General features: G+C 37.3%; 10 protein-coding genes, 1 long non-coding RNA gene and 3 other non-coding genes across 19 annotated transcripts; 8 read left to right on the top strand and 6 right to left on the bottom strand.

The window, feature by feature from the left end:
* Window positions 1-11,153: 11,153 nt before the first annotated feature.
* Window positions 11,154-15,717, top strand: LOC127648650 (macrophage mannose receptor 1-like). Its single transcript, XM_052133363.1, has 5 exons — window positions 11,154-11,178; window positions 13,746-13,855; window positions 14,470-14,847; window positions 15,181-15,260; window positions 15,401-15,717. The coding sequence occupies exons 2-5, from the start codon at window positions 13,825-13,827 to the stop codon at window positions 15,491-15,493; spliced, it is 582 nt and encodes a 193-aa protein (XP_051989323.1). The 5' UTR covers window positions 11,154-11,178; window positions 13,746-13,824; the 3' UTR covers window positions 15,494-15,717.
* A 12,339-nt stretch (window positions 15,718-28,056) lies between these two features.
* LOC127648627 (period circadian protein homolog 2-like) lies at window positions 28,057-69,357 on the top strand. Its single transcript, XM_052133313.1, is given in 26 exon segments — window positions 28,057-28,162; window positions 40,396-40,857; window positions 48,289-48,387; window positions 48,687-48,844; window positions 49,407-49,528; window positions 49,760-49,961; window positions 50,693-50,744; window positions 51,986-52,128; window positions 52,364-52,442; window positions 53,037-53,143; window positions 54,030-54,180; window positions 54,350-54,458; window positions 54,641-54,781; window positions 56,750-56,825; window positions 56,910-57,075; window positions 57,924-58,051; window positions 59,646-59,831; window positions 60,467-60,526; window positions 60,829-61,086; window positions 61,470-61,934; window positions 61,937-62,373; window positions 62,927-63,104; window positions 64,957-65,170; window positions 67,171-67,321; window positions 67,756-67,860; window positions 67,862-69,357. Coding segments are annotated over 25 exon segments (4,227 nt in total). The 5' UTR covers window positions 28,057-28,162; window positions 40,396-40,477; the 3' UTR covers window positions 67,922-69,357.
* Window positions 69,358-72,823: 3,466 nt separating this feature from the next.
* LOC127648649 (transcription cofactor HES-6-like) lies at window positions 72,824-94,175 on the bottom strand. The gene is made up of 5 exons (XM_052133362.1): window positions 94,118-94,175; window positions 74,231-74,340; window positions 74,055-74,141; window positions 73,901-73,982; window positions 72,824-73,749 (listed from the first exon to the last, which is right to left on the bottom strand). Exons 1-5 carry the CDS (start codon window positions 94,158-94,160, stop codon window positions 73,304-73,306), a joined length of 768 nt encoding a protein of 255 aa, XP_051989322.1. The 5' UTR covers window positions 94,161-94,175; the 3' UTR covers window positions 72,824-73,303.
* On the top strand, window positions 77,651-88,743 carry LOC127648648 (integral membrane protein 2C-like). Its single transcript, XM_052133360.1, has 6 exons — window positions 77,651-77,854; window positions 79,461-79,598; window positions 80,948-81,136; window positions 82,720-82,830; window positions 83,263-83,413; window positions 87,473-88,743. The coding sequence occupies exons 1-6, from the start codon at window positions 77,762-77,764 to the stop codon at window positions 87,568-87,570; spliced, it is 780 nt and encodes a 259-aa protein (XP_051989320.1). The 5' UTR covers window positions 77,651-77,761; the 3' UTR covers window positions 87,571-88,743.
* On the bottom strand, window positions 90,018-91,708 carry LOC127648642 (lysophosphatidic acid receptor 6-like). Its single transcript, XM_052133354.1, has one exon. It carries the CDS (start codon window positions 91,663-91,665, stop codon window positions 90,685-90,687), a length of 981 nt encoding a protein of 326 aa, XP_051989314.1. The 5' UTR covers window positions 91,666-91,708; the 3' UTR covers window positions 90,018-90,684.
* Window positions 94,176-117,983: 23,808 nt separating the features above from the next.
* On the bottom strand, window positions 117,984-121,043 carry LOC127648646 (G-protein coupled receptor 55-like). Its single transcript, XM_052133358.1, has 3 exons — window positions 120,951-121,043; window positions 120,691-120,772; window positions 117,984-119,661 (listed from the first exon to the last, which is right to left on the bottom strand). Exons 2-3 carry the CDS (start codon window positions 120,714-120,716, stop codon window positions 118,722-118,724), a joined length of 966 nt encoding a protein of 321 aa, XP_051989318.1. The 5' UTR covers window positions 120,717-120,772; window positions 120,951-121,043; the 3' UTR covers window positions 117,984-118,721.
* A 3,428-nt stretch (window positions 121,044-124,471) lies between these two features.
* Window positions 124,472-177,824, top strand: gigyf2 (GRB10 interacting GYF protein 2). Of its 6 annotated transcripts, none has more exons than XM_052133319.1 (29): window positions 124,472-124,548; window positions 133,196-133,245; window positions 137,455-137,596; window positions 138,030-138,125; window positions 138,409-138,517; window positions 139,106-139,214; window positions 152,426-152,466; window positions 152,975-153,007; window positions 153,128-153,304; window positions 153,849-154,063; window positions 154,204-154,339; window positions 155,863-156,114; window positions 160,632-160,816; window positions 161,015-161,165; window positions 161,827-161,993; window positions 162,091-162,185; window positions 165,361-165,468; window positions 165,649-165,788; window positions 167,284-167,381; window positions 169,261-169,401; window positions 169,755-169,913; window positions 170,143-170,376; window positions 172,852-172,980; window positions 173,179-173,424; window positions 173,553-173,740; window positions 173,861-174,009; window positions 174,562-174,743; window positions 174,826-174,964; window positions 176,634-177,824. In XM_052133319.1, the coding sequence occupies exons 2-29, from the start codon at window positions 133,208-133,210 to the stop codon at window positions 176,699-176,701; spliced, it is 3,927 nt and encodes a 1,308-aa protein (XP_051989279.1). In that variant the 5' UTR covers window positions 124,472-124,548; window positions 133,196-133,207; the 3' UTR covers window positions 176,702-177,824. The 6 variants fall into 6 exon arrangements, with proteins under 6 accessions (XP_051989279.1, XP_051989275.1, XP_051989276.1 ...); XM_052133315.1 differs by having other exon boundaries at window positions 153,849-154,078; XM_052133316.1 differs by having other exon boundaries at window positions 153,849-154,078; window positions 155,866-156,114; window positions 170,140-170,376; window positions 176,634-177,823.
* A 2,229-nt stretch (window positions 177,825-180,053) lies between these two features.
* On the top strand, window positions 180,054-192,776 carry LOC127648655 (uncharacterized). Its single transcript, XR_007971191.1, has 3 exons — window positions 180,054-180,223; window positions 188,508-188,673; window positions 191,527-192,776. It is a non-coding gene; the product is annotated as an uncharacterized LOC127648655 (long non-coding RNA).
* A 3,394-nt stretch (window positions 192,777-196,170) lies between these two features.
* trnap-agg (transfer RNA proline (anticodon AGG)) lies at window positions 196,171-196,242 on the top strand. The gene has a single exon. It is a non-coding gene; the product is annotated as a tRNA-Pro (tRNA).
* Window positions 196,243-196,635: 393 nt separating this feature from the next.
* Window positions 196,636-196,707, bottom strand: trnaw-cca (transfer RNA tryptophan (anticodon CCA)). The gene has a single exon. It is a non-coding gene; the product is annotated as a tRNA-Trp (tRNA).
* A 197-nt stretch (window positions 196,708-196,904) lies between these two features.
* Window positions 196,905-196,978, top strand: trnai-aau (transfer RNA isoleucine (anticodon AAU)). Its single transcript has one exon. It is a non-coding gene; the product is annotated as a tRNA-Ile (tRNA).
* A 3,633-nt stretch (window positions 196,979-200,611) lies between these two features.
* Window positions 200,612-228,143, top strand: LOC127648653 (ATP-dependent 6-phosphofructokinase, platelet type-like). Its single transcript, XM_052133368.1, has 23 exons — window positions 200,612-200,862; window positions 202,775-202,848; window positions 205,474-205,554; window positions 205,701-205,890; window positions 206,043-206,208; window positions 206,443-206,487; window positions 206,619-206,727; window positions 209,470-209,565; window positions 211,379-211,471; window positions 211,569-211,694; window positions 212,065-212,129; window positions 213,052-213,121; window positions 213,870-214,016; window positions 214,731-214,801; window positions 217,095-217,182; window positions 218,161-218,313; window positions 221,225-221,377; window positions 222,944-223,108; window positions 225,163-225,224; window positions 225,340-225,451; window positions 225,532-225,631; window positions 226,333-226,438; window positions 227,333-228,143. Exons 1-23 carry the CDS (start codon window positions 200,778-200,780, stop codon window positions 227,478-227,480), a joined length of 2,505 nt encoding a protein of 834 aa, XP_051989328.1. The 5' UTR covers window positions 200,612-200,777; the 3' UTR covers window positions 227,481-228,143.
* Window positions 228,144-228,277: 134 nt separating this feature from the next.
* Window positions 228,278-251,224, bottom strand: pitrm1 (pitrilysin metallopeptidase 1). The gene is made up of 27 exons (XM_052133322.1): window positions 251,053-251,224; window positions 250,702-250,798; window positions 248,155-248,261; window positions 245,724-245,875; window positions 245,229-245,343; window positions 245,049-245,145; window positions 242,912-243,072; window positions 242,650-242,776; window positions 242,417-242,505; window positions 241,735-241,863; window positions 241,508-241,621; window positions 240,674-240,770; window positions 237,812-237,946; window positions 237,289-237,427; window positions 237,084-237,200; window positions 236,501-236,630; window positions 236,184-236,304; window positions 234,858-234,934; window positions 234,579-234,744; window positions 234,040-234,140; window positions 233,660-233,780; window positions 233,100-233,150; window positions 232,895-233,007; window positions 232,674-232,799; window positions 232,377-232,522; window positions 229,646-229,748; window positions 228,278-228,707 (listed from the first exon to the last, which is right to left on the bottom strand). Exons 1-27 carry the CDS (start codon window positions 251,097-251,099, stop codon window positions 228,614-228,616), a joined length of 3,072 nt encoding a protein of 1,023 aa, XP_051989282.1. The 5' UTR covers window positions 251,100-251,224; the 3' UTR covers window positions 228,278-228,613.
* A 2,718-nt stretch (window positions 251,225-253,942) lies between these two features.
* Window positions 253,943-264,362, bottom strand: klf6b (Kruppel-like factor 6b). Its single transcript, XM_052133352.1, has 4 exons — window positions 264,059-264,362; window positions 261,477-262,044; window positions 257,936-258,059; window positions 253,943-257,844 (listed from the first exon to the last, which is right to left on the bottom strand). The coding sequence occupies exons 1-4, from the start codon at window positions 264,359-264,361 to the stop codon at window positions 257,793-257,795; spliced, it is 1,047 nt and encodes a 348-aa protein (XP_051989312.1). The 5' UTR covers window position 264,362; the 3' UTR covers window positions 253,943-257,792.
* Window positions 264,363-288,358: the final 23,996 nt, after the last annotated feature.

The raw sequence follows: 288,358 nt of genomic DNA, 5'->3' as shown, positions 1-288,358 counted from the left end.
GGTGGATTTTAAGATCAAGTTTAGAGGCATAGTCTAACTTTAATACCCAAAAATGAGAACTGTCATTACTTATGGACCTCATATTGTTCCAAACCTGCATTACTTTCTTCAATGGAACACAAAAGGAGATGTTGGGCAGAACGTCTAGGTTACGAATGTAACCTCCGTTCTCCGATGGAGGGAACGAGACGTTGTGTCGGAGAAGCGACACTAGGGGTCTCTCTTGAGCCACCGAATATACCTCTGATCTATGAAAAAAAAGCCAATGAGTCTGCCCCCGGACATACGGGTATAAAGGCGAGGCAAATACGGGAGTTCATTCAGGATTTTTCTGAGGAGCCGGAAATGGTCCGGCCACTACAGCGGCTCGGCTTAGCGACGTGGCCGGGAAGGACACAACGTCTCGTTCCCTCCATCGGGGAACGGAGGTTACATTCGTAACCTAGATGTTCCCCTTCCGTCGCTCTCTCCACGTTGTGTCGGAGAAGCGACACTAGGGGTCCAATTTAAATTACGCCATGCGCTGAGCCGTGTACGTGGTCCGACACAGGAGCGGGCAGGTGTTTTTTACGTGCCAGACGACCAGCTGTATCAGACTACACGTACCCTTCCCCAATGCCCCATAAAATCCTTCGGAATCCTTTTGGTTACCCTGACAGGGGAACAAGGAGACGCTTGCCAACCTGGGAACGGGCCAAGCCTGGCTGGGCCTCTTTTCTCTCTATGTTTCTCGCATAGAGTAATAGACAGTCGGGGCCCTTACACGCACTGAGGGAAGGGGGTCTTACCCAATTTCCTATTCTTTCAGGGGGAAAAGACCCTGCGGAGACCACCCCTACCCGGCGGGGAGGTAAAGTAGCGAATACATCACATGTGTTTTTAGGCGACACGTGGAAGTGGCCCGGTGGTAGATCCAGCCTCAGCGAGGGGGAGTTGCTACAACACGGCAATTGGGGGCAGCCGAAACTTACCCAAGGAAAATGCTGGTCTGCTCGTAAAGGGACCGTATCGCGGAAAATACACACAGGGGGAGTCCGAGTAGGAGTCCTCACCCTGCGGAGCACCTATTCCAGTACAGAGACTGAGTACCCGCAGTGGACTGGGTCGGCAAGTTCCTCTGCTGAACTGCGGACCCATGAGGGCTAGGGAGGAATCGACCAGTGATTCGAGATGTGGAATCTCCTGGGGAAAAAAGACGCACAATTTTACCTCAACCGAGGAAAAGGGCGCTATATGCAAGCGATTCACCCGGCCAGCCCATCAGCGTGTTACCGAGTTCTACTGGCTCGGACCTGAGAAAACACGGGATGAAACTGACTCAACCCTGAGATTATAGTATCTCGTAAAGGTGTTGGGTGTTAAGTACTATGAGACTTTTAAATACTATCTTAGTCTCTTGCTTCTCTGGAAAAATATATACATATTTACTCTTTAAAGATGCTGTTATTTTTTGCTATCTGCCCCTTTGTTAAGTTCAGATTCTGCACTTTGTGATTCTTCATAGGTGGAAGTTAGCTGTTATGTCTGTTAAAGAGATAGATCACTGTAAGCGCCATTTATTAGTAGCAAGTTTGTTTATGTTATAACATTTGTTGCTCTTTCATTCTTGTGTTTATTTTGGTATATTGGTGCAACTTCTGTATTGAAACTCTTATTTTGAAGTTGTACTGGAACTCTTATTTGAAGTTTAAAGGAAGCTGTAAGGAAAATAAATTATAAATGAGTGTGGACGGCGGAGCAACACGGTTGTTTTACCGTCGTTGGTTCTCTCCAAGCCAACTCAACGCGTAAAACTGTCTTATGTCGTTCATACACTGTGGTTATAATAAGAGAAGTAAGTTTAGTTGAAGTTTATAATTACGAACAATTAAGATAGCCACTACAATCACCTAAAAATGAAAATTCTTTCATTTACTCACTTTCATGCCATCCCAGATGTGTACGACTTTCTTTCTTCTGCTGAACACAAACAAAGATTTTTAGAAGAATATCTCATTTCTGCAAGTCCATACAATGCAAGTGAATGGTGATCAGAACTTTAAGCTCCAAAAATCACAAAGGCAGCATAAAAGTAATCCATATGACTCCAGTGGTTTAATATACTGTATGACTTCAGAAGTGATATAATAGGTGTGTGTGAGAAACGGGTCAATATTACAATATCCTTTTTTATTACAAATCTCCACTTTCACTTTCAGAATGTGAAAGTGGAGATTTATAGAAAAAAGGGCTTAAATATAAATATTAAAATGTCTTTAAATACAGGGGGTGAAGGTGTGGCTGGAGGAAAAGTTAGCCCCTGCTGGCAGATGCTTACCCCAAAGCATACAAAGAGCTGCTCAGAGTGTCTAAAACTCTGCGTGCGGTCCAGATAGGTACGCAAAGCACGTACCGGACACAGCAACGACGGGGCTGGGTCTGCCTCCTCCCGGGGCAGCGCTTGCAGGTTCACTACCTGGTCTCTAAAGGGCGTGGTAGGAACCTTGGGCACGTAGCCTGGTCGCGGTCTTAGGATCACATGAGTGTCTGCCGGACTAAACTCCAGGCAAGTGTCGCTGACAGAGAACGCTTGCAGGTCCCAAACCCTCTTGATGGAGGCGAGCGCGATAAGCAGGGCAGTCTTAAGAGAGAGGGCCCTGAGTCCAACTGATTCTAGCGGCTCAAAGGGAGGTCTCTGGAGGCCCGCGAGGACTACCGAGAGGTCCCAGGAGGGGAACAGGCTTGGCCGGGAGGGATTTAACCTCCGGTGATTAAGTGTGCTTACCAAGGGACTTGCCGTCTACCGCGATAGCAGCAACATACACCTTCAAGGTGGACGGGGACAGCCTCCCCTCCAACCTCTCCTGCAAGAATAGGAGTACTGACCTAACTGCGCACCTCTGTGGGTCTTCATCCCGGGAAAAACACCAATTTGAGAACAAGTGCCACTTCAGGGTGTAGAGCTGCCTGGTGGAAGGGGCTCTGGCTTGGTTGATCGTGTCTACGACAGTAGGTGGTAGGCCTACTATCACTCTTTTGTAAATCACTCTTTTAAGAAACTCTTTCGAGTTTTTATCTGCGCTGTCGAAGCGCCCAGGGGCAACAATGCACAGCCATGTACAGGATAGGAGAAAGCCGCTGTTATGCGCCGTCAAATACAACAGCATGCAGATCATCAGAGGAATACACGGAAAACTTGGTGTGTGTGTAACTCGCAGCGACTGCATACACGACCATCGGCTCCGAAGAAAATTTCTGAATGAACTCTAGTATTTGCCTCGCCTTTATACCCGCTTTTTTTCAAAGATCAGAGGTATATTCGGTGGCTCAAGAGAGACCCAACGCTCAAGCTTCTCCGACACAACGTGGAGAGAGCGACAGAAGGGGAATGTTAGCTTAAGTCACAATTCACTTTCATTGTATAGGGGAAAAGACACAACAAAACTTGCTTGCATTGTGCCCAGTATCTCCTTTAGGGTGTAAATGATTACAGAATTACAATTTTTGGGTGAACGGTCCCTTAAGTTTGTCTTGTTGCAGCTTGCTAAATATCAGATGTATCCAAGCCATTTTAAATTATGTTTAACCTTTCTGTTTTTTACATAAAAAAGTTCTTAAATCACATCAGGCAAGATTTTACTAGGATGGACCAAATATAAGTGACATTACCCACAGGCTTCATTGCTAAAAAATGTTTTCGTTTGAATGCTGTTGAATGCTTTAGCTCAGCATTCAACACAATCATTCCTCAGCACCTGATTGGAAAGCTGAACCTGCTGGGCCTGGACACCTCCCTCTGCAACTGGATCCTGGACTTCCTGACTGGGAGATCTCAGTTAGTCCGGATCGGGAACAGCATCTCCATCACCACCACATTGAGCACTGGAGCCCCCCAGGGCTGTGTGCTCAGTCCACTGCTGTTCACTCTGCTGACTCACGACTGTGCAGCAATGCACAGCTCGAACCACATCGTCGAGTTCGCAGATGACACGACAGTGGTGGGTCTCATCAGCAAGAATGACGAGTCAGCATACAGAGAGGAGGTGCAGCGTCTAACGGACTGGTGTAGAGCCAACAACCTGTCTCTGAATGTGGACAAAACAAAAGAGATGGTTGTTGACTTTAGGAGGGCACAGAGTAACCACTCTCCGTTGAACATCGACCGCTCCTCTGTGGAGATCGTCAAGAGCACCAAATTCCTTGGTGTTCACTTGGCTGAGAACCTCAACCCTCAACACCAGCTCTATTACCAAGAAAGCCCAGCAGCGTCTCTACTTTCTTCGAGGGCTGAGGAAAACACATCTCCCAACCCCCATCCTCTCTACATTCTATAGAGGGTCTATTGAGAGCATCCTGAGCAGCTGCATCACTGCCTGGTTTGGGACATGCACCGTTTCGGACCGCAAAGCCCTGCAGAGGATAGTGAGGACAGCTGAGAAGATCATTGGGGTCTCTCTTCCCTCCATCAAAGACATTTACAAAAAACACTGTATCCGCAAAGCAACCAGCATTGTGGATGACCCCACACACCCCTCACACAAACTCTTCACCCTCCTGCCGTCTGGCAAGAGGTAGCGAAGCATTCGGGCCCTCACAGCCAGACTGTGTAACAGCTTCTTCCCCCAAGCCATCAGACTCCTCAATACTCAGAGACTGGACTGACACACACACACACACACACACACACACGTGTCCTGAGTTGCACTTTAATTATTGTCACTTTATACCTGGCTGCTACCTCAATAACTGCTATGTGCATAGAACATTATCTCATAGTATGTTATGTTTACATTTGGCATTTTTAGAAACTGTCATCTATTTGCACTACTGTGTACTGGTTGGCATTGCACTGTCTGTCCTGTTCATTTTTAGTAATTTATTGTACTGTCCCGTACTTTTTGCACATGTTTGCATGTGCACTTTATATAGGTATGTTATTTAGTCTGTGTAGTCTCATGTGGTTCTGTGTTTGTCCTATGTTATTTTATGTAGCACCATGGTCCTGGAGGAACGTTGTCTCATTTCACTGTGTACTGTACTAACTGCATATGGTTGAACGACAATAAAAAAAATACTTGACTTGACTTGTTAAATCAATCAATTCTCAAAAGCAATGGATCGGTCTTTAATTCTATGTGCAACCCTCCACTACAATGAGAGGAAATCATTCGCATTTGCAACCAAATTTCACGCTATGTGACTAAAATTTATATATTTGGCAACTGGCTGGTAAATGTTTAGATTTCATGTACAAGTGATTGTGTAGTATAGTGGTGAAGCATTAAGTAGTGATATCCTTTCACTGTGTGTTGAGACTAAAAGTTGTTCTGTGTCGTCCAAAGATGAGATCCACACAACCGATTTGTCATTGAATAGTACCTCTCTTAATACTCTTTCTGTTCTTTACAGTCAGTTTGTTGATCATAAGCAAAAAAAGAAACCTTTAATTGTAATCAGGCATGGCACAGATAAGATAAAGCCATTAGAGTCTCTCTCGTTAATATGCGCTAATTTAAAGACAGTGATTACAGAAATGCTGGATTTCCTTAAAGAGACAGTACTGTTTTTTTAGCATGTGTTCAACAAATCAATGTAAATACCTGAAATGTGTTTATTTTTAAAAAGCTAAAATGTGACAAATGATGAAAAACTAATAAAATTAGTTACATTTATATTTTCGTAATGTACCTAGTTAGAAGGTCCCCTGTATAATTCCTAGCATTAGCTGGGAGAGAATTTCTTTCATATGTAAGCAAAAGGTACATTAATATTGAAATATACCCATATGAATTCCCTCCATTGTATAACAGATGTATGTTGTTTGTTTGCCAGATGTCTGTGAAGGACACTGCATCCTATTCAAATCAACATGGTATGTTGGCTTCTCAACCAACCCCTGCGGTTTTAAGTAACATAAATAATCATTGTACATCCATGATCAGTACATTTCTTGCTTTAAAAACAAGACGACGTGAGCTTTGATACTGCAGATATGGAAATAATAACTGTACTGCTGATGTTTCTCTCAGGTAACATGGATCTCTTTTTACTGTGTGCATCTTTGTGTTCCCAAGTGGACCACTACAGTGTCTTTTTCCATTATTATCATTATAACAGACTTGCGGTCAGGCTGCAACTACTCAACAAAAAATCATGAATTATCGATAATGAATAGTTGACAACATTTTTCAACATAGAGAAGTCAGATCTGTGTGCTGTGCACAGAGAAACTCTGTCAGTGATTTCACTTTATAGTAGTGAAAAACAAAAGCGGGAAAAAAGCATTAGAAAAGTCTTTTGGTGTGGAAAAAGTGCATGACCCAATTTGTCCAGAGCAGGGAAGAGTTAATAGCTTTAATATGTCACAAACTTATAGTTTAATGTGGGCAGATTGACAAGTTAGGTCTTTGACATATTGCTTGCGCTGTTTAATGTTCTTGAAAGTTGCTTTTGCCCCATGTATGACTTGCATTTTACGATTATATTTTTGTTATCTCTAAATGGTAGCAATTCATTATTTCCATATAGCATCAAAGGCTTGCCCTAACATCAGGGCTGGACTGGGAAGAGAAATCGACCCGGGATTTTACATAGCCCGGGGTTCGCTGTCCTTTTCTGCATACCGAGGCGCCGTTTTGTGGTCCGTTCTGCATAACGTGGCGGCTCATTTTAGCTTATCGCGGCCCATTCGGCCCGTTTCGCGTACGACCAACCGGCCCACTCGGTTCTCAGGATGGCTAGTCCGCCCCGATCAGCTCCAAAATGCATCGGCCCACCGGGAAAATGCCCGGTATAAAAGAGTAACAGTCCAGCCCTGCCTAACATCAAACAACTTGCTGTTTAACTTCAAATAAATCCTAAAGCAAAGTCACACATGCATATCAAACAAAAACTACATTTTTACAAATATTCATTTTGAAAAATTTTGAATTTGAAACATTTATCGTTTAAAGGGAATGCAAGTGTTCATGCAGAACATTCTAACACTTAGTTTGTTGTTGTTTATTACATAATTAATTGATTAAAACTGTCCTGCTTTTCAAACTGTGGACTTTGTTTATTAATGTAACGTTTATATTTTTAAACCTTTTTGCACACAATCTATAGCATTGCCTATATTTACTTAGTTTTTTATGACCTTCAATTTGTAAATTGTTTGGAGGAGAACATTGGGCAGGATGTGAAATAACATGTTTTTGAATAAAATGCAAAAAAAAAAATGTTTAGTACTATTTAAATAAAGAGATTTCACACCTTTTATTAGGTAGCTGAGTGAATGAAATGTGTATTTCTGTTTTGTCTGTGATTTGTGTTTTACATTCCCACTCTCTCTTACAGGTCTCCTTGGGGGATACTCTCTTGTTCCTAGGCAATTCTACTATGAAAATAAACCAATGACTTGGACATTGGCTAAAAACTACTGCAGAATGACTTACACAGATCTGGTTTTTGTTTATAGTCCTGAGGACATAGACAAGCTGGACCAGATTTCACATTCTTCTGATAGTTATGTTATGCATGGATAGGGGGAGTTGAAATGATTGATTCCCCACAGAACAATTCAGACAGTGTAAACTCAATTCAAGAATGTGTCTTAGTAAACACTGTTTCCTGGAAATGGAAATATGTATCATCAAAGGACTGTAGTTTACTGTATCCGTTTTACTGTAGCAGAGGTGAATGTCTCCGCAGATTAACAAATCTATAAAAAGCAATCATTTTAAATTTGAACACTTAATTGCAATTTTATTAATAATTTGCAACCGCCTATTAAGGGGCAGTGCATGATTATGTGTATCGGTCTGTGTGCATATCCTTAGATGAAGGCAAAAGGGTGTTGTTGCGAGTGAAAGTGACATCTGGCAGAGAAGTGAACCCTGTCACGAAGGCGATCATCTTAGTTCAGGTAAACGTGATCTCTAAGTTGCTGTTAAAAGTCTGTGGGATACTTTTTGCTTCATGTTAGGCAACTGATTGAAGTTGCAATTTTATCAACACAAATCAAAACCATATTACATTTAGGAAACTTTTTTTTATTTTTCCCCTTTTGTTTGTTCCATAAAGTACATTTTTGATTTATGCTTTTTTTGTTTGTTTTTTGTTTTTTCAGATCAGTGATGAAATCAACCAGAAAGGGTTTGGCGATGTTGTCAATGTACAGTGGAGCACAAAGCAAGATCGGAACAAAATGAAGGGAGTAAACAATAGCTGTGAATAGGATCTGCGATGTAATTTCCTCATTTTCACATTATTTTGAAAAATATAATTGAAATAATTTCTTGTAATGTATAACTATCCTCTTTGTTGTTATCATTAACATGTTCTAAACTTACTGTAATGAGCAATTTAAGTTTATCAGGAGTCGGGACAATAGTTTAAGAGAGTTTAATGAAGCAAATGTTTTGTGAGACAACTGTCACTATATATATATTAGAACAACTATTGAACTAGTCAAACATTTACTGTATCTGTCTTCATCCCATCCACTGTATATAAATGACAGTTTAATCATCAAATACGTTTGATTGCAAAATCTTTGACAGTTACTGAATTGCTGAAAGTTTGGGATTTTAACTGGTCTTTTTTTAAATGCTGTCAATCGATTCAAAATATAATTTAAAAAAATCACATGATATGCCGATTAATCAGCCTAATTGAACTAATCGCAATTAATCGCATTTAGAAATATTTGCTGAGAAAGACTTTTTACGTCAAAATAATTAAATATATAATGATTAAATAATTATAAATAGTTATATTTAAATTATATAAATATAATGGGCCTATTTGGTACATCCAACATGATCACACAGGAAGTCTGCATGTTGTTTCGGAGAGTTCCGGTACCCTATAGGATGAGCCAAATTATGCCAACTCTCCAGCAAGCGTGACCATCTCCAGACATTTTTGCATCAGCTCCAGTGTGTATCTGTAAACCTTCCCCTGTGGAGTGACCAAAAGCATTTTGTGTCAGTAGGCTTGAAGACCCAGGTTCGGATCCTGTGTTAAAAATGTGATGTAATCACGTTTGCATTATCAGTAATGAGCATGATTCTGAGGTTACATTTTTTTCCCTCTAACATTACATTTTTACTCCACTGATGGATAGGCTTCCTTTTGAAGTTTGGGTTGCAGTTTATAAAATCTGCATTCCTCTTCACCGTATTACAGCCTGTACAGCTGAAAACAACTCTTCACAACTCTATTTTGGTACTCCTCCATAGATATTTAACGTGGAAAATCAAGCTCAAGTGTGCCCATATGCCCAAAAACTGTTGCCACTGGGGGCAGTATTTCACACTTCAGTAAACACAGACTGGTCAACCTACTCTTTCTGATTTTACTGTGAGATCAGTCTGGTACTGCTACACTTTGCCTTTACAGCTGGAGTTCCACTTACTGCCCCTTGATGTAAACCGTGGTACTTCAAGCTTGAATTCCTCCAATGATAGGGATATTTCTTATTATGGTCCAGGGACATGATTCATTTCTAAGTTATTTCTATATAATAAAAAATTCATAATTAAATTGCACTGACAAAGAAAAGTCCTGAAATTGTATCACTTTTTTAAAAGTATAGAGTGGCATTGTGCCACTCTATATTGTGTAGTGGCATTGTGCCACTCTATATTGTGTAGTGGCATTGTGCCACTCTATATTGTGTAGTGGCATTGTGCCAATCTATATTGTGTAGTGCAATTAACCATGTTAATTGTGTTAAAGCAACTGTATTACTCCTTCAGTGTTTGTTGTTTTAGAAGAATACCAATGAAATGGGCAGACAACAAGAGGTCCTATGGGCATATAAATGTCCATAGGACCTAGAAAAAGGAAATAACGCATTCTGTAGTAACTGCACATAATATAATAAGTTAAGTGTAATGTTCCTAATGTAATAATTTTCTCATAACATTATAATTATTACAATATGTAAGAGTGCAAATTTTTATAGTTTTTTTTTTTTGCAAAAAGTGTAATTGGTTATTACAATATGAGAAATGCATTATGAACTAATATAAAAATTATAATTTTGTCATATTGTAATAATTTTCAAAACAAAAATATATTATCCTTTTTTTAAGCCATAAAAACGTTGCTATTCTTTTACAATAGTATTTTTTTATTTTCTAAAACTACCTACGTAATACACTGGATTGAAATTATTATTATTATTATTAGCGTACATTACTACTAATCATGGCTGGACTGGTAATCTGGTTTACTGGGCATTTTCCCAGTGGGCCGACGCACTTTGGGGCCGATCAGGGGCAGACTGGCCATCGGGAGAACCGAGCGGGCCGGTGGGTTGGCCACGAAATGTGCCAAATGGGCCGCGATAAGCTAAAATGAGCCGCTGCGTTATGCAGAACGGACCACAAAACGCCAGTCCAGCCCTGTTACTAATATTTACTGTATACTAACATACTACCACTACTACTACTTCTTCATCTTAGCATTAATCCCGTGCTATGGCAGGGTCCGCTTCACATATATATATTTGATTTGGCACAGTTTTGTGCCAGATGACCTTCCTGACACAATCCGCTCTACCAATTTGAGTCCTAATCAGCCGTTTGTGGAGAAACGCCATTATAAGAAAAGAAAAAAAAGACTGTTTTGTTATTTTGATTAAAGAAAGTCTCAGCTTTCAAACTATGTCAATTTTATCACGAAATCTAAAGAATCAATTTGGTTTTGACCAGTGTTGGTGGTAACGCGATAAAATGGGGAGGATACGTAGTGCATGATGGGCATTGTAGTTAGATTGTGAGGCCAGAGACTATTTAGCAGAGACAAATCACTTCTATTTAAATGAATGGGAGAAACTGGAATGCCTAACCAAGTAGCTCTAGCACCCAACAATCAATGGATGTAGAAAGGAAGTCCCGCCTTGCAGGTAAAAGAGCTAATCGCCTTTTAGATACAGACATCACCTGTCAACCAACTCCCAAGCGTGTTTTAATAATATGAGGTCAACATTTGGTTGAGTGAAATGTGATTGATTTGTGTGTTAATACACACTGCATTACAAAAATCAGTAAACGTGTTTAGGCAGAGGGATTATAAGGCTAGTCTTCCACAGGCCATGACATGATACACTCAATTCTCTGACTTATGCAGCTGAACTGCTCCGTGTTAGGGCTCTCTGTAACTGGGAGAATGGGATGAGAAAAGCTGAATCTGGATCAGTCGCTCCAGGTAATGATCTACAGCGATTGTGTACACAGAGAAAATGTCTTAGTTTCTAAAAATATTCTGCATTTTTGTTTTATATTAAACAAGTAGTTTGATTCATAAAACAACACATTTTTATGACATTTTGGTAGCATTAAATACTATTTCATTCAAGTTGTATCAACATGCGGTTTTAAAGTTTTGGTGTCTGTACGCACTGTGGATCAACACAAAACATGCTTGCACTGAGATGATTAAAATGAAAAATATTCATTTATTCATCAGACTTATTCCTTAAACATGTTAGATTGGCATTCCCCACTTAATTTTATCCTGACCTCTTACCATTACCCAACACTGGTTTTGACACTCTTTAATGTGGTGTGCGACAGATCGCGGTATCTGCCACAGTTAAAATGGAAGCAGGTAGCACCAGTGAACCAATCATTTACTGGACTTTAATTAAAGTTATAACACGAAATAAAACATGAATGAACATCATAGGGCGCAGTTGATGAAAGATACACTACAACAGTGCATTACTATATTGTCTCTAGTGTATTCGGCAAACTGTGTTTCAACTACGGGAAGACGTCAATAAAACTTATGAACAACCTGTAACCTAACGTTACATTTACCTAATAAAAGTTAGGCCTATAATATACATAGCTCACGAGTTAGCTAGAAAAATGAATTCTGTAGAGGGGAATATTGCTAAAATTATGACTACATTAATAATATATTGCAAAATATTAGATATACTGTATATGCATTATATTTTGACTCACCTGTGATTGATGTCAAACTAGCCTATGTTTGAAAAAATCTAATTGGGAATATTTAGAGTCCTTTTCCTCAAAAAACATGTTTTTACAACAGTCACTATTTCATTGATTTAATCTAAACAATGTTTAGAAACATAATTATATAATTAGAAAGCTGAGAATTGTGTTTCTGGGTCAAATCGACTCAAAATGATTGAGCAGGTCACAATCACAAAATTATTAATTTTATTTATGAAAATATTTGAATTCATAATGTAGCCTAATAAGCATACATTTCTATTAATGTAATAATTACATTATCCAAAAATATATTTATATACGCATTATTATGTTTTTTGCTCATTTGCTCAAAATTATTATATTATTAAAATTATTTCAATTATACATCTTTACATTATGAGTTACGACAGTGAGTTCATAATGTAATAAATTACCTATTAGATTACCTGAAAAACATTATAACATTATGTGCTTCGAATGTTATAACGTTTTGAGAAAAGTTTTACATTATGAACATTCATTACATTTAACTTTACATTATTTGCAGTTGTTACATTATGCTTTGTTATTACATTATGACATTTGCTACACATGCTGATAAGACTAGTCAGACATTCAGATCAAAATAACTGCACACCAAGGGAATTTGATAAGTGCAAGATCAACCAACAAAGCATTGGTTAAATGCCACAGCCCTGAGTATTTTAGCTGACCATTTAATCTCTTTATGGGCACAGTTATATTCTTAAGACTATTAGAATATCACAGATAATTGTATTGATTTACTGAGAATCCCCACCGCTGAAGCTCTCAGTTCTCATTTGTGCTTGTGATCAATTTAAAAAGTGGTGCCTTTACAACTGTTGTGTCAGGTTTGATGTCACTGACGCCAAACGCCATTAGTTCTTGTGTCGTGATGTAACCTATCACATTAAAGCAAATAAGATTGGAGAGCTATGGCAGAGGGGGAAACGATCAGTGAATTATGGTTTATATATTGGTCTGTTCCTAACACAAATCTGTGGTATCAAAAAGCTTCAAAAGACTTACAAGAATACAAGGCATAAGTTGCTTGGACAATGTTTTCAACTGCCAAGCTTCTTGATCACCATCCACTTTCCTTGTATGCAAAATTGAAGACCTGTTGATCCATGTTATCCCAGTAACTTGATTTGAGAATTTTCCAAAGAGAAATCTGACCCTGACATTGTCAGTGTCACTGATTTACATACATTGGATTGCTGACCTTATAATACTGAAGAATCGTCTTCATTTTATATAATTGTCATGTCAAACTTTTCTTTGTATTTAGGTTTTTTTAACGTCCTGTTGAAATGAAATAAAGCTTAGATTTTCAATGTGGTCTCAATCTATGGACCCCCCTGCATGGACATTTACCACCACATTTGCACTGCTTCCAAAGCGTTTACATTTAAAAGAAAATTAATGATTTTGCCTACATGTATATGCTTAATGAGAACATGTGGGTAATATCTTAATTTAGGGAGAGAATATTCCATATTAACTTAATTTGCATATCTGCTAATCTCAGACTCACATGCTATTATTTGCATGGGTGATGATAAATATCAAGTCAGAATTTCACCCCCTAGAATTCCACAGGATACCTTTTAAGCATTACAGATGTTGGAGGTTCATTTACAATATAGGATAAAATCATGTATAAAATAATGCTCTAAGATAAAATTGTCTAAATGGGCAAACAAATGCATGTTTAAAGAGTCAACAAATGAGTTTCTGCGCAAGAAGTCTGTGACGTTCACTGTGATCTATTCAAAACAACAGATGCTACCAAATCCCTCAATTTGTGACAATTGACAATTTGACACAAGACAACGTGAGCTGAAACACTGCGGACATAGAAATGACAACTCTACTGCTGTTCTTTCTCTCAGGTAACAGAGACGTTTGTTTGCACATGTGAAGTAAAAAAAAAAAGAAATCACAATTAGTAAGGGCTATTGTAAGGAAATTTGAAATGGATGGATTAAATATTAAGCTAGGCCACACATTTTTTATGCTGAAATCTGAAATCTGGCCAGAATCAGAGGTAAAGGAAAGGGCAGGTTGTTGTTGATTTTCAGTATGGAACTGTAACTGGTTACTTTTAAAGACAATTCCTACAGATTACAGAATTCACACTGTAAAATGTAATTTGTAACGTGTTCCGTTAGGTTACTCAAAGCCAGTAATTTAATCTAAATATTTTGGATTACTTCTTCAGCACTGGCAGATGTGTTTCACTTGTTTTGACAATAAACAAATAAAAAAGTAAGAAAATACACTTCACTTTAAAAATGTGTTCCCAGAAAAAAGTTTCAATATGTTATGCAGTTTTGCTTCTCAAGTAAATTAATCATATTTTTCTGTATAAACAGTAATTTGACACCTTATTGAGCAGTGATGTAAATAAATGTTTTTTCTTCTTCTGTTCACAGAAGACATTATTGGACATTATTACTTCTTTTTTCTCCATTTTTATGTTTTAATTCTTTCTCTTATATTTAAGGTCTTTTTGGGGTGTCCTTTACAGTCCCTAGGCAGTTCTACTTTGTGAATAGCCCAATGACTTGGGCAGAGGCTCAGAGTTACTGCAGAGCGAAATACACAGATCTAGTATCTGTGCACAATATGGAGGACATGGACAAGGTGAAAAAAGCTGTGGGTTTAAAATACCAAGACTGGATGTGGATAGGTCTGATCAAGAATGCCACTAACATAGAAGATTTCGACTGGTCTGACCAAGCAGACTCCTCATTTAGATTTTGGGGAAATGGTGACCCAGACCAAAATCCTCTCTACCGATGTGTCACTGTAAATCCTTTAGAATCCTGGAGATGGAATGACCGCTTTTGTAATTGGTTCATTCCTTTTGTCTGCAGCCATGGTGAGTTTTTTTTCTTAAGTTGTAATAAATAAATTCTGAGACATGGACTCATTGTCGAAACACGTCCATCTGCCGCATGTGTTCTTAAACCAGCAATTATGAATAAAAGAAAGTATTCTGTGTGTGCGGCCCCTATGTAAGACAAAGAGACAAGCTTGATTGCAAAATGGAATGCTGTTTACTGTAGGCCAGTGATAGTCTTACAGTATGTTAAATTATAAAAATATAAACAATATACAGAAAAGACTTGAATGTGTGTGTGTGTGTGTGTGTGTGTGTGTGTGTGTGTGTGTGTGTGTGTGTGTGTGTGTGTGTGTGTGTGTGTGTCCACAGATGAAGGAAAAATAACAACTTTGCGAGTGAAAATCAAATGTAATGAATGTAAAAATCTGAATGAAACAACGGTCAATCAGGTAAGTGTGGTCTCTCCCGGTGCAATTATTCATGGAACTTAATAATGTTGTCATTGTGTTGCAATTACATAAAATAGGAAGTTCATTAAATACTCCTCTAGAACTCTGTCTGTTCAATTTAGTGGTGTATGTGTTTTTAGATCAAATCAGTGGTCAACAATCAAGCGGGTTTCAAAGGCAACATGATAAAGTGGCTTACCCAAGCAGATGGAAAGGTGTTTCACAAAGGATAAGTGGAGAAGATCATTGAAGAGGTTCTAGATGAGCTGAAGATTTTTCTGCAATTCAAATAAAAGATATTAAAATATGACGGCTTTAGTGTCTAGGAATGGACACCAAGAAAACCAAAAAATTTTCTCAGATATGATTTGGAAATGTTATTGACATTTGATTTAGGTTTCTCAAGGTAATATAAACTCTAATAGAAAAAATCAAATTAGTTTAATAGTAGGAAGAATTTCTAATATGATGACATTTATCAATCATAAGATATTTGGACATTTAGTTAAAAATAGTATATGTTTTTATTTATTTATTATGTAATAAACATCATATCTCAATTCAACACACATTTTGTTTTTTATTCCAAATGTAAATATGTAGCTCAAACATATAAGTTGTATGCTTGAATATATTTGTATTTGAAAGAAAAATGTTGAGTATTGATTTACCTCACACAACTACCTCAGAAAACAAACAGGCTAGGTTTTAAAACGTCTGTATAATGGTCTTTAGAACTGTATTATGTTAATGTATTTTGAACAAAACCTGTGATATACTCCATGTAGACATGTAGAGATATTATAAAGTAATCAATAATCACAGTACTTTGTCAATACATCATCCAAAACTGTGTGTAATGGATCCGTGAAGTGACCAGCCCACGACCGTTGTAACCTTCAGGAGAACAAAACATCTCAGTTATGCACCCTCGGTTCCCTGCGACCAAGGGAACGAGACATTGCGTGCATATGGGGAGTGTCCTTCCACTCAACCTTGCTGAAACCTCTCTACTATAATAGCAATATTCTAATATTGGCTATGGTGCTTGAGCCCCATCCTTTTAGGTGGGAAGCTGTCTGTTATAAAAGCAGATGCACATACACCATTCCGCAGAATTTTCTGACTGAGGGACAAGGAGTGCATCGCTCGCACCTCAGAAGAACTGGTCTTGTGGTGTGGCCAGCATTCATAATGTCTCATTCCCTTAGTCTGAGGGAACCGAGGTGAGGCATTCTCTTAAAACTCAATACACTTGACAGTGCGTGCTTACACATATGGGGAACAGAATTCCATCACGCCGCACTACATGACATAACCTTCCGGAGAGGATGGTGACTGACATGAGTATGCCGCAAGCGAGTGTGTCAGGCGGCATGTGGACAAAGACCCAAGAGCAGAGGAGATAAATGACAGTCCTTTATTAACAGAAAAAATGCTCAGTGCTAGCTCGGTTGAGATCAAACATTGAAGCCAGGAGGGCGAGGAGAGTGTGTTCATCAGTATATGTTGTCGTGGAAGTCCAGAACGATCCATGACAGGGAGGTGTGATGCAACGCCCATGCACACAAGGAGGCCATGCTTCTTGTTGAGTGTGCTTTAACACCAATTGGGCAGATCTTGCCCTGCGACCTCTAAGCCAGGACAATCGCATCAACGATCCAGTGAGAGTGTTTTTGCTTGGAGATGGACATTCCATTCGTGCATCCTCCATAGCACACAAAGAGCTGATCAGACAGTCTGAACTGGTGTGTGCACTCATCGTATGTGTGTAGTGGTCCCAAGTCGGGACTGTAGTTGGCCAAGGTTGATTTAATCATCTTGCTCCTGTAAGGAACTTTATGATTAAATCATGCTTGCCTATAGTGGAGCTGCATTCAGGTGCATGATACACAGATATAGACATAAGCATAACATAAACTTTGATCATTGATGGAGTGATCGCTCTTGAAGAAATATGAGAATTTCATGTATGGATCTTATGGATCATGGTGGAAGACGTCAATCAGTGATCCATTTTAGCACATAGAGGCATTTCGTGGACTGTGCTTTGGCCTGTAAATGGTGTTCATAACTGAATGCATCAGTTCTTGCATGTTTATCATGCTCCGTTCAAGGGACACATAAGCAGGTTCCAAAGCTTGGGCGTGCCGGGGAAAGCGCATAGGCCTACTTGCATTTCTGTTTGTTATTTTAGTTAGCCAAAACATCTTACTAATGCCAGAAAGATATGAATGAACTTATTGTGCTGCAATATCTTATTGGTCTCTGTGAAAGCTCTAGACTCTATAAACAGCCAACAAAAATGTGTACGAGGGCCGTGGACCATGACGCTTTCTGCCTGTCAATCATTTTTGCACATTCTCATAGTATTGTAGTTGCAGTGAATTATTGAGACATAATGACATTTTTTTTTTTGCAATGTTGTTCATAACAGTTGTCTGTTGAGGGTGATATTATGCTGCTGTTGTTTTTGACAACGGTTTCTGCTGGTGTTGGTCTCAATAAAGTTCATTAGGCTTATCCAATGGCTCATCTTTACAGCTTGATGAAAGTCTAGAATGTCAAAAATCGCTAACAGCAACTTTAAGCTATTAGCTTCGATATTTGTAGCTAAGCTACTGCCCATTACTGAACGCCAGCTGCACAAAAATATAAATAACCCCCAGCTACTTTCAGTTTTCTTAGTGTTGTGGTTTTATGGACAATTCTTCAATCAGTCAGCAGAGGGCACTGTCGCCTAAATCATGAGATGGTCCAGACTCTCAAGTGTCCTGAGTATGACACGTACATGCTCACATTTACAGACAGTAATATAAAGTAACTTAAAGAAAACAAAAGGGATGACTTAAAACAAAATTAATAAAACATTGGTTTTATATCGACAGTAGTGTCTATATCTTATAATCACTCATTTGAGAGCTGAAATATATTTTTATAGGCCTCATCACCACTAGGGGGCAGCACAATCCAAGTGTCAGTGACCAGTTTCTTATCCAAAGTAACTTGTAAAAATCTGTGTGTGTGTGTGTGTGTGTGTGTGTGTGTGTGTGTGTGTGTGTGTGTGTGTGTGTGTGTGTGTGTGTGTGTGTGTGTGTGTGTGTGTGTGTGTGTGTGTGTGAGAGAGAGAGCAGGGGAGGTGAGAACGTGCATGTGTAAGTGGTGATTCACTTCCATTGGCTGTGTGGGAGGTAAAAGCACCTCTCTGTATTAGGACCAGAGGTGGGTAGTAACGCACTACATTTACTCTATTGCATTTACTTGAGCAACTTTTTTGGGGAAAATTACTTTTATGAGTTGGTTTAATTGTGGGTACTTTTTACTCTTACTCAAGTAAATTTCTAATGAAAAAAGTTTACTTTTACTTCATTACAATGGGCGACGTTCCTGTTGTTATGTTATTGGTTTTTATTTAGTGAGTGTTATTCAATGCTTAATTTATTGACCCCCATTTTTCAGTGGGACTTTTAGGACAGTGGCACTCTGTCACACGAGTCGAGCTCATCACTCTTACAGCAAGTGCTCAAAACAAACACATTATTTAGCCTCACAATGCCTTCTTTGTACACCAAGACAAGCAGATATTTCAAGATTAAAATTACAGCTCCAATTTAAGAAAGCAGGTTGCGGTAAGTTTTGCCAATTTTGTGTTAACGTGAGCTTGTCTGTGTCATGGTGATGGTCATTTTCTGGTGATTCTGTATCTATGGGCTTTTAGTACCTCAGTTTAGAAGTATACATTTTTATATCAGTGCTGCCATGCATCTGTATCCATGTAAACATACGTGTTAAGTGTAAATGCCTTTTGCTCTGCCCATCACATGCAGACAGCATTTTTTGCGTTGCGTTAAAATCTGAAGTGTTGATACATTCATAACATACAACAACATGACATAAAACATAAATAACAAACAAGCATGACAGCATAATGTCAGGGAGCAATAAAGACACCATCAAATGAAGACTAGATTTTTGTGGATTTTAGGCCACTTGCAAGCAAGTGTACTACTATAAAATAAAAAATAAAAAACATTTAGCAGATATACACCAAAAGAAAACTGCACTTCTCAAGCCATTTCATTTAGTCTTTACAATCAAATTACTGTTCAATTATCAACTACTATTGAGCTCTGGGATCACATACGCTACACATTTACAACAAATCTATTACAGCTGAATTGACAAAATCACATTCACAGTCACAATATAATTTTTGTGCTTTGTATAAACAATAAATCACTCATAGCAAAAAGCGTTAGGGTGTTAAACTAGACAAAATCATCATAATAATATATTTGTTATGGATAGTCTGCTGTATTATCTGATAGCTATAACATGACTAAGTCGACTAAGTTGTCTAATCAAACTTTTACACTGATCAGCCATAAAATTAAAACCACTGACAGGTGAAGTGAATAACATTTATTTTCTCATTACAATGGCATCTGTCAAAGGGTTGGGATATATTAGGCAGCAAGTGAACAGTCAGTTCACCAGTGTTGGAAGCAGGAAAAATGGGCAAGAGTAAGGATCTGAGCGACTTTGACAAGGGCCAAATTGTGATGCCTAGACAACTGGGTCAGAGCATCTCCAAAACGTCAGGTCTCGTGGGATGTTCCCGGTATGCAGTGATTAGTACCTAACAAAAGTGGTCCAAGGAAGTACAACCGGTGAACCGATGACAGTGTCATGGGTGCCCAAGTCTCATTGATGCACTTGTGGAGCGAAGGCTAATCTGTATAGACCGATCCCACAGAAGAACTGTAGCACGAATTGCTGAAAAACTTAATGCTGGACATGATAGAAAGGTGTCAGAACACACAGTGCATCGCAGCTTGCTGCGTATGGGGCTGTGTAGCTACAGACTGGTCAGAGTGCTCGTGCTGACCCCTGTCCACCGCTGAAAGCAACTGCAGTAGAATGCACTATGGGAAGAAGGCAGGCTGGCGGAGGCAGTGTGATGCTCTGGGCAATGTTCCACTGGCAAACCTTGGGTCCTGGCATTCATGTGGATGTTACTTTGACACGTACCACCTACCAAAAGATTGTTGCAGACCACATACACCCCTTCATGACAAAGTTATTTCCTGATGGCAGTGGCCTCTTTCAGCAGGATAATGCGCCCTGCCACATTGCAAAAATTGTTCAGGTATGGCTTGAGGAACATGAGTTCAAGGTGTTCAAAATCTTCAGATCTCAGTCCGATTGAGCATCTGTGGGATGTGCTGGACCAACTATTCCAATCCATGGAGGCCCCACCTCGGAACTTACAGAACTTCAAGATCTGCTGCTAACGTCTTAGTGCCAGATATCACAGGACACCTTCAGATGTCTTGAGGAGTTCATGCCTTGACGGGTCAGAGCTGTTTTGGTAACATGAGGGGGGCCTACTTGATATTAGGCAGGTGGTTTTAATGTTGTGGCTGATCGGTGTTAATGCCTGTGATGCATTTTTCAGCTATGGCATTCTGAGGGGAAGAAAAAAACCTGACTGCCATCTGCGTCAAATCACATCTTTTGCTGCATGACGTTTCCAAGGTTTTCAGAAATGTGGGAACTTGAAGCATCCACCCCCTCAATGAAAGCAGATAACTTTCTACAATAATGACGTCTGATTGATGCTGATGTAATTTTTTTTCAAGCTATATAATTCACTTACTGTATATCAGACTTTGACTTTCATGTGCATTTATCTGAATAAAGCACAGACATTTATTTGAGCAGCTTACGTATTTACCAGGAACTCTTTTTGTACCCATGCAATATTACAATACGAAGGACAAGGGACATCTTGTAAGCAAGAACAGCAGGAGGACAGAGATTTTGGAGGGTTTCATTCAGATTTTTACATTCATTACATTTGATTTTCACTCGCAAAGTTGTTATTTTTCCTTCATCTGTGGACACACACACACACACACACACACTCTGAAAATGAGAAATGCCTTAGACGATTCAGAATCATAATCTTTGCATTTGGGTTTATCTTGGTCACAATGGATATGTGCTCAATATGCAAGAAGACATAGTCACAATCAATACTATGAGGCATACACATTACAATACTGTGTAAATTTTACAATATGCATATGCAATCTATATTGCAGGGTTTATACAATAGAGAATAGAAAAGAAAAAGTATGCAAAGTGTTTTAGACCCATGAATATTTGTAATTCCACACACTAAAATTGTGCATGTAATACCCCTCTATTGACTTTAACACTATAAGATGTGTATTCGTGATTCAGTTGTCAAATTGCCAGTGCTCTGTGTGTGTGTGTGTGTGTGTGTGTGTGTGTGTGTGTGTGTGTGTGTGTGTGTGTGTGTGTGTGTGTGTGTGTGTGTGTGTGTGTGTGTGTGTGTGTGTGTGTGTGTGAGTGTGCAGGGGAGGTGAGAATGTGCATTTGTAAGTGGTGATTCACTTCCGTTGGCTGTGTGGGAGGTAAAAGCACCTCTCTGTATTAGGACCAAAAGTGGGTAGTAACGCACTACATTTACTCAGAAGATATGTAATTGGGCCTGTGAAACATCCTTGAAAGCCAATTTATTATCCGTGATTATGGATTGATTTTAACGGCATATAGAACAAACATGACATTTCCAGGTGTGCCAACACAAATATCTCAAGTGACAAGTGCACTGAGAACAAATGAATAGCCACTCTGTGATTAATTTAATCACGGTAGACATCCGTTTATTTATTAAAGTTGCTTTTACACGTCATCACGCACACCATTTTTATCGATAAAAGTTCATTTGAATGGAAATAGGGAGAAGACGCCATATTTTGCTAAACATTTTGACGCATTTTTAATATGTCGATAACAAAATAGCGCAAAAAGTGGATGGAAACTAGGCTATTGACCTCATCTCAATCCCCAGTTGACCCTCTTTGGCCCAAGGGTAATCGGCAGGCCAAAGGCACTTAGCCGTTGGCCCTGAGGAAGCCACGAGGAGGCACGATGAAGCCCCAGAAGAGACAGTGGGAACGCAACTGGCCCTGGCACTCACTAGCATGCCCTCATTTGGCCTGATAGTAGAAACATGGCTATTGAGGCTTAATGCCATTGTAACAGGAGGGATTAAAATGGGTAAGGAGGAGGCAGGAACAGACAGAACAGTCAAAGTAATATTTAATGTTAAATTAAAGCATAAAGACAAAATATAAACATACACACAGCAGCTGTGTGTAGGGAAAGAGCAGTTTGGACATTCTGAAAAAAAAATGTGTGTTCCAAGAAAGAAAGTCATACAAGTATGGAGTGACATGAGGGTGAGTAAACAACAAAATGTCAAGTTTGGAAGAACTATCCCTTTAAATATGTTCAACAGATCAGTAAGTACTCCCTGCTTTTCTCCAAATTCCACTGTTAAGGGAAAAGAGAACGGAGGGGTAGTGCTGGGAGACAGACAGCATGCTCTCACCAGGCACAATGCCAGTGCCTTTCCTTCCTATTCATGTCTGCTGTGTTATAAAAGATGTAGGTGATGTAATGCTAAGGACTGAAGTCATAAGACAACACCCCTTTCCCCATTCCAGACAGATGTGGCAGATAGCAAAAAAACGTGAAAAGATGCCAGGCAACATAAGGAACTCATCAGGGCAAAACTGCCATGAGCATGGTACAAACTGTGCAGAATGTGCTTTTTATAAAACGTGTTATTTAATTTTTTTCCCCATGCACATGTTAGAAACCGCTTTCAGACCAGTTTAAAAGTGCATTTATTACAATGGAGAAGATACTGAGACTTTTAAATCCTATCCAGAGCTAACTGTTTGCCTGACATCTCCCCAGACATTCCCTTTAACAGGGAGACCCAGACTGAATGCACAATTTTACAGTGTTATTTTACCTTGTATCCTATCAGAGAGAGGCTACAAAGAGAGTCATTTTACAAAGAGTATGTGTTACGAAAGTAGGAGAAGGCAGACGAGGGGTGAGGATCTAAATGCATTTTTTTTTTATTGAAAATGAAGAACAACAAACAAGACTGGAACAAATGAAACATCCACGATGAGAAAACAAAACCAAAACACGAAAACATTCAAGGGGTACACAGGCTGGGGAAACATCCATGGAGGGCAAAGGTAACGTTAACAAACACATCCAAGCATCTACATTCAAACATCCACATTCAACGATCGACAAGGAATGGAGGAACAGCAGGGTTTAAATACACAGGGGTAATGAGGACTAAACGATAAACAGGTGAGAACAATGACTGAGTGCTGGGAATTGTAGTTTATGATAGGTGACGAGTGAAACACGGGGCAGACAACAGGGGATTGTGACAGTATGTTATGAGAATGGATCTCAGCATAAAGGCAGTGTAATTTCCAAATTGATCATATTAGGTTAAACATATGACATAACAATATAGGGCTAAAATAACCTCCTCACTTAGTTATAAAAGAGCGAGAGAGAGCAAGAGAGAGCGAGAGAAGTTCTCAGCCAAGTAGGCATTGCAAAGCAGAATTGTAGCCCTATTTATATTCCTCAAACATTCTGTTTAGGGATTGTTCTAAACCCATAAGTATTAAACTTCTTTAATTAATCTAGGCCACATCCACACTAATCTGTTTATGTGTGAAAGTTCAGTTTTCAGCTTTCTAACGCCTCAGTTTTCCCAAGTATGTGGTAAAGAATATGAGCGTTTTTGACCGTCTCAGATATTGTTGGGAGAAAAACACCTTTCCAGTGTGGATGAGAGGAGACAAAAACATATAAAAATGTACTTATAGTTTTGTCAAAGTGCATTTATTTACATCTTAGGACAGAAAACAAAACAATATGTAACAATATAATGCTTTATTTCTTTTATAGAAGAAAGCCTTCCACAATATAAAGATAAAAATGCACTAAAATGTCAAATTTTCAAGTAACATTAAACATTTCCCAAAGTCTAATTGGGAGGTTGACTTATTGAAAGAATTTGTCCCCATAGGTTGAGTATTCATTCATATTTTCAATCATTTTGTTTTACTATATTCATAATTTTACATTTAAAATATTCATCTCATAGCATTGGTAAATGGTCTGCACTTATATAGCACCTTTACCAATTGTGGTTTTAAATTGTAAAGCGGTTACCAAAGTGCTTTACACTGTGACTCATTCACCCATTCACACACACATTCATACACCAATAACAGCAGAGCTGCCATGCAAGGTGCTAGCCTGCCATTGGGAGCAACATGGGGTTCAGTGTCTTGCCCAAGGACACTTCGGCATGTGGAGTCGTTTGGGCCAGGAATCGAACCGCCAACCATGCGATTAGTGGCCGACCCGCTCTACCAGCTGAGCCACAGCTGCAGCAACTGCTCTGGAAATGAAATGCTGCTTATATAGCTAGCTCATTAGATTTTGTATTAGAGCTAAACAGTGTGATTTCAGTATTCATAAATCTCAGTGAAACAAATGGTACCTTTCCACATAATAAAAAACTTGTCATTTAAAGTGCACTTTTCGTTGAAACCACTGCAACACTGCAACATGCGTCACTCTATTTCAAGGGCCTGGTTATTTGAATGTTTTGGCCCATATTTGATTATGTGCGTCACTTTCACAGCATTTTACAAAGCCAGAGACAGAACACAACTCATTACACACTGAAAACACGGCTAAAACAGCCTTTGTTGAACATCTGATAAAACTGGCAATTTTGGAGAGTCACACAAAAGCAGTGACTCATGGCAATTTCTGGCATGATGGGAACAAAGTGCTTTCTGTAAACCTGCACTTGTAATTTCTCTATCAAATCAATTACACGTTTAGGGTGTTTATTGGGATTCAACCACATTGAGCCTGGGCCTATTTACACTTGTCACTACATGTATGTTGATCAATCAGACTAATATTTGATTATAAGTCCAATCTACTCATTCTGCACTAAAAGCAAATATAACAAAGTTCACTACTGTGATGATGCTAATGCTGGGAAGTTACATTTTTCTATGATTTTGTATGTGATTTTGTTTCTTTAAGTTTGAGTGTCTGTTGAATTCACTCACAGTTCCATAAAGACAATTAGTGTTTGAGTTGTACGACAATTGTGCCTTAGGCCTGGCAAAATGGCAAGGATGTGTTTCATTTAAATTAAATCATTAAAGTAGAGTACACAAGTGCTATCTGAATCTATCTGAATTAATATGAAAAATTAATCAAATATAAATATTATTTCTGACATTTGGAGTTCAGTATGTAGACAACACACTATTGATCAGTTGTCAATAATTTCTACATCTTCATTTTATAAAACAAAACACCTTCTGCCTCTCATTACGTAGCTGAGTGTAAAGGACTTATGGTGGCGATGTTCTCAGAAACAGGGATTGAGAGTGTTTTTATATCTCAGTGCAGTCTGGTGTGATTTGATGCCCAGTCTTAAAGAGGTATTAGTCATCTGCACCATCTGATGTTATTAGAATATTTTGGGATGAGTTCTGTGAGTACTGTATGTAAAATGAAATGAAGTGAGAGAATGATCATAGAAAAAGCCTTATGCATCTTCTTTATGATAAACAGGTTAAACATAATGTTACTGCTGTCAATTAAATATGAGATGGTACAACTAATAATTTGTCAAACAATAAAATATTTATTTACCCTTCTCATAAATTAAACAACTTTTATAGCAGGTTATAAATCCATAAATGGCAAAACAGACCAATGCCTGTGCACTAACAGATGGAGATCAACACAGCGAAAAAAAAAAAAAGAGAGAGACAGAATGAGAGCACAAAAGAGAAAGAGTGTTTTTCATACTTGTTTATTGTTTTGTGCACTAATCCCAAATTAAAAGTGATTTCTCAAACAATGTGAAGACCTATGATATATACCACCTTAAATATTGATCCGTTTCTCACCCACACCTATCATATTGCATCTGAAGATATGGATTTAACCACTGGATTACGTTTATGCTGCCTTCATATGCTTACTGGACCTTCAAAGTTCTGGCCACCATTCACTTGCATTGTACAGACCTACAGAACTGAGATTTTCTTCTATAAACCTTTGTTTGTGATTAGCTGAAGAAAGAAAGTCATAGACATCTGGGATGGCATGAGGGTGATTAAATGATTAGAGAGTTTTCATTTTTGTGCGAACTCTCCCTTTAATGAAGTATGATCCTTTGTCTTCTTTTAGTTGCTGAAGTATTGAGCACACCAACCGGAATAGTGAAGGACGTGGACGGTCCAGATGCATAACAAAAAAAACAAGTACTTCAGAGTCTCCGGTTTGATAAACAGACACATTGCAGGTCCTAAACTGGGGTTAGTTCACCCAAAAATGAAAATGATCCCATAATTTACTCACCCTCAAGCCATATGATTTTCATCTTTCAGCCAAACTCAGTCGGAGTTTATAATAAAAAATATCCATGCTCTTCCAAGCTTTATAATGGGATTGAATGGTACCTTAGATTTTGAGGAGCAAAAAAGCGCATCCATCTATCAGAAAAGTAATCCATACGGCTCCAGGGGGTTAATAAAGGCCTTCTGAAGTGAAGCAATACATTTTTGTAAGAAAAATATCCATATTTATAACTTTATAAACCATAATCACTGGCTTTCGGTAACAGCCATCCGTGCTTTCACAAGAGAGTCGAGTTCTAGCGTATGACGTATTTGTAGCGTAAGCTCTGGTGAGAAGTGATGTTATGCTCTATCCTCTGCGCTTCCACGTTTGTCACTTCTCACCAGAGTTTACGTCTACGTCATACGCCGGAACTCGACTCTCTTGTGAACGCATGGACAGCCGTTACCGGAAGACCGTGATTATAGTTTATTAAGTTATAAATATATATATATATATATATATATTTCATACAAAAAATATATCGCTTCGCTAAAGAAGGCCTTTATTAACACCCTGGAGCTGTATAGATTACTTTTTTGATGGATGGATGGATGGATGTGCTTTTTTGGGCTTCAAAATTTACTCCCATTATTAAGCTTGGAAGAGCCAGGATATTTTTTTATATAACTCTGTGTTTGGCTGAAAGAAGAAAGCCATATACACCTAGGATGGCTTAAGGGTGAGTACATTATGGGATAATTTTCATTTTTGGGTGAACCAACCCTTGAAGATCTAAGATTAAGTGACTGCTAGAATGCCTATAAGGTGTCATTTCAGCAAGTGTCAATTTAGATCCATTTAGCATCCATTCCTCGGTGAATACAATTATTATGTTCTTAAAGAAACATATAAATGTCATAATGTTACCAAACTTTTGTAGTTTATGTATGTATGTATGCCTGCATGCATGCATGCATACTGATATGCCCATATAATATCTGTAATCATTTTTAAGCATGCACACGTAACGCACGTTCATACATCCAATCTATTCAAAACATTTATTATATAAATAAATCATTACATGCAAAGCTGCTGCTTGTCTGTTGCATTCACAGGGAGACCATATTGACTGCACACACGCTTGTATAACCGTTTGTATAACACTCGGCGTACTCGGCTTTCTCGGACCAACCACACTCCCCTTCGTCACAGTCCCATTCATTCGCTTTCTCTTCTTACTACTGATTTGCCCAAACATATCGCTCTCCGTCAGTGGCTATGGGTGTCCACGTGAGATGTTTGACACGCTTATGCAAGGAGACTGGCAGCGTTCTTGACCAATCACCGTGCGTTCATGGTCACGTTCGCATTTTTAAATTTAAATACGTATTAATTGGCCAATGGGAATGCGCCGTGGGAGGGGTTAGGGCGGAGTTTGAATGCAGGTCACGATGGAAAGACCCAGGACCGTTCAGCAGAGAACTGTGCCAAACGGTGACGCTGCTGCTTCAACCGAGACAGGAATATTTTCAGTTTTGCAGGACAGGACGGTCTGAGTCATTCAATCTTTAAGGAAAATCTGTTTAAGTTGTCAGGTAGGAAACATTAGTCTTGTATTCAAGGGGCTTTTGCTGACGGGGGAGCGGTAGTATAACACTCCTACTTTCCATTGACTACAATGTGAGCGATGCTCAAAAACAAGTTTGCAGTGAAAAGAGAATGATGTTCATATTGTATTACTATACATGGTCCCATATGTAATACTCGTCGATTCAGTCGTTTTGTATGCCACATATATGTATATATATATATATATATTTACATTTTTTTTTTTAAATAAAACTTTTGCGTTGCATAACTGTGTCACTGACTGGGTCATCTTCGGTCACTGTTTTAGAGTAAAATCTCACTACAGTTGTGTTCTGCTTATTTATCCTAAAACGAATAGTTATTTTAGCTAGTTATATTTGATATAACTTAAAAAGCACTCAAATATCTGAGATTACAATAACGTTTTGCTAGGAGAAATTATCAAGAAAATTGGAAAACTGTTTTCAGGTCAGGCCAGCAGTCTTAATACTAGTGTCATTTGCTTCTTCACTACTTAAAGTTAGTAAAAACCCAACATTACGTATTGTGTGGCAAATCTGATACGTCAGTGCAGACTGTATAACTCTCTCACGAGTAGAGAATCATGTATTAGATAATGTCTTGCTGTAACAACTGTTACATACTTCAGAAGGTGTTGGACTGTTGAGTGATGCTGTAATTGGTCCTCTATTGCCCACACGTTTTAGAGATGCTGTAAGGTTGACTAAACTTTTCATCATATGTGCTTTGAGTATTTGATCATTTGAACTCCTTTGCATTACACTACATCATTACATTATTGATATGCTCATAGATTGTTTGATTAAATTAAATTCTATTAATTGTTTTAATATTTGTTCATGCATTATATATATATATATATATATATATATATATATATATATATATATATATATATATATATATATACACACACTCACCTAAAGGATTATTAGGAACATCATACTAATACTGTGTTTGACCCCTTTCGCCTTCAGAACTGCCTTAATTCTACGTGGCATTGATTCAACAAGGTGCTGAAAGCATTCTTTAGAAATGTTGGCCCATATTGATAGGATAGCATCTTGCAGTTGATGGAGATTTGTGGGATGCACATCCAGGGCACGAAGCTCCCGTTCCACCACATCCCAAAGATGCTCTATTGGGTTGAGATCTGGTGACTGTGGGGGCCATTTTAGTACAGTGAACTCATTGTCATGTTCAAGAAACCAATTTGAAATGATTCGAGCTTTGTGACATGGTGCATTATCCTGCTGGAAGTAGCCATCAGAGGATGGGTACATGGTGGCCATAAAGGGATGGACATGGTCAGAAACAATGCTCAGGTAGGCCGTGGCATTTAAACGATGCCCAATTGGCACTAAGGGGCCTAAAGTGTGCCAAGAAAACATCCCCCACACCATTACACCACCACCACCAGCCTGCACAGTGGTAACAAGGCATGATGGATCCATGTTCTCATTCTGTTTACACCAAATTCTGACTCTACCATCTGAATGTCTCAACAGAAATCGAGACTCATCAGACCAGGCAACATTTTTCCAGTCTTCAACTGTCCAATTTTGGTGAGCTCTTGTAAATTGTAGCCTCTTTTTCCTATTTGTAGTGGAGATGAGTGGTACCCGGTGGGGTCTTCTGCTGTTGTAGCCCATCCGCCTCAAGGTTGTGCGTGTTGTGGCTTCACAAATGCTTTGCTGCATACCTCGGTTGTAACGAGTGGTTATTTCAGGCAAAGTTGCTCTTCTATCAGCTTGAATCAGTCGGCCCATTCTCCTCTGACCTCTAGCATCAACAAGGCATTTTCAGCCCACAGGACTGCCGCATTCTGGATGTTTTCCCTTTTCACACCATTCTTTGTAAACCCTATAAATGGTTGTGCGTGAAAATCCCAGTAACTGAGCAGATTGTGAAATACTCAGACCGGCCCGTCTGGCACCAACAACCATGCCACGCTCAAAATTGCTTAAATCACCTTTCTTTCCCATTCTGACATTCAGTTTGGAGTTCAGGAGATTGTCTTGACCAGGACCACACCCCTAAATGCATTGAAGCAACTGCCATGTGATTGGTTGATTAGATAATTGCATTAATGAGAAATTGAACAGGTGTCCCTAATAATCCTTTAGGTGAGTGTATATATATATACACACACACAGTTTTAGCATAGTGTACTGTATGTTGATTTTGAACTCGGCATGGAGGTGTTCTAAGTTATTAAAACAGACCTAGTCCTACAAGAGGTGCTCCAGATACCTTAATCTGCCTCTAATATATTGAGCACATAAACTGTGCATGTGCTTTTGAAATGCCACACTGCTTTGCTTTTAATTATTTATCTACACCTTTCTACCCTTCAAAAGTTTGCAAATGATACATTTTTGTTCTCGAAAAAATAGATGCTTTTCTTCAACTCAAATGCATTAATTTAAATGGATCAAAACACTACCCTAAACATCAGTAATGCGGGAAATGATTACTGTTTGAAATAACTGTTTTTAACAGGTTAAAATTCTATTTGATGTGGGATTTTAAAGCCCCATTTTCAGCAGTAATTACTCCAGTCAAATAATGTCACGTAATCCTTAAGAATTTTTTCTAATATGCAAATTTGATAAGAGACATTTATTTTTGTTAGAATGGCTGAAGACAGTTGTTCTACTTAAAGGGATAGTTCACCCAAAAAAATGAAAATTCCCTCATCATTTACTCACCCTCATGCCATCCCAGATGTGTTTGACTTTCTTCTGCTAAACACAAACTAAGATTTTTTACTATCTCAGCCCTGTAGGTTCTTACAATGCAAGTGAATGGAGGCCAGAACTTTGAAGGTCCAAATGCATATACATTAAACACAGCATAAAATTAATCCATCTGACTCCAGTGGTTAAATCCATGTCCTCAAAACTGATATGATAGTGTGGGTGAGAAACAGCTCAATATTTAAGTCCTTTTTAAGTCCTTAAATTCTCCTCCCTGCCCAGTAGGTGGCAAAATGCATGAAGAATGTGAATCACCAAAAACACAAGAGGAAGAATGTGAAAGTGAAGATTTGTAGTAAAAAAGGACTTGAATATGAATCTGTTTCTCACCCACACCTATCATATTGCATCTGAAGATATGGATTATGCTTTCTGGACCTTCAAAGTTCTGGCCACCATTCTTTTGCATTGTATGGACCAACAGAGCTGAGAAATTCTTCTATAAATCTTTGTTTGTGTTCAACTGAAGAAAGTCATAGACATCTGGGATGGCATGAGAGTAATTAAATTATTAATTCATTTTAATTTTTGTGCAAACTATCCTTTTAATGAAGTATGGTCATCACAACACATCATCATCTTTTAGTTGCTGAAGTATTGAGCACACAAACCGGGATAGTGAGGGAAGTGGACAGCCCAGATTTACATCAACAAAAGAACAAGTACATCAGAGTGTCCAGTTTGATAAACCAACCCATCGCAGGTCCTAAACTGGCAGCTTCAATGCCCAGGAAGTGCCAAATGCCAATTTAATGTGCAACAGTGAAGAGCAGGCTCAGGATGTTGGCATTTTATGCACACTTTCAATGTAAAAGCCACATCTGAAACTTGGGATGAAACTTTACCTGAAGATCTAGGATGAACTGACTGCTAGAATGCCTATAAGGTGTCATTTCAGCCAGTGTCAATTTAGATCAATTTAAAGCATCCATTCCTCAGTGAATACAATTATTATGTTCTTAAATAAAGATTCAAATGTCATAATGTTACCAAACTTGTGTAGTTTATGTATGTAAACATACTGACATGTACATATAATATTTGTAATATTTTTTAAGCATGCACACGTAACGCACGTTCATACATCCAATCTATTCTAAACATTTATTATATTAATAAATCATTACATGCAAAGCTGCTGCTGCTTGTCTGTCGCATTCACAGGGAGACCATATTGACTGCACACACGCTTGTATAACAGTTTGTATAACACTCGGCTTTCTCGGACCAACCTCCCTACCGTCACAGTCCCATTCATCGCTTTCTCTTCTTACTACTTTTTTTGTCCATACATATCGCACTCCGTCAGTGGCTATGGGTGTCCACGTGAGATGTTTGACACGCTTATGCAAGGAGACTGGCAGCGTTCGCGACCAATCACAGTGCGTTCATTGTCACTTCCACATTACATTTAAATGCGTATTGATTGGCCAATGGGAATGCGCCATGGGAGGGGTTAGGGCGGAGTTAGAATGCAGGTCATGCTGTTGGAAAGACCCAGGGCCGTTCAGCAGAGAACTGTGTCAAACGGTGATGCTGCAGCTTCAACCGAGACCGGAATTTCAGGAATATTTTCAGTTTTGCTGGACAGGACGGTCTGAGACATTCAATCTTTAAGGAAAGTCTGTTTAAGTTGTCAGGTAGGAAACATGATTATTGTTATCAAGGGGCTTTTGCTGACGGGGGAGTGTAGTAGTAGCCTATAACACATACTTTCCATTGACTACAATGTGATATACGCGCGCGTGCTGTGTGTGTGTGTGTGTGTGTGTGTGTGTGTGTGTGTGTGTGTGTGTGTGTGTGTGTGTGTGTGTGTGTGTGTGTGTTTAACTTGTTCCAAAACGCCACAGTTGCAAAAAATTTTTTATTAAATTATCAATAAAATATTAAATGATTAATAATTTAAACACTCATTAACCTCTAAGAACAACAGATTGGTTTTATTTATGACCTACATTGTTTAAAGTCTAAAGGTGGTAGTTATCCACACATTTATCAGTTTTAGCATAGTATACTGTATGTTGATTTTGAACTCGGCAGGGAAGAGGTGTTCTAAGGTTATTACAACAGACCTAGTCCTACAAGAGTTGCTCCAGATACCTTAATCTGCCTCTAATATATTGAGCACATAAACTGCCGCACTGCTTTGCTCTTAATTATTTATCTACACCTTTCCCTATCTCTGCTTTATAAAAAAAATAAAATAATATTTGTGTATTCATGTCATGTAAGCATACAAATAAGTTGGCACACTATTACTTCCAAATCTATTGTATGAGCTCACCAAGAGACAAATATGTGATGTATCGAACTGCACGCTCTTCATCAGACATCAGTATATAACTGAAATATAGCAAATTGAAATTGGAATTGATTTGTAATCTAATCAAAATAATGATAATGTGATGTATTGCAATATACCCAATCGTGAGGTGCATAGCAATATGTATCGTATCGTGAGGTGCCAGGCGATACCCAACCATAGTTTAACGCATACGCACTACAACTGCATTGTGATACTCTTTTAGTACAGTCAACAGCAGGGCATGCACAGACGAGGACTGATCGTGTGTTGGGAAAATCACAGACTGTGCTGATGACAAAATTTGCATCACGCATACTGTGCGCGTTCTGATCAGCAACATGGACAACCAAAGTATCCTTTGGCCTTTAGTCACCATTCACATTCATTACATCTTTTTTCCATTCAGTGGTACACCCATAGTAACCCTCTGTATATGGATTATAACAGATAAAGTGGATTGCTTTGTGCACTTTTATTCAAAATAAAGCTCTTGTGGTTTCAAATCTGGGATGTTGTATGTCGCTTTAAAGGAGAGAATGGATGAGCAGTTTTTGGTAACGTGTTTGGCTGGGCTGAAAGCGTTGGCAGTTGAAACGGGATTGGCTACTGGGACTGTGCCTCCGTAGCTTGGCAGTAGGAGTGTTGAAAGTGATGACGCACGGAGGCACATTTTTATGTAGTTAGAGAACAGTCCTGGCTCAGGGCCACACGCAAACTACATCAAGTCAAAGTGGAAAAGTCCAAGCATTTAAAGATGGTATCTGTTTTTAAGTTAACTTAGCTGAGTGCTTTGATGATGTTTTGTAGAAATAGTCACAGCATTTTGAAATGTACAGTATAATCACAGTTGTTTCAGATTTAATGTGTTTGCTGTATTATCAGGTCGCTTTATGTCTCTTATTTGCAAGTCATTAGCAAAATTGTAATTGTAATGAAGTGCTTTCTCTAAATGGTTCCATAATGTTGCAAGAATTAAACTTGTGCGATTTGAGTTTTCGCAGTACTGTTTCATTTGGTGCACATTTTCAACTAGTGCTTACCGCCATGTACACTTCAGAGTTACATTATTAAAGGTGACTTGTGTAATTCATTATTTGACTTTTAAAATACTTTTTTTATCCCAGTTTATTATGCAGACATTTATACAATTGTAGGTTGATTTTTTTTTTCCCCCTTTCCACTGTAACACTCACCATTGGCTTAAGTTTGGCGCGGTACCATCTGTTTGAACGACCAATGGAAGACATTCAACATCTTCAATGAAAAACACTGTATTAGCACAATTTACCACATTTTAATTTAGAATAATAATATAGTCATCAAAACTATGAAATTACACAAATGAACATATTGGAGTTATGTAGTGACCATGTAGTTATGTAGCCACAAGTGTCTACAGAACATAATTAAAACATTTATAAGTAAGTCTTTAGGTCAAATGTTTTATTAAGATCACAAGATCACTAGGCTAGTCATTTCGATAATGCTTAGATAAATAAAACTGAATTTAGGTTTAACATAACAGAAGTATGAAACACTTATACAATCTAATCTGGAGGTCTTCACACCTTGTATAACCACAATTCCATCACACATGTCTTCTTAGAAAGGTTTTGTTAGCTGCCTGATTCCTGCATTATTGCCAAACAGCTGTAACAAGGGCACTTTGGAATATGACTACCAGAAGGACTTAGGTTTAGTATTATGTAATAATAGATGTCACTCAAGCAACTATTGTACATAATTGCATAAGTGTATTTGGTGTTTTGTGAATCACTGTGCTAAACCAATTTTAAAAGGGCATCTACTAGAATGCACTCACAGCGCAGGTAGGTGTTCAGCCATTTCCGTTCTGCCCAATGTCCGAACTAAGCCTTCTTCTTTAGAGTCACTGGATTTCATGTAAACTCCACATTTATTTACAACCCAAAGAATTGGAGATGTGAGAATAATTTATTGAAGTTTTTATTCTCAAAATAAATCATGTAGTAAATTAACAATGTTTCCAAACAATATTTTAGGCTACACTTTAATTTTTGCATTTGGTAGATGCATTTAGAGCGACTTCCAGTGCAAGGTATATATTTGATTAGTATGTCCATTCCTTTGGAATTTAACCCATTACCTTGTGTTGTTGACCTGTCCAGGGTGTCCCCCGCCTTTCGCCCAATGTTAGCTGGGATAGGCTCCAGCCCCCACGACCCTGTACACAGGATAAGCGGTTGACGATGGATGGATGGATGGACCTTGTGTTGTTAGTGCCATGCTCTACAAGTTCGCTATAATAATACAATTATATATATATATATATATATGTGTTTTGTTTTTTTAAGTTCAACATGTTTTCCCACCAACATGATAAGCCTGAGAGCTCTACTGCTTGCAAATATAAAGTATATAAAATTAGGTTGCATATTGCCTAGATTCGACACATTTCACGTTGAAGTGTGTAATCTTTGCACCACTAGCATCACTAAACAGAATAACAAAAATAATGACTGTTTTTAAATAGGTTTCCATGACACCCAGCCACCCCACCACCATCTGCTATGGGTTTGACAAACTGATAGTCCTGCCCCAAATTCACACCATTGGTTTAGCCAATGTTGCTAAGTGATCGGAATGCACAAACAATTTTTTACACCTTTTCTTTTTCTTTTTTTTTTACACTTTAAGGGGGAATCAACCTACAACTTGCGTATAATTGGCTCATCATAATTGGGATTGAAGAAAGTGGGCCTATTTTAACATGACGACTGTAGGCCATGAATCTTTACAGATCTTATACAATTTTAACAAATTCCACTTGAGGAATGAATAATTCAGAGAAGCACACATGTGTGACAAATGGTGAAATAATTGTGTAGTGCTGCCTGTCAACAGTCATGTACTACTTTCAAAGAATGTGTACTAGGGCATGACCTGATAGGACAGGATTACATGGCATCACGGAAGACTGTTGATCTCAGTGTTTTAATCTTTCTCAGAACTTGAAAACCTCATTGTGCAAACATTGAGAGGTTGAATTTAGAAACTTGACGAATTCAAGACTCAAAGCATTGGTTTACTACAATTTACACTAATTATTTAGCCTACGTGTATACGTTTTGGGATTTTAAATCTCCTCCTGCACATTTAATGAAAAATCATATGCTGTTGTGTACACATGTTGTTCAATGAATTGTATTTATGCAACATGATAACAAAGAACAGCTAATATGAAAAGACAAGCCCTATTATAACCGTAAATGTAAACATTACCCTAACCTTAAACTTAACCCTACTCTAGTCCTACGTAATTAAATTGAAGTGGTTGATCGCTAAAAGTCTTGTTACATAATAAAGTGTATTATACACTAAATATTTGGAGTGTTCTGAAATATACGATATTGGCTGTAAATTTGGGTGTGCTTAAATATGTTCTGTTTGATTTGCAAAAATCAGGATTGCATAGTATTTTTGCCATCACTACATGTTTTCAAGTTGTCATAATAGTTGAAATGTAAGCAGTTATGAAATTCGAACTATATTTATTGGACAAACCCCAACATAATGGTGTATAACAGTGTTTCACAACATTGTCTTATGCACCTCCACATGCCCATCTGTAAAGATGAAGTACCACTTTATTAACACCAAACCTGAAATTTTATTTGTTGTATACGATATCATGTAACAGTATTATTACTATTAATCCCCCCATAAACAAACATCACTTAAGTCATAGTTTCTGCTTTATAGGTATTAGCAAACAAAACAAAATAAAAATTTTCCATGTACCCTGTGGGCTACATACAGTGGTTGGGAAACACTGATCTATAACATGAAACACGCAAGATATTGTAGACAGATTTATAACAGGTGCTGGTTCAGCAGTGCAATTGTGACATTGGACTTGTTTAAACCTTGCTGCAGTAAACTTGGAGCACTGGCTATTTTTAGTTGCCTATGTTTACTTAGGACAGGGGGAGGTTAATGAATTGGCTCCTAAAGTGAAATTTATATCACAATTAAATTGGAATATTATTGCCATTCCCCGGAAGTTTGCAAAAAGTTGACTTTTGATAGTGTGATATTGATTGTGTGTTTGATAAACTCCCTGAGAAGACATTGACTTGAGTCTGTTGCAATAGCTACACGTGGTTTGTTCAACTGATAGGTGTGCTTTGTGTGTAAAATGGTTTCTTCTGTTTAGTTTTCGCAAGTCATGGATTTCCAGACAGCAGATCTGCTCCCATGTGACTGGCAATGTGCTTTACCGAGGACCATTAATGTTCTACTTATCACCTTTGATTGTATTAGAAAGAGGCTTCAATAAAAGTCTGCCAGCTATAATTATGTTGCAGCGTGTTCTTCTGCATGGACCTCAGTGGACAAATATAACAGCAGGAGACTTCAAGGGTTTTATTACAGTCCACCTAATGCGACATTGTAAGATTACAAACTCGGGTGTATTGCACATGAATTACCTTGTGACTACAAGAAAGAGAAAAAGGTCTCAGTCATTGTCAGAAAGGTTAAGAGGTTATAGCTTATTTAAAGATGTATACCTAAAACATTCTTTATATATATATATATACATATATATATATATATATATATATATATATATATATATATATAAACATATAAACATTAATACCAGCCAATTTATTAGGTAAACTTGTACATCTACTTATTTATGCAATTATCTAATCAGCCAATCGTGTGGCAGCAGTGTAATGTTTAAAATCATGCAGATATGGGCCAGGAGCTCCAGTTAATGTTCACATCAACCAACAGAATGGGGAAAAAATTTGATCTTAGTGATTTAGACCATGGCATGATTGTTGGTGCCAGACAGGCTGGTTTGAGTATTCCTGTTACTGCTGATTTTCACTTGCAACAGCAAGAGTGTATAGAGAATGGTGAGAAAAACAACCAGTGAGCAGCAGTTCTGTGGACCCCTCCGGGTACCACTAGTGTCAGCTTAGAACAGGAAACAAAGACTGCAGTGGGCACAGGCTCACCAAAACTGGACAGTAGACGATTAGAAAAACTATCCCTTTAAAACAGGTTTCAAGTTTGATGAAATAAAAGACTCAGAGCAATACCACTGGCACATCATTTGGTTTCTCACAGCATAAAAATGTCAAAGGTTCTAAAGAAAGCCACATGTGGTAAGATTTACATAATCAAGTTATGCCCACACCAAATAGGCCTACATGACATAACTTATATAGTCAGTCTTTTGCTTCATTATCTCACTCTTATCAGCAGTGTCACACTGTGCCTTGCCGGATTTAATATGTCACTCTCTGCATGACTGAAAACCCAAAGGTAACTGCAGTGTCATTGCCCTTTAGGTTACTAGGTAACGTTGGGCACTCAGCCAGACATATAAACATGTCATTGGGGCTCTACATACATGTCAGACTGGTGAGATGGGTAGGGCACAAGGGCATCTGTCATTCTATGTATATAATTATAGCTATCGTTCTATCCATCCATCCATCTATCTATCTACAGTGTAGTTCAATCTATCTCTTTTTCCATCCATTCATCAGTCCATCCATTTCTGTCATTCTTTTTCTATCTTTTAAACCTTCTGTTTGAATATATAGTAGTGGTCGACCGATATGGGTTTTTTTAATGGATGAAAAAGTCAGAATATCGGCCAATTTATCAGCATCGGTCAACCACTAATATATAGTATATATGAAAATTTTCATATAACGTTTTCATAATCAGAATATAATTGTAAACATGATATAGCGTACCAGTTTTTGCACAGTGAAACTGATCTTGTACTTGCTCATACAGGTAATCCATTAACTGTAACTTACTCTACTCACTCTCAGCTCTGCTGTATTTTTAGCTCTCAGGTAAAGCAGAGGTAAACCTGGAAGAGTGTTGAGAGGCCCATGGCTTTACTCTAAAAGCCTGAAGGTGTCCTTCCTTAATATGGCCCTTCTCTGGCCCTAACTATAGCAGATTTGACTCAACCTTTTGCTTCGGGTCAGATGACAAAGGCCTTTATTTATTTCTTTAGGGCATAGAGATTAGAGTATATTTTTTTACCCTGCAATTTCCGTGGACCTTCAGAACATATTGGGATGAAAACCAGTCTGGTCCTGTTTTTGGTCCAGACAGTTTTCTAACACCTTTATGTGCACTTGCTGGGAAGAATCCTTTGAAGAGGGCAGTTATTACAAGCCGAAATGCCAGCTCTGTCTGGCTAAAGGACAAGGCACAGACACAGTCAGGGAGACGCCAGGGTCGCCAACCTTTGAACGCTCAGCTTGGACTCTGGGTTCCAGACAGAGGCTTATGTGCTTATAGATTACCACAGTAATAGATCAGACAGGGTTTTTATGCTCTGATAAATATCATGAGAAAGTTTGACTCTTTCAAACTAATGCTGCTCTACTTTTGTTGATATGCTCATAGGGAAATAACATGCAACTACAGAGGTTGATGGTACTGTAATTGCATGCAGATTACAGTCTTATGCAGTCTTATCTTGCCGTTTTTTCTTCTGATGTACGTAAGTGTACCTTTAGTCTGGGAAGGCCAGTGTGCTTGTGGATAGGGTTAGTAACCCAGATTCCATTTTTCACGAAAAATGATTTTTCACGACTTTCGGTTCCGTTAGCGGTTTTCAAACGTGCAATGCAGACGTAACACCGTGCTAAAATACTCATTGTAAAAAGACAGTTTTTTTCTTCGCTGCCATTCAATTGAATCTGCAATGCGAAACATACAGAGCGACCAGCGGAAAAATGGGCCCATCAAACGTTCTTTCAAATAGAAAGCACTACAAGTAACTGTGTACGATAGATGCGGTACTTTGAGTTACCAGCAATGTACCACGGCATTAACAAATTGTGCAGATTATTGTGTTTCTGTTTTGTGTGTGTGTGTGTGTATGTGTGTGTGTGCGCGTGCGTTTTTTCTGCTTTTATTTATGCCATTGTTGTTGTATTTGTTAATTTATTTTTGAGTATTCAGAACTTTTACTTGGGGCCCATGGACTGAACTACCTGAATCGCAGAATTAACAGGCAACTGTCTTAGGACAAGTGTTTTCATAAGTTAACATGTATGACAATGCTACATTATTTCTGCTATGTACAATGTAATTACTCATATTCTGTCTGTTTTTATTATCATAGGAACCAGCACTCATCTAAATTCCCTTTGAATGCACCTCCATGAAGATAATCTGCTCGGCTTCCATTCATTAAACCCAGTTCAATGTCTGAGGATTCTAAACCATACCTGTTCTCCTCCCTGGAGGGGCAGGAGGTGTCAGCTGGCTGTAGTTCCATGGCGACACTGCATTGCATGGGCAGTTTTGCAGAGGGAGCCGAGCTTGGTCTGGCATCAGAAGGCAGCGACAGCAGCCAGGACCAAACGGCCTCACCACACAGCAACCGAAAGATGGCACATTCCCTGCACGAGGATGTTGAGATGAAGAGTAGTGGTTCCAGTGGGAGTGGAACGGAATCCCATGGTAATGAGTCACATGGTAATGATTCCCATGGAAACGTGTCCCGTGGAAATGAGTCTTCCGGGAGTTCCAATGGCCGAAGCAAGGATTCAGCACTTTTAGAGTCATTGGGGAGTAACAAAAGGTAATACAATTATACATTAAATATCTTTTTATGAATGCCTTGACCTGATTCTTGAGATATGGGACAAAATGGGCCATAAAAGTGGAATGTTTTTTTTACTTGTGTGGCCCATTTTGTCCCATATCTCAAGTGTGTTTTTTCCATGCTACTGTATCTCTCAATATGGGTTAGCAATAGTGATAGGCCAATAAATCTGCTGATTTTGAGGTTATCAGCCAATAGACTGATATATCAGCCAGTATGTGAACATTTTGATAAAACAAGCTTATCTACCCAGGAAATATATTTGGAGTAAATTGTTACAAAAGTGTGTTTTTCCTTGCTATCTCTCAATATTGGTCAACAATTGTGATAGGTCCATATATCAGCCGATATTTGGTCATTTTAAAGTTATCGGCCGATGTCCTCTCAACCCATTAACTGAAGTGCCCCATGTCAGTTCCATAATCTACCAACAACCTTGTTAATGGATAATACCCAATTTGTTTTCAAATATTTAATGTGAATGTTTGAATAATTAGTGCCCAAAAAGTCAAAATGTCAACTTCAATGAATATGTGTGCATCTCAGTTGCTATTAAATTGCATTAGTCTATAAGACATTTATATATCGACTCCGCCATCTAGTTATGTATCGGCATTGATAATAGGAAAAGCAATATTGATCGACCACAAGTCAACATCGTCCAATACAAAACCAATGTGTACTGTCATGTAAAATATTTATTGCAAATATTGGCAAATATAGCATTCACATTGATGAGTGAATTAATTAAAAACAGGATGTTACAGGATTTTCAGCTCTATATATTTACTTGTCACCCCCATCAAACAGAAATCTGACGGGGTTGACCGGTTGTGGTGCTGAAAAAATTATTATATTTTACATGTCAGCATTAAATGCATTAGCCTAGTAGAACCTACTTAAAAAATTATCTAAAACCACAATTACTTTAAGATTTGTGTTACAGAGTTATAGATATGTCATAGTTGAGACACTGAAAAAATGAGCGCAGCTGACTTCTTTGTGTCACTAGGTCATAGCAGGTGAAAAATGGAAAGAAGACCTTCAAGATGAAGGCAGCCTGTGATATTGCTTGATTTTTAAACGTTGTCATAAAAATGTCTCACATGCTAAACATTTGTGCCACTTGCAAAATGTCCCCAGAAAGGCTTTATCTGCAGAAACGGTGTAATAGTGTACTTACAATTGTCTTAGAACTGTGCCAGTAAGTAGACTGTTAATGAGAGCTCCACTCCAAGTCTTACTATGCTTGCATTCACCTTAAAGGACCTTACTGCGCACTAGTATCTGTCCTCTAATTGTTGGTAGTGAGCATTTTACACAATGCCTGTAGATTTTTAATATTTTGTGAATAACTTTGCTAGGTATTGACGATGAGGCCCAAGACTGAAACACAAGTGTCTAAATCAAATGTATTTTCACTACTACGTAAGAATGTGTTGTGCTTAAAAGCTTAGTTTTTAATGTTGTTTTTTTTTTTTAATAGATCAAATAGATTGTGTAGAAAAGATTATGTAATATAGGTCATCACTTAATGACTTTTAAAGATCTGCCCATTGTAGTGGGCGTCTCGCATTAAAGGTTTAATCGTTAAACAAATCACACAAGTAGCTGCATGCAACATCCTGGCTACCACTTTGACTTACAGTCAATACAGTCAAACAAACAAACAAACCATCACCATGGTGAGTAATCTGGAATTGCAGGAACTGTCAGTTGGCTTGTAGCATTTATGTGTATCCTGGAAGCATGACTGAAACATTTTGAAGCATTCTGAAAAATGTTTTCATGATACCAAAATCGATTTCAATACCAGTGAAATGACACAATGTTCGAGTCGATAACCATTTCGATTAGGCCTATACAGCAAAAACAAATATGCTATTGCTCCTTCATTTAAATAACTAAATATAATGTACTAACCAATAAAATTACACAAATGGCATGTAGCCTTAAAGTGTTTCTTATCTAAGAAAACAGTGCTTGGACGTTTTTCAGGTAGTCATATAAAATATTCAAGTTATCAATTTCGAAATTCAAAGGCAGCCGCCAGTCAGAAGCACACAACATGTGGGCCCAAATTAAGTCTGTACTCAGTTAAGAACTTTATTCATTGGATTTTTTAACTACCATGGTTGCAAACAAATATGAAATATTCTCCCATTTTGGAATATTAAGCTTAATAACTAGCTTATGTAAAGGATTGTTGGACAACTTGCACACAGCATGTGTGTATGCATGGATTTAGTATTTTAGTTCAATATATTTATGCAAAAACTTTTTGTAAGGGATTTAATAGTTCATGCATCAGAGGGTTAATGCACAGTGAAATCTTTTTGGATTGGCAATAGACACATTCAGTAAACAATGCTTAAAATGTGAAAACCAATGGAGTGTCTGTGAGTTAGACTAAAAGTTCTATGACATAATGTCTACATCCAGTTCTCTTCTATTTTCTTTTTCTTTTCTGAGACAACCAAAAGGGCACTGGAAACTGTTCTGCATACATCATGTGGTGTCCTTCGGACATATTTATCATCATTTTCTTTTCAGACTGTCATAATCCATCCTCTCTTATTGTACTCTTTTGGAAAGTCATGGAAATGTAATAATAGATTTTGTCATTTGCTTTTAAAGCAAAATGGAACACGATAATAACATTTGCTATGGTCTCCCATTTAGCTTTATGTATCAGTGGTGCCGTTCACCCTGCTATAGTTTACTTTCGGGTTCCAAAGCTGGAAACGTGAAAAGAGTCCATTGCCATTCTACCGTTTATCCTATTTCTATAGACAAAGCTAATGCAGATGTTGTCAATGTGAAGTCTTTAACATTATAATAAAAATGTGAAGTGTGCCTGTGGATACTGACCGTGCCATCTCTGCTTGTTTAAAGAGTCTGTCACCTGTTGTGCCATATGTTTTAGGCAAGAATCTGTGATAGCTGACTCATTCAAAAAAAAAGCAGACTCTCAGGAGGTACAAATATAGAGATGTAATTTAGAAGCATGTTTGCCATAGCAGGCATTCCAGATACTCTTAACTAAAAAGCTTGATGTTTACACGCTGAGAGGAAATTGAAATAATTTGTCACCAGAGCAGTTTATGATTATTTATCTGCTTTGCAGGTATATTTTGCTCATTTTAATGTGGACATAAAAAAAATCTTTCTGCCTCTGAGTATCATCAAGCGTACTATTCTGTTGTATTTCATCAAATCATGTTGTTTGATTAAATCTGGTAGGGATGTGCAAATCTACATATTTTCAAAATTGACTACTATCACATCTGGCATTTACAATCTTTACCTATCGAAAGTGACTATTATTATCTCTGGAGCTAATCATCTGAAATATCTTTGGCTTCTTATGAGCATGGTTTTAGGCAACTGGTATAAAGTAATAGCATGTAGCAGTAGCATCACTGTTTCCAACACTCTTACATCATAGTGGTTTCCATTGACAACGTACTGTTTGTCCTTGTATACTTAGGGTAAGGGTGCGGCCAAATGTGTGGTCTGTAGTTCATCCCTTTTTGGCACTCTTTCTTATTCAGTTAAATTTCTCTTTAATCTTTCTGTCTCTCTTTATCTTCCTAGGTCTTTCTATCATTGTTTGGATCCCTTTTTCTCTGTCTAGCTCTGTTTTTTGGTCTCTTGGCACTCTAGGCAATTGTGTAAGACAGTGAAGAGGATTTATGTGCAGAAGTAGTCTAGGACGAGTCAGCATTCTTGCAGCTCTTTAACACTGAAATTGCTGTTTAGCATGATTCTTGGTGTGATTATTGGCTTTCAGAGATAAGGAATCTATAAAAATATTGTATAAAATACTTCCATTCTGTATCAGTTCCTACTGTATGTCTGCATTTAGTTGCAGAAAGTTCTGTGACATCTATCAATTAATTATACAACGATTGCAGCAAATGCAGGATGAGTCAAAAAATATAGGACCCAGGATTGAGCCGTGGGGGCCACCACAAAGTATCACATGACATCTGGAGGTGTGTCTACCCAGTGCAAAATAGTATTTCCAGCCATTTAAGCAGGATCTATAGTCAATGGAATTCCTTCACTTGTTCACTCCATGACTCATAGGTTTCCAGTGATGACATAATATTTGTATATGTATACACTGGACGGGTACAGCCAAATTAAAGGTTTAGGTCTTTATTCTCTCTCTCTGTCTGTATCTACTTGTATTTCTCACTTTCATGTTATCTCTTTTCTCTCACACAATGTTTGTCTTTTGCACGTGCTCAAAATGGTCCTTCCTTCCCTGATACAATAGAGAATATATTTACTCTATGAAGGTCTCTATATAGTGTTAAGTCTACACTCACCTAAAGGATTATTAGGAACATCATACTAATACTGTGTTTGACCCACTTTCGCCTTCAGAACTGCCTTAATTCTACGTGGCATTGATTCAACAAGGTGCTGAAAGCATTCTTTAGAAATGTTGGCCCATATTGATAGGATAGCATCTTGCAGTTGATGGAGATTTGTGGGATGCACATCCAGGGCACGAAGCTCCTGTTCCACCACATCCCAAAGATGCTCTATTGGGTTGAGATCTGGTGACTGTGGGGGCCATTTTAGTACAGTGGACTCATTGTCATGTTCAAGAAACCAATTTGAAATGATTCGAGCTTTGTGACATGGTGCATTATCCTGCTGGAAGTAGCCATCAGAGGATGGGTACATGGTGGCCATAAAGGGATGGACATGGTCAGAAACAATGCTCAGGTAGGCCGTGGCATTTAAACGATGTCCAATTGGCACTAAGGGGCCTAAAGTGTGCCAAGAAAACATCCCCCACACCATTACACCACCACCACCAGCCTGCACAGTGGTAACAAGGCATGATGGATCCATGTTCTCATTCTGTTTATGCCAAATTCTGACTCTACCATATGAATGTCTCAACAGAAATCGAGACTCATCAGACCAGGCAACATTTTTCCAGTCTTCAACTGTCCAATTTTGGTGAGCTCTTGCAAATTGTAGCCTCTTTTTCCTATTTGTAGTGGAGATGAGTGGTACCCGGTGGGGTCTTCTGCTGTTGTAGCCCATCCGCCTCAAGGTTGTGCATGTTGTGGCTTCACAAATGCTTTGCTGCATACCTTGGTTGTAACGAGTGGTTATTTCAGGCAAAGTTGCTCTTCTATCAGCTTGAATCAGTCGGCCCATTCTCCTCTGACCTCTAGCATCAACAAGGCATTTTCAGCCCACAGGACTGCCGCATACTGAATGTTTTTCCCTTTTCACACCATTCTTTGTAAACCCTAGAAATGGTTGTGCGTGACAATCCCAGTAACTGAGCAGATTGTGAAATACTCAGACCGGCCCGTCTGGCACCAACAACCATGCCACTCTCAAAATTGCTTAAATCACCTTTCTTTCCCATTCTGACATTCAGTTTGGAGTTCAGGAGATTGTCTTGACCAGGACCACACCCCTAAATGCATTGAAGCAACTGCCATGTGATTGGTTGATTAGATAATTGCATTAATGAGAAATTGAACAGGTGTTCCTAATAATCCTTTAGGTGAGTGTATATATGGGCTTGGCCGTGTAATCAGACAATATTTGGCCATTTTGAGAATATTGACAAACTCTACAGTTTTTTGGCACAAATTCATGTCACTTTGCTAGCCAAATGGGGCAGATGACAGCATGGTCAAGTTGCATGACATCCTTGAAAAGTATGAACAAAACTACACAATAAAATAAAACTCAAAGACTACATTATGTATACTTGCAACATAGAAAAATGCAGGGGAAATCCAAGCTAAATGCAATAAACTAAAATTATAATAATAGCAATTAATCACCATATAATGACTCCTTGTTAGGAGAGCAAAATAAATAGGCTTGTCAACTTTTCAAAGAGAGGAGGTTATGTTTCTCATATCTTTTGATGTTGACGTCAATGGCTGTGCACCAAATCAAACTCCAAATGAAGTTGATGCCAACATTGGAATGTTGTTAGACATGCCATTAGAAACCATGAACAAAACTACGTCAGGTAAAAAAAAAACTACGTTAAAAACAGGTTCATGTGCAACGGGGATAAACAATGTTTGTGCGTACTGCAATATGTTTTGTGCTGTGAACTATTGATTGCCGAGACCATGAAACCATAAAAATTCAGGAGACATTTAGACAATAAACTCTTATATAATAAACTCTTAAGAGAAGAAGTCTAGTATATGTCAGTGGAAAGCAATGAGATTTTAACATCACAGTAAATCATCCCAAAAGTGTGCGTATATAAAATGTATCCATTCATTAATGTCACTATTAAGAATTTTGCTTAGTTTGGCCATATGCAGTTTATAGAAATATTAAGTTTCAGTGTTTGATTTTAAGGACATTTTTGTTAACATTTGTACAACAAACAATTTTGGTACTTGAATTGGTCACCAGTTGATGTCCAGTGTCCAGAAGCAAATGCTTGGGATGTCTAGATATCTACCTAGTCAGCTTGTGATGAGGCCACAGTTGCAGCTACATGTGTAGCTGTATAAATAATCTTCCAAATTCTTCGAACTCATTAGGCTCCTGAATTAACCTACTGTATCGATAGCACAGAATGCCCGTCTAGCCTGACACAGATGTGCTTTATATAATTAGCTCACCTACAACTTAAAGCTAATTCAGGTGAAGTCAGTTTCTATTCTAAGCTACTTAGGACGCTATTTATAATCATTTATCAGTTGCTCAGAAATCCCCTGCAGATGTACACTGTACTTTCTATAGTATCACCAAGCTAAATGGAGAAGTGTAATCCGTCTCAGTCTAATGTACTATAAGCCTTAGCCCTTGGAATAACACATAGCATGCTGTTTTTACAGAAAGCGAGGACAGGTGAAGATTATGTAACACAAATGGAGAGCAATATTCAAGTGACCTCTTTGTGACAGAAGAGCACCCAATTCCTGCTCGATTGTTCATAATAATGGAAAATATTGTGTTTGAATGAGGTTTTTGAGTTGACGCTGCTACTCTTATTTCTTTTGCAACAGGCTGTTCTGACTGGTTTCGGCCGGTATCCTGAATAAGTCATTTCTCATTTTTTTTGTGTAAAGGACATGCAATGTTTCCAAGTGCTAGATTTGGTGTCTGATTGTTGGCATTTAATGCAAAGCTATTCTGTGCGAGTGTTTGACTCAACGGTTTGAGGGATTTCTGTGTGTGTGATTTCTGCGACACTGATGTCACCAAACAAAGATTTCAAACAGGTTTCCTGAACACTTTAAACAATTAGTCCTGTCCCCAACTCACACCATTGGTTGAACGAATGTTGTTATATCACGTTACTATGTAACATCTGTATGATTACTACATATAAACTGTGTGTTGGTGGTTTTTGTCTTGTTATGTGATGTTGTTCTTTTGTGTTTACAGCTCAAACTCTCACAGTCCATCGCCACCCAGCAGCACAAACGCATTCAGCCTCCTGAGTGCCAGCTCTGAGCAAGACAACCCATCTACCAGCGGCTGCAGGTAAGACACACAAACAGTGTCTCTGGTGAATCATGCTACATCCATATACAATCCCTGGTACCCATAACCAAACAAGAAGTACATAATCTGAAAAAAATATTTTTTTTTAGAATGTCTTATCAGCATCAGTTGCCATCATGGCGTGCACACACAACTAACTTTTATCAATGCAATACTGTATGTGAGATTAGTTTACCAGATTTGCCATCAGCAGGTGGGAACCAGAGTATTTGGTGCTTGCTGAAGTGGGTTTTGTTTGTTGACATGTTCGTGCATGTGTGTGTTTTGTGCACCTGTAGTAGTGAAGAATCTGCCAAGGCAAAGACTCAGAAAGAGTTGATCAAAACTCTGAAGGAACTGAAGCGCCATTTGCCACAAGAGAAATGGAACAAGGGCAGCAAATCCACCACACTCAACACCCTGAAATATGCCCTGCGCTGCGTCAGACAGGTGGAGGGTGAGCAAAACCTTATTAAAGCAACACCTTATCTGATAAAGCATTACAAATGTCATACTGAATGCCATAGCTCTGGCCTGACAGCAGGGCTGTAGCCCTACTTTTGGGAAAATAATGATTATATTTTAAGAGTTTCTTATTTTGAAGTAGAGCATTATGCTAGGGTTATGGGTTTGATTTCTGGTGAACTCATCCTCTTTAAAAGTATCTTGAGTCTTTTTAAGTGGATTAAAATATCTCTTAAATTCATACACAGTATGTAAAATATGTAAATGCTTCGCCGCAGTGCACAGAGAAAAATTGTGGCTAGCCAAGACCAAACAATTGTATCTGCAAATAAAATAAGAGGTGAATGTCACATCATGTAATTAATTTATATTATTCATTGATTATCACTGATTATTAGGCATGTAATATATACTTAATCTGTAATATCTTACATCAAATAAATGTTGATTGGTTTCACTAGTTTACTAGTTACTAGTTTGTTTTTAACCCATAGCTGGCATTATATTATTTGCTTGCTTGATTTATGTCGGATTTTTTTTCCCTGTATTTCTAGCAAATGAAGAATACTATCAGCTGCTTATGATTAATGACAGTCAGCCATCAGGGCTTGATGTTTCATCGTATACCATAGAAGAAATAGACAGTATCACCTCTGAATACACTCTCAAAAACACAGTGAGTATATGTTTTATCTGTATTATATAATGTCCCACCCATATCTCAAGATAAAATTAATCTTAAAATAAACTGCATATAATGTTTGACTACAGTTCTAGTGAAAGGAACCTCCTTTCACTGACCATTTAGTTGAAAAAGAAAAAATTTTAGGGGTCTCAGCCCCTATTTTGTACCCCATCCATTTTAATTGTCTCTTCAGTTTCTGATCATGTCTTCTTGGTCATGTAGGATATATTTGCCGTGGCTGTGTCACTCATCACTGGGAAGATTGTCTACATTTCAGACCAGGCAGCCTCCATCTTGAATTGCAAACGGGACGTGTTCAAGAATGCTAAGTTTGTTGAGTTTCTCACACCGCAGGATGTTAGCGTGTTCTATAGCTTCACTACACCATACAGACTGCCATCCTGGAGCATGTGCACTGGAGCAGGTATGACACCATGACAAGATGATAACATGTTCGTTAGTACATTAGACATATGCACATAATTTGTCATAAATGTTACTGATTCATTTGAAGGGATAGTCCCCCCAAAAATGCTAATTCTGTCATGATTTACTCACCCTCATGTTCTTTTAAAACCATACGACTAGCTTTTTAGCTTAAGTACATGTTAGGCAGTATGTAAGTCTCTGTCAATATTCATTATTTTGAATGGTGACTAACACCTCCCTTGACAAGTGCCTCACACCTCCCTTTGGGTTCCATAGCAGAAAGAAAGTCATATAGGTTTGTAACAACATAAGGATGATTAAATGACAGAATCTTCATGTTTTTGTGTACTATTCCTTTAAGACTAAGGCAGGTTTCATATATAATCATTATATAAGCAAAGCTGAATATTCCAGTGCAGGAAACATTGTGGAAAAAGTCATGGAAATTCATTGGTCAAAAAGTTTTGGATCCATGAATTTAGCCAAAGAATTCAATCGTGCCTCATGAAATAATCAAACATGTTATTCATTAACAAAGCCTGTGGGCTGCTAATGTTAATTAGTCTGCCTTGTTTTTCTTGAGTTCTGCATTGATTAAATGGACCAAGGAACGGCAGCCAAATTTGAAAGCTGATCTGGTCGACTCCAAATGACATCACAATGTTTTCCACTTGTTGAATTAAACGTGAACTCATCACAATCTTTTCTTGTTTTTCATCCTTATAGAGTCATCGCCATCAGACTGCATGCAGGAGAAATCTTTCTTCTGTCGCATTAGGTGAGTGCTGGGTTGGTGGGTTAGGAGTAAATCTATGCTGACTGCACCCTGTTCACCATCTGTTCATCATGATTTTATTCATACACTTTCCTTTTTTGAATCAGTTCTGGGAATAAGTAATTAATTCCGGTGAACCTTCGTCCCTATAAATGGAAAGAGTTGAATTTCATTAATACGCTTGACATTAAAATGGAAAACGTTTTGCACAGCCTCCTTGGATTACTAGCACTCTTGCTTGTGTGATGTTGCTTAAATAACTTTTTAACTTAATTATAATGCTTGCAAGGCAGCACAGTATTGATATTCATTAAACATTCTGGTTAGGATTTGTTCTAAATCCCTAAACTTTAAATATGTTATTAAACTTTTGCTATTTATTCAGCCTGAAAAGTACAGATTCTGTTCAAACTTTGTTTTGTAGTTAGTTTCAGCCTTAGGTGTGCTATCTGTTTTTGTTGGGGGGTTTTTGTAAACACTTTAATTACTCTATAACTATCTGTAACTCTATAGCTATTTTTAAGTCACTGAAGGTTAAACTTTGTTGTCTTACATTGATAGAATGTCCGCCTTTAAAAATGTAACTGACAGTGATCACGTTATTTAAATTTTTGCATAATGAATTCCTTTTTTCCACCTTTTATTCTTTATAGATGCAACTGCAGAGTGGTGCAGCATTTTATTTCACGTTTAACCAAAACTTTAATCCTGAGCTGAACTTTAATACTATTCTTGGTCTGCCTTGCAAGCACTTTCATTTTCTTCAGGAAATGAAAATCTCATTTAGTAATCAATTTACGGGGCAATAATCAGTCTTTTGGTAACAGTTCAGATTCAAAAACTGTCCCAAGTTAAAAAATTGTGATGGCATTTATGGTTAATTAGAACCAAATATCTCAACAGTTTTACCAAATTTGAGCTATAATTGATTGAGAATACAGTACGTGTGAAGTACGTAGGGCAGCTATCTCTGTGTGACATTGTGTCTGTGTGACACATGAGTCACCTTAAGTGAGATAAGTGTTGCTTGAATTCAGTGTTATAACTTGACCCTGAACCGCACAAATAATTTTTACTAATATAACAAATGAATGGTCTTGTTTCAATACCTAGTGAGCTATTGGTACGTTTGAACAGAACACGTTCTTGCGATAAAAAAGCCAGATGCAATGTAGACACAGAATGCAGGTGTCTCAAAAATGTGCTTTTGTGTGTGTGTAACTCTAACCTGTCCTCTTCTCCAGTGGTGGTAAAGAGTGTTATGGAGATCTTCAGTACTATCCCTTCAGAATGACTCCATATCTGATGAAAGTTCAAGACACAGAGCATTCAGAAGATCAGTTCTGCTGCCTCTTGCTGGCCGAGAGAGTGCACTCTGGCTATGAAGGTCAGTCTTTTCACAGGCGTTCTGCTGTATGTGTTGCATTTTGTTGTGGCAGTTTGCCTTACAGTTTGCTGTACCATTAGCTTGTTGCTTGGCAAGTTATGGTTACAAAGTAGCTTTCCCAACAGTGGTACATACTACATTAAAAAAAGTAAACATGTTTTAAAAGACAGCAGATTGCCTTTTAGATTCTGGAATATCTGTTTTGAGATACTATATCCTTATGTTTACCCCTCAGCTCCCAGAATCCCCACAGACAAACGGATCTTTACCACAACACACAATACCAGCTGTGTGTTTCAAGATGTAGATGAAAGGTAAGAATGCTAAAGGGATAGTTCTCCCAAAAATGAAAATTATGTCATCATTTATTCACCCTCATATTGTTCCAAACTCATATTTCTTCCTTGGAACAACAAAGGCAGAGTGTTAGGGACTGATGGCTTCAGTAACTATTCGCTTTTATTGCATCTTTATTCCAAACAATGAAAGTAAATGGTGACTGAGCATCCTGCTAACATCTGATTACAAAATTAAAATTTTTGGGTAAACTTAAACATTGAATGCTTGATAAGAGACTTTTATTTTGAAGGGATGGAGAATGTGCATGTGCACACACAAACATTTCCAACACATACACACACTGTCTGACTGACAGCAGTTTTTTTGTTTGTACCTTAGTTTGTTTGTTTCCTGTACATGCTGTTCAAAATAAAGGTCTCTCATTACAGCGTCATCCTGTGACAATATTCAGAAGGTTTGTCTGAACTATGACAAACTTAAAGATTACTGGTAACCTTATGTTAACTGTTCCTTCACACCTGCTCTTTTTCGTGTCTCACAATCTTGCATATTAAAGGAATCAACTGTTATCCACTGGCTAATCAGAACTGGTTATGTTTTTCTGTTAGGGCTGTACCGTTGCTAGGATACTTGCCACAGGACCTGATTGGCACACCTGTCCTAATGCACCTGCACCCCAGTGATCGAATAAACATGCTCGGCATCCACAAGAAGAGTGAGTCTTTTTGATTGGATAGACAGGCCAATGTTTTTGACAGGAAAACTTGTTTGAAACTTGAGAATTGTTTTTACAATATACAAAAATAAGTTTGCTTAGTCAACTTGAAATCGAAAATGTACCCCATTAACTTTCTTAATGCACATTGCTTTTTATTTTTAATTAAAAAAAATGTTTTTCTTAATAATCTTTTTTAAAATGTAATAACTTACTCTGCCTCTAAAATGTACAGTGCCATTTTAGTGCCACATTAAAATAAACAAAAATAGAAAGATCTTTTCCAGAATTAAGTCAAATAAAACATAAAATGTTTCTTTTTTACTTTATTCTCAAAATATCATTACTTTTAGTCTCATAATGTTATGACCCCTCTTTTCAAAATCCTGCTCCCCAAAGATACCAAATAAGCTTGCCAACATCATTCAGAAACTGTTGTTTAAAACTAGCGCTGCTGTGAGCAACATGGCATAAAAATGGCTGTAAGCCTCAATAATTCGCTGCAACTACGGTACAATGAGAACGCACAAAATGATTGACAGGCAGAAAGCGTTAGAGCCCATGACACATTTTTGTTTGCATTTTACAGAATCTAGTGCTGTTACAGAGACAGGTGAGATATCTCAGGACACTTATTTCAGTGATATCTTTCAGGGAGTAGGAACAATTTTTGCATAAATTACTTGCTTACAGCACCTTAATATGGACAATTGTGATATTATTCTCAAAATATTGTAATGTTACAATTCTATCCTCTAATTTTTAGATGTTTTATTTTTTATTTTAACATGGCACTAAAATGTCGTAGTAGAAATTACTTTTATTTTCCGATGGGTTGTTTCATGATGACTTTAAATGTCATGTCTCTTTCTTTTAATGGCATCAGTCTTACAGTATGCTGGCCAGCCATTTGACCACTCCATCCGCTTCTGCACACGTAATGGAGAGTACATCACCATAGATACCAGCTGGTCCAGCTTCGTCAATCCATGGAGCCGTAAGGTTTCATTCGTCATCGGCAGACACAAAGTTCGCATGTGAGTGCACAAGCTGAATAAGGAAATGTGACTGAATGTCCCAGAATAGCTTTTATTTGTTACAACATGAGACACAGTTGAACTTCTGGCTGTAGTTTATATTTATAAATGGAAACAATTTATAGTTTTGTAATTGTAGATATAAATGTAATTTTGTCTATCCTTCCAGGGGTCCAGTGAATGAGGATGTTTTTGCTGCTCCGGCCGTAGCTGAGGGCAAATCCTTAGACTCAGACATCCAGGAAATTACTGAGCAAATACACAGACTCCTGCTGCAGGTGCGAAAACTCACTGACATTATAAGAGCTAAATGGTGACTGAGTGAGAGGTTTAAGGCAAAGTGTTTCATTTCTGTGCCACTAGCATCATCAAATGTAATTGCAAAAATAAATACATTTTTGATAGATGTGAAAGTCAAGACAATTAAAAGTTAGTGTGTGTTTGTATGTATTTGTTGTAGCCGGTGCACAACAACGTTTCAAGTGGCTATGGAAGCCTCGCTAGTAATGATCATCTGATGAGTGTAGCATCGTCCAGTGAGAATAATGGGAAAGGAACATGGCAACCATGTGAGGAAGAAGATGTTGGCCAAACGAAACCGGTGAGTGACATGATGAATTATTACAGTATTGTATAGTATAACCTTTAACCTGTAATAGGATCCCTGTTGTGTTTCAAGGTTCTCTAGAGGTCCTCACAATCAACCACAAAACAAATGTGACTTTAATCAAATATTGAACATTAAGTGGTCAGCATATATGGGAATTCCTTCGATAATGTTTGAAAAGACTCCCAGAATGCACCTCATGAAGTTGGTTGAGAGAATGGCTAGAGGGTGCAGAGCTGTAATCTAGACAAATTGTGGATACTTTGAGGGACCTAAAATATAAGATAGTTTTGATCAGATATTGATCAACTTGAAAATATAAATGCTTTACTAGAAAATGTCATTTTTACCACATAATGTCCCATTTTTATTAGAACATGTAATTTATTACCTTATAATAGGTTGTTATCGCTAACAATGCCATTTTGAATCAGATCAGATGTCGTTTTAACTATATATATTTATATATTACCTCGTATCTTGTTATTATTAGAAAATGTCTATTTTTTTTTTGCCAGATCAAATTATGTTTTAATTGGAAAGTATACTGTATTTACTTGAAAATTTCATATTTTTACCTCATCTCATTATTAATAGAAAATTTTTATTTTTTTTACCAGATCAAATGTCGTTTTTAACTAGAAATTTTATTTTTGTTTTTTTACCTCATATCTCATTATCATTAGAAAAATATGTTATTTTTTTGACTTATCAGTGTTACTTTTACCTCATAATATCAAATCACCAGAAAATGTCTGGTTTTATCAGATCAGATGTAATTTTAACAAGAAAATATAAATGTTTTACTAGAAAATGTAATTTTTTTTTCTTCATATCTTGTTATCACTAGAAAATATCAGTTTTTACCAGATAAAATGTTGAAAATATGTTATTTTTACTAGTCAATGTCAATTTTACTTCATAATATCTCATCACTAGAACATTTCTGCTTTGATCAGATAGAAAAGATGAGTTATGTCTGTTTTAACCAGATCAGTGTTTTTTTAAATATTTTTTTATCAACTTTCCTCCCCAATTTGGCTTGCCCAATTCCCACTGCTTACTATGTCCTCACCTCAATCCGGTTGGTCTCAGTTGCCTCCGCTTCTGAGATAGTCAATCCGCTCATCTTGTGCATGACAACGCAGAGACTAATAGCATGTGGAGGCTCATGCTATTCTCTGCGATCCATGCATTTTTACATTTACATTTATGCATTTGGCAGACACTTTTATCCAAAGTGACTTACAGTGCACTTATTACAGGGACAATCCCCCCGGAGCAACCTGGAGTTAAGTGCCTTGCTCAAGGGCCCAACAGTGGCATCTTGGTGGTACTGGGGCTTGAACCCCCGACCTTCTGGTCAGTAACCTGAGCCTCAACCACTGAGCCACCACTGCCCCCCGTGCATAACTTACCACACACCCCATTGAAAGCGAGAACCACTAATCACGACCATGAGGGGGTTACCCCTTAGCAACCGGGCCAATTTGGTTGCTTAGGAGACCTGGCTGGAGTCACTCAGCACACCCTGGATTCGAACTCGCGACTCCAGGGGTGATCGTCAGCGCCAATACTCGCCGAGCTACCTAGGCCCCCCAAATGTTGTTTTAATTAGAAAATGTCATTTTTACCTCATAATATCTCATTATCACAAGACAATTTATGGTTTAATCAGATCAGATGACATTTTAACTAGAAAATATCTCATGTACTATCCACATCATATAACCAGATTTCACCAGATCATATAATATCTAGTAATAACATCAAAATTGAGTGAAAAAAGAAAAAGTGCCAGGCAGCATTGTGACACATTTTTTTGGTCACTACATAATTCCCATACATCCATTTCAGTTTTGATGACTACTGTTATTCATAAATGTTGATAGTAATAATATAAATAGAAGATGTGTGAAGCAGATGTGGACAAACTTTTGATTTTTTGGTGTGTTTCCTCAGAGGAGCTTTCAGGAGATCTGCAAAGGTGTTCACATGCTGAAAAACCAGGAGCAGCTGTTGAAGAAGAGCCCTACAAGTACGTGCAGATATCCACCTTCATCTGTCATCAGTGTCTATGTCTTGAACTCAGTGCCTAAATATTGTACCTTCTTCCCTGCAGAGTTTCACCAGAAAGGTTCCATGGTTCGGCCCAAAGACTTGGCATACCCTGTGAATTTGAGAGAGTCCACTGAAGACCAGCGAGCGGCTGTTCAAGAGGAGCTGGCCTTCAAAGATCAGACCGTCTGTTCCTATCAGCAAATTAGTTGCCTGGACAGCGTAATCAGGTACAAAGACACAAAGACACGGCACAGTGAAATCTGATTTGTGATGGTTTCTGAAAGGTTTAAGGTAGGAAACTGTCTCGAATGATTTGGTTTGTCAAATTTATTGACTTGTTGATCGTGTGGCACAAACAGAAGTTGAACAACTGAATTAAATGTACTTGTAAGAAAGTAAAATAACTCGTTTACATGAGTCAGCAGAGGGAATCGACTGACAATGTCTATTCGTCAGAAATCAGCTTCAGAAACATGGTGCAAAGTGTGAAGCCAAAAAAGTCAGAAAAGCCTTAAACACTATTTAGAGGACCCAATAAAATATTAAAATAATGATTTATTTTTTCAACACACATCCAAAGTCTCTACTTCACAAGTTTGAAAATCCGCCTCACGCAATTAAGCAATGAGGGTTTTTTTATTTTATTTTTAATTTAATTTTTTTATCTGGAAGGTCTTTTATTTTTCCACCAGCCAATGAGAAATAATATTTTGTGTTATTTGTCCAAAACTCTCACTTCCAGTAAATGTCGAGCTGTTGATATCTCATACACTGATATAAAAAATTCACATTGTGCTCTGTGTTGCATCTAATCTTTTCTTTGTTTTCATGAGAGATTTTATATATGAACAAGTTATTCCTTGGGTTTGTCTTGACTGATATTTGCTGATTAGAGAATATGCAATAGAATTTCTACTCTCGCGTTTCACTGGAAAACCACAATAAACAAGTGATCATAGGGACAGAATGGTACAAAACTATTTAATACAGACAAAACAAGGCAAATCTTGTGTGCTTTTATTTTGAATCCTGAATAATTGTTTCCATTGACGATGGCTTTCTCGCTCTCTCTCAGGTATTTGGACAGCTGTAACGTGCCCATCACAGTGAAGAGGAAGTGTCAGTCTTCCTCAAACACAACATCCTCTAACTCAGATGAGGACAAACGGAGAGGTGTTGAGATCTCCATGCAGGTGTCTGAAGGTACTGTGAAAATCCTGTTTGTTCTTGCATAATGGAGTCAGATGATTTACAATATCTTTTGATTCTATGTGTATTAAACATACTTATCTTCTATTAGCTGTTGTTATCCATCAATGCTCAGAAATTAACCAGGGCTTAGGGCAAAAATGCCACTAAAAGTGAAATATAAAAAATAAAAAAAATGTCACTTTAGTGAGTTCCAATGTTTTAAAATTGTTTTACTCTTCTATCATTTAATATCATAATGATTTCATAGCCTCTAAGTTGTAAGTTGTAATATAAATACTATAATGCCCTGTAGCTGTCAGATATCTGTATTCACTGTTTCTTAAACAAATGTTGTTGAACTAATATTAAGGATTTTTTAATTTGTATTTTTATGCATATCAGCCATAATTGTTCTGATTGAATTGTTCATATTTATGAATCAAATTAAAGTGTTTGACATAAATGTACAGTAACCCTTAGTCCAGAATAAGTTTGAGAGTTTATTTCAAATGGATTTTCAAAATTTTTTGTAGGTTTTTAGTTGTTTTACCTATGATTATACTGTATTTTAACCTGGATTTCACCAGGAAAATAGCCATAGAAGCTGACGTCGTATTAAAAACAAAAAACAAATAAACAAATAAGATAACAATTAGAGGTAAAACAAAATGCCCCTGAAAATTCATGACCACCTTACTCCTGGAGAGCACGGCTTATGTGGCCATGTAAATGCATAAGTGGCATTCTTACAGGATTTACAAGTTAACACAACGTAAATAATTCAACATTTCTGGAAGTATAGTGGGAAAAGAGAAAAGGACATATACTATAAAATATATGTACCAATATATACCAAATTAAAATATCGAGTACTGTCCCTCACGTCCGTGTATATGCGCTCAAGTGCAATGGGGGAATCCTGGAGTTTTACATAAGAGGGAAACCCCATTATTGCGGTGCAATTCTGTTGCAGATCACAATGGAAAGATAAGGAGACAAGCACAGCATCAACTCAATATCTGGGAATAAAGCAAAGCAACTGAGATCTCGGATTTCTCAGATGCTATGTTAGTTATTTACAGAAGTGTCGTGAGGAAATTACGTTGCTGTGGAGGAAGCTGCTTGTTGACCAAGCATGTGGATACATGAGTATAGAGAAAGCCAAAGCCAAAATAAAAACGCAAATGCCAATTTCAGGTCTTTGGCAATAAGGGGCATTCTGGTGACCATGTAAGCGAGGTCAGTTTCAAGGGAGCACATTTTTTCCTTTATAAAAAAAAAAAAAAGAAAAATGTAAAGTAAAAATCGTAGAAATGCATTTATTAGCACACTTTCTGTAAAGTTCCTTTTGAACAATATGCATTGTAAAAAGTGCTTTACAAATTAACTGAATGGAATTGAAACTCTCATACATCGCTAATGCTAATGTGCACACAAAGTACACTCAAGATTCTCATCCCAGCCCTAGATTAATCTGATTGATCCATTGTTTGTGATCTAATGTTTTGACATTCATCTTGTGTGATCTGATCACAAGTGATCAAGCGAAACCTTGAAGAAGGTTAAAATGATTTATTCTTTCTCTCTCCATTCTGTCTGCCCTCAGAGTCTGGTCATCTGAAGGACCAACCAAGTCTCTCGTCATTAGATGTGTCCAAGAAGCCGCCAGGTTCCGGTGTAGTGAGCCCGTCTCTAAAGCCACTTCCGTTGCCCAGTAAACCTGAAAGCGTGGTTTCCATTACCAGCCAGTGTAGCTACAGTAGTACAATAGTACATGTGGGAGACAAGAAAGGTAAATGATATATTCCTATCTGTCTTGTTTTTCTGTCTACCTGTTTATCTATTCTGACCTTTTAAGCCAAAACGCAGTAACTATGTCTAAACGGAAACTGAGAAAAATGGCTTCATGGCACAAATGTCCAGCCAAATGTGGATTAATAAAATAGTCTGTAGTATAATCTGAGCATACATGACCCAAACCAATGAGTCACAGGACAGATCACAGTCTAAAAGACACAATTTCTGTTATAGTCACTGCGTTTTGTCTTTGTCGAGCAGTGTTGTTATAGGTAATACAGCTTGTTTTTCCTGTGGTGTCGCTAGATCTGGGCATTTTTTTTTTTTCCTTCTAAATAACCCCAAATGTTTTAGAGGCAAAATGGTAGTATCGCAATAACAAGTTATTGGATTTTTTTTTTTAAACCATGACAATAGTAAAAGTAAAAACACTAATAGCCAAATTGTTTGTAAAATCAATTGTTTACACTTGTAGAAACCATTATATTGTGTTATACATGCAGGACAAATGGGCTTATACCCAGATGTCATTTATTTTAAATTATGTCTACACTCCTGTGATTGTTCTTATCTGTATTAGGGCTACATGTCTTTTCTCTATTCCTTGGTAAAACACTTTTTTTGTTTTAGTTGTATCAACAAGACACATCTCTACAAAGCAAGAGTTCTCTTCCAAACTTCACTTGCAAAGTTAGTAAAATCTTCCCACAACATAGGGACTAAAATGTTTGCATCCCTATGAAAGATTGATTGATTGTGTTGGGTTGAGGGTGGAGTGAAATTAAGGTGTCGGGTCAAACTGACATTTACAAGAATTAATTCACCCTACTTGCATTTCCCTCTGGTGTCCTTCCCAACATGAATAAAATGAGCTTGAGAAGGCCTCGATGCAGCTTGTAAACAAATGCTGGCCAGGCCACCTGTATCTTGGGATAACACTGTGCTTGTTGTTTTTGTTGTTGTTTTTGAACGTCTTGTATTTTTCCTTGCAGAAATCATTGAAGACGTTCCCAGTGCTGAAGGAACTGAAGGTCAGGGTCTCGTTGTGCCCCCGGCTGCTGTCTTACCCCAATGCCAGGAGAGAGAGACTTACAAGGAACTGGGCTTGACCAAGCAGGTTCTGGCAGCACATACGCAGAAGGAGGAGCAGGCATTTCTCAGTCGCTTCAGAAAGCTGCAAGGTGTGCATGCTTTTAAAGCAGACTGCTCCCACTGTCTGGAGAAACAGAAAGAACCGGCCGCATCTGAGGGTAAGTGTTTGTTAACGATCTGTGCTTAAGCCTAAACCTGAATTTAAAAAGTGATCAACACTATATAGAGATATTTTAGAGTTTTTGGACCATTAAGCCACAATATATAGTATATACAGTTGCCGACTCAAAACATCAAAGGAGATGAGCTTGAGTCATGTAGAGTACGCTAGACTTTACAAATTATAGGTTAGCAAGTGATTTTATCACACTAAAACCATGTTTTGTTTTACATTTTGTGGCTATACTTTTGAAAATGAGTGTATATGAATGTTTACTTTCTGGGGCCATTCACTTGTATTGTAAGCGCTGTAGTGTAACTGCGATCTTAAAACTGAGTTCCCTTTCCCATTACCTTTCCCTCTCTCTTTCTCTTTCTGCAGCTGTGCCTGCTACTCGCTCATGTAAGCAGGTTGGCACTGCACCAGAGACAACTGTAACTCGCCGAGGTCGACAGAAAAAGACCAAATCCAAACGCATCAAGCCGAACGAGTCATCTGAAAGCACCACTTCCGGTCGCAGACGAGCACCCAGACCTCAGCTCCAGGGACTCTACCAGTCCTGCTGGTCTCCTTCAGACACATCTCAGTCCACGTACCCCATCGCCTATCCGGCCGTGATGCCCACATACCCTCTCCAAGTTTACCCAGGGGCCTGTACTATACCACCGAGGGTGGATGCTTCTATGTCGGGTTTTGAAAACAGTCTGTGCAACCAGGATCCACAAATACCAATGCAGCCCATCCAGACACCATACACTGCCCCTTTGGTGACACCCATGGTTGCCCTGGTACTGCCGAACTACATGTTCCCTCAAATGGGGAGCACTCCAGGTCAGCCATTCTACCCAAAGCAGGAGAGTTTCCCTCCCGGCCTCCCTTTCAACCGCAGCCTGGTTTCCCAACACAGACACAATGTCCTCCGCAGTCCACTTTTACAATACAGACTAAATTCACCCCTCAAAACCCTTTTACCTCACACCCTCCGTTCAAAACACAGCCATTTACGTTCACGGGCCCGGACAAGCCACCCACCCCTGAGCGGCCATCATGGTGTCCCACCCCCCAGTCTATGAGTGGAGAGGGCCCGCCTTCCCCTCCTATGTTTCAGTCACGATGCACCTCCCCATTGCAGCTCAACCTCCTGCAGTTAGAAGAGACCCAGCGCACTGCTGAGAGACTGGAGAGCTCAGCACCCTCTGTTGTGCAGCAGGGGAACAGCAGTAATACTGTGGAGAAAGCAGGGAGTGCAACTGGGCAGGCCAAATCTGACAAGGATGTGCCACAAGTAAGGACTCCATCTCTCTCTTTCTCTTCCATGTTACCATGTGCCAAGATAGTACCAGTATTTTGGACATTATGATACCATGGTAATACTATGTTTATGTTTATGCATATTGTTACGTATAGCCTTGATGATTTTTAAAGATTACTGTGTAGATGTACCATGATATCACCATGTTTTTGGACATGATATTATGGTTTTACCATGCATTTTAGACACATACCATCATACCATATTTTCCATTCACCCTTTCATTCTTTGATCATGATTTACCAAATGGCAATTCTATTGTTTGACCAACAGGTGGCAGTACTTCCTCTTTTTTTTTTAAGCAAGTGACTCCAGCTTTTTAACCTTTGCATCACTGAATGTGTGGTGATACTAGGCTTTAAACACACATAAAATTATAAGTGCACACCCCAGACTATGCCCAGGTTCATCTAGGAGGTCTATAGTGAAAGCAGCCAAAAAGTGAACTGTGAACAGAGAGGAAAATGCATTATTAGCTGTTGTAGGTCAATCAATTGACCTCTCCTGGCCCTATCCTCTTTTTCAGGATGAAAGTTCACCTGTCGACAATCAACATAGTGATGAGTTCTCATCGTCTAGTGACCTGCTGGACATCCTCCCAGAGGACATGCAGTCTGGCACCGGTTCTGCCACCTCAGAATCCATGGGCTCTGGTTCTAATGGCTGTGAAACTTCTGCCAGTGGTGGATCTGGCAGTGGAACAGGTCAGTACAGGATGAGAGTTTGCAACAGTAAATCTGATATAAGGCTGAGCAATATATTGAATAGTCATGATATATATGTGATGATTATTCTAGCAGTATAACATTTAACGCATTGTGAAAATCATAAGGATTTGAAGAAACATATTTTTCTAAAGACATTAGGCTAGTTTCACACTGAGCACATTTACATACATGTTCTTGAACAGATTACAAGCTGACGATGAGCAGGTTTACATGCACATGTAAACCTGATTATTCCCAAAAATCTGCTTATTTAAAAAATTTGACAAAGAAAGAAAGACATGTTTACATGAGATTTGAAATAATCACGTTATTCTATGCTTTTACATCAAGCCCGCCGCTTATGACCTTACACTGATAAAGCAACCTGGATTAAGTGTCTTGCTCAAGGACACAATGGTGGTGGCTGTGGGGATCGAACCAGTGACCTTCTGATTACCCGTTATGTGCTTTAGTCCACTACGCCACCACCACTCCATGTTGTTACAGTTATCAGTAAATGTAAACAGGCTCAGAGAGAGCGTTAAGACACATTTTTAATAGATTTATACATCAACAGAAAAATGCTGTTACAGTTGGTAAGACATTTCAGTGAATTCTAATTCCAGTATTCACATGCACCATCATTTAAACATTTTCACAAAAGTCCCCACAGGGCACTTTTGATGTATTTAAATGTTTTTGTTAAAAGGTATTTAAGTAAATATTTCTGTTTGCTAATGTCTATTGTTATATTGGTGCTTATTAGGGTTGCATGGTATAATGGTGCCGCGGTCCTCAAGCTTCAATATAGCGGGAATCATTTTTCAAATTGTATTACCGTAATTACAGTTGTATGTACTCTTATTGTACGGTGCTGTTCACACAAGAATAGATGGAGTGTAACAGGATGGAACAGAAAACGGTGATCTCAAGTCACGCTTTCCAAAACTGAACTCCTCTCACTTCGAAACAGCATTTAAAAATGCATAGTTTACGGCCAAAAACTTCTATCTGACACATGTGTATGGAAACCGAGAATTCAAATGAAATGCAGATGGACTGTAAGAACACGTCATCTTCCTTCAGTTTTCTGTGAAAAGGTTTTACTGGACTGAATTACAATGCTGTGAATGTGATTAAATGAAAATATCGTTTTTATTTTATATGTATTTTAATACTACACATTTTTTATAATAATATAATCTTTTTATAATAATAGTAATGATAATTTGACATTTTAGATATAGAATTTATTTATTCTGTAAACATATGTATATATAATTTATTAATTAGATATTTACTGTTTTTTACTTCATGCATAAAACATTTTTAATCAAATTGGCTACTATTGCTGTTTGAAAACAGCAATTTTGAAGAACCCCACCCTTTTAAGTGATTTCAGAGCAAATGCATGAATAGTGAGATGTATATCAAATATTGTAAAAAGGCTAAAATAAATATCACCCAGTACTCTACAATGAAAAAACCCCAAAAGAGGAACAATGTTATATTTGAGGCCCACAATATTCAAAATGTACCAAAACAAATGTTCCTACTTCCTCTTAAAGTGGGTTGTCTATGGTTGTGTTGAGGAGTAAATAACTAAAATAAGCAACGCTACTAACCTAACTGCATTTTTCAGTAGCGTGACAATTGTTCATCTGTTTTCAGAATATTGTAGCTTATCCAGTGACAAGCTACATTTCTAATAAGTAGTGGTGTAGCATGACAAAACGCTGCATTGCTTTTTTATTGTCTCATTGGATTGCACTTGCAGCTCTACAGCTGTGCTATCTTGCTTTTCAAAGATCTTCTCTAACCACCCCTTTTTTCTCTGAATCTTTCACAGGAAGCAGTCACACAAGCAACAACAGCAGTAACTACTTCGGCAGTGTTGATTCTTCGCAGAAATCCCATAAGACCACAGGGCCAGGCTCTGGTTCCGGCTCGGGTCCGAAGGCAATGGAGGGGAGTGAGAACAAGTATGGACTGCAGGACCCACTGTGGCTGCTCATGGCTGACGTGGACAAAGATGTTATGATGTCATACCAGCTACCATCTCGGTGAGTGGGAGGAGAGAGGAAAAAGGCCCTGCCCTGTATAAAGGTGCATTTGTATGTCGAAGTGGCTTACATAGGCTTACATTGACACCTCGTGGCCTGGATGCTGCATCATTCAAACACAGTAGTTTTCAGTTACGAATGCCTTTGTAGAAAGCCAGGATTAATTTAATCCATGAATGAAAGTGTCCAATAGCAGGGCAGTTACTGAAAGTAGTATTCAGCTGGTCATAATATGCTAACATGGCTGCCCCCATTAGGTGCCCATGCCCCGTTTAGAATAAAAAGAGCTTTTATATGGTTACTGATATGACTGAACTCTTTGATGATTTTATACATATGTTGTAAAAATAACTTTCTTTAGAAGTAAAACTTTTGAAATGAGTAAAAAATTTACTGCAAGAACCTTCAATAAATCACAATTGTCCTATTTTTAATCCATTTCAACCACTTCTAATCCGTGAGTGGCAATTCGCAGCTTTAAAGTTAGAGTTTGTATCTTGTTTAACCAAGTTGAGGATATTTTTCTGTCTAGGTAATCAAAGTTAAATCTTTATCCGGCAATTTACAGGGCTCCCAGGGTCAAAACTATGTTTTCCTTCCTGAACAGATCATGAAAAAATTTATAAAATCTTAAAAGTCATGGAAAAATCTTTAATAAATACATTATTCTGCTCTTAACTATTTAATTTGCTAGATATTGCTCTTAATGTAGAGTAAAACGCGCATGCAAGCCATAGTGATTTTTTAATTCATAAGTTGAATCGGTTCACAAATTAGTTTGAGTGATTTGTTTGTGAATTGGTCTGAATTTCATACATTTTTAAATAATTTAAGATCCAGTAATCACAAATGACTGGAAAAGTCATTTGTTTTTATGTGTTGAAACCCTGCACTTAAACAGAAAATTCCTGTTTTTATGTGGATATTAATGTATGTTATATAATTGAGTTATCCACAGAAATCAGAGCCTGGATTTACAAAAGTCTTAAGGCTAAAATATTGTCCTAATGCGGAAATTCTGGAGCAACTCTTAAAAATTAGGGCCGAGTGACTCCTAATTATAGGACTCGTAAAATTGGCATAATTCTTGAGGCATTTTAATGCTTAAAGTAGCTCCTAACTACTAACAATGTTTTAGTATATAATTATGACACTGACCTTTTAAAAGGTATGGCCTAAAATTGCAGTAAAGTCAATGTATTTTGATAATATAACATTATAACATTATAAATATTATATTGTCATTGACACTTTAAAAAAGTTATCACCTGAATCGTGAGGATGTTTTCATTATTGTAAACTTAGACAGAGATGCAGTTACAATTACACAGGAGATAAAGGTTTTGACAACTCTGCGTTCCCTGGTCACAGGCAAAGTGTAACTGTGTAGCGCGGATGAATTGGGAATTTCTGTCATCTGTCAGCAGAATCATCTATCAAACTATATATGCCCTCTCCAGACTGAAGAGAAAAAAAGGTGGCATTCAAGGCCATCTATCTGTAAATATGAATGTGTTTATATATCTTGCTATCTGTCTATGAGGAATTGACTGACAAATTACGCATGCCTAGCTACAAATCACTTTGGGCGATTTAAGAAAGCGCAGTCATTAAACGTGACGACATCATTGCAACGAGGTCAACTCCGCCTTATTCTTACATTAAGGTTTCCTTAGTAAAACTTGCATGAGCGTGAGCCTCCCATGCGCTGGGTCTCCGCTGTAACACGCTCAACAAGCCACTTGATAAGATACACAGATTGACGATCTCTGATGCGGATGCAACTGAGATTCTTACTCCGCCACCCGGATTGAGGCGAGCCCCTACGCCACTAAGAGGACTTAGAGCGCATTGGAAATTGGGCATTCCGAAAAGGGGAGAAAAAAATAAATTATGTCCTTTAGGGGGTGCTACTCAAATATTCTTTTGAGTGTTTCCCATCTACTTTGTCTACTTGGTCAGTGAGTGAGCATTTGTTTGTGTTTCTGTTCCCTTTACAGTGATATTCAGAAGGTTTTGAAAGAGGACAAAGAGAAGTTGAGGCAGATGCAGAAAAGTCAGCCATGCTTTACAGAAGAACAAAAGAGAGAGCTGGCAGAAGTGCATCCCTGGTTGAGAAGAGGTGGGATACCCAAAGCCATCGACGTCAAGGTACACACCATCATGGAGATTTCATTGGATGATTAAAGGGCTAAATGACAATTAAGTCATAATTTACTCACTCACATCCAAACAGGAGATGTTAAGCATGGTCATGCTTTGGTTTTTCATTCATTGAAAGTGAATCGGGACGGGTGCTATCGAGATCCAAAAATGACAAGCACCATAAAGAATCATAAAAGTAGTGTACATGACTCTTGTGCTATAATCCAAGTCTTCTGAAGCCATACAATAGGAACGCCCGAGTAGTTATTTACAGTATTTGCTGAAAATCAGTAACTCATTTGCAGTTGCATACTGTATATCCACATTAGGGTGAGTAAATAATGACCGGATTAAAATGTTTGGGTGAATTATTCCTTTGAGGAAGTAAAATGGGTGCAAATGCTGTTTTATGTTGACTTAGTACATTTGTTTGTTTGCAGGCATTTTTCGGCTGCGACGAGGCCAGTGAAACACTAACAGAGGACGAGTCACCAGACCCGCACATGGGAGAAAGCGAAAGCAGTGATTTCACCATGCCCCCAAGCCAATAGCAATGAAGACCCTACACGTTCGAAAACACATGCCTGTCTTGGACCTGTCACCTAACACCCATGTGTACAAACCTCATCTAATTGGACAATGCTGACATTTTAGCACTGAGAGAGTCTGTTGCAGACACAAACCTTTAATTAAGATAGGATGTAGTGAGATGATTGTGTGTTTGTTTCTGTGTTTGTGTTTGTACAGATGTGTAAATACACAATTTGAATGGACGGATGGATGAATCAATGCATAAATGAATGTGAAAGCAAATGAGAGTAAAAGATATTTCCAGACTAAAGATTATTTTTGTTGCAAACCTGTATAACTGACTATCATCTGTGGAACACTAAGGGAGATGTTAGGCAGAATGTTAGCCTTAGTCACCATTCACTTTCATTGCATATTTGTTTCCAGACATTGAAAGTGAATGGTGACTGAGGGCATTAGTCCCTTTCGTGTACCACGCAGAAGAAAGAAATATGGATCGACACCAGGACAAGTAAAGACAACAGAATTTTATATTTTTGGGAGAAGTATGCCCTCCTTTCCAGTGTTATCCTGAAAAAGTCTTTGTTGATGTACATACACTGCTGTCTGGGATTTTCTGTGAATAATTTATTTTCCTCTTTGTATCTCCTTTTTTTACTACAAAACTTTTTTATATGTATTTTCCCCTTTCTAAATACAGACGTTAAGCACTTAAAAAAGTTCTTCTGGGGTTTGATAGTTGTGTTTTGGGGTAGGTATCTGATATCTGGTCAATTCACAATCCTACACAGAGAACTTGTAGTTTATGAGCTTGAATATTATTTATTAAACTAGGACAGTTCAAAGGTACTTGGACTAAGAGAACATAGTCAAATGACTTTTCTTTACCAATGGCAGCTTATTTATTCAGTTATTGGGTGAATCTAAAAGCTCAAGTTACATGTAGCGTTATGTGGAGAGTATTTCAAGAATTTTAGGTGCTATTTTCTTATTTGGACTGTCACGTGTGTTTCAAATGCACCTTATCTGATGGTCTGTTTTAATGTAGCACCTCAGTGTTAAATTTCAACTCTTTATTAAGGCCAAGACTAATGCTCTGCTCAGAGGTGTAATAATCACCCTGACAAAAGTCTCAGTCCAATCTATGATCTCCTGTGAAGACCTGTCCAACACAATTACTAAAGCACAGAAGCACTTTATTATGGATGAATGGGCCAAATTACATTAAATATTGCATTTTTAGGTCTCCATCTTGAAAGTAATTGAAATACCAGTGTGCTTTATTTGGCATTAAGCTTATTGTTGAAAAAAACAGGTATTGTTCTGTAAAATATGTCAATGCATAGCCCACATTGTAAAGAAATATGTGCTTGTATTCTGTCACTTTCAGATATCTTGGATGTATTGTATTCCTTTGTGGTGTCCTATATATATATACATACCTTGTGTGTATATATATACCTTTTTTTTGTTTTTATAAAGTTTATTTGGAATAAATTAATTACAAGAAAGATATAACAAACCTTGGTTGAGTCTTTAATCATGTTACATTTCAAATACAATGTATGAATTTAGTAAGGAAATCCAGGCTTCAAAAAAGTAATAAAGTGAGGCTATGAGATAAGAAGCTTTATGGGGACTAGTAACTAAACACCTTTAAAAATAACACTTTTATTAAGCGTTATAAGAGAACGGTGCTATGTTATGCATTTAAACACTTAATCTTGATTCTTAAGTTTTTGAGGTTTATAGCCCATTTGAGAGCCCTGCGAAAACTGACCGTTGGGACAGAGGGGCCCTTTCTGTGCCATATGTTCAAAGTCGGACGACCTAGTTTAGTACATTTAGTAACCGTCCTCTTTACACAGTTATTATGCTTTACAACGCACGTCGGATGTACAACTTCCCTTCATGTGATTGGCAGACCCTAAACGTGCACCCCAACAGGGGTTTGCGCCACCGCAGATGAAAGGTGCGGTAGTTCCTCTCCTTTCACACCTGCGCCAATTTGAGGACAAGCAGGTGAGAATGCTTCCTCCAGGCCCCCTATCAAGTCTACAACATTCAGACGCCTAAAATTAGCCCTTGATCCGACATTACAAACTGTCGACTGTCTGCGAACGCAGTATGTGGATTTAAAAGACTTCCCAAACTTCCTTTACTAGTTCAGTTATTGGAGTAGAAAAAATGTGTGTCTGTGACAGTGGGCAAGCAAAAAATAAAAAATCAATACATTTCATGATCATAACGAGGTCATAACGAGGATTATTTTCACAAGATTCATCATACAATACAATAACAGAGGGTAACAGGCAGGGCTGGACTGGTAATCTGGCATACCGGGCATTTTCCCGGTGGGCCGACGCACTTTTGGGCCGATCAGGGGTGGAATGGCCATCGGGAGAACCAAGCAGGCCATAACATGCCAAATGGGCCGCGATAAGTAACAATGAGCCGTTGCTTTATGCAGAACAGGTGCATATTATGGCCATGTGTCCTAAGTGACAATGATGAAGTGTTGCTCATTTTTGTCCAGATCTATTACATTAAAATAATAATAATAATAATAAATGCAATTCACACAAACCATTTACTTGAATACACCTCTTCCATGATGAGCATATTTTCAATTTCTGAGTTTAACGTCATACTGAATTTTTTTCTGGGGCTTAAAAGTGAAAAATCCCCTTAGCTAGGGGACATTCAACAATAATGAAAAACGCTTATCGTGGCTAAAGCTGCGTTCACAGTTCACACTGCCAGCTACTTTGTCGCTGCATGTGATTATGTCACTACTGGTGTGTATGGAGAGTCTAAACAGCTTTCTTTTACAGTTTCTTTACAATAAATAATATTATAAAAATATTAGGATCACGTGAGCTCTACTGTCTTCTCTCATATTGGCTGTCGCCGCTTCTGAAAGTCGCTCTTCATTTGTATAAAGTTAAACATTTCTCAACTTTGTCGTGTCGCTGGACACGCCCACATCCGGTCACCAACAGTCGCCATCGCTCGTGTTGCCGGAAGTAGCCAGCTCTCATTGAAAATGAATGAGATGTGGTGGTTTTGTCCTCTGCATTTCAATAACTGTCTGGTTTGGTTCAGGAACGAAATCAGACATCTGAAGACTACAAAGTTCAGACTGCTGAGTGGATTATTGGTTGCCCCCTGGCCCCACACATCCAGAGTGAGGAAAAGGGCTGGAAACATCCCTCTGGACCCCCCCTCACCCTGCCTACTTCCTTTTTAAACTGTTTCCTTCTGGCAGGCGTGACAGAGCACTGAGCACCAGATCCGTCAGGCACGGGAATATGTCTTATTGTGTATTTTTATATATACTAATATCTTTTATTCGCTTTCTATTTTTTATTATCTCTGTCTTGTATTGTGTGTGCACTGGAAGCTTCTGTCACTGCGTACTTTGCATTAAAGCTCATTCTGATTCTGATCTTGTACTTACACTGACACCTAGCGGCTTGGATGCAGCATCATTTCAAAACAGGTTTTCAGTTTCAGATGCCGTTGTAGAAATGTAGTATTCAATGAGTGAAAGTGTCAAATAACAGGATGGAAATAGTATTCTGCTGGTCATGTGATTCTTACATGGCAGCCCCGTGTGCGGATCCTCTCCATGTAGAATAAAACTGCTTTTATAAGGTTACTGATATAACTGGAGTCTTTATTTTAATGTGAGTGGTCATGATTTCATTCAAAAATTGGAAAATTACATTTCATGTCTATAGGAGTTAAGCTTTTTTAATTAGGAAACAAATACCGAGTGCACCTTTAATGTAGGCTACCAAGACTAATTCAGTGTGCACCTTATTGATGACGCATAGACTATATGGGCTACATTCAAGCAGATGAGCCCAGAATTGCAATGCGCAAAATTGCACGTTAAGCGTTTATTCACCATAGCAAACCTCTGAGGGACTATAAAATTATTTTAAAAAAACTAAACTTTAAACAGAAATCACTAACGACTGATAAATAAAGTTGAAATCAAGTGGGCAAATGCTATGGAAACCCTGAATATTATGGGAGTTTTATTGAAACAGACTAAACATTGTGACATTGACGATCTTGACAGTTTGTTCTATTTGTAGTCCCTTACAAAAAAATGATTGTGGCAACTGTAGTTTCTGCCTTAGTTATCACAGTTAGTCTTATATTTATTGAGTCAATTGATACAAAATATTTGTATTTTTTTATGTATATTTAATAATAATAATAATAATAATAATAATATATATATATATATATATATATATATATATATATATATATATATATATATATATATATATATATATATATATATTTTTTTAATTATTATATATATATATTTTTATTTTATTTTTTTATTATTATTTTTTTAATTATTATTATTATATATATATATATATATATATATATATATATATATATATATATATATATATATATATATATATGCCTAATTTTTTTTTTTTTAGATATATATACTTTTTTAATATTATAGAAAAATCTTATATTATATAAAGGATCCCCTTTAAATGTAAGAAGCTTTCTGACCATTTATTTAATAAACATATTGGTCTGCAGTAGACGAGATCTTCAGTAAAATGTTAAAATGCAACAGTCTGACCCCACTGGTTGAGAGGTGTTAAGCTTGACACCTCTTCAGACCGCTGAGTGAGGTGAAAAAACAGCCAAAGCGGACATTCACACTTTCAAACACATACGAAGTGTGAGCAAGAAATATACGCTGCATAAAACCGAATACCACCTGGTCATGCTTGTCAATTCTGTGAAAACCACAGTCCTAAAACTATTTGTTAACCTTTGATCCACTTAATATGGTTCAAAGATTTAAAAAAAAAAAAAATATATATATATATATATATATATATATATATATATATATATATATATATATATATATATGAAACTCATCAAAAATGAATCGAAATCAGAAATGGGCAAAGTGATGTTTTGATGAAGGGAGTTTATGGGGGGGAACACATTTTATGTCCGGAACATGGTTCATCACAAACACTTTGTAATATCAGAGATCTAAACATCTACAGCCACGACATTCAAATATTTACATTCTAAAACCTACAGAACAATAATTAGAAGTGGGGAAAGCATTCCCTAGAGATATTATTTATCCTCACAGTGTTGTTTTAACTTATTGTATATTATACAAAACAATTAAATACAAAAAGGCAATCATTTAAAATGTTTTGCTGGCATATTGTTGCACCATAAAGAGCTTATTGGGGGATATCTACAGGTCTCAATGGCATTGTCTGTTATATGCACTTTGAATTACAGCTATATCAAGTTGCATCTGTCCTAATCTATAGATAGTGCTCAATCCTGCAGATCTACCTTAATGCTGACTTTAATAGCAACTGAACTCTACAGAAAGCTAGGCGAGCTCTATAGGAAGAGCATCCCTGGTGATTCAGTCTACCATGGTCTCCACATGGACTTGGAGTGGAACGTAGTTGGCACGTTTGGCGCTTCCCGGTGATCCGTGGCATCTACCGAGATATGGCTGTGCTCTGTGTCCGAGTCATCTAGGTCAGAGCAAAGGTCATCGCTGGAGGTGGTGGAGGGTGACGGGGACAAAGCAGAAGAGTCGCTGCTGACCACGCTCCTGTCATCGGGAGAGAACGCAGCGTACATGCCATCGCTCGAACAAGTGCTGCAGTCCGATATCAGGTCTGACAGAATATACTGGAAGCGATCATCGTTGTTCAAAGGCATGCATTCCAGGAGATGGTTGAGAAGGTCGGCGGCTATTGTCGCGTCGATTCCTGGGCAGCTGGACACGAACGTGTGCACTTCGTGCATGCACTGGATGTAGCCCGCGGCGAATCGCTCGTTCGCTTCGCGGTTCACGCTGTCAGCATCTGCGGAGGAGAAATTCATTAAGACGTCACAATGCCAACACATGCGACTCGCGACACTTTATATTTTTAAATGTAGTAGCGTTAAACTCGTTGAATGGAACGGTGGCACGGTCCGTCTTGGGCCTGAATGAAACGTCATAACAACCCTTACCCTTAGCTTTGTTTTGCAGAATACTTTCCACGCGTTTCACAGTCATTTCCAGCACCTCGGCATTTTCCATTTTTACCTGCGCCTAAAAATGACGCAGAGTGCTATGTTAATACAGCCATTACAGGTCTTTTAAGAAGTGATGAAAAACACTTACATCCGAGTCGGCTAGCAGTAGCCTCAGTTCCTGTAAACTTTCATTAATGCGCGCTCGTCTCTTTTTCTCCACCAATGGTTTCCTCGTCTAAAGACAACATGGAGAGAGAAAAGCGTGTACGTCAACCGAAAGTGTTCCTAAGCCTTTCTTGTGTGATATAAATATATTTTCCATACCTTTCTGTCTTTTATTCCGTAATTATCGTCCTCATGTGTGCTGCTGCGGGAGGAAGGGGCCATATTGCTGCGGTAGACACCGCTGTGGGGACACAGTGCCGTTAAGACTCCTGAATGGGGGGCAGATGGTCGGCTAGTTCAGTTTGAGACAAAAGTCTGTGCTAACAAGGACTACATATATCGTGAAAAGTGGGCAATTGACGAGGGACATTTATGAGGTCCGATTTACATGTGAATGGACTCACTCGCAACCAATCAACAGCCTTGCCCTTTGTCTTTTCTTTGTAAATCAACCCACACTGAACCTGCAAAGGAGAATTTAGTTAATAAAATTAAGTTCATAGATAGATGGTGGAAGGATGGATTGGTTCAAAAGATAGATAGATAGATAGATAGATAGATAGATAGATAGATAGATAGATAGATAGATAGATAGATAGATGGATAGATAGATAGATAGATGGACAGATAGATAGATAGACAGATGGACAGATGGACAGATAGATAGATAGACAGATAGATAGATAGATAGATAGATACTATAATTCATGGTGTGCATCCTAAACTGACCTGTTTGCATATGTGGGACATCATGATACAGTATCATGAATGACTTGTTATATTTTGGAGCATCGATCTATGAAGGCAGAGATGAATGTAAAAGAAAATAAATGTATGCCTTTATAATGTTACATTAAAAAATTAAATACATGCCCCTTAGATGAATTTCAAGATGGCTATGTAATGCTTTTACAATATAAATCCTAAAATTGGCCACATTCAGGATTGTAATGTGGAGTAATGGAATACAAGTAACAGGATTACGTATTTTTAAAATACAAAATATAAGTAACTGTATCCCACTACAGTTACAATTTAAATAATTGTTCATTACAATACAGTTACATTCAAAAAGTAATTTGATTACAGAAGAGATTACTTTGTATTTGTATGATTTAATATTTAGTCCTTTCAGATGGAAAAATGTATACATATAATTGATGCGATCCAAAGTGCATTTGAACAGCGGTGAAACACTCTCTTATGATGTGTTCATACGAGCAGACAGAGAAGTACGTTTGAAGCAGCAGAAATAGAAACAATCTTTGTGTAAATTGTCAGCTTTACGCTAAGCTAAAATGCTATTTCTAGCTATTATACATGCACATGTTACCTGGCAAAATTCATGTTAGATCATAATTTCTTTTTTTCTAGTAAGACCTTTGATATTAGGGCAAAAATCATATTCTTAATAATAATTTGTGCAAATACTGAAAACAAGATCAATTTTATTTTATCTTGTTTTAGAAACAACACTGCATAAGATTTAGGTTTTTCAGAGAATGTATTTTTAACATGTTTATTTTGTCTTACTGTACTAGCAGAGATTTTATAGACAAAACAAGTGAAAAAATCTACCAGTGCTGAAGAAGTAATCCAAAGTATTCAGAATATGTTACTGACCTTGAGTAATCTAACAGAATATGTTACAAATTACATTGTACACATAAAGTAACTCTCCTAACCCTGACCACGTATATATTTAGGGTATAACAGGGCTAAAGGCTCACCTCAAGGAATATGTGCTACATTTCTGGACACAAAGTGTATCAAGATTGTAAAAATACATTTATTTTTTATTGAACATTGATGGAGCAGCATACTTTGTGTAAAAAGTTATAATAACGGAAGGTTGATTAGATTAAAATGAATAAAAAATAAATAAAAGGTTGCGAGGGAGACTTTTACCCCACTGGTGTAAAAAAGACCCCCAGGGGGCATATTGTGAAATCATGTAAATATAAGGACAATCGTTAAAGGGCAAAATTTGTCAACTTTAGCAAATGCATTTGAGACAGCAAGATGCTGTTTTGAGTAACAAATTAAGATCATGCTTGTGCAAAACTTCAGAAAAGGGTTAACCATTCTTTGTTAATTTCACAATACTATAGACAAATTCATCTCCATTGTGATTGGATCAGTCAACGTGAGCACACTTTGAGCATTTTTCATAACAAATTTCACCCCACTTATGAAAAAACTGTGTGTTTATTGCTGGGCAACAGAGGGACTTTTTACCCCAAATACTATTCTTTCACTTATTGGATAGTTATTAAAAAAACTTTGATTTAAACACCTTGGGCAAAACTGAAAATGACAAATAAGTATTTTGTAATAAGTAATTAAATGTGATAATTTCAGTGATAATCATTAGCTACATATATTTGCAACATTTTGAATCAAATTACATCAAAATCAAACTTTAAACACTGCATGCAATGATCTCATGGATCAGGAATATTTTTTACAGTGCATAGTAACAAACAAGCGTTTAGGAAAGTACTGTGGTCATTTTTGTTGCTGTTAAGTGTTTTGGGAGAAAATTTAATCAAAAGTGCCTTTTACCCCAAGGGTGGCTTTAGCCTGGTGTTACCCTTTATATTATAGGCTATTTGATATTTAAGCCAATATTAACACCACAAAGAAATATACTGTTTCAATAAATAAAACTATGTATACAAATCTTTGTTGTCACACTAAGTCTTGCCTCCTTTATTTGTTAACTACACTAACTTGCTCAGTAGCATCTAGATCAATGGCACTAAAAACATTATTAAGGGAATAAAGCTCTCTAAACATAATTAATCGTTTCATATCTTACAAAACCAGTTCATATGTTTTATTCTCATATTTGAGCAGTTTGTAAATTATAAGCAGCATCAGAGCCATAAAAAGCAAGTGCCAACTACCAAGTTATTTATTGACTTCCGGCAGTCTGATGCACATCACAGCGCGTAGTAGAGCACCGTAAACGGCCAAAATAGAATCGGAAGGGACATCCATTTGTGGAGCATTTCATACTAAAAGTCCCAGAGTGACGCTGGCGGAGATGGCTCAATTATATTTTTTTGCCTTGTTATAATTTAAGATATTAATTTATTTTTCATAAAATAACTTTGAACTTACGTAAGTAATCAATTAATTTTTTATTTTTCAAAATGGCAAGCGTTAAAATAAAAAGTACAGAGTTAAACAAACATTTCAAAATACTGTTATATGCAAGGCAAGGTCTTTATATGCCATTCAAGGTTTCAGGGTAAATAATTGGGCCCTATAGAATTCTTACTCCTACTTTCTCACACTATTCAGGAGGCAAAATACACCCCCAAATGATTTTCAGTGTTTAGCGGAAAACGCTGTCTAACCTGAGAAAATTATAAAGGATCATGATTTATCAAATACATATGGATGCTGCAGTGTAGACTATCCATCTGGAAACAGTTTAATAGACGAGACCTGCTTTTTTTATTCTGAAAATGTTGACTTGTTACTCTAATTTTAGACAACGGGCACCGATTGGTCAACTCTTACTTTGAAGTGTACCGGAAGCGAGGGAATCCTCTTTAAGATCGCCCTCCGCCGAGCATTTCATTCACAGCTCAATCGAGAATCGTCCTTGGTTGTTCAGTCATTACTGGACGGTCCTAACCGCGGAAACTAGGAAGGAAACGAAACGAAACAGAATAAAATATGGTGAAGATATCATTTCAACCAGTTTCGGTTCAGAAGCCAGAAAAGGAGAACGATGGGGACAAAGAGGAAATTCAAATGCCTTACTCTCACGTGAGTTGCCTCTCGTTTAAATACACAATAATGTATTTGTTTTTTGTTGTCTGTTGTTTATCCATCCTTTGTCCTAGCAGCCCCAAGAAATCAAGAAAAAGCTCCTGCCTTTTTTATTTGAATTTATATGTGATTATGCACAAGAAAAAAATTGTTTTGCATTTTAAATAATTATTAGTGGCATTGTGCATTTAAACAAAATGCTGCAGTTTGTAGACAAATAGTGGGTATAGGGTATTAGTATAATAATGTGCTACATTATTTTAAAATGACGTATTATATTTGGCAAATTACAAATTAAATCCCCCTTTTTTTTTGTTGTATATTTAAACCCAGAATGGGAGACATTGCAGTTCTGAATTGAACATTAAAGTTGATGGATGTGAGCCAGTATTGAAATGCACAACAGGATGACATTACATCATCGCTCAGTGTGTAGCAGCCACTGCAGATTAGTGCTGGACAAATCGGCTTGAGCTGCATTTGTGTGTGTTCTCTCTGCATAGATGCCTGCTATTTATTGCCATGACATGAGTTATTCTATTTAGAAACCTTTTTAATAACCATTTGAGCTGTGATTGAGCACATGAAACGGTAGCCTCCCCCTTGATCACACTGTGCTCACTACAACCCAAGTACACTTGATTATTGATTGATTAAAAAGGATCTTTGCCCTGACATTGGATGCCCGTTATCCGGCGATTTGTTTTAATCTGCAGAGCTGTATGATTTCACACTTGTCAGATTTCTTAGAACGCATTCGTTTTTATTTTGTATTCTGTTGTAATTAGTCTTGTCATAATTAAAATGCTTGCATCAAATATCAAAAACTATGTGCTTTAATTCAGGTCAGAAAAACAAAAGCTAGATGCATCTTGAAACTGGAGGTGAAAGCTTTCCTAAAATGTTTGCAGTTGAGACTGAATATTCCCTTCTTATGTGCTTTAGTGCGTCATATACAGTTTATCCTCATGTGCCTGCGTTCATTTTTTTCCCTGTAATGAGCGTACTAGAGTGAAAATGACGTGGATCTGTCTAATCTTTTACTAGTGCTGTTATTTTCATTCTGGTACCCACACGCTAGCTCCTACTCTGTGCTGTGTCCTCCTTACGTAGAAAGGAACTCCTGTACAAATAAGGAGTGTGGAAGTACAGTACATGCCTAAAAATATCTTTGTGCCTGGCGTAGATAGTAGCTCTGTCAGCAGTCTGTTTTATTCACGATGATCAAGAGCCTGCGTGGGTTGATCCGAGCTGGTGTCCTCGGCACCAGCATCACCGAGAGACTGGAGGCGGATGGATTGCTCACGCCACCTGACGTCTTGAGATGCTGCCGTGACTTATTTCTTGGCAAAGTACTGATTTGTGCCAGTTTGCACATACAAATTTGAAATGGAAAAATGGGTTATTTAGCTATAGGCAACTACAAACTTCATGATGGATCTGGGCAGTAAAGAGTTGGTCCAAATACTTGGTGTGTACCTCACCAGGGCATGTGTACTCCTTTTGTCACAGGATTGGTGAACACCCCAAAAGCCAATGAAAAGCCATCCAAGTGTTTTGTCTTTCATTAAAAACTAAATAAGGTTTTTCTGTTCCCCCTCAGGATGAGTTGGTTCTCCCGGTATGTTCCAAGAAGTCTCCCATGTGTGGCTTTTGGTGTATCGCACTTGGCTTGGTGATCTTCATGTCTGGACTGATCATGGCATCTGTATGCCTGTACCGATACTACTACAGTGCCCAGGTGAGGTGTTGGACATCATTACATCTGTAAATCTTGAATTATTTATGAGTAAGCCTATCAGTGTCCTCCTGGGAAGCCTGGTGCTTTGCCATAGTTATCATTACTATGGTTCCTACACACTACACTGCATCAGAGAACACCGCAAATCCATTGATTTCAATGGGGATGGTGTGTCACAAGAAGGGAAACTGCAAAGTGATGTGCCATTGAAGAGAGCGTTGGCACACCCTGAAAATGCATTTTACACATTTTGTATTCGTCAAACACTCTAAGTTAAGCTTAATCAACAGCATTTGCGGTATAATGTTGATTACCACAAACATTATTTTGCCTTGTCCATCCTTTTCTTTTAAAAATGCAAAAATCTTTGTTACAGAGAGACACTTAAAATGGAAGTGATTGAGGCCAATCCGTAAACTTTCAGATACTCTTGTTCCATTCTAAAATTTGTCCGACGTGTGTTGCATTCTCAACGTTGCCACAAGGTGCTAAAGCGAAAATTAGTATTAACTGTTCGCTTCTAGATGAAGAAGAATCCGCTGTATTCCCAAGTATGCTTACACATACAAGGAATTTGTCTTGGTGACCGGAGCTTCCAGTGCACAACAATACAATACAGCAACAAGACTGAGATAATAAACATTTATATAAAAATGTAATTGAAAATAAAGTATGTATAGAATACACTATCGAGTGATTTTATTTAAAAAAAAAAAATCCCCTCACTCTGGAAGTATACAGTTCTTGAAGGGAGGGCAGGGAGTCACCAATAATCCTCTCAGCAGTTCGAACTGTCCTAACGAACTGATGTCATGGCGGAGAAACAGTTTGAAGAGAAAATTACAGGGCAAGTTAGGAAAAGTCAATATATTTATAGCGATTTATCTTAATTCAAAAAGAGGCAGTTTAATGGTGTATTTTTTTGGAAGGTAACGGGTAATGTATATGCAAGGAGGCGGGGACCGGCAGTACAGTCAACGTAAACTTTAATGATAAATTTAACTTATGCAAACGTAAAACAACATGTGCAACGCGGCCACGTGCGTCTCTCTCCCGAACAGTCATCAGCTGCCCTTATCTCGCTCTCTCGCTGATTCCGAGCCGGCCGTGCTCCATCACGGCCCAGCCATGCCCTCCTGCTCAAAGTAATTCTATAGCCCTCTTAAGTACTGAGGTTTGATACCACCACAGTAGCTCTAGAATGTACATTATGCATGTTCAACCAGACCATGTGTTGGCCAATTGCTCGCATCTGCGTACATGTACTTGCATAAAGTAGGTTTATGGCCTTAGTCATTTCCTACGTTCTTTTCTGTGTCCTATTTTAGAGCTCTTCTTCCTTTCCCCAGATCCCAGAGGACAGTTTGTTCCACTGTCGGGTGATGTATGAAGACCCCTTGTATGCCCCATTACTCGGACGACAGGAGATGGAAGAGAAAGTTGGTATCTACCTGGATGAGAACTATGAGCAGATCAGTGTGCCTGTGCCTGACTTCGGAAGCAGTGATCCAGCTGATATCATTCACGACTTTCACAGGGTAGGAATCTTCTTTTTGAATCACTTAGTAAAGTTCTGCTCATTTAGCTGTGGCACATTTTCTCTTAGTTGTTTGGCTGTACAAAAGCGGTTGTTAGTCATCATGGCTCCCACAGATGGACTGTGAAGATCTAAAGAAACCTTTTGTTAACTGTCTAATTCATTGTTTAATATGCAGCGCAGAGTGCCAGGCACAAATGTTTCAGTAAATGCCACATTGTCTAGCCATCTTTCCTTGCAGCAATTAAATCTATAAGAATATCAGCCTTCTAGATTGTAGGACATTTTGTTTTCTAGAAGATCTAGATCTCCATAACCTGAGGTACAGAGTCTATGCATATTTAGTGGGGCTTGTTATTGCTCATACTTTGCATTAGGGTTTTGAACAAACCCCTAAGTATGACATTTCAACATGTTCCACACTTATAATAATTTGCCTGGTGGATGTTAAAATATGCAAAAACTCTTGCATAAATTTTAATTGATGGATGGACCCAAGCCATATCTAGGGACCAGAATATCTTAGAGACTTATGACTTGGACCAGCAAGGATCACCTTAGCAACTAGAGGTCAACTGATAACTAAGTTGGTGGGAAAAGGCCGATAATAATTAATTGGCTGAGTTTTTAAAATGTATACATTTTTCTTAGTCTTTCAGTACTATGACGAGCACAGATATAGAGGCTGTTAGAGTCCAAAATTATAAAAATCCCAGATGCAGTTTTTTTTATGCCAACAAAATCCCTATTATAACCAGAAAAAATATTTGGTGCTTACTCTTATTTTGGAATACTATAGAGCCTTGTAATAAAGCCAAGTCTCAGTCAAGTATTTACCAAATTATCCTTTTCATTGCATATATTTAGATTAAAACTATCTGCACGTTCATTTTGCCGATAACCGATAGATCCAAAAAAAAAAAAGCAACTATCGGCACAGATTAATGGGTAAAACTGATATATCGGTCTAACTCTACTAGCAGCCACTCGGAACACCTTAGCAACCACATGGCAATGCCTCTCACAACACCCTAGCGTCCTGCCAGCGACAAAAAAAAATCGGGGTTACAGTGAGGCACTTAGAATGGAAGTGAATGGGGCCAGTCTGTAAATAAACCCCTAGCAATGCCACTCACAACACCCTAGCATCCTTCCAGCAACTTTTGCAAGGGCAAGCATCACTCATTTTCTTCTGAAAATTAAAAAATCTTGCTCTTTTAGAGTTATCATCTTTCAGAAGCTATCCATCTCATGAACCGTTAAATCTGCCCCATTGAGCAATAATTATGTGGAATACACATCTTAGTCTATTTATTTATATCAACTTCTGCCATTACATTCCCTTGCACTATATGTATATAACAGATTTGTATTTGTACTTTTTTTTTTTTTTTTTTTTGTCTTGTGTATTTCTATACTTTTCTATTTTATTTAAACATTTTTATTATCTCCGTCTTGTTGTATTGTTTGTGTACTGGAAGATTCTGTCACCAATTCCTTGTATGTGTAAGCATACTTGGCAATAAAGCTCATTCTGATTCTAATTCTGGTTCTTAACGGAGCTGTTGTTTCTCATTAACACAGGGACTCACAGCTTACCACGACATTGCGTTGGATAAGTGCTACGTCATTGAGCTCAACACGACTATCGTCATGCCGCCCAGGAACCTGTGGGAGCTGCTCGTCAATGTCAAGGTAACAGTTTTTATGTAACACTTATACAAAAGATCTAATTGAGAGTCAGTGAGTCACACCTTTGAACAGCCTTTCTTTTCTGGGAGCGAAAGGACTGAATTGAAGCATGAGAATACGATGTCATTTTAAAATGTGATTTACAGGCCTGGAAAAGGCATCTATAATGAATATAATTTTTTTTTTTTTTTTTTTAACTATGCTAAACTAGAAATGGCTGGAAAAATCCTTATTAAGAAAGTACAAATGTTTTGAAAATCATGGGAAAACTTTAGCTATTTTAGGGTGTGGGAACACTGACAGGACTTTGCTGGTTAAGGAGGTGCACACATATCTATTAGTCTCGTCATAGCTTGTTAATGTTGATTTATTATATATATGTATATACTATATGGCCTTGTGTGACTATATTTGTATTTGCCTATGTGTTTACAGCGGGGGACATATTTGCCCCAGACATACATGGTTCAAGAGGAGATGGTGGTGGCAGGGCGAGTTAGGAACATGCGTCAGCTGGGACCCTTCATCCACAGACTCTGTTATGGAAAACAAACCTACAGACTGCGACGCCGTAGCGCCCACAGACGTGAGTGCACATGCCAAGACATCACACTTTCTTTGGATGTCCTCTTTCTCTCTCTGTCTTGCCATTTAATCTCACTCGCTCTCATTTCCAAACTGCTGTCCTGTTATTTATGCGTGGTGCTCAAGTTTAAGTATTGGAACAAATCCCTAACCCCTAAAATTTTGAATTCTGCAGCTTTTTGAAGAGAGGGGTCCTATTATTTTGTATGCAATCAGGCTTTTACCTGGTGGACAAAAAAAACGTATAAAAAAAAATCCTGTAGACTTAAAGTATATTAAAGGAGGGACCTGAGTCCGATCAAGTGACCAGAATATAATAAGATTTGGGCCAATAATCGATCACTCAGAACACCCTAGCAACCGCTTAACAACACCCTGGCATCTTTTGCACCGGCAATTACCAGCAGAAAGCAACACTTCACCTTCAGAATATGTGAAAATCTAGTTATCTAACCCATATAGATGCCTGCACACAGACATGCTAGTAGTTACTGCTTTTATCAGTGGCATAACCTAATGAGCCAAAACACTGACCACTCACAGGTGAAGCGAATAACATTGATCATCTCATAACAAGGCCACATGTCAAGGTCTGGTTGGATTAGATGGTAAGCGAACAATCAGTTCTCGTAGTCAAAGTGTTGCAGCTTTGACAAAGGCCAAATTGTTATGGCCAGATGGGGTCTGAGCATATCCGAAACGGCAAGGCTTGTGGGGTGCTCCTGGTCTGCAGTGGTGAGTACCCACCAGCAGTGGTCCAAGGAGGGACAAACCGGTGACCGTTTGTTGGGCGCCCAAGGCTCACTGGTGCTCGAGGGCAACGAAGGTTATCCCGTATGGTCCGAACCGACAGAAGATCTACTGTGGCACAAGTCACAGAACATTATAATGATGGTTACGGGAGGAATGCATCGCACCCTGCTGCATATGGGGCTGCGTAGACGCAGACTGGTCAGAGTGACCATGTTGAACCCTGTCCACCGTCGAAAGGGCCTACAATGGGCACAAGCGTCATAACTGGACCTTGGAGCGGTGGAAGAAGGTCGCTTGGTCCGATTAGTCCCGTTTTCTTTTAGATCACATGGCCTGCCGTGTATGTGTGTGCCGCTTACCTGGGGAAGTGATGGCACCAGGATGCACTGTGGGAAGACGACAAGCTAGTGGAGGGAGTGTGATGCTCTGGGCAATGTTCTGCTGATAAACCCTGGGTTTGGCTATTCATGTGGATGTCAGTTTGACACACGCCACCTACCTAAACATCGTTGTGGACCAGGTACCCCTTCATGGCAATGGTATTCCCTGATGGCAGTGGCCTCTTTCAGCAGTATAATGCATCCTGACACACTGCACACATTGTTCAGGAATGGTTTGAGGAACATGATGAAGAGTTCAAGGTGTTGCCCTGGCCTCCAAATTCCCTAGATCTCAATCCAATTGAGCATCTGTTGTGCTGGACCAACAAGTCCGATCCACGGCATCTCCACCTCACAACTTCTAGGACTTGAAGGATCTGCTTGTGATCTGACTAATGTCTTTGTGCCAGATACCACAGGATACCTTTAGGGGTCTTGTGAAGTACATGCCTCAGCAGGTCTGTGATGTTTTGGCGGCACGCATATTAGACCGGTGGCCATAATATTTTGGCTCATCGGTGTACATGCATGCATGTAGTGTTATCAACTTTTTTTTTTTTATTTTAAATTTTTTTTTTTACCTTCTATCTGCCCAGATATATTGGGTTATAATACAGTGTTAATTGGTTCTACGTGAAGAAATGCAAAACATCCTCTTCCTCTTTCTGTGATGTTTATCAAAAAGGAAATGTAGTATTTGAAGTCAAAATAAAAAATAAAAAAATTTGATTCAGTCATTATTTACTCACCCTCATTTTGTTCCAAACTTTTTTGACTTACTTTCTATTTTGGAACACACAATGATGTTGGCTAGTCACTTTCATTGAATTTTCTCACATACAATGAATGTGAATGGTACCATTCTCCCTCCTTTTGTGTTCCATGGAAGAAAGTCATACGGGTTTGGACAGCATTTTCATTTTGAGCTATCACTTTAAAATTATATGGGTATGTGCTGTCTACTTTCAGTTGTATGTGTGTGGCATGCTGATACTGATCTTCAGCGTGATTAATGTGTGGGTGTGGAAGCATGACTCAAGATTGTAGAGCACACAGAACATCTCCAGATAGGAAACCACACATGAGGGGGTGCATGTCAGCCACTGATGTACTGTTTGAGTTATCGGTTGGCTCAGACGGGCATTTCTCTGATGAGGTGTGGGCAGTAGTGCAATGTGGGAGCCATAGTTTGGCTCCATAAGGACTTCCTCTCTCTCATCAATAGACATATGGTGTCTGGGGAGGCACAGGAAATGAATGTATGTATTGGAAATAGATGTGGTTACTTGCAATGTTTAGTATGCGCCCATCAAGTTGTCTCCCCCCTAGCTGGTCATATTTTCATCGCTGGAACGGGTGGCCACACGTTGCCTCCTAAAATTAATCCTGTTCGGTTTAGAAACCTGTCCAGAAAATGTCTTGGTCCTGTTTTTACTCAAATGACACAAATACATTGTTTTACACATAGGAAAATGAATCCTATTTTTAGCGCTATTTAAGATATTTTATGTTGCATAGTTTTGTTCATGGGTTTCCAGTACAAGGACATGCATCAAGTGACATTATGTTTGTTGTTGATGTCAACAACAAAATCTACAGGACGTTTTCTCTCCCCCTTTTAAAAATTGAAGAGCATATTTACTTACTTGAGCCCATTATTATCCTGTTTGTTACCTAATATTACAAATTTATACACCTATTACACAGAAGGAAAGGCTCCTTGTTACCATGGTTAGGTCAGTGAGCTAGTCTTAAATAATAGTAATAATAATAAATTAATGTATTTATGAAAAATAAATACTAGCTGAAACGCATCTTGAAACTTTAACTACAACTGCCACTGTTGATATAAAATTAGGTCTAATAGATTCTACCTTTTTAGATTATTTCAAATGAAACTAACATTTTGTCAAAATATAACCGTTACTTTTACTCATGTAAAATCCTGAAACAAATTTGTGATAGTGTGTAATGATTAATATTTTTAACTATTTTGGTAAAGGGGCCACATTGGCTTAAGTAGTGCATAGGGGTCCACATTGTATTCCTTTTGAGATACAATGTTCTGCATTGATTTTGGTTTTTGTATCTTTTAAGCCCAGAAATACTTGTGTACTCAATTTTCTGAAGTGTATCTGTGACTAATGGGACTATTCTGCAATTGCCTGAAGTATTATATTGCTCTACATATGTAGATACTTTTCCATCAAGCATTAAAAAATGAAATAAAGGCTGAGCTTATAAATGTATTTTACCATCTCTACTTCCCTGTTAATTTATTATTCAATTTAACAATCTCTACATCAGGGGTCTGTTTTAATATAAAAAAATACATTTATAGAACTTATGTTTGTCGCAAAGCGGGCGAGGGTGTTTCTTCTCTTCTCTCTCCTAGAACATTACCCGTTTACATGTTAAAAGGGTAATGATGCGGGTCTCCTCTGGTTTCGGCACATAACTGAATAACACAGGGTGCATGACTGATTACTGCAAGAGTTAGATTAACATACAGGTGCGACGGGACACATTTCTAAATTGCACAAATAAAAAGTACATATACATATTCGTCTCTGGCTTGCTTTTGCTCGCATGTCAATGATGCCGAGATTTAGTTTTATATTTAATCACTAAGAAGGTTTACCTGCAAAATTAGTAGCACCAAACATCACAAGCAGCCTCAAGAATGGACACAGAGTGGCCGTATAACACTTTTCCTTGAGCAAAATATTGCACTACAGATCGATACATTTGTTCAAAGGGGAAAGCAATAGACCGAAATGGCGCACTAGAGTGCATGGTTGCCAGATTGCACAAAATGTAAGTCTTTTGATTTACAGATTTAAAACTGGATGCTTTGTGCTGTTAGTGTTTGACCCTGAAGTATGCCATTGTTTAACCACAGACATTTTACTCTGTTTCTTCCTCAGGCATTGACAAGAGGGAGGCCAGGAATTGTCATAGCATCCGGCACTTTGAGAACACATTTGTCGTGGAGACGTTCATTTGTGACCCAACCCTGCTTTAGTTTCACCCCGATTCTTCCCAACACTACTGAGCAAACCCAAAAGTGGCCCACCCCTCCCCATTGTCCAGCTTTATAGCACTTTATCAGCATGATAAATCTGTACAATGTTACATAATGCCAATGGTGTATTTGTTGTCATTTTTCGTTCCAATATGTTCCCCAGTTTTTCATGTTCCTTAAATTGTTTGATTTCTTTCTTATTCCAAAATCCATCTTGTTTGTTGCTTGCAGTTTATTTTTACACTCAGGTTATTTATGTATTGTTCTATTTATTTTTTATTTTTTTGGTTTTCACTGAGCATTTGGGAAGTGACCTCCTCAAATGACTCTGAGATTTGTCTTTTGTCTAGCATGCACTGACTTTCACTGTTATGTAGTTTGTTACATGTCTGTAAAATCTCAGTATATGTAGACTGACGGTTATTGCTGTGGTCCTTTTTTTTTTTTTTTTTATGTCCAAACTTGTTTTATTCCACCTGTGTTGGGTAAGAAATCCATAATTAGAAAATCGTCTTCAATGCCAAAAATGTATACCTCATATTTTAGACAAGTGTGACTTTAAGCCTGTTGTTTAAGTCATAGAGTGGTTTTTGAATGTGATATAAGCAATATAAGTTTTCTTATCTTGGATTTCCTAACTTGACATTCATTTGTTTATAGTAATATTGTTATCTGAGCAGTTTATCATGTTCAGTTACTGTGTTTAAGTCTTGAATACATGTGAATAAAGTTTTTTTTAGAAAAAAGTGAAAAACTAGACCCCAAATGAAATTGTTTGGTTATCTCAATGCAGTATGCGCCTATAATGATAAATGTTGTGATTTGGAATGGGTTGTTTGCTTTTGAAATAATGAAGTCCTAATGAATTATAATGCTGAAAGATTTAAACTTTGTTACCGATGTGTGTGAAATGTTCCTTGACGTTCCTATTACTTTTTTAACTGTAATTTCTGCCCTTAAATAGTGGTAGATCTTTAGATCTCATTTCATATTGCTTGCACTTTTTTTGAATTGTTCCATTATAATTACTTGTTCCTCTTCCACATACTGGTGTAGCAAATACTGGCTTTGTCTGGAGCAATGAGGCGTTTAGGTCATTGAAACATTTAATGCCGCTCTAGCTTTGTAAATAACATTTGCTTGTAAACTCCATCAATAAACTGCTGAAACCCTTTTGACGTTTGATTTTTAGCATAAAGGCTTCTGATTGGTACTGAATCTGAGGCATGTTATGCAAGATATCTTTCTTTAGCCATGGCCCACAAACAAACGAAAGCACTGGGTGTGTCGTTTTACTCTGACTCAAAACTCACTTCCTTTTTGCAGCCTACTACTGTCTTTTCAAACAATGACATTTTCACACACACCATCTTTTCATACATCTGCATTTGATGTCACATGAAAGTGAGAAATCAGCACAGTTATGGTTAAACCTCTTAAAATTTGCTTGGTTACAATCCACCCAAAAATAAAATGAATAGTTTCAAAACTGATATGGACTTAATTTCATGGAACATATCGGGAAACCCCTGATGCTATAGCACTGCTCTCTCATATGAAAATTTGATTTGTTTTAGTGAATCAGTAATTTTGGATGGTATATATGAAGCTCTCATAAAAGAATTTGGAAGTTTGATTAATTTACTGAGTCTGTTCAGATGATTCATGTAGTTTTAAAAGTTAATTAATTTGAGTTTCACACAGATATCCCTCTGCATTTCAAGTCTTATATGCTGTTTTGCATTAATTTCCATATCAAACAAGGAGCATCAGTTATATATATCTATATATATATATATATATATATACACACACACACACACAGTATATATAAGAATATTGCTTGTTTGACGGCTAGCAGTAATTTTTTTGTTCATTGATCGGGTTTCCAGGAATTTTACAAGAGCAAAGCAGCAACCCTACACTGTAAAGAATGTCTGTAATTTTAATGGTAAAAGACTGTTTCAGAATACTACAGAAAAAATTATTAATTGATTAATGAATATTAACTGTAAAATATGCAGTAAAATTGTTTTATATATTTTAAAAGACAATACAGTAGTCTTTGTAAAAATTACTTTTTTTAGATGTAAAAAGCATGATTTTCCTGTATAATTAATGGTTAAAAATGTACATTATGTTTAACAAGAGAGTACATGTACTTTTTACAGTAAATTATAGTAAAAACAATAATCGGGCATTCCCACAATTCCCTCCGTGACCCATCACATTTCATTATATTTCATTGGAATAGTTATGTTTCTTCTTATTTTTAATATCAGTTATGTACACTGGGATGTTCTGTTTTATATTTAATGTAGCTTAGTTCATGCATTATTTTAATTTCACATGTGTTACCCTGACAGTGTTCAGAGTTTGTGTGAGTGATTAGTCATTGCTCCTGTACGAGCCAATATTGGTGAACTTCATGTCATCATGTGCTCTTCTGTAATTTCTGAGTAACAATACCTTATAAAGTTAAAAGCAGATTTATGAATTTTATTTTTTTTTTCTGTAAATTGAACAGAATATTTTACAGTGCCACCCTGGCAACCACAGCAACCAGTTCTTTTTTTGTGGTTGTGTACAAGTGCCATTCTCAGCCAGTTCAGCAACAGGAAATTAATGCGTTGCAAAAGCTATATGCAATCTGATTGCAAAATGTCCATGCGAAATGTAACATGACCACGTTTCAGTAACCAAAGTTACTGAAAAGTTACAAAGTTTACACCTTAAAGATAAAACAAGTCTAATAAAACATGTGCATTGAGCTGTTAATTCTAATGCTGAATAATAGATGCAAGATGCTTTGCTAATAATAAGAAACATTTCAAACAAAGAGAGTTTAGTATAAAACAGTACTGTTCTGCAATAAAAGAGATTAATGCATGTTAGGAAGTAAGGTTTACAGAGGACTTCAGAGCTAATCAGAATTATAGAGAGCAATTTTCATGCCATGTACATAAGCAGAGAGGGGTGAAATTCTCACAAATCAGCTCTTAACTGATATCTTAGTGTTTTGCATGACCATTTCCTCTCACACAAAGAACGTAATAATATCAACAACAGAAGCACTTGACGTTATGTTGGTCCTTTGGGGTTTTAATCTTTCAATTACTGGCCAGTCCAACTTGTGCTCTGGACCAGTCCAAGAGCGACACTTTTTGACGAAGAGTCACATCTACCCCTACTAAGTTTCTTTGAGCTAAAATAGTAGATCAAGGGGTCGAGGCAGCTGTTTGTGCTGGCCATACACATTGTAACAGTTTGCAAGTCAAAATAAATGCCACGTACATTTTCTCCATTTAAATGGTCAAGTTTGTTCAGGCCATAGAGGATAAAGGCGACGTGAAAGGGTATAAAACAAACTGCATATATGAGCAGATTGGACAGAAACAGCTTCACAATCTTGTTTTTGCTCAGCTCGGTGTTGCACGATGAATATGCCATGCTGTATCCTTTCAACTGTCGTACGACGGCCACAGTGCATCCCAGGATGATGGCAAACGGGACTGCAATGCCAAATAAAGTGACACAGCAGAGGATGTAGAAACCATTCTTCCACGCATTGTCTGAGTATTTCTCAAAACAACGCGTTATGTGACAGCCTTTATCCACATTTTGAGGGTGATTCATGGCCGTTGGCACTGCCAATCCAGCAATAAGCAGCCACACGGTCACGCACAGCACCCAGGCCACTGGTGCTGTCCTCAACGGACGAGATCGAATCGGGTAAACCACGGCCAGCATCCTGTCAACACTGATCAGAGTGATGAACAAGGAGCTAGAGTAGAGGTTGACAGCAAAGAGTGTCCCTGGAATCATGCATAGCGTGTTTCCCAGCGTCCACCGTCCAGTGGCAAAGTAAAGTATCCGAAAGGGAAGGGAAAGTGTGAAAAGCAGGTCCGATAAGGCCAGGTTGGCCATGTAGATCACCGGAACAGATTTCCTCAAGCCGTTCCGACATATCAGTATCCACAGAGACACAGAATTCAGAGGTAAACCGAATAGCAGTACCACGCTGTATGTGGAAGTGAAAAGCGGGTATCTAAAATGAGATGTACTGCAGTTTTCTGTTACATTGTTGTTCGTCATTTTATAAAGAGATAGGAGGCTTTAAGAGAAGTGAAGTGCAGAAATGTGCAATGGTTCTGTAACTTTTTTCCTGTGTAGCACTTTTTTTCAGGTTCCACTTGTAGAGAGAGGAAACAGTGGGAGGACTTATTATGAGAATTGCATTTACATGCAAAAGTTGAGAAGGTGCAAACATTGGCAGAGGGGTAAGTGTGTGTGGTCATGTTAAAAAATGTAGATCCCTCAGATTAAACAACTTTAAAGGTTACTCTTGTTTACAGAAATTAGTTTACTAAAAAAAACTATTATATAAAAAGACTATTCTAGATGCAACACACAAGATCTTCATCACATCCTTGTGTGTTTTTATACAATTCAAAAGCTAGCTAAATTTAATTAGACCTTAATAAGGCACGGTCACATTTACCTTTGCACAGTGAAAATCCATGGGTGCAATACCTCAATGGGAATCCACATGATTGTTCAAGTTTGGTGAACTTTGAATTGCCACATTGACCAATAGGGTTGCTTGGATTGGCAGTGACCACCGTGTAGACGGTGCTTCGTACACAGATACACTGAATATTCACAATGGACAATAATTTCATTTTTAGCTGCAAGTTTCTTCTTAACTTCACTCTCACAGAGTATAAAGTGTAACGTTAAAAAGATTCCCCTGTGGAATTTCTCATTGGAAAGTGAACGCACCTTTAAAGGTATGGTTAAACTAAAACTTCTTTCATTATTTTCTCATTCACTTTTACAGCATCTTTGTTTTTCCATATTATAATGTCAATGGTGGCTGAAGCTAACAATCTGCCTAACAACATGAGGGTGAGTAAATGATAACAGTAAATTATGTTGCCATGGTAAACACACCCTGTGTGTTTTCATCAGAGATTGTGCTGCAGATAAGTTTGGATATCAACACAAAAGGTGTGATATACTGCACACGTCTGTTGCACGCTTGTACATTTTCATTCAGAAATGTATTTCATAAAGATCTGAGTGTTTGCCCTTGATATCTACCATCACTGCAACCATTTACATAATAAAATGTATGCTAACAACTTACAAAAAATTATAAGTCACAATTTTACATAAGCTTTACAGAGCAGAGAGACTCGTTGTTATATAATTGGTTTAACTTAAATGTCACCAATACTCTTTTTTCATGTAAAGGTCAATTCTCTACCACAGGCAGAGATGCAAATGCTATAAAAGACATGGGTTGGAGGAGTGGTGTTAAGATTCATGCAAACAGGATGAGAATATAGCTCAAAAGATGCATAGTACAACCAATTTACCCTTGGTAAGTTGCATGCAAAGATCAAGGTTTTAGGTTCAAATGTATACATATTAAGGAAAGTGTACACAATATTTTAGGTGCTGTAAGTGGTCAAGTTTACCACTTTTTGTAAAGACACAATCTGTGCACTCCTGTCACTGCATGACATGTTTGCTACACACTTGCAGGAAAGGTCCACCTCATCCAACAAAAAAGCTTAAAAAATAAATACAATTTAAAAGAAATCTTGGAATGTATGCTCGAACCTTGACTTAAAGTTACAAGTACGTTTTTGCTCATTAAAAAAGTTTTTCACATAAAGAATTTAATAGCATTCTTTAGAAATATGTAAAAAAAAAAAAAGATGTACAATCACATGAGATGAAGACGGAGTGAATTTTACATGGAGTGGGTCACCCCCTCATGGGCACGGCCATGTTGACAGCACATGACACTGTGTCATGCAATTGACTGAGTTACTAAGGGTGTGTTCACACTTGGCAGATTTGCTTCGATTAAAACAAACTCTGGTGCGATTGCTCTGTTAATGCGGTTCATTTGAACAAGTGTGAACGCTGCCACCCGAACCCTGGTGCGCACCAAACAAGCGGATCGAGACTGCCTGAAAAGTGGGTCTCGGCCCGCTTCCAAACGGTGCGACTGATAAATGAACGCAACATGGACCAAAGATGTCTAAACGTACCAAAAACAGGAAGTAATTTGCCTAATACTGACCTCAAGCACACCTGGTCATTCTCATAGGAGCTATGTTGCCCATTACAGTTTGGTACAGGCATCGTTTGTGTGTGCAACAGAGGAATTTCTGGCACTGTTTTGACTCCTTTACACATTTTATTAGCTCTTCGGCTGTATTCAGCTATAAGCTCAAATACCACCATATATACATAAATATAACGTGTGCATTTTGCCCAGCAGCCAGCATTGTTTTGAATGATCGGCAAGCTCCGTCAAAAAATATACGTCATAAAAGCTGTCCAATCAGGTTGTGACTTTTTCCTGATGCCTTTGGTTTTGTATCGTTATGCTCGGTGTTAAAAATGGCATTGTGTACACTAAGCGAACTTCTTTTTTGGTCCGGACCAAGAGGACCAAGAGAACCGAACTATAAGTGTGAACACACCCTAACACAAACAATGACAATAATAATAATAATAAAATGTTTACTTGATATAGTGCTTTCAGCCAATACTAAAACATAAAAGAACATTCAAATAAACAAAATAACATCAAATAGAGTATACAAACAAAGCAGCCAAAGTCAACCAGGAGTGTGTAGAAACCAGACAGTCAAAACAGAATGTGAGCAAGTGAAAAGATAAATGCACAAACAAGAAGTTTCTGCTGGAGTCATGAAACAAACCACCATGACCTGCAGCTCTCACAGCATAGATCACAGATAAACTGGGTGACATCAAAAGCCAAACGCAAGCACAAGGCAGTGTTCAGCCAGCAGTGAGCTCACGAGACGCGGCTGCCCAGTCACAGTCCAGTGAGCAACATGTGAAAATTCATTTGGATTAAGTCCAAGACGGTCAATAATAGAGATGTGTGTAGCATGAGACAGGAAAACACATTAATATAACAAAACTGACGATAAACAAACATCTCTGGTTTAAAGCGGCAGTGTTTAGATAACAAACGTCTAGTATCCAGGATAATGGGTGTCAGTAAATCTTACTTGGTGCACCTTTAAACCCAGGACTCTCAACTCCCAGAGGGGCCCCCATTCGCAGTGCTGGCACCCTATTCTCCCCATCGTCGATGGCGGAACGAGAGCATGTAAACACGTTCAGTGGCGATGCTGATATAAATGTGGAGACAAAGCTGTCCATCTAGCACACGTTCATAGAATTCACAGTTTGCTTTTGGAGTGAACTATGAGTGAAGTTTACTACGATAATTGAGCTATATTAAAAGAGTTGTTATATCAAACAATTTTGTGACAGGTAGGTTTTAGTTTACTTCTCTCCCCATTCGTTTGTATGGTATCCGCAAAGAGTAATTAATGCCGCCTTAAAGTGCCACATGAACATCCCCTCAAATCGTGATTAGGACTAGGAAGTTCTGAAATCATTTTTATAGCAGAGTTTCCGAGTTGGGAGCTAGGAGATGTAAAATCTCAACATTGCGGAAGACAGGGTTTATTAATCTTTCTAAATACAGTAATACATTTCTCAGAGTCAAAATAAGATTTCCCCAAGAAATACGCAGGAATTAATCTGGCGTCCACCATGTTTCATCAGACAGCACAGCCCTTGAATGCAACAACCTCGTAATTACCACTTTAGATGTGGGAAGATAATTCTGATACCACATGAAGGCAGCATTACTGGCCATGTTTACATCCACTTAAGAAAGCGGGTTATTCCAGGGTTTTTGCAGAAATCAGTGCCATTTAAACAAGAATGCCGGTTTCCTTACGCCGTTTAAGGGATTAAGGCTGTTACTCAATGTGCATTCTTTTGTGCTCTTACGTTCTCTTGGACTCATTCTACATCATCATCCACTGCCGAAGTTCGATCCAATCCTCAAGAATGCAAGTTCTACACCCGCTTAATATTTTTGTAGCCACTGGATACTGTCCGCCACCATTACTTCACAGAGCCTCTGATGCCATTTTAATGGTGGGAACCTGGCTTCTAGTCCTTTTTAAACAATAACCTTTTAAATTAATTTTTTGAGTAAATAAAATATAACAATCTGAAAATATTACGGTCATTTTGATCATTGGTTGTGTCAATCTTTAAACTTGCTGTGTTCTTGTATTATTGTCTCTGCTACAACTGAGTGCAAATTGTGTTTCTTGCAGCATTAGCACTTCTAGTAACCTCATATGCCCTCTCCTAATTCACACCCAGTCCAGGCTACTCTATGTTAGTACTTTTCTACATTTTACATACAAAAATCTACTATAAAAGCTGCTACTGACCGAGCGGCGTACTCTTTACATTTAAGGGATTAAGAGAAAGTGTTTTTACAACAAAAAAGCTATTACAAAAATAAACTTAATTTTGGGCATACACTTCCCTATTCAAGTTTTTGAAGAGTAAAGAGTATGCCGCTTATACAGTGCATGTAAACAAGTACGCTGCTTTCTCGCAATACTCCGCTTTCTGGTATCCATGTAAACGTAATCAATGAGCGCGTTTTCGTACACGTTCTTACAATGTTTATGTTAATAAGCAGACAACGCGTGCGGTCATGCAAACGCGATAACCCAAGTTAATTTATCGGAGTAAAGGTCATAATTGGCTTATGAATAAACCGGTCGACATGGGTAGATTTTTGCCCTTTACATAGATTTTGCATGCCATGTAAACACCTTACCCGGTGTTCTTACCGGCTCATCCAATATGCGCACACGTTGAGTGCAAGCCTCATCACGGTTTGACGTCAAAAGTAGACAATAACGCGATAATTTCAAAAATGTAATTGCGGATTTCTTGCCTTGTCAGATTGTTTTTTAAATAAGCTCAATTTAGAGAGTAATCAGAATATTGGTGTGCATGTAAATGGGCTCATTGTCCTCCTGACACACTGAAAGCTGTTCATTATACAATAGAGGACATAGGGACATTAGAGTCCTCTGCTCTGACTTGTACTTTTATACTCAACTACTATACCGGTTGATAATCTATCCAAATAATGGTGTGTTCACATACAATGCGAAGCGAGCGTTTCGCGCGGCGCGATTACATACAAAGTCGATGCGAATAGACGCGATTTCGTGCCGGGCGGCGTGAATGTAGTGAATGGCGTGACTCGAACATGCAAAATCGCTTCATTCGATTCATTCGCGATTTTTCAACTCGAGTGAAAAATCCTTATGACACGTTGTCACGAAAGCCTATCAGCATTGAGATTGTCCGGATGTCACTGACATAGTAGCAGAACAAATCTGGAAAAATTAATCCAGCGGTCAAACCCGCACGAGCAAAGCAAGGCGAACATTTTTTACATTAGTAGACTTACTTGATTCAAATTGACCTTTACACTCTCTTCCAGTGTTGTAATCGAGACCAGCAGGACAGAGTCCAGACTAAGACCAGAGAGAGTCGAGTCCGAGTCTCATTGAGGCCTAATGCAATCCTAACGAATTGTTAATTGTACAGTGTAAACAGCTAAATTGACTCTATGCTCATATATCAAATACACTTAATGGATTATTTGAATATATATTATATAAAATCATCAAATGCAATTATTCAGTGGAAGATACAGTACCTAATATGTAAACAATATCAGAACGTTGCTACACTACAACAATAGGCTAACGTATGTGTGCTTTATTGTATTAAGGTGCGTACACACTGCCAGCGACTTTATCGCTGCAGGTCGCCAGTGGCTGGCGGTGAAGTCGCTAGTGGGTGTTCCCACTACTGGTTGCCTAGTAAAGCTGCGTACACACTGCCAGCGACTTTATCGCTGCAGGTCGCCAGTGGCTGGCGGTGAAGTCGCTAGTGGGTGTTCCCACTACTGGTTGCCTAGTAACGTTTATAAATGACATTCACGGATGTCATTCCATTGCTGTTGACAGCGAATCTCTTTTCTTAACACTAAAACCAACATTTTGGAGGGAAAAGACTAAATATAAATGGAATCAGTACATAAAATGCTTTATATCAAAGATGAATGAGAAACAAGGCGTGCTGTTCGCCATAGCGGCTGTTTATCTGCGGCGAAAATGCAAATGCCGGTCTGTCTGGGTCCATAAAATCCCCGCGATCTCGGATACACCTTTCCACACAGTATTTTTCTTAAAAATGTCCTTGAACGTGGGAAGAGACATATCATAGAGCACTGGAACATTTCTAACAGCAAGAATTAGCCTTTCATCCATCTTTCCGTTACTGCAGGAGCTGAGAGAGAGAGAAGGATCACGTGAGCTCTCCCGTCGTCTCTCCTATTGGCTGTCGCTTCCGTTAGTCGCTCCAAAGTTGAACTTTTCTCAACTTTGTCGCATCGCTGGACACGCCCACATCTAGCGCCAACGGTCGCGACAGCTCGTGTCGCCGGAAGTCGCTGTGCTCGCATTGAAAATGAATGGTATTGAGTTGCTGTCGCGCGCGATGTCGCTGGCAGTGTGTACGCACCTTTAATCAGCACGCAGAACTGACCATGATCAAATTGGTTTGACTTTTGAAGTAGTGATGTGCAGTTCGTGAACGAATTGTTCTTTTGAACCGGTTCTTTTTAGAGAACGAGTTGAATCAGTTCAACAAATCGGACCGAATCGTTTGAAACAGTTCGTGTCGAGTCAACACTGATCTACAAGTTACTCTATCTTAACCTGTCTCTCACTCCGAAACTAAATTAGCTGATAACTGGTAATATCTGCTTTTGCCAATCTTTGAAAAGTTCACAAATCGGACTGAACGCTCGGGTCGCAACAACTCTCTAGTCAACAGTACTCTGAACTGAGAATCGCCTCTTTCGGACATAATACTGTGAACTGCTGATCAGTGAGTTGCTGCTGAGCATGCGTGAACCGAGGACTTAACGTGGGGGCGAAACGTTTCAGTCAAAATATTTAAATTAATCTTACTAGAGTACTGGGCATGCACATTATATCTCATTACATGCAGTTGTAATGAGCTGGATAGTTCTGTTTAAAAGGGTGAGTTGATTAAGACTAGTTTAACCATTTTATATGCTTTAGACATGTGTAGGACATTCGCGTTTTATATCAGTGTCAGTATCGTGTGCTATAGTTGCAAAACTTTAATGTAGAACGTATTGTAATATCACTCAATGAAAAACTGAAGACAGTAAACACCATTATTAGGCTATTATTATAACTTAATTAAATAAAATGTCATAATCAGTAATATGCGCTTACATATGCCTTTATTGTATGTGTTTGTGCGTGAATTGACGTCAGCGTATTAGCGTTATATATATATATATATATATATATATATATATATATATATATATATATATATATATATAGTGACGTCATTACGTGAAGACGTAAATTAACTATTTTTTTAAATTTATTTATTAAGTATCACAAAGAATAAAAGCAATACAGATGCACATTGAAAAAACAAAACAAAAAAGATAGGCTACTCAAATACGTAAATGAACTGGTGAATCGGGTTTTTGAACCGGTTCATTGAAATGAACCGTCCGATAGAACTGGTTCGCGGAAAAGAATCGGACTTCCCATCACTCGCTGGAAGAGAGAGGTTAAGATAGTTTTTTTCTTTATATATTCCAGACACATTTAGCGCTAAACGGCGATACCTCTTAAACGGGTCAGAAAATACTTTCCAAAAAATTATTACTGTAAAACATAGAAACCCGATAATATTCTTCAAGCTTGTTTGTATTATTATCGCAATTTGAGTTACCCCGGGAAGAGGTCCTCCTTTCGAAGCGGTAAGTAAGGGACCGTGGAGAAAATACTATTTTCCCCTTTTTTTCTTCTTCTTCTTTTGTTTGGTTGTTGTAATCAGGCACGGATTTAGAAAGCAGAAGCCCCATGGCACAAAATCTTGGAGCCCCCCCCTCCCAGAACTCGTGGCCCAAACTCACACAGCATCTTAATTTTTAGAAACAGTAAAAGGAAGCTGTGGGTTTTTCTTTAGTTTAAAACAAAACCACTTTCTCCAACTCCATTTCTTGTGATGTTAACTGTGACAGCAAGGAGATCTATAAAACAAAAGACAAAATGGAAACTATCACAGAACAAAATCAACAGAATTTATTGCAATAAAGCAGATTAAAATCTATGACAATACAGCCTAATAACATAACTAAGAATAACTATAGTCATGTCTGTACAGTCTGTCAAAATCGGACTAGCTTCCCACAGTGACCACAATTTTATCTAAAGAGCTGACTTTGGAAAACAGCTGATTGTTCAGCTCTTTTTCTCTCTCTCACTGTCTCTCCCCTTCACGGAGAAATAGATGATCAACGATCTTCTCTGCAGTGAACTGATGGAAAAAGACGAAAGATATAGGCTGCTTATAAAATATTATGTGAAATATTACATGAAAGTACCCTGAACTAGAATGACTCCCACATATCATGCATTGATAAGCCTAGACCGCATATCTGGTCATAAAAATGAACAGTCAATATTAATACAACAACGTTACATGATTTAAAAAGCAACTTATCATACGGGGACAGAGGGGTGGTGAAATGCGGGTGCTGGACTCTATCTATTTAGGTGGGTCGGTGCATGCAGATTCGGAAGGCTTCGCACTGATCCAGGCATCTATAATAATCAGGGTTTTTAATAAGGGGAAAAAGTAATAGATAGACCTACATTTTGAGGCTGTCAAACTGGTAATGTACGTTAACCTACCCGTCACCGCCGGGTCTCTGCCACCTTCAGCGGCTTCCGAAGCGCCTGCTTCAGTTTCGGTCTCAAGCGGAGTCGGAGACTGTGGTGGTGGGGGGGCACATGAACAGGTGTCTGTCACTCCAGCCGGGTTGTGGTTCTCTGTCTTGTCGTGCTGGTGCTGTTGCTCAGGTTCATCTGAAATAGCAAGGCTGGAGCCTTGCTAAACTCCTCTTCGCTAGCATCACCGCAGGTGCCGCCAGGCTCTTTATTTGTGTCGAGCCGACTTTTGAAAAAAGTGGAGATGGTTGGAGTATTTCTCCAAATTAAATCCTCTTTGCTATCCTTCTCCCTTTTAGCTTTCCGTTTTGTTGCTCCACTGCTCCACTGTTTTTTTATCCATGTTGTTTGTTTTTTCGATGTCCTCAATTCTCTTTTTTTCACACTATCTTCTACCTCCGGTCTTGCCGCTATCAACAGTTTCCGCGGTAACCTGACTCATTGTCATCATCAGACACAGCCAAAAAACTTATCATGATACTTATTTGTGTGCAAATAAATTATTGTTAAATGGTAAATGGTCTGCACTTATATAGCGCTTTGTTTAATTTTAGAGGTTACCAAAGCACTTTACACTGTGTCCCAGTCACCCATACATTCACACACTAATGGTGACAGAGCTGCCATGCAAGGCGCTAGCCTGCCATTGGGAGCAACTTGGGGTTCAGTGTCTTGCCCAAGGACACTTTGGCATGTGGAGTCGTGTGGGCCATGAATCGAACCGCCAACCCTGCGATTAGCAGCCGACCCGCTCTACCACCTGAGCCCACTAATCATCAACATTAGTTTTTGAAACAGTCAACTTGAATATTAGCGATGCTCAAATCAGGATTTTAACATCCGACACCGATCTCCAATTTTCATCTCATCAATTGATGCTGATCATTTAACTTTTTATCAGCAGCTCTGTCAAATCTGGTTATATGTAAGCTTTCTGCTCAATGTCACTGTTAACTACATTTCCCTGTTGGTAAAACCATAGTTGTTGCCTAGTTTTTGCTGTCAAAAATAATGTTGATTGATTGAATATTTCAGTATACACAAAATATAAATATTACTCTTTATTCTAGGCCTTAAAAACTAGTAGGCTTATACAAACTATTCTTTACTGTATATAAGATAGTCCTAAAGAATGAGGCTTAATGTCAAACTGAAGTTGAACTGATGACCCATTGGTGCAATAAAACAATTGTTTGGATGTTGGTAATATTAGTTCCGCTTTCACTTGTTTCTGGGGAGTGTAATAAGGGCAACACACTCTCTTGAAGTAAACAAATGACAGGAGAATGGAAGAGATGTTTCTGGACTCTACAGGTGGTACTGTTAATGCTTTTTGCTTGGCAATCATTTAATAAAGATTTTTGAATACTTGAATTGAAATCTTGTAATCTGCGTTATTATTATGATACCTGTGCCTTGCGGAGACTGAGATGCTGCTACCGCAGATAATAATAAAAACGTTTCACTCAGGACACGCCAGTTTAGTGTAAATAAAGCGTTTAGCGCACGTAAGCAAATGGAACCGAACTCAGAACACTTCTGTTACTCCAAGATGAGAGGGAGTTGTGGTGCACAGAGCAGCTCTGAAAACACTGTAACAATGCGCTAATTTAATATAGACAGGACTGAGCAGCGTAAATAAACTTTGAAGGGAGCAGACTATTTATTTATTTAATTAAATCGCAGCCTTTGCAATTTAATAAATAGCAACCGCAATTTCGATTTCATTTCGATTAATTGTGCAGCCCTAGTTTGGGATGAGTTATACCGTAAAAATTATAGAATAACAAGATTGTGCAACGCTATAATCATGGCAATGGGTGTCTACTCTAAAAATATTAAAAATATTTGGATGTGTTTCAAAGGTCACTTTTTGCAACTACATGATTACATATGTGTTATATCATAGGTTTGATGCATTCGATGTTATTGTACAATGTAGAAAATATAGTCTTTTCTTCCCAATTTGGAATGCCTCCGCGTCTGAGACGTCAATCCGCGCATCTTATAACATGGCTTGTTGAGTGCGTTACCGCAGAGACATAGCGCGTGTGGAGGCCCACGCTGTTCTCCGTGGCATCCACGCACAACTCACCACCTTCCCCACCGAGAGCGAGAACCACACATTATAGTGACCAGGAGGAGGTTACCCCATGTGACTCTACCCTCCCTTGCAAAATCAAATAATTTCAATGAAATCCATTTATTGTCACTCAACCATATACACAAGTGAAAAAGTGGGTGACAGTCTCTCAAATCGCGTCTTTGTTAGTTCATACATTGTGTTCGTCGCTCACGGGAGCGAGCTCTGATTTGCCTACGATTTCATGCTTTTGTCGGCGATCTCCACAAAACTGTTGGTGAGCGAAAATCGGGCTTAAAATCGTGTAGTGTAAGCTCTGCATTAGACATTCTAGCAGAGTTTTATAGGCGATTACTCGAGATAGGGACCGTCTCAAAAGTACACCAAGAAAAATACAAATGGTCAATGGTTCCCCACCGGATTTTCACAGTTTAAAAATAAGAGCAAACGGTGCACCAATGTCTTTGAAACACGCACGCACACACACATTAGAGGATGGATACCCGAACCGAGCCCGACGGGACCCGACGGTACCCGACGGGCCGGGCCGGGTTCGGACACATATTTTGAAATGACGTTGACGGCTCGGTCACGTCGGCGCGATAAGGCATTGAACATTTGAAATTTAAAACAGTTTATTATAATGTTTAACTGGACGCAAATGTTTATTTTTGTGATTAAAATAAATTTAAAATATTACCCTAACATCCATCTACATGTGTGCGGAAATTTGTTTATGTTGCTGTGACAATGCGCAACACGTGCGTGCATAATATTGCATATTTGGCTACATGTGGCTGGCAGCGCAACGATGGAAGACGTTAAAAAGAAGTTGATGGATTATGTGAATAGATCCCATGTTACAGTTTTATTAGCCACACAGTTTTCGAGAAAAATTAAAAATTAAATTAAAATTAAAAATTAAGAGTGATTTTCATTTCAATAAGCTGCATTTGTGTTACGTTAATGTTTTGTTCTGTAAGCTTGGGCAATTTTTGGTAGACCTAGCTTTGTTCATTTAATTTCAATTGGCTATTTGTTTGGGCCACTTGTGCGCGCCTGTGTTAACATGCGCTTTGTTGGCCGTGTGCGGCGCACGCTGATGCGTTGTGCACATCTGTAAACATTACCGAATGCCTTCCAGTTGCTAAATAAAAGCGGGCTTTCTACACAAACAAACGTACGTGTCATTAGTATGAGAAAAAAAATTAGATTTTTAACTGTGTCGGGTCGGGCTCGGACATAAATATCTTAATGACGTTCGGGTTCTGGTCGGGTTCGGTTACTGCCCTGCCGATCCGCACTCTAACACACATAACACCCACCAGTAGATTCAATCAAATATGAAATATTGCTAACAATAATAATAGTAATTATAATTTTATTATAAATAACACAAATAAAAAAAAAGTTCCATCTTGAATCCAAAGGTTATGCAGTATTCCGGGTCCCTTAAAGACAAATGTGTAAATGTGGGGTTTAGATATAGAACTACAGCAGAAGACATGCTGTTGAAATAGTGTTCAGTATTACTGCCCCCTACAGGAACATTGTGCAGTTACTTTGACTGGGTTTGAAATTCAAACTTGAATAAATACATTTCAAATAAATAGTCTTCTGTCTGAGCTCCAACTCTACAGCCTTGTTGCTGGTTCCTAGAAGAACATTTTCATGCAGCTTTTACTCATATATATGTAATTTAGGAGACATGGTGTTGAAATAAATTCAAACCTGTTCATAAATTAATTCAATTAAATAAAATGTCTGAACTCCAAAGGCTGTGTTGTTGCTGGTTCCTAGAAAAACCTTTAGATGTTGGTTTTAGTCTCAGAAGTCTGACACAAAACATGATACTTACTTTCAAGTATGTTAATAAATTAATTTAAAATAGACATGATCTTACATTACAGATCCAACAGGATGGAACATTTTGTAGTTGGTTTGACTTATAGAAATAATGCAGAAAACATGTTTCTCATGTTCAAATTCAAGGAAAATTTTAATTGTGATTCATCTCCGACCACAATTAGACTGATCCCCACTTCTATAGGAGGCAATGTGTGATACAGGCTCATACTATACCCATACAAAATAAATTGTCTGAAGAAAAGCTTAATGTTTGAGCCACAGGCTAGGAGCTTCAGTTAATGTTCATGTCAACAATCAGAATCGGTGAAAAATTATCTCAGTGTTTTCGACTGTATGTATGATTGTTGGCACCAGACAGGCTGGTTTGAGCCCATCTGTAATCGCCGATCTCCTCGCACATCATTTTTACACACATCAGTCTCTAGAATTTACTTAGAATTGTGCCAAAAACAAAAAAACATCCAGTGAGCAGCAGTTCTGTGTAATGGAGATGCCTTGATGAAAGAGGTCAACTGAGAATGCCCAAATTGGTTCAAACTGACAAAGTGTGCTATTCTGAGATGCGGATTGGTGTGGTTATGGGGCCACAAAGGATGCCCACACAATATTTGGCAGGTGCTTTTAATGTTGTGGCTGATTGGTGTGTGTGTGTGTGTGTATATATATTATATATATATATATATATATATATATATATATATATATATATATATATATATATAACATTTGAAATCTCATATGAATACTTAATACTTTAGTTTCATAGTACTTCTCATACTATGAAACTAAATGCAATGTTTAATAGAATTTTTACACAATGTATAGCATACAGGAAGAGTTTTGTTGATCTTTTTCCTTCATTATCTACATTAACTTTCCTTCTTAACACTAATTTCTTTTGACTTTTATTAATCAGAATTCACTAACATTGTTTCAAGTAATGCTCTTGTCAATAAAGCTTACAGAATTTGAAAATAAATTTAACAGAGAGAGAGAGAGAGAGAGAGAACAAATTAAAGCAGATTAAAGGTCTAGAGAACATTTATGAACGTTTGGAATTTTATGACAGTTGAAGTTTGAATTCACAAACATTCCGTCAATGTACGTATGGGATTTATATTTAAATCTATATTTGATCAAATGAGCAAGAGTGCAATATGACCCTACATCAGCACTGCTGTGATTCGAGGCTGCAGGCCTTAGGTAAACACAACAGTAGTATTGTTATGATTCAGACGAGGGCAGACGAGGTGAGGATCTAAATGCAGTTCTTTTAATGCAGGAACATATGGTGAACAGGATAACTAAAAATAACTAAACAACACAGGGAACAAACAAAACATCCACGAGGGGATAACAAAATATAAACATGAAAAACATTCATGGAGAGCACGGGCAGGAGAAACATCGAGGACAACCATAACATACATTTGACGACCGACAACGAATGAACAAACAACAGGGTTTAAATACAGAAGGGTGATGGTTAAATTAACCATTAACCAGTGAGAACAATGACACTGGCAGTGATGAGGGCAGGGGATTATGGGAAGTGTAGTTCGGGACAGGTGACGGGAGAAACACAGAGCAGACAACGGGGAATCGTGACAAGTATAGTGCAGCTAGACTATTATTAGTTTAACATATCTAGCTTTGAAACATTAGAATTTATAGAATTGTCTTGCAATTACTGAAAATAATACAAATCCTTACGTTTTAGAAAGCACGTATGGAAAAGATGACCATGACCAGAGACTGAAAAAGGCAGAAACAAATGAAGAAAGCCACTTAATTGAAAATATTTTGGATTTGGATTTGATGTGCCAGGCAGAAAATGAGAAGGATGATTTCAATTCAGTGAACATTCATGATAATAGAGAAGACATGAGTAAAGCTAAAGAAGATTATTTTAGAAGTGTGTTTACAGAAACAGCTAATTAAAATAAAAAAGAAAGGATGAAAAACAGAACACAGGCTTTTGTGCACTAAAGGCAGTGTGCCAGGCTTTTGAAAATAAGACAAACAGCTAGGCTTTAAATGTGTATGCCAGTTACTGCTTTGCCTTGTTGTTAAATGTCACCAGACTGGAAGAAGCAACAGCTGTGTTTGAAGACATGTATCTGCTGTTTACATCAGCTGAGGAGACCGATGTGGTGAGTGGTGCCAATGCTTCCCTAGACATGAAAATCATGCAGACAAAACAACCATCAATGAGGATGAAACCATGCCAGAAGAAATTGAAATAACTGAAAGTGAAAGTACAATATGTGGCAGATCACCATTCACTTACATTTTTAGGGCCTTTCTGGATAAAGCTGGCAGTCTCTACTCTGAGAGTAAGAAAAAAAAGAGTAAAATATTATGTCCTCAGCTCATTGATGTCCTCATGGACATTGCAATTTTTCCCCTCTGGAAAGGAGTGCTGCTTGGGGGATCTGAGCAGGTTTTCTGTGAACTTCACAGCCAAACACCAATCCAAAACCAGGGAAAGCAACTGTCATGTCGAACAGGGGTTTTGGATAGTCAAATGGAGCAAAACAAGAAGTTCCTGCTGACATCATTCACAAAATGTATGGTTCTCTTCGAGGCAGGTTCAAAGAACACATGATGACCCATAGTCTTTCAATGGCTCACTATGATCTATACTCCAAACCAAACGTTTTGGAGACGAGGACAATGGGCCAAAAAAAAAAAATCTACAAAACTTAAACAGAACTAAATATTTTGACCCACCATATACACTACTAGATCCATCCCGTCCAGAGTGTAAAGAAGAAGACACCCAAATACTTCCCTATGCCATCCAAAAGGATAACACTGAAGTGACTGTAGAGACACCAGTGGACCTATCAACACACAAACAAAAAGAGAGGGATAATACTAAAGTGCATGGAAAGAAAAAAAGAGCACCCAATATCTGGATGTTGGAGTGAATGTTGGAGTGGTGGTGGCGTAGTGGGCTAAAGCACATAACCGTTAATCAGAAGGTTGCTGGTTCGAGCCCCACAGCCACCACCATTGTGTCCTTGAGCAAGGCACTTAACTCCAGGTTGCTCCGGGGGCATTGTCCCTGTAATAAGTGCACTGTAAGTCGCTTTGGATAAAAGCGTCTGCCAAATGCATAAATGTAAATGTAAATATCTACAACCTCTCTGGACACAGCAGATCAGGTATTACTTAATATAATCCTATCATGTATACTCATTTTCCCAGCATTTTCCATCTTGCTAACCATGAAAATCTTATTGGCAGGTCCAAAACCTTAGGTCAAAAAACGCAAGTGAAGTAGTAGTAGTAGTTGTTGTTGTGCAGTCAACAGACCAAAAGACCACTTGCACTCTCCATCACACTGAGTTCAAATCTCTGGAACCTCACAAACGGCTCATCGGAGAGGCAAGAATAATCATGAGTGATTTAAAAGGGTTTTAATTGCCAAATGTGCACTGTAAAAATTGTACACATCTGAAAAGCTGTCGATTACTTTTCTGTAACCTCTAATATGCATTTTACATGTAATATTTCTTATTATATATCTTTTACTCAGACAATTGAATGCTACTTCTAAATATTATTAAACAAAATGGTACAAAACAACACCATTTATCTGCTGAATGACAATCGGCTGGTGTCATCAATGGAGAGTGAGATGCTGTACACAGACAAAACCTACGGAAGGTATAATTTTATTTTTTATACATTGAAGCCATGAAAGCCCACCTTTAACAGTCTTTACTAATGTGACAATCAAACATTTATTTCAGGTGGACTTCGAAAACCATTTGGACATTTATACGTTTTCTGAATGTCAATGGGAACCTCTGGAAGTTTTTGGTGAAAGCTTTAAAAATACCAATAAGTCTGTACCCTTTCTTCATGGATCTGTAGACGAAACTCAACTTTAATTTCATCTAATAATTTTTTTTCTGTTATCAGTATCTGCATGCATCCTCTGGTCAAGTGTTTGGGATTGACCTAGCAGGAAATCAGGAGTAGAAGTACTCTCTTCAGGCTGCAGCCAGATTTAGGTAAAAAAATTTTACTTTTACATTTACATTTATGCATTTGGCAGACGATTTTATCCAAAGCGACTTACAGTGCACTTTACAGGGGCAATCCCACCCAGAGTATCCTGGAGTTAAGTGTCTTGCTCAAGGACATAATGATGGTGGCTGAGGGGAAATTAACCAGCAACCTTCTGCTTACCAGTTATGTGCTTTAGCCCATGACACCATCATCACCATCACCAAATTAATTGTGTCATACATTTTCCCTAAAGACAATACTTTAAGATGAGATTTGTGTGCCATGGCAAAAATGTGATGGGAAATGGCAAGAAGGTATTATAAATCACATAACCCAGCAGGACTCTTACAGCTGTGGCGTGTTTGTCATGCAGGTATTTTGTTCTCATAGTGTAAGTACAGTTTTCATATAGTGAAGACAATAAATTAATTAAATTCTTTCATTGAACAAGAACTATTATTTTGTAGATGGCCAAAGAGGTTGTCAAAGTGTTCCCTGAAATTCCTTCCAAGCTAGACCCTTCTGTTTCCAATATGGAGCAAGTTCAGAGACAGATGGCATGCCATGATGTCATGATGTCATGATGAGGAAACCCTGAAAGCATCAAGTGGTTGAAACCAATGGGAACCAAAAACTGAAATCACAAAATGTGTATTGTTTTCTGTCAGCCTCTATTACTATTTTGATATCTGTATACTTTTAGTGTTCAGAAAGGGTCATTGCTGTGCACTCTGTGCTTCCGCGAAACACCCTGTGAGGTGGTCAAACAACTGATTGGGTACTTTAAGCTTACACTTAAAAAATTGTAGGATTAATGTAATATAATATAATACATTATTATTTTTTAGATTGAATGCCATCCATGTCAGTGATGGTTTCATGTGCTGTGCCTGAAAATGACTCCTGATATATTCCAGTAAGCTCAGTGGGACCACCAAACATAATATTAATAATTAAAAGAGCTCTCTTGAATAAAAATAAAAACAATATTTTGATTTGGTGAGAGGAAAACTATAAACTTGACTAGTTACTTTCAAACTTGTAAAGACTAAATGAAACTTGTTCTATGTGTTTGATGATCTTATCTGTATTCATTACATCTTTATATTCTCTGGGTGATGTGCCGTGTTCTGTCATGGATCTGAAGCCTCGCTGTTCGCAATATCAGTCCAGTTGAAGAAACTGCGGTAAAGTTAGTTTCACATTTGATATTCATTGGATATTCGGGATACCCATTAAACTCCAAGATTGTTTGCTGTAAGGATGTCAAATCAACTGCAAACTACTCCGAATATTATTCCTTCTATTGCACAAGGCATATTTTTGTGAGTTTTCTTTGGTACTTTTATATAGAATCTTATTAATCTTTTAAACTCAATGGCCAAAACACTTCTCCTTACACAGCACTATCCTTTTTGTTTTGTAGTATTTAGGTTTGCTTTTATATATGCCAGCAACATGGGCTCAGAGGATAACAGAGTCACCAGATTCCCTCACTGAAGGGATCGAGCATTCAGGCCTGTATATACCGTTCTCTTTGTGTATGCCATGCATGCACTCGCCCAGGGTTGGTGAAGGATGACTCATCTGGCCATATACGTGCCCCAGTAATGAACCCTTTTGAAAGGGAATAACTGCAAAACTGCTGCTCACTGGATGTTGGGTTGTTGTTTTGTGTGTGGGGGAGGGGGATACTTTTGTGCTTTAAAATCCCCAGGACATCAGCAGTTACAGATGGGCTCAAACCAGCCTGTCTGGCATAACAATCATCCATGTGATTGTCTAATCAGCCAATCATGTGGCAACAGTGCAATGCATAAAACAGATATGGAGCTTCAGTTAATGTTAACATCAACCATCAGAATGAGGGAAAAAATGTGATCTCAGTGATTTCCACTGTGACCATGATTGTTGGTGTATATATAGTGAGGGGATCTGGTGTTTCTGCTATGCTCTGGGGGCAATTACGCTGGCTTATATAAAAGCAAACCAAAAAATACTACTCAAAAAGTAGTGTTTTGGCCACAGAGTTGAAGATTCTACATAAAAACTATTTTTAGGTTAACATAAAGGCATATTTAAAATGCAAAGGATGCACAGAAGCAGGCAATAATGCAGTTACACAGCAATAACAACTAAAATTGTGTTTTGAGATTTATTTCAAATGTAATATTACGAAAATAGAAATATGAAATGAATGAAAACACAAATGTAATTTTAAATATAAAATTATGTTAAGAAATGTACACTATCACAACAACAAAAAAGTCTAAGACTGATCTGATGCTGCATTTAATTTACACAGAACTAAATCAGAACTACTCTTGATAGTTTCTAATGTCAGTCAGAGCATCATAATGTAGAATTTGTGCATTTACACACAAGTTTGAGCAGGCTCAAAACAGGCTTAAACAAATGTCTTAATATGTTTTGCCTTTGAAGGCCAGTATTGTTATTTCACCTTTTTCTTTTTACTATTTCGTATAAACTGCAAATGTTTAATGAGATGTTGTAAATTAATTATACCAACAAAGGTACATTTCATAATCAGGTATAGATCCAGGGGTAAAATTACCCCATTCACAGAGTATACATTTGATTCTCGACTTATATATATATTAAACATTGATGTTAAGGACATGCTTATTAATATTATGCCCTACCCAAACCACTTATCTAAACTTAACCAATCAGTAGTGTGTAAACATGATAGGAAGCTTGTCTGTAACGAACCCCGCTCCTCTAGTTCGCTCCGCTTCCTCGAGCTCACACGCTCACTCCCAATCACCGCCCTCGGGCTCTCACGCTCGCTCCCAATCACCAGAGTATTAGTTTCACCCGCACTCGTCCCAATCACTAGGTTATTCGTTTCACCTGCACCGCTTGTTTTTTCCCCTATATATATCACAACCCTTTCGTTTCACTCTTGTTGGTTATTGTTTAGTTTACCCCTTCGCTTTGCTAGCTCTAGTGTTCCCCTAGCTCCCCTGTCTATTCAACTAGCTTGTCTTATTCTACTTACCTGTTATACTAATTCTGATTTCCCCGGCTTCGACCTTACGCTTTCCTCGACCACTCTTCCGTAGATTCGCCCCTTTGCCATATCCTGATTCCCCAGCTTCGACCTATCGCTCCCCATTACTACTCTTCTCTGGATTTGCCCTTTTGTACTTTTGCCTGCTCTTTAATAAAAGCAGTTTTCTTTTACATTGTGACTGTCTCTTCTTGTGCGGGTTACATTGTCGAGTATTAGATGGAAACGATGTCCAGCGACGTCATTGTCTGTAATGAAAGTCGTAGTAATTCAAATGAGTACAGTCGCACAAATTAATACGAATTAGCCAAATTTAGATAAGTCTAAGATTGTGTTACTCTCATCACTTAATATCTTGATATGGAGCATGCATCTGAGGTTACTCTGACCTTTCTCTTACCCATGCAAGCATGGTCTATATATATATATATATATGTGTGTGTGTGTGTGTGTGTGTGTGTGTGTGTGTGTGTATATATATATACACTACCAGTCAAAAGTTTTGAAAGACTTACTCATTCTTATAATTTTTATTAAAACATTTTTTTCAAAATTATGGAATTACATAAATGGAATTATGGAAATTACGTTGTGACTAAACAAAATTCTAATTAAATCAAAACTGTGTTATTTTTTAGAATCTTCAAAGTAGTCTTGAGGTTTCACCCTCAGATGCTTTTTAAACAGTATTGAAAACAGTGTTGAGTACTTATTGGTTGCTTTTCTTTATTATTTGGTCCAAGTCCTCAATTTCAAAAACTTTTTTTTAAATTACATTTTAGTTTTATTATGAAATAAATTAATATGGTGTCACAAATATATTTTTGTCTACAAAACTAATTTCAAACATTTAAGCATATGCCTTCAGATCAAAAGATTTTTAAGATCATGAGAATCATTTCAGTCAAGTGTTTCAAAACTTTTGACCAGTAGTGTGTGCATGTGTTATGACTGTAGGTGAAGGCAGACGAGGAACGAGGATCTACTTGCAGTGGTTCTTTTATTAAACAAAATGAAAACAAGGCGAACAGGAACAAATGAAATATCCACGATGGGAAAACTGAAAAAACACACGAAAATATTCAAGAGTGCAAAAACAGAGTGGGCAGGGCAAAACATGAAGATCCAGGTAACTACAAACATCAAAACAGTGGGAACAACGAACAACAAGGTAATGGAGGAACAGGCAGGGTTTAAATACACAGAAACATGAGGATACAAACGAGAATCCGGTGCGTACAATGACAGAATGGAACATGGTGACAGTGACACGGAAGACAAGTTGCAGACAACCAGGGATCGTAACAGTATGTGTGTGTATGTGTATATATATATATATATATATATATATATATATATATATATATATATATATATATATATATATATATATATATATTCCCATTTTTATATATATATTTACCATATATTCCCATATTTATTCAGCCATTTGGGGGCCTCTAAACTATAATACTTTTCTGTTAAATCGTATGATGCACTGCCTCATTATGAGTACAAATTGTACCTTATGCACACCATTTTTATATGGAATGGAATGCTATGTAATTTCTCACTGTTTTATATTATATGTTTTGTGTGTGTGTGTGTGTGTGTGTGTATACACACACACACACACACACACACAGAGTACTTTGTGATTGTATTCTGCTCCATTTTTATATGCTGTAATAAACTAATTGTATGTACAGTAAACTTTTTTTTTATTATTATTATGACTAATAATAGCATTCCATCTGCAAGTATGACAGTATAACCAACTGGAAAATGATCTTCTTGGAAACAGTAAGACATCCTTTGGATTTGCAGTGAAATCTATTTTATTTTAAATTAATTTATTAATAGGTTTGAATTTCAATAGCATATCTTCTGTCATATTTCTGTGACCAATAATAATAATAATTCTAGGAACCATCAACAAGACATCCTTTGGAGTTGAGAGAGAAGACTATTTATTTGAAATGATTTAATTCAAGTTTGAATTTCAAACTCAGTCAAAGCAACTTCACATTGTTCCTGTAGGGGGCAGTAATACTGAATCATTTGGAAGTGTTTGCAAGCTGTTTCTCTATTGTTTAACCTTGTTCATCATTTAATTTAAGAGGTCCTTAGAGGACAAACGTGTCCGTGTCAAAACTGCAATAAAATATGATATATTAATATTATTTTCCACTTTCACTGACTTAGATTTATTAAACAACATCAGGGGGGAAGCATGTAATTTCTCCACGGGCTAAAGATGTATTATAGAATAGAATCTGAGGTTGAAATTTCAAAATAACATAAATAAAATACACACCTTTGGCAAAATGTATGCCTTTTGCATTAACACAACCAAAATGATTGAACAACTAAAATCGCATAATGGTTAAGACCCATAGCATGTGTTGTGTCAGAAATCTGTGAATAAAACCAACATCTAAATGTTCTTCTAGGAATCAGTAACAAGGCACGGCCTTTGGAGTTCAGACAGAAGACTATTTATTTGAAATATATTTATTCAAGTTTGAATTTCAAACCCAGTCAAAGCAACTGCACAATGTTCCTGTAGGGGGCAGTAACACTGAACACTATTTCAACAGCATGTCTTCTGCTGTAGTTCTATAATTTTCAATTTAAAAGTACTTTATTGGCGTGATTGTGTTTACATACAATATTGCCAAAGCATCTATATCTAAACCCCACATTTACACATTTGTCTTTAAGGGACTGGAATACTGCATAACCTTTGAATTCAAGATGGAACATTAAAGACTTTAAATATTTTTTTATTTTGCAATATTTATATGTGTTAATTTTATAAGAAAATAATAATTACTATTGTTTGCTATATTTAATATTTGATTGAATCTACTAGTGGGTGTTACGTGTGTGTGTGCATGTGCCAAAGACCTTGGTGCACAGTTTACTCTTATTTTTAAACTGTGAAAAACTAGTTTTTTTCTTCATGCACTTTGAGACGGTCGCTATCTAACGCCTATCAAACTCTGCTAGAGCGTCTACGCATTGCAACATGTTGAGGTGGATTAAACCAAATAAACAGCGATCTGTGTTCTGTTCTACGTTTTAACATTTTTCACAAGACCATTAGTAAAACATTAAGAAAATAACTACGTGATCCACCGGCATCATGCTGCCAGATAAGCTAGCATGATTAAAATTACACAGTTATGATTGATTTACTAAACAAGTTGTAAACTAAAACTACTTATCAGCCAACATAGCATACTGATACACACATACAGCTACATACTACCAAACTATACCAGACAGTTTACAAGTATGTTGCACTATTGTATGTTTTGTATGTCATATTTTGTACTACGAATAAGAAACCAGCATATTTGCTTAAATTTATCCTGCATACCTGAATTTTTGTATAAAAAGAAGATTGTTGAAATTATTTGAAAGTTACAAAGCAAGGTAGCTTGCAATTCGTCGGCATTAGCAGGCAAGTTCGAGTTAGCTAAAATGACACATATCAATACTTATGGTACTATGTTTCACACGCTTAGCAGTTATGTAAGCTTGCCTGTCGACAATTCAGGGTTAGTTTTGATCCCCAAAAACGAACAAAGGTCCCTTCAGGACTCAAATGCCCTGCCGATGTTCACTGTAGTTTTCGCTCAACCACGATCACGTTCCCACTTAGCCAGACGGATTCAGTAGATAATTTGTATTTTTTTGGCTTACTTTGAGTTTGTGTTGGAGTCAGTGTTGTGCTGGGAGCCGGATGTTTGCTGGATTCCATCTCTAAGATTACGTTACATAGTGTTGCACTTTGTTGTCGTTGTTGAATAGCAGAAGAGAAGCTATTAATGTCTTGAGGCAAGGCTCTCGGGAGCGTGCATAAACGTCACAACCTTCTGATTTTCCCGGCAAAAGTGACCCACTCCCTTCGCATGAAAATCAGTCTACAGGCTTTAATAGGCAACCCAGGAAGTGTTACAAGCCTTTCACACATTGGCAAAAAATAAGTCTAATATTACATTAAATTGTTTCATATTGCACCTTTAAAGTAGTTTTGGCCCCAAACTGGGCCTTCTATAATAGGTCTAGCAGAAAGGTAGGTTAAAGTGCATCAAGAGCGGTGTTGTCAAGGATGTACATGATCTAGAATATGAGCAACAGAGTTAAAATAAAGAAGAAGAAAAACAACAGAAGACAAGAGAACATTTATATGTACAGATCACATCTTATTTATAGAAAGTAGTTCAGTTTCATTTGGCTTCATCAAGATCCCCATAGTTGTTCTTTTTCTTCTTAAATATTGTCTGTTACCGTGGGTAGAAGTAATTTTTGTGTTTTAGTAAGCTGGCTGTAGGACTAAACAAATAACAGATACCATAGAGTCCACTGGTGTAACTACGGTGTGAGCAGTGCTATTTTTGTCTTCAAACATTGTTTTTTCCTGTTGAATTAGGAAACAGTTGTTTTTCACTGTATGCATGTGCACAAGTTTGTATTCTAATTAGCTTTGTGTAAAGTGTTGATTATGCTAAAAAATAAACATGCAAGCATGTTTTGAGCTGCTCTCTGACACGTTCCATGGCATAAACACACAATACAATTGTATTGCAGATCCGATAAGACACTTACCATCTGACTAAGTGAAACTAGTGGCACATGGCTCTGTACCCACACACTGTCACTCACAATTTTTAGGAAATTAATGCTCCCTCAAATCTCTTTTGTGAGTCATTCTGGATGCCTTGAGTTGGTTTTTCAGACAACCATCGCGTGCGAGCAAGATCACTTTATGTTTTTCGTTTTGACAGTGTGAACTGTGAGACAATAATAAATATAGGACCTTTGGTATTGATGATTATTTAAAGTCCAAAAAACAGGGTTGTAAATTCATTGTGAATATAAATCTAATAAAAATGCTATTTTAATTTTATTTGAGTACCATGTAAAAACATTCTGTGGGCTAGAACTTAACAGATATCACTGATAAAGGTGTCCTGAGAAATCCCAATTGTGCCGAATGCTCGTTACACAGTGAAAAGGGTCAGGAGAGTGGCCCACCGTTTTTTAGCCAATCAGAAATGCATGTGAATAATTTTGCATGTGCAGGTTTGCTCACATGTCTTTTAAGAAAGGCTGTGTTGTTGAAGTTGGCAGTCTAAGTCTTGGAACATTAGCAAAATTGCTGAAATTGCATACAGCAACTTTAAAATAATTTACATTCCACAAACGGTTTGCTATATCATAACCTTAAAGCTACACAATGTTTTTTTTATTTATAAAAAACAACAAATGTTATTAATGGGAGAGTGCAACAAAAATCCATCTTCCAAATCATGTCTTTACCCAAATACACTTTGATAAACCTATAATAATGATTTATATTTTAGAGCTGTTGGGATGGATTTCATGGGAAATTGCATACATATGTCATTCTCCCGTGCGTGTTTGTGTCATATCAGTAAACAGAGAAAATAAGCTCCGGCTACTGTAGGTATGGTGTGGGAGTAGCGTGACGCTGAAAGTTTGTTGTCACAACAATTGAGAAAAATTGACCATGGATCATTCAAAACGGCAAACCTCTGGGCAGGGCTGGACTGGGAAGAGAAATCGGCCCTGGATTTTACATGGCAACTGGCCCAAAACTTGTTGAACACATCTGTGTGTGTTGTGAAGTACAATTATTATATTGTAATCAGTGGAGAACATTTCACTTGCTAGCACACGCATGTATTTTTCTTTATAACAGCAATAATTCATATAAATAATTCTTTAGTCCTAGTCTTGCCAAGGACATGTGAGTCTTGAAATTATGTTGACCACTGGTTGGTAACAATGACAATCTATAAATTAGTTACTACTGTGGTCTATTTGGCCAGAATATCCTGCAGTTATAAAAACTTTGCAACCTCTGGCCTTATCAGACTATCAGTTGTTATGTCTAATGTTAACAAATGTTGCCTAACTTTTGTAGCGTCATTTATTTCAAAATATCAATGTGTCATAACGGCATAAGATATGGCACTTACCTGGTCAGATGACATGTTTTCATATATCAGTCTTTTCCTTTCTTTCCTTAAGTATTTGTCCATTTGCTCTGATAAGATGTCCTGTATCCATGTGTACACCGGTGCCTTGAACCACATTCATCCGCTTAGCAGAGCCGAAGCACAACTTAAGTCATTACCAAAATAATTTTCTTACACAAGACACATGTAGTTCTATTTTTTAACTGCTAGAGGGCCAAAAGTTAGAATACATAGTGTAGCTTTTACAATAACGCTCTAAAAAGAGCCAAATTTAAACAATAATTCTAAAACATTCATTGGCATTCGGACAGTGCAATTATGAAGATCAGGGCAGATTTCGGTTAATTTAACATATTAGCTGACAGTCTCTATACTGTATTTATCTATTTCTGTTTGTAAAAAATTATGTACAAGTTTCAAACACTCCCTCAGTCTTCATCTCTTCAGAAAACAGATGGCCAATGTTATGTTGGGCTGCTCAAACAAACTCCAATAGAGCGCAACAGTACATGCACTCTTTTTCAGCCATCTTGGTTCCGTAAGTATTTTATCAATAGGGAGTTCATAAAATCCTTCATAAGAGCTATGAATCAAACCAACAATATCCGAGGAGAATTACAACATTATAAACTTTAATTTGAAGCAAAAAAAAAAGAGAAAGAAAGAAATTAGACAAAAAGGCAAAGGTACAAGACTGTGTACTTAAAGTCTAACATGAGGGAATTAACTACAATAATATAAAACTATCGATTCAAAGTTGTTGATAATAAGTATAGAAACAATATATTTCCAGTTTATTGCTAAATATTCAAATATATATACTTAGTGGTGTCATTCACAGTACGTCATGGGAGTGGGTGGTTGCTGCCGGTCTCGTTTGCTGCACTTTTTTGGTTGTGATTATCTAATTGGTAGATCGTTTTCCATCAGGATCATCGCTAGTGTCATTCATCATGAGAAATTGCACTATTAAACAAGATTTTTTTTAAATGCAGTTGAAATAAGGCTTCAACAGAAGCAAATACCAACCTCGTTGTAGGTCTGTCTTTAAACATTTATAAATTAGATTTTTACATCTGGAACCCAACTGTTGCGCTCTATTATTACTTTGGACAAACTGATAGACCCGCCCCCAAATTCACGCAATTGGTTAAACCAGCATTGTTATTCCAGTCCACTCAAACAAACCAATTCCAATTCCATTTGGCACCAAGAGTGGCACAGACATTACAAACAATATTTTCTACAAAGATTTCCATGCAACATGCATTGAACCTTCAGTTGTGTTTTTAAAATGAATTAAAAATAAGATGTTTCTGTGGCTGTTAAGATCCACTGGAAGTCGTCAGCACACATTATGAAAAGAGACATAAATAGAATTTTACATCTCATACTTCTGAGGTACTGGTGGCCCTTGCTCTACTGATGCTCAGTCTAACTGTCTTCTTGGTGGATCGAACTTCCTTTGCAATGAAATAGTAGCAAAGTGCATCCAAGCAGCTGGTCATGTTTGCAAGGCTCATAGACACCTGTATGAACAGAGCAATGTTCTCTTGATGTTTGCAGTCTAAAAGAAAGTCATTACGGACCAGATACTGAAGGAGGATGGCCAGGTGACAAGGGGTGAAGGGTATTAGGAAGGCTGCTAGGCTGCTATAGATGATTCTCACCCCAGCCTGCCTTTTGGGATTGCTACTTTTTGAGGCCTTGAGCGTATGGACGCTCTGAGCAGAGCAAAGTACCAGTACGAAAGCAGGTAACAGGAAGCCGAAGAACTCCAAACACACAATAATTGCAGTAGTCCAACCCTTATTAGAGAAACCATGGAAACAGCGGAAATTCACCTTATTCGGTGTATCTTCTCGAAAGGTGTAGATGGGTGAAATTGCTACCATAACAAACACCCATATTAAAATACAAGCAATCACGGCTGTTTTTCTCGAACGCACCTGTTTGGCTCGAAATGGGTGTTTTATTGCAATGTATCGATCTAAAGCTATGCAGGCAATTGTATAGATGCTACCATACATACCCACAAAATATAGGCTTTCTAAGAAAGAGCAGAAAAGCCTTTTATCGGGTGCCCACATGTGGTGTGTTGCATGTATTTTGAAGGGTAGCTGCAATAGTAACAGTAGGTCCATCAAAGCCAGGTTTGTCATATAAATGGAGGACTCTGTCCATTTTCTGAGCAGATGACAGAAGACAAACAATGCAATAATGTTCAATGGCAGTCCAAAAACCAAGATGGGCACATAGATCACCAAATCCAGCGTCTTCGTCAAATTGTCCACGGCATTAGTTGAGCAGTTGTTACTCATAGTGAAACTGGCAGAAGAGGGGTAAGAATATTACACATGGCTTTGTGAAATTTCAAACTTTCACAACAGAAACTCGTATATCTCTTGTGCACACATGCACACTCATCAATGTTATGATTTTGTTTTTGATTGATCGATGTCACATTTTTAAATATATGAGATAAGGTAGTTTTATTAAAAGTATTCTTACAAATAATTAGATGTATACGTAGTATATTTCAGTTGTCAGAATATTTTATGAGAAAAACTCAAGCTTCTCATCAATCTTAAATCTTTTGATTAGTGGTTTAGACAAGAACAATGTTGTGTACAATTCAAACATTATCTACACAATGTTATCTATATATGCATTAAAACCAATTCGCTCAAACTCTTAGACACACTACAAAGAAGTTAATAAAACAATCTCCTTTTCTGTTTGAAAAAGTGCATGAATTATTAAGTGTACTTTTTTGTAAGTGTAACATCTTAAAAACGTCTGTATAATTTTAGATGAGATCCCAGTAGGCAGCTACATTTGGAAAGTAACAAATTACTCATTTCTCATCACAATGTTGTTTCGTGCAACGGCTGACACATCAAAAGTTTTAACAGGCATCTATGCTATTCTCATTTCTTTTCACTTTGTACATGTTTCCACTGATTAAAAACGCCATGTGTATGAAGTCAGCTTGATGATGAGACACATTTATTTATTTATGAAACTAGCTGCCATAAAATGAGGCAGAGATTAAAATTATAGTAGGTAAAAATTGTAATCGGATGACAATTTTAAAACTACCATTTAAATGATATTAATACAATTTAGTTTTATCATATTTTTTTAAGACAAATGCCACGGAAGTCTAAAATTGATCATTGATGCAATTTTGCTCACATTTTCTGTTCTGTAATGAAAATTAAATGTGCTTTCAATTTCTTCACAAATTTTTATGTTAAAAACTGTTTAATGTAACAGAAACACACATGGAAAAAAAGTAGGATTTAAAATATTTTTTGTTGATCTAATTATTCTACATTAGTATAGTACTCTTACTTTTGGTGAGGACTTCGAAGTGTCATTTCTCCTAGTGAAATTGATGGGTATTCCCAGTGGCTTGTGCACAGATGAAGTAAATCTTGGATAAGAAAAAAGAATATGACCGTTAAACATCTCAGCCAGGTCACTGCAGAGGAAACAGTGAATATGCAACAATATGAGATTACCAAATATCCCTTTGCACACACAAAAAAACAACAGTCCACCCACAACTACATACACTACACACTAACAAATTAACGTAAAAGTAGTAGTACCTCTGTTGCCAAAGATCAAAACAGAATAATTCTCCACTTTGAATTTTTTTTTCACATACTAATAAGCCACAAGAGCAAGATCCGTTGAACCTGACCGGAGCGTGCCAAACTGGCTTTGGCTTCCTGCATTATCTTTGAAATACAGCCATATGACATTTGAGCTTCTCTCTTACATATATTAAGTTGTTGAGATCTGTAAATTGCTAAACCACTGGCATTTCATCCACTTCATGTTTTTTCTGCTCCGCATGTCAATAAACCGTGGTCTTCCCCCTTTTCAGACGTGTGGGCTGCTTCTCTCACGAAATCATGTCTTGTGAAAGAATCAGCACTGTTGTAATTTAATCTCATGAATGAAGTTAGCTGGTTATAAGGACTGGTTTTGCCTCACCAGTACACTACAATGAATAGCTGTGGTATTTACCGTATATTACTGAAACCTACTTGCATTCATCTAAATCAATGTAATTATATATCAAACAGCTGCAATAGGAAAATAAAGTGTTTCTCTCAAAATATTCTCTCTAAAATTTTCCAAACTGTAAAGAAATTCTGAAATTTGAACAGTAAAAGACTGTAAACATTATACAGAAAAAAAGTTAATTGAATAACGAGTATTAACCGTAAAATTTACACTAACATTTTTAAATATATTTTAAAAGACAATACAGTAGTTTTTACAATAAAATATTATATAAAAAAAATTTACATTATGTTTAACAAGAGAGTACATGTTCTTTTTACAGTAGAGTTTTGTTAAAATTACAGTAAAAAAAAACATTACTCTGGCGTTCACACAATTCCCTGCATGACCCATCACATTTAATTTAACTTATTTCTAATATCAGTTATGTACATTGGAGTGTTGTGTTTTATATTTAATGTAGTTTAGTTCATGTTTACTGCATAATGTATATTACACATGTGTTACCCGGATGGTGTTTAGTGTCTGTGTGAGTCACACTGAGCACTGAGTCTCTGTTTATTGGTCATTGCTCCTGGAAGAGACACTGTTGATGAACTTCATGTCATCGTGCGCTCTTCTGTAATTTTTACGGTGATTAACAAATACCTTCTAAAGTAAAAAGCAGATTTACAGTTTACAGAAGGTTAATATCAAGTTTAAGATGTATTCTACTGTAAATTTAAGATTAGGGTTAATACACATTATTTCACTGAAATTTTTTTTAACATTTTTTTTTACCAAAGCCATGCTTATGTGCAGTATCTAGCCCGACAATAACTAAAGTATGACTTTATCAAATGACATTATGATGACCGAATACACAATATATTAATCTGTGCTTACCAGGTTGAAAGCTTGCACATAGGAGATTTGCTTTCTCTTAAATGCAATCAAGCAGACAGTTCTTTTTTGTGTCAGTAACACTTCTCTTTTCAGAGGTTTTGCCTGTGACCACATCCTTGCTAACAGACTTTGGTATTTTCTCAAATCTTCCTGTTAGCCTGTTATTATAGCTACTACTTGCCTAATTATTTTATGTAAAATCATAGATTATACACAATGTTATCATCTCAAACAGATTACACAACTTCCAGAGTATATGAAAATATTGATTTGAGATATTAAGGAATATTAGTAATGTTTTAATAAATCATGTGGTGTTCAAGTAAGCTCTTTACTGTCAGGCAAAATAAAATTGAGACACCAATCATAACTTGAACAGGATACAATGAGGATAACCTTACAATCAAAAATAGACATGACTTCTTTTTTGTGTTGTCTTTTTGGAGGGTAGCATATGTATGACTCACATGCAGTATAGCAACTTTAAAGTGCAATATATGAGCTAACTGCCATTTCTCAGAATTACTTTGTTGCGGGGGCTGGGTTGCTCAGTAACTATTGATGCTGTCTACCAACCCTGGAGTCGCGAGTTCGAATTCAGGGTGTGCCAAGTGACTAAGGGTCCGCCACTAGGGGATTCCGCCGCATTGGGAATTGGGCATTCCAAATTGGGGAGAAGGGGAGAAGGGGAGAAGGGGGGGGTGGCATTACTTTGTTGCATGACAAAAGACGTCTGTCTTTTCATGTGTTTGGATTTATATATATGCATGATAGAGAGATGTCAATCTATGAAAATGGAAGAGAAAGGATTAGCTCAATTGTCTGCTTCACTAATTTAAGAAAGGAAATCCCCACTTATAGGTCGCATGGTAAACATGTATATGTATAATGATTATTAATGCTCGGCTATGTAAACATGCTAGTAAAGCATCCTGAAATGTTGAACGTTGATAGGCAGCCTATTAAAAACAAATTGGTTAAAAATGAAAACTAAAAAAACTAAAAACAAATAATAGCCATCTGTTTCTTTACATTTAATATGGTGATATTACATATTTTAGCCAGCAAGGAGGCAAAAGACAATTTTTATGTGTAATATGAGCCAGTTGGAGACGTGAAGTGAGTCAGCATCAGTCAGTGTTTTCATTAATCAGCACTACGTAATCGCTCGTATTACTACTACACTACTAAAGCTAGGAAATAAATGGCTTTAAACTAACAATTTTGGCATTAAGGCTCATCACAGCTGAGAGACACAAGATTGTGGTTTTATAGTGTATGACTCTTGTGCCCCGGCTACCGCGAAATAGGGAGGAATACACTTGATTGGATGGCTATTTTTCCACTGAGAATATAGGATCTCTCTCTCTTACACACACACACACACACACACACACATATCCTTGTTTCTCCAATAACTTGTTAGAAACAACCCAAGCCATGATTTTAGCTCTAAAGTAAAACATTTTAATAACTAATGAAGGCTTGGATGCATTATTTGGTTTGAGCAATGGCATTTTCTGATCCGTCAAGTAGTTCCATGCACAAATGCGTTTTTTATGACCGTACTCAGTTTTTCCAAAAAATTTTACATTTACTTGTTCATTGAACTGTTTTTAACATTAAAAACAATTGTGCATAATATGATATATAAGCAATAAAACACTTGCAATCGTGCTATATGGCCCTAAATCAGCACCGTTGTGTTTACCTACAGTGCTGATGCTGGGCCATATAGCACTTTTGCTTGTGTGATATTGCTTAAATATCATATTATGCACAATTGTTTTTAATGTTAAACAAATAAAACTTGATTCACATTCAGTACTCTACTCACACTCTGATTGTTGTCCATCAGAGTGTTAGTAGCACATTTCTAGCAATAGTGTCCTATTGTTAGAAATGCGGTCCTTGGGCATCCATTTCGCTAGTTGGCGCTGTCACACACAAAAAATAGGGTACTAGATTTTTTGTTGTTAATTTATTTTATTTACTTGTAATATTTCGTATTAATATTGTTTTTTTATACTGTTTTTATTGCAATTATTGTTATTGTCATTCTGTATTTGATTATTGTGTGATTTTGATACCAAATTAAAAAAAAAATGCAGTCTCCGCTACTGCAGGATTATACTATTAGCGAGAACTGCTGCTGTCAGCACGCTCGCTCTCATCCGGGTACTTTTCAGCATACGTGATTTGTCATGTGACCAATCTTCAGCCATCTTGTGGATACGAAACGAGAGACGCCACTCGCACACAAACTCAGCGCTGTCAGTAAAAGCAGAGGTAAGACAGCGGGCCCGACATACGTGGTTTTGCTCTAAAATAAACTTGACTATTCCTATGTGAACTCTATGTGAAATAGACCGGCCCCAAGTTAGCACAACTACGCTGTTGTAGCACGCATGGTTGTTAGGTCTTGAAGCAGCGGGCTCGATTAGGTCGTCCTGCCGCTGATGATACAATCAGAGGCCGTTAGACGGTTGAAGGAAACCCGGGTGTGAGCACAGGCCGCACGGATTAAAACTCGTGTCAACTCACTCATAGCTTTCCTTTCGTCGGCCGCAAGGTGTGCTTTTATGTTTCTGGCGATATTTATCCAGACAGCTGTCAGTTAGTACACTTCGAGGAGAAGCGGGGGTTGAATTAAACAGTCAGAAAGTTACATGTCAATCGTTAGCCTCAGCCTACACTATATCTATCATATTTTCCCTCTTTTAATTGCGTCTTGAGGAGGTTAAACGACACCCAAAGCTGTTAATTAACCAGTTCACATCAGATTTAAACGGGATAAATTGCGTTTACGGGTGTATTTACCCTGTATAATGAAGTAGGTTTATGAAGGAGTGAGCTGACAGGGATTTGACTGAACCCTAACTGTGTTTACATTTGATATTTGTTAAAATATTGATGCCGATCAAGCATTCGTGCTTGCGTGTTAGCTTCCCTGGTTGAGTTGTCAATCCGACCTTTATTTTAAGCATGTAAAAAGTCGTCGTTGTCATCAGTGCTGCTGCTATCTGGAAACTTATAGGAGTTTATTCATTCTGTGAAATGTCAAAGACACTTAACAAAGTTTTTTTTTTTTTTATTATTGAACCACAAGGCTCAAGTGTAGCATCTGTTTGCAACCTCATCTAGCCCTTAGTGGTTTCTGTTTTGTGTTCAGATGTTATCTTTTTCTCTGATCTCTGTTTGGGACCTGATAAGTTGGTGTAATAGCTTTACAGCGACTGATGCTTCCGAGTAATCGCGTGCTTTGGTGGGTAACCCATATATGGGATAAACTTCAGTTTTAAACATATGCACTAATAAGCGATAACAGTTTAGAGTTGGTATGTTTCTCTCATATAGAATGTCTTATTAGTGTTATGAAATAGTTTTGTTGTTGAAAGCGACACAGATTAGTTCAACACGCTGCACACGTGGTTTAAATCCCAACTCTGCAGTAAGTCACTCCTGTTTGTTTTGCATTTAGATTTGTGCTGGCTGTCTGGCTGTCCACACTAACACTTGGAAATAGATCGTAAAAATCAAGCTTTTATCTCTTTTCTGACAAATCCTGAGGCTTGAAGGGGTCCTATTTGACAGGACTGCCAAGATGCAACAGTTTCTAGCTCTGTAATACTCAAGTCATCTGTTTGATCCATTCAAATCCAGAGAAACTGAACATTGATCTGCTAAATTCATTAAGTTAGTTGGACTACAGTGTGAAAGGCAAGCCGCTTGTGGTACACATGTCTGAGAATGCCCTTCCAAATTGGGAGAGTTCTTAAAATAGCTCTTACCACACAGTGAGGGGGGGTATACTGCTGTGTTGAACGGATGGGGGTTACGTCCAGGGCCGTAGCTGTGTATTCTGGGGTCCCTGACTGTATATTGTTTTGGGCCCCTTTTCTATGAAAAAATACAGTTTAGAATTTGTGTTTTTTTGTCACTGGATATTTCAGTTAACTTGCATTGGGACCTAATGCTTCTTCACAAGCGTTTAACATGCCCAGGGTTGCCAGATAAGAGACGAAACACCCCCAGTTTGAAATTTATACTTGCGCAAATTGAAAATATTCTGCCTAATGTTGTACTTATTTTGTGCAATCTGGCAACCATGCATGCGAGTGCGCTTTTTCAGTCTCTCTTTTTCCCCTTTGAACAAATGTATCGATCTGTTGTGCAATATTCTGCTCAAGGAAAAGTGTTATATGGCCACTCTGTGTCCATTCTTGAGGCTGCTTGTGATGTTTGGTGCTACTTTGCAGGTAAACGTTTTCAGTAAGTTAAATGTAACACAATGAGCACAATTAAGGAGATGTTAGACAGAATTTTAACCACAGTCACCTAATATTCTGCCTAACACCATGTTTTTGGTTCCAGAGAAGATGAAGACACAAAGGTTTGGAAAAATGAGTGTCTCTATATTATAACAGAATATTATCATTTATCATTCCTAAATAATTTCTGCAGAGCTACATTACAACTAGAATCCTGCTTTTGGCTAATGAGTGGCACCTTGTTGTACCAACACAAAGAGGCACCAAAACACTTTCAGTTTCACTGTACCTTATTGGTGGAATGACCTTCCCAACTCCATCCGTGAAGCAGACTCACTCCATTTTCAAAAAATGGCTAAAAATGTAATTTCCATGAGTACTTAACCATGCACACACTATATATATATATATATATATATATATATATATATATATATATATATATATATATATATATAAAACACACACATATTTTTGTTGCACTCTAATCTGTCGGGGATACTACTATTCTAATGCTAGTGAAACTTTGTAATGCAGCACTTTTCATACTGCTGCTGCCTTAAGGTGCGTACACACTGCCAGCGACTTTGTCGCTGCAGGTCGCCAGTGGCTGGCGGTGAAGTCGCTAGTGGGTGTTCCCACTGCTGGTTGCCTAGTAACGTTTATAAATGGTATTCACGGATGTCATTCCATTGCTGTTGACAGCGAATCTCTTTTCTTGCCACTAAAAACAAACATTTTGGAGGGAAAAGACTAAATATAAATGGAATCAGTACATAAAATGCTTTATATCAAAGATGAATGAGAAACCAGGCGTGCTGTTTGCCAGAGCGGCTGTTTATCTGCGGTGAAAATGCAAATGCCGGTCTGTCTGGGTCCATAAAATCCCCGCAATCTCAGATACACCTTTCCACGCAGTATTTTTCTTAAAAATGTCCTTGTACGTGGGAAGAGACATATCATAGAGCACTGGAAAATTTCTAACAGCAAGAATTAGCCTTTCATCCATCTTTCCGTTACTGCAGGAGCTGAGAGAGAGAAGGATCATGGGAGCTCTCCCGTCGTCTCTCCTATTGGCTGTCGCTTCCGTTAGTCGCTCCAAAGTTGAACTTTTCTCAACTTTGTCGCGTCGCTGGACACGCCCACATCTAGCGCCAACGGTCGTGACAGCTCGTGTCACCGGAAGACACTGTGCTCGCATTGAAAATGAATGGTATTGAGTCGCTGTCACGCGCGATGTCGCTGGCAGTGTGTACGCACCTTTAAGATGAAGCTTATGATGTATTATTCCTCTTTTGTAAGTCACTTTGGATAAAGGCATCTGCCAAATGAATAAATGTAAAATGAACAAATGTAATTTATGAGTGAACTCTCGCTTTTAAGGATGCTTGACGGATCGGGTCTGAATTAGAAGAAAAGTTTGGAAACTTTCAAAGCAATTATTACAGAAATAAATTAAACAATGTATTGCAGGCTCAGTTATATGATGTATTGTAAATTTTTAGTTATGAATCAAAGCTAGATGTGCTGATGTTGCTATTTTACAACTTTTTTTAAAGTCCTGCATGCATTCTTATAGTTCAGAATATTCTGTGGCTTACTGTATACACTGACAAAATAACTTAAGTTGCACTCTTTGTGTTGAGGCACATTAGGGTTATTTTAGGGTTATTTTCAGAGCTCATTACTGTTGTCCTTAAGAAAAATGCAACGCACTTGCGCGTATGCGATCAACAGAGCAAAATAATGCTCTGTCTACATCAGACACGAGCGGCGTGGCATGATGAGACAAAACCAAATTGCTCCCATTATAATCAATGGCTCTGTTGACAATGGATGCTTCCGCATGTCATTGCGACGCGATATCACTTGCATGTCCAATGTAGACTGATTGTTACATGGATGTATAAGCACTGATGTATTGCAGCACTAATATAAGATAATGTATTAAAAACTGACGTAAATAGTTACAGAATCTTACTGACCATTACTGCAGGAAACAACCCAGCGTTATCATAATTAACACATCTTACCCGCAACGTGTTTTCTTAAGTTGAATACGTAATTATGTATGCTGGTATTTCCACTTGTTTTGGTGTTGAATGAAGGCATCGCATAAACGTAACTCTTCATTTTCACTGTGTGGAGTGAAAGAAAATGTTTGTTTTGAGCCCAGGCTGCTGGCCTGCTACTGTTGGTGCAGTGATGACCTAAAGTTCCGGTGCCATAATAGTCCCATTCATAAATATCGCAATAAATTACGCATTTATCAACACTTAATAAATTAAAAACAGTAATGTAACGACAGGAATGTCGCCCATTGTAACGATGTAAAATAAAAAAAAAATACAAAATTAGAAATCTACTTGAGAGTAAAATGTACTTACTTTTAAACATACTCAAAGTAAATTTTCTCCAAAAATGTTAATTTAACGGAGTAAATATAGTGCGTTACTATCCACCACTGGCATATATGACAATTTTCATTATTGGCTAGCAGGTCAGATATTTGAACCACTAGTTGACTAGTTGGTGTTAAGGATAATGTATTATTAGGCTCCGTTTTGTTCACATGACCCTAATCGGACACGATTCAGAGTGATATATGGATGTTAAGCTCCGCACTTCAACATGGTAACAAACAGATATTCAACAAATTTTTAGGCTTAATAACTATAATGTCTTATGGCACAAAACTATCAAACTAAGAAATTAGAAACGCTCCAATGCAGAGCAGCATAAAATCGCTTACTCTCATTCTTGGGGCTGTCACGATTATACATTTTGGCTGACGGTTAATTGTCCATTTTAGTGCCTTCATGGTTATGCGATTTAATTGTCATACAAATTGTCATGCTTTTGTCATAGATGTATGTGTGCTGTCTGAGTTCAACTAAATAAGTCACTCAACCGCACCATTCATTCGCTTATTTGGACAGTAAAATATGACAGGAATTTACAGTGCACAATAAACCCTGTTATCTACAAATAACCACAGTTAGATTAAATAACTGCTATCAGATGATTATTAAATAATTACAACAGGCCTATGCATCCTGAACATAGAATGACACACGCCAACTTAAACGTTCAGGGCAGGGTAGGGTCCGAAATTTTATTTTTTAGCCCACCAGTCAAGGTGACTGGTAGATGAAAAGAAAATTACCAGCCAGTCAGATTTCTTTTAATAGCCTATATCTTTACTAGTCAGGGCAGTTTAGCATACACAATCTCATATTGTGATGCTTTATCCTTTTAATTTTTTTTACATTCTTTTCAAAATGCATAGGTGATATTTTCTCTCCATGAACTAATGCAAGAGGAAGGAATGAGCCTTTGATATTGCATTTTTTTTTAATTTTTATTTTTTATTTTTTTGTAAATGGGGTATGTTTGTTGCAAATCGATCTGAGGCATTTTTCTAATAGCTTTCTTGTATATTGAAAGCATGTGACCGTATACAGCAGAATTGAATTTGTGTTCAGGCGAAGGTCCTCAAACAGCAGACCACTTCAGGTTCCACTTCTGTCCGCCAAGAACAGAAATGTAATGGCACTTTTCCACCGCATGTTATGTTTTGACTCAACCCTACTCGCTTTACTTTTCTGAGCTTGCTTTTCCACTGCTGTTTAATGCTGCCTCAATGTGGGTGGGATTATAGGCTGATCTTCATAGCTGCGCCACTTCAACTGCCGTGACATCCTCTTAAACGTGACACAAAACAATAACACGATCACTAGCTGTTAGGTACTAGCTCATTGTTCTGCATAAAGCAGTTATTGCATGGTGATTTTACACAAGTGTAACATTTAAATTGCCTGGTTGGCCTGACTTTTTCATTTTGCATCGTTTTGTTCGCCGCTAACGAGAGGAACGTTTGCGCCTCGTTTATTGACCACGGCGTGGTTTTGCGCACTGCCATTTCTTATTTCAATTCAAAAGTTGCATGAACAAATGATACTGCTATCATTGTAGCTAACTTTAAAACTAGCGGGTTGATATCACGTGTCGCAAATCCAGTGACGCTGGTAGTGACGATTCTCTTTGAACAATCAGTGATCTGCAGGGTTTTGACATCACGTTTAGTATCGGCTCTGCTCGCTTGGAACCTCGACCGAGGTTGTACGAAAAAAGTAGCAGGTACCAGGTACTACCCACAATGGAAAACCCCCAAAAAGTGAGCAGAGTCGAGTTGTACCGTGCAGTGGAAAAGCCCCTTAAAGCTGCAGTGGGCGCAGGCTCACCAAAACTGGACAGTTAAAGACCAGTAAAATATAGCATAGTCTGAGTCTCGATTTCTGCTAAGGTACAGATGGTAGGCACACTGCAGCCTCAGCTTTCTGTTCTTGGCTGACAGGAGAACCCAACTTAATCTTCTGCTGGTGTAGACCATCAAGGTTTCACATTTTGTGCATTCTGAGATGCTATACTGCTCACTACAATTGTACAGAGTGGTTATCTGTGTTACCGTAGCCTTTCTGTCAGCTCGAACCATTCTGGCCATTCTCCATTGACCTCTCATCAACAAGGTGTTTCTGTCCGCAGAACTGTCGCTCACTGGTTGTTTTTTGTTTTTCGCACCATTCTCCATACACTCTAGAGACTGTTGCCCATGAAAATCCCAGTAGATCAGCAGTTACAGAAATAATAAATCCAGCCCGTCTGGTACCGACAATCATATCATGATCTGAATCACTGAAATCACATTTTTCCATCATTCTGATGGTTGATGTGAACAATAACTGAAGCGCCTTACCCATTTCACTGCTGCCTCAATATTTGGCTGATTAGATAATTGCATGAATAAGTGTAAATATGGACCTAATAAAGTGGTCTGTGAGTGTAAATACAAATAATACAATTTTATTTAAATGCATCTTGGTTTATTAAAATAATTAAAATGGATATTGTTTACTGTCCATTGATAAGACTGTTAAATAAATGACAAAAGGGTGAACAACCACTGTTGTTAATCAGTCAAACAGGTACAGTTATCAGCACATAATCTCAAAATACAAATATTGGTTTTCTGATGCATTGCAATCTTTGTTTGAATGATCTTTATATTGATTCTTAAAGGTGCACTCAGTAATTTTTTCCTCATTAAAAAAGTTTAACTCCTAAAGATATGAATTGTTAATTTGTTTCAATATATGAAGGAAATCCTGATAACTCACATAAAAATGAAGACTAGTCATATCAGTAACCTTGTAAGAATTAGGTTATTTGTTTTATTGGAGAGGGTCCCCACATGGGGGGAGCCATGTTTGAGTCACATGACCAGTTGAAAACTACTCGCTTAATCTCAGTAACCGTCCTGTTATTTGACACTTTCACTCACTGATTTAAGTAGTCATGGCTGACTGAATACTACATTTCAACAATGGCATCTGAAACTGTAAACCATTGGTTTTAAAGGAATAGAACTCACTCAAAAATAAAAATTCTCTCATTCACTTTCCAAATGGTATGTCTGTCTGTCTTCAGTAGAACACAAATTAAGATTTTTAGAAGAAGATAGAGCTCTGTCACATCCTTATAATAGAAGTACACGGATGCCAGCACTTTGATGGTCCAAAAGTCATATTTAGGAAGCAATAATGTAATCATGCAACACTAATCTTCTGAAGCAAATTGAAAGGTTTATTTTAGAAAGAAGTCGCTAATGACATTTATTTATTTTTTTACTTAAAATTGCCACTTCCATCCAGGGCTCTGATGCAGTTTGAAATGGCCAAACTCTCGCATGACGTTCGTTCTTCTGTTGAAAATAAGTGGTTCTTCCGTATTCTTGCCGATACACTTGCATCATGCTTTGAGTCAGCTGCTGGCAGGAAGCTCTTTTTAAAAGTTATTAACTTTTTAATTATCAATCTTTTTTTTTTTTTACACAAACATAAAATTTGCTTCAGAAGACATTCATTGATCGACTGGAGTTGTGTGGATTACTTCATTGCTGCCTATATATGATTTTGAACCATCAAAGTGCTGGCATCCGTGTACTTCTATTATAAGGACCTGACAGAGCTCTGTCTTCTAAAAATCTTAATTTGTGTTCTGCTAAAGAAAGACAGTCTTACACAGGGATGGCACCAGAGTAAGTGAAAGAGAAAATGTAATTTTTGGGTGAACTAGGCTATTCCTTTAAATGATGCTGCATCCAAGCCGTTGTAGTACAAATTATGCAATTTACAAATATAACAAATATATATGCAACATAATATGTGCAATTTCAAGACATGATGTAATAGACTGAATTTGAAAAATTTTCAAAATCTAAAATGTGACCAATTTGATGAAAAACTAATGCTAAAATATCATTTGTAAAATTTATATTTTCAAATTGTACCTTGAATAGTTGCCTAGAAGGTTCCTTAAAATTAAGAGCATTAGCTGAGAGAGAATTTATTTTCTACGTAAACGATATGGACATGTACCCATATGAATTGATATAGAATCGAGAGCTAGTGAATCTAAATCGATTCAGGAAATCTGTATCAATACCCAGCCCTATCACTAACATTAGTACAAGAAGCTTAAACAATGCATGCAACACTGTTTTCATTTTTTACTTTTGTCTTGTATGATGTATTTGGTGTTTTGATTCCTCCTCAAAATGTATGTTCTTCATTATATTGATTATATAATTGTACTTTTTTTTTCAGACTTAAAGGAAAATGGCTGAAACCCAGACACTTAACTTTGGACCTGAATGGTGAGTGTTATTGTTGAAGCATCAGGGTTTGATGCTGCTTTGTGATGTATTTATTTATTGTTGTTATTTAAAAAGAAAAAAATTAATTAGGCCTAAATGTTATACCAGAGACCTAAATGTTCAGGCTAGTGATGTGCACATCATACAGTCCTTTGGGATGGACTGTAAAAATAAAACAGCATATGTGTTAATGGCAAATGCACTTAAAATGTAAGCCTATCAGGAAAGTGGGCATCACCACCAGACTGCGACTAAAATGGTCACAAATGCGAGCAAAAATAATTTGAGACAATAATTTAAAATCTAGTCACCGTTGGCAACAGTCGGGTTGTGTGCGTTCATATGTAGGTTTGTCAGATATCATCTTGTGAGTTATTGAATACATCTTTTGAGCATGCACCAGTGTGTCTCACTCTTTTCACCTGTTCTGTTGTGATGAGCTCACTGCACCGCACGCAACAACAAACCCAGCGCGAGACAATCGTGAACAAATTACTCTTTTGAACCGGATCTTTTTCATGAAATACCCGAAAAGAACAGTTTGAACTCAGAAGCTCAGGTTTGAATAAGAGTCACTTTCTCAGTGAATCAGCTGTCAATGAGCTCACAACTTGGAGTGCAGACATTTCAAAATAAGAGTACCGTTAGTGTTTGGAGATTTTTTATAATTAAAAGTACAATATTGTGTACCACTTTTTTTTTCTTTTGGTAATTATTGATTAGTATTGGAGTAGCACTATAAACTGCATCTGGGATTTCATTAAATTTTCACTCTGGGCCAACTGTAAAGAAAGACTAAGCCAATATAAAGTGAGCACACCCCTCACATTTTTGTAAATATTTGATTATATCTTTTCATGTGACAACACTGAAGAAATTACACTTTGCTACAATGTAAATTAGTGAGTGTACAGCTTGTATAACAGTGTAAATTTGCTGTCCCCTCAAAATAACTCAACACACAGCCATTAATGTCTAAACCGCCGGCAACAAAAGTGAGTACACCCCTAAGTGAAAATGTCCAAATTGGGCCCAATTAGCCATTTTCCCTCCCCAGTGTCATGTGACTCGTTATTGTTACAAGGTCTCAGATGGGAATGGGGAGCAGGTGTGTTACATTTGATGTCATCGCTCTCACACTCCCTCATACTTGTCACTGGAAGTTCAACATGGCACCTCATGGCAAAGAACTCTCTGAGGATCTGAAATTAGAATCGTTGCTCTACATAAAGATGGCCTAGGCTATAAGAAGATTGTCAAGACCCTGACACTGAGCTGCGGCACGGTGGCCAAGACCATACAGCGGTTTAATAGGACATGTTCAACTCAGAACAGGCCTCGCCATGGTCGACCAAAGAAGTTGAGTGCACGTGCTCAGCATCATATCCAGAGGTTTTCTTTAGGAAATAGACGTATGAGTGCTGCCAGCATTGCTGCAGAGGTTGAAGGGGTGGGGGGGTCAGCCTGTCAATCTGTCAGTGCTCAGACCATACGCCGCACACTGCATCGAATTGGTCTGCATGGCTGTCGTCCCCAGAAGGAAGCCTCTTCTAAAGATCATGCACAAGAAAGCCCGCAAACAGTTTGCTGAAGACAAGCAGACTAAGGTTATGGATTATTGGACCCATGTCCTGTGGTCTGATGAGACCAAGATAAACTTATTTGGTTCAGATGGTGTCAAGCGTGTTGGCGGAAACCAGGTGAGGAGTACAAAGACAAGTGTGTATTGCCTACAGTCAAACATGGTGGTGGGAGTGTCATATTATGGGGCTGCATGAGTGCTGCCGGCACTGGGGAACTACAGTTCATTGAGGGAACCATGAATGCCAACATGTACTGTGACATACTGAAGCAGAGCATGATTCCCTCCCTTCGGAGACTGGGCCGCAGGGCAGTATTCCAGCATGATAATGACCCCAAACACACCTCCAAGACAACCACTGCCTTATATATATATATATATATATATATAAACACCTACACACTGATCAGCCACAAACCACCTGTCTGGGTAGCTCAGTGGTAAAGACTCTGGCTACCACCCCTGGATTTCGTGAGTTAGAATCCCAGGGGTGCTTAGTGACTCCTAGCCGGGTCTCCTAAGCAACCAAATTGGCCTGGCTGCTAGGGAGGGAAGAATCACACAGGGTAACCTCCTCTTGAATCCTATAATATGGTTCACTCTCGGTGGGGCATGTGGTGAGTTGCGCGTGGATGGCGTGAATTCTCCACACACGCTTTGTCTCCGCGGTAATGAGCTCAACAAGCCACGTTATAAGATGTGCAGATTGATGGTCTCCGACACGGAGGTTCGTCCTCTGCCATCTGGATTGAGGCACTACGCCACCACGAGGACTTGGCACATTGGGAATTGGTTATTCCAAATTGGCAGAAAAAGGGGAAAAATAATAATAATAAAAAACACCTGCTTAATATTGTGTAGGTCCCCCTTGTGCCGTCAAAACAGTGCCAACCTGCATCTCAGAATAGTTGACTAGAATAATAAAGATGCTTTTCTTCTCACCACAACTGTACAGAGTGGTTATCTGAGTTAACGTAGACTTTGTCAGTTCAAACCATTCTGGACATTCTCTGTTTACCTCTCATCAACAAGGCGTTTCCATCCGCAGAACTGCCTCTCACTGGATGTTTTTCGTTTTTGGCACCATTCTGAGTAAATTCTAGTGATTGTTGTGCATGAAAATCCCAGGAGAAATACTCAAACCTGGCACCAACAATTGTCTAATTGGCCAATTGTGTGCCAGCAGTGTATAAAATCATGCAGATACGGGTCAGGAGCTTCAGTTAATGTTCACATCAACCATCAGAATGGGGAAGAAAAATGTGATCTCAGTGATTTGGACCGTGGCATGATTGTTGCCAGACGGGCTGGTTGGAGTATTTCTGTAACTGTTGATCTCCTGGGATTTTTCATGTGCAACAGTCTATAGATAAATGCATTTATTGTTTAAACTAATAGATAATGGTTCTCTACAATTGTGGTGAGAAGAATAGCATCTCAGAATGCTATTCTGAGATGCGGGTTTTAGCGGCACGAGGGGGACTTGCACAATATTAGGCAAGTGGTTTTAATGGTGTGACTCAAATCAAGTTTTGACACTTACAATTGAAGGACATGTACACAACTATTACACAAGGTACCAACATTCATTGATGCGTAAGAAGATAACACTCTACTACATGCATACTATACTTCATGTAAATATCTGTAATGTAGATTCTAAAGAGCAGTACTAAATAATATAATATTTTATCACTTATATTTGTATCAATGAAAGGGGTGTAAACATTTCTGTGACAAAATGGAATGCAAACTTACCTTCTCAACTATACATACTGTATATTAAACCTCTGATTAATGGGTTATCATGGGTTATCAGCTGTTTTATCTTTGTCTAGTTTCTGAACAGCAATCAAAATCGAACAATTCTGTGATTTGGCGACTAAAAATAGCCATTTGTCTCCTTAATGTTTCAGTTTAGGAGCCAATGGCTCCCAAGTAATTTTTTTTTATCTGGACCCCTGACCTAAAAAAGCATTTAAAAACATTGAACTGTCACACTCTTTCGAAACACTTAACACATTTACGTGATTTTAAAGGATAGTTCACCAAAATGGAATAATTTACTCACCTTCATGTTGTTCCAATTCTTAAGCCAGATGACTGACTTGGTGTTGAACACAAAAAGAGAGCATTGACTTCATTGCCCTTTTTTTCCTTCAATGAAAGTAATTGGTAGCTGAGTCTGTCATTCTACCTAACATATTTTTTTGTGTTACACAAAAGAAGGAAAGAAAAATGTTGCTTAATTTTTTTTTTTGCCTACTTTTGCTTTACATTTCAAACTCAAATAACAACATTTTTTTTTTTTTTACTGAAAAGTTCATGTGCTTTTACAAAATTTTCACATAACACTTATCCACACTTACCCTGCTGAATTGTTATCTTAAGTGTTTTTTTTCTTTTCATAAAAAAGTGATGATTCCAAATTATTTTCTGTGGTATGTGTGGTGTTCCTTTAACATTTTCTTAAAGGTTGCTATGGGAGATTAAACTTTTCTATTAAGTCTGTTTTTTGTTTATCTGTTTTTGACCGCCTGCCAATAGGGACCTTATAAACAATCCTAAACAGTTCAGGGTTTATCACAGACAAACAATGTAAATCTCATGTCCTGTTTGTGTCCCAGGCTCCGTGCCCTGTCTGGTGGAGTGGGTAACAGCAGCAGCATGGCCTCCCCTCCACTTTCACCTGCACTGCCAAAGTATAAACTCGCAGACTACCGCTATGGGCGAGAAGAGATGCTAGCACTTTATGTAAAGGATAACGTGGTGAGCACACCTTTTCAAAATTGATGTTCACACATTAAGCATTAGTCTTGGGCTGATGTAATTCCAGTCAAGATTCATCACTGGATTTTCATGCTTTGCACAGGATTCCCAAGGTCTCGGAAAACATGGATTTGTCTTTGCCAGGCATGGAAAATATATGGAAATTTCTCTATTGAATGTATTTTTCTTTTTCTATTTATGCTCTGTTCTAATATATTTCAACACTAGATATTGCTCTAGTGTAAATGAAAACTTGGACACAGTGATGTCTGATTTGTGAGCAAATCATTCTTTTGAGTTGGTTCTTTTCAGTGAATCAACCAAGATCACAAAATGGTCTGAATGTTTCAGTAAAGTCTTCCTTTATTATTTCAATTGATATAATTATTTGTGACATGCTGTGTTGTTTGAATACTTGAGTTTATTTTTTTAGATTCCGGTAGATCTTCACGATAAGGAATTTCTACCTATTTTACAAGAGGAGCCCCTGCCACCATTGGCATTAGTCCCATTTACAGAGGAGGAACAGGTGAGAATTCAACCATTAAGAATCAGAAATGTCAAAGAGACGCTTTCTACAAAATATCACTGTTCTCTATGAAACTAAAATAGGTGATTCTTTAATGAACAACTGTGCCTGCATACTTAAGTAGTGAGATTTCTTTGCATATGATGTCATATTGTTGTTTTGGGACATGTTGTGGTTAAAACATCTAAGGAATGTACGCCCACTTTCATTCTTGCTGTCACGCAACCATATCTATGCATGGACTTACCCTTACATTTCCGGGCATGTGTGTCTGTCTCCACAGAGAAATTTCTCCATGTCTGTAAACAGTGCAGCAGTTCTCCGTTTGGCAGGAAGGGGAGGGGGGACGGTGGCAGGGGCACCCAGAGGCCGAAGTTCCTCACGGGGACGAGGTGAACTGCTTTACAACCACAAGCTTTCCTTTTTTAGAGTCCAAAAAAGTAGAAGCGAAATTAGTTTATGACAGCGGAAACGCTGCACTTTTTGATAAAGTGGAGTAGAGTGCAGGCTTATGATGTACACTGGCGGCCAAAAGTTTGGAATAATGTACAGATTTTGCTGTTTCGACATGACAGCCACATCTATGACAACTTTTACAGGAAGCATGAGGTGAAATGTCAAGAGTATCTGGACAAACTGACAGCTAGAATGCCAAGGATCTCCAAAGCTGTAACTGCTGCACATGGAGGATTTTTTGACGAGAACTCTGTGAAGTAGTAGTTTAAGAAGTTCTGAGTTTTTTTGTTATTTTTTTTTTTTACTAGTAATTTTTGATGTTAATAATGTCCTTACTATACACATAGTGATAAGTTGAATGCCACTTTGGTGAATAAAAGTACCAATTTCTTTCCATAAGAGCAAAATATGTAAATTATTCTAAACTTTTGGCTCCCAGTGTATACATTTTCTCATACGTTGTATTTGTTTACAAAGGTAAGATTTCCGACCTGTCCATGTGTTCATGCATGTTTTTTTGACAGGGAGGGGAAGAGGAGATGGAGGGTTTTACCAAAGAAGTTTTGATGATGTGGAAGGAGGTTTTGGCCGTGGAGTGAGAGAGATGCATCGCTCCCAGAGTTGGGAGGAGAGGTATTAAAAATAAGACCAATCAACAGCATGCAGTGGCGTTAAGCAATTGCTGTAGTCTTATAGCAATTCTTTATTTGTATATTGTTTCAAATCAGATTTACAGAAATGCATGCCTTAATGTCATAATGTCTCAAGATTCAGTGTTTCCCAGTCACTAAACACCAGATGTTTATGACAAGCGATGGACCCTTTTAACACATCCGCGTTCACGAAGTGGAAGCCATCATTGTTGGGTAAACGCAACTATGGCTTCTGCCTAGATATATGTTTGTTCACAGTCCTTAAACATTGTGCCTGCATTTAAGTTTAGAGACATTAACCTCATCCATCAACGGTTAAATCTAAACTCAACGATGGTTACAAGTTATTTTTCAAGGTTATATGCACGCAAATGAAGGCAAGTCGTTAAAAATTGAGAGGAGGTGTGTTAAATCAGCAGGCACCTTTATGTATTAAAGAAACTATCTACAAATCTGTCACCATTCAATTAAAAAAAGAGGGCACAGTTTTTAGGCCCTATGAAAAAAATTTTGTTTTCCAAATTCCATTTTATTTTTTTTCCCAAATTCCGTGTTTTCCTTTTTATTTTCTCTGAATTCCAAGTTTTAAAGTTTAATTATATTTTATCAAAAAAACGGTCTAATCAAATTAGGGCTGCAACTAATTATTATTTTGATAATCTATCAATCGAACGATTATTCGACTGTTCTGCGATTATTGCACCGATTAATCTTTAGCTCTTAACCAATTATTCAGCTTGTGTCCCAACTTAAAAGGTTGTATTAAACGTGCTTACTACAAAAAGAGGGGGGAAAAAAAATCATCTTTTAAAAATACCTCTAAATAGGGGGACCCGGGCATCTCGGTGGTAAAGACGCTGGTTCGAATCCCAGGGTGTGCTGAGTGACTCCAGCCGAGTCTCCTAGGCCATTGGTTCCCAACGTGGAATAAAGATGCATAAAATGTTCCACTAATCATTTTATATAAAAATATTTTTTCAAAGTTTTAAAAAAAATCATATGCTTACAATGCCAATATAAGGCAGTCAAAAATAATCTCTTATATAAAATAATTATTTAAATTTTGCGCGCACACCGTCACTTGCCCAATGTGCTTGTTGTCATAGTAACGGCAAAATCAAAAGGAAAATGGCAGAGAAACGTAAATGCGGTGATTCTTCATCAGAGGCGAAGAAAAAGTTAAGACACTATGACAAAACCTACATAAATTTTAGTTTTATTGAAGGCCAAGACAAGTCTCGGCCAGAATGTGTCTTTTGTGGTGAAAAACTGGCAAACGACAGCATGAAACCAAGCAAGATGATAATATTGGAGAGGAGTTAATCAAACCCGCCTGCATTAAAATAGTGGAGGGACTATGTGGCGTCTGTGCTTATAGTATATGTACAGTATGTGGACGGAGATGAGTTGAAACGGGACATACTTATGTCTACCAATTTACCCACAACAACTACAGGTCAGGATATTTTTACGGCTGTTGATTCATACCTCACATCGTACAATCTGCCCTACACAAATATCGTCGCTTGCTGCACGGATGGAGCTGCCGCGATGATGGGTAGAAATAAGGGATTTAACAGCCGTTTGATGGAAAAGGCTCCAGACTGTGTAATTTTCCACTGTATGATACATCGCCAGGCACTCGCCAGTAAAAAACTGTCCATAGACCTTGGTGACACACTGGCAACAGTTGTAAAAGTCGTAAACTTCATTAAAGCTCGCCCTACCAACCAGAGATTATTTGCACAACTGTGTGGGGATGAAGCACACCAAACTCTACTGCTACACACGGAGGTGCGCTGGCTTTCGCGTGGCAAAGTGCTTGTGCGCTTTCTAGAACTGCAGGATAAAATCCTGGAATTTCTGCGAAATCAAAACACACTGTTGGAGCAGCTGACTGATGTGTTCTGGATCAAAACCGCATACCTTGCTGACATATTCACTCTTTATAATGAGACCAACAAGAGACTGCAGGGCTCTGAGTCAAACATCTTGGAGTGCAAAGAAGCAGTCAATGCTTTTATGCGCAAGCTGGAGTACAGGGCTGGAAAAATGTCACAGGGGCATTTACAACACTTTCCACTGCTGCTTCAACATTCTGGGGGTACCGTGAGTGCATCTTTGCGCGCCGAGTTTTGCCGTCACATGACTTCGCTACAGGAGGAATTAAAGTCCCACTTTGCGGATGTTGACACATTATCCAAGGAGTCGTGGGTTATGGATCCATTCACATCCAGGCTTGAAGATGTGGAATATCTTGGCTGTGAAGATGAGCTCGCTGAACTACAAACTGATTCACTGTCAAAAAAGTACTTCCAGGAGAATGGATTCAAAAGGCTTTGGATAGCCTGGGGACCTGTTGTCGCACCTAAACTCGCAAACTATGCCATTACGAAGATCATTCTTCCTTTCAGTACCACCTACCTCTCTGAGACAGCCTTCAGTGCCCTTGTGGCTATAAAAACAAAGTCACGCAACAGACTGGAAGTTCACAGCGATTTTAGACTGGCTGTCACTGGCATTACACCTGACATTCCATCACTAGTCAAAGGCATGCAAGCCCAAGGTGGACATTAGCGTTATGTGTTTACGCTGACGTTATGATTAGCCTTGTAAAAAAATAAGGATCTGTGCATGCATGCATGTAAGTAGGCTACATACAGCATTCTACCGTGCATATTTAACATTACGTTATAACATTCAGTATTCTATGTTTATACACAAAATCCTGAAAAAAAGATAAACAACTGCGTTTTACTAGTTGTGTAAAAATGAAAATATTAGGCTAAAAGATTTCCTGAGTATTCATGTAATAAAATGTCATTAAAAACTTAAAACTAAATTTAGTTACTATATACAGTGTGTGTGTGTTTATGTGCATAGCATTAATATATATATATGGGGGGGAGGGGTCACGGATTGTTAAAAATGTACATAGGGGGTGCCCCCAAGGAAAAAGGTTGGGAACCACTGTCCTAGGCAACCAAATTGGGCCCCAGCGAGCCACATGATAAGATGTGCGAGTAGACTGTCTCTGACGTGAAGGCAGCTGGGATCCCGAATCACTGCGCCATAACGAGGACTTGGTGTATACATTGGGAATTGGGCATTCCAAAATTGGGAGAAAAGGAAAATAAAAATACTTCTAAATGACATTCACTGAATTATAGGGGGAAACATACTTTATTAAGTTTAATTCAGTCACAAAATCATTGTTATAATTTGTTTTTGCTTTGTTTTCCATTTAAAATGGTCTAAAAATCCTTAAAGCAAGGTACATTTTCTTGTGAAACAACATACAAGATATTTAGACTTTAAGAGAATGTATCTTAAATATATAAGTGTATTTTGTATACAAGTGTATTTTTTCACTTGGTTGTACTTATGCATTTGCGGTAAAGACAGAATATATTCAAGATCAATTACTTAAAATCAAGTCTAAATATCTTAAATGCTGCTGCTCAGGTGAATATAAAGAAAAAAGATGGCCCCGCGGATGGCAGCCTCGGTGTGGAGATCTCCAATTCTTTTGTTGTTTTTGTTTGTTCTGTGTTTAGTAATTTATTTCCCAATCAGTTTTACCAGGGACGAACTGCTGAACATTCGGTAGCACATACCAGACAACATTTTCCCTGTTTTGGACTATTCTGATGTTTTGCTGGACAAAACGGAGACACAGCTCTGTTTAAGCACACAATGAGAAACAGGCGAGGGAAGCGAGCTGGTGCACTGGTCAAGCTCCGACAGTGTGACTTTCGAACAGCATTGCCGAGTATTTATCTAGCGAATCTCTGCTCTTTTCCTAATAAAATGGATGAACTACATCTCACCCGTACAAACAAGGACTTTTCAAACTCTGCTGCCTTGTGCTTCACAGAAACCTGGCTGAGTGAAGCCTTTCCGGACTGTTACATCTGCTAGGCTTCCAGCTGTTCAGAGCGAATTGCATTGCGAATTGAGTTAACGGGGAAAACAAGATGTGGTGGAACATGCGTTTACATCAATGAAAGTTGGTCTACAGATGTAACTGCGCTAAAGATGATGTGCTGTCCTAATTTGGAAGCACTCTATCAACTGTAAGCCTTTCTGCTTGCCTCTGGAGTTTCCTCGTTTATTCTGGTGTTTATATCCCACCACACACGTGCATCAACGCAGAACTGCAACAGCTGGTTGATCAGATCACAGAACAACAAACATTATTCTCAGCGATTTTAACAGAGCCAACCTCACCTGTGAACTGCCAAAATACGTACAGCACATTAAATGACCCACCAGAGACAGAAATATACTTAATCACTGCTAATCAACAATAAAGGATTCAGATCGCTCTGTCCCTAGAGCAGATTTGGGACTCTCTGATCACTTTCTGGTTCATCTTCCGACCTACAGGCAGAAACTAAAATCAGCTAAACCTTGTAGTAAATATTGTAAAGATTAGACGAAACAGAGCTGGAACAACAAGCCTTCTTTGACTGCACTGATTGGAATGTATTTGAGGTTGCAGACACCAATCTGGACGAGCTCACAGATACTGTGGCATCATATATCAGTTTCTATGAGGACATGTGCATTCCTACTAGGACTGATTTAACATACATCAATGAAAACCATGGTTTATAGCGTAACACAGGCAGTGGGGATAAAATCATGTACAATCAGGCCAGGAACACCCTGAATAAGGAAATCAGAGTGGCTAATAAGCTATTTTCCATAAAAGCTATTCTGATAAGCTGAAAAACAAGTTTTCAGTAGTTCCTTCACCAGCTGAGGAATTTCAACCTGCCACAGGCGCTGTTGATACAGTTCTACTCAGCAGTCATTGAGTTTGTCCTCTGCACTTCAATAATTGTCTGGTTTGGTTTAGCTACGAAATCAGACATCAGAGGACTAGAAAGGATAGTTCGGACTGCTGAGTGTATTATTGGTTGCCCTCTGCCCTCCCTTCAAGAGCTGTACACTTCCAAAATGAGGAAAAGGACTGGAAAAATCATTCTGGACCCCCTCACCCTGCCCACTATCTATTTAAACATGAACATCTTATGAACAGTTAAAACTGCCCCATTGAGCAATAATTATGTGCAATACACAGTTTAGTCTATTTATCTATCCAACATACCATACCTCCTCTGCCATACTTTCTCTCGCATCTGTATATAACAGATTTTTACGTGTGTGTGTGTATATATATATATATATATATATATATATATATATATATATATATATATATATATATATACACACACACACACACACACACACACACACACACAGTATCTCACACAAGTGAGTACACCCCTCACATTTTTGTAAATATTTGATTATATCTTTTCATGTGACAACACTGAAGAAATGACACTTTGCTGCAATTTAAAGTAGTGAGTGTACAGCTTGTATAACAGTGTAAATTTGCTGTCCCCTCAAAGTAACTCAACACACAGCCATTAATGTCTAAACCGCTGGCAACAAAAGTGAGTACACCCCTAAGTGAAAATGTCCAAATTGGGCCCAAAGTGTCAATATTTTGTGTGGTCACCATTATTTTCCAGCACTGCTTTAACCCTCTTGGGCATGGAGTTCACCAGAGCTTCACAAGTTGCCACTGGAGTCCTCTTCCACTCCTCCATGATGACAGCACGGAGCTGGAGGATGTTAGAGAACTTGTGCTGCTCCACTTTCCATTTGAGGATGCCCTACAGATGCTCAATAGGGTTTAGGTCTGGAGACATGCTTGGCCAGTCCATCACCTTCATCCTCAGCTTCTTTAGCAAGGCAGTGGTCATCTTGGAGGTGTGTTTGGGATCGTTATCATGCTGGAATACTGCCCTGCGGCCCAGTCTCCGAAGGGAGGGGATCATGCTGTGCTTTAGTATGTCACAGTACATGTTGGCATTCATGGTTCCCTCAATGAACTGTAGCTCTCCAGTGCTGGCAGCACTCATGCAGCCCCAGACTATGACACTCCCACCACCATGCTTGACTGTAGGCATGACACACTTGTCTTTGTACTCCTCATTTGGTTGCCGCCACACACGCTTGACACCATCTGAACCAAATAAGTTCATCTTGGTCTCATCAGACCACAGGACATGGTTCCAGTAATCCATGTCCTTAGTCTGCTTGTCTTTAGCAAACTGTTTACGGGCTTTCTTGTGCATCATCTTTAGAAGAGGCTTCCTTCTGGGACGACAGCTATGCAGACCAATTTGATGCAGTGTGCGGCGTATGGTCTGAGCACTAACAGGCTGACCCCCCCCCACACCTTCAACCTCTGCAGCAATGCTGGCAGCACTCATACGTCTATTTCCCAAAGATAACCTCTGGATATGATGCTGAGCACATGCACTCAACTTCTTTGGTCGACCATTACCTGTCCTGTTAAACCGCTGTATGGTCTTGGTCCCTGTGCTGCAGCTCAGTGTCAGTGTCTTGGCAATCTTCTTATAGCCTAGGCCATCTTTATGTAGAGCAGCAATTGTTTTTTTCAGATCCTCAGTGTGTTCTTTGCCATGAGGTGCCATGTTGAACTTCCAGTGACCAGTATGAGGGAGTGTGAGAGCGATGACACCAAATTGAACTGTGGTCACACAAGCCTATACAATCTAGAGTGGGTACAATAGAATCTATTTAAAATCTTGAATTGCATAAGGCGCACACTTGCATCTCTAGATGCAGACTTTAAGTTTTTTAGAATCCTTGCCCACACGCCCTCCTGAGACTGAATGCAAAATAATAAAACAAAATCTTGGGGAGGACTTTGCTATGCTGTCAAATTGCTTGAAATAAGAGAGGGGGACATCTACAGGGAGAGATTGTAACAGGTAGTTACATTTTGGAATACATTAATTTTAACATTAACCTTCCCAGTCATAGATGAATGTAATGAAGCCCACCTGCCCACATTGCTCAAAAGCCTTTTTATTAGGGGGCAACTAAATCAGACAAATTTGCTGGGAATAAAATGCCCAAATACTTAATGCCCTGTTTGGGCCACTGGAAGGCACCCATCTGAAAAGCCATTGCTGGCTGTACGATGTCAGAGCCAATAATAATAAAATATAATCTGCGTCAAGCTAAAGCTTATACACCTCCCACCACCACCCCTGGAAAATCATCTTCCCTTCTTATCGTGGCTGCTAATGGTTCCAGGGCAAGGCAGAACAATAATGAGGATGAGGGCAACCCTGCCGGGTGCCCCTATCCAGAGTAAAATAATCAGAAATTAATCAATTTGTTTGTATCGCCGTTACCGGGTGTCTATAAAGTAAATAAATCCTTCCAATAAAAGTATTCCTGAACCTGTATATTTCCAAAATCTTAAAAAGATAATCCCAGAGAGAGTGGAGTGTTAGAGCCAATTAATGAATGGGGATTATTATGAAGCCATGATTGATAAGGGCCAATGGGGGGAATTTGGCCAGGACACCGGGGTTACACCTACTCTTTTCGAGAAGTGTGTTGGGATTTTTAATGACCACAGAGAGTCAGGACCTCGGTTTAATGTCTCATCCGAAGGACGGTGCCTTTTTACAGTATAGTGTCCCCATCACTATACTGGGGCATTAGGACCTACACAGTCCACAGGGTGAGCACCCCCTGCTGGACTCCCTAATACCTCTTCCAGCAGCAACCTTAGTATTCCCAGGAGGTCTCCGATCCAGGTACTGACCAGGCCCAGCCCTGCTTTGCAACAGTAGGCAACCAGTCTTGAGCTACAGGGTCTGCCAGATTCTGATCATTCACCACTTAACACATAATATTGATGAAATGCCTAATGTTATCATAAGAGCTGCGACTCAGAATAATCCCCACCTGATCTATATGTATACGAGGTGTCATTATTAGCCAGAGTTTTTGACAATATTTTTATGTCTAGCTGCATCAGGGGAAAGTGGATGGTAGCTCTTACACTCACTTGGATCTTTGTTCTTTTTAAGAATCAGACTGAACCAGGCTTGTCATGGTTGGCGGAAGCTTTCCATTCTTTAATGATTCTGTATAAACTTCTAACAAAAGTGGATTCAGTTCTGTTGCATAAAATCTAAAAGATTCAGTAGCAAATCCATTTTGCTCTTGAGCATCGCCTGTAGGCAAGGCCTTAATTACCTTGCCAAACTCCTCCTAAAGTCATTTTAGAATAAAGAGATTTTCTTTGCTCAGTTGTCAGTTTAGGGAGTTCTAATGGTTCCACATTAGATGTTTATAATGTCTTCATCAGTAGACGAAGACTTGGAACTATAGAGATCAAGATAGAATTCTTTAATAGCATTATTAATATCAATGGCTGAGGTAAATATTTCACCAGCAGCAGATTTCACTGAGGGAATGGTAGAAAAAGACTCTTTCTGCTTTATATATCTAGCCAAAAGCTTCCCTCTTTTGTCCCCTGACTCAAACTATGACTGTCTTGCCCTGAATTGCCAAAACTCCACTTTCCGTTACAAAATACTATTCTATTTTTATTTCAATCGGGTCAATTCTCTGAGGCCATCAGAAGACTTTCGGCACTTTAAATATTCCCTTCCAACTGCTTTGTATTTTTTGATGAATGAGGCATGCTGTGATCTGAGACTAAAATGGTGAAATACGGGACTTGGTTATAAAAAAAATCTATTGTAGAATAAATCTTATGGACTGATAAAAAAAAAAAAAAAAAAAAATGTGTCAATCAAAAGATTATTTATAAAATTCTAATGACCACATTCCATCATTAGTGCAGCAATCTTAACCAAGTCCTTTTAATTATTATTTGCACAGATCTCACATGGTAGAAACTGAGAATATAAATTGGTAAACGGGAGATTAATCTTATTTCTTTTCAACACTTTTTTTTATCATATTGGCAAAATCACAGTAGTTTAATTCGCTTCTTATTCGAATTCTGGTTAAAAAAAGCACCTCCAGTGCGTTTTAAATGCATGTTATATGTGAACTGAACTTTTTAGCATTACATCTGAGATGTTATTTGTGAGTAGCACTCAAATATTGCGCACCGTGTGGAGGCTAAAAAAAGCTGCAAGTGTGTGTAAACAGAGCAGCGCCATTTCATATATTTACTTATTAAACACAGCCTTTTGGGATTCACAAAGCTATCGCATGTCTTCAAGTGGCTTTGAATAAACTACATTAATTGTTTTTTAATGGTTCTATTTTGGTCATTTTTTTAGCTTGACAGTAACGAACATGACTAACACACAGTATCTGATTTGGATCGGGCTCGTCAGACCGATACCCGATCCGTCTAAAAGCTGATTAAAAAAAAAAAAATGGATAGTCCCTACCAGATGGGTTCAGAAGTCTCCAAATATCTGTAAGACCAAGATTTTTTACACATCCTGTGAAGTGTCACTGTTGCTCTAGGGGGCTTACACACTTTTGCTTCACTATGTTCAAGGACTGAGTCAATCAAAAGATGAATTATAAAATTTTAATGTCCACATTCCATCATTAGTGCAGCAATCTTAACCTAGTCCTTTTAATTGTTATTTGCACAGATCTCACATGGTAGAAACTGAGAATTTAAATTTGTAAAAGGCAGATTAATCTGTTATTTCTTTTCAACACTTTTTTTTATCATATTGGCAAAATCCAACATCTGTCGGCCTCTAATTCATTTGTTTTTATATATTGGTACATACATTTTTGTATTATGTACATACAGTATATGTGGAAAACATGACTTGAGTATTTTAAGCTTGCAGATACCCTGTTTTGCTGATAAGCAGTCTTAAATGTTCTAAGGCCTTGTGATGATTTATTTTGAGATTGTGAGTGTTTGTTCTGTGTGGACATAGGGTATTAATATTACAGTGTATTCAGAAATTATTCAGACCCCTTCATTTTTTTCAAATTTTATGTTGCAGCCTTATACTAAAATGCTTTTAAGTAGTTTTTTGTTTTTCACATCAATCTGCACACTATACCCTATAATGACAAAGCAAAAAACACATTTTTATTTTATAAAAACACATTTTATTTTATGTGCAAATGTATTAAAAAGAAAAAACTGAAATATGACACAAGCAGTGTTTGGTATCGTTACTTTTAAAAGTAACTTGTTAGAATATTGCATTACTCTTTAAAAAGTACGTTATTTTTTATGGCAAGTAAAGCGTTACGTTTGTTACTTTTTTCTCACAGCCACTTTCTCTAATGCTATGCATTCCATACAAGAGACATTACAGGTCATGCTAGCTACTGTTCAACACATGTCAAAACAACAGATAACAAACAGATATTTAGAAAGGAGGTCTTCACATCATATTTATAATAAAGAATCAATAAAATGAATATTTATGATTTGTTTTTCCATCAACATGGCAGCCAATGTGAATAATAAATAATAACAACTGTCTTCCCTAAAGCAGCAAAGTCCAACACTTGAACCTGCATCATATATGCCATCATGTGCTGTGGCAATCGACAATATCAGAGTCAAATTAAGATATTTTTCAAAAGTCAGGATAAAATTTAGTGGGGAATGCCAATCTAACATGTTCAAGGAATATTTTTCACTTAAGTCATCTCAGTGCAAGCTTGTTTTGGGTTGATCCATGGTGCCTTCAGACGCCACAACTTCAAATGCATATGTAGATACAACTTGAATGAAATAGTTTTTAATGCTACCAAAATGTCTTAACTGTTTATTTCATGAATAAATATAGAATCTTTTTAGAAATGAAGACATTTTCTCTGCATACACAAGCGATGTAAAATGTTGCTCGGAGCGACTGATCCAGATTCAGCTTTTCTCATCCCATTCTCCCAGTTACAGGGAGCTCTAACACAGAGCAGTTCAGCTGCATAAGTCAGTGAATTGAGTGAGTATTTCACCCTGTGTATCATGTCATGTCCAGTTTTAGACTAGTCTTATAATCCCTCTGCCTAAATGCTTTTAATGTGTTTTTTTTTTTTTTAATGCCGTGTGTATTTACACATGAATCAACCATGTTTCACTCAATCGAATGTTGACCTCATATTACTTTAAACACAAAATGCGCATGTGCGTTAGCAAGTAGACTGACAGGTGATGTCTGTATCTAAAAGGCGATTGGCTCTTTTACCTGCAAGGCGGGACTTCCTTTCTTCATCCATTGACTGTTGGGTGCTAGAGCTTCTTGGTTGGGCGTTCCAGTTTCTCCCATTAATTTAAATAGAAGTGATTCGTCTCTGCTAAATAGTCTCTTGCCTCACTCCATAGAACACCAATGCCCATCATGCACTACGTCTCCTCCCTGAAGTTTGCATACTTACTCCTGATTTCTCGCCACACAGGGACAGTAGAGGTGTGTACAAAAGCATTGCATTTTTAGATATTATGGTCTAAAATAAAAATATTTAGTTACTTTACTCGTTACTCAAAGTAATCTGATTATGAAACAGACGTTACTTTTATTGCGTTACCCCCAACACTGGACATATGTATTCAGACCCTTAATTCAGTACTTAGTTGAAGGCCCTTTTGCCGTGTTAACAGCCTCAAGTGTATTTGTGTATAATGCGACAAGCTATGCACACCTGGATTTGGGGAATTTCTGCCATTCTTCTCTGCAGATCCTCTCAATCCTTGTCATGTTGGATGGGGACCGTTGGTGGACAGCCATTTTTAGGTCTCTCCAGAGATGTTCAATTGGGTTGAAATCTGGGCTTTGGCTGGGCCACTCGAGGACATTCACAGAGTTGTCCCTAAGCCACCTTTGCGTGTGTGCTTAGTGTCATTGTCCTGTTGGAAGGTGAACCTTCAGCCCATTCTGAGGTCCTGAGCACTCTGGACCAGGTTTTCATTAAATATATCTCTGTATTTTGCTGTGTTCAGCTTTCCTTAAACCTTGACCAGTCCCCCAGTTCCTGCTGCTTTTTTTATGCATCTTGCACTGAGAGGCTTTCTTCTGGCCACTCGGCCATAAAGCCTCTAGAGCTTTGGATCCCAACCAGAGTGACTTTCAGTTTCTTGATCATTTCTCTTACCAAGGCTCTTTGCCCTCGATTGCTCAGTTTGGCCTGGGGCGGCCAGCTCTAGGAAGAGTCTTGGTTGTTCCAAACTTCCATTTTAAGAATCATGGAGGCCACTGTGCTCTTAGGAACCTTCAATGCAGTCAAAATCTTTTTGTAGCCTTCCCCTGATCTGTGCCTCAACACAATCCTTTCTCTGAGCTCTGCATGGCTTGGTTTTTGCTCTGATATGCATTTTCAGCTGTGAAACCTTCTATAGACAGGTGTGTGCCTTTCCAAATCATGTCCAATCAATTGAATTTGCCACATGTGGACCCCAAACAAAGTGATCCACAGAAATGGGATGCATCTGAGCAAAATTTCAAATGTCATAGCAAAGTGTCTGAATACTTATGTCAATGTGATATTTCATTATAAAAAATTTTTTTAATTTGCAAAGTTATCAAAAATCTGGTTTTCGCTTTGTCATTATTGGGGTGTGGAGTGTAGATTGATGTGAAAAAAATTAGGGCTGTCGATTTAACGTGTTAATTCAGTGCGATTAAATTTACAAAAAATAACGCATTCAAAAAATGAACTCAAACGCAATGCCTGCACTGATATGGAAAATTCCTGAGAAATGCAAGCTTGTAGTACCACCTGATTACTCCAGAGGGCAGTAAGTGTAACTTCAGCTGTATGAGCAACGCACAGTTTATACATTGAAGAAAAACACCCTTGAGCAGCAGATCAACACTAACATGCGTTACGTTCTTGCGTTCAAAACACTTGGAGCGCAAATCTGAACTAAGGGATCTCAAGATGTGTTCTAGGTATTAAACTATATTTAATATATATATATATATATATATATATATATATATATATATATATATATATATATATAAATTTTTTTTATATATATTTAAAGATAACTATATATCATTATATATTGATATGAGGGGCTTTCTCAGCAAATATTTGTGAATATTATAAATAATCGTGATTAATGAATCGGGACACCATGTAATTAATTCGATTATAACTTTTAATCAATTGACGGCACTAGAAAAAATGTATAATTTAAAGCATTTTAGCAAAAGGCTGAAACATAAAAATATGTGAAAAAATGAAGGGTTCTGAATGCACTGTATTTGTTCAGGTTTTAAAAAAGGTCTTAAAAATTCTTAAAAGTAAGTTTTAAAAATCTGCTGCAACCATGTCATAGAAGCTTTTTTGTGCCCCTTTTTGCCTGTCTAGGGGAGACAGAAGGTTTGAAAAGCCAGGGCGAAAAGATCCAGGTTAGTATGCGTGATATACAGTGGGATCCAGAAGCCTGAGGGATTTGTTTTTTCTTTCAAACCTGGTAATAAAGTTTAAGGGTTTTGAAAAATGTAAAGCACACTTTATTTCTGGGTCACTGATTAAATGTAAGTTACTTTGTGTCATGATCTGTTTAATCCTTAACATGTACAACTTTGTACAAAAGTTCAGATTTCCATGCTTTCTGTTGAAGCACATAAGATGCTTAAATCATGCTTGTTAACCACCTGGTCTGTATGGTTTTGCATAAACTTGTGGGCTTCTATTTGCATTATTTTCTAATTTAATACAACATTTTCAATCAAATTACATTATTATCATAATTTGAAGTTGAACTAAAAAAATCACATGACTCAAGCTGTCACAGACTGCATTTTCACAACTTTTCTCAGACTTTTGGACTTTGCTTTATAAAGGATAAAATCTTATTTATGCAGAAGTGGATGTTGCATCAGTGCATTTCTACTATATATTCTCTCTTTATAGATGGAGCACCAGCCCATTTTCCAATTAATCCCAGTAAGTCATTTTCTTTGCTTACATTCAAAGAAAAATGATCATAGATGTTACATCCATCCTGAGCTTTGAATTCTGATCTTTGAATGCTTCAAATAACAAACTGTTGCTTTTTCTTAAAAGTTCGTGCAAACTATGAGGATGCTGGTGCAGGCACTGCTCGAAAGCACGAGTTCATACGCTCTGAGAGTGACAACTGGCGCATGTCTCGAGAGGAGCAGAATGGAGAGGAGGATGACGGGGGCTGGAGGCTTGCGGGGTCTCGTCGGGAAATTGAACGATGGTGCCCCCCAAGTCCAGGTGCGCTTTGCGCCCTTTTTTCTAAACAGCTCACTATTGTTTCCTACTAAATTCAGTTTTTTTCCTCTTCCCCCACCCTCACCTCCCAAAATCAAAAACGCAACACAGAAAACATTTTGTTTTAATTATCTAATTTATATATATTTTTTATTTAAATAAAAATACCTTAAATGACAAAAAAGACAGTAAGTTAATTTCAAGTTGGATGTGACAGTAAAGACTTGCAGTTCAGTAACCGCTCTGGAGATTCAGTAAGTTCTTTCAGTGAATGATTCGTTAGACTGATTCAGTTCGAGCTAGTGAGTTTTCTCTATCTCGTTAGTCATTTGTCGGACGTTATAGTCACGTTATAGGTTTGTTTTTGTCTGCTGCCAGCAGTGCACATTAGGTTTGGACTGCAAGCTCAAATCTCAGTTAATATATTTTTTTGTTTTTCTAGCATCGCTGCTGAATAGTGGTGCTGGAAAGACTTAAATTGAAACAATGATTTTGAAATGTTAAAAACTAGAACAGGTTGTAATCCAAAAACATCCTCTATTCGCAGATGGCCCGCGGTCAGCAGGGTGGCGGGAACACCCAGAGCAACGGCGACGCTTCCCGTTCGATGCGAGGGATGAGGAGCGTGGCGGTTTCCGCAGACCTCGGTCGGGCAGTGGGAGCGTAGAGGAGGAAAGAGACAGCTTGCCAGAATGGTGCCTCGAAGATGCAGAGGAGGAAACGGGTACATTTGACTCCTCTGGGGCCTTCCTCTCACTTAAGGTGAGAATGTTGGAAGTGAGTTTCTGAACTTTACCTTGTTTTTCTGAGTTAATCTTTAGTAAATAAAGTTATATCTGTTTGATGGCATTATTCCTAGCAATTGACCTTAATTGATGGATTTTCCCCACTTGCCCAATCAGAAAGCTCCTAAGGAGCCAATCCTGGAAGAGGCGGAGCTGGACTTCCGGCCACTGGAGGAGAATGAGGAATACACAGAAAAGGATGACAGTGAATCAGAGCAAACCAAAGATACTGACATAGACACTAGACGCGATGGTGAGAGATGTGAATGCACTTGAGACAGTTAATTCTGTATCGTTGATTTACATATATAAATGGGATGATGTTTACACACTCACAAGAAGTATAGATCGTGTTAGTGATGCAGATGCTGTCAGTGTTATTACACCGTCTGTTTCCAAGAAAGGTGATGTTGATCAGTACATCCCCTGATCCAACTTTCTATAGCTTGTAGGTTATAGTGTTGTGAGGGAAAGACTTGCAACTCCTTTCTGCATTTGCATTTTGTAAGTACGCATTTGCAACCAATAGCTCTGATGAAATGGCCACTTCTGATTATGTAGATATTTTCAAATCTTATATGCAGTCTGTCACATCCAGTACTAATGATTTATTTCAAACCTGGGTATGAAAATTGTCCAAAAAACTTTAAAGGGATACAACATTTTTAATTTTGTCATCATTGGCTATGTTTACACTAATTTTCATTTAATCATTCAAGGAAAAAAAGAGAGGCTATTTTAAATGGCAAGAGAAGTGATGCTGTGTTAAATAACTGTCAGAAGAAGAATTTGACTCTTGTACGATATAAATAGCCTGTCTAAAACCTAGATATTATTATTAATTGTCTATAATAAATGCTTTTTTTTTTTTTTTTTTATTCAAAGCCTGTAACGTGTGTAATTCAACAAACGTTTTGATCAGGATGGTTTGACATTTTCTTTTCTAATTTGTCACGTACGATCAACTGTCACTATGGCAAAGAAGAAATGCTTTAGAAATTATGGTTTCGAAGTCAGTGTGTGAGTGATGTCGTGTACACGCAATGGAACACGGAACGCCGTAAACGTATCTGCTGCTTAAAGTCCCTATTAAGACTGGCACAATGTTCTTTTTTGCTTTATGTGATGTAATGAAAGAACATATGTGCCCTGCAGAATATTGAGTGCATATGCACCCACATCTCTGCGCATGAGCTCTAGGTATTTTGAATAAGATTGAGAAAGTAGTCGGATTCAAACGTTTACATGGCTAATATTTTAATCTGATTATTTTAGGTCTACACCACTCCCTTCAATCAAATTTCATTCGGATCCAGCTCAGTCGGATCATTTTTGTGTTTACATGAAGGCTTTTCAATCCGATTGAGCTATCAGTCGGGTTCTAAACTGATTATTTGGTTGCATGTAAATGTGGCGATTTACTCACACTCCTGTTGTTAAAAACCAGTTTGACTGACTTCCAGTAAATACAAGGATATATTAAAATGTTAGCCTCAGACACCATTTACAGTACTTTCATTACATCTTCTTTTACATGCGATTAAAAAGTGAATGGTGACTGAGGCTAAGATTCTGCTTAACATCTCTAGTGTTCCATGGATGAAAGTGACAGAATTTTCATTTTTAGTTAAACTATCCCTTAAAGTTAACCACTTTTAAAATTCATAATTTTCTTCCAACTTGTCCAGCACAATCTTGTCATTTAAAAAATGTATTAAATCAGAACCCTTAAAAAATGTAGGAAATCTGTATTTCAATGTTTTTTCTTTGTGACAGTAGGTGGTAAATCAGAAGAGCCATCACCGGTAGCTGTACCATTGAGGACAGTGGTAACACCTCCCAAGCTTGCGACCCCAGCACCCCTTCCAATAGTGCAGCCAGAGCAAGTTGAAGAAAGTGAGAGGCCACTGGATATATCAGTAGTTCCAGAACTCAGACCTGAACCCAATAAAGCACCACTTCACACAACCCTACCCAGCAGCATAGTGGAAGCCATTTCCATACCACATGTCACAAACACACTACCAGGTAAGTCTTAAACACATAATATTATTTTCAAATATCCTGGGACTAATCCTATTAAAGTTACTTTCCTTAACTGGATAGTTCACCTAAAAAGTACATAAAGGCAGCATAAAAGTAATCCATATTAATGGATTTAACCACTGGAGTCATATGGATCACTTTTTTGCTGCCTTTTATATGCTTTTTGGACCTTCAAAGTTATGAACACCATTCACTTGCATTGAATGGATGTACAGAGCTGAGATACAGTATACTACTAAACATCGTAGTTTGTGTTTAGCATAAGAAAGAAAATTATACACATCTGGAAAGGAATGAGGGTGAGGAAATGATGAGAGAATTTTAAATTTTGTGTGATTTATCCCTTTAAGGAATGTAACCTTATTATATGGCCTATTAAGGTACTATGTGACATTTTGGCCAAATTCAAAGTCAGCATCATATGTACTCTTCAGAGAGAAGGCAATCCTAGAATACACTGTTAAAATAAATCCAAGATGCCAGATGAAGCAAGAGAAATTAGGATTTTAATTATACTTCTAATTAATTTAGTACTGAAAATAAAAGTTTAAAATAATAGAAAACTGACTACAGTTGAAGTCAAAAGTTTACATACACCTTAGCCAAATATATTTAAATTCCTGGCATTTAATCATAGAAAACATTCCCTACCTCAGGTCAGTTAGGATCACTACTTTACTATTATTTGGACATTTCACATTCTTAAAATAAAGTAATTTATTTCAGCTTTTTTTTCTGTCATCACATTCCCAGTTAGTCAGAATTTACATACACTTTATTAGTATTTGGTATCATTGCCTTTAAATTGTATAACTTGGGTCAAATGTTTTGGGTAGCCTTCAACAAGCTTCTCACAATAAATTGCTGGAATTTTGGCCCATTCCTTCTGACAGGAAGTAACTTAGTCAGGTTTGTAGGCCTCATTGCTAGCACACGCCTTTTCAGTTCTGCCCTCAAATTTTCTATCAGACTGAGGTCAGGGCTTTGTGATGGCTGCTCCAATACCTTGACTTTGTTGTCCTTAAGCCATTTTGCCACAACTTTGGAGGTATGCTTGGAGCCATTGTCCATTTGGCAGTTTGCGACCGAGCTTTAACTTCATGGCTAATTTCATTCATCATTCCAAATTTACCTAATAAATTCCTTGTGTTCCCAAAAATGCTGCCAAATGTGTTGTTATCGAATGTGTTTGTATTGCCTTAACAGTTCGTGCTGCCTAAAGAAAAGAAAATGGAACAAAATTTTAGGTTCAATGTGAACATGTTTTGTATTACTTTATGATTTAATCACTTTCGTCATTGTTTCTTTAATACAAAGAACTATATTACTCAACCTGCAGAGTTGCGTTCACAATGTCTAAGAGTGAACCGCTCCGTTGAAATAAAGCAAAACTCACAGTACATCATGAGCTGATCAGATATCATTTGCAGCATTCTCATAGATTACATTATTCTTCCAAACAGTTTTCAGTCCAATGAAACAGAAAAAGGAGTGATAACTCTTTACATACGGTTGCTCCACGACAGTGTCCCGTTGCATGCCTCTGAACAAACAGCAAATCAGACAGGAGCACTGATGGCTTTTCTTTTGTCTGTTCTTAAAAATATAATAAAGTGTGATTCTTCAAGCACATCTTTTTGACTAACAGCATTTCTTGTCATTTGTCACTCAGAGTCGTCTTACAGGTCACCCACCTGTTGCGGGTAGATGAGCAAAATTACTTGCGCTTGAAATACATTTGGACGAGGAGCTCGCAAACTGAATTGTGCCTAGTTGCATTTTGCGGGTGTTATATCACACCGCACATAAAAAATAACAAACGTTCATAAAATCGCTTGTAGAAAATGCTCTTAACGGCTAAGATCAATAGTTATTGGGGAACGATGCCCAGAATAATATATACATGTGTGTTTTGAAGCGCTTTCATTGCACTCGTGAACAGTGGAGCTCACTGTGCACACATCAAATCAGACATGCATCGGTGGCTTTTCTTTCAGCTGTTCTTCAAAATGGAATTGCGTTTTGTCAAATGTGCGTCTTTGTGTCTAATTTCATGTAATATATCAGTCCGAGAAGTCTTACAGGTCACCTTCCACAGTTGCTAGTACATCAGCAAAATACTAAAAAAAAATAGCATTGTCGGGTGTTCATTTCAAAGCTTGTTCACCAGGAGTAGGCTGTAGGAAAAATTAATGAGAAAGGAAATCAAAACGGTGTCATTGACTTCAAGCTTTTCAATCGCACCCACACTTTCTGTTGGAAAATTAGCTAAATGCATTTTTAAATGATCATGTGTTGGTGAATGGTGCGATGCCCGTTGAGCCACTTGATTTTTAACAAAGAGCCACAGGTTCCCGATCCCTACTATAGACATATTTCTCATGTCTGCGAGGCAAGTATACGCCGAGTTTCGGTTAATTTTCGTGACGCGCTCCAGACAGAAGTTCACAGTGATGGCAGAAAGCGCATCCTGTATGATTTCTTTATTTTACAAAACCACAACGTTTAGCTGTTATTGTGAATGTACACAAATAAAAGTAAACCCTTTATAGTTTCGAATAATTTCTTGCTCTTATCTGTATGACCAAAAATGACGGAGTATTTCTTTCTGTTTTTATCAGGGAAAGTCAGGTGATTGCGCTGGCACCTACGGTGACCACAGAGGATTGACTACGTTATATTACCAATATAAAAAACAACTCAAACCGGAGCAGTTAAAATATTGAATTTTGGGGGCATTTACGATCCCGCACGAAAAAGCATAATTAGCTTGCTTGTTAAGTTTAATGGAGGGCTATTGCTTAAGTTCTGCTGGCTCTATGGAGATTTTTTTTATAGTGGTTTAATTTCACATCAGTGGCAAACAATGTCGAAGTTTTGGGCAAACATTATCCTTACCTGGCTTAACGTTCTGCATGCGTTAACCGTGTGGAAGGGGCAAGGGCTTGTGTGGTCTTGCAGAATTACAACTTAAATGCAGATGTCGGGCACACGTTTTATTGAGAATTGATGCCAAGGGCCAAATTTAAATAAAAACTAAAATATAAATAAAAAAATAAGAAATTACTTGCAAAAATGGGCACTTATCTAGTGAAAGCGGGCAGGTGCTTGAACACCACTTGGGGTCTATCTGTGCATGTGACTGCCTACCTGAGATTCGTCGACAGTCGGAGGTGGCACGAAATTTGACTGAGGCGGCCTCCTCATGAATCTCTATGCAGGAATAACCCTGTGAAATTTGTATAGTCTACGCATTGCAATATTGATGGATGCTGGATTGATACAAGCACGACAGAGATTGTGGCTCACAACGTTAGGGAAAAGCTTGCTCCGCGACACTGTCAATCCCACAATCCACCTCGCTAGCATGGCGCTCCGCTTCAGTAGGAATTCATTCAAAACGCTCGCTAACCTTCGCTCACAACGCACCAGTGGAAACGTACGGTTCGTGCATATTATCATTCAATTTGTACCAACAGCCCTACATTTCTCTTTGGCGGCCGCTGAAAATGTTTCAATGGGGTAACCATGGCATGCTCTTTTCATCCTATACGTGAGCCAGTTCGAATAGACCTATGACCCACTTTTGGGTTGTGACCCACCAGTTGAGAAACAATTAGTATATAACCTCATTCCTCTCACATTACCTGTATTGAACTCAAGCCTCTTCTACACTTAATTTAAAGGGAAAGATCACAAAAAAATGAAAATTCATAATTTCCTCTAGTGATAGACCTATACATCTGCCTATATTTGACCGCTTTGTGATTATCAGCTGTATCATATAAAATAACTCTTTGTTTTACTTCAGAAATTTTGCGTACTTCTGGATTGCTGTAGTTAAATTGTATTATGTATATGGGCATTTAAATTGGCCATCATGCTTTCAAGATATTGATTGGTATCTGCTGTTGAAAAACCCATGTCGGTCGACCACTAATTTCCCCACCCTCATGTTATTCCAAACTCATATAATTAGAGATTTCTTCTGTGGAACACACAGAAGATGTTTGGCAGAATGTTATCTCCAGTCACTATTTGCTTTCACTGCATCTTTTGTTCTCCATCAGGATGGAGGTGTGGACGAAGAGCATCTGGTGTGGTGGTGGCGTAGTGGGCTAATGCACACAACTGTTAATCAGAAGGTTGTTGGTTCGAGCCCCACAGCCACCACCATTGTGACCTTGAGCAAGGCACTTAACTCCAGGTTGCTCTGGGCGGATTGTCCCTGTAATAATTGCACTGTAAGTCGCTTTGGATAAAAGCGTCTGCCAAATGCATAAATGTAAATGTAAAAGTGTTTGTCTAGCCTTTTAAAAAATGCGGATTTGTATGCCACACAGAGTTGCTGCCTTGGGAGAACGTTACAAATCCAGAGGTTCCATGTCTGTTATGATGTAGGCAGCGAGGCAGGTTTTGGGTCAGACTCCCTGTGTTGCATAGTTTAGGACTTTTTTTTTTGTTAGAGAATGCTGAATTACACCTGTTCTTACTTCCAGATCTTCCAGTGCCATCATCTTTAGTACTCCCTGCCCAGTCAATGCCCACTCAGACCCAGCAGGTCAAGCCTCTGCAGGTGCCAGTGCCAGCGGCTCCACTTCTCCCCCACTCCATGGGCATAGTGGGCCCTATCGGCCGTCCCTCTGACCTGGATGAGGATGAGGGACTCAAGCACTTTGAGCAGGTGCAGGACGGCTGTTCATTTTCTAAATTATTGTTAAGGAGAGCCCACACCTGTTTGTTAACAGGTGCCTAAACTAAGAGATAACATGCATATGGTAAATCTATAGTAGTACCGCTATTTGCCCTGTTGTGGAGTTGTCATGAGGATTACATTTTGAACAATAGATAAGAATACATCCTTTTTTTCCTCCTCAACCAGGAAGCTGAGAAAATGGTGGCATACCTGCAGGATGGAGGTGTGGACGATGAGCATCTGACTGCCAAGTTCGGCCCCAAACCCACAGCCCTTCCCATTACCCACGAGGCTGCATTTAAATGGTTTTACAAGGATCCACAGGGAGAGGTCCAAGGTGGGAGAATTGGAATCAAATCCTCCCAGTTTTACCACTGTATTTCAGGAAACTTGGGTAGTTGAGGCATAACATGTACATAACCTTCAAGCACATGAGAACATCAAAATGTTAGGTTAATATGTATGCATGGAAAAGGAAGTGTATTTTAATTCCTGTAACTGGTCACCTTTTCTTTTAAGACATTCCACAATTTTAATTCACCTTTTGCTTTAATTTAATCATTTTAAATGGTGCTGCATTGTGATGAATATTTAATAAAACATGTAAATCATCATTATGATAAAATAATCAGGAAAATGTGTTTAAAGTTTAAGAGGAAGTATAGCATGTCATCCTGCAGGTCATGTGAACCTCTCAAAAGTATTTCATGTAAACTACACAATAAAAAAACTAAATAATTATACAGTAAATACATGTAGTAAATTAATGTTTCTAATTAATTATATAAATGCATATAAACAGGAGCACTGTAAAATCAAGTGTGGCAATTTCATTTAACAAAAGAAAATGTATAACTAAAGCTCTATCAAACATCTTAGCAGATGCTTCACAAAGTGCATATAGCTTTTGCACTTAACCTCTGGTGTACTTTTAAAATGTCTCCGTGCTGCTCTTAATAGCCACATTTAGTGACAATGTTCTGTCTCTCTTTGATCAGGGCCATTTAATAACCAGGAGATGTCTGAGTGGTTTCAGGCAGGTTATTTCACCATGACCCTGCAGGTGAAGCGAGGCTGTGACGAGTTGTTCCAGCCCCTGGGAGAGATTATGAAGCTGTGGGGGAGAGTGCCCTTCACCCCCGGCCCTACATTACCTCCCATGCTGGTAAAAAAAAAAAGATTCATTTATTACTGTGAAATGCCAGACCAGCACCACTTGCCTTGTTCAGCATCCTAAATGTTTTGTGTGTGTTTGTATTTAGGGAGATGCAGAAAAGGAGAGGCTGAAGAGGCAGCAGGAAATGAATGCTCTAAATATGTATCAGCTACAGCAGATGCAATATCAGTACTTACTCAGGTATGATAAGAACTGAATGCTTTCATGTTCTTAAAGCTGAAGAGTGTAATATCTGCACCACTTGCATCACCACGCTGCAAAATTTGACATGGTTTACAAATGGCTTTACAGACTTCTCCCTCCACCTGGTTGAACAAAAACATAGTTCCTCAACTCATGCCATTCGTTGAACCAATGTTACTGTGTCTGGTTAAATGGGATGTTGAAACAAATGGAAGAATGTCTTGATTAGAGGTCGACCGATATATCGGTTTTGCCAATTAATCGGCACCGATAACGATTTCTGGAACTATCGGTTATCTGCAAAAATCCACACCATTATTTTCCCCCATCGTGTACCGTTGTGTCCGGTGCTTGAGCGGCTGGGAAGGGCGCGCTGTCATTATACATTATGAGAGCAGGCTCTAGAGGCAAAATAAAAACTATCACTGATGCCTCGTGGTGGTTGTTTTGACACGTGAGACTGCACGTTGAATGTAGCAGAACACTGCATGGAGCTGAACAATACAGATTTAAAACAACAACTAAAAGGTATGTATACAGTGCATGTTGTCATATCATTATAAATTAATTTATTGAATAGATGTGACATAAATTGAGAACAGCAGTATGTTTGCAGACCATGCCGAGAGGACGCTAACATTAAAGCTAACCTCAAGCGGTTGGAACAATATGACAAAAACATGTCCTACCCAAATGTTTAAATAAATGTATTACCATCTATTTGCATTAGTTTATATCCAGTCACGTTTATGCTTTAGCCAGCTAAGTTGTATATTTAAAGGTAGTGAGATTTGAGAAATATATCTTCATGCAGTCAAGAGAAACATATAAACAAATCAGAAACGCATCTGATTTTAATAAATTTTTTATCCTTGCAGTAATACGTATTTTTGTCATTTTGATTAGATAATCAAGTGATCGGTGTGTGTGAGTTTCTTTGGGAATTTAAACGAGAGTATCAGCACAAAATACAAACAAAAATATCACTGAATCTTATAGAAGCATTAAAAAAAGCACAAGACATTGCAATTCACTAGTTTGCCCTAGTTTCACATTAAAGAACCCTCACCAGAAGTGACGTGATCAACCACTTGAAGACGTGCATTAGCTCTGTGAATCACAAAAGGCTATGTTTAATAAGTAAATGTATAGCATGCGCAGCGCCAGCGCTAGTGAATGGCACTGCTCTGTTTACACACACACACACACACACTTGCGGCTATTTTTAGTCTTCACGTTGCACAATATTTGAGCGTTTCTCACGAACAACATCTCAGATGTAGATACTCAATAGTTCGATTCACTTATAATATGCATTTATAATGGCACCAGAGGTGCATTTGACCAGAATTTGAATAAAAAACAAATTAAACTACTTTGAAATTGCATACAAACAGACACATACAGGACTTCCTGTAGAGTTCGGATGAAATGTCAAAATAAAAGTGTGAGGGTTTAAAAAGTGCATGACTTAAATATATTACTGTTGTATTTAAAATAAAAATTCAATTAAAATAATATTAATAACTATGTATTATTAATATTATTATTGTCATCATTAGCATTTGTTTACAATTTATAACAATATTTAAGTTGTTCAAAAATCATTTTCTTATCCTCCTGCCATCCCAAATATGTATGATTTTTTTCAGCAGAACAGAAACTAAGATTTTTAGAAGAATATCTCAGCTCTGTTGATCCTTTCAATGCAAGTGAATGGTGACCAGAAATCTGAATGTCCAAAAGCTGATAAAATATCAGCTATATAAAAGCAATCCATAAGACTCCAGTGATTAAATCCATAACTTCCACAATGATATGATAGGAGTGGGTGAAAAACGGTATAAATGTTTAAGTATGTTTTACTATAAATCTTAATTTTTTGTACAGCAGAAGAAAAAAGTTATACACATCTGGTATGGCGATGAAAGTGAGTAAATGATGAGAGATTTTTTTTTTTTTTTTAGGTGAACAATCCTTTTAAAGTCAAAAAACTTTAAACAAAAGTAATTTGTAGTTTTTTTTTAATGTGTGTGTGTGTGTGTGTGTGTATATATATATTTATTATATATATATAATAAATAAATAAATAAATAAATAATAGGGCTGGATGATTGGATGATGTAATCGGATATCGACAATGTCTTACAAAGATCCCGACGCTGATTGCGAACAGACAATGATCGACAATATTGGGAAATGGCAAAACCATTGCTCTGGGAAGTCGGCAAATATATTAAACAGTGGCGTGAAACTAGCACCCGCCAAATGCGATGAGGTTGAATCCAGTTCTCAAGCTCCTCGACCAAATGCAGATATTTCATGCGCTGCTAATTTTGTTATTTTATTGCCTTTTTCGTTTAGTTTAAAGTGCAGTTTGAATGGGGGGGCCTGGGTAGCTCAGCAAGTAAAGATGCTGAATTCAACACCTGGAGTCGCAAGTTCGAATCCAGAGCGTGGAGTCGCAAGTTCGAATCCAGAGTGTACTGAGTGACTCCAGTCAGGCTTCCTAAGCAACCAATTGGCCGGTTGCTAGGTGGGTAGAGTCACGTTGGGTTAACTTCCTCATGGTCGCCATAATGTGATTTTCGCTATCGGTGGAGCGTGTATGCGTGGATGCCCTTGAGATTAGCGTTAAGACTCCTTGCACTCTAGGTCTCCGTGTTAACGCGCTGAACAAGCCACGTGATAAGATGCGCAGATTGACTGTCTCAGACGTGGAGGCAACTGAAATTCGTAATTGGAATTGGGCATTCTAAATTGGGGATAAAAGGGGAGAAAAAAACAATTATTTTGTTTTTCGTTTCAATAAATATCTTACATTTTAAAGCAAAATCAATAATGCAAAACATTTTCTTAAGATGTGCTTGATGCTTAAATTGAATACACAATATTTTGAAAGGAAAAATCTATTTTATTATGAATTTGAAAAATTTCAATATGTAAGACTATTCATAAGAAATGTAATCTATTGACATCCCTAGTAAATGTTTTCTTAGAGTATGTCTGTTCGAAAAGTAGCTAAATCTTACACTGTAATCTCTAATGGTTTACTAATATGAGTGGCTGAAACTATATATATATATATATATATATATATTGGCCACTGCTGAAAATCTCTGAAAGATCTATATATCGATCACTAGTAATCTTCCTTTCTATCATTCACCAGGCAACAGTATGCTCAGGTTCTGGCACAGCAGAAGGTTTTAAGCTCCGCTCCTCCTCCTACCCAACAGCAGCAGCTCAATCTCCTCCTCCATCAGGCACTCAAGATCAGGTGAGGCCACCCTGTTAAGTAACCTCTGGTTTTAATCTCCCTGTCAGAATTGCAGTCATGTGTGCATCATTCATGTGTGTGAGGCCAGCAGCAGGGTATGAATATGCAATACTCGTAGTATTGATTTGGTATTGTGGTATTTGGAACTTTCTCACAGTTTGACTTGTGTGCCCATTGTAGAACACCTGAGCCGCAACAGAGCCTTTTGCCACCTGTCACACGTTCCATGTCAGTTCCAGATTCAGGTTCTGTTTGGGAAATTCAGAACCCGTCAACTCAAGCATCCTGTTCTCCAAACATGCCGCCAGCTGCTCCCAGCAGTAAGTCGCCACTCTCTAGAGAAAAATGAGCATGAAATCAAAATTGACCCTTTTTACTTAAACACACATCCCTGGTCTTATTGTCAGGTAATTAACAAGACAATGTTTTTCACCTACTTGAATAGAAACTGATGTGGTCAGTTTATTCTTTCACCCATTGTCTAAACCTCAGATGATTTTGACTTCCTTGTCGGTGGCAGATCCTGACGTCATACTGTGAAAAAGGTTCATAATGTCTAGAATTCCACAGCTGACCTCAAATGTTGCCCGGGGGCGCTAAGGGAAAATTAGTAGAGGGGGGGTGTTAGGTTACACATGGGAGGCGTTTATCAGTCATATTAACGTGTAATTGTCAAGTTCGTTTTTGCATAAAAACTTTTATCTAGATTTGGAATATACCAATTCTCCATTAGACGGGTTGGTGCGCATTTGTACCGCAGTTCATCTGATTCTGTAGTCTAGCGACGCATCTGGAATATCTGGTATAGCTGTGTCAAATACACAGGCGGAATCACAACCTCCGCTAATTCACCTGTATGGCTCTGTAGTTGGATACTGCTCAATGGACAGAGCAGAGCAGGGGCCTTTTACACGCAGACTGGTCTCAAACTCTTAAACCAGTGCAGCTTACATTACAGCGCTGCGAGAACCAGTGAGAAGGGCTGCGAGAACCAGTAAGAAGCACTGCGCGAGATTCGAAAATCATTTGATTTCGGCAAAGAAGTTTCTGTGTGCTTACCATGGTCTACAAACACCAAATGTTTTAAGATGAAATGGAAATGCATCATTCTTAAATGTGTCAATCTTTTAGCTTAATAATCAGGCTAAAATATATATATTTTTTGAGTGCAAGAAAATATAACTGGTTTTGTTTGCCTTAGATGTTATAAATAACCTTACTGTTGTGAATACCAGAATTCAGTTCGTTCAAGAGTGCCGCAGTGCCTCAAAATGGGGAAAAACTACTGTGGTCTTCCACGTGTGTAATGTCTGGTTTACTCGTTTCTTACTCTCACTTAAAGTAACACACAACTCATTTTTTTTAGGAAATGACTCACACTTGTCTGGGGGTGAAGCCCTATTGCAATTGCTGAATATATGCCACCTAAGCAGAACTGAAACATCTGGCATGTGTCAGACATTTTTTCTTTTAAGTGAAAAAGTGTCTGGTAGTTTTTACTGTTGTATTTTGTAATTATGTTGACATTACAGTTGCAGTATTTGACCAAATTACCTTCTAAACAAACAGCACACATCACATTGCCAACAAAAAGAAGTATAGCTAGCTTAAACCCTCATAGTCCTCACAACAACAAAAAGTGACCTATAGATTGTGCATAATAATTGTTAATAAAGGTTTTCTTTAGTATCAAGATATTGTACACATAATTTGATTCATGATTGTTTTTAATATGCTGACCTCAAAGGTATGTCCACCATATTTTTCAATCGAGAAATAAAAAGGATCTTCTTTATAAATTCCTGTTTCTCTCAGCATGGGACGGGAGCAGTGTATGGGATTTGCCATTAGACTCCATGACTCAAGTGTCTTCCATTGAACAGATACAGCTGGAAAAAGCCAAAGCTCTGAAGGTGAGAAAAAATGTGAATGCTTTTGTGTGTACTTAAGATGATTTGATTGTGAGGTATCTCTCGCATGACATCTTAAATTATGACCTGGATCTTTTTGCATCACCACTCTAAGCTTGGAATGGGCCTGCTGGCTGGCCAGAGAGAAAATAATAATTGACAAAATATTTGTAACTGCGGTCTTGACCAACACAAAGTAGGTATCTTTTGAAAGCTGAGAAGCTCTAATATCCAATGCATGTAGGCTTTCTGAAAGTGCTTTGAAATTTGCAGACTAATCAGAAGTGTTTAGTTTTGATTATTTAAAAAAAAACAATTGCATTGTACATATTGCAATCAGCACACACTCATCAAATAGCCATGTGTCATGTTGTTGGAAAGCTCTAAAAATTAGAATACAAGTACAGTTGAAGTCAGAAGTTTACATACACTTAGTTTAAAGTCATTAAAATTTAGTTTTTTAACCTCTCCACAGATTTCATATTAGCAAACTATAGTTTTGGCAAGTCGTTTAGAACATCTACTTTGTGCATGACTGAGCCTTTTAAGCAGCTTGGAAAATTCCAGAAAATTATGTCATGCCTTTAGGCAATTAGCAAGTTAGCTTCTTATAGGCTAATTGGAGTCATTTGGAAGTGTACCCGTGGATGTTTTTAAGGCCTACCTTCAAACTCAGTGCCTCTTTGCTTGATATCATGGGAAAATCAAAAGAAATCAGCCAAGACTTCAGAAAAATAATTGTGGACCTCCACAAGTCTGGTTCATCCTTGGGAGCAATTTCCAAATGCCTGAAGCTACCACATACAAACAGTAGTACGCAAGTATAAACAACATGGGACCACGCAGCCATCATACCACTCTGGAAGGAGATGCATTCTGTCTCCCAGAGATGAACGTAATTTGGTGTGAAGTGCGAATCAATCCCAGAACAACCGCAAAGTACCTTGTGAAGATGCTGGAGGAAACCGGTAGACAAGTATCTATATCCACAGTAAGACGAGTCCTATATCAACATAACCTGAAAGGCTGCTCAGCAAGGAAGAAGCCATTGCTCCAAAACCGCCATTTACAGGCAATGTTATCTACAATTAAATGTAAATTTGTGTTTAAACTAAGGTGTATGTAAACTTCTGACTTCAACTGTATATGTCTTTGGCATTTATGTTCCATGTGAACAGGTGTTCATTATATGCCGCTTATTTGCTGATAACTTGATGAAAAATAAACGGAACATAAATTATCACATGCCATTACTTAGAGGAAAAACATTTCTTTCAAATGAGCCAACACAAGATAATCGGATGCATAGATCTTTAGATAACACAAAGCACAATGTTACATGTGGCCACCAGATGGCGCCAAGTAAATGACACCGACTCTATGCAGACATGTTAAGTCAAAAAGCACTCATTTTGTGAATTCTCAATACTAAAATCATGTCTGCATGCTATGCAAACCTTTAGTTATTGAGCATGTTTACATGCACACCAATACGGTGATTACTTCCAAAAATGTGCTTATTTAAAAATCGACAAATCAAGAAAACCATGTTTACATTAGATTTGATATAATCGCGTTATTCTCTGATTTTGACATCAAACCATGAAGAGACATGCACTCAACATGTGCGCACATTGGCTAAGCCAGTGAAAACTTCAAAGTTAAAGTTGTTTACAATCCACACAGAATCGGCATAATGGGCAAAAATCTACCCATGCCGCCCGTTTTTGACCTTACAACGATAAAGGGACAATGTTTATTGCGTTTACTTTACGACACGTGTTGTCAGCTTAAGCATAATCATAGATAATAAATGTATTAGAAATAGTTGAAAGTTGCGTTGAAAGATTTTTCTGATTAGCTTTTCTCTTCCACTCTAAAGCTTGAGATGGAGAGACGGGAGGCAGAGCTTCGGGCTAAAAGGGAAGAGGAAGAGAGGAAGCGACTGGAAGAGGTGCTGCGTGCCAGACAGGAAGAGGAACAAAAACGCTTGGAGGAGGAAGAGCTGGCACGACGCAAACAGGTGACCATGCTTGATGAAATTTTTGGCATTTGATTCAGAAATTAAAGCTGAGGCTCAAAGCAAGGCTTTGTTGGATTTGAAAAGGAAGAGGGTGTGTTGAATCTAATAGCACACCAGACCACAATTGCAGATTGTGCTCTTTCAGTTGGTTGTGTTACTGTGTAAACCAAAGTACAGTTGTTTATGCACTCACATTCTGGCATGGAAATATTAAAGAGAAAACAAATGACACATTATTGACATTTACAAACTTGTTAAATTACTTGTTGGTTGCAGTTTATGTAACTTGTTTATCTGATTGCAGGGAGATGCTCAGTGCCATTAATGTGCATGTGTGTGTGTGTGTTCTGTAGGAGGAGGCTCTTCAGAGGCAGCGGGAGCAGGAAGAGGCACAACGGCGGCAGAAGGAAGATGAGGAAAGGCTAGCTCAGGAGGAGGCACTCCGCCGGCTGGAAGAAAGGAGAAGAGAAGAGAAGGAGAGGAGACAAAGGGAAGAATTCCTCCGCAAACAGGTGTGACAATTTGCCTGAATGTGAAATTGAGTTCAAGCTCTAAAATATGATTGGATGGAGCCACATTTATAGCCATTGTTAACACCTATGACATCTTTAATCGTTACATTGCTTGACATATGCAACCTCTCATGGCTTACTTTTGTCTTAAGTCTACTTCTATTGAGTTTTAGGTATCCTAAGTTTTGGTTTGCTCAGCGAAATTGACTGAGATTTCCTCTTCCAGCAGGAAGAGGAGCGTAGGAAACTGGAAGAACTGGAAGCTCTGAGGCGTCGTGAGGAAGATAAGCGGCAGGAAGAGGAAGCCGCAGCAGCATTGGCAAGGCAACAGCAGGAGGAGCAGAAGAAGAGAGAGCAGGAGGCACAGAGGCAACAGGAGTTACAGAGGCAGCGGCAGCAGCAACAGGAGGCGCTCCGCAGACTGCAACAGCAGCAACAACAGCAGCAGCTTGCACAGATGAAGGTTGCTATTAATCTTGTGGGCATTAGATTTTGTTTCTTAGATGTGCGGCTGCAACAGAAAAAAATATTTCTGTAGACTTTGGTAGGTTTTCCAAACTAGATTAGGTTATTTTCAGATTGTCCTAGTCTAATTGTATTCTCAATTTTAGGGAAACAAATTTAGGGAAATTAAATTGCATCAGTATTGCAAAAGGTAATCGACGAACATTTATTAAATATATTAAAAGGAAATGCATATATACTCAACCGTATATACACCGATCAGCCACAACATTAAAACCACCTGCATAATATTGTGTAGGTCCCCCTCGTGCCGCCAAAACAGCGCCAACCTGCATCACTGAATACCATAGACTTTTACATTCACAGAACTGCCGCTCACTGGATGTTTTTTGTTTTTGGCACCATTCTGAGTAAATTCTAGAAACTGTTGTGCATGAAAATCCCAGGAGATCAGCAGTTACGGAAATACTCAAGCCCATCTGTCACCAACAATCATGCCACGGTGCAAATCACTGAGATCACGTTTTTTTCCCCATTCTGATGGTTGATGTGAACATTTACTGAAGATCCTGATCCATATCTCAATGATATTATACACTGTACTACTGGGATTTTTACACAAAACAGTCTCTACACTTTACTCTGAATGGTGCCAAAAGCAAACAAAATATCCAGTGAGCGGCAGTACTGTGGACGGAAATGCCTTGTTGATGTGAGAGGTCAACAGTGAATGGCCAGACTGGTTTGAACTGACAAAGTCTACGGTATCTCTGATAACAGCTCTGTACAATTGTGCTGAGAAGAAAAGCATCTCAGAATGCTATTATGAGACAAGGGTTGGTGCTGTTTTGGTGGTATGAGGGGGATCTACACAATATTAGGCAGGTGGTTTAATGTTGTGGCTGATCGGAGTATACACTACCATTAAGAACACTAACATTTTTGTTCTTGAAAGAAATTGATGCATTTGTTCACCAAGAATGCAATAAAAGGGTTATGTCATACCCTACGCATGCGTGCATGCGTAATCAGATACTGATTACAAATTCCATGACATAAAATGCAATCAGTAACGTAATCGTGTAGATAACATTTTTGGGTGTAATCGAATCAGATTACTTTTAGATTACTTCCAGCCTAATTCTAATTTATTTGATTGTCACATGCATTTTAACATAAAAGTATAATAAGAAAGAAAATGTATTCCATTCTTTATTACGAACAAAAAGAGCTCACAAAAATAGTTCCTTATGACATTTTAAAATGCTTTAAACATTGCATGACAGATCCCCAGACTAATGCTTTGATGGTCTAGATAGAGGACAAAAAGAAATGTAGAAGGGCGCTTTGGTAACCATAGCGGTTTCCAAAGCACTTTACACTGTGTCCCATTCTCACACATACACAAATGACGGCAGAGCAAGGCGCTAGGCTGCTTTTGGGAGCAACTTGGGGTTCAGTGTCTTGCCCAAGGACACTTTGGCATGTGGAGTCATGTGGGCCGGGAATCGAACCGCAAACCCTGCGTTTAGTGGCCAACCTGCTCTGTGGATTAACCCTTTTTCTGCCCTGCATCTGGCAATATATCTCAGAGGATAATAACAGCATGAACAACATATTACTTAATTTTCTTCTTCTGGATTTTAAGAGAATGTTCTCACTTAATATTAGCAATTTGATTTTGTTTTTTTACAGAAGTAAGATTAATATATGATTAATCATCACAATGTCAGCATGTCCTGCACCATGGGCAGCCCTGTTGGTTTTAGGTCAGGCTGATCACAGAAAATTTTAACCCAAGTCATGTGACCAACATACTCAAAACAGACCCAACTATGATAAATGACAAGAGAACTGGTTGAGAAATTCTTTCTCATACCCCTTATAAGAAACTAAAAAGTATGTATCTTGTGGTGCTCGTTGCCTGTTTTAAGGTTAAATAACAGTTGCTTTGATCACTAGCAATCCACACTGTAATGAGCCACATACTCATATAATCCACTCTGAAATCAAGATAAAGGAACTTTTAAACTTCAGCTGCTTCATCTTTTCCATTTATAGTGTCTTTTTCCGTATAGTAAACTCATGAACCGAGATGTTATGAACAAAGAAAAATCTTTAGCTGTCACTCTAGGGTTCTTCTTTACCTCATTGAGCATTCTGCCATGTTCCGGAGTCATCTTGGATGGACAGCCACTTCAAGGGAGAGTAGCCACAGTACTAAATGGTCTCCAATGATAGACAATTTATCTATCTGTGGTTGAGTGAATATTTAAGCTCTTCGAGATAACTTTGTAACCCTTTCCAGCTATATGCAAAACAGTATTTCTTGATTGTGGGTCTTCTGAGATCTCTTTTTTTGCGAGACCTAGTTATTTTCTTTGTTGATCAGAGATTCAAAAGGTAAGATTTTGTTGAATGATCCTTATTGATGACCCATTTGAAATTGTATTCATTTTTATTTTGTCTTTAGCTCCCTTCATCCTCTAAGTGGGGTCAACAGGCAGCCACAGTGAACACACACTCCCAGTCTCAAAACGCCCTGTCGCTCGCAGAAATCCAGAAACTAGAAGAAGAGAGAGAACGGCAAGCACAAGAGGAGGTGAGTGGAGCGCCAATGATTCTACTTTCCCAACATGCCAATAAGTCCATCTTTAGTAATTCGACTGTACCAGGGTGTAGCTGCTGCCCTCTACACAGCACCTTTCATTGTTATTACTCTTTAAACACTCGTTTTACCGAAGCTTGATTCAAATAGATGTCAAATGACAGTGTCTAACACTGTTCATCACACTTGCAGCAAAAGCGACAGCAGCAGGAGCTCCAGAGGGTCCAGCAGCAGCAGCAACCTCAGGCCAAGCTCTCAGGCTGGGGCAACGTGGCCAAACAGCCGGCTGCTACTAAATCCCTGCTTGAGATCCAGAAAGAGGAGGCACAGCAGATGAAACAACGGAAAGAGCAGCAGCAACCGCAGCAGCAGCAACAACAACAACAACAACAGCCACAAACAACTGTTACCCAACAAAACCGCACACAGAACCGAACAGTGAGTTACATGTCCTTACCCCTTTCGTTATTGTCTATGGTTCAAAACGATACCATGCATTTGTTTACAATAGATTGCATGACCTCGGTTTAATTTCCCTTCTCCATTTCTTTTTGTCCCGTATCTAGACCGTCAATGCATCAGTCTGGGGATCTGTCAATAATGCTGGGCCACAGTGGACGATGGATAGTAGTGTGTGGGGTGATGCTCAGAACTCTAATTTTGGCTTCTGGGATGAGGCAGAAAAGGAGGCCTCGCCACCTCCGGCTACACCCAAGAGCCACAATCTGAAAAACAAGGGCAATGCTAACCTCAGGTAAACCACTACTACGTTTAGTTTGCATCGCTCAAAACTGTGCAAAACAGCTTTTAGTGTAATTTTCATATTGTATTTGTGATATAATCTCTTTCTGCCCATTCTGCCCATTTTGTGCAGTAATAGCAGCAGTGGTAAAGCCAGTAAAAAGGTAGAAGAGGAAGAGAAGCTACTGAAACTGTTCCAGGGAGCCAATAAGAATCAGGACGGCTTTATGCAGTGGTGTGAACAGACTCTACACACTCTCAACACAGCTAATAACCTCGACGGTGAGTCACTGACACGTTTTCACAACGCTGGCCCTTGCACTCATCCTTCACCTCCAACCCTCTTCTTGCTTCATGGCATCCTTGTTTAACCAAATGTACAGAAGATTTGCAGATTATACTTCCCACAAACCACATCCATCCCCAGTGTTTCCTTGCATTTACTTCAGATAATTTTTCTAGCACTTTTTTTGCAAGCAACATGAAGTGATAGGATATTTATAGTATGCAGCTTCTGATTTTAAAGGTATCATATCATGAGAATTCAATTGTTCTTTTTTTTAACTTTTTTTATTATTGTTATTTCCTTGATATTTTGACGCACGTTTGAAGTTCTTTGAAAACATACTGTAAATTACAGTACTGAACTTCATTCCCATTCCAAAAAGAACATTTCTTGAAAACGAGGTTCTGAAATTCTTAGATTTCTGACAGCAGTGTAAATTGGAAAATGTATGATTTGACCCTTTTTAAATTTTTAACTGTTTAGCTGTAACTTCTGAATTTAAAGCCAGTGTGGCTTTCTGTAAGTGATGTTTTTCAATCTTGTTGCAGTCCCTACCTTTGCTTCATTCCTGAAGGAAGTGGACTCTCCATACGAGGTGCATGACTATGTGCGAGCCTACCTCGGTGACACGCCACAGGCCAAAGACTTTGCCAAGCAGTTCCTGGAGCGCCGTGCCAAACAGAACGCTAACCAGCAAAAACCTCAGCAAGTCCAGCAGCAAAAACAGCAGGTGAGTTTGTGTGTCTGGTTTTGTTTATGCCTGCATGTGCTTGTGAGTCAATCTTGCTGAGCTCCTTGTGTTTGTCTCTCAGGACTCCATGTGGGGAATGAGCCAAGTGTCACAGTCAGTCCTTCACCAACAACAACAGCAGCAGCAGCGGTTTGAGACAGTCGGCTCCGGCAAGAAGAAGAAGAAACAAAAGATGGTACGAGCCGACCCAAGCCTTCTAGGTGAGAGATGGAGGAAGTTCATTACCGGACCGCTCTGTCATTTTTAAATTTAGGATGTGAACTACTTAGAAATGACTCGGAGAAACACAGGTTTGGCTCAAAGTGGAGTGCTCCAATTTCCTAAGAGCTTCAAAGTAGTGTCATAAAGTGTTGTCAAAATTACCGGTATTTTGGTACCAATTGTTTCGGCACTGACTCAATCCGATAACCGCACACTGTCTCACTTAACACACGACTGCTTTCAAATGCTCATCTGCTTATTTGAGTTACATTTTTTTACATTGAAATGAAACTATGATATGTCCTAGTGTGATTAATAAACCGCAAAAGGCTGCATTCTTAGTCTGCATGAGCGGTGTTCACACTTGAGCTGTGTTCACACTTCACTTCACGGAAACAAACTGCACATACACTGGAAACTTCACAGACATCGAGAATGATTTGCATTGAATGAGATGCCAAAGCAGAGTTCTACTAATAATATATATATTATTTTAATAATTTTATTTATAATAGCACCTTTTAGCGATTAGCATAGTGCTTCACAAAACATGAAATCAAAAACACACTCTGTAAACCACAACATATTCACAAAGTAATAAAAGCAACACACTGTAAAACAACACGTTCACAGAGTAAAAAAAGCAAGTCTGTACAAATTAGTCTTTAAACGAGACATCTAGACAGATTCAGCAGATCTAATATCCGTGGGCAGGCTGTTCCATAAGCGCGATCCACTGTGAAGCGTGCAGCACATGTAGACTATTTATTTATATAATTAAATCACGATCACACTGGCAGTGTAGCGAACTGTTTATCTGTCAAAAGTAGTGAAGCTTCCATCAAAACCTAACGTCAAAATAAAAGCATGATTCAATATAAAAGCTAGACCCCTGAAATTGACCGCTATATAGTAAAGTGTAATATTCACAACTGTAATAATATTAATAAAAATAATAATAAATGATTAATAAATAATAGTAATTAAAGGTTGTATGGAAACTTGACAATGTTGAAAAGTAATTAATGAAAATACCAAACACTGAAATTTTGGTATTGTGACGACAGTAGTGGCAGATAGTATGTTAATCATTATTGGTTTCAAAATTATTTGATTTGACAAATAAGTTTATCAGATTAAAAAAGAAATCACAATTTAGCTGCATGTTGAATTCAGTCTAGGACGAATCTCTCAACATTTCAAGAACACGTCTGGAGTCATATATATCATGCCAGAATCAAAAGGAAAAATTAAGAAATAATGTTTTGCTTAAAGAAAATAAAAATATTCTTAGTACCATTAATTAAGATTTTTTTGGCATTGCGACATTATTTTCATGGTAATAAAAGCACTCACTCATTTCTCTTAAACATAATGCAAAATACAAACAAAATGTTTTTATTGTACTGTTAAAAACATTAAAATATATTTAAATCATGCATCATGGTAACATTTGTTGTGCTGCCTTACATTTATGCAGTTTACTGTAATGAAAAATATTGCTGTTAAAGTAATGAGAATCACCATTTTAAAAAATTAGAATTACCAAAAAAAACTCAAACGTAAAATGCCCAGATGCATTAAAGAAACCGAAATTTCAAGTGAATTTCAAGTTTTAAATGAGATTTACCCTTTTAATGGGTGTTCATTTTCCAAACTTCTCTGCAGGTTTTTCTGTCAACGCCTCGTCTGAGAGACTTAATATGGGCGTGATCGAGACAGTCGAAGACTTTTGAGGCCTGCTGATTGACAAGCTCCCCCTTCTGAACAGCTGCCATTATTTCCCACCTCAAACTTTTTTTTTTTTTTTTTTTTATCCTCAATTCTTGGATTTGGAGTACATATGGGGCAGCAAATCTTTCTTCCTCCCTAATCTAGAGGAAACAACAGTTGCAATAACAACGCTGCCCCATGGCCACAAAAAGAACCAAAATGCACTGAATAAAGGAAATGAGAGAGGATTGATTCTGCAGGAGAGTAAACTGAGCTCACAGTCTTAAATGTCACATCAAATGTGTCTCATTGCTGAGATGCAGCATCTACTCACAATCATAACCATCTCTTAATGATGTTTCTTTAAGTGTGAATAAAATGAATGCAGAGGAAAAAAGATATGTATTATCCCCATTACAACTTCCTTTTTTATTTATTGGACCCCCCCTCCCCTCTTTCTTTTCCACTTTCTATTTTATTTTCTCTCCTCTGCTGCTTTGCTGCCCTCATGTTGGTGGACGTCGATTACAACGTAGGACTCAAGGATATGTAATCAACAGTGTCCTGTTTTAAGGACATGAAAGTTCCAGATAGGTATCCATTTTCTTGTAAAATAATAGGCTGTTTAAAGAATAAACTTTCGATTCTGCATCTGTATTATAATATATGGAAATAATGAACAAGTGGAGTCATACTTTTTTTTTTTATTGCAGTACAAAAAAATGAATAAAACAGTCTCCTGTGTGGGCTGTTCTATACAGCTTTGTTCTGAATGCACATGGTGACATAATGCAGCGTTGTGCAAACACGTTTATTGAAGTGAAAGAAGACACAGCACTATTGGAGCATTCAAGCCTCAGAGTTTTCTTTAAGAAAATTAAAATGGTTCTTTGTATAAAGGTATAATCAGTGTCTTTGCACTGGTGAATTTGAGCAGTGGTAGGTTAAAGGTGCACTCAGTAATATTAGTTTTCTGACACCTAGGGGTGTAGATGTAGCATCACACAAAAACAGAAGTTCTCTGTTAACAAAATCATAAAATAAATAATAATTCACTATTTGCAGTCTCTCATGAATTGATTGATTCTGTGACAAAGTATCCAATTTATGGAATTATTGGAAAGAAGTAATATACAGCTGGTCGTATGATTTCAACATGGCGACACTCATGATTGTGCGTCACATGATATGTAGACTAAAGCAAATATCAAAGTGGTACGTCGTCTTCTCATATAAGTGCATATCATTTTTAGCCTAAATCACTGAGTGCACCCTTAATTCAACTTTTAAATCACTTAAGTGCAGTTTTGTTGTTTTTCTTCCAAAGAAAATCAGTATATATATATATATATATATATATATATATATATATATATATCTATATCCCATGCAAAACTCTGGATGAGTCTCAAGCCAAGATTATAATTGATTCTAGACTTGCCAACTTTGCCCATTATAATGGTGACATTACTTTGAAATGTATTAGTCAAGAAATTAGGCATAAAATGTTCTGCGTTTAATCAAAATTTACTTTTTATTAAACGACTGAATCTGGGGCATCCTGTCGATTACCACAACAATTTCGACTGTGTCTTGGTTTGTAAATTTACAGAAATGCCCTTACAATATAAGTCAATGTGGCAATACCTTCAGTTCATTCCACTGCAACAGAACTATTTTAAGCTGAAAAGCTCACTTGTAAAAATGCAATGAATTTTACTTTAAGGGCTAATTTGCAGCTAAACGGTCATTTTCGCAATGTGGAAGGCAACTCTGATGCCAAACGTAGGTGGAATTCTTCTGTTTCTGGAAACTCGTTATATATTATGTACTTTTAATGATTTATTTGTTATGTAGCCATGTAATAAACATGATAATCTTCAGTCAGCCATGCATTATCGCAAAATAAACCCTGACGGTGGTCAGGACCCCGACGTGTAGCTGAGTTTCCAGAAACAGCTGAAATCATTCTCCAAATAATGGCCAACTGACTGCTTGTTGTCCCACTTGTGACAAGACTGCTTGCCAAATAAACAGACATGGAATATATATTTACTAGATCATGCAAGAGAAACAAGCAATTTTATCTGGAAAAAACAAGCCCAAAATAAGCGCCTTGCCAAAATAGCCTAAAATGAGTATGAACAATTTTATTTGGATATTGTACTCTCAATATTCTGAAGACCAGAGAAATATCACTTTATTCCCTAATGTGTGGTCATTATTCTAAACATCAGACCGCTGATGCTGCCATTGATCAATCAAGTATCTTTGAGCATTTTTGGCAATAATCAACTATGGTGTGAATGTTCCTGCTAATTGCATTTGTGTCTCTTGCATGTTTTGAAAAATAATTATTAATTGAATCATACCTAAATAATAAAATCATGGCCAAATTTCAGATTACATGATGCATTACATAATTTAACAATGGGGAAAAAGATACATTTATTGGATCAAGTTGATGTCACCCATAATTTTGTCCATGGTGAGACCACATCTATAACCCCAAATAAGAGAAATAGCATGGGATAATTCACTTAAAAATGGCTATTTGGCTGAACTTAATTCAGTCATGGATGGTGTTTCCACATGTTTGAAATAATGTATTTATTTTTACTTAAAGTGTCTATGTAATCTCAACACTAACGCATTGTGTAAATTTGAATTAGGTAACCCCGACAAAATTAAACGTTTCGGTGTAACTCAAATCTCTTTTATTTTTGATAACTGATGAAGTGAATGCTAGCATGCAAAATGCATGCTGGTTGAGAGCACTACAGAGTCTAGTAACAATGCTTTCATTAGCATAGCAATTCAATCAATTTCATGTGTGACATGGACCTGTCCTCATCTTTATTTAAAGCTCCAATATTTACCATAATGATAACCGCCAAAATGGCAACATGACAGAAACGCTTATAAATCTCAACATAACGAAACAATAAACACCAACAAGTATCCCCCTTTATATTCATCTTTTACAAAAAACACAAAATAACACTAATTTTAACATTTACTCTCCCTTTCGAGTCCCATGCATAGCATGCTAGTAAATGTAAATCCCCTGCCCAAATTCAGCAATGCCACATTATCACCACAAAAGGTATTCATGTAGTCCCAACTCAAACGATTAAGTACATTTACGCAAGAAATCAATTGTTCCCAAATGTTCTAGAATTGTGTTGCTTTAGTTCATTTTAATTCAAATGAATGGGCACTAAGACCTTCTACACCGTACTACAGGAACGGAGAGACTCTTTGTGCTGCACGTTTGAGATGGTCTGAAGAGGGTGGGCAGTTACTAGAAGACTTGACAAAAGTCGACACTGTCCATGCAAAGTCCTCCCACCTAAACCCAGCTACCTCTACCTCTTTCTCTCACTCTCTCTCTCTGTTCCTACATTAACGTACCAGTCCTGTAACGGTGAACAGTAGCATCCTACCTAACACAGGAACCATGGGCGACTGCAGCAGTGACAGTGGTTCATCTCGGCTTGTCCTTTTTGCTGTTCTGGCAATCTGTATGGTTTTTGTTCAGACAGGTAACATCCCTTCTTCCTCATCTCATCAATAATGGACATTTCATACATTTGTAGAGTTCTGAGCAAAGGACGAAATGGGTTTTGATAAATGCGGATTCATTGGTTTAGCCGGTACATTCAAGTCATTCAAGTTGGCTGGCACATCGTAGTTGAGGAATTGAGTTTCAGTCAGTTCTATGAGATTTTGTTGTCTTTATGTATAAAGTGTAGGACAGTATCTGTTAAAATGATACCCATGTTGAAAAGAGTTCACAAAATCCTCATTTCTGAAAGTACTAAATTGTGTTTATGTCATTTCAACCTTGTTTACCCTCTGGCTTGGTTTAAGGAGCATCCTTTTAGTTGCATAAATAGCTGTTATTAAGCTAGAAAGTTTCCTTTTAACTCTGAATTGCATACTAAATCCATAACCTTTATTTTAAAAAAAATTTAAAAACATTTTTTTTTGTTTGTACTGGTCTAATAATTTAGTTGCCCAAATAAAAAATGGGCAACAAAAAGGCCATTAATTAAAAAAAAAAAAAAAATGTTTTTTTTTGCATTTTGTAAAACAAACTGGAAGATGTATGTGAAACATTTGGCTCAACTTACACAGAATGAACAGTCTGTATAAACAAAGGTTTAAATGTGACTTTTTGCAGACTGATGCGTCATTCTGACTTAAGTGATATTCTCTCTTTCACAACCAGGTGTTGAACCTGAGTTTAGTCTCTGGTTCAGAGCTAAAAAAAAACAAAGACTCAGATAACTTGTTAAATTAAATTCTTTTATTAATTTGTACGGTAAGAGACTAGCATAACTGAGACCCACTTTATATTAGGTGTCTAGTTTAACTACTATGTATTTAAACCTTCTGCGACCTTTGGGTCATTTTTGTCTTTTTCATTTGTGTTTTTTTTTTTTTTTTTTTTCGATAATATTGGCTGTTCATTTTGACAAAGGTGTGTATTTTTGGTGAATTTGGATATTTCAACCTGAGTTCCTATATTACCTCTATAATATATCTTACTAATATAACACTGTGTACACAAAATAGTTACACTCAGGACTCCAAATTGAAACCCATTAAAAGCCATTGCAATATTTGATCCCAGTGCCATCAAAGCATGAACTCATTAATGATATGATGCTTTCATTCAGGATCCCTGCCTTCAAAATGTAAATTTGTAATATTTTCCATCAGATGGTGCCATTTTTCTCATGTTTAGCCTATGGAGCAAATACATGCTTTTTTCCTATTTTCTGTTTGCTGTATAATAGAGCACTGCAGACCAGCTGCATAAATGATGAAGCTAAAATTGTGTGGATGTGTTGGTATGAATGTCAGAGTGTTTTTTGCATGTGTATTGAGAAATGTAAAAAACAACAGTGGCATCATGCAAACAAACTGGCATTTAAAGGGTTAAAATCCTGAAAATGAATGAATTTTTGGTAGTTATGATCAGGACTGATGTTGACTGAAAGCGGAAAATAATATTCATATATACTATTATTATGTCCGTTTTTTGACCTCTAAGGACCTCTGAGTAACTTTTTAAAATTAATTCACATTTAAATCAATGTAATTATTCCAAAATTTTGGCCACCAGTGTATGTGCATAATGTACATATCTTGCTCTTATTGAAAGAAATTGGTACTTTTATTCACTAAAGTGGCATTCGACTGATCACAATGTATAGTCAGGACATTAATAATGTGAGAAATTACTATTACAATTTGACATTTATAATATATATATATATTTTTTTTTCATAACTTCTTAAACTACAAAGAGTTCTCATCAAAATAAATCCTCCACATGCAGCAATAACATCTTTGCAGATCTTTGGCATTCTAGCTGTTAGTTTGTCCAGACACTCATGTGGTATTTCACCCCACACTTCCTGTAGCACTTGCCATAGATGTGGCTGTCATGTCGGGCACTTCTCACACACCTTAAAGTCTAGCTGATCACACAAAACCTCAATGAGGTTAAGATCTATAACACTCATTTCCAATTATCTGTTGTCCAATGTCTGTGTTTCTTTGCCCACTCTAACCATTTCTTTTTGTTTTTCTGTTTCAAAAGAGGCTTTTTCTTTGCCATTCTTCCCATAAGGCCTGAACCCCTTCTCTTTACTGTTGTTCATGAAACTGGTGTTGAGCGGGTAGAATTCAATGAAGCTGTCAGTGGAGGACATGTGATGCGTCTATTTCTCAAACAAGAGGCTCTGATGTACTTATCCTCTTGTTTTGTTGTACATCTGGCCTTCCACATTTCTTTCTGTCCTTGTTTGAGCCAGTTGTCCTTTGTCTTTGAAGACTGTAGTGTACAACTTTGTATTAAATCTTCAGTTGGCAATGTCAAGCATTAGCCTTCATTCCTCAAAACAATGTTTGACTGACGAGTTTCAAGAGAAAACAGTTTCTTTTTTTGCCATTTTTGACCTAAAGTTGAACTTAAGACATGCCAGTCTCTTGCATACTGTGGCAACTCAAAAACAAACACAAAGGTAATGTTAAGCTTAAATAAAACAAACCTTTCAGCAGTGTTTGATATAATGGCAAGTGATTTAGCATGACTACGGAAGGATAAGTTGTTGGAGTGATGGCTCCTGGAAATGGGGCCTGTCTATATTTTATAAAAAAAATAAAATAATAAATAGTGATGGTGCTGTTTTTTTACATCAGTAATGTCCTGACTGTACTTTGTGATCAGTTGAATGCCACTTTGGTGAATTAAAGTACCAATTTCCTTCCGAGACAGCAAAAGCTGTACATTATTCAAAACATTTAGCCACCAGTTTATGTGTTGTTGCATTGTACCTATATTTAAATTAACAGTTTGAATGATGCACAATTTTCGGAATATACTGATGGGACCATTCTGCGATACCTTGAAGTTTTGCTGCTACATTTCTATCACAAGTTATTAAAACTGAATTAAGACTGAATATAATTATCAATTGTTTATTTTACCATCTCAGAACATTATCAGCCCTTTTACACATTCATGGGTTATCATGTGTGTCTCATCATTGGTTTATTTTTTTCATCCCATTCAGCACACAACTGAATGATACAGGCTGCATGACACAGATAAATGATTACTGCCAGAGTAACATTCACAAACAGGAGTGAGAGACTTCAACATTTCACAAATAACACAAAGAACAAACATATTCCTATCTCGCTTGGTTTTGTTCATGTGTCCTCTCCGTGTGCGAATAATGCTAAGATCTATTGGGATTTTACTAAAGTCCATCACTGAAAAGTTTTGCTCGTAGGCTTGGCACTAAACATCCTATTTGTGCAAGTATAAATCTCTGATTGGGTTAGGGTTATTATATATTATCTGGCAACCCTGAGCATATTAAAAGCTTGTGGATGCGCGATAGGTCCCAAAGCCATATAATTGAAAGATCTAATAAACAATGTTCATGATAAATCGACCACAGGCAGTAGTTTACCCTGGTCTGCAATTGAGGGTGCTTTAAGGTTTGTTTGAGGGTGCTTAGCACCCTCAAGCACCCCGGTAGAACCGGGCCTGGTAAAATGGTTTTATGTTTGTGATGGAAACTGGAAATTGGTCACATCTTCATACTGAAAAACATAGTACATTCCAAAAGATCTTTTAAAACGCATAACCTCACAAGGTAAATGACAGTTCAAGAAAGTTTAATACAATTTCAGATGTCCCAGCAAGAAGATATGAAGTAATTCTGATTTTTGTTTCTGTGTTTAAAAGTCAAAACAGAGGTTATAGCACAGTCGCCACAGTATTTCTTTATTTGAACTTATTTGCATTGATGCCATTGCGTCAGAAACGGTTCCATAGGTGGATGGTCCTGATGGTGTAATGGCATTTTTAAGTGATCTTGAGATTCTGTTGTACAATATATTAACTAACAATAGACAACACGTTTACAGCATTTATTAATCTTTGTTAATGTTAATTTCAACATATGGTAATGTATTTTTTTTAATAATAATTGTATATGTTAACCCCCCCACGTAAGATGCTGCCCTGGGAGACTGCCCATGTCGCCCATGCCTAAATCCGCCACTGGTTCATTATTAGTTTATGATCCCTAATGGTTAAACCAATGTTAACGAATGTAACCTTATTGTAACCCAGTTTACCAAATTAACTATAAGGTGTTCATTTTCAATGCAAACTGCTCAACTTTTAACTTTGGCTATTCTTTGGCATTGCATGTAGTTTCTCATTTTTTGCAGTATTTTTCACATTTACAAACAACATTTGATTATTTATTTTTTTATCATCAAACAGCAAAAAACTGTAATGCTAAAGCAGCCATGAGTGTTGTGTGGCTAGTCCTTGCCAATAAAAATAACACAAATAGCTTGTGTCACTACTAGTCTGGTAGATGACTGAAGATGCCCACTCTATTATTGTAACCCATCCTGAATGAGTGGCATAAGGTGAGGTGAGGACATGGGCACCGGCAAAGCCCTGGCACACGCAGAACCACGTTGATGGACGATTGTGTCATTCGCACAGACCTGTCTGCATGTTGTCATCTCACTGTTGTGTGTGAATACAACACTGTCACTGAGTCTAAAATTCTACATAACATCTTTTGTGTTCTATGCAAAACAAAAGAAAGTCATATGTGTTTGAAACTAAATAAGTAAATGATAAAAGAATAAGAATGTACCTTTAGCACTGGTGATGTGTTGACTATCCATCACCAAACGTTGAATCAGTACTTGATTGATATTTTAGGAGGCCATGAAATGACAAACCCAAACACGGGAGAGGAAAAAAATAGTATTTTATGAAATCAGGTGCATTACGCACACTGTCGAAGAGGTGCGTGCTTTTCCATAAACTGGCTTCATAAACAAGTTTGTTTAACTTTCAGTATACTGACTGTGTTAGGCCGTTGATTCCTCAGCCTCTAGCAGTCCTCTCTGACCACACAAGCACCCTTTTGTACACCCAAGTGAAGGGCTCATTGATGTATCGTTGGCCTAATGCCCTGGTGCCGTACATTCAGCCTGCCTCAAGTCAGGAAAATGTGTGTCTTGCTAAGCAAATACGACATTATCAAAAATACTATTGCACTGGCCATCCTCACCCGCTTATTCCAAATATTAACCTTTTATTTTAAGATTTAGGGTAGTGTGGAAAAGTGGCGTATGTGGCTGCTGCATGTAAATACACAGCAGATTCTCTTATTTTGAAAACCTAATTGCGCTTTCAATGGACAATTGAGTGCTCTGTTATTTGTATTTGCTTGTGCACCGAGTTCTAACCCATGTCATTGGGGTGAACAAGGGTCAGTCTAAATCTCATGGCACTCATGTGAAAATCTCCTACTGTTTATCTATGTTAACTTGTCTGTCTTTGTCCCTTCATTTTGGGGTCAGAACCTTTGTCCATGAGTTGCCCTCTTGGAATGGTGGGCGAGCGGTAACAGGAAATTGGGTTGAGACTTCATGAGTATGGTGTTGGTGTGAAAAGTCACATGGCTGTCCCATGACTGCAGGAGATTTGGAATGTCCATGAGAGAGGTGAGAGAGAATGAGAGGAGAGATGTGGAAGAGGGAAGAATGCGCAAGAATACCTGTAGTGAGAAGCAAGTGATAATCTTCCATATAGAGTCAAACAGCCTGCTCAGTGGCTTTCTGCATCATCTGAGAGTGCGACTAACATTTGCCACTTTCAACATCCCCCTTTCTCCGTATGTAACGTACAGAAAAATAATCAATTACACTCACCTTGTCAGGTTTATGAGAACATAATAAAACTTGCTTTTCCAGTTCACTTTTGTAACCGCTAAGTTTGATTTTTTATTTTTGTTTCAATTTTTTTAAATAAAGTTTCTTCAATGGTTCTCAGCACCTTAAGCCACATTCTTAGTAATATGTTTTCATTCAAAAACCCATTGCCAGTCATCCACAAAAGAATGGCTTTTTTTCTCCACACTTTTGAAAATTAGTTTTTCAAATGATAACAGATTAGGGTGGATGTGTCTTCAGGCTCAGTAAAGGACCATCTTCCTTTCAATTTTATATTCTTATGAACCATTTTTTGCAATGAAGTGTCTTTGAGTTGATATATCTCACTCTGTGAAAAGTTCTTCATCAAAACTCGGTCTGTGCTTATCAAAATTCTAAACCACTGCCCCCAGTGGCAGAAACTGGAAGTATTGTTGAACGAATGGGCACATGTGAGCAGGGACTGACAACGTGACAAGGAATAAAGCTTTGCAGAATGTAACCGAAAACGGAAAAGAAGTCCCTTTCAGTTATTCTGGAGGGAAAACATAATTTTGACAGTTTGGTAACCTGTTAATAACCGGTTAATTTCATTCAGATATTTTGTTTTTTTCATGAAACCAAAGTGTATATGGTTTATTACAGTACATTTTTCAGAATTACACCACTTTCTGTTACCCCAAATAAATTAGCCCTCTCTCTTTTTAGTTGAACATGATCAGCATGTGCTTTTATTCTGAAGGAAACTGGTGCATCACACATTTCTTTGCCTTAATGCATGTTGTGAATGTAGCCTTCTGTAACATGCTGAAGACCTTTTAGACAACTTTATAATTACTGTGTCTACATGCATGATTGATCCAGATACAAGGAAAAATATTGAGGTAAAAAGTTGTTTTGAAGTCTTCAATGAATTATTGTTGGATATGATGCTTCTGACCAAGAAACAGATCTATAATTAAAACAAATATCTCTAATAAAATAATTAAAGATTATTATATGTTTACAATTAAATTATTTGGCCCGCATAAAATGACGTTTAGTCCAAATACGCCTAAGCAGTGTGCGTATGCATGCAGGAGAGTGAGATTTTTGCTATTTATTGATTTTAGATGGCTAGATTTATTTTTCAAACATTTTACATATTTTTGGGTATATATTTAATATTAAGAATACATTTATTGAAAAATAAATTTCTATGCTGATCATTTCTGCACATGGAAATTTTGTTTTTGCTTTATCATTTATTTTGGTTGAGGCAAGTCCCTTATTTTGAGTGTGTTTTTCCAGACCAGGTCACCTATTTTTCTTGTGAGATCTGTCAACACTGTAACTGGTATATCACCCACCCTTAGCACAGAGTACTGTCATATATATATATATATAAAAAGAAAGTTATTAACCATTCTTTACTTTTTTCTAACTGGTTATCAATTGGAAAGGAGGCAGCGGAACGATGGAACTGGAATGAAGAAATACAGTTTTGCTCAGAACGAACCGAAATGAAAAACATTTTGTTTTTAGGTCGTGCATGTGAGCTCCGCTTTCTGAGTAAAATGTCCACAGATGGGCGAAAAGTGAGTTGTAAAGTGAATTGTTTTTAGTTGTAAATGATGTAATACAGTCAATAGAAATGCATATTTTATTAACCATACACCCTACCCCATAACCCCACCCTACACTTAACCGTCAATAGAGTAAAAATGTAGTCTTAGAGGGAAACTGCAACCTCCAAATCGCACTCACCATTAATTATGTGAATTACTTACTGGTTTCTGTGGGACCAGAACCCAGGTTTTCAAGGCTGCTTGTGCAGCACGCTTTTAGTAGTGCCACAGGACAAGTGTAACTGGCTCTGGTTGCCCTGCTCTGAACGGGACTCGAATTGGCTTCTTGCTAACGGGAGGCAGATGCGCTAACAAGGAGGCTAAAGGCTACAGCCTCTAGAGTCAGTCACTAATGCACCTCTTGAGGTCAGGAGATTGAGGTTTACACACTGCACGGCAATCTACCAGTGGACTCCCATTACACTCACCCCCCTAAACCACACTCCCATCCGGGTCACGGCACCATTATAACCCAGCCCTGATCTCCCCGCTCCGAACAGGACTCAAACCAGCATCTCCGGTGTGGGACGTGGGTGCAAGGAGGCTAAAGGCTACAGCCTCTAACGTCAGTCGCTAGTGCACATCTTGAGGTCAGGAGAGTGAGGTTTACACACTGCACAGCTATCTACCAGCTGGCTCCCGTTACACAGGAAGCACACATTTTAACATATACAAAGATACGTATCTGTTTGGAGATGCTGATTGTTAGTAACTCTGCAGAATGGGGTTGATGTCAGGGTACTGGAACATTCGGTAGCAACTCGTTGAGTTCCTGTGTGATCATGTTGCACAGATGGTTTCTAAATAGCTACAGAAAAGCAAAACTTTGTTGATGGAATAACATTCTTTTGTGGGACCAGTCTGTTAAACTCTTTTTAGTTATAATTAGATGGACTACTTCATTAATGGTGTTGTGTATATACAGTATATCTCTTGTCCTTTTCATCAGAAACAGTGGCAGATTCCTCTCGTACCCTGCAGAATGATAATCAGGACACGCGTATCCGGTGCGGGAGACATCGAATTAACAACATATCAACCTATTCATGACCTCACAGACAGCAAATTAATTTCTGACAATGAAGATGGCACACCCTCACTGGATGAGGAAAAAGGTAGAGTTATACCACACAAGATCCCTTGACCACACGCGATTTGTGACGTATTTACTGAATTTATTGTTTATCTTACTTAAAATCATAGGCCATGTTCTTTTAAAGTCAACATGAAATGGTGTTTTGCTAAACATTTTACTTCTGTAATATGATGTGTTTACAAGGGAATATGATTATTCAACATGTGGGAAGGAACAAGATTTTGACTAATGTGAATTGATTGGATAATGCATAGTGGCCTCTATATGACAGGTGGTTGGAAAGGAGGGAGAAGCTGGAAGGGAGAGGTGCTTACAAAATTAAGTTTCAGAGGCTGACCAAGTTATTACATTTTGATGAAAGATAGAGATAACCAATATTTTTTCCCACTAATGAAGCGTTCACAAGAAGACTAGGTATGTGTAGTAAGAAAGTAAATAGGGTAATTTTTTATTTCATGCTGACTTTAATGTGTGGTAAATGTTCAGATGATTTTAGGAAGATTGGCAGGTTTACTTTCACTTAATGTCACATCCTGCTATAATCAAGTCAGCATCTCATTCATCACAATTAGGCTGTATAAGAGATTTATATATATATATATATATATATATATATATATACAGGATCTATTAATCCTTTTGCTATGTTTTGGTAATTTTTAATTCCAATTGGGATACAATTCCTTCACTTTTTTTCAGATATGGTATCAAAAAACACACAATACATTTTTTTTTTTAGCCATTTTCTTATCATTTCATTGGTTTTATTTCACTTTTTTACACTTGTTGTGTTCCTGGTCAAAAATGACCGGCCATTGGAAATGAATGGATTAGACTACAAAATACAGAAATATTAAGTGTTCAAGAGCACCCCAATCCTTTAGATGAGCACATATGTGGATGTAGATGGATTTACACACACACACACACACACACACACACACACACACACACACACACACACACACACACACACACACACACACACACACACACATATGATGTGTTTCCATGTTTTATGGGGACTTTCCATAGACATAATGGTTTTTATACTGTACAAACTTTATATTCTATCCCCTAAACCTAACCCTACCCCTAAACCTAACCCTCACAGAAAACTTTCTGCATTTTTACATTTTCAAAAACATAATTTAGTATGATTTATAAGCTGTTTTCCTCATGGGGACTGACAAAATGTCCCCACAAGGTCAAAAAGTTCGGGTTTTACTATCCTTATGGGGACATTTGGTCCCCACAAAGTGATAAATACACACACACACACACACACACACGCACACACACACACACACACACACACACACACACACACACACACACACACACACACACACACACACACACACACACACACACACACACACACACACACACACACACACACACACACACACACACACACACACACACACACACACACACACACACACACACACACACACACACACACACACACACACACACACACACACACACACACACACACACACACACACACACACACACACACACACACACACACACACACACACACACACACACACACACACACAAATACATGGAGTGGAGTGGTGGTGGCATAGTGGGATAAAGCACTAAACTGTTAAGCAGAAGGTTGTCGGTTCGATCCCCACAGCCACCACCATTGTGTCCTTGAGCAAGGCACTTAATGCCAGGTTGATCTGGGGGGATTGTCCCTGTAATAAGGGCTCTGTAAGTTGCTTTGGATAAAAGTGTCTGCCAAATATAAATATAATATAAAAAAATACACACATTGTGTGTTGTTGTCCATGTACACTCTTTGAGGAATATGATCTACTGATCATTTATTTTGCATTTGGGCTCATTTGAATCAGGTTAGTCTACTGTAAGTTACGATATCATTGTCTATGCTATAAGTATGTTTTGTAAAGTAATAAGGAAAAATGTGACATAAAGACACTTCTGTTTATTATGTTTATGTGTGTCTGTGGTAATTTCACATACTAATACTCACTGCAGTTTGGCCTCTGAGTGAAACAAATTCTAAAAATTGAGACCCTTCCAACGACATATAAAACATGGCTATCTCATCTTTTTTATGGTTTTACCAACTATGAATATAATTGTTGTGATAACTCATTTACAATTGATGAGAACGAAACATTTCCAATTTGTCAACTAAGTAAAAAGCATTATTTAAGAATTGGTAGGATCAGCTATATGCATTGTAAAGTCCAGATTCTAAGCTATAAAAACGACTTTGTTCAGATCATGTAAGTGGTTATTAATTTATTAAGTAATTATAATTATTATATACAGTGAGGCCTTTACAATGGAAGTGAATGGGGCCATTTCTTTTGTGTTGAGGGTTTAAAGGCAGAAATGTGAAGCTGATCATTCTTAGTTCTTTATTAGTTCTTCTGTTAAAACTCATGTTTTATTTGAGCTGTGAAGTTATTTAAATTGTCATTTACATGGATTAAATGGTTTACGGCATCATGCCATCTTGGCAAGTATGCAGTAAAATTGGATATAGTTACATTTCACTTACTAACCTTTGCTTTTTTAAGAAGAGGAGTAAGTCGAAATTAATGTTTGTGGTAAACATTAAGCCATAAATGCTGTCGATTAAGCTAAACTTGTTTTGAACCATAAATGTTCCTTTAAATATTTACCATATTTCAAAGTGTACTCCCTAACTGATGAAACCTGATGCATGTAAATGCAATATAATAACAATATAATATAATCAAGCATAAATCTTACGTCCATTTTATAAAGAATGCAAATCTCATTGCTGGAGGAGTGCAATGGTAATATGAACTTTCCTCTTAAGGTGGATTAACAGCTGCTGGTTTTTCTCTGTCTGCAGGTGTGTTGGGGCCAGGTGCCATCACGGCTATTGTCATCGCTGTGTTTCTCGGAGTCTCTGTTCTTCTTGCTCTCATTGTTATCACACTCAGAAAGTTCACAGCCTCTTAGGAAGATGTTATGTGTCTCAGTTCCCATCTATTTCTCTTTATTTTCCCTTCCACTATCTCTGATAATTGCAGCATGTGTATCATTGATGATCATCATAATTGATGGCAGGTCCCACATGAAATTTGTGATTTCTCCTATAACACTCAAGACATGGATAGGGAAACCCAGACCGAGGCTGATAAAAAAAATGACAACTGCATTCAAGAAATGATGGACTCATTCGTTTTGTGATCATGTCATAATGTTAGTATCCTCTAGAAACAAAGACTTGAAGAGAATATATGTTATTATTTCATACCTGATATTTTCATTTATATAATCATGCATACTAGTTTTTTTGGCCTGTTTCATATTACTTTCTAATCTACACAAATTTCTCATTTCAATACAATTATCATGCCCTAGAAATTAAGAGAAAGAGAGTGTGTGTGTGTATGCATGTGTGTGTGTGTGTGTGTGTTTGAGAAAAAGCCAAGCAGACTTGTGTATGTGAGTGTTTTAATTGAACTTTTATATATAAATTGATGTAAATGTGTGTGTCCGCTTGTGTTAGCTCACTGAGCAGATAAAAAGACATATGTTGAAGCCTTTTATGTAAAAAGATTTGTTTCTTATATACTTCATCTTAAGTATTGTAATCTAATGAAATACTACTTGGGTTCGTTTGCCAATTATGTCTATTTTCACCCAATTCATGGGCAAAAACAGAAATAAACAAAAACATGTTCCCAATCAAATATACATAAAAACATCCCATAATTCAAAAGGTTTTTATAGTATCAACTTTGTTTTGGAGTATACACTAGATATTTAGCTTTTTATCCTACAAGAAATTGTAATGTTTTCCAGTGTTTTTATCATTAATCTTGTAAACCTGACTTATGAAAGAATTGTCAGAAAATCACATTTTTAGTACCATGAGACAAACTATAGAAAAAAAAATCTTAAAATGTAACACATAGGCTTTAAAAGCTTTAAAGGTCATTATCCTCCTGAGGCCCAACAATTCATTTTTGTGTAGAACATTTGCTATTTAAGTTGTTCTTAGACCAAACATGCTACCGTGTTAAATCTAGGGGTATTATCAGAGGACTCACTGGGCTTTTCTGAGATACCAAATGTTTGTGAGTTTGGCCATGACATCTTTGTCTTCTTGGTCTATAAACATGGATTGAAATGTATCAGTTCAATTCAGCACATCAAATACATTATGAATAAAATATTATTTTTTCAATAAACAATTTTTATCGTATGCACCAAACACTATATTGACATTTAAAAAAGGGAAAGTGTAAAACTTATGCGCTGGTCTCAGGAACTTATGGTAAGATGACATCATAATAGCTTGTAATGTAAAATAATGAGATCTGTATCAAAACAGAGCAGGGTGCATATAAGAAAATTAGTTCACACTTTACAAATATCTTATTAAAAGTAATTTTCAAAGCTCTATGATTATTTTTTATTTTTATAGTGGGCATGAATGTAATGTAATGGTGATTGAAAGATATACCTCAAAAGCCTGTTGTATCATATTTGATAACTGGAGTTCAACTTATATATATGTATATATATATATATATATATATATATATATATATATATATATATATATATATATATATATATATATATATATATATTACAAACTTTCATCCAAGCACAAGTTGCAAATACTAATTATAAAATATAAGTCACAATATAATAATTACTGTCACTTTTACTTTGAATTTACTTAAATTAGTAAAGATTTCACATAAAAAAAAAACGTGCATTTTTTGAAAATTTGTAAAAAACATTTTTCCATCAAGTAATGTCCAGAATCGTCCACCAGGTGGAAGCAGACATTTAGTTCATTGCAGACAAAGAGATTATCAGCTAAATGTTAATTATGTTAATGATGCACAGGCTTTAGAAAATAGTCTATAAATTTATTTAATTTGACCAATGTCACACATTATACTACACATGGTGAATATGTATTTTCATATCCCAGCTAAGCTGGGTCAGAGTCAGGGTCAGCCATGTGCCTGACAGATAGTCAGAGCCTTGCTCAAAGTAACAGGCTTATAGGTTGGTTATAGTTCTATCTCTTTGAAACTACTGAACATACAGAGAATATATTTATGAAATTATTAATTATTAGACACTTTAGAGAATTATGGAGATGTGTAAGTGTTAGCATTATAAATGCCATATGTGTGTGGCAACCAAAGCAAAGGTGCATTAATGTACATTTTTGTCAAACTAATCTAAAACTATCTTTCTGCATACATTTCAGCATTTCTGGGTGGATTGCCACTCCATCCTCAGTGTAATTATGGCTGATGGCTAGTGTCAGGTCTGTGTGTGCAATTCCACCCCAATTCGAAAACATTCTAAGAACTCAGCTGTCAGCTGATTTAAAATGGAATATGTAATCATGTAATTAGATGTAATCCGTTACTTCCCATCACTGCACAAATATCATACAGAGCATTCAGAAAGTATTCAGACCCCTTCACTTTTTTCACATTTTGTTATGTTGCAGTCTTGTGATAAAATGCTTTTTCCACATCAATCTACCCCATAATGACAAAGGAAAAACCCAATATTTGATCACTTTGGATAACAAATTTATTAAAACGAAAAAAAAAACGGTTCATCCCATTTCTCTGGATCATCTTTGAGAGTCCACCTGAGGCAAATTCAATTGATTGGACATGACATGGAAAGGTACACACAGAGGTTAAATTGGGCCGGAGCGCACCGGAGCGCAGCTCCGCCTCCTCAGGTCCACAACACACCCTGCCGGAGCTCAGCTCCGTCTCCTTCAGCACCAAATATTGTTATTCCACTTAAATTATTTTTCATCTCCTGACTCCTGGCAAATACATGGCATATGAGACTGAATAATTAGCAAGACTACACAGAGACACCCAGGCTACATGGAATTATCAGACGTCATAAATGCATTAATCGCTGGTTCAGCACCCCGCCCACAACCATCAAGGGAAAACTGTCACAAGACAGCGACGTTACCATGGAATCCTGCTAACGGCTAGAGCGATCGAATATAAAAATAGCATGTAGCTAGAACATGTTATATAACTAAAGCATGTTAGTTTACATGTTAAATGAACTACTAAATGAAGAATAACATCAGCTGCGTGAGCATTTAAAGTCATATTGATTTTTAACAGTTTGCATATACTGTAGGTGCACGACAGTGACGCCAGACTGCTACTGTTTGTACTTATATGAGCCCATTATTATCCCATTTGTTACCTAATATTTATACACATATTACACAGAAGGAAAGGCTCCTCATTACCATGGTTAGGTCAGTGTGCTAGTCTTAAATAATAGTAATAATAATAATAAATGAATGTATTTATGAAAAATAATTACTAGCTGAAACACATCTTGAAACTTTAAAGTGCCACTGTTGATGTCTAATAAATGTTACCTTTAGATTATTTCATTTGAAACTGAAATATTTTGTCAAAATATAACAGTTCCTTTTACTGTAAAATCCTGAAACAAATTTGTAAAGGTGATGTGTGTAATTATTAATTATTATTGGTTTTTGTAACTTTTAAGCCCAGAAATAGTTGTGTACTCAATTTTCTGAAGTGTATCTGTGACTAATGGGACTATTCTGCAATTGCCTAAAGTATTTTATTGCTCTCAAAGATAGATACTTTTCTATCAGGCATTACAAAACTCAATAAAGGCGGAGATTATAATTTTTTTTCCAACTCTACTTCCCTGTTAATTTGTTATTCAGTTTTACTAATAATAAAAAAAAAACTTTATAGAACGTTTAATGTTTCTTTGCAAAGCGGGCGAGTTTACTTTTTTTTTTCTTCTTTACCCGTTTACATGCTAAAAGTGTCATGATGCGTTTCTCCTCGATGGTTTTTCAACACTCAACAGAATAACACAGGCTGCATGAATATGATAAATAATTACTGCAAGAGTTACATTTACATACAGGTGCGAAGGGACTTCAACGTTTCTAAATTGTACAAATAAAAAATACATTTACATATTCGTCTCTGGCTTGCAATATTTCAAACATGTTCCTTTCATACATTTTACGAGGGTGAAATCCGTTGCCTGCCTGTTAACATTCAAGATAAAAAATTATAATAAAATAAGTGAATTGTAAAGTATTTGTCTTTGTTTGAATAACTACTCAACCCTACCTTACACATTAATACTGGAAAAAGAGCCCCATTGGTGTAAAAACCCTAAGTCATTTTACGGCGAAATTTTGAATGATGACCATTCACGGTAAATAAGGGCTCCGCCTCCCTACAAAAGCCAATTTAACCACTGGGTACACACCTGTCTATATTAGGTCTCACAGCTGAAAATGCATATCAGAGCAAACTTTGGACCCGCCGGGATTATTCAAATATGTTAAATAGGTTAACCTTAGTTAAAACAGTGTCTGAAAACGTGCAGCAAAAGTACACATAATATATAATATTCAATCTTGTACTTAATACTAATATGTATACTAATATAACAATGCATGAAGTGTGCTGGCTCGTTGGTCTAGGGGTATGATTCTCGCTTAGGGTGCGAGAGGTCCCGGGTTCAAATCCCGGACGAGCCCTGAATTATTAAAGTTTATTTTTTTGACATTTAAATTCTCTGTCCGATAAGTTTAAATGAATGTGTGGAAACATTTGAACCAAAACTCAACGCTCATGGAGATCATTGACATCAACACAGTCAACAAACATCATTCCTTACATGTACAGCGCCCCGTAAGGTGCAATAAACACGCGACCATCCAGATTTGACAGTCGAAGTCAAAACAAAAATACTTCTTCAAAAAGTATAATGTAACAAAATAAGTTTTGATAAAATAAGATTTATCAAAAGCTGCTTAAAGTGTCGTATGATACTCTCTGCTTTGGAAGAGTCACTTGCCTTATACCTCGGTCCTTATACCTTCACTGCAAGTCACAGGATAAAATATTTGGCAACGAAGAGAAAACAATTTTGACCCCGACGTGATTTGAACACGCAACCTTCTGATCTGGAGTCAGACGCGCTACCGTTGCGCCACGAGGTCGGTTCTGACTTTGGTTACACTGCGGCTATATGTCAGTATACGTCTGATTACGTGAATATTATGTATGTAATGTATGTATTAAATGCAGACACAATGAATATCTAAGAATACATCCCTTTTTATATTGACTAAATATAAAAACAAGGTTGAACTTTTTTTTAAAGTAATAAGACATTAAAGATGCAGCGAAGACATATGGCCGGTTAGCTCAGTTGGTTAGAGCGTGGTGCTAATAACGCCAAGGTCGCGGGTTCGATACCCGTACTGGCCACATATCCTTTTCGTAATTTCATTATATTTTTTTGGGTTTAAATATATTATTATATAAGTTGACATGGTTTTGTCAATTGCAATTGCAAGTTGTAAATGCAATAAGACAGAAACGTCCTGAACATTTGACTGGGGCAAAATTTCCCCATTGCTCAAAGAACAATGTGTAGCCAAATAAAAATAGCCAAATCGTATTGTTCGTGTGTTTTACTTGCTATAGTTTACTTCCACTTTGCTTCTTCATCAAATAGCAATGTCAAATTTAAATCAAGTCAATCACTGAGCGTATCATATCAGCGCCACCTTGAGTAAGAAATATATTTTAAATAATCATACATCTACATTTATGAAAAAATGACACTATTACATAACTCTGGTTTATAAAACATGTTTTTTACACTATTCAGAAGAGAAAGATTATTTTAGGAATGCTTAAGAGGTGTGGACATAACTCCAAAAAAATTATGAAGACCTGAAGTATCCTTAAAGCAGAGCATAAAAAGAAAAACACATAGTCACTGTAGACATTTTATTAGTTTTCCAGGGCCTGATATTTTCAGGACTTCTGAGAGTGAACGGCCATGATATATCTTTTCACCAGCAGAGGTCGACAAACACATTTCTCTAATTCCAACAACTGTCTGTTGAGATATCTGTGGAAAATGTATGCATGTGTATGTTTTTCTCTCTAACTACCATAAGGATGCAAAAATAAAATAAGCTGAGCATGACATTAAATGTGTAAAATATATGTACAATGCTGGAGGAGGTAGTTTACTGAATGGATGAATCTGTTTCATGCGGCACATTGTTGGCCTCTGTTCACCAGGATTTCTTCCCTCTCGCAGTTTAACCTACAGCAACTGTCAGACATGTCATGTATCACCTCTCTCTCTCCCTATCTCTGTGTGTTGTGTGCTGGTCAGTCTTGTTTTGGAGACAGACATACCACACTTAGGGGGCATGCAAAGCATGCAAGGTAGGGCAGATAAGGATAAAAGAGAATGCATATCCACACACACTGACACACCCGTAACACTATCCATTTTTCTTTCTTTACACAAGCCTTATACTCTCATAGTAAACAAGGGTCAAAGTATTAATAAACCTCTTCAATCGGCAGCTGAAACGATAAGTCAAGCAGTGACATGCTAAACTCTGAACTTACAATGGTAGTGAACGGGGCCAAGCTGTAAATGTTAAAATACTCACTTTTTCAAAATTATAGCAACAAGACCTAAAAAATATGCATCTTAACATGATTTTAGAGTGACAAAATCGCTTACAAATCTTTTCTGTGTACAGTTATAGCCAATTACATCTGAGCTAACATCAGTGACAAATAACAAGTACATCCACCTAGAACAGTGGTCCGCAAAAATAACAATTTAAACAAATTTACAGCTCAAATAATGCACAAGTTTTAAAAGAAGAATTAATGTAAGTGATTTAATAACATTTTAAGTTTAACATTTCTGCTTTTAAACCCTCAAAATATTGGCCCCATTCACTTCCATTGTAAGGGACACACTGTAACCTCGAAAAGGAGGGACGAGTCAAAATAATTTTTGTGGTAATCAACATGTTGTTGATTGAGCTTAACTTTTGAACCTGGAATATGAATTTGAACAACATTTTCTAGTTCTTGCAATTAAGTTCAAAGTGTGCGTTGCACACCATTGGTGAGGTAATAACAAATATATATATATATTTAAAACATATCTAGTTCATTTTAAGTAATAAAACATTACATGAACAAACAATAATGAACCTGAAATCAACAGCATTGACATTGCTAGGCCACAGCTAACAGCTCAAAACTCTGACACTCTTATTTTTAACCGTCCACCCCCTATTCCTTATCTGAGGTGCATATCCTACTGTTGTGACATAAAAGAAGCACATGCTCAAAATGTTCATTTGTGAGACTATTGTGATTCGGGGTAAGAATATGATGATTTTTATATGAAAATGATCAATAAATGATTAGCAGATTACTGCCGGTGCCTTGTTAATATGTAATCATGTAATCTATAAGAAGTAACTATAGTCTGATTACAAGTATTTTAAAAATGTAATTTAATCCAATTACAAGTACTTGATTTTGTAATCTCATTTTGTAATCTAGATTCAAAGTAATCCATTAATACCCAGCACTGTATATATATATATATATATATATATGTATATTTTATAATAAATCAGGTTTGATGGAGTTAAACAGAAAATGTCTTGATATTTGTGACTCAAACATTCATGATATATAAAAAATATGATCTTGATATTTGTATATTTTACCATAAATACTTAAGATCAATCAACAGTATTTGTGGCATAATGTTGATTACCAAAACAAATATTTGACTTGTCCCTCCTTTAAAAAAAAAAAAAAAAAAGGTTACAGTGTGTCCCTTACAATGGAAGTGAATGGAGCCAATTTTTTGAGAGATTAAAAGCAGAAATGTGAAGCTTAAAATATTATAAAATCACTAACATTAATTCTTCTGTTAAAACTCATGTATTATTCGAGCTGTTAAGTTGTTTAAAATCGTAATTTTTACAATAGTTTTAGGGTTTGTTGACATTATATCATTATGGCAATGTAAAATTGGCTATAACTTTGCACAAAAGTAAGCGATTTTATCACAGTAAAATCATGTTTACACAACTATCGTCTATGTCTTGTGGCTGTACTTTTGAAACAGTGAGTATTTTAATGTTTACATATTGGCCCCATTCACTTCCATTGTAAGTGCCTCACCAATTCTGCTGAGCCAACATAATTTTTTGCGGAAATTAATATTATTTCACAAATGCTGAAGATTGAGCTTAACTTAAGTTGTGTCACTCATTTTGTCCAGGTGCAAAGTAGGGCTATTTTATACCTTTTAATTTTACTTGATGGTTATGCCAGATGACATTTTTAAAATCAAAATATTTTTATTTGATTTTTTTTTTTTTTAAAGAAAATGCTATAAATATTTTTCAAAAATCTAATGAATCAACATGGACTCAAAGATGACATTTCTACAAACTTGACACTTTATTTAAACTAGATTTTGAAAATATATCTCATATTTATCACCTCAACACACATACACACATAATAACAAACATACTGTAATGCACTAAGGTCATTTGTCAGTCATTCTAGCTGGGTATAAATGGCTTCAATAATTCCACTCTATATAGGATATAGGGTTACACATGCTTAGAATTGCCATAGCATGATTACCTTTTGTTAAAGGATAAATGTTTCTATGGTGATCTATAGTAGCTGCTTATATAGGCCATACAATGCACACATATTGATCCTGTTGCATTGTCATTAACTAATACGTATTCTACGTATAGCTCTTAACATTGAGCTGTTTTCTTATTGATTGTAACTGTGTCTGCTTATATTTGCCATTCAAGTCATATAAAAGAGATGGATTTTACATATAATATAATGTATTGTTTCAATAAGTCAAAACTTAATAAAGGTAGACAGCAGCCAACAGGTATTTGTTACTTCATTAATCCAAATATTGGATAGCAATTGGTCTAAATATGTGCAGATGAGACGTGATCTGCAGGCTTATTGCCTTATAATGCTGTCAATCCAGAATGGGGCGGCATCTGACAGCCTACCGGACCGTGGGAGGAGGCGAAGCGCACGTCCGACACCGGAGGAGAAGTTGATCAGTGGAGCCTTTTATCCTCTATAGGCGTGACAGCTTGCTTTGGAGAATCTTGCATTCCTCACCTTGGCATTAAAGCTAATAGTCTGTTTGGGAAGATAGGCTATCCGTGGAATAATGCCGGACACTAAAAAATTCTTCGAGAACCTCTCTGGATCAGGGAAGTCTATTGGCGTCCTGACAAGCGGTGGAGATGCGCAAGGTAGGCTACTAATTATTATATTTTTTATATTATAATAGACGCGCCGATTTCAATGATGTTTCTTCAACCTTAAAGTGACAGACGAAACATTCAATTTGCATCTTTTGATTTTCTTTATAATTAAGCATTTAAGCAAAACGAAACCAGTGCAACAGATGATAAAACACAAATAACACCCAGTGCCAGGCATTAAAACCGGCATTAAAATTACTGCATCGACACTTTCATAGTGTGAATTCCGAAATGCACCTGATAAATAAACTCGGATAACGGCGTCCGAATATGATTTGAAACGTGTTTATGAATACTTTAATAGATGTGGTTAAAATATCACATACATTGGAATCAATAGTTTATAGATAATATAATTAAACGACTATTAACTTATTTCGCTGCAATGCGCAGTCTCCATCTCGCGCTCCATGAGCGCGCCCAACATGACAACGCTCGAGCGGCTCAATACCAACTGGAATACAACTACGTCACAGACACATGACGCAGCAAAAACCTTGCGTAATAATGCGTGTCGTTTTTCCTAACTTCATGCTCGCATTGGCATTGTTAGGCTACACTGGGAAATAATTTATGAAAAGTCGTTCTCCGTGTTTTTTCCCCTCCTCACTCGGTTTGCATCTTTCGCATCTCTTCAGTGTGTCGTGGTACGTGCATGCCATGTTGAAATATGCGAGCTCGTGCCTACGTGATGGCAGGCAAGTAGCTGCGCGAGAGCTGACTCTGACTCCTATGATGTCGTGATCACGTGGGGGAAAACCCGGTCTGCATCCCCATGAAGAGAGGGGTCAGAGGCCGGAGGATGCGCATTCCTTCCAGTTTTTAGTGCATGCTTTTATTATTTGTGCACAGAGATGCTTGATATATATTATTGTCATGCGATGCTTTGTCCTGCATCTTGCCTGACTGATGGACTGGAAACATCAGACATCTCTTTTTAAGAGCTGGAGAGACTGTTAAAGGGCTAAACAATTGTTAAAGAGATGAATCCCAAGACAGAACAAGAAACCACAAAAAAAAACTATGTTTCCATGTACAGACAGAGACGGACATGGAATTTGAAGTGTAATGGAAATTTCTGGTCACAAAGTGTTTCATGATGTAAAGGGGGATGCCGGTGGCTCAATGGTGGTGCAATCGGCCTCCTCAACCCTTCCAACATCAACGACTATGCCAGAATGAATTCACCTAAAGTGGCTCTTTTTCAGGAGCAATGACCAATAAACATGTAGAGACAGTGCTCAGTGTCACTCAAAAACACTAAACACCATCCGGGTAAATTAATGAACTAAACTACATTAAATATAAAACAGAACACCCCAGTGTACGTAACTGATATTAAAAATAAGAAGAAACATAACTATTCCCATGAAATATAATGAATTATGATGGGTCACGCAGGGAATTGTGGGAATGCCAGAGTATTTTTTTTTACTGTAATTTTAACAATAATTTACTGTAAAAAGTACATGTACTCTCTTGTTAAACATAATGTACATTTTTACCATTAATTATACATGAAAATCATTGAATAATAATAATTTAAGTTATTGTCTTTTTAAATATCTAAAAAAAAATGTTCTGTATATTTTATAGATAATACTTGTTAATCAATTAAACATTTTTTTTATGTAGCATTTTTACAGTCTTTTACCATTAATATTACAGACATTTTTTACAGTGTATGTATATGACCCCCAAACAAGCACACGCCTTATTTGTGTATGTTTGTGTGCCATGCATGCACATGTTCTGTATTATGCCACTTTATAAGCCTATGGGAGATTTTTGTTTTTAAAATCAATGAATTTGACTAGTTGATACATGAATATCACCCTTACAATCTCTTTATGTCTGTCTCGCTCTTACTTTTTTGTGTTGTTATCACTCTCTCCTGCAGGTATGAATGCTGCTGTGAGGGCAGTGGTCAGAATGGGGATCTATGTGGGAGCCAAAGTTTATTTCATTCATGAGGTGAGTCCGAATAACTCAGATCTGAATGTTTAGAATCCCATATATTCTTTAAAGGTGAAGTGTGTCATTTTAAAGTGGCGCCACTCGTGTCACCAAAAGGAATTGCAAAAATATCTGCTTTCAAACAGGTGTCTCTGAACACTTCCCCCATCTAACATTGATCAGATGAACAAATAGCCCCGGTCCAAAATCACTTTATTGATTGAGTCAATAGTAATGATGGGAAGTCAAATTAGTTTCCACGAACCAGTTCTTTCGGACAGTTCGTTTCCATGAACTGGTTCAAAAAGCGATTCAGCGGTTCTTTGACGTCACCATGTAATGATGTCTCTAGTCATAATTCTAACATCCCGGAGTCATGGTTTTCACGCTCAAACATTTAAATAAAGCCATATGTGAATGCACATTGCCGATTATTACCTTTTATTTAATTAAGTTATGATAATAATGCCATTTCCTGTCATCAGTGTTTCATTCTGTGATCCTGCATTTCGAATACAGCTGATATTGATTACATCTTGGATAAGTTTCCTACATTAAACTTAAAGCACCCAGTACAGACACTGTGCACAAACATGGATATGTTTTAAGTGTCTTAAATTTTATTCAACAACACTAGTCATAAAAATATTTCTAGGATGTTTTGGTTGTCATTAAAGGAACTGTTCGCTCCATGCTCGTTCATGTCCTCGGTACATGCATGCTCATAGGATCAGCAGCTCACTCATCAGACTCCTCGGTAATCCTCGCCAAACTTCGACAGTTTGTGGACCGGCTCTTTCGGTTCCTTTTGAGTCGGCAGATGACTAAAGAGCTGACTTTCGATTCCTTAATTTCGAACATGTACTTTGGTTCAATAACCGGTCTAGTAATTCGTAAGCGTCACCTGCCTGTATGATTCCAACTCGTTCATTTCGAACTCGGAGTCAGGCTACTAGTCATCTACATTTAATTCATGAAATTCAGTTTCTTGAAAATGTCCATCATAATTAGCTACACAATTAATGTCTAAATTAAAAGTCTAAAAGTCTAATAAAAAAAAATACAACTAGAAAACTTTTTTATATATTTTTTATTTTATAAATCCGTTTTATTTGTTTAAAAAATGTTTTATTTGGATACTATTAACGTCTCAACGCATTGCAAATCCTTGGTAATCCTCTGTAAAACTTGGACAGTCAGTGGGACCAGCTCAATCGGTTCTTTTTGAGTTGGACAGTTCGGTGTACTGGGCAGCCAGTACATTTACTTCAGCTGTGTGTCTTGCGTCATAAACCCAGAACTAAAGTTCGATTCAGTTCGATTTTGTGAACCGGCTCGACCGGTTACTTGCTGAGAATCGGCTCAAAAGAATGTTTCGTTCAAGAATTGGACATCATTAGTCAATAGGCTCTTTTCCACCATCGGGCTGAACGGTTCATGTTGCGGAATCAGGATTAGAATGGACTGACTGGGCAAAAGAGTCACTGAAAATTCCAGGCCAGGAATGATTTGTAGTTGTAGTGGAAATGCTACTGGAAATGTTTTCCTACGTGCCTAGAACCGTTCGGCCCAATGGTAATAAAAAACATATGTTGCTACATCGGGCTGGCTGGGATGCTCAAACAAACAGAGCAATGTTTTGAAAGCATCACAGAGCCACAGTGTTCAGCTTGCTAATAGTTTACTTATATTTGTCTCTGCATATTGAGCTAGGGTATATTTAAACATCTGAAATATTGAATTTCCATATATAAAAAAATAAATAAATTACGAACCATATCAAGACAAAACTCTATATATTTCGAAAATTGCAACATTGTTTTCTGTCCATGTGATCACAAATTAAATGACCTTTCAAACATCATAATCTCTCTATCACTTGATTTTACCCCTACTGCGCTTTATTTTTCTACACCGTTTACAGGGTTCGCACAAGGTCCTTGAAATGCTTTAAGTGCTTGAATTTAGCTTTTAGAAATGTAAGTACTGGTCTCTGTTTCACGACAACATACATTAATCACTGTCAGTGTGTTACTGCATGATAATAAAGCGCAATAAAGTCAGAAAAGACAAAGAAAGCATGAAAAAATAAAATGCCGCACTGTTTCTCCCAGATGCGGTTGAAATTTAAATTAAAAACGCAACAAAAGCAGAATTATCCATTATTTTAACGTATTACCTGTATTAAAGGAGCTTCAGGTGTTTATGTTGTTTCTGTGTTAAGATCACAAAACGATTTAGACCCCGTTTAGACCTGTATTTAGGGCTGAACACGTGTTCGGATCACCTGAAACACACCAGGTGGAAAGGGGATCTGAGATGCACGTTTGCACAAAATAAAAAATAAAATTATTGTTGTAAAAGTGTTGTTTTTTCGAATCGAGATTATATGGAATCGTGAACCTCATATCATATATCAAATCGAATTGAGAGATAATCATATCCTCCCATCCCTAATCATCTGTGATGTTTGCATGATAAAAGGTAGTGTTATCACTATTCCAACAAGCTACTTTGTCTTTGAGGATTTCAAGGGACACACATGAAAGCCTCTGACATATAAAAACGTGTCCACTCTGTGGTTACCATGGAAAAAGGAATTTCGTCTTTTTATGATGTTAAAATAAATGGGTTCTTTCTCAGGGTTACCAGGGCATGGTGGATGGAGGTGACAACAACATCAAAGAGGCATCATGGGAAAGTGTTTCCAGTATGTTACAAGTGGTAAGCAAATTGTCGGTTTAAACACAGGAGATGCACTGCAATATTGTTGTATTATTCCCAAAATAAATTCATACAGATTAACTGCATTCATCAGTATATTCTTTGTGCTGCCTAAAAGTAAGGCAATCATTATTCTGGATGAACAGGGTGGCACTGTGATTGGCAGTGCACGATGTAAGGATTTTCGCTCCCATGAGGGACGTTTGCGTGCAGCTTTAAACCTGGTGCAGCGCGGCATCACGAACTTGTGTGTGATTGGTGGAGATGGCAGTTTGACTGGGGCTAATCTCTTCAGGGAGGAGTGGAGTGGTCTATTGGATGAGCTTGTCCAATCAGGTAACAAAGTAGGAGGAGCCTAGAAGTGGGAACAATTTTTAGAATTTGTTTTACGGTGTCTAATAGCATATTGCTATTTCTCCACATGTCCCTCTTCTCTTTTCATCCCTTTTGCCAATGTATCTCTCTCTATCTTTCCCTCTGTCTCCAAGGTCAAATCAGTGAAGAGGCGGCCCAGACTCATTCTGCACTGCATATTGTTGGGATGGTGGGTTCTATAGACAATGATTTCTGTGGGACCGATATGACCATCGGCACTGACTCGGCACTGCACAGGATCATCGAAGTGGTGGACGCAATAATGACCACTGCACAGAGGTGTATATACAAAAACCACCCACCCACCCCACCATCCACTTTCTTATACTGCAGAGAACACCACTTATTTTTACCCTCCCATCCCTAAAGCAAATCCCAGTCATTTCAATCAAAATATATTTGCAAACATTTTGAGGATCAAATACATTATACCACATGAATATGGGTTTGAACACTTAAAACCCTTTTATAAAAGATAAATTGTAGAGTATTTTCAAGTTGTTTGTCTTATAGCCATCAGAGGACGTTTGTACTGGAGGTCATGGGGAGACACTGCGGGTAAGACCCACCATTTAAAAACAGAAAAAAAAACAATACATAAAAAAAATAAACAAGAACGATCATATTTAAATTAGTATTAATCTGTGGCTTGTGTGTGTGTTTGCGCATGCATGTACATGTGTGTGTAGGTATCTAGCTTTAGTCAGTGCGCTTGCGTGTGGTGCTGACTGGGTGCTGATTCCAGAAAAGCCTCCCAAAGATGGCTGGGAGGAACAGATGTGTCATAAACTATCAGAGGTAACACACACACACACACACACACACACACACACACACACACACACTTGTTGTTTTTCCATGTTTTATGGGGACTTTCCATAGACATAATGGTTTTTATACTGTACAAACTTTATATTCTATCCCCTAAACCTAACCCTACCCCTAAACCTAACCCTCACAGAAAACTTTCTGCATTTTAAAATTTTCAAAAAACATAATTTAGTATGATTTATAAGCTGTTTTCCTCATGGGGGCCGACAAAATGTCCCCACAAGGTCAAACATTTCGGGTTTTACTATCCTTATGGGGACATTTGGTCCCCACAAAGTGATAAAAACACGCACACACACACACACACACACACACACACACACACACACACACACACACACACACATACACACATACACACACACACACAAACATACAAATACATACACACAAGCATACAGCCACCCAAAGCAAGCATTGTTCAACCAAAAAGGAAAGTTCTGTCATCATTTACTCACCCTCATATTATTCCAAACCTGTATGAACTTCTTTATTGCCTGATTACAAAAGTAGACATTAGACACATTGTTAGCTTCAGTCATTGTTCACTCAGTTTTGTTTACCTGGTTTGCTGCAAGGACACACAGAATTATAAGTCAAAGTTCTGCCAGGTAACTGAAATGATTGTACATTGACTGTGCCTACTTAAGTGATTCATACTGTTTTGGAATGATGTTGTAGGGCCGTGTTTCCAATTTGCAGATATCTACGGGTTAAAAAGCCAATGACAATTGCCACATACCTACCTTAGAGTAGTGCTAAAAAGAGGAAGAAGTTTATGTGGCAATAGTTATTATTATTCTGTGTGTAAACACTGCAGATGCATCATACATTATTCACAGTGGGGACAGTTTATTCAACGAGACAGCTGCAAAGTTTAAGATGGCAGAACAAAGTAATTTTATAACAGGTGTGCACAACATAACCCTTATCTTCCTGTAAAATAAAATGTTGCAATAAGAGGTTTTCTATTTAATCTTAGTATAATAAAAGTTTTATTATAACAACTCTGAGGCATTTTTGAGCTGCCGCCTTCCATTTTTCACACTCAAGTTTAAAAGCTCACTATTTAAACATACTGTGGACTAATTGCCAAAAATTGGTCTCATTTTCTCAGACTCAAATTATTCATAAATAATATTTTATATGTTTACAATCTTATGATGGATAGAACTTTGTTTGAGAATAAAAAAATATGTTTTCCTCTATCACCTTGCATCACAATATGACGATCTGTAATATATGTGAGGCTATAACATGTTTTTGCCCTCACAGATGTACTTGTCCATAGACATTCAGTCTAATTTTCAGTTCACGCACCACCCCCATTGTTTCATCAAATATCTTGGCCTCTGAGTGGACTAGAAGCTTAATCTAGTTGTCATTAGAAAGCTAAGATCCTCTCCTTTGAGATAATGTATTTTTATCATCAATAGTCAATAACATATATTTCTGACAAATTGTTTAGCATACTTTTCCTGCTGGACCGCATATTTTGTTCTGGAAAAGATATCCATGATATAACATTGGATTATTATCAAGCTCACAGACAAGTAAAAAAATGGCAAATTGTTTAGAAAACTGGTAAAAGCAGAGATACAATTTTTAGCTATTTGGTGCTTACAGCACCAGTGATGGGTGTATAAAAAAAGATGGTTGTATTTAATTTTTATTTCACATATTTCATTTTGTGGTTCTTTTGAAAACTGTAGTAATAAGGCAACAAAATAAACTGTTCACCCCAAAAATGAAAGTTCTGTCATCATTTACTCACATTTATCCCATCTCAAACTTGTATGACTTTCTTTCTTCTGCGCAACACAAATTAAGATATTTTGATGAGATAAGAGGTGTTTTTGCCCATTCAATGCAAGCCAATGTGGTCCAAAACGTTCAATCTCCAAAAGGACATGAAGGCAGCAGAAAGGCAATCCATACAACTTGAGTGGTTTAATCCATGTCTTCTTAAGAAATATGATCAGTTTTTGATGAGAAATAGACAAAAATGAGAATCCAATAAATCTTGATATCTGCAGTCTCCTTGGCAATCATGATTTGAAGCTTGATTACACTTCCTCAGGCTTCAAGCATGCACAGAGCGCCGTACACTGTCTTTTTTTTTTTAACAGAAACCGATTGTATTACTTCAGAAGACATGGATTAAACAACTGCAGTATTATGGATGTATGCTGCCTTTATGTCCATATTGGAGCTTGAAAGTGTTGGACCCCATTGACTTTTATGGACAAAAACACCATAAAAATATCTTTGTTTGTGTTCTGTGTTCTGCAGAAGAAAGTAATATGTGTTTGAGATGGCATAAAGATGACTAAATGATAAGAGAGTCATTCTTTTTGGGTGAACTATTCCTTTCAGTGTTACTTGATTGGCCAAAAGTGTCCAGATACTTTTTGGGGCCACAGTTCATGTAAATACTTGCTCAAACACAGCCACAAATACACAAACTCATGCACACATTCCATTGCACAAACACACACAGAGTATTTCAGTGCTCCAGTGTGTGTCCTGTTGTGCAGAGTCATTTGCGAGGTTCTAGTCTTAATATAATCATTGTGGCCGAACGGGGCCGAGACAGACATGGACACCGTATCAGCTCTAATGCAGTGAAGGACGTAAGTATCTCCTCTCATTCATACAAGTGTGTATGTGTGTGTATATGGGTGTGTGTGCATTTCTTTTTCCTTGTAGAATCGTGCTGATAAGAAACGGCTTAACATCATCATAGTAGCTGAAGGTGCAATAGACCAAAAGAACAAACCCATAACCACAGATTACATAAAGGACGTGAGTAATGCACATCTACAGCACTACTGCCCTTTCTGCCATAATCATGCATATGCAACATGAAAAATGAGCTTCTCCGTGTACCTGATTTGCCTTTTAACTGCACTCCTCCACTCTCAACACACAATTTCAGAATACTGGTATGCTAAAGTCTGAGAGCAGAGAGTATGCTGGGAGACTGGAGTGATAACTGGAGCGATCGTTTTCATGAAAGCATATTGCTGAGCACGGATGTTGGAGTTTAATTGTTAAAGATCAGGGCGGAAAGGTTGTAGGTTTGAAACCACATCAGGAGAAAATTACAGTTGCCCCTGTAATAAGTATAACTGTAATCACTTTGGATAAGGTATGAAGTAAATGTTAGATTAGCAGTTAACTAAATAGGTAAAGTTTATCAAGTGAAGCTTTGATGTTGACCTGATAAAACCTTGCCCGAAAGTTTGCACTAGTTGGCTACCACTCCTTGTGTTCCCGGGTCAGAATGACCGACCCATTTAAATGGTTTATAAATCTCACATAACCCATATATTATTGTTAAATATTGCATTAGATCTTTTTTTAACTTGATTTCTAGTAACTAGAACAGGTTTTGTACCTCTATTCGGAATCGATTGTAAATAGGCCTAAATTACCTGAGCTAATGCAACAAAAGTTTTGCATTAAAAATTTTAATTTACTAAATTAAATACCATACATACAATTTTCTGTCCTGTTTACCACACTACTTTTTTTTAATGTTTAAATTGAAAATCTTTTTTTTTTTTAATCTCACATTTGTGGTGTTCCCGGTCAAAAATATCTGGCCCATTAAAAATCTCTCATTATGAATATATTATAACTACATCTTTTTGATAATTAGATTTTTAGTAATTAGAACTGGTTTTGTACTTCTTTTTAGTTAAAATAGCATTATTTATTGATTTTGACTATACAAATTCAAGTAGATAGGAGCTGCACTGGCATGACTGGAAATAGCCTGCCGAGAGCATTCCAAAGATGGCCGACAGTGGACTGACTTGCCTGAAAGACTTTGACTTAATGCCGATCAAATGCCTTTTGTGAGTTTGTTTACATTTGAATTGCTTATAATTGAAGTTTGAATTATGAGCATTCCGTTGGCCCATTTGGACATTCCGCCAACATAAGTCTTTGGGATTTTCCCCTTATTTGATCGTTAACTGTGCGAAAACCATATGTCAGATCAGTTTGAAAAAAACATAACACACTATTCCAGAACAGTCTGAGGTGGATGTAGCTTGAAAGCTCTAGGAGGAGATACAGTCAGAATGTTGGTCTTTGTTTAGGTATTTTGAAAAACCCCTAAACAACGTTTGTAGAGTAACAGTATTTTATTTTATGATGATCTGACCTGATCTTGCAGCATCCTAATGTGCTCCCTGCTGTTGGACTGCAGTTTCCCAGCATGCACTTTTCTGAATGTAGGGTTGATTAACCATTCTCATCAAAATATTATTATATTTTTGGTAAATTGTGTGTTTGCATATGATTGTTACCCTGATTTATTTATAATTATATCTGTTTTGTTCATTGTGTAATTTATTGAATGTTCTTCGTTTATTTAATCCATTTTTTAGATTTGATTTTTGGTAAATTGTGTGTTTTCGTGTGATTTTTGATTGTTCATGGTGCAGTTTACTGAAATGTCTTCATTTTAATCACGCATATTTTCTCTCATACGATGCATGCATGTCTGTGGTTATGCATGTCTTGCTGAGCTTGTCTTTAGAATAATCCGATATAGATACTGTATTTTCTGTTGAAGTTATGATGATGCATTGACCCTCTTCTGCAGCTGGTGGTCGGGTGTTTGGGATTTGACACACGAGTCACCATTCTAGGTCACGTCCAGAGGGGAGGAACGCCCTCTGCTTTCGACAGGATTTTGGTATGATCCTAACTTAAGTAATCCTGACTTTGATGATCAAATGTAATGATATTGTATTGACTCTCTTTAGTTCGCTATCTTCACTCTTCCTCTGTAGGCGAGTCGTATGGGTGTGGAAGCTGTGTTGGCGCTGTTAGAAGCGTCTCCTGGTACCCCAGCTTGTGTGGTGTCTCTGTGTGGGAACCAAGCAGTCAGGGTACCTCTGATGGAGTGTGTTCAGATGGTGAGAAAGTAATGCAAGAATTTTATTCCAGGGAGAAATAACAGGCTACTGTCTGAAAGCATTGTTTTACTTTAAAACAAACAAATAAAAAACGGGCGATAAATGCATGCGAATAGGGCATATCTACATCTCTAAGATCATCTGTAACATCGATACAGTGATATGTATCAGTATGAAGTTCAAGACTACTACTAGTGCTTCTGTATGTACATGTACAAGAACCATGCAGCTTTGAATAATTAGTTGGACCAGTCTATCAAATGTTTGGTTTCTACCATAAGATAATGATTGCCCAATATGGAATTTTGTTGTATTTGGTTTAATGGTTTACTTGGTTTAGCTGTTTTATTCATTGTTTGTCATGCTTTAGACCCAGGAGGTACAGAAGGCCATGGATGAAAAGAGGTTTGAAGAAGCAGTAAAGCTGCGTGGCAGGTAAGCCATAACAATTATGATTTAATCGTTTAAGCAGGTGTCAGTGGGTCTATATTACATTTAGGGCTGGGTATTGATACAGATTTCCTGATTCAATTCTGATTCACAAGCTCTCGATTCGATTTTGATTTAGATTCGATATCGATTAGTATAGGTATATTTCAGTTGTAATGTCCCTTTTCTAACATATGAAAGAAATTCTCTCCCAGCTATGAAAATAGAAATTTGACCAATTACTTATTTTTTGTATAATTTTGGTCACATTTTAGCTTTTTAAAAATGAACAAGTTCAGGTATTCAATCAATAAATATGATAAAATATTGCATAAATTATTCTTATTATTTAATAAGATAAATTGTACTATTTACAGGTATTTACATTAATTTGTTGAACACGTGTTAAAAACCGGGACTATCTCTTTAGGAAAATCGGCGGTTCTTTAAAGAGTGTCTGTAAATGAGTGCATGTTAATAAGAGAGAATGCCTGATTAGAAATTAATTATTATTTTTTAATTTTTTGATCAACAACTGACTGTAAAGAAAAGATACATTATTATAAATAAGATATGTGGATCTCGTTTTTGGACACACATTACACGGAAAAAAGGATCTCGCTGCTGAATAACAATATACTACACAATTACTGGTAAATAAATTCTAAACATTTACCAGCCATTTGCCAAATATATACATTTCTCTCATTGTAGTGGAGGGTTGCACATAGAGTAATAGATCGATCTTGGGATTTAAGATTAGATATCAAAATCGTTCAAATGCAGATTGTGATGCATCGGCAAAAAATATATTTTTACCCACCCCTAATAACAGCACCATAAAGTCTTGTAGAAAAATATATTTTATATAAACACAACAGGAAATGGCTTTTAAATTCTTCTTTTGTTTGTCTTTGAAACGTTTTAGAAGTTTCGAAAACAACCTGAACACCTACAAACTCTTGTCTTATCGCAAATCTGATGCTGAACTTCCACATGTAAGTCAGTTTAAATGATGGAGAAATGCTCATGCCGTTGTATGTGTACAGCATGTTGGCTCTGATTTAGTCTTTTTCAAATGACACTAACCACTGAATTTGTTTATTTATTCTTGGGGTGATGAGGATGGAAAGGATAAAGGCCATTGTCATGTATGTACATGGAATAAAATAGAATAAAACAAAAGTGTAGAAAACAAATACTATTATGTACTGTAATGTTAATAATCTATATAATATAATATTATTTTCTGGAGATCAACTTGAGCTGTTCACTGTAAATAAAATATTTTCTCCATCACTTCACCTCTGTATTCTCTTGCAAATGAAAAGAAATCACATACATGTTGCACTGGCTATAGTAAAATTACATTACCAGCTAAAATATGTATAAAGGTACCAGTTACCTTTAACAACGTTAGGTTTAGTAAAGCCAAAGCTTTCGTAACATTTTAAGTTTCCAACTTGTTATTACACCTTTGATGAAAATGTGAACAGGTATTACTAGTCAGAAATGAACAGTGGCACATAACCTCAGACATAAGACTCATGGATTACAGAGGTTTTTCTGAGGTACTCACAAATGCAGCTTAATCCATTTGTTTGTATTTTGGATCAGATTAGACTTTATGCTGTTCTATTTTACAAACATTTCCTGCATGCCTCATGCAGCCTACATTGAGAAATATTGTGTGTGTACCGTATTTTGTTATTTATGTGCGTGAGATAACATTTTTTTTTTCTCCAGAGTTCCTTTAATGTGGCCATATTGAATGTTGGCGCTCCTGCAGCCGGCATGAATGCGGCTGTGCGTTCGGCTGTGAGGGTGGGGATCACAGAGGGCCACACCATGTTTGCTGTTAATGATGGTTTTGAGGGCTTCTACAAGGGGCAGGTAACACTGCACACATTCTAATGCAAACCTAACACAACTTAACTCACTTGAAGTCTGCATTTGATTAAACATGCATGCTTACAGGTGTAGTCCAACTCAGTAAAGGCAAACTAAATGACCATATTTATGCCCAAAAATGTCTATTATTGAATTTTGGAGCCACGCCTTTGCAGAAATGTTCCATAATCCCATAATTGGTAAACTAGAATACTCGTAACTCTATCGCAGAAATATTCCACAGAGGGGATCATACTACGATTATTAGGCATGATTCTCTTATGCTTTTAGATTTTCATTACTTTAATGGACATCATCTGTTGCAAATTAAAAAAAGAGAAAGAAATGGGCCTCACCATATTGCAAAGCGCTCATGGTCTGTGTAACACTGTGTGGATAGTATATGTGTGCGTGTGTATTTGAATGAATCCCTTGTCAAATGAGATAAACAGGCATGATTACAGTAAGCCCATTATTCCCTCCCACAATCCTTTGCTGCATTGTGGTCAGTGCCATTTTTAACCCAGTGTGGCATCACAGATCCACATCATGCCACTTTCATCTTTCAGAAGAGAAGTGGCACTGATGCATGGATTTCCTTAAATGGATAATTCAACCAAATAAGAAAATTCTGTAATAATTTCAGCAGAGATGCTGATGATATGATTCAATTCTTACCTCTACACTTTCTTTGCTCTGTTCATCCCTTCCTCTCAGATAAAAGAAATTAAATGGGGTGATGTTGGGGGCTGGACAGGCCAGGGCGGGTCCCTGCTAGGAACAAAAAGGTGAGATTATAAATATAACCAGATATGTTCAATAAAGCAAACACTGATATGCATAGATTTACATATTAACTGATGTGATCAATTAAGCTTATTGATCATCGATTAATTAATTTCAGCACAAATGCATTCAGTAATCATGCCAGCAGATAAAGAAAACACTGTCTTTACGGTCATCCACCACTAGAGGACGCACTGCCGTTTGTGCATTGCATGTCACGTGCTGTCAATGACAAAGAATATAAAATACAGCTTGTAAAGATGAAGCATGGAGGCAGTCATGGAGCGTTTCTCTATAGGTAAAACTACGTTTGCATGAACCGTGATAGTGTGTTAAAGTACAACATGACAATAAGCACTGTTGGTCCGTCGGTCTCCCTGCATGGCTGGGTCTAAAGGGGGGCTAAATTCCCTACCCAGTCTGATGAAGAGACAACAACTTGCCCACCCATAAAATCAAAATGCCCCTCCAAAGATCACATCTTAGTCCTGGCCCTGTCTCTGACATCGGAAATCACCAGTGTACAGGTATGTTAATATTAACAGCGTGTTGTATTTAACTTAATTTCGAATAAAAAAGGTAAGGTCTGAAATATCCCACAATCTTCAACGTGAAGGTTTAATAAACTTCATCTGTATCTTCTATACAAGTTATTATTAACAGTAATACATGAAATATTCATTTATATAAATTAATTAAAATATGGCCTGAATGTATTTTTATGTATTTATAAAAATGTTATCCCCTTTTCTTCCCAATTTGGAATACCAATATTCAACTACTTGGTAGGTCCTCGTGGTGGTGCGATTACTCACCTAAATCCAGGTGGCGGAGGACAAGTCCCAGTTGCCTCCGCCTCTGAGACAGTCAATCCGCACATCTTATCACGTGGCTTGTTGTGCATGACATCGCGGAGACTCCCAGCATGTGGAGGCTCATGCTAATCGCCGTGATCCATGCACAATTTACCACATGCCCCATTGAGCGCAAGAACCACTAATCCTGACCACTAGGAGTTTACCCCATGTGACTCTACACTCCCTAGCAACCGGAGCAATTTGGTTGCTTAGGAGACCTGGCTGGAGTCACACAGCATACTCTGGATTTGAACTTGCGACTCCAGGGGTGGTAGTCACCATCAGTACTCGTTGAGCTACTACCCAAGCCCCGCCGGCCTGAATATATAAAAATACACTGAACTGAAAAATTATTAAAAGGAAAATAGCATTACTCGCATGTGACATGGCGGAGGGCGGGGCCGGTTCGTGATGCTACATACCCGGTCCCTAATCAGGCTAATGAAGCCTCAGAGAGGGATAAAGTCCGACTGGAGACTGCAGTGGGACAGAGAGAGAAAGATTTACGGGCAGCTGTCCAACACCTTTGTGTGTTTGTCTTTTTGTTTAGTTCTTCATTAAACTATTATTTATATCGTTAAGCTGGTTCTCACCTCCTCCTTTCCATTAATCCCTTTACACTGGTGCCGAAATCTGGGAAGGAGGAGGGATACACCGTAGTAGAGTCCTCGCCACTACCATCCACCCCAACAGAGCAGCCGCGGCCATCCAAAGGATGGAGGAGTCCGGCCGCCTGAGAGCGGACAAACAGCCGCTGACCGCGAAGGGAGAAGTGGCCCCTAACCGACCGCCTGGAGTGGTCAGGGCTGCTGCAAGGGGCGGAGGAGACCCCTACCAGCTGCTAAAACGTGGCGGGGTATGAGACCAACGACCGCAAGCTGGAAGGGGCTCCTGGCCGACCGCCTGGAGTGGGAGAACTGCTGCCAGGGGCAGGGGAGACCCCTTCTGTTTCCCGATAACGCGGCGGGGCGGACCGTCCGTCAAGGGCTGGAAGACTACACCATTGTGTGTTTGTCTTTTCGTTTAAGTTCTTCATTAAAATATTATTTATATCGTCAAGCCGGATCTCGCCTCCTCCTTTCCATTAATCCCTTTACATCGCATTTCTTAAATGTATTTATTTAAATTATATTTAAACAGTAGGCACATGCACATATATCGGTGACTGTTTCATGTTTCCTTGTACAGAAAGTAATTTTTTCTCTGATACAATGTTGAAGTTTTCAAGTTTGCATTAGAACAGTTGGTTGGTTAGAAATCAAACTTTGTATAAATTAAGAAAAATATTCATCTTTTGTTATTGTTAATGATTAATTGATTTGTTAATGCATTTTTAATTAATTAACATTAAATATTGTCTATTAAGAACATTTCTTAAAATGTGCAACCCTATATAGTAATGAATAATGTTTCTAAAATCCTGAAACAACATTTACAGAACTCTTCCAGCAAAACACGTTGATAAAATTGCAGAACAAATGAGGATTCACAACATCAATGCTTTACTGGTTATTGGAGGATTTGAGGTATGTACTGTAAATTAATAGTTATTATTTACAGAATTTGTCTTTTTTTAGATTTACTCCATTACAGTTGTAGTTGCACTACAATTTTACTGTAAAATCAGAATTAAAATAGATAATTAAGTTAAATATTATAAGGAATTGTTTCCATAACAGCTGTAAAGTTTTCAATTATTTAAATATGGTTTTAAACGGATAACATACATATATATTGACTTGACATATCAGGAATCTGCTGAAAATATCTAGCTATATTGCTATCAACTCTTCCCTCCCCTGACTTTGTTCAGTATAACATGCCATTATAATATGCCTGTTCTTTTACTACTTAATGCTATTACTGTTTATATTATTTAATATATTAAAATTTGTCATTTACAGGTAAAAATCAACAACAACATTTTGCTTTTGGATATTCCTTAGTTTGCTGTTATACTGTACAAGATTCTGCAACCAAAATTAATAATTCAAAGACATAAAATCTCATGATTTTGGGCATCTCGTTATTATCTTTTTATAATGAAAGAATTTTATGATTATATTTTTTAGATGTAGCATTTTATATTATATGCTTGGCAGCTAAACATCTCTCAGATGCCATTTGTCTATAAAATATGTCATTTGTTTTGGGAAGGTCAACTTTCCAAATTTCCAGTGTCATCTGATGTCAGAATCCTGCCTCAGGCCCTCAAACTTGTCACTATATACTGTTTACGCTGTCAAATTGTCACATCTTTGGTCTTTTGCTCATTCTTATCACTTCTTAACATTCTTAACATTCATCTGCATCTTAACATTCATGTAGCCTAATTTCACAATCTTACAATAATGAATCAACAGACTACAGAAATACTGTACCTTCAGTGTCCTCTTCTCACTTACTCTCATAATCAAAGTGGGCATGGATCTTTGCCACTCCCCTCTCTTATAATTAACCCATAATTCTGGCCAGTGACCCATAAGACCTTGCTCTGACTGCAGGCATATCTGGGGTTGATGGAGCTGCAAGCAGCTCGTTCCGAACACGCAGAGCTTTGTGTTCCCATGGTGATGGTCCCGGCCACTGTGTCCAACAATATACCTGGTTCAGATCTGAGTATTGGGGCAGACACTGCCCTCAATGCCATCACGGATGTAAGACATCACACACTTGTGTCAGAGTGTGTGTTTGTGTTGGGTGGTGGGCATGTGCGTTTGTCTGTCAAGTGCACTGTTGTGTCTTTAAGAAACTGTATGCTGACTGGTCAGAGCTGCCGAATGATGGACAACCTCACTGCTGAATTTGGTACTTGAGGTAGAGCTCTATTTAATTAAATAATGTTGAGCTATATTTTGTTAGTTAAGGTAGATCTGTATTTGATTAGTTGAGGTAGTGCTGCATTTGGTACATGAGGTAGATCTGTATTTAGTTAGTTAAGGTAGAGCTGCATTTGATAGAGGTGGCTGAGATTAGATTAGTTTAGTTTTTAATATAGAGCTATATTTAGTTAGTAAAGATAGAGCTGTAGTTAGTTAACCCTTGTGCACTCACACTTGAATTCCTCATGGCCAAATTTGACCAAAAAATAATAAACGTGAAATTTATTTTTATTTTTATGAAAGAAATGTAATAACAGCAACTTCGGTAATGTACAAACTCTAAAGTAGTGCATTTTTGGGGGGATTTTATATTATCTAACTTAAATTTCTCAATTACACCATTCATTTGGACATGCAAATAAGGTAATTTCAGTACAGTAAAAACCCACAATTCTATAATTTGAAACATGAAGAAAACATGAAAATGTGTCATGCATTGAGGACATATTGCTGCCATCTGGTGCAAAATATAAATAAATAAATAAATAAAGAAGAGAAATATTGTTATTTTCTCACCCCTTCATTTCTATATTTGTGTGTTCTGCATTTTTTACTTTACAAATTCCAAAACAAATTGCTCTGTGTTATAGTCTCAGCAATTAATTTCATATGGTGGGTCAAATTTTACCGCAAACAACACAGCTGATATTTTCTGCATGGCCTAAGCTCATAGAATACAGTTACATTTTGTTTGATGAGTTCAGATGGCAAATGTAGGAAAAGTATACAAGCCTTGAGCCACTTTTTAATTAAAGAAACAATATTTATTTTGTTCAAAAATGACCTAACAGTGCAAAAGGGTTAAAGTAGAGCTGTATTTGGTAGATGAGGTAGAGCTGTATTTGGTAGATGAGGTAGAGCTGTATTTGGTAGATGAGGTAGAGCTGTATTTGGTAGATGAGGTAGAGCTGTATGTGGTAGAGGAGGTAGAGCTATATTTGGTAGATGAGGTAGAGCTATATTTGGTAGATGAGGTAGAGCTGTATTTAGTTAGCTACGGTAGAGCTGTATTTGGTAGATGAGGTAGAGCTGTATTTGGTAGATGAGGTAGAGCTGTATTTGGTAGATGAGGTAGAGCTGTATGTGGTAGATGAGGTAGAGCTGTATTTGGTAGATGAGGTAGAGCTATATTTGGTAGATGAGGTAGAGCTGTATTTGGTAGATGAGGTAGAGCTGTATGTGGTAGATGAGGTAGAGCTGTATTTGGTAGATGAGGTAGAGCTATATTTGGTAGATGAGGTAGACCTGTATTTGGTAGATGAGGTAGAGCTGTATTTGGTAGATGAGGTAGAGCTGTATGTGGTAGATGAGGTAGAGCTGTATTTAGTTAGCTACGGTAGAGCTGTATTTGGTAGATGAGGTAGAGCTGTATTTGGTAGATGAGGTAGAGCTGTATGTGGTAGATGAGGTAGAGCTGTATTTGGTAGATGAGGTAGAGCTATATTTGGTAGATGAGGTAGACCTGTATTTGGTAGATGAGGTAGAGCTGTATTTAGTTAGCTACGGTAGAGCTGTATTTGGTAGATGAGGTAGAGCTGTATTTGGTAGATGAGGTAGAGCTGTATTTGGTAGATGAGGTAGAGCTGTATTTAGTTAGCTACGGTAGAGCTGTATTTGGTAGATGAGGTAGAGCTGTATTTGGTAGATGAGGTAGAGCTGTATTTGGTAGATGAGGTAGAGTTATATTTGGTAGATGAGGTAGAGCTGGATTTGGTAGATGAGGTAGAGCTGTATTTGGTAGATGAGGTAGAGCTGTATTTGGTTAGGCGAACTAGAGCTATATTCAGTTAGTTAAGATTGAGCTGTATTTCTGTATTTGCTTAGGTGAGGTAGAGCTGCATTTGGTAGGTGAAGTAGAGCTGTGTTTGGTGGAAATGAGGTTGGCTGTCATTGCACCCTGACTGTATTGTTGTGTCTTGAGTCAAAGCATGTGGTCATACAGCACAACCTGGTCCCCAGTCTTGAACCTGACTTTTGCTTTTTATATGTTTGCACAATTTACGTATGTGTATTTGTGTTTACATGGAAGGTCTGGTCCATCACAAAATGTTAATTATAACCACTTATAAACGCACACATAAACTAGCATTTGTGCCATGCTGTCGATTTCATGGGGGGGTCTGTTTACATTATGACACAAATGCAGCTTAAACACATTTGGTTGCTATTGACCCATAATAGTCCTTCAATCTTTCATCAAGTTCAATTTATGTGCAATTTATAGCATGCTGTTTTGGACCCGGCCTGATCTTTTGTTTTTCTGTCAGCACGTGTGTGATTCAGGGCCTGGTTGTGCTGGTGTTTAGTCTGATTGCGCAGGTGTGTTGAGACGTTCACACTGAGGCTAGCTAAATTACATACCTCTGACACCATTCAGTCATTTGAATGCCATGCCCTCATCACAAGTTGGAGTTCCTTCTGTTGGGTAACTATATGTTTGACCTGGTCCTCCTGAGGCACTGAAAAAATTAAAAGGCACTTGAGGTTCTCTGCATTGCACACCTAAAAAAATAAAAATAAATCCCCCCTATTGAAACCTTCAGAACCAAATTATTCCATCTATTTGTTCTACTTTAAAACTCTAGCATCACGTTTACAAGTGACTCACATCACATCCACATTATGTAGCCCGCCAGGGTGTCTGTCATAAATGAGCCGCGGTTCTAATGCATGTGCACTGCTGCAGGCTTTTGAAAGTTTGCTGCAGCTGGTTGATGCCCGCAGCAGCTATGAGGAGTTCTGTGTGCCCATGTGCATGGTGCCCGCCACCATCAGTAATAATGTAGCCGGCACTGACCTCAGCATCGGTGCTGACACCTCACTCAATGCCATAGTGGAGGTAAGACACCCCCACCCCGCTCCCCGAAATGCCTAGATGTTACCATAAGGAATAGCACAGCAGATATGAGTTGTAAACATACAGTAAAATTTTTGCCTGTATCTTTAAAGTGCACTAAGTGCTTTTTTGTTCATGTTTACCTGACTCCTATTAGTCTAACAACTGATACGACAATCAGTGTTCTTGGATTTTACACTGACTCTGTCGGCATGGATGTAGCATCATGCTCACATGGAAAGAATTACATAGTGCACCTTAAAGATGCATAAAGTATTTACAAAATTTGATCATACAAGCAAGTACCAGTTTCAGTAGAACAGTTAGAATAGTAGGATGAAGTATGTAAAGTTAATGTATTTATTTATAATTAGATATATATCACATATTATACATTAGAATGATATATTATACAAAACTGAAAAGAATATTATATATTATTATAGTTTTAATTTAATGCATACCAGGGAGTTGTATTGAGGAAGTCATAAAGAAAATGTTTTTCTAGGGTTTACATGTAAATTTGTTTTGTCCCTATTTAAAGGGATATTTCACCCAAAATTGAAAATTCTCTCATCATTTACTCACCCTCATGCAATCCCAGATGTGTATGATTTTCTTTCTTATGCTGAACACAATGATTTTAAAAAGGCTCTGTAGGGTCCCATACAATGTAAGTAAATGGTGGCCAGAAATTTGAATGTCTAAAAAGCATATAAAGGCAGCATAAAAGTAATCCATATGACTCCAGTGGTTAAATCCATATCTTTAGAAGCTATTTGATACAGATCAATATTCAAGTCAATTTTTTACTATAAGTTCTCCTTCCTGCCCAGTAGGTGGCGACATCCAAAAAGAATGCGATTTGCCAAACACAAAAAGAATGTGAAAGTGGAGATTGGTAGTTAAAAAGGACTTAAAAATGTATCTGTTTCTCACCCACACCTATCAAATAGCTTCTGAAGATATGGATTTAACCACTGGAGTCGTATGGATTACTTTTATTCTGCCTTCATATGCTGAGCTGAGATATTTTTACCAAAAACCTTTGTGTTCAGAAGAAGAAAGTAAGTCATAGACATCTGGGAGGACATGAGGGTGGGTATGTGTTGAAAGAATTGACCTTTTTGGGTGAACTATACCTTTAATGCTCAGGAGCATTTGTTATTGTACAATAACTATGCTTATAACATGCCCAAAAAGTGTTATTATAGTTTTTCGTGTGCTATTATCTCAAGATGCGTGGCAACCATGGCTGATCACAAAAAAGCACTCTAATTGTATAAGTTAAACAAATTCACAGGGACCACATGCATGTTCTTTGTTGTAGTGAACTTATATTGTGTGTGCTCTGTCTTGTTAGTGCACTGTGATGTCAGTATAATATCTTTATAACATGTGTAACATCCTGTATGACTCATTGTATATGGCTTGTCAGAACTGCTGCTATACAGAATACTGCAAGTCTGACAGTGGCCTATACATTGTGTGTGTGCAGTGTGTGGTCATAAGTGTGATAGAAAAACAGTAAAGATGTGTTTTATTTTAAAGCATTTGTGTGCGTCTTAGACGTGTGATCGTATAAAGCAGTCAGCCAGCGGTACGAAGCATCGTGTGTTCATCATTGAGACTATGGGTGGTTACTGTGGTTACCTGGCCACTGTGGGGGGGCTGGCGGCCGGAGCTGATGCAGCATATATCTACGAAGAGCCATTTGACATCCGAGACCTTCAGGTGAGGGAGAAAGCTTTTATTTGTGTCTATATTCACTGCTATGTGTTATCTGAATTGTTTCCAAAAAAGTACTTAGGCGTTGATTATAGCTCTACGCCGAACTGAATATAAATCCAGTTCACAACCTAGATTCTCACATATACACCACTTAATTGTACCAAAAATTACCATGGCATTATTGAATTACTAATAATATCATGGTAAGAATATAGTGTAACTGCCTGGCCAAAGAAAAGTCGCTGTTTGGATTTAAATAAGCAGATACTTAAGAGACTATTATTGGATCATTATTGCAGTGATTAATATGTTTCAGCTGGCAACAATTAATTTAACCCTAACTGATGCAGTGTGTAGCTTCTTATTTCTTAAAAAATAAACATGTCTGAAGACATATCCCATGGTCGTGGAAAAGATTTTACTGTGTTTCAGAATTGGCAAATTATTGGGCTGCATCAATCAAAGAAAACAACTAAGGAGATTGCTGAAAACTCTGGAATTGGGTTAAGAACCATCTAATGCATTATTAAAACCTGGAATGATAGTGGTGAACCGTCAGCTTCACAGAAGAAATGTGGTTGGAAAAAAATCTTGAATGATCACGATCGGGGATCACTAAAACGCTTGAAGTCACATCGTAAAAAATCGACAGTAGAACTCACGGCTATGTTTAATAGTGAAAGTAAGAGCACTTCCACATGCACAATGCAATGACAGTGACTAAACAGCTGTGTGGCCACAAGAAAGCCACTTGTTATTGAGGCTAATTGGAAAAAACTTTTGCTAATTTGCTAGGGAGCATAAAGATTGTGGAGCAATGGAAAACGGTCATGTGGTCTGATGAGTCCAGATTTACCCTATTCAAAGCGATGGGCACATCAGGGTAAGAAGGCAAGTGCATGAAGCGATGCACCCATCATGCATAGTGCCCACTGTACAAGCCTCTGGAGGCAGTGTTATGATCTGGGGTTGCTTCAATTGGTCAGGTCTAGGCTCATTAACGTTATGTGGGAATAAAATGAAGTCAGCTGACTGAGGTATCAGTGTACTGAATGACCAGGTTATCCCATCAATGGAGTTTTTCTTCTCTGACAGCAGAGGCATACTCCAGGATGACAATGCCAAGATTCATTGGGCTCAAATTGTGAAAGAGTGGTTCAGGAAGCATGAGAAATAATTTTTACACACGAATTGGCCACTACAGAGTAATCCCACTGAAAGTCTTTGGGATGTGCAGGAAAATACTTTACGGAGTGGTTCTACTCTTCCGTCATCAATACAAGATCTCAACCAAAAATGAATGCAACTCTGGATGGAATGAAATGTTGTGACGTTGCATAAGGTTGTCGAAACACGGCGAATGCACGCCATAATCAAAGCTAAAGATGGTCCAACAAAATATTGCTTTAGCCAACCTCAATTCAACACTTGTATTTCGAACAATGTACATGTACATATGCATAAAGCGTGGGGTGATGGTAAATCAACTTACATTTGTTATACTAATTGCTATATTCTCCATTATTTACAATTGTTTTGTCAGATCAACAACATAGACTGGTAACTCATCCCCTTTTGCTACATACGACAAGCCACTAGCGCTGAGTGCTTGAAGTGTCCAACATTCCAAACTCAGTTTTGACGGGACTCGTACCGGCGTCTCTGGCGTGTGCTATAACAAGGAGGCTAAAGGCTACAGTTTCTAGCATTAGTCGCTAGTGCACCTCTTGAGGTCAGGAGAGTGAGGTTTACACACTGCACAGCTATTTACCAGCTGGCCCCAGTTACATATGCTCAGATCTTTTCGTATTTACATTTGAACATTTACATACAACTGGACAATTCACACATTTACACAAACCAGTGACTTTGGCTAGTGAGGGATCAAGGGTCAAGTTTGCCCCTTTCAGTTAGACATAGGATTTATAGTCTTCTCACCTTCCCGTCCTCTGTCCCAAACACAGGGGGAAATATTTAGCAGTGTGTACTATTTAAGGAAAGAGAGAGTGAGAGCAAGCGTCATCTCCTGTTTTTTTATGAATGCTCTATTTTTTCAGTCTAATGTGGAACATTTAACTGAGAAGATGAAGACCTGCATCCAGAGAGGATTAGTGCTCAGGTATGATTCTACATACATGTAATGCTCTATCTATCTGTCTGTCTGACTGCCTGTCTGTCCACCCTTGCATTATTAAAGAATGTCTTGAAAATGTGTATGTTTATGTGTTGTACAGGAATGAGAACAGCAGTGAGAACTACACCACTGACTTCATCTACCAGCTGTACTCTGAAGAAGGCAAAGGAGTATTTGACTGCAGAAAGAATGTCCTGGGACACATGCAGCAGGTACACACACACACATTAGCATAAATGCACACACGTAGTTTTAATTATTGCTATAATCTGCCATGTTATATGTCCTGTAGGGTGGTGCTCCATCCCCATTTGACAGGAACTTTGGCACCAAGATTGCAGCTAAAGCCATGCAGTGGATCTCCAAGAAGCTCAAAGAGTTTTACAGAGAAGGTAGAGAGAAATCACTCTTGATTTTCTGCCATAAGTGTCAGAAAACCTGAAGCTTGCAAGCTGAATTAACTTTTTCAGTTCCATTCTCCTGTCCAGTGTTGGGAGTACTCCGATGATAAAGAAGTTAATTACTGTATTCTAATTATTTTTAAGTAAGAAAAAAGTAAATAAACATTCTAAATTCTTGTAATCAGATTACAGTTATTGACTTTCAGCTAAGTCAATTGATTTTAAGTACATTCATTTGGTTACACATTTCTAAAATATTATGTAGAATGTATAAAAAAAGAAAAACTGAATTATTTTCATATTTTCATCTGACTTGTATGCAGCAATGAAAAAGTAGGAAATATATTCTTTTGGAATAAAAAGGGTTTAGAAAGTAACTTTAAAGTAATTAGTAATGAGATTACTTTTTCAATTAAGTAATCATTATTACATCGAATTACAATTTTAGTCAAGTAATTTTCCATACGTAGTTTCCACAGGTTTCAGTGAACAATGTTTGTAAACGTTCCCAGATTTTTTGTGACTCAAGTTAATTATTTTCTTTTGCTCTTTGTATTCTGCTTTCCTTGGTTGGTTCAGCTGATGGTAAATTGTTTACATCTCTAAGAATTTGTATCTGTGGATGTTTTGGATATAACTCTAATTGGCAATTTTTTAAAGTCACTTATTTACTGTTTGTTCGTATTTTGTAGGCCATGTGTTCGCAAACACTGAGGATTCTGCGTGTTTGTTGGGGATGCGTCGCAGGGCTCTGGTCTTTCAGCCCGTTGTACAACTCAAGGATGAGACAGATTTCGTGTAAGACAACATACAGATGCAAACACATTCCCAAAGCTGATTCTATAATCATGGATAATATAATGATTTTAGTAATTAATTACATTTGTTTTGTTTTCCCATAAGATCCTAAACAGAGTGAATTAAATATTAAAAGTGCCCATATTCTACACTTATATAAAACATTTTTCATGAAGTCCACTTATAAATTGTAATATTACTCATTTAGTAATTTTGTTTGACCTTGACCTTTTTCTGTTCTCTATCTGACCCTATTTGCCACATCCACAGTAATACGTTTTTGTCTGTAAACACCTTACTTTGGCTACATTTACATCTCTCATTCTCACTAGAATGCCATTTTCAGCCAGTGGTGGCTCAGCGGTTAAGGTGCTGGGTTACTGACCAAAAGGTTGGGGGTTCAAGCCCCAGCACCGCCATGATACCACTGTTGGGCCCTTGACCCTATCTGCTCCAGGGGCACTGTTTCATGGCTGACCCTGCGCTCTGACCCCAGCTTAGTTGGGATATGTGAAAACAACTGCATTTCATTGGCTCTTTACTCTGCACAATGACAATAAAATTGAATCTTAATCTTAATTTTCCTCTACCAAAAACAGAGCATTTGAAAAAGCTCTCCCATTATACTTTGGACAACGACAATTTAGGGAAACTGAAAACTTATTTGTGTGGATGTGACCTTAAACAAGCTGTTTTTGCTGCTGTATCTTTAATGTCACTATGCAAATGACCTCTATTATGATTGGTTAACCTTTAACCGTTCATCAGACAATTTCCAAAATGCTAAACAGCCATAAATGTGGGTGGCATGTTTATGCTCTCATGGTTGTGACATCAATATCATGATTTATAAATCTCTACATTTTTGCAGCTTGTTTTTTTTTTTTTTTGCAGTCACAGGATCCCAAAGGAACAGTGGTGGCTCAAACTGCGTCCCCTTATGAAGATTCTGGCCAAGTACAAGACCAGCTACGACGTGTCCGATTCAGGCCAGCTAGAACACATTGTCCGTCTGAGAGCTAAAGACAACTCTGCTATTTAAAATCAGCTGTGTAAACCATACAATCTTGCAAGTATAGCTTTATTTATTAAGGTGAGGACATGTTCTAGCATCCCCCACCAGATCTATAGTTATCTGTATTGACCTTAACAATCATATATATATATATATATATAATTGGTTCACATGAAACTGACCATAGACATAAAACCAAGAGGTTCATCCTTAAATGTTAGAACAGTGTATTGTAATGATATCAATTGATGATCCATATGCTCAAGCAGTTAGCTAGTCAACCCTGTTTACTGGGGCAAGTGGTATATTTTGTGAATATTCAATCATTTGAATAGTTATTAATTAATTTACAGCTTATTTTCAGTGAATATGGAAATCTGTAGAAATGGTCCTGCTCTTCTGGCTTTCAGTGATGTTACGCCATTTAAGAGATGTGTTTGTGGAGCATCAATTCCATTGAGTCTTCCGTCCAAGCTGCTGTGCTGTGTTTTCTGTTCTGTTTAGTACTGGCACTTCACACCAAAGCAGATGTTATAGTGTTTTTTGTATGATGTTTTTGTGTGTAAGCCACCAATGATGCATAAACTCCCTTTAGAAATGTAATCAGTGTGGCTTGTCATTTATGAGTTTATTAAGAGATCATAGTTGCTTCGATTTAGACAATGTAATATAAAAACAATCCACATTGCACGTTTATTGATTATTTGAAATTAAAATAATATAAAGCTCATTTTCTAGGATAAAAAACAAAACAATTTTTTTAAAACTTCATTCTACTTAAACCTGGTGTCATTATAACTCGATACATCCCATAAATAATCTTACCATTTCACATATCTTTGACTCTCAATCACAAAACCTGCAGAATTGTGCTGATTTTTAAATTACTGTAAAAAAAACTATAATAATACTGTAAAGGTCAGCATGATCAATTAACACAATGTGCTGAAAAAGTCAACATAAGAGTTATGCTCTGAATCAGGCAGCTTCATAAAGCACTTGAATAATTAAATCTTATTACTATTCAGGAGCTGTTCTGTTCGATAAATGGAGAGTCTGTTTTCTACTGGAACCAGAATGTCAAAATTATTTGTGCGTATTCCTGGAGCGTGTGCATGACTTTCTCATTCCAAATAACAGGAAATGAGAAATAAAAGATGTTATTTAACCACCCAGGATGGGTCTTTTCTGATGCTTTCATTTTCTGGGCCTAAAATAGCCACACCGCACGTCTGCTGGCCCATACCCAGATACCTGTTTAAATATAAATAAAAAGCATAACATTTTTATAATATCTTACAATACATTAACATTAGCTAACATGAACTAACAATGAACAACAGTTTTGGTTAATTTTAACACATATTTTTTAAATGTAAATTTGTATAAATTAACATGAGTTAATGCATTATAAACTACACATGAACTAACAATGAACAACTGTATTGATATAAATTAATATTAACCAAGATTTAATGATGTAAAAATATTGTTTATAGTTCGTTTATGAAACCTAATGTATTTACTAATGTATATAACAATCTTATTGTAAAGAGTTTCTGAAAACATGAATACTAAGAGTTTATTATTTAAGCTCAATTGAAAGCATTTGTGGCATAATGTTGATTACCACAAAAATGTATTTCAATTCATTCCTCCTTTTCTTTAAAAAAAAAAAAAAAAAGGACTTACAACTGAAGTGAATGGGGACAATAAAAGTGAACATGGCCAATTTATGGAGGGTTTAAAACACAGAAATGTGTTTTTAAAGCACATACATTAATTCTTCTGTTAAAACTGTATTATTATTTGAGCTGTAAAGTTGTCTGAATTGTCATTTTTAGGGTTGGTTGACATTCCATCGTCGTGGTAACAAAGTTGTAAAATTGGCTATGACTTCACAAAGAAAAGATTTGCAAGTGATTTTATCACACTAAAATCATGTTTACACACATGTCCTTTATGACTTGTGGTTATACTTTCGAAAAAGTGAGTATTTTAATGTTAAAAAATTGGCGACCATTGACTTCCATTGTAAGTGCCTCACTGGAACCTCGATTTTTCCTTTTATTTAAAGAAAAGGAGGAACGAGTGTAAATAATTTTTTGCGGTAATCAACATCATGCCACAAATGCTGTTGATTGAGTTTAACTTGTATTGAACCTGGAATACTCCTTTAAGCCTCTCTTTACCTGCCAGCAACGTCGATCAGGTTTTTATCAGTTACGGCGAACAGTCTCTCTCTATGCCTTTGCTTCATTTCATCTGTAATGCCATTTAGAAAACGACCCAAACCTGCAACACAGTGATGACGTCATTGTGAATCAGAGTGTAATATTCAAGCACACAACAACTTGACCATTTACAAACAGAACAGTCAAACACATCCCAGAACCTAAACATACAAAAATCTGAACATTTCAACAAACACTCCTACACATCTAAACAAACAAGTATCTAAACATCTCCATAAACAGTTTGAACATTTAAACACCAAACATAAATCACACATATTCAAACATCTAAATGAACAAATATTTGTACATTTAAACAAATCTCGTTTGTTACATCTAAACCGACTCTGAGTCAATTTAATCAATTTAGTCATTTTCCTTTTCGTTGTGACGTCAAGACGCGCCCACTCATTGCGCGCGCAGACACCAGGGAAAACTTGAAAACATCATGTCGACAACAAGACGCTGTGTTCTGAAGTGCATATCAAAAGAGACCTTTTTTTCACTGCCCAGGGACGAGCATGTGAAGAATCAGTGGCTAGAGTTTATATTTACAACTATACCACACAAGTATAGCCCGAACCTTGTGCTGTGTTCGCGTCATTTTAATGACGATTGCTTTACGAACATGAATGCTTTCAAGTGTGGATTCGCAAGCCGGTTGATACTGAAGGAAGGTTCAGTACCAAGTTTATTTGGATCAGCTTCCTCCGAATCACAAACTGTATTATTAATAATTGTTGCTTTTATGTGTTTTTTAGCATGCTTAATAAGTATTTGTGTGTGTTGTGTAACGTTACGCTCAACGCAGCTTCTAGGTCTCCAATGTCAATTCTTTTTAAATATGTGAAATGTTTGTCGATGTTATTGGAGTTGTCATAAAGAATAGAGCAATAACTTGTAGTAATGCAGTGCTTTACCAATATGTTTATGCGTTGGGCTAACGCAAACAATAACTGATTGGGTGTTTACCACCGAACTTTGGGCTATGATCTAATTTTCAACACTTAACAAGCCATAATCATTAATGGTGATGGGCGTTCCGTTTCCAACAATCTCTGCACAGAGTATACCAATCACAACTGACGGGGTCATAAGAGAGAGAGGCAGTGGTGGCTCAGTGGTTGAGGCTCAGGGTTACTGACCAGAAGGGCAGGGGTTCAAGCCCCAGCACCACCAAGATGCCACTGTTGGGCCCTTGAGCAAGGCACTTAACTCCAGGTTGCTCTGGGGGGATTGTCCCTGTAATAAGTGCACTGTAAGTCGCTTTGGATAAAAGCATCTGCCAAATGTAAAATATAGGTTGAAAAATATATATTTTTTTCATTTGGTATTTTTTTTTTTAATTAATGCTTCTCATTTGGTAATTAATTTTATTTAATACAGAGAATTTTGCCGGCATTTTTTCAAAAGTAAGCTAAACAATAAATTAATAGAATTGGGCTGTAAGCATTCCAAAAAAAAAAAATTTCTCCTAGTATTGTGCATTTATTTTTTTATATTGTGCACAGAAATTATATTTTTTATTTTATTGTGGGCTAATTCAGTGATCTATTATTTTGAATGGTTTGAAAAAGCAAAACATTATTTTGTTCAATGTGCACGAGATATTTGTGTTGGCACTCCTGGAAGTGTCATGTTTGCAGCATCGGATCTATATGCCATAAAGATCAATCCATGATCATGTACAATAAATTGGCTTTCAATACTGTTGTCATGATAACACAGGCTGACGATTGCTGCAAACTCTGTCATGTGACACACAATTTTTGCGTTAATAGCCCATTTTATCTACAGTGTTTCCAAACCATTTTTTCGCAACATTTGATGTATCGACGGAGTTTATGCGCTTGAGTTAAATGGAAAACTATGATGTCGACATTTGTGACACTTTAGCGATAATGTGCGTTTCCATCAGCTTTATTTTGATGCGCTAAAACTTTTTTCGCTAAAAATCCTTAGATGGAAACGTAGTTTGTGGTTCTGCAGACAGTGTCTTCTCATTAAGTTGCTAACTAGTTTGTGAAATACATACTAAACAATGACCCCATCATTATCACTTTTCAATACAACTAATATAAAATTAACCCTGTCCCTGACAAATATGTCACTCATGTTTATCACATCTTTTTGCTGTTTGCCAGGTATAGTTTGTCAGAACATCTTTTTGCAGCTCAGCAGACAACGGTGCGGTGATGGATTGTGTCTGTTGAGTGTTGATTTTACGCTACATTGTTACCTATATGGTGAGACGCAAAGTTAGAAAGTAAATAAAGTCCATCTTTTACTCTGTGGCAATGAGCTTATAGTGAACTAGCTACTTTCATTGCTTTCCAGCTGAGTGGAAGTTAATGTGTAAACATGTATTCACCAAACTGTTTCAGGATTCACAGTTTGGTATCCCCTTCAACTGAACAATTCCTGTCATTGCATTTACAAAATGTAATATTTAAAAGTCTGGTTTTCCACCATTGAAAGTTGTATCGCAGAATACGGTGTAACACCGCTGCCGTTGTTTATCTCTTGAATGGAAACATCAAACATAAAAATACCCACACATCCAAATAAACAATTACAAAATTTAAACAACAAACATAAACACCCACACATCCAAACATCTAAATAAACAACAATTTGAACTACAGAAATATTACAGAGACAGGGAGAAACATTACTGTAAATTCCTGACCTTTATCTGAGGGGGCAACAGGTGCATCAACAGCAGAAAAAACAGAGAGCTTTGCCTCATCAATATCCTGCTGGGTAAACTTTCCCGCTCGTGCCCAATCTACTCCGCCACGGAATGCTGATAACGTCTGTGTGGAGTTAGGATCCCTGAGAGATTGTCATGACAACAAGACAAAACATGAGCGAACATTAATCTATATACAAAGAAACCAACCACAAACTAAATAGAATGTTGTAGAGCTTGTAGGCTGTAAATGTATTGAAGATCTGTAGTCTACAATAAATGTATTGGACATACCTATAAGAATAAAATGAGAACAGGCCACCGCCTCCCATTCTAGCCCCGCCTCCATAAGCTCCACCCTTTTCTCTGATCTCTCCATGCAAGAATTTTGCAGTCATCATCCTTCCTAAAATACACAGACTGAGAGATTGCGACAGAGAAAAAAAAAACACACACACTGTTAGCGAGTGTAATGAACTTATATTTATAGAAGTCAGTGTGTGTTTGTGTTGTACCTGGCGTAATCAGCGTGTGAGAACGGGACTGTGCGTACACACTCACTGACAAAATTCACAGGAAAGGGAAGCTGGAAATACGTCTTCATCTGACAGGGTTTAAAATGAGGCTCCTGGGAGGATGAATAGGAGAGAAACATCTTACATAGTCTGAAAAGATGTCAGTGTTATGAATGTTACGATAATGTTGTATAACTACACTTACTGAAATGAGTTTCCTACTTGCAGCTGATCCAGCTTGAGGATCCAGTGACCTCTGTGGATAAATGCACAAATATGTGATTATATTTGACGTAAACCATGATTCCTCATTTAAATGAATAAAAAAATCCTTTACAAATATCTCAGAATGTTCTCTCTGCAAGAAATTAAAATGAACCATACAAAATACAACAAAATTGTTTTTTTATCGATGCCATACCAATAACTAGTTAGCTGGGTTGCTAATGGCTGATACAATACCGATATGTATGATATAGGTATATACAATCTAAGCAAAGTTATATGCAGAAATAATTTTTATTATTCAGACTAAAATATCTATTAAAAAAACTTGAACAGAAATTGGACATTATTTATTGACAAATCTGATTTTGGAACTGACACAAGGAACACTTCTTTTAAATTGGTTAAGCGCAGACATGGTTCTCAGCCGATGTTGATACTCAAAATGGCCAAATATCATCCGATCACTAATAGTAGTGTTTTTACAGTAATAAAAACAGTTTAAGTTCATGAGTTAGTCACTGATGTCTGACATCTCACCTCGACAATGGTTGGCCTGACAGGTTTCCGCTCCTTCCTATTTGCTGCTATATTACCAATAAACTGCTCGACTTCGCCAGCGGCATCAGACATTTTCTGGGGAGTGGCATTCACTGCACACCTGAAATTATGACATCACGATTCATAACATTAAAAAGGTCAAAGTCTGATTTAAAAAAATGCACTGACTACACGAATACTTGCATAACTAATAACAATCAGTCTAGGAGGAGAAAGAAATGTAAGTCTTATTGATGGTAGTGTTTCTAATAAATTGTAGATACCTCCAATGTTTTGTTTATTATTAATTGTTGTTATTTACCTCATGCTGTGTTGCTACTTGTTTCTTTTATTGTTGTTTAAATCATGCTGTTGTTTACCTCATGGTTTCTGGATTGAACAGGTGTCTCTTTATCCTGGGAAGTGTCCTCAAAACTGATGTGAGATCAGCCATTTCAGCTATCCTTTTCATAAACTTCACCTGAAATTAAAATATGTAACTTACCAAATTAATCTAGTAGTTTACAAACCATTCAGTTTTATTATTGTTAATTTAAAAAAATTTAATAAAAAATATTAACTGAAATAAAAAAATATAACAATTGGAAAGGACATAAAAATAAAACTTATTAAAAAATAATAATAAATTACTTTTACAACCCACCTTCATTTACCATGAAAATGCCACTAGATAATAACACAAGACAGCCCTGAAAAATTTAATCAGTAAACGTATGCGCAAAAATATTAAAACTGAAATAAAAACTAAATATACTGAAACCAAAAACACTGAAAAAAAAAAAAAAAAAACTAAAACTAACAAAATTGAAAGGACACGTAGAAAAAGAAAAAAAGAAAAATGAAATTCAAAACTACAACAACCTTGCTACTCTAAAAGAGTGGTCACCACATCACTCACCTGGTCCATTCCACCGAACATCTCCTGCAGTTCGGCTGTGGGTGTGAGGGATCGAGCTGCCCGTGTCATGGCGTACATGTGACCAGAGTATGATATTCCATTGGACAGTTCCTGAGCTGACATCATTACCAGCACACGCAGACGCTCCTCATCATCAAAATGAGAGCTAGAGATGTTGAATACAAATTTTACCTTTACAAGAACTTACATTTGCAGAGATTAACACTATGTAAATAAAATATTTTTTTCTGTCCCTTTAAAAAGGTTTAGAAGACTGACCTGTTGAATATGTCACTCCACAGATGAAACATATCAGGTAGATTCCTCTCCAAACATGAGGAAGTGAGGATAATACCCTACAAAACACACAGGCAAGTATATAGACACGTAAACATGGATTAAATACAAAACTTTTCAGGTCATTCGGCATTAAAGGTTGACCAATAGTGGATTATGCCAATACTGATAACTAAGGTGGTGGAGGAGGCAGATAAGCTGATAGAATTTAAAATAGATTCATATAATGTTACAAAATTATAAATAAAATCAAAGCAAAATCCCAATAATAACCATAAGAAAAAAAAAAAAAATCAAGATTTGCTGCAAAACAAGAGACTAGTGACTATAAAGCCAGAAACACACCGGGGGCACTTATTTTAAAAAGGAGAATTGGCTCCATTAAATTGATCTATATTTCATTTTTTTATTAATTATTTTTTTTTTAGCACATATATTTACCAGATTATATGTTTTTGTATACTGATATATATTATATATATATGTTTATATACTTCGAATGGACCTGTGGCAAATTCAATTGATTGGACATCATTTGGAATCTATATTAGGTCTCACAGCAAAATGCACATCAGAGCAAAAACCTAGCCATGAGGTCAAAGGAACTGCCTGCAGAGCTCAGAGACAGGATTGTGTAGAGGCACAGATCTGGGGAAGGCTACAAAAAGATTTTGACTGCACTGAAGGTTCTTAAGAACACAGTGGCCTCCATGAGTCTTAAATGAAAGTTATGATGATGTGTATGTGCTGACTGTGCATGTTCAAAATAGTTGCATTTTTCTTTGTTTGCCCTAGTTTAAATTTGGAACACTTGATTATCTAATCATAACAACAAAATAAACATTAAAGTGAGGATAAAAATATGGATGAATATTGCGAATGGTGAAACATTTAGAGACAGCAAATCCCCACATGATTGAGGCTGGTGTTATACCATAGAACCAATCCGTTGTTATGTTACAGCCCTCTAGCACTGGCTACAGAGGAACATGGAGGAATTATAAAATGTAAAAAAAAGAAAGAAAAAGCAACGATGAATATAGAATTTTACCGATAACCGATATTTCTATCGGTACCTGATATATCGGTTTTACCGATTCAACAGTATACCACTATACAATATAAGCTCAAACATTAAAATATAATCTCAAGAATAACTACATTTCTACGAAATATTTGGCTTCTTTTTTTTTTCTTTTTTTTTTATGTAATTTAAGTGTGTTTGCAGACAGAAATGTATCATTAGCATGCGTACGTAAATTGACATGCAAGATAGGGAAAGAAAGAATGAATGAGAGAGCGAGTTACCTGCTCATACACATCAAGATCATCAGTATCTGGTATGATTTGCGGAGAGACAGACATTCCTCCAGTCTTCAGTTCAATACGCTGAGCCTGCTGACGATAATCCAATTCCCCACAGCCCAACCTGTCAACCAGTCATTTTAGACTTTTTTTTATGTCAGTTATTACTTGGGTGACATATTTCCACACAGACTGGACTGATTTTTCTAAATCACTGCATGTTTGAAAGTAACAATATAAGATAAAACAAGTGATAAGGTTTGGAATATTTGGAATTTTACATTCATCTCTGCATTATGTAGCATTGATAAAAATCATACTTTGTGACGACACTGCAGAAAAGGGGGACATAGATCTTCAAGTCTTCAGGGAGAGAATTGAAGTTACACATAGCTCTGAAATAGACCATTCCATTAGTGGGCTGCTCACAGTACTGCACAGGTACACCACCTTTAGACAGACAACAGAGACAGAAAAAAAACAAAAAGTGTGAAAGAGGTGGTTTATAAAATGTATTGTGACTGTGTGGTTTTTGCTTCTCTCGTTTAACATTTATATAAAAGGCATAGTTTACCCAAAACTGAAAATCCTGTTATTTACTCACCCTTGTTCCTTACTTTGTTCTGATTTTCTTTCTTCCATGGAACACAACAGGAGAAGTTAGGCAGATTCAGTCTCATTCACCATTCATTTTTAATGTATAGAAAAACAATGCAATGAAAATGAATGATGACAGAGGCTAACACTCTGCATAACATTTCCTGTTGTGTTCCACAGAATCATGGACATGAGGGTGAGTAAATGTTGACAGAACTTTATTTTAGGGTAAAATATTCCTTTAATGTAAGCTAAATGGCTGTGTTATTATTATGTAAATGTATGAGTTGTTTTTTTTTTTTTTACCGGCGGTACCCTGCTGTACAGGTGTGTAGAGAATGGTTGGCTCGATGTCGGACACCTTTAGTGCAGGTAGACAGGAAGCATCTTGAGTTGTGCTCTGAGCAGCCAACAACTGCAAACCTGAAATAATAAAATAGCACCAAACCATCAAAACATTTACACTAGCAAACCGGAGATATTCTCGACCTTCCTTGTCTCGTGATAACACCTTTCTCATAGATGTCTTTGCGGTCTGATTCAGTGAGATTTTTTATCTTCTGCTGTAGTTTCTGTTCTTCAGCTTCAGCCCGTTTCTCCTGGAATGTCTCGTCAGGACTCATGGACAGGGTCAGCCTGTGTGTGTTATCCTAAAACATATGTACAAATGTTTTAATTCAGCAAGACAATACACCAAAAACACCAGTTTATTCTATAGCACTACCTGGATGCACGTTAGACTGGCAAAACATGTGAGCACACCAGTCTCCCATAACTAGAGCTTTCAGGTATAAAAAAAAATGACTAGACTGACTTCATACACCAATTATAAAGTATTCAAGGATGTTTTCTTGGTGCATATCAAAACAATACAGACAGAGGCACATAAAACAACTTATAATACGACCAAAACACAATTTAACAGTAAGACAAACAGAGCTGAATTTAAAACCTCTCGGTTAAGAAATGTACATAGTCAGGTAATTAATGTTAAATTAAATTGATAATGTGCAGACTTAATAAAGGAATACTACCTTAAAGTAGTGCAGGACTTTCCCCTGAAGGTAGCGTGGATTCTCTTTTAAACACTGTCTGAATCTGGACACACTCTCACTGATCTTTAAGAGCTGTACTGGATCACCATCATGATTCCAACAGCCTGCAATGTACTGAGAGAGAAAGAGGCATAAGAAATGTTTTTTTTGTCATTCAAGTGATGTCCAGATACTCAGGTGACATTTCACCCCACGCTTCCTGTAGCACTTGCCATAGATGTTCTCACGCACCTTACAGTCTAGCTGATCACACAAAAGATTAATGAGGTTAAGATCCATAACACTCTTTTCCAATTATCTGTCGTCTTATGTCTGTGTTTCTTTGCCCACTCTAACCTTCTATTTTTGTTTTTCTGTTTTAAAAGTGGCTTTTTCTTTGCAATTCTTCCAATAAGCCTGCACCCCTTTTCTTTACTGTTGGACATGAAACTGGTGTTGAGTGGGTAGAATTCAATGAAGCTGAGGACATGTGAGGCGTCTATTTCTCAAACTAGAGACTCTGATGTACTTATCCTCTTGTTTAGTTATACATGAGGCCTTCCACATCTCTTTCTGTCCTTGTTAGAGCCAGTTGTCTTTGAAGACTGTAGTGTACACCTTTGTATGAAATCTTCAGTTTTTTTGGCAATTTCAAGCATTGCATAGCCTTCATTCCTCAAAACAATGATTGACTGACGAGTTTAGAGAAAACGGTTTATTTTTTGCCATTTTTGACCTAATATTGACCTTAAGACATGCCAGTCTATTGCATACTGTGGCAACTCAAAAACAAACACAATGTTAAGCTTCATTTAACAAACCAAATAGCTTTCAAACTGATTTTCTAGTACCAACTTTGCAATTTAGCAGGATTACTCAAAAGATAAAGTGTTGAGTGATGGCCTGACTATTCTTTGTGATCAGTTGAATGCCACTTTGGTGAATTCAAGTACCAATTTCCTTCCACAACAGCAAAATCTGTACATTATTCCAAACTTCTGGCCACCAGTGTATATATAAATATATATTACATATAATATATACACACACCGATCAGCAACATTAAAACCACCTGCCTAATATTGTGTAGGTCCCCCTCGTGCCACCAAAACAGTTCCAACTCATATCTCAGAATAGCATGCTAAGATGATATTCTTCTCACTACAATTTGTACTGTATTTTATTTTATTTTATGTTCTAAACTGTTTCAATTATTCTTATTTTTTTTTATTCTCTTCTATGCACTTTGTAAAGCACTTTGAATTACCATTGTGTATGAAATGTGCTATATAAATAAACTTGCCTTGCCTTGCCTACAATTGTACAGAGCCGTTATATGAGATACTGCAGACTTTGTCAGTTCGAACAAGTCTGGACATTCTTTGTTGACCTCTCTCATCAACAAGGCATTTCAATTCACAGAACTGCCCCTCACTGGATATTTTTTGTTTTTGGCACCATTCGGAGTAAACCCTAGAGGCTGTTGTGCATGAAAATCCCAGGAGATCAGCAGTTACAGAAATTCAAACCAGCCCATCTGGCACCAACAATCAACCATGCGATTATCGAATCAGCCAATCACGTGACAGCAGTGCATTGTATAAAATCATGCAAATATGGGTCAGGAGTTTCAATTGTTCACATCAACCATCAGAACGGGAAAAAAAAAAAAGTGATCTCAGTGATTTGGACCATGGCATGATTGTTGGTGCCAGACGGGCTGGTTTGAGTATTTCTGTATCTGCTGATCTACTGGGATTTTCACAGGCAACAGTCTCAATAATTTACTCAGAATGGTGCCAAAAACATCCAGTGAGTGCAGTTTTGGGGATGTACACCGATCAGCCAGATAAACCATATATATTTGTGTGCGATTATATATATATATATATATATATATTTTTTTTTTAAATAAACAAAAAAACAAAATATACACAGAATATTTTTTAAATTACTTTAAAAAAAGCAATATTAAAATATTAAAAATGTCACAAATAACAAATGTCTTAAAATTTGTTTGTGCTTTAATACAATGCCAATTTCATGGTGAAACCAAGTTCAAATGTATTAAATGGCATAGTGATAAAAAGTACATAAGCCTTTTTTTTTTTTTTACTCTAGAACTATAAACTGAAACTGGTTTTTCATTTGAAAACACCATTTTTAGTTTCCCAACATCATCATTTTCCAAAGAATGCAGTAATGGAGAGCATTTTCAAAATACTCTTTATAGAGTGAAATAGTTTTCAGTGAAGAAATACGATGTTCTTGTGTGGAGATGCGCAATCGTAGCAAAATCAGTGCGTTTTCAAATAAAAAATTATTAGTGTGGATGTGGCCTGTATTAAAAATCTCTTGAAGTGTCAGCTGAATAATACCATTTCCTCAAGAAATAAAAAAACACCACAATCCAATAAAATATGCTTCAGAGACGGTAGACAGTGGGAGCTTCACCTGAGAGTAAAAACGTATGTGTAAGCCAGAGTGACCTATTTGGCATTGGGTATAAATTATCTGGTATCTGCGAATATTAAAGCAGAAAATGCATAATTTTCCAACAGCGGGATTAGTCATACATTTTGTAAAATCTCTTAAAAACAACTTGAAATGATTGTACTCACTAGTAAAAAAATATATAATAAATGGGCCAAATATTGTCTCCTACAAAATGCCCAAAGGTGTGTGTAAAGGTTAAGGTTTGAGAGTATTGATTAAAACTTGGATTTAGCTATCGTTCTATCAACTCCCCCTTCATTTACTCATAATTTCTTGTCTTCTACTATAACTATCAACAAATTGGAAAGAAGGCCAAACATAGATAGAAGTCGGAAGGCCTTCTTAAGTATGTTTGTGTTCACTCACTGAAGCGAGAGCCAGGCCAAAGCTGGTGGATTGATGTTTCATCTGAATCTCGATCTTATGCAGCAGAGCTTCAATCCGCTCCTCTTCGAAACCAGTTCTGAAAAAGTTCATGTTCACACCAGTTAACAATTCAGATTCTCTCCAAATGAATCCATACACCTATGCACCAGGGTTCCCGTTAGCCGTAAATAAAAAAAATCAAACATTATCCTACACAATGTTTGGGGAAAATATTAACACGATGCATCAGCAACCCCTTCATTTAATGCCACAAGTGTACAGTTTGACGCGCCATCCTGCACACTGGTAAAATCAGCCTGCGTTCTTCATGCTTCGCGTGCCTGCAGTAAGAAGCTTCTAACTTCAGAATCACAGAAACAGCCTTGTGTTGTTGACTTCTGGAGAGAAGGACACCAGACTTATGTGCATCTTCAAGTTGTAGAGAAACACTGACTTTACTTTTGCATGCAAAACGTTTCTGTACAGTGAACAATGGGAAGAAAATAGTCATAAAAATAAAGAGCTAAAGAAAATTAGCCAAGGTGAGAAATTATGACAATATATTTATACATAAACTATTTGTTATTTTAATATTTATTTATAAATGAAAATATATGTTGCAAATTGGAGTTTAGTTGTTTTGTTTTGCCCCCATTGCTGTGTTTTTAAATTAATGGATTTTTTCCAATTTGTCTGGCAATCTTTATCATTCCCGAACATGTTGGCTGGCACAAAAATGTCTTACCGGAAACTCTGATACGCACAGGATGTACTCAGGATTTGATTGAAATTAAAACTTTGACATTTTTTGTAGAACACTGAATCAATACTCACTCAATGATATCATCAATGGTTTGGGCAATGATGAGTTTGACCTTCTCAATGTCATCTTCGGCCATGCCCTGAAGACCGATGGTGAAAGAGGCTTGTTTAGTGCTGCTGTCAAACCTGCATTAATAACACATTTTAAAGTTTCACTCTAAATGTAACAATGACGATAGTCATTTTGGAAAAATAAAAGGGACGTTTCAAACAAGTTAATAATCTGGCTTGTGTCGTACCCCACTGATGAGGAGAAGTCAGAACCGATATTGGGCTCGATCAGGGATTTGTAGAACGGAGAATTTGGACCAGAAATCATAAGGGAAGAGAGGAGACTCAGGGTGAACATCTCAAACGTGTCTGTGATACTGCAACAGAGACAAACGTGCAAACATGCAACATGGTTAGCAAATTACAAAAAAATGTATACAGAAAATGGAGCCATTTTCTATTTGCTTAATTGCTATGAAAATAATAGCACAATGCAAAAAATCAAATATATATATTATTTATATATATATATTATAACTGAAGCAGAGCATGATCCCCTCCCTTCGGAGATTGGGCCGCAGGGCAGAATTCCAGCATGATAACGACCACATTAATGGCTGTGTGTTGAGTTATTTTGAGGGGACAGCAAATTTACACTGTTATATAAGCTGTACACTCACTACTTTACATTGTAGCAAAGTGTCATTTCTTCAGTGTTGTCGCATAAAAAGATATAATCAAATATTTACAAAAATGTGAGGGGTGTACTCAATTTTGTGAGATACTGAAATATATATATATATATATATTATTGTAAAAAAAAAATATTTAGGAAAGAACATCTACGATATGAAAAAATTAAACTGAAATGACTAAAAAAAGCTAAATAAACATAAATTTGCAAAGGGACATGTTGATGTGTCCTCTTACTTTCCAAGCAGATAGCTCATGCAGAGTGTGTTTTGTTTATTTGGATCAGGAGCCATCGTGTCAGGGCTGCAAGTCACATGATCTGCTCTCTGAACAAAAACAAACAAAATATTAATCTTACAATTAAAGCAGTGAGTGCGCCATGGTTTAGTTGGGTATACTGCATCGCCAGGTCCCATCCCTAGTATTTTAGATATTTGCTGCAGGGTTTTTTCCACATGTGTTTAACTTACGGGTTTGTCCCAGTGTGTTTGGGGTGGAACTGCTGTGTTCGGTTCTGTTCTCTCAAATTTAGATAGAGCTTCAATCTCTATCTGCCTCAGGTGCTGCTCCAATGGCATGTCCCCGTATGTAAAGAACCTGCAAACACACAAAGAAAACTCAATGACATACTGTGGCTTTATGCTCACAGTTGTATTAATAGGCTTCTATTGTGGCTGTCCAATTGTCATATATTCTGTGTACCATCAATACTGGGTGGTATTATGCAAGTACCGTGCATTGCTGGGGTGGTAGTGTGTGGCGTGAAAGTGTTTTAGCTGTTCCCAGGTCAGGTCAGGGATGGCTAGAGGCTCTCCTCCAGACACCACAGAATATGTGTGATCCGGCAACAGTTTATTCTGCAGGTGCTGAGCGTAGATTTGCTCATTATTAGACTAAAAACAAAAAATACAGAGGTACAACATGACAGTTAATTAGAAAGTACAGTCTTAAAATTACTAAGACATCATAAGAAACCTTGGATCAATGAAAGCACATAGTTATATTTCATCTCCTATATTTATGCACGGACAAATGCAGAGATGTATTCAGTATGTACTTTATGCATACTATATCTTTTTAAAAATCTATTGAGATTTATGTTGGAAACTGAAAGCCTAACTAATTTTAAGCTATTTATATTTAAGGCTAATAAAAAAAATAAAAAATGTTTACTCCGGCATAACTGTTTTATTGTTTATTTAAATATTGTATAAGAGTGTATTAATTAATGCTGCACTACAAGATTTTTTACAAAATTAACAAAATTAAATTGAGCGAGCGCTGCCTTTTCTTCTATCTTTATCCCAGTAAAACAAGTTGATGCATCCCTTTTACGGCCCTATAAGTAAAAGACACTAATGGTAGTTTTCCATAAATGTATACTATTCTCAAGTTATTTATAAATATGTACCGATCTGCATTTGTACCACATTTTTCTAATATACATATTCATTTGTTTAGCACATAACCATCTCTCCATTATAACTGAACTGCCAAAGAAACGATTGAGGCTAAATTAAACAAATCACTGCCAATGAAACAGTTAAGATTAAACAGTCTTTTACTGTTATATTGCCTATTTCCATTTTTTTACCATGTTACAGTATACATTGGCAAGAAAAAGTGAACCTTTTGGAATTACCTGCATTTATGAAATTTGTCTTAAAGCCTGGTTTGATCATTTAAGTTACAATAATGAACAAACACAATCTGTTTAACCAATAACACAAATTATTATATTGTTATTGTTCATATCATTCAAACATTTACAGTGCAAGTTGGAAAAAGTATAAAAACGAACATTTTGAGTTTGCTTTTAACAAGAAGCTGATGTGGCCCATGCCTCGCAAAAAAGAGATCTCAGAAGACTTACGATCAAGAATTGTTGCTTTGCATAAAGCTGGAAAGGGTTACAAAGTTATCTTGAAGAGCTTAGACATTCATCTGTCCACAGTTAGAGAAAATGTCTATAAATGGATACAATTTAGTACTGTTGCTACTCTCCCTAGAAGTGGCCGTTCAGCCAAGATGACTCAAAGGGCACAACGCAGAATGCACAATGAGGTAAAAAAAGAATGCTAGAGTGACAGCTAAAGAATAGAAGGAATCATTGGAACTGGTTAACATCTCAGTTCATGAGTTTAATATATGGAAAACATTAAACAGGCATGGTGTCCATGGCAGGACACCATGAAGGAAGCCACTGGTTTCCAACAAAATCATTGCTGCAGGCCTGAAGTTTGCCAAATAAATCCTGACACTCCACAACACTACTGGAACACTACGGGAAAATGTTTTGTAAACTGATGAAACTAAGGTTGTATTATTTGGGAAGAACACACAGCACTAAGTATGGCGTAAAAAAAGGCCCCGCATACCAGCATGAAAACATCATCCCAACGAAAACCAACTAATTCCACAGGGTTCACAAACATATTCTCGCCACTGAATTTCATTCTTCTCATTACTGAACACTCTGTTTTTAGATTACAGTTGTATTGTGTGCATAAAATGTTTAATATTACGGTATACTTGCATTATCCACTGAGGCTTTAAAATGTAATAAAACAATGATTAATGGCCTTCAATCAAACTTGTATCAGTCATCACAGTTTTCACCTATTGTATATATATATATCTTGGGATATATTTTGCTATTATAAACAATGTGTGATGGATAAAACACTTGAATAATATTAAAATATGTAAATAAGAGTGTTATTTATCTGCAACAAAGCAAGTCATTTTAAATAGCATGCCATGACTCCGGCTATAGGTGACTGATTTATCATCATATGCATATAATTAGTGACATATTATATGCATATTTGTAATATATAATTTAATAGAAGAGTAGGAGTTTCCTTACAAACACTCCCTTCATCTCATTGAAGACGACGCCCTTAAACACCAGTTGACTTGAGGGGTCTGTGGGGGTCTCGTGCTCTAGTCTCCAACCTTCCTGCCTAAAAAACACACACAACCAATCAACTCCTGGTTATGTGCCAGAAATACAGCTGTGTGTCCATTTCAGTTCCATGGTCTGTACCAGAAATCCAGTTCTCTGAGACAGGGGAAGAAGACAGCATCCAGATAGACAGACAGGAGATTCTGGAAGTCTTTGGCATTCTGGGTGGAGAACGGGTACATTGTATAATCGCTTGCTGAGGAGAGAGATTCACATAATCAGAGAGACAGATTACAGAAACTTTTATACAGAAACTCATAGTTTGCCCATAAATGAAAACTGTCATTATTTATTCAACCTCATATTGTTCCAAACCTGTATGATTTTCTTTCTTCCGAAAAACACTAAAAAAGATGTTAGGCAGAATGTTAACCTCAGTCACATTCATTTGAATAAAAAAACAAAAACAAATGCAATATAAGTTCCTAGTGCCTGAGATTACCTTTCTGTCTAACATCTCCTATGGTGTTTCAAGAATGAAAGGAAGGTCAACAACATGAGGGTGTGTAAAAGCTGACAGAAATGTCATTTTTGGGCAAACAATCCATTTAAACACAAACACACAGTGAGAAGTACCTGTAAAGGCGTTCATAAAAGTGGAGAGCGAGCGATTGAGCATTTTGAAAAAGGGATCTCTGCAGGGGAACCGCTGAGAACCACATAGAACAGTGTGCTCAAGAATGTGAGGAGCCCCTGTGCTGTCCATGGGCGTAGTACGAAACTGCACACTATAATAACACACATGCACAACACATACACAAGGAAAAGTGAGCATCACTAAGACATCTAATGGAGTTTAAAGCTGAAGTGTGTATTTTCTGCACCACCGAAAGCATTGCAAAAATGTTTGTTTTCAAATAACTTTCTTAAAGGAGACCTATTATGCCCCTTTTTACAAGATGTAATATAATTCTCAGGTGTTCCGAGAATGTGTCTGAAGTTTCAACTCAAAATACCCCACGGATCATTTATTATACCATGTTGTAAATGCCTCTTTTTGGGTGGAATCTAAAACACAAGGTTTTCGTGTGTGTCTCTTTAAATGCAAGTGAGCTGCTGCTCCCCGCCCCCTTTCAGGAAGAGGACTGAGTCTTTACAGCTTGTGAACGGAGCAAAAAAAATAATTATTTCACATTATTTCAGGCGGATTTTTCACAAGCGACAAAAAAAGTTCTTGATGTTTTGTTAAAAATGTACATAGTATTGCTAGCTAATGTTTATTTAGCAAGTTTCACAGAAACTGCCAAAAAACGTGTATATAAAAAGAGGCTCGCCGATGACGTTCACTACAGCATGCTACAGCACACTAGAGCAACAACAAATCAGAACCAATATGACTGACCACGTAAATACCGGAGTTCAGCCATATATGTATGAAGCAGATTCAGACAATGATGAAGGAGAGACTCCGGCAGAAGTCACAAGTATGAGAATAACTTCAGGATGTTTCTGAATGGTTAATTGACGCTGCACAGCTGTGGTGAGTCAGTCTGGCAACAAACATCCCTTGTGGTACTGATATGTTGTGCAGATCACCTTACTGTATTGTGCATAATAAAGGTACGGTTATAAATTATGCAGACAGCAAGCTAAAAAATAAGGACATAGCTTTGGTCTCTGTGAATACAATCAGAGACAATGGTAACTTTAGCTGGAACACGAAGATACAGTTGCTACTGATCCATGCTTGAGAATCACATTTTTTTTAAATCCTGCTTTATATTGACACTCATTCACAAAGCGTAAAATAGTGTTAAACGATTTGCACAAACAAACACAGAATTATTTATGTTTTGGGGCACATTTCCTTCAAAAACAAAACTTGTCCACTTGTGTCTTCAGTGGCTCTGATGCCAGAAGTACTGAAGACTCTTTATGTTCTCTTTTACAGCCAACAACAGAACACTTATGACGCTTACGAAGCAGAGACATTGTTCTTCTAACTGTATTTGTTCCAGCGTGGAAAAAATGGTGGACTGTGTGTGGATCACTCAGGGGAGGATCTATGATAATAGAGTGGAGTCTGTCACCAGACGTTCATTTTGACACTGTTTTTGATTAATAGCAATATAAGAAAGAGGAGTGGGTGGACTTTTAACATTGTAGGGTGGTTGTGTACACACACTGCAGACTCATGCACAAACACCATGTAAAAGAGAATTTTGCATAATATGTCCCCTTCAAATATAACAAAAAATAGTCCCGCCACTACCTCATGGCATTAGTTGAGTCAATGTTATTGTGTTGTTATAGATGGGTTGATCAAAACAAACAGCTAAGTTTTTTTTTATAGTGCCTCAGAGACAAAATACTTTTTTCAGTAAATTAACCTACAAATGGCAAACTCATAAGAGAAAATATTTTAACAAAGCGCTACACAACCACTTTAGATTTAAAGGAATATTTTGGGTTTAATACAAGTTAAGCTCAATCAACAGCATTTGTGGCATAATGTTGATTACCACAAAAAAGGCACTTACTGGGAAGTGAATGGGGCCAATTTTGGAGGGTTTAAAAAGGCAGAAATGTGAAGCTTTTAATTTTATAAAACATTTACATTTATTCATTTGGCAGAAGCTTTTATCCAAAGCGACTTACAAAAGAGGAAAACATAAGCAAATAAAAACATTAATTATTCTGTTAAAACTTGTGCTTTATTTGATCTGTCAATTTGTTTAAAATTGTTGTTTTTACAGTTGTTTTAAAGTTTGTGCTGTTAGGTCATCATGGCAACAAAGTTGTAAAACTAACTACACAGAGGTTAGTAAGCGATTTTATAACATAAAAATCATGCTAACGCATATTGTTTATGTCTAGAAAGTGTTAGTATTTTAATGTTCACAGATTGGCCCCATTCACTTCCATTGTAAGTGCTTCACTCTAACCCAGATTTTTGCTTTTTAATGTTTTTAACAAGGCTAAAATGCTGTGAAAAACAGTGATTTTAGTTTTATATCAGAAAGCAAAAAATGTCAGTCATTTGTTCAAACATACAAACGCACTCTACCTGAACAGGTTGTTAGAATCATCTCTGGCTCCATGCAGATACTGAGCTCCAGTGGCATCATGGGTGAGTTTAACAGCCGTTAGGAACAAATCCGGCACTGCAGTTACCTAGACAATCACACTATATATTAGTGCTCTAAAATGTCACCTTGATTATTCAAACAAAATGTGTGTTTCGTGTGCTGTAGGTCTGAATGACCATTACTGATGACATTTTAATGTGAAAATAATATAATTAAAAAATGCCTTCAAGTCCCAAATATAACATCTGACAGTTATTAAAAAGCAATAAGCCAGGCCTCATGCTTTACAGTGACTTTAGTGTGCTAAAAAATAAGCAACAGTTAAAAGACACCAATGTCCAATAAATTGCTACGCGTATCAATAACATCAACCGGGATACATAATTCCCCACCCATTTTACTTATTAGTCTAATTCTCTGCTGTTTATTATTTCTTGGCAACGCAGCATGTACCTTCATAGGGGTGTTTATTGACATTTTACAATGGCTTTAGATGAGGCTCATTTACCGGCAATCAGAAATTAGAGCCTTAACTTTCCGTTCTATAAAGTAAAATGTACAATGGTAAACATAGTTTTTAGGGATATGAAGATTTTTGGTAGATGCCAATACCGATTTTAACAAAAACCTTTAGACCAATGTCGATATTTTTGCTTGAACATGGATTGGATCAGGCCAAAATTTTTAAAGAGAGCCACAATGACAGATAAATAGACGATAAAATGTAAAAAATATTATTTTGTACTTGAAAAACATGTTTGCACTTCTGTTTTTGCAGTTCAAAAAAACAACTCACATTTGCACTGAACAGTATATGATAGAACATTACATATTCATACTATGCATATGTTGGAAAATGTCTATGGAAATGCAAACCACATCATGGAGAAATAAAACGTTTATACAAAGGAACAAAACCCCCTTTAAAATTATGTTTATGGTGGTATAATGGATAATGCCATCCAGACCGCTAGAGGGTGCCGCTTGCTAACACAGCGCTGACTGAAGGGCTGATTTAAGGCCAAATTGCAATTTCAATCTGTGAATCATGCAGCATTAATGGAAATTATACCAATGTCTCAGAAGTCAAAGTTTGCTGATTCAAAGAGTTTTGGATGGTTTCCCTCATGTAGCCTATAGTTAAGTGATGTTACATAACTGTCACATTGGTTTATGGTGGTTTTTCCACAATAAAGTGAGAACGAAAAGGAATAAAATTTAAATATTTAATATAGTCTTAGGCTGGGCAACCCTTCTACATATTGTGGCTATTATTATTTCAGGGTTGTGCTTTTGAATTCAAAGATATTTTAAAAATTGTGTTACTAAATAATTATAAATAAAACATAGTTTTTTCATATCAGCGAAATGCAAATCGTTTGAATTTGGTCAATAATTGGCTGATAAATATCGGCAGCCGGTACACTGGTGCATCCCTTTCCTTAGATATATTACATATTAATTAATTAATATGTGGTCTCCTTCAGCTTACAGAATCTTCTTCTGAAATAATTTTGTTTTAGTTTCCTTATTGATGAGAGTGATGGCTAAAACCAAGTTACCAGATTAATTCTAGTGACAATAGACCTCATCACACTAGTGCCATCTTTGATTTTGAATGGGAATGACAACGAGGCTGTGAGGGATAGACTTACCATCTCTTCAATGACACAAACGGTATAAAGCTCCTTGATCACATCTGATTTTCCACAACTCATGTTGCCTGGATTCTTTGTATACTGAATGTTCTTGGACAGATATTTTATCAATGTATTAAATCACAGGGGGAATCCCAGCCCCTAACCACATCCTCCACAGTTTTAGTAATAAATGTGTTATTAATTAATACAAACTGTATATCCTTTCTTATATGCTAAAATGACCAATTCCATACCCATGACTTATCCCAGCTATAAAAAATATTTTTTATATATAAAAAAATAATATATATATTATTTGTCTTTATCTTATGTGTACATTTTGGTTGGTTTATATGCATTTTTTATTTTTTTAAATATTTTTTTTCCCTCCACCTGTATTTGTCTTTATGACTCAGTGATTGTATTTATACATTGTTTTATAATAATGCATGAATAACATTCATAAAGAAAAAAATACACAATTTTAGCACCATTTGTGGACTTTTCCACAAAAGTTCCTTACCACAACCTCCACAGTATTAGCACTTTTTTAGAATTTAGCTGGACCGATTTCACCTTGACACCATCCAACAATCTTAAATACGGTCCAAATCGATTCAATACAGGACGCATCATTTTATCTTTAAATAAGGGATGATCCCATATTTTACAGGACGGGTGGCAATCCTACTCACAGCCTCATTGTCATTCCCATTAATAATTAAATATGGTGTTAGCATGAATAAGGTCTATAACCCTAGGAACCTATGGTTACCAAGGTAAAAGTTTGAAAATGGCTATTTATTAGACAATTAGATTAAAATGCTTTAGTCACTAAACACTCCCTTTAATTCACAATGTGAATGTATTTGCTGAATTTTTCACCTCTTTAACGGTGAATCCGTGGATCTTCTGTCCCACTGTGTACTGCAGCGCTCTCTCCACCGCAGAACTGCCTCTCGACCTCAAAGAACCTTGAAAACTACAAACTCATTCATCAGAGACTTTACACCAATCACCTGACCGCATGACTGAGCTGCTCTGAGAAGATTACATCATACACGAGCCAAAAATCAACACTTCAAAATTACACACAAACATGTAAATGACAACACGCATTCATATTGACCCAAAAAATAATACTAATATATATTTTTTTAAATTCTCACACGTCGATGTCTAAAACCGGCAGACTAATCTCAAAATAGAGATGATAAGATTTTTAAAATTACTCACCTCACATTTCTGAGTTTCCTGATAATTGACTTACTATGCCGAAACATTGTAAAACCTTAAATCTACTGTCACTAATAATTATTATGACTCCAGTGCATATTTATAAGTAAAAACACATTATTTGTGCGTGTCTAGATTCATATCTCTTTTATAACGTTTCTGCCCTTCTATGCCTCATGCTGAACACTGCGCATGCGTACAAGACGCATACTCGCATACAATGTTCTCCATTGGCTAAACACAAGAGCGTCGTTGATTGGTTATTAAGAGCGACTTCAGGAACATAATAAAAGCATGACCAAATGTATTATTTTTTTGTTATTTAAACTAATTAAATAAAAAATATCGAGTCTAAATATTCTAATATAATTATTTTTCAGATTTTAAGGATGAAATACTATTGAAATATGAAAGGATTTAAGGATTTTTATAGGTGATTATTTTTCAAGATAATTTTTACTTCTTCAAAAGACCAGCAGATGTCAGTGGATGTGTGTTTGTGAATCAGCTGTCTGTGTAAATGCACTGAATAACCAAGAGATCATGCATGAAGTGTTAAGACGGGGAAGCTTTAAAAGAGCTTGTATTTGCTGGACATAGGGCGTTATACATGAGTGTTCAATATTTACACACTGTTTTCAATATTTACACACTGTTTGATCAGATATATTGCAAATGTTTTTCAGGGTTGGTGAAGCAAATCTAGATCTTCTCAAGATCTTTTTTTAACCAAAACTTAGATATTAACATTTCTCTTAAGGCCATTTTTGACCCAGGACAGGTAAAGAATACATTCAAAACACTGCATAGTTTTTGGTACTGGAACCAAATGTTTTGTCAAGACCATCAAATTAAACAAAATAAAAACAAAAATTCATTTTTGTATATATTCCTTTAAGAGAAATAACAATTTAAAACAAATTGTTACTTCCATTTTCTTAAAGGTATAGTTCACCCCCAAAAATAAGACTTTCTTATAATTTACTCACCCTCATGCCATCCCAGATGTATACAAGTTTCTTTCTTCTGCAGAACACAAACGAAGATTTTTAGAAGAATATCTCAGCTCTGTAGGTTCTTACAATTCAAGTGGATGGTGATCAGCACATTAAAGCTCCAAAACGGACAGACAGTCATAATTAAAGTAATCCATATGACTCCAGTGGTTATATTAATGTCTTCTAAAGCAAAACGATTGCTTTGGGTGAGAAACATATGAATATTTAAGTCCTTTTCACTATAATTGTTTAATTCCAGCCGCTCTCCAAAACACGTCAATGAGGGGACTCGGTTCACACCACCTCTCATGTGACAATGCTGGCATGTTCAAATTAAAGCAAAACCAATTAAGCTTATGAACAGCATCTTCTTGTATACAAATTGAGCAGCACTTCCAGTTATATTGTGAAAATTCTCGCACGAACATGCCAACGTGTTTACAACATTGAGAGAGGTGGTGTAAACTGAGTTCCCTCCTGGACGTGCATCGGAGAGCGACTGGAAGTAAACAATTATAGTACAAAGGACTTAAATATTGATCTGTTTCTCAACCAAAGCGATCGTTTAGCTTTAGATAACAAAAATCTAACCATGGATTACTTTTACTACGATTGTCTGTGCTTTTTGGAGCTTCAAATGCCTGATCACCATTCACTTGCATTGTATGGACCTACAGAGCTGATATATTCTTCTAAAAACTTTCTTTTGTGTTCTGCTGAAGAAAGAAAGTCATGCATCTGGGATGGCATGATGGTGAGTAAACAATGAGAGAACTTACCCTTTAACGGGTCAGTTTTGACAAAGTTTCCATTTTGATGATGAACCAGTTGTGCCATTTCACCTTTTGACTTTCTGGATGTTTTACAGCTTTAAATATTTTTTTGTACATCTATGAATTAAATCTGACCTAAAAATATTTTGAATTGCACACACTGTTTTTTTTATTTATTTACAGTTTTGAACAGTTAATACGTTAGTGGGGCTAACACTAATGTATTACCCATTTCTCCTAAAACATCAGATGGTAGAAATATCTATTCATATTCCTAAATCCCTGTAACACTGCAAAACAATTATTGATATTAGTGGGAAGGGATGGATTTGTTGCAGTGGTTGTGCAAAGTGGTCTGAAGTCCATTGTAATCATTTCGGTCTATTATGACGGGCCTCAGAGGATGAACTGATGCCAACTCCAACCATAAGACATGGGATACTTCATATGCCATTGCCTGAACCTTAAATTTAGGATAAATCTCACCGAAATGACATGCCAGTTGAACTGCAATGCACCTCAGTCTAATGATGGACTACACTCTTAACATTGAATACATGGACTATCAATTAATTGCCAACAAAAGCCTTCATCAGCCAACTTGCAAAGGACAATTGCATCTATGTGAACTTCTGCAGTTAATCCAGGATGAACTTCAAAGACATTAGTCATTAATCTTACAGTTCAAACTAAATCTTTGTTTAAACACTGACCCTTAACACTTACTTAGTTTACTCATTTTAAACCATGACTTGCACAGCACATAAATAACTAATAATAGCATTACATTCATGCTGTTTAGCCAGAGGGGAACCGGCCCTACAGTGAGTCTGGTTTCTCCCAAGGTTATATTTGACACTTTTGACTGCTGAAAAAGGCAATAGAAATTATTTTGAAAAATAGTCATGTACTAATATTGTAACTTACAAATTTTAAAATGTACACTGCTGATTCTCTAAAAGCAGAATGTATCAGAAATTGTTATAGCTGAGATGTTATAAAATGCAAAGAGTGATTCAAATAAATGTAAATTGAGACTTAGCCAATGTTTGCCAAGTGTTTATTAATTTTTTAATTTAATTTCAAATTATGTTAGTCCATTAATATTGTACCCCTAACATAGCTATACACTTTGGGACCACATTAAAACAGATTTTTGTTTCATGCTATTGAACACTAATCAAGAACTTACGCATTTTTTATGGGTTTCAATACCTGTCAAAAATTACCCAAAGGGTTCAGTTTCTTACGATAATGGAAGGGTTAAAAAAATACAAATAATATATATATATATATATATAGACTGTACACACACACATACACATTAGCTTTAACGATTAAAGACGCTCAATAAATAATTCTATGTATTATAATTAGTAATAGGAACATAGTTCATTGGCTTAACTCTAACCCAACTCTGTCAGCACACACAGAAATGATACAGACACCAAACCGCATCCCTGCCTACTATTAAAATGTGTTTGTGTATTTTTGTTGGGTCCTTGAAGTAGGCTGTTCATCTCACTACGGTCCATTTTCAGTTCAAATAGAGGTAAAAGTCTGTAAAACAAATCATGAACACGCATAACACAAAATTATGAAAAAGTGCATTTTGTCCAAAACGCCACATTCCAGACATGTCTTTGTTTATTGGTTATACACAGTCCTCCAGTGGATCTTTATGGTTTTCTCTGAGACAGTATACCCTTTAATCTTTGATGTGTGACATCTGCAACACTTTTGGTCTGTAAGGCTGCACGTTGCACATCATATATATAAGAAACCAAAACAGCGTGTAAAGTTTTATAAAAAGCTGTTCATTATTACTCGGAAATAAAATGCAATTACAAAGATAAAATACAAAAAATGCAATATATTTTAGAATGATATATCTGCTTTAACAAAGAAAAGAACAAACAAAATATTTGAATAAAAGTAACATTTTTAATATACATTTTACATAGGCCTTTTAGAAGTATAGAGGTTTGATGAAGGGGATGACATGATACGAAAGTTTCAGACTTTGAGATGGTGAAGAAAATAATTTGTAACAGGAATAGTTAGATATATAAGTAAATTTTTTTGGTTACATTTTTGTTATCCAAACAGCATGGAAAAAAAAAATATATCTATATAAAATATTTGTTTAGTCCATAAAAATACTTCTTTGTGTACATAAAATATTTTTGAAAGGATGATATTGGAATGAATTTCAAAATCCCCCTAAAGATATAATACAACATTCTCAGTTAACTCTTGTTTAACAATAACAGCTTTCAGAGAGATAGTTCATATTCAGAGTCCCTGAGTGAACAACCTCGTCTGTGTAACAACTGCAGGGCTTTTCAACTGTGTGCAGACATCTGAACAAATGCCATGGCTTCATCTAAACTGCCTGCCAACGTGATGTCAATCCGAGCGTGCAGTAACTCATTTGTGCACTTTTAAAATCGCACAACTACAGAATACTACACAGTAGCCAATCCAGTCGTTTATGTGCAATGGAATCCAGTTCCTCTTTTTAGGTAATCACTATTCTAAAACACCATACAGTCATTTCAGTCTTTATGACACTATTCATTGAACGTCAGATTTTTCAGTTTAATTTTTAAACTAATTTAACAAATGTTTCTAGGTCGAGACTGAACCTTATTTTGACGAAAAGATCCTCGACAAAGGATTCTTGTTGTAGACCAAGTCTAAGATTTTAAGGCACAAATGCAGTCAACAGAAATGTCAATCAAAATGGAAAGAAGAGAAGCTCTAATTAAAAAACAAAAACACAAAATAATAAAATTTTAAAGTTAACTAGCTTGCCCTTAGTTACTAAGCTTTAGTGGTTAAAAAAGTTTTTTTATCAACAGTAATATTAGCAAAGAGACACTTCTCTTGAGTCAAGCATTATATAGTCAATAAGCCATTAATGAAGCCTATGACTAATGTAACGGCTAAATAAAGCAGGCCGAGTTGGAAACCAGCCGGTAAACTTAATACATTTCAACAATTTCATTAATCTCAAATATGTATTCTCACAAAACTACACAAACATATAGCTGCTCTATATAACATAATTTCCTCTGCATGATAAAGCAGAGTGTTACTTTAGCTTTAAGGGTTTATAAAAACTTTGTAACAAAATATGTTTTTGAGAATACACATGGTATAGAGAAGCTATACCACTAAGTCCATTACAAACACACACTTTTGTTGGGTTTGAATACCCACAAACTCTTTGGCAAATAGAATAACACTCCTGCACGACAAAAACGGCAAAGGAATTCTTCTGTCGAACCACACACATTCTCACTCATTCTCTCTGGGTGTATCTGTCTGTTTTTTATCTATTCTTTTCTACTACATTAAAAAAAAAAATGTAATGTAATTTTTCTAAGTATAATTCTACAAAAACATAAGTTGTGTGGTGAGCAAACTTTGTACCCAATGGAACACCTTGCTTCTACAATGGAATTAATGTTCTAGAATCTAGAAACTTGAATATAAATTGTAGCTTAATAGCTTACTTATAAAATGTTAGTAACCAAGGTTTTGCAACCAAATCGTACATTTGGTTATAAATAATCTTAAGAATCTTAGTTCATCCAAAAATGAAAATGTACTCATCATTTTCACACCTCATGCCATCCCAGATGTGCATGACTTTATTACTTCTGCAGAACACAAATTAAGATTTTTAGAAGAATATCTCAGCTTTGTAAGTCCTGTAAGTGAATGGTGGCCAGAAATCTGAAGGTCCAAAAAGCATATAAAAGGCAGCATAAAATAATACATACAACTCCAGTGGTTAAATCCATGTCTTAAGAAGCGATATGATAGGTGTTGGTGAGAAACAGATTCATATTTAAGTCCTTTTTTAATCTTTATGTTTACTCTTTATTTTAATGTAGAACGCAAATCGCCAAAAAACGCAAAAGAACAACTCTGTCATGAATATGCATAGGAGGGTGTCGTAAGGATTACTTTTATGCTGCCTATTTATGCTTTATGGAGCTTTGAAGTTTTAGTACACATTTGCCTTGTATGGACCTACAGAGCTGAAATAGTCTTCAAAAAAACCTGCATTTGTGTTCAGCAGAAGAAAGAAAGTCATACACATCTGGGATGGCATGAGGGTGAGTAAATGATGACATTTTTGGGTGAATTATTCCTTTAAAACTTTGTACTAGCAATTTAATGAGCCTGCAACATACAGCTAGCACAGGCATGTTTTACTTTTAGCACCAGATTATAGAGTATGCACGTTAAAAGGGTGCAAAATGTGCAACATTATCACTCTAAAGTCCACTCCACACACTTACCAACTTAACGCGCGTACACACAAACACACACACACACACACAAATGGGACAAACCATAGACTTCTACCAGTTTTATATAAAGCTATAATTACTATAATTACTATAAACTAACCCTAACAGAAAACTTTTTGCATTATTACATTTATGCATTTTGGCAGACGATTTTATCCAAAGCGTTCAAGGTATACATTTTTAATTTTGTGTGTTCCTGGGAATCAAACCCATGATCTTGGCATTGCTAGCGCCAAGCTACAACTGCACATTATTAGAATTTTTAAAATAGTTATTTTATTTACGTATGGGTCAATTTTCCAAATGCGGATGTATGAAAATGTCCCCAAAGGGAAGTAGGTTTTGTCCGATTTAGCTTACTTTTGGGCACAAATTCTTCCCAAAACTATAGCTAAGTACACACACACGTACACACACACACACACACACACACACACACACACACACACACACACACACACACACACACACACACACACACACACACACACACACACACACTTCATTGTTGTCCTCTCCCAGGGTTTTTTCATTCAATTTCTCTCTTTCTTGGCTTTCACTTTCTGCCACAGATACAGCTTGACTTCACAATGTGGCTCATTCTGCATTCTTTCATTCTTTCGATCCCTCACTCATCACGTTCAGATGTGTCGTTTCATGTGCAGGGCCAGATGATCGGAACGAGAGAAGCATCTGAAAAGAAAAGACTGATTATATAAAGAATGACAACTCTTCGAAATCACATTTTCCACTGTTTTTTTTAGATACACACTCAAACACTGACCTGTCACAGTGGCTGCATTTAAAGGGTTTTGATCCGGTGTGTTTTCTGAAATGCCTTGTCAATTCATCACTTCGAGCAAAGCGCCACTCACAGCCATCCCACGAACAACTGTACGGTTTCTCACCTGAAACAAAAACATAACTATATGTAATGATAGCCAGCTGGTAGGTAGCTGTGCACTGTGTAAACCTCACTCCCCTAGCCTCAAGAGGTGCAATGGTGACTGACGCTAGGGGCTGTAGCCTTTAGCTTCTTCATTAGTGCGACCGTCTCCCATGCCAGAGACGCCGGTTCAAATCCCGCTTAGAGTGGGTCGAGTAGGACCGGTTATGTATACTTACTATTCAACGTTGAATGTCTTATTTCCAAAAGCTGCGCAAAACTGTGCAGAAAGCGCCTAAGATTCTCATGGAAATTGAAAGCCCATCTTTAACCCCTTAAACTCTATCGACCCACCGGTGGGTTCAAAAGGGGCACTATATCACAGAAAAAGTTTACACTCGATATGTTAAAGCATACATAATATACATAAGTCAGGCATATGAGGAATCATTTGAAAGCTTAGAATCTGAAAAATTCAGAGATAACCATCACTTCTGCATTTATGTTACAGAAAACAACAAAATAAGTCCTCAAATCATTTGAGTTGAAAATTTGTGCCCCCTAGTGGTTATAGGGTAGAAATATTTATATGAAAATAAAGGTTTTTCATATAGCAACTAACTGGTCAAGTCATATATCAAATGAAAGCTCTCATTCTAAGGTTGCCCTAATACCACTGTTCGAAAGATTTTCAAAAGAATCGCAAAGTGAAATATGATTTCTGTAAGTCATAAAATACAAACGTCTCTTTTATGCACCAATCATTGCTGCTGTAAGCCCCAAGTATCCAAAAAACGTAATCTCTACTCTAACCTTAGGCAGTTTTCTAAATAATTTGCAATTTTGTTATTGAATTACATGTTTACAAAGTTAGGGCAACATTTTATTTTCTTCAAAAAACAAATTCTGTTTATCATTAGATTATAAACTTGTACAATATTATTTATGAATAATAGTTTTTTTTCTTCATTTTCTACAGTTGTAACGCTTGAGCAACGAGGCAGACGAGGAGATGCGGATCCAAACGCAGTTTGAACTTTATTAAATGAACAGGTAAACACAAAGGAACAACCCACGATGGGGAAAAGAAACATAAAACTGTTAACTAAACACGATGTAAACAAACAGAGGACTCGGGAAGGAAACACACACCAGGCTGACATCAAACAACGATAGACAAGGACTGAACAAAGAAACAGGGTATAAATACATAAACATGGGAAAAAGGGGCCAATGAACGAACGGAACTCAAAGATAACAAGGTGATTAACGGAAGCGAAAAGGCAAACTAATGAGGGCAGGTGAAAACAATGACAGAAGACACGAACGCTAACAAGGGGACTATGGAGTTACATACGGGACTAAAGTGAAAACTAAAAAATGCAAAAGTGACAAAATGGGAAACAAGAGGGCAACCGTGAAACAAGACAGGGTATACATAACAACAGTATATATGAATGGTGAGCGTTTAAATTTGAGTGCAAAAAAAGCACCAGAGTTTAAGCGGCAAAGCATATTTTAACACATTTTATTATATATAAATGGCCAGAAAATGGATGTTCTTTGATGTAATTTGTGCTCTTTATGATGTCACATTTATCATGTCACTTATGCGATGTAAGCTGACATAAGTTGTTTTTTTCAATGCAACATACATTCTTTGCAGTCTGGTTTGCTTTGTTGTATGGATTACATGTAAGATGAACAGTGTGGTGAAAAGGGTTAACACACAAAAAAAATCCATGTTCACAGAGTATATGACAGCATCTTGAAGAATGTGCATTTCAAGAATGTAGGGAGTTGCCAAACCACATTTACATTCTTCAAACATTTGCCTCCACAGAAAAAGTACACAGCCGCCTCTGCATGCAAGTATTCAAACTATAAACAGTGGGAATCAGCAGGGACCTGGCAATATTATATTATATAATAATTTCGATTTATTATTTTTATTCTGTTGTAATTCAAAACTGGGATATATTGTGATCTATATAATGTATATTTAATCTTCATTGGATTTTGGTGATTTGAGTGACAAATACTCAAATTCCAGCTTTACTTAATCATAAACATAGTAATAATAGGCACGTCAGTATCAATAAAACAACAGTGTGAGGGAATTGCATACCTTGGTTCAATCATGTTTATAATTAGACAAAACACCTTGCAGTGTAGTTGTACGAATTATCTGTAAATAAAATATCTGTGCTAGAGGTCACCGATAGTGGATTTTCTGATACCAATAACTAAACTTGTGAAATATTATTTGATTTTAAAATTTAATTTTTAAATAGATTTTTGCATGTTAATATTTTTTTCTTAAAGGTGCACTCGATAACTTTTGTCTTTGTATTATCATGGACTTACACTGACACCTAGCAGCTTGGATGCAGCATTATTTAAAATCAATAGCTTTCAGTTTCAGATGCAATTGTAGAAGAAATTTTGTATTCACAATCAGCCATGACTACTTTAATCAATGAGTGAAAGTGTCAAATATCAGGATGGAAATAGTGTTCGGCTGGTCATGTGATTCTAACATGGCAGCGCCCATGTGCGGACACTCTCCATGTAAAATAAAACAGCTTTTATAATGTTGATAATTTTATAATATGACTGGAGTCTTCATTTAAATGTGAGTGGTCATGATTTCCTACATATATTGTCAAATTACAATTCAAGTCTTTAGGAGTTAAACTTTTTTTAATCAGGAAAAAATTACTGATTGCACCTTTAAGTCTTTCCTAACTGTGATGAGCACACACAGAGGCAATAAGAGATTAATTAATACAATAACAAATTAATACAATTCCAGATGCAGAAAACTACCAGCAACTACCATGGTTGATATTTGCTTTAAAGCAACTAACGGTGATAATGAAATGGTAAAACCGATATAAAAGTTTATCTGTAATCTGTACACACATCCTTATAAATTAAACAAACTATAGGCTTATTTTATTAGCTTAACTGACAGTTTGTTGATGTAATTCTTCAGCATGTTTCTTCCTTTCACACACTTGCTCTTAGTTGTAGTCATATTTTTTTACAGTTCTGTAAAAAATAATTTAACTTAAAAAATGTATTCTTGACTTTAGAATACAGATAAAGTTTTATGAGGTAAAATATTGCAATACTTTTAAATGCAGACCCCCCCCCCCCCATCTCTAGTGTGAGTATGTACTGAAACTTGGAAAGGGGAAATGCTCAAGTTCTGCAAATACTTAGTCTGTTATGATTTTGAGAAGGGTTTCATTAGTCATTAAATGCTTTGTTAAAAGTACTTTGAAGGCAGAGTTTTTTGGAGTGACATTCAAAGCTGTTTGTTTGCAAATTTCTCAGAATAAGAGCTGTTGTGTTTCCTAGAGCTGAGAAACTGTTGTGGCAACATGTAGTCAAAATACAGGTAGGGCTATATATACACACACAAATTGCTTACCGGTGTGTGTGCGTTGGTGTGCTTTGAGGTGGGAGCTCTTGGTGTACACCTTCCTACACCCGTTAAAATTACAGCGATGAGCCCTCTTTCGTCCTTCAGGTGATCCCTCACCTTTGACCTCTCCCTGTCCCGTCCTCTCAGCATCTGTACTGACCCCTGCAACAAATCCATCTATAAGAGATAGTGCTGCTCTGTTTGTGATCTCCTTGGCAGAGAGTGGAGAACAGGACGGCGGCAGGGGCGTGTGTGTTATTACATGTTCCTGCTCAGATATGCGGGGACCCAGTGGGTGTGTGTGCACATTAGCAGATGGTTTGATCTTCTCGCAGCTGTCTGATATCTCACTGCTGGTGACTGACAAACATTCTCCGAGTGCCACTGGAGGTGGGGTCCTGAGGATTCCCTCATGTTTGGGGATGGAGGCTTCCTGCCGGGGTGAACTCGCTCCAGCTGTCCCACAGCAACGCAGAAACTGGTTCCACAGATCGTCGGACTCGCACACTGATCTCAGATCAGCTGCAGAGACATAGGGCTCATTCTGCAGATAGCGCTCAAGCTCAAGACATGTCTATAAGAGAAGGGCAATCAGTGGGACACAATAGCCACTTTGCAAGCAGAGCATACAAGTATACCATACCTAGTAATAGTTAGAAAATTGAGTCATTTACTCACCCTTACTTGTTCTTCAAAAACCAAATGACTTTCTCTAATTGAGGAACACATAAAAGTAAAATGGACTCTTTAAAGCTCCAAATAAACGTATTCAATAAAACTCATGCACTGTAGTCCAAGTTTCCAGCATTGGTTGTTGGGTCATAATCAATAGTCACATCAAATTTAAATATGCTGAAGTGCAAATGAGGTATTTGAGACAAGAAGATTACTCGTGAATAACAATGTAAAGTTATTACATGTCTCAAGAAGACTTGGAATATAGCGCTTGGATCGTATGTACTATGGTGCTTTATGGTACTACTATATTTTTGTCCTTTTTGGAACTCGACAGCATCCATCCCATTCAACAATAGCACCTTGGAGATATTGTTTAACATCTCCTTTTTTGTGTTCCACATAAGAAAGAAAGTCAAATGGATTTGTAAGAATGTGATGTTTAACCCTTGTGTTGTGTTCGTTTTGTCCTAACACAATTTGTGTTCCCAGTCAAAATATGGCCGGCCCACTAAGATTGTTTATAAATCTCTCATATAGCATATATTATCAAAAGATATTGCATTAGATCATTTGATCAACTTTATCTAACTGTCAAAATAAAAGTTTTGGTAATTATTACTCCTTTTTTTAACATATTTAAAAAAATATATATTTTTATTGATAGAAGGATTCATTGAACTGAGCTCATCCCAGGCTAGTTGGGGGCACTCCCCGTGGGAAAAAAACAACACTATAATAATTACATAATAAATTAATAACCACTTGCTTGAGCTGAAAAAATAAACAATAGGTGTAATTTTAAAGCTTAGAATCTGGACTTTACAATGCATATAGCTGATCCAACCAATTATTAATTAATGCTTTTTAATTTGCTGACAAATAAGAAGTGAGTTTACATGCATGTTCTTACACCGATTATGCTTTTAAGCCGACAACGTGTATGAATAAACTGGTCGACAAGGTAGATTTTTGCCCATTATGCAATTTTACGTGGCATGTAAACACCTTTACCGGTATTCTCAATGTGCCCACATGCACATGGATAGATGATGCACAAAAGGGCACTCAACACACAATGTGTGTGTGTGTGTGTGTGTGTGTGTGTGTCTACATGTCAGAGTGTGTGTGTCTACATGTCAGAGGACATTGTGTGCAAACACACATCCACATATGTGCTCATATAAAGGATTGGGATGCTCCTGAACACTTAATATTTCTGTATTTTGAAGTCTTCCAGTGACTGGGAACACAAGTGTAACAAAGTGAAAGAAAACCAAACTTTTTTAAGAAAATGGTCCAGATTCCATTTTGGATTAAGTTAAAATAATACAAAATTAAAAATTGTAAGAAAAAAAAAGTCATCAAAATGACCGGAACACAACATTATGGGTTAAGATAAATTCCATTTAAACGGATATCTTTATAAGGCTATATACAATGTATTAACATAGTCAATACACCATTTATTGTACAAATATTTAAGGTTTATGATTTGTTAGTTTGTTTTTTTTTGCAATATAAACCGTTTAACCATCCTAATAAAGCTTCTTCAAATAAGGGGGGAATTAATGCGGAACAAGCAAGATTTCATAATTTTTTATTCAGATAGCTTTTGACATGCGCAATAGAGTAAATAATTCCCAGCTGTAAATGCAACAAAATGTTGCGCACTTATACATGACAAGCGAGACAGATACATAAAATAACTTTATTTTGAATAGGATACGTAAAAAGAAAGGGGAAAAAGCAAATATTAATGAATTAATAATTTTCTTTTAATAACGTAAGCCATGTCATATGCTATTTATTTGCTTTATTCCCTTTATTTTACAGCTTCACTCTTTTCTCCTAAATACGATTTTGTGAAGAGTCCTTAAACTTGGTAAAACAGGTGGTTTGTAGAAGCCTACCTGTTGCCAGTATTCCTCTAAAGATGGTAATGCGGATAGGTATCCTGTATCAAGGACACTTTGCAGCTCCTGGAAAATACTACACATGGGAATAACGTCCATATCCCACCCACGCGCTGATCTGTCAATACCGCTGGAAATGCTGGCAAAAGCGATTTCCCGCCGTCTCTTCATGCACGGCTGTACGGCAACTGTTTGTCTTTTGCGGAGCTCTAGATAAAGAGCGCGTTCTGCACAAACGGCCAACACAAACAGCCCCGCGGGCCGCAGCAAACTTGTCATTTCAAAACAAACTAAACACATGCGGGGACGTCATCAGCTCAACTGTCAGCTTCCCCGAGCGGACAAATCAGAGGCGCGGTGTAATGACCCGCCCCCCACTTCAGCTCCACCAAATTTGTGGTTCTGTCGCTCTGTTTTGTGATTGGTTGTCGTTTTGTCTCTCTGTGTGATGATTGGTTATTTAGAGTTGGCGCTATTTCTGGGGTGGTATATAAACGTACCCCCTGCCTTATTTTAGCGGAAGTACTTTCAATACTTCCACGTATGTCGAGCAGAAATAGCTCATGTTGTAAATAAAAATGCAACGTAACTGTGGCTTTGTTGCCATGACAATTCAAATGCAAAATATACATTTTAATGAATGCAAGTGCTTAAACAACATTACTTGAATAGCTTTTATCCAAAGCTACTTTCAAATTCATACAAATGTTCGGTTTGAATACCAAATTTCAACAGAAAACCACAAAAGATTTACTAATGCAAGCTACAGCAGAATGGTAAATGTCGAAAAAGTAGAGAAAAAGAAAATAGTTCTTCATAAGTTCATCATAATACCAGAACATGCAGGTTTATTATAGTGCAATTTAATAATCAATAATACTAATAATAGAAACGACCATTACATACAACATATGACAGTGCAAAAAAGAATAAACAGGATTAATCGCATTATAATAATAACATTAATCGCTTTAAAAATGAACATTAAATATTAAAAAACCTCAGCATATAGGCTAACTTATCTGTCAGTGTGACTATCTTTATCCTCTCCTAGAATATAAAATTGTATTTCTGTGCTGAAAGGTTTGGGAAATGATAGAATGAAAACCCTTAGTGCTTTCAACACCCATTAAAATCTTGGATTCTAGACCTTGCCAGGATTACTGAAAGTAAATGGAAGCATGTACATAAATACATGCACACATACATTTTTTACCTCATGAAACTACTGTGGCATGCCAGTGTTGTTGTCAGTGTGTGTTTAGCTACAATCATAAGCTTCCCTTCTTATCAAGGCATAGTGAATGGATCATCTACTTTTACACAGACACATGCGCCAACATGCAAGTACAAACAGAATATCAGAGAGTATATTGCAGCAGTGTTGACTCATATTTTCTGTTTGATTACACTCATGCTTTGGTGTGTTTTTGGTCAAATGTATGAGTCACAGGCTTTACATACTCTCTTTTAATTGCTTTCAGAAGGTGGTCTTTCACAACACACTCTAAATCACAGAGATTGCTTCCATGGTCATTTAATACAGAATATCATAGCTACATAAGGAGAAGACCTACACAAATACACTACATGCACAGCACAAACAAACATTGCAAAATAAAACTGCAAAGTAAACAGATATTGATAAAAGCAAACCAAGTCAATGACTTATTCTAAATGACTGAATAAACATACAAATAAATACATTGTCATTGTGAGTTCTTCAGTGTTGTTTTTGTATATTGTAATTCAATATAGGAAGTTGGAGTTTAGCACATACAAAGAGGAATTTTAAGAAAATGTAGCGTGTCAGTTTCCAACCATCTGACAAACACATGGATAAACAGGACAGTGAAACATCCATAAAGATTGTTATTCATTCACAATTCATAAGCCTGTAGGCTGTATCTCACACAGTCACACACTGATCTCAGAAGCTACAGAATATTAGTGAGGGCCTTTCATAAATGCAATGTTTTTCATTAATGTGAGATTATAACAATACATTTTGACATTATGGGATTTGTTAATATGAAGTCTCCTGAGGACTTTGTAAAATGTAGTGGCATTGTTGTGTTAGCATGCTATTTTTGCTATTGTTCCCTGCCTCACAAAGACTGACAATATACATTGTCAATGAAATGCATGAAAAACTAAATGGGGCAAGACTGCACAGGTCTGAATGCTCAGTCAGGGTGTGTGTGGGTGTGTGACTGGATGTGAGAATGTACTGTTCTGTTATTCATAAGACTGCCATACATTTAAGGATTGCGAAACCATCTTTTACATGGGTGCAACATTGCAAAATTTTGCAACATTATGGCATGTGAGATTTCATGATGTGTAAGCCAGTACACACTTGTTCCGTGTTGCTCCATTGCTCCAAAGAATGTTGTTTTTATCTGTCTTTTAGTTCCAGTTTTCTACCAATAATACATAATACTATTTGAATGTGCACACACACATACGTGTGTCATTTCAAGTTGGAAATTTTATTTACTCAATATAAACTAATTTATCTACTCACTGAAAAATTGTTTATTTAATAAATGAATTAACAATCAACCAAAAGGAAAAAGAGGGCGTGAAAGATTTCTGTAACAATGCAACAATGCATTTCTGTTGCAACTGAGCCAAAAAAAAAGGGCTGAAAATTTATAGGCAGATGTATTGCTTTACAGAATTTCACAGGATTTTGTACTATTTCTGAATATGCAGTAAGCACTTTCCATGCTAAACTTACTGTATATATACACACCAGTGTCACAATTTAACTTTTACATTAAGGGGCAATATTTGCCACCTGGATTTGATTTTGAGGGGCATTTTTGTTATCTTTATAAGGGCATTTTATTTCTAACCATATACAAAATAAACTGTGTCTCATTTGTTTATGTCAAATACTTCAATACAGATTCTCAAGATAGAGAATTGATTACCTCTTACCTGTTAAATGGAATCAATGTCAACTCATATTATATGTGAAAAAATATATATAAATAGGACTATACAAAATATTAAGGACTACATCAGGTATTACAAAAAATAAACAAATAAATTCATTGGAGGGGCTTTTTTTTGCCCCCACATTTAGATTTTTGGGGCCGTTTTTGTCACTTTTGATGGCATTTGTGCCCCGAGAGTCGAGACCCCCTTAATTTCTGACCCTTCCATACACACACACACACACACACACACACACACACACACACACACACACACACACACACACACACACACACACACAACCTTGAAAAATATATAATTTAAAATCCCTAAAACAAAACTAAAGACTTTTTTAGACATGCATGAAGGGAAATTTAGTCCCTTTATGAACATTTCCTCATGTTTTCACCACCATAATGTAGTTTGATTTGATTTTTCTATTCTTTTGGGGATATTCTCAGACATTTCCAGTCCACAAAGATAGCAAAAACCCTCACTAACCACGTACTGCTTAATTGTGTACATTCCTCTGAAAATGATAAAACACTACATTGTTCCCGGGATGTTACTGGTAATAATACAGTGAAAATACAGACAAATGACTTCAGTCATCAACACCCGCTATCAAAGTTGTGCTGTGACTCCACCCACATCTTTAGAAGTCCAAAGCAATTACAACGGTGACCAATTGTCTTTTTTCTGCATTTCCTGCACTGATGTGCGGAATTCTGCGGAAGAGGTTTAAACATTGTAAAATGTATTAAATGGACCTGAGAGCACTATGCTCTCAAGAAATGAATCAAAATATTAAATAAACAAACAAGCAAGCGATGAGGAATACAGATAACTTTTATGAATGACAGGTTTTGACAGCTTTCTGCTGAATTCTGCATGTGCAGATTCCACCTGGGCCTGCCACTTGGCTTTGCAGAATTGTGCTGTTTTTGTAAAGGTATACCCTTCAGCGCCACTCCCAGTCTTGAATGTTTAGTTCTCCTTGAATCCAATCAATCTACAGTATTATACACACAGACTCAGAGCCACATACATACATGATAACACTCATGCTTTGGTGTGTTTTTGGTCAAATGTATGAGTCACAGGCTTCACATACTCTCTTTTAACTGCTTTCAGAAGGTGGTCTTTCACAACACACTCTAAATCACAGAGATTGTTTCCATGGTCATTTAATACAGAATATCATAGCTACATAAGGAGAAGACCTACACAAATACACTACATGCACAGCACAAACAAACATTGCAAAATAAAACTGCAAAGTAAACAGATATTGATAAAAGCAAACCAAGTCAATGACTTACTCTAAATGACTGAATAAACATACAAATAAATACATTGTCATTGTGAGTTCTTCAGTGTTGTTTTTGTATATTGTAATTCAATATAGGAAGTTGGAGTTTAGCACATACAAAGAGGAATTTTAAGAAAATGTAGCGTGTCAGGTTCCAACCATCTGACAAACACATGGATAAACAGGACAGTGAAACATGCTTTGACAGCTTTCTGCTGAATTCTGCATGTGCAGATTCCACCTGGGCCTGCACATGCAGTATGGTGTTGTTTTTGTAACGGTTTAAACCTTATTTTTACAATTCTGTTTGATGGAATTCACATTTAAATCTGTTACACTTCAGCACCACTCCTAATCTTGAATGTTTAGTTTTCCTTGAATCCAACCAATCTACAGTATTATACAGACAGACTCAGAAACTTGATCAGACTTGTTTAAAAGGGGCGTTTTTGTACTCTTCATAGAAACAGATTCCTTTCATGACACAACTGTTTTTAAACTGTAGAAGTAGACTTACACTTGAGACATTCCTCTGTTCTGTTATTATTTTAGGTTTCTTTACAACAGCAACCATAATAGTAAAAGTGGTAAAAGTGGTTCCAGTCTGGGCTCGCCATCACACCTCATACATAGAACCAGTTATGTTGCTTTAAGAGGCAGAAATATCCCCTTTGTGATTATAGAGGCTCACATCTGCAGTGACAGAATATTTCATGGATGCTTGAGAGTTACAGGTGGGTGGAACATGCCTGAGGGTAGTTATGAAATGCTAATTGCAGACTTTCTCATGTAATTTTCAACATGTATGTCAGTTTACGAGAATAACCTGAATCAACCTTTTAACGATGGGTTACCATCTCTGTATAGATGAAGTTACTGTTTACAAACAAACGCTCAACCCAGCCACTTCCTGGATCTTTTGGTAGCCCAGACAAGAACTGCTATCTATGGATGCTGCGCTCAAATTGTGCTGAAACTGTCCAAAATTTCCACAGATTATTGGAGATTAGGACTTCTTTAAATTTACCCCAGATCAAAAGTTTTCAAGTAAAATTGAAGTTAAATATGATTATTTATTAAACGTGGGCTAATAATTAAGCAGTTAAGACACATATTGTATGTCTGATGGTAGTTTTATTTCTAAGTACACAAATTCTTAGGCTTTAGAAGTGTTAACCGTGTGAAAATGTGTATTCATCAACCTGTTACATGTCCAACAGTATCACACAGGCTCATTGAACCAAGTTTAAACTTGTTTTGATGACATTCCAAAAAAAACCCCACATAGTTTCTTCACTATAAACCATAGATATTCCTTTATAATAACATTAACAGATATTATTACACTCTATAAAGCTTAAAAGATTAAATACTGCCTATTTCCACCATTGAAATCTGCTGCTCATAAGAACCCGGAAGTGTGGTTTCCTGCGGTGTGACTAATTTCATCTATTGCCTGTGACGTGTCCTTCAGTTCATTCAATCAGTTCACTATATTTTAGCTAGACTAGACTTTACAATGTATATGAACTGTGCAATGTAGAAAGTAAAGAACATGTCTTCTAAAAAAAAAAAAAAAAAAGGCCACAAAATGTGTTCATGTGCATATGTTTAAAGGGGAAATAAAACATGATTAAATATTTTTAATTCAAACAATTTAAATGTTGAAGAATTCAAAAATATAATGCTAAAAGCATATATGCATGCGTTTGGTGAAACAGCATTTATGCATGCGTTTGGTGAAACAGCATTTATGCATGCGTTTGGTGAAACAGCATTTATGCATGCGTTTGGTGAAACAGCATTTATGCATGCATTTGGTGAAACAGCATTTATGCATGCGTTTGGTGCCATATCTTTTCAACTCATCAGCGTTCCATTCGGAAGTGATCATCCCTATATCATATTTATAGCCGATTTAAAACTTTAAGACAAGGTTTTGTCAACCCAACATTATAATTTGTCTCGACAAACTTTACGGATCTAGTTAAATCAGTACTTTTGTATCACACAAAATAAAATATAAAAATCTTATTTTTACCAACCACCAGCTTCCTGACGCAATGTCTCATTCCCTTCATCTCAGGGAACCGAGGTTACATACATAACCGAGACTTCTTCCATAGTATAAATCAGGCTTAACAGTTCGCCTGGGTGAACTTTTAGGAAAATTTGGCTGCTAAACACCTTCTTGCTGCCATTGGTCCATGTCATTAGTAGGTGTGACCTGACCTGAACCTCCACCTACAACTTTTCAGTCAGTATTCAATATAAACACATCGGCGTGAGTTATTAGTGAGCTGGTGCAAATTTATCAACATCTGTACGATTGTTCGCAAAGAGGCATTTTTCAAGACCATGTCATGTGATTTTTATATCTCAATAAATTATAACAACAGAGTGTAATCAGCGCATATTATGGCCGTATATTATATGGTTTGCAGATTCAGTTCGTAAACAAGACAAATTACACATTTTCTACTGCATATTGTCACGATTCACTGTTGTCTGCCCTGTGTTTCTCCCTTGTCATCTGTCCCGAACTACACTTCCCATAATTCCCTGCCCTCTTCACTGCCAGCTTCATTGTTCTATGTCACGATGCACTGTTGTCTGCCTTGTGTTTCTCCCTTGTCATCTGTCCTGGACTACACTTCCCATAATTCCCTGCCCTGCCAGCTTCATTGTTCTCACCTGTGTTTCATTTAATCGTTATCCTTTGTGTATTTATGCCCTGTTGTTTGTTCATTTGTGGTCAGTTGTTCTGTAATGAAGCATATGAGGAGTGACTATCTAGATGCAGTTTTAACAGGAAAACAAAAGATGAACAGGGTAATTCGGTGAAACAAAACAACACAGGGAACAAATAAAACATCCACGATGGGAAAACCAAAATATAAACAAGAGAAACATCCACAAAGGGCATGGGTAGGAACACATTCAAGAACATACATTACATTTAACTACTGACCACGAAAGAACAAACAACAGGGCTTAAATACACAAAGGATAATGATTAAATGAAACACAGGTGAGAACAATGAAGCTGGCAGTGAAGAGAGCAGGGAATTATGGGAAGTGTAGTCCAGGACAGATGACAAGGGAGAAACACAGGGCAGATAACAGTGAATTGTGACACATATACAGTATATTATTTAACTTCTCATCGAGTGGTTAAAACAGCTTCTTTTACTGGCCTCATGTGAATTCTACTCATAGAATGAGGCATTAAGTCATTGATAATTTTTTAAGGTTTTACATATAGCGTCCTCATATTCAAATGCTCCTCCAACAACGGTGTGGCAGGTGTCTGAATGTTCACAAACAGTATACTCTTGCTCAGATGTTTAGAACTTCTTTTTACCCCTGACTGAATGAAGAATGCTGGAGAACTTCTCTGGAAGTATATTGGGGCCTTTAGACTGACAGTCTGCCAAACATCTTTTGTGCTGCACAGAAATATATATGTTAAGTAGCACACAATGGATTTAGGTCTTGCTGGGAAACAAGTGACTATAGAGAAGTGTTATAATAGGCCGTATACTTAAAAATAATTCCATTTGAATAAAACTAGAGGTACCAGTACTGTGAAAACAGTAAAACAGCCCTGGGATAATTTAGAACACAGAGAACAAACAGAGTGCTGGATGAAGTGGATATCTATCTACAGTCAACTGAAACAAAAGGCACATTTTTGAGAGGGAACTTTGAGAAACTTCAACTAGTGATGTGTTACAAAGCAGTATTTTAGAACTGCTTTGTAGCAAATAGTTAAATGAATGTCAATACACATACTGAAGAAATATGTGCTTCTCTCAAAGCTGTCTTTTTGCAAAATAATTTGTCCCATCAGTGCATGACCCAGACACCCCTAGACAGAAAGGATACACATCTTTACTTGGCCAGGTTTCTCTGCATATCCACAGATGAAATCCTGCAGGCAGCCCTGATGACACATATGTAAAGTAAGAGATTTAAGTAACGGACATAAAAATACTGTATACGTACTTAGAAGTATATATTGATAATATGCTTGCATAAATGAACACAAAATTAAAAAAGAAAAACATGCTTTTATAGCAGGTAGCCCAATTATTTTACAGTTATAATCCTTGGCTTAAAAATTTGGCAATGCGACTTTGACACATGTGATTGCGCATGTTTATTGTGAACTGAAGACGATGCAGCCTGGGTAACATGCATTAATTGTGCAATTCTGACTATTGTAGCAATGTGCAACAACGAAAGGCAATAAAACCGTAGGCACCGACAGTATTGCAGTTCTCCATGAAATAAAGTGTTTGCTTGTTTGTGTTGGAGCTATCATGATATCTTTTGATGTTTGTTGTGCTGCACTCTGATACATATCCTGCCTTTATACATACATCTTTTCTTTTTCTTAAGCAAGCTCAAACATTTCCAAGAATCAGATCAACTCACATGTCTTTGGCATGAATCATTCTCTGCTTCTGCTATCATCCTGAAATTCTTAGAATATGTGCCATCTCGCCGAATAATTGACCTGCGCTGACCAGCCCTCAGGCATGAGATCGTTTCTATCTGTCTATCTATCTGTCTGTCTGTCTGTCTGCCAGCCATCCATCCATCATCCACCAACATGTCTGTCTGTCTGTCTGTCTGTCTGTCTGTCTGTCTGTCTGTCTATCTATCTATCTATCTATCTATCTATCTATCTATCTATCTGTCTGTCTGTCAATTCAATGGGGCTTTATTGGCATGAATGTAAACAATACAATATTGCCAAAGCAGAGGTTGCGTAAAAAAAGCAGAACGACATCTTAATCTATAATTACATTTAGTTTAACAAATATAAAAATAAATTATAAAAATAAATACAAAACAGGTTCAGAACTGCTGAAGACCACAGTGTTTAAATAACTGAAGAGAACTGACATACAGGTCCTTCTCAAAAAATTAGCATATTGTGATAAAGTTCATTATTTTCCATAATGTAATGATAAAAATTAAACTGTCATATATTTTAGATTCATTGCACACCAACTGAAATATTTCAGGTCTTTTATTGTTTTAATACTGATGATTTTGGCATACAGCTCATGAAAACCCAAAATTCCTATCTCAAAAAATTAGCATATCATGAAAAGGCTCTCTAAACAAGCTATTAACCTAATCATCTGAATCAACTAATTAACTCTAAACACCTGCAAAAGATTCCTGAGGCTTTTAAAAACTCCCAGCCTGTTTCATTACTCAAAACCGCAATCATGGGTAAGACTCCCGACCTGACTGCTGTCCAGAAGGCCATCATTGACACCCTCAAGCAAGAGGGTAAGACACAGAAAGAAATTTCTGAACAAATAGGCTGTTCCCAGAGTGCTGTATCAAGGCACCTCAGTGGGAAGTCTGTGGGAAGGAAAAAGTGTGGCAAAAACGCTGCACAACGAGAAGAGGTGACCGGACCCTGAGGAAGATTGTGGAGAAGGACCGATTCCAGACCTTGGGGACCTCGCGGAAGCAATGGACTGAGTCTGGAGTAGAAACATCCCCGCATTCCCCAGGTCAAGCCACTTTTGAACCAGAAACAGCGGCAGAAGCGCCTGACCTGGGCTACAGAGAAGCAGCACTGGACTGTTGCTCAGTGGTCCAAAGTACTTTTTTCGGATGAAAGCAAATTTTGCATGTCATTCGAAATCAAGGTGCCAGAGTCTGGAGGAAGACTGGGGAGAAGGAAATGCCAAAATGCCTGAAGTCCAGTGTCAAGTACCCACAGTCAGTGATGGTCTGGGGTGCCATGTCAGCTGCTGGTGTTGGTCCACTGTGTTTTATCAAGGGCAGGGTCAATGCAGCTAGCTATCAGGAGATTTTGGAGCACTTCATGCTTCCATCTGCTGAAAAGCTTTATGGAGATGAAGATTTCATTTTTCAGCACGACCTGGCACCTGCTCACAGTGCCAAAACCACTGGTAAATGGTTTACTGACCATGGTATTACTGTGTCAATTGGCCTGCCAACTCTCCTGACCTGAACCCCACAGAGAATCTGTGGGATATTGTGAAGAGAAAGTTGAGAGACATAAGACCCAACACTCTGGATGAGCTTAAGGCCGCTATCGAAGCATCCTGGGCCTCCATAACACCTCAGCAGTGCCACAGGCTGATTGCCTCCATGCCACGCCGCATTGAAGCAGTCATTTCTGCAAAAGGATTCCCGACCAAGTATTGAGTGCATAACTGAACATAATTATTTGAAGGTTGACTTTTTTTGGTATTAAAAACACTTCTTTTATTGGTCGGATGAAATATGCTAATTTTTTCAGATAGGAATTTTGGGTTTTCATGAGCTGTATGCCAAAATCATCAGTATTAAAACAATAAAAGACCTGAAATATTTCAGTTGGTGTGCAATGAATCTAAAATATATGAAAGTTTAATTTTTATCATGACATTATGGAAAATAATGAACTTTATCACAATATGCTAATTTTTTGAGAAGGACCTGTATACTTACACATAAATGAATATACACATATACACTGAGGGTCACTGTGGTGAACATTGGGGGTGACACATGGGGGTAAAACACATAACACAGATTCACCCACTGTCTCTCAGGCTGTGACACGTTAAAACGTATCTTGCAGCCAGTGCTGCTGTGTGTCCCTCTCCAAGTATTATGTTAATTGTTTCTTGTTCTGTCATGGTTATAAATTTGTTTATGCTGTGTGTTAATTTATCCATATAAATGTCCCTTGTATTTTGAAATTTTGGGCAGTGAAGGAGAAAGTGCACCTCTGTCTCAACCTCACCTGTCGTACAGTGAGCACACACCCTTTCTTCTCTGGGTAACCATGTTTTTCTGTGTCTGCCGGTCTCGGTGGTGAGACTGTGCTCACTGAGCCTGTACTTGCTCAGGATCTGTCTCTGCTTTGTATCTCTGACAGTCAGGAAATACTCTTCCAATTCATACTTTGATTTTAGAGTCCGATAGAATTGTAATTTGTTTGTGTTTTAGTTTCTTGATCCCAATGTTCCAGATAGGTGATTTGAGATTGTTTGATGATCTGATATATTCTGATGTTTGGTTGTAAAGCAGTGCTGGTCTGAGGCTGGTTACTGTTAGTACTGTTTACCGGGTTAGTGAGTCTCAGAACCAGCTGACTGGGGGGACTTTTTTCAGGGTTCAGTTCTTGGAACTTGGGTTTGTAGCGCTTTATAATGAAGCAACTCCGTGGGACTTGATTTTAAATGCATCCAAAAATTGAGAGATCTTTTTTGTACGTTAGTGATCAATTTGAATCATCCTAATTCTGCCCTGCATGCATTATTGGGTGTTTTCCTTTGTAATTTCAAAATTAATTGGCAGAATTCTGTGTGTAGGGCTTCTGTTGGATGTTTGTCCCATCTAGTGTAGTTCTGATCACTGAGTGGACCCCATACCTCACTTCCATACAGCGCTATGGGCTGTATGACACTATCAAAGATCTTACACCAGATCGGAATTGGTAATTTAGTATTATAGTCTGTCTGTCTGTCTAGACAGATCTATCTATCTATCTATCTATCTATCTATCTATCTATCTATCTATCTATCTATCTATCTATCTGTCTGTCTGTCTGTCTGTCTGTCTGTCTGTCTGTCTGTCTGTCTGTCTGTCTGTCTAGACAGATCTGTCTGTCTGTCAGACCTATCTATCTGTCTGTCTCTCTGTCTGTCTGTCTGACCTGTCTGTCTGTCTGTCTATCTATCTATCTGTCTATCTATCTGTCTGTCAAAAAATAATTAACTCAATACAAAAACCATAGAAGAAGTCAATAGAAAGTGTTCACCATTGTAGAAAAATAAATGTGTCTGTGTGTGTTATTGTGTGCAAATTCTTTCCTAATATGATCTATCAAATGCCATCCTGAGCAGTAGGCCTATGTGTCTGTCTGAGTTTAAGCCGAAAGCTCAGTAGGGAGAGGACAGCATGTTACAACTCAGACGCATCACAGAGTAACTGCATAATGGAAGCAAGATGGGCTATAAAACAGTGTGCGTATGCGTGTTTAAGAGGGAGACAGGCAATGACTCATGAGGGTGTATCCTCACCGTAATACATACACACACTCTTTGCTATCTGCCTGACAGTGATATATTTAATATTACATTTATAAATCAACTACTAATATTAGAGATCATTCCTGCAAACTTGCAGTGCATGGTTGTATATTCTCTCACACACAAACATCAATAATAATCGATGAAAGTAAAGGTCTTTCCAAACTATGCCTTTATATTCCATTTATAGCTCAAATATGTTAATAAATGAGTCACATAAATGTGTCTGCACTGCAGAAAAGTTGCTGTTTGTTTCTGTACATAATGTAATTAAATTAATAATAAAAAGTACATTATCATGTAAAAAGAACACAATATTTTATTATGTTGTAACGAAATTGAATTACATACCGTATTTCATATGGTAAAGCAAAAGTGAGCTTTCATGACTCTGTTTACAGGAGGTAGAGGCGTGTAACAAACTGGCGCCCTCTAGCGAGCCAATTTCCCCCCTTATTTTCAAGCCATAGTTGGCTTACCTAAATTTCACCTTCAAAACAAAGATCAATTTGTATAGATGTAAAACATCAGTCACTATAGAAACATTTATTATTTGAAGCATGCAGACAATGAAACTCAAACTCATGTTATTCCAAACTCATATGCTGAAGAACAAAAGGAGACATTTCAAAGTGACCATAGCTGTCGAGCTTAAAAACAAAACAGATAAAAATGGTAAAAATGGTTTATATGAGGAACAGAGTGAAATGTAAGTTTTTTCTCATTAATAGTCTTCTCCTCTGCTGCAGCTCTCAAATTAAATATTGCAAATACTCAAATACTAAAATGTTTAGACCACACAATATAAAATAATTATATAAACAATATTCACGAGAACACACTGTTAGTATGCGGCCTTAAAATGCTACTCTAGTTACTGATAAAATAGCATATTAATAGTTACAAATAGTAAGTTAGGCTACATAAAATCCAGAGTGAGATATAAATGAAACAATGAGTACACAACAATGACTACATTTACATAAACACCAGAAAGTGGCATAATGCGAGAAAGCAGCATTCTGGTTTAGATGCACTGTATAAGCAGCGTAAAAGTTACTTTGGTTGTAAAAATCACACAGTCACATAAGATACATCCCTGGAAACATATACATTATTTATATATATATATATATATATATATATATATATATATATATATATATATATATATATATATATATATATATATATATATATATATACACTCACCGGCCACTTAACTAGGTACAACTGTACATCTACATATTCATTTGATTATCTAGCCAATCTTGTGGCAGCAGTGTAATGTATAAAATTATGCAGATATGTGTCAGGAGCTTTAGTTAATGTTCACATCAACCATCAGAATGGTGAAAAAATTTGATCTCAGTCATTTTGACCGTGGCATACTTGTTGGTGCCAGACGGGCTGGTTTGAGTATTTGTGTAACTGCTGATCTCCTGGGAATTTCACGCACAACAGTCTCTACAGCGTATAGGGAACGGTGCGAAAAATAACATGCCGTTTGGATGAAATGCCTTGTTGATAAGAGGTCAACGGAGAATGGCAAGACTGGTTCAAGCTGACAGAAAGGCTACAATAACTCATATAACCACTCTGTACAATTGTAGTGAGCAGAATACATGTCAAATCTTGGGGTGGGTGGGCTTCAACAGCAGAAGACCATGTTGGGTTCAACTTCTGTCAGCCAAGAAGAGATTACTGAGCCTACCATGTGTGCACTCAGCAGAAATCCCAATTTGTCAGACCAGGTAATGTTTTTCCAATCGTCTTCCATCCAGTTTTGGTGAGCCTGTGCCCACTGCAGCCTCGGTTTCCTGTTCAAGCTGACAGTAGTGGTACCCAGAGAGATCTTCTACTGCTGTAGCCCATCCGCCTCAATGTTCAGTGTGTTGTACATTCAGAAATGCTTTTCCGCACAGCACTGTTGTAACACATGTCTATTTGGGTTACTGTCACCTTCCTGTCAGCTTAGACCAGTCAGGCCATTCTCCTCTGACCTCTGTCAATAACAAGCCAACAGAACTGTCGCTCGCTGGATGTTTATTGTTTTTCACACCATTCTCTATACACTCTAGAGACTGTTGTGCGTATACCCCGAAGCCGCCGCCAGGCGCCGCCATTTGCGCCATTTAGAATTTCAGCCGCCGCCAGCCATTAATTTCGTAAGCCAAATTGAGTCGCCATCTGATAAAGTTTGGCTGAGCCGGCTAGAATTATTTGCATCAAATAATAATTCTATCACATAGACACATACAAACAATACACGAGATCTATTTTCCCACTGGATTCATAACAGCGCAGTCTTGTGCTCGTTGCTACGATACACAGACTCACAGTGAATTGACGACCAATTAAAATTGCTCGTTTTCCGTACAGAAGAAGCGATGCATTTTTTTCTCGCACTGAGGTGAAATGGCGGAAAGAAGCAAGCGAGGTAATTTTGATCTCACTTCTCACATACTTTCCTAATTCCTACTTACTTTTTTTTTTTTTAACTTAGGCCTACCCAGACTTTTGTTAAATCTTCAGGGCACGGTTGCACAAATACCTGAATTCAAAGATTGATGTTATGAACCAAATATTCTGGAACGGAGAGATTTATAGCACTGAACGTGATATTACTGCAGTAACAAACCACTGTTTCCACATTGCTAATTCACGACGCATGCTTCAGTGTACATTGAAGTGAAATGTGCAAAACTTTGTCCAAAATAATACTGATAACAGTGTGTGTTTATATTAAGGCGAGACACTGGTCAATTTTGAGATTTTTTGATATTTGTCTTCAATAACATGTCTTCTTTCAGACTTGTGGTGAAAAAAAGTCCGAAATACACATTTAGGTCTTTATTTTACTACACTTCGTCTGTTTGCGTCTGTAGATTTCTCATAAATTCAACAAAAGTTTGCGTTCTTAATCAACATAGCCTACTTCTCCGCGATCTCTGCCGTCACCCTCTCATCACATGCACCGTTAGGAAGCTCTCTCTCTTCTGTACAATCCTGTTGGATCCAAATATGGTCATTTCCTTTTTATCAGCAACCAATCGTGAAATTAAAAAGACTGAATGCGCGATCTCATTGGCTGATGATAAATCTTTAAAGCCCGTTTTCTCAAAATGACCTTTCTCTCATAGGCTACTCCAAGTCCGAAATCTCCACTTCAGTAGTACCTAGTTATATGAATATTATGAAGACATTTACAGAGGGATTTGTATTCCTAGCCTGATATATATAACATTTTATTCCAAAAAACATGGGGAAAATCATTATATTCTGATTTACAGGATAACAAAAGTAGATATCCATAAATCCCTCTGTAATTTTTTTCCCATCTAATATGTGAACACAATGAAAAAAATATTTTTAACCTGGCTTTATCCAATACTCAGATTTCGTTTTTTAAAAATATATGCAAATTAGCACATATTTAATTAGATATTGCCTAATTTGCATATTTAATCATTAAATTAAAGAAAACTTGTAATAAATTTTTTTCTCATCTTAATGTAAGTAATCAACTGGGAAAGTTTCATGGTGATATCTGCTAGTTAAAAATGTTACCCTATTCACCCGTAGTGTCTCGCCTTAACTATAAAGTTGAACAGCGAATTACTGTACATGTCATAAATATATGCATAACGTTAATACATGAAGTTTGACAAGTGTGCATTCACAGCATCAGGGACATTATTAACTAACGTTACAGTGGCTATTGAATGCACCTAGCACTATAGCTAATATGTACATACGTTGTGAAAGTAAAATATGGTGTTTTCTTTATTACATTGTATTGCATTTTGTAGAAATATAGTGTAAGCCATGCATTGCTTGGAAATATTGAGATCTAGTAAATCAGTATAACATAGACATCTGTAGACATGAAGTGGCAGCTTCAGCCATTTGCAGCTATGAAAACTTTGGCGGCTGCAGCAGCCATTTATGTTTTGGCTGAGCCGGCTAGCCAGCCAATAACTTCATCAGCCAGCCATTATTCTCAAAACAAGTGGCTTCGGGCTCTAGTTGTGCGTGAAATTCCCAGGAGATCAGCAGTTACAGAAACACTCAAACCAGCCCGTCTGGCACCAACAATCATGTCACGGACTAAATCACTGAGATCAAAATTTTGCCCCATTCTGATGGTTGATGTGAACATGAGCTGAAGCTCCTGACCCATATCTGCGTGATATAATACATTACACTGCTGCCACATGATTGGCTGATTAGATAATCACATGAATAAGTAGATGTACAGGTGTACCTATTAAAGTGGCTGGTGAGCAGTGCTGGGAGCTAACGGATTACACGTCATCTGGATTACATAATAAGATTACAAAATCAAGTACATATAATTGGATTAAATTACATTTAAAAATACTCATAATCAGACTACAGTTACTTTTTATAGATTACATGATTACATATTAACAAGGCAATGGCAATAAATTTATAATTATTTATTGATCATTTTCATATCAATATCATCATATTCTTACCCTGATGCGCAGTAGATATGCACCTCGGTTTTGGAATAGGCGATGGACTATCAGTAAGCAGTAAGGGTATAAAGTGTTTCAGTTTTTTTAGATTCAAGTTTTGATCTAGGCAACGTCGTTCATGTTGATTTTATAGTAATTAATGTTCGAAATGTTCTTATGAAATTAAATCATTATGTCTCAGTGTTTTGAATTCTATGATTTGGCCATGCGCTGTCATTGCTGTTATATTGAATGTTTATTTCATTCATGTAATGTTTCATGCACTTTTTAAAAAATGTCATGAGGATCTCTTTTTGTGAGGCTCTTTTTGTTAATAATAAAGAATGGAATACATTTTCTTTCTTATACTTTTATGTAAAATGCTTACCCTACTCAAATGCATGTGACATAAATAGAATAGAATAAGGTTGAAAGTAGTCCCAAAGTAATTGGATCAGATTACTCCAAAAATTGTAATCCATGATATTACTTTACTGATTACAATTCTTATCATCCCATCCATCCATCCATCCATCCATCTTCAACCGCTTATCCGAAGTCGGGTCGCAGGGGCAGCTGCTCCAGCAGGGGGCCCCAAACTTCCCTATCCCGAGCCACATTAACCAACTCTGACTGGGGTACCCCGAGGCGTTCCCAGGCCAGTGTGGAGATGTAATCTCTCCACCTTGTCCTGGGTCTTCTCCGAGGCCTCCTCCCAGCTGGACGTGCCTGAAACACCTCCCTAGGGAGGCGGCCAGGGGGCATCCTTACCAGATGCCCAAACCACCTCAACTGACTCCTTTCAACGCAAAGGAGCAGCGGCTCTACTCCGAGCTCCTCACGGATGACTGAGCTCCTCACTCTATCTCTAAGGGAGAAGCCCGCCACCCTTCTGAGGAAGCCCATTTCGGCCGCTTGTACTCGCGACCTAGTTCTTTCGGTCATGACCCAACCTTCATGACCATAGGTGAGGGTAGGAACAAAAATTGACCGGTAGATCGAGAGCTTTGCCTTTCGGCTCAGCTCTCTTTTTGTGACAACGGTGCGATAGAGCGAGTGCAATACCGCCCCCGCTGCCCCGATTCTCCGGCCAACCTCCCGCTCCATTGTCCCCTCACTCGAGAACAAGACCCCGAGGTACTTGAACTCCTTCACTTGGGGCAAAAGTGAAGGAATCACTTCAATCAGGTAATTCTTATCATGTAATTTGTAATCAGCTCCTGATTACAATTCACAAGGAATCCACCCAGCACTGCCGTTGAGTGTATATTGTGTTCGTCAATGTTTAATATTTTTAATGTCAATATTTATTGTCAGTGTTTAATATTGTGTATAAGTGTATTGGTGAATTACATACTGTACTTCATAATGCCAGAATTTAAGAGAAGGTCTATAACAGTGGAGAAAAACAACAAACTGGCACTCACTATTGTTTTTCCTAATTTTTGAAGCAGTTTTTAATCTTTAACAGTTTTTTTTTTTAACTTTTAGTACTCTGAAGTTTCACCTGTAAAAATAGAGTGCAAAAGATGTAAGATATCTGTCACTATAGAAACACTACATACAGAAGGTGTTAAAAGATTATTAATAGCTTCATCCTATTTAAAGAAATGGTTTACCTTAAAAATTACAATTCTGTCATTATTTACTCATGATACCCATGCAGTACTTCTCCTTCAGGATTCCTGCAGGATATTTCCTAAGGGTATTCTAAGTTTTAAATCATATTGAACTGCATCACTGCGATTTGATTTTCCCCTGTTCTGTTACCTGGAATATTAGACCCTAAATGCACAGACAGGTGGCACCAAACCATTATTATTTGTGTGAAATCCCAACCAGATCCTGCTAACATTCCTGTAGTGTTTGTGAATGTGCATGTGTGTGACATTGTTTTTTTCTGTATGTCTCTCTCCCCTTAAAAATGACTACAGTAACCAGTTTCGACAAACATTTATTAGCCTACTGCAGTTACTGTCACTTAAATAAAACTAGTAACTTGGCATTAGCCTCCACCACTGTATTCCACAAAAAAGAAAAAAAAAGAAAAGAAAGAAGCTGAATTCTAAAAAAGATTCTAAAAGCTTTTTAGACTTCTGAAGATCTCATATTTTCTGAAACCATGGTTACCATGTAACAGTTCTGCCTCCCATCCACTTGTAACAATTGTATGTTTTGAGCTTCTTCTGACAGAACATACAGACACACAGAAATAAAGGGAAATTAAAGGACACATAAATTTGTCAGTACAGTGCTCTGTATGCTCAATCTGTTTTGGGTTTTTATATATGATGTGAAATAGGGTGTACAGGTGCAAAAGCGTTTCCATGGAAACAATCTCCAGGATACAACCATAGGGCTCAAACCAATAAAGTCTTAGAGGCAGGAGGCAGCTAAAGCTTAGAGAACATGTGGAGAAGTAAAATGGTTTGGTTCTTCCTAGAGAGACAATCCTAACACTTACATACACTTGTTCAATCAGAATCCATCAGCTTACAGTACAGCTATTACCTAATATTAGTTGGAAACATGAATAGTGAACAGTTTGTTACTTACCATTATAGTAGACTTATTAAATTAATCCAAAACTAATTTGAGCTAACTAATTGCAGGGGCAGATTCCCTGGAACAAATTGGGGTTTAGTGTTTTTCTTAAGAAAGTCGGATTGTGTTCTCTGTAGCCATCTATGGATGTTGGACATTAAATGTTTACCAGTGCGAAAGAACAAGTGGGAAGACAGTCGCATTATTGCCACTGCAGGTATGTTACCAAAAACTACAACACATTGTAGCACTACTAAATATTACTACTAAATGCTTCTTAAATATGTGGGCATAGTTTATATATACAAATGCTTCTGCATCCTGATAAAGACAGTGGGATTCTCCATTTTAAATGTGCTGTAAATTGTTTTAACCCTTGTGCGACCTTCGGAAAATTTTGTCTTTTTAATTTTAGGTTTTTCGATCATTTTAGCTAATGCCAACAGCTTAATTTTGCCAAAGGTGTGTATTTTTGGGGGAAGTTTGATATTTCAACCTCAGTTCCCATAATACATCTATAACACAGTGTATTATAGATGTATTATGGGAACTATAATACATCTATAATACACTGTGTACACAAAATAGTTACACTCAGGACATTCAGGAAAAAAAATGGCCCCATTGAAATCCATTAAAACGGCAATATTTGATCACAGTACCATTTAAGTATAAAATATTTTATATAAATATTTCCACCAGATAGCACCATTTTTCTCATGTTTAGCCTATGGACCAAATACATGCTTTTTTCCTATTTTCTGTTTGCTGTATTATAGAGCACTGAATTTAATAAATTATGCAGCTAAAATTGTGTGGGTGTGTTGTATGGATGGATGTGTGTGTGTGGAGTGTGTTTTTAATGTGAGTATTGAGAAATGTGTGTGTGTGTGTGTGTGTGTATAAAACAGCTGTGGCATTATGTAAACAAACTGGCATTTAAAGAGTTAAAATCCTGATAATTAATGAATATTTGTTAGCCGTTTTTTGTTTTTTTTAAATCTGACACTGCACAAAAAATATCCCAGACTGTGATAATCTAAAAAAAAATAAAAAATTCCCCTTGGCATTTAGTATATGGAAAATATATACATGTATTTTTTCATAAAAAACAACAGTGGCATTATATAAACAAACTGGCATTTAAAGGGTTACAAACCTGAAAATTAATTAAGATTTGGTAGTTATGATCAGGACTGATGTTGGTTAAAAAAATAAACTAATTGAAAGTGGAAAATAATATTAATATATTACATTTTAATATTAATTTATAAAGTTTTGTCTTCTAAGGACCTATGAGTAACTCTGAATTTTTTTATTGATGCACAAGGGTTATTTAAGTATAAAATTAACTCTTGTATGCTGTTATCTTACTTCATTAAACATGTTCAAAGAATATGAGAAATAAAACTGTTAAACAGGCTTCTTGTGTAATCAATCCTTTTCTGTTTATTGTCATTTTACTTATTCACAGCATATCATATTCATAAATCAAGAAGGGTCTCTTTATTCCCATAATTCATAATCTAATAGCTTTGTGTTTGCTGAAACCTGCTGTATTTACATTGAACAAGTGTTTACTCTGTACTTTAGAAATTAAACCCAGCCAAGTTTTGTATTACCTTGAAAGTAACCTGACTGCTTTATGTAAACAAGATAAAGAATTCTAGTGCTGTAGGTTTAAGTTGCAATATATTGTCATTCAGCATTTACACCAGTGTACAAGAGATACAAACATTTTACTAAAGGGCCAAGATAGCAAAAGAAGAACACACAAAAACTAGAGAAACAGCCATGTTAACATAAGCGTGCCAACTGACTGTACCGTAAACCTTTAGCAGGCCATCACTCGTCTGTATTACTCCAGTATTAAATGGGATATACTGTATATACTTACAGTTCCTAGATTTATCTTAAAAGATGTGATCAGAATACACACAGCTGAAAGTTGTTTTTCTTCTATTCATCCTGGCTACGTAACCCTTCTTTTCTAATGAAGCGCTCTGATGTCAACTCCTTTGTGTTTTTTCGCTGGTTAGCCAGATTATAGCACAATACAACTGGTTACCATTTAAAAATCAAAACAACCAGTTTATAAAGTATATACTGTAAACTTTTATTAGTTTATACCAAACTTGAAATTCTACACTAAACTTCACGTGGTTTTATTAATACACTCTCTCACACTGCACCAGCAGACTAACTGTTTTGATTGGTGTCTCCAGACATTATGGCAGTGGCACTTGCCGTAATCTATAAAACAATATATTCGGAAGAAACCTGGGGATCAGAAACCAACACAATGGCACGCAAAATCGATATGTTGCTTCCGAAAGTTCATGTACCCTGAAATCAACCCGATTCTGCAGAGTTACTGAAAAGCACCTTTCCCCATCAGAGATTTTGAACACATTTCCCTCTCGTGCTAGCAACCTCAGAGACATGGGTTCTGCTCTCGTGGGAAACAGGAAGCAATTGTGTAAACAAACACTGTGAGCGTGATTTGGATGATGCAATATCGCCCAAAAATGACATTTTTACTTCACTGATGGTTAGGTGTAGGGTTGCAGTTTAGTTCAGGGGTAAAGATCAAAATGGTGACAGAACAGAACAACTTCTTCGAGAATTAAACTAGACCACTACTCTAGAATTCGTTTATTGATTCGACTACAGAGGTTTTATGTGATGAAATTTGAGAGGTGCTCTAGTTGTGCTTGAGTTCATTCCAGTTTAAGTGTTGCTACATGTGTAGCTTTGTCAGCTTAGCAATAACTCAATCAAGCTTAATAAACAAGACCCCCAAACACAGGAAGCATTCAATATAAACTCACTCATTACCATGCCAACAGGCTAACCAGGGAGGAAATGTCTCATGAAGATCATTTCCAGCCATTGGGAGAGTTTGGCAGATCACATCACCAAGCCCAATCCATCGTGTGGAGACTAAACAGTCAATCAATAAAGGACAGATCAAGTTTATGTATAAGGGTTTGATAAATCATGAAAGCGAATGCACATTTGAAAACAAAACAGTCAAATTGCTATTGTTTAATTGATAGAAATGAACACACAAAAATAAACCCAAAGTGAGAGGGGTTGAGCAGTGATTTTTAGGAATGTACGTGATGAAGTACAATGACTGTTTGGTGCTTTTTTACAGGAGAGGAACAATTCCACAGGATATCTACGAGATGGAATTCAAAATAAAAAAACAAACGGATGTAAAACTCATTGAACTGAAAAACCCAACGGAGCTTAGAAAGACTAAATGGTCTATTCTGACTTGTATATTTGTTTGAGGTTTGGAGGATTATTTATTTTGGTTTCTTCATGTCACATTTTGTCCGTCTTCCTGTTAGCTGTGTTTCCTGAGTTGCTCATTAACTCAAATAGGTTATTTCTAGAAGGCTTCAGAAACAATGTGTATAGAAAATGTGCAGGCTAGAAAGGAGAGAGGTGGTAGTCATGCAGTATTTTGTGTAGATGTGTTTACAAAAAGCCCATCTGTTGCTCACTGCTCAAATGCATCAGATACTCATAATCTCCCTAACAGGACGACAGAACAGCTGTGAGAAAACCGAGGACATGTTAAAGAGACAAGAAATCAGAAAGAAGAGGAGTAGAACAAAGTATGCATGTGCATGTACAGAATTTCTCAGAAATACTCTTGTATGTTCTACCAGAGTAACCACATGGTTTGGTATTTTGTTATCTGACACGATGACATTTATATATTTTAAGTTCGGACTAAGCGCACAAATACATGTTTAATGAAACATTAATAGAAAATGTCCACTTTTTGATAGTGAATAGGTCATGGCACAAATTAGCATGTATATATTTGACACACTGTATGGCATTTTTCCGTCTTCGATCCTTTTTGTGTGTGTGTGCTATGTGATTGACGTTATCTGTTCCTACACCATCCAACTGCATCTCCTGCCACACATTTCAATCTTGCTCACCCTATCTTTCAAATTGGATTGGGAATCTCAGAGCATTTGGAATCCAGCAGTAGATGGAAGATATGCAGTCAGTTGGGGCAACAGCTTTAAGGTGGCAATTTTTAAAAAGATGATTATCTGGTGCAGATGTGCTGTGGTGATATTTAGAATGTCATCGCTCAGATTTGGTGGAGAATTCAGATTTAGCATCAATATTTTCTAACAGGTGCATATCTAAAACTCACAGATTGATGCAAAAAAATTATGTTTGTGGAAGATGGTCAGTAGAACATTTACCTGTATCCTGTAAAAATAAAGGCATGGATGCATTTTAAATTAAGTTTGGTTTGTATACACATGGTCATACCCCACTCTCTGCACTGACAAGAAAACTGATGCCGAATGTGCTAAAAATGGCATATGCAACACATTCTGTATTTCCAAATGAAAAAGGATATTCAACAAACACAAATTCAAATCAGGAAATGATTGAATTGTGAAAAGTGGTATGTAGGTGGTTATAGGGGAAGGAATAGCTTGAATAGCTAAAAAACATTTTAAAAAGAGAGGGAAAGGCCAACACGGAGCGGCAGTGGGAGAGAGAAAAAAAAACACACACTTGCTGGTTCTCCGATATGCTGTAGCTTGGTCCACGGCCACTCCTCCACCCTCTAATGGACGACAGCCGCACCTCCCCGGATGGATCGGAGGCAGACTTCCGGCCCATGGCAGAAGGAATGCCCCACCGCGGTAGGGGTCTCCCCCGCCCCTGGCAGCGGTAACTGCTCCAGGCGATTGGTTGGGAGCCCCTCCTATCCTCGCGGTCGGCAGCCGTTCCTCCGCTTCCAGGCAGCCAGGCTCCTCTGTCTTCTGGCGGACAGGTTGTTCCGGGGGGATTGTCCCTGTAATAATTGCACTGTAAGTTGCTTTGGATAAAAGCATCTGCCAAATGCATAAATGTAAATGTAAAAAGACAAACACACAAAGG

This window comes from Xyrauchen texanus, chromosome 9 (genome assembly GCF_025860055.1).
Source record: "Xyrauchen texanus isolate HMW12.3.18 chromosome 9, RBS_HiC_50CHRs, whole genome shotgun sequence".
Lineage (NCBI taxonomy): Eukaryota > Metazoa > Chordata > Actinopteri > Cypriniformes > Catostomidae > Xyrauchen > Xyrauchen texanus.
This window is presented reverse-complemented; position numbering and strand designations above follow the sequence as displayed.

Excerpts from the sequence above, each read along its gene's own strand:
- LOC127648650 (XM_052133363.1), top strand. The coding sequence starts at position 13,825 with ATGACAACTCTACTGCTGTTCTTTCTCTCAG. Across the intron at positions 14,848-15,180 it reads TCCTTTTGTCTGCAGCCATG|ATGAAGGAAAAATAACAACT; the intron begins GTGAGTTTTTTT and ends GTGTGTCCACAG. Across the intron at positions 15,261-15,400 it reads ATGAAACAACGGTCAATCAG|ATCAAATCAGTGGTCAACAA; the intron begins GTAAGTGTGGTC and ends ATGTGTTTTTAG.
- LOC127648648 (XM_052133360.1), top strand. The coding sequence starts at position 77,762 with ATGGTGAAGATATCATTTCAACCAGTTTCGGTTCAGAAGCCAGAAAAG. Across the intron at positions 82,831-83,262 it reads AGCTGCTCGTCAATGTCAAG|CGGGGGACATATTTGCCCCA; the intron begins GTAACAGTTTTT and ends ATGTGTTTACAG. Across the intron at positions 83,414-87,472 it reads ACGCCGTAGCGCCCACAGAC|GCATTGACAAGAGGGAGGCC; the intron begins GTGAGTGCACAT and ends TTTCTTCCTCAG.
- LOC127648642 (XM_052133354.1), bottom strand. The coding sequence starts at position 91,665 with ATGACGAACAACAATGTAACAGAAAACTGCAGTACATCTCATTTTAGA.
- LOC127648649 (XM_052133362.1), bottom strand. The coding sequence starts at position 94,160 with ATGTTCTTTTATGTTTTAGTATTGGCTGAAAGCACTATATCAA. Across the intron at positions 74,142-74,230 it reads ACGGAATAAAAGACAGAAAG|ACGAGGAAACCATTGGTGGA; the intron begins GTATGGAAAATA and ends TGTTGTCTTTAG. Across the intron at positions 73,750-73,900 it reads TCTGCAAAACAAAGCTAAGG|ATGCTGACAGCGTGAACCGC; the intron begins GTAAGGGTTGTT and ends TCTCCTCCGCAG.
- LOC127648646 (XM_052133358.1), bottom strand. The coding sequence starts at position 120,716 with ATGACACTTCGAAGTCCTCACCAAAA. Across the intron at positions 119,662-120,690 it reads CTTCGAAGTCCTCACCAAAA|TTTCACTATGAGTAACAACT; the intron begins GTAAGAGTACTA and ends CTCTTCTGCCAG.
- gigyf2 (XM_052133314.1), top strand. The coding sequence starts at position 133,208 with ATGGCTGAAACCCAGACACTTAACTTTGGACCTGAATG. Across the intron at positions 154,340-155,862 it reads CATAGACACTAGACGCGATG|TAGGTGGTAAATCAGAAGAG; the intron begins GTGAGAGATGTG and ends TCTTTGTGACAG. Across the intron at positions 170,377-172,851 it reads AGCAGCTTGCACAGATGAAG|CTCCCTTCATCCTCTAAGTG; the intron begins GTTGCTATTAAT and ends TTTTGTCTTTAG.
- LOC127648653 (XM_052133368.1), top strand. The coding sequence starts at position 200,778 with ATGCCGGACACTAAAAAATTCTTCGAGAACCTCTCTGGATCAGGGAAG. Across the intron at positions 200,863-202,774 it reads AAGCGGTGGAGATGCGCAAG|GTATGAATGCTGCTGTGAGG; the intron begins GTAGGCTACTAA and ends TCTCTCCTGCAG. Across the intron at positions 226,439-227,332 it reads AAGGATGAGACAGATTTCGT|TCACAGGATCCCAAAGGAAC; the intron begins GTAAGACAACAT and ends TTTTTTTTGCAG.
- pitrm1 (XM_052133322.1), bottom strand. The coding sequence starts at position 251,099 with ATGTTTCGGCATAGTAAGTCAATTATCAGGAAACTCAGAAATGTGAG. Across the intron at positions 233,008-233,099 it reads CAAGTAGGAAACTCATTTCA|GAGCCTCATTTTAAACCCTG; the intron begins GTAAGTGTAGTT and ends TCATCCTCCCAG. Across the intron at positions 232,800-232,894 it reads TCACACGCTGATTACGCCAG|TCTGTGTATTTTAGGAAGGA; the intron begins GTACAACACAAA and ends GCAATCTCTCAG.
- klf6b (XM_052133352.1), bottom strand. The coding sequence starts at position 264,361 with ATGTGTTTAGTTTGTTTTGAAATGACAAGTTTGCTGCGGCCCGCGGGG. Across the intron at positions 262,045-264,058 it reads TAGAGGAATACTGGCAACAG|ACATGTCTTGAGCTTGAGCG; the intron begins GTAGGCTTCTAC and ends CTTCTCTTATAG. Across the intron at positions 257,845-257,935 it reads AAATGCAGCCACTGTGACAG|ATGCTTCTCTCGTTCCGATC; the intron begins GTCAGTGTTTGA and ends TTTTCTTTTCAG.